The following is a 288,358-nucleotide window of genomic DNA, read 5'->3' on the forward strand; positions in this document are numbered from 1 at the left end:
AGTTGTAGAGTATCGTTCACTATAATCACGGGACACGATACAAAGAACGAGTTTGCAAGCAATAACTGCTATCTTATCAAATCAATTTATATGGAGGTAATTGATTTTGCACAAGTTCTAATTGAAATCATAGTAAGGTCTCATAATCGATCCCCTTATTCTAAAATAAGTACAATTCCCAATTTCCACTTTATCTTAACGATACAAGGCAAGAAGCATCCGAAGCAATTATACTAAAAATTCGTACTAAATATTAATCTATTCTATCCATACATATAGAAAACCATATGAAGAACAATAGGGAAAATAACAAGAAATCTCACAAAACATCACCAAGAAAATCTCAATTTTTAACACATTTCAGTCCACCACTAATGTAAAAGGATTCAATAATTTCATTCAAAACTCATACAAGACCGAAGAAGCTTCAAAATTTGTAACACAAAATGAATCACTGAAACCTTAATTCTAATTAAATCTAATCACTGAAAACAAACTATTGCCTTTTTCCTCTTAACACACATTTCATACTTAATACAGAAACACGTCGCACAACTTGTATCATCGTTTCGTTCCCCAGATGCGCTACACACAGGGTGGCCGAAAAGTCACGCAATCCGTATCCCGATCTATAGTCATTTCAATACAGTTCGCGTGACATTTCGACCAACAGGTATAGTTTCCAGCTCTCGACGCGTTCCCCAGTGGTTTTCCCTCGTTTTCACTGAATTGTCGGTCAGTCACTCCATCCGCACGTGGTTGCAAAACGAAATGTCAGAGTCATCGGATACGCGCCGCTGAACGCGACTTCCGTTCCTGTCGTGGCGCCTGCGCGACAGTGTAATGCACTCGCGAAGCCAGTTATCACAGAATAACGAACAAAGTTGCGTGATTCGACGGCTTCAGGAAGAAATACCGTTTATTTTCGACGATTTACTCGCCGATTCTCATCTTTCTTAATTCTCTTGGCTAACTCTGTGAGCTGTAATTAACGGCGTGAAATCGGAGCAATCTACATTGTTATTCGGCGTTGCACCAGAGTAACTGGTAATAATTGAGCGGAGTATTTTTAGGTGGAAATTTTCGGGTATAATTTTGCAGTTCACAGTTATCTGATAAAATCTCTTGAGTTAATTCAGAATGACTCATGATGTTGCTCACGAAGGATTATTAAATTCATGTACAATAGATTCTAGAGGTTTATATTCTGCACTACAGTTAAGGAAACTGGGCAAGAGTTGAATGTAACTGCTGGAAACGAGTCAGATGGAAGATAAAATGGAGTAAAGTAGTCTCTAAAGTAGCTTTGTTAATTAATTAACAGTTTGGAGTTGTGTGTACGAGTACTACAGATAATTAGTGTGTACGATTCTGCTACAATGGGCTGACACTTTGTTAATCGGTTTAAAACCACGTTCAAAGATACAGTATCTTTTTCATGCCCAATTTCCTAAATTTTGTTAAGTTATCTTACTTAACAAGTAGAGTAGGATTTTCATTAACCGACTTGACGTCAAAATTGAAACTAAAGAGTCCCTTTGTGTGTCTTTCTACTCTCTACCTTAGTATACCCTTGTCGGTATGTTTTGAATAATTAAACCCCTAGGAGTAATAGCGGCGAATGTAGATCACAAAAGTCTGGTTAATTTAGATTCTACCTAATTTGGCTTTTCTGTTAACAAGTTGACGAATATGTTCACCAGAATTCATAGTTCTTAATTTCTTTATTCTAATCTACCTTATTCTAGTTATGCCTTAATTTAATTCTTAATTTAATTTAATTTCGTTAAATTGGTTGTTTAAATTACTTTTTAAATTGCTTTGAATATACAAGGTATGTGTAATTAGGTACAAAAATGTCCCTGTCGTTTATACATACGTGAATAATGAGTCAAAGAAATGTGTATAGATACAGTCTTTGGTACTCAAATATAATAAAATGTTCACGCTACTTCAGACGATGGAAAAGTTAAAGGTAGTTGACAAGGTCCAATAGAATTATACAATGAGTTGCTGCTTTCAGAATCCTGAACCTGGTCGATCGTTAGCGCGCGGTTTCATTCATGAAATGCCTCGAACATTCTGCGCAAGTTCGACCGACATACTCTCCTTCAACAGAGGGTGGATTGTCCCCGATGCATATTTCGCCTCTTTCCCTTTCACCAGAATATCCCTCTTATTTTCGGAGTATTCACAAAATGATAACAAATTTGTTAAAAAATTTTCCTATTGTTTCATGGAAATTTGAAGAAATTCTACTCAACTGCAAAATATTCTACTCAATTATTTTGAGTGCAAGATTTTGGTAGATTGCAAATAATATCATCGAAAGAGTTGAAACTAAGTAATTGTAACATTTATATTTCATCGTAAAGGAATCACCATAAATTCGAAACAATAATTGCTGATGACTAAGTGAGGTTGAAATTACTCTGCAATAAACAGAAACTCAATACAGGGGGTCAAGGGAAAGAGGGATGTAATTTCCTATAGAAAACAACCTCCCATAAAAATGAAGCACCCCTCGTAAAACTTCGCCATTGCTATCAAGCAGAGAATTGCACCCTCTCAACAGTAATTCCGGTAACCTAAGTCCTATTATTATATACCAACGATTACGACTCGCCAATTAAAACGTGAATTACGATGCAACGCTGACGTGATATACAATGCAAAATTATGGAGCATAAATTACTTTAATATTCATGCTTCTTTTAATAAAATATCAACAACTTTGTACAGATTTTTAATCCATGTTCGTATTAATTTTAAGTTCAATATTTCTCTTCTTCTAATAACTGTCGCTATAATTTTGTTAGCTAATATCATTCATAAAAATGTTGTGTAAGTTAACGTCACTATGTATTAGTCTGCAAATTTTTATGCAATTTCATGTTTTCATAAACACAGTTATAAAAATTTGCTTCATTTTCCAAATACTACGTATAATTTCTACTTTATTCTCCATATTTTGTATATTTTTGAACATTGTATGCATTCTGTAACTTTTCACACATTTCAAATTTCCATAAATGCATAAAAATCCGCAGTCTACTCAACATATAAAAATTGTCCCAGATACATATAGGTCACAGTGTGTTAAGGTTTAAACAAGTTCATCAAAACAACCAGCCACAGAGATTTCCATCAGTACACCTTGCCCACCCCATAATGTAATAAATTAACTCATAGATTTCTTTTCTCCCAAATTAAAATCCTATGGAAATTACGAATCACGATTACAGTCATACAATGCATGAACTCAACTTAAAATCACTGGAAACACATAGGATAGTTGCGAATCATCTTTTTAAAATTATAAATGGTATAATAAATTGTCCCCAGCTCCTATCAATTACAAACAATTATGCTCCATCAAGATCTGTTACACTGACCCGTATATTCTTACCCACATTTTACACGTCACGATTGATCCAATCAGACCCTCGTATCACTCCTGCAGCTAACAAATAACGCACTTTTATAGCCTTTCTCAAGGTTTCTATCTCAACATTTCAATCTCTCATTTAATAATTCCATAGATTCCACACATGTTACAAAACCATGTCACCTACCGGACCTTCAACTTGTATACAAACAAATAAAATAAATCACACAACGCAAGATCATAAAGCAATCAATCCCTCCTCACCACAGTCCACTACCTGTCTCCCCATCGCTCAAAAACCACCCTCGAGCCGCCAATCCCTTCACCCTTTACCAACGACTCTCGAACAAAGCTCACACAACACTGCACGAGGATCCACCCTGAAAGATCTCCCAAAAGTCCATAAATCTCCCAGCGACGCCTTTCCCTTTCACCCCAGAGCTGACCAGGTCCGCGGGTGCACCGGCCGGATGCACCTCCGCCCCCGCGCCACGTGCGCGCACGCGTTCCTCTCTGACGCAACACGTACGCTGACGTAGCTTGGTCGTTCTCGGAGCTTTCCTCCGGCTCGTCGTTATCGAGTGGAGGTTAGGACGCTTGCGCTTGCGTGCGTCCTCCTTTCCACGCTCTCTCCTCGGTCGACGGCAGCACGCGCGAGAGCAGAGGCAGAGTTTCGCGTGCGACGCGGCTTCTGGAGACGCGCGACCACGTCGCCGAGGAGCCCCAGCCGGAAGTGACACCGTGTCCAGCGGCATCACGTGACCAGGCTGGCGACAGGACGGTGGTCCTGGTCCTCGATCCGCGATCACTGTGCTGCAGCGCTTCGAAAGGGCGGGGAGATCGATAGGGAACGCTGTTCTCCTCGTGGAGCCACGAAGGTGAGCGCCTCCATTCGCAGGACGCGAGATCGCACCGCGGACGAACTTTCACCTGGACAGGGGGCACCCTTCACCTTCCGCTCGACGCATGGGGGTGCACACCCTCCCGTGGGTCCGTGGATGCGCCGTTGCTGCAGTCGCCCGCACACAAGCGTGCCGCGGCGAGTGGAGGGGGCGCGTCACCGTGTTTCGGGGGTGAACGCAGCGGCGGTGGTTCGTGGAGGTGAAAGGGGTGAATGTTGATGTTTTTCGGGGCGGCGGAGGGACGTGAATGTGGGTCAGTGGTCGCTGGCGCCGCGGTTCCTACCCTCGCGAGGGGCGAGGGACGACTGTGAAATCTTTAGTCGAAGTAAGGGCGTGTGAAGTGCTTTCGGTTGAGTGAACTTTGTGACGAGAGGAGGGGGGCCTCGTTTGCGACTGTGGGGAAGGAATTTGGGGGAGTTTCTTTGTTGGGGTTATTTTTGGATCTAGGTTGAAGGTGCTGAGAGTACGTCTTGTGGGGGAGTGAATCGATTTGAGATTTTAAGGGAAGAAGTGCTTTCTATGTTATTGCTGTTGTTGAATGAGAGTTGCCTGCGCATAGTGGCAGTTGAAAAAGTGATAGGTAAGCGACAGGAAAATAGTAGTTTTGGCCACTAAAATTATGGCATATCTCCTATGCCATGAGAGTGAAGAGATATTGCATGACAAATGAATATTAGCAATATGAAAATATCCATATAAGTAGTGTGAAAGTTACTGTTTAATATAAGTACACAAACTGCAATTTTAAACTTCTTTTTGCCGTCACTCTACAGAAATACAAATAAATACTCTCAATTTTAGAAGAAAGAAAGATATAGAAGGAAAACTTCCTTGTTTCGACCTACTTTTTAAAGGATAATTGTGCAAGATAAATTCTACCTAATAGCAGCATATTAAAATTAAATTTGTATAGTACTGGTATGTATATACATATATAAACATACTGATTCGATCAGTGTTGCCCATTTAACCTGTCAGCTTTGTGACAAATGCACCTATATTTACTTGTTGAAACAATGCTGAAGTTAACAAATCGCCACATTGATCTTGCACAAATTCTCTTAAAAAAATGGCAAATTATCGACATCTTTCTTTCCTCTAGTTTTCAATGCATCCACTGTCAACATATGTAGAACATCCCTCGTCAGTACATCCCCCAAACTAAATGTATCAATCTCAGTGAAGCAGCAAATAGCTTCATCATGTCATTCCTCAAAACTTAGACCACAGAGAAAGCTATATCCTCAAAGAAGAAATAGGGAAGAATTTCGACACATTTGCACCAGCTGCAATTTTGCATAAATAATCGGTCAATAGTGACCTTGATGCTAGAGGCAAACCACAGCAGGAATTCCAAGATGGAGGTCGTGCTAACCTTTCGTAGAGGCATTTAATCGATATCGAGCCGCTGTTTCAAAGTCGTGCCTCGTTGCAGCGATGCATCGTTGCACCGACATGAGAAATAGGCTGCCTGAAATTTTCAACAACGATTCCAAAATCCTAGGACACTTATGCAACGTACAAAAAGCATCTTGATCACTCGTACGTCCCATGTAAAGATCAAATAATCAAGTTATTTAAATGATTATAATTATCGTCAACATTGTGCAGTCGCGTGAAACAGGATTACAGGCCTCCAGCGGTCGAGTTACGTGAAAATGTTATTTTTACTTTCACATGGGATCGTATGTTGCATTTTTAGCCCAGTTCCTTGGGCGAGCAGCGTTGAGCGACGATAATCGCGCGAACATGCTGGGAAATTAACGTCGTGATACCGGTTTCTCGTTAGCAATTATGGTAATCAGAAATTTAATGTAATTTATATTGGTAAGTTGTTTAATTAATAAGCGCCTAAGACCGCTTACCAAGCCGCGCGAATGGTGAGGTAATATTGAATCGGTGGTTTCAGAGGTGTTTAATTGTCATGTTGCGTCGTTGCTTAAATAATTTGTAAATTTCAAGCGAATATAATTTAACATGCAGCGTTAACACATTTTTGAGAAATTTTAAGGGGCACAAATTAAGAAATTTACTGAATTATTCTAATTTTTATTTTACATTAAAACTACTTGTCAAAAATTTTACCTACTTTAATTTTTAAAACCTCCATACTATATTATAATTTCAAGCTGACTTTATTTAAAAAATGAATACCTGCATAAATAACGCATAATTTAAGTATCCCTACGTAGTGTATTGTTTATTCTATTAATTATTATTTGATTTACGTTTGAATATTCTTTGTCATGTTTAGAACCTATATCTTCAATAAAAACAGTTTCAAATATTTTATTTTGGTCCTCTTCATTCATATTTCAATATTTGTTTAATATATTCGTTTCTTGTTGAAAAGGTTTGTAGGCTTTCATGAGGAATTACACGAAAGAATGATTATCGGATTTGTGGCAACTTTCCTCGCATGTTCACGCGTCATTACTGTCCACGATACTATCATTCCTTGCCATTATTCTGCAAAACGTGTCCAGATGACTGTTCTAATAATAACGTGGAAATGTGTCGTGTGCTACTTTTATCTTGCGGCGTACACATACCAAGTTCAAGCTTCGTACTCAAATGTTTCGAGATGTGCGATCGATACTCCGTTATTGGATGTTTTTTCATTGAAGGAACACTTCCGTTTTAATTCGATCACAGAGATTGTATTGTGTTAGTACAGTCTCTCGAAGAAATTGAACATTTAAATATAATTATTTGAAATGTCTGACAACGAGCAAAAATGACAGAAATTGATGGTTAAATAACTGACTTTATAAAATTAATTTTAACATGATAATTGTTGAAAGCGTCGAGACGTTCGTGAGGAGTGAAAATTAATGAAAACTGAAATGTCATTAGAAACAGTTGTATCGTTCCACATTCAATTTATTTGGAATTCTGTTCGTGTCATAAAATCGATTCAAGCTTCTGCATCTAATAGGAACAGCGTTTCCATCATTGATAACAATGGAGATCTAATCGTTTGAAAAAAAGCAATCGAATCTTTGATTATGATAAAAGGCGGTTTTCCTCGAAATTTATTTGAACGATCTTTAAACATGCAGCTAGATTTTCTTGTAAAAGAAGTCAGTTAGAACGTGAATAATTAACGAAAATTAGTAAACAACTTCAATATCCATGAAAGCGCTGTCCTTTAAAATTGCAAACAGAAACCTATCAACATTAAAAGTAGGAGAAAGTTAAGTGAAAAGCTTTGATAAACAGTAGTGATAGATATTTAAATCAGGGTGATAGAGGCGATTCAAAACTGTAATAAATGAAAGTGAAGAAATCTAAGAATTAGAAAATTCTTCCTTCAATCCTTTCAATTCTTCAAAACCTGAATCAAATCTTGATAATTAATTTCATAATCTTTGGATACTCTTAAATAATTATTCAACTCTCAATCGATGATCCAATAGAGGTTCTACCATGTTTGAATATTTGAAAATCACAAATAGGTTATACTGAGAAAAAAAATCATAAAGAAGACCAAGAAATTACAGAAAATACAACCATACTCTAAAATAGAAATCAAATCTATAATTAGACATTGCTCGCCTCAAAATTATTCTTTGATACTATCTAACAAAAATCTCTTCAATACCTCCACATATCTACATCAACTGTAAATGACCTAAACAATGTTATCAATGAAAATCAGAAACAAATTACACAGACGAAAGTAAGCTAATGGAGCCCCAGTCACGGCAGTCACCCAAAAAGTGTCGATCGCAGTTTCGATACGCGATGGAAATCAGTCTCCCACTCGGAGCGTCGATGGAAATCGGATTAGAAAGCTAAAAGATCGCATACCTTGGGTCATGTACGTGACGCTGGATCGACAACAATAGCGAAAGTTTTCGCGATAGAAAGACCCCGCGGCGAGGACGTTGTCCTGCGCAGAGTCCACGGTGTCGTTAATTTTATCGGTTCATCGCGATAACGCCGAGACCTGCCGTGTCGACCCGCGGCGAGTAAAACTCGAACGTATTTTTTCGAATATTTTTCCCTTGTACATCCGCTGTACCATTTCTGTATCGTTTCAGGAATAAATTATAACAGGTTTTAAAATTTGATGGGGTTTCAGTCGGCGCGAAGCTGCACGCTTTTAATTACTTTTGAATATATTGAAGAGACTTTTTTTGATCAAGGGATGATTTAATTGAGGAGTTAATAGTTTAATAGTGTCATGAAATTTTGCACGTTTTTGAAATGTTTTGTGTTTAATAGAAAATATACCCATGTTATGAAATGGAGCAAAGTTTCGAACTTGAGTGTTGAAAGTATTTTTGAATAACTGTTCTAAAGTACTTCTTTATGTTTTGATTAGTTAATTTTGTAATTTTTTAATGATTCGTTTCACTTTTGCCTGCTGGAATTGGGGAAGATAATTATTCTACTTAGTACTCTTTTATTGAAGTACAGTGTTTTAAATTGAAATAAAAGGTCTCTCAATTTTTATAGAAAAAGTAGACTATGTTCAGAATTTGAATATGAGAATTTCATAACCTTTTGTGAAAGAATTCTTAAGTCAGTTCGTGCATGTGCAAGCTCGTTCAAAAGTATTAGGATATTTAGTGTCGTCAATAAATTTTTATATATCATCAATGATCAGAAATTTTGAGGGGTGATTCTGCATGCCAAATAAGAAGAGATTTCGCTGTGTCTGACTTGGAACTTAGTCTACTGTTTTTTCTTTATCCGACTTGGGACCTATTCTACTGACTTTTTTATGTCTGTCTTAAGCTTCATTCTACTTATCTCTTTGTGTCTGACTTAGAACTAATTCTACTCATCTCTCTGTGTCTGACTTAGAACTAATTCTACTTATATCTTTGTGTCTGGGTTAGAACTAATTCTACTTATCTCTTTGTGTCTGACTTAGTACTAATTTTACTTATTTCTTTGTGTCTGACTCGGGACTCATTCTACTGCTTTTACTATGTCTAACTTGAGACATATTCTACTAGCTTTACTATGTCTGACTTGAGACATATTCTACTAGCTTTACTATGTCTGACTTGAGACATATTCTACTGATTTGGGTGTACCTCATCAGGTTAGTGCACCTCGACAACAGAACAAGTTCTAACTCTGACATTTGACACAAAGTTTAAACATTTCAAGTGCAATTCGTTACTGATTTCAGAACTTTTTCCAAATACATATAATGTGATCGAGCAAATGTCTTAATACCTTTGAACGAGGTTGTAGGTACTATTCACATAGTAGTTAACTAAATTAATCTCTTAGCTCAACCAGTTTTCAGTATCAGAAATAGTTCCTATTGATAATAGTCGATGATACTACTACTACTGATAATAGTAGGTTCATTAGACCTCAAGAAATTTGCCCTTTCGACTAAGAAATAAATAAACAATCGATTGAATTTGTACCACCATCGAGTCGTGATCTCCGCGCCCATGGATCTCTTCGCTCGGTGTTTCAATTGCGATCGCAATCTCGATTCTCGCTACCGTTCGTAATCGAGCAAATGATTGGTTGTGTACGTATCGATCGTAGCTAGATCGCGGCCGATAATAAAGAGCTTCGACGCGCGAAAGTAAACGGAGCGAATCGACGATAGGCGAAATCAAAGCGTGACGTCGAATGATGGATAAATTGGATGCAATGTGGTTGTCACACAAATTGTGACACTCAGCAGCCTAATGCAATCGATCTTTACTATCTGACTCATTTGACGATCGGTTCGAATCGATTATGAACAGCCAGCGGCGACGTTTGTTTAGTTGCAACTAATGAACTGAATCGGTCAACAAGCAGTCATTGGCGTCGTTAGTCAACGTTTCTTGCTTCAGATTTAAGTGATTCGTTTCACTGACTAGGGATGGATAGTTTTCATGATATTTCTATCGAATTAGAATTTACGAATTATATTTGAGAAAGCAAATGTGTATTCTTTAAAATCTGTATGCAAATTTTTAATTACTTCCTATGTATACCTTGAACGCAAAACTTCACTTTAGATCAAACGAAACTACAATACAGTTTTAGTGAAAACCAACAAATAATCTCCGACTCTTTTTCCTATACTTCCACAAAATTACTCTTCTATCTTTCTAAATGGATAAACACTCAAAGCTTCAACTTTAATTACAATTGCAGGACTCGGTGCAAAGACTGATCAGCTCCAATTTTTAAAACAGAAAAGACTACTTGTGCCAGTTTCGATATACTTTAGTATTTAGTATATTTTTTTAATACAAGAAACTTTAACAAACTGGAGCAAATTGGTCTCCGCCCAGAGCCTTTGAATTCTCGTGCAATTTCTGTCTACAATTTGCTTCCCATCGCTAAACATACGAAAACAGACGCTTGCTCGTTACTACAAAGGTGTGAGCAATAAACGAAGCAATATCGTGGGTCGACAGAGGGTTGCGAGAGGGTTGGAGCGACCCTGGTTCGGTTGTGCACGCGCGAACATGTCGAGGTGGCGGGCGCGTAGTCGTAAAACACGTGGCGAGCTGGCGACGTAGGTGGGGAACATATATGGGGAAGCCTGGCTAAATATAGAGAGCGCTTTTATGGCGTGCGCGGTCGTGGCACGGGGACCCAGCCGATCCACGGACCCCGATGGCCTTTGCCAGGTCCAGCCGAGCCTCTCATTAGGACCAGGCGAACCACTATCGTCCCGCATCGCCATGATTTCGCGAACCGGAAGACGAGAAGTCTCTGTTTCTTCTTGAGAAGCGCTCGCGATCTACAGAATACACAATTTTAATGAAACTTTAGTAAATGTGGAAGAAGGCTTCGTGTAGCTTCTCTGCGATTTTTCAAAGAGCTTAGGGTTCAGCCTTGTGAGAAATATGAAAGGAAAAAAAGAAGCTTCTAAGTTCTAACATAACTTCAAAAATATTCATAAAGGAAAACTATTTTAGACACAAATTTTGGGAAGAGCCAAGTCTAGAATCTTTCATTCATTCTATGTACACCATCATAAATAAGTATTTGGACATTTTGGTATTATTGGAAATGCATGAAATATCTACATTTTATAATTTACATTAACTTAACTGATATTGGATGTTATTTTCGTTGCTATTTTTAAACCTTATATAATTGTCTGAGATGAGATTTGTAGCCAAATCCCCTAGAATTTTACTTGGTGTATTTTACATATTGCAATAACATGAAAGTGTACAAATACTTATGCACGATAGTATCTGTAGAATCTGAAGAGTATCGCCAAGCAAAGGAAACATTTTTCAACTTCAACACATTATCAACAGATACTTAAACTTGTAATCTAGGCGCGCCAGACAAGTTTACACGAGTCAATAAGTAACAGTTTTCTTGGGTCTCATATTTTGTTTCCTAGGATCACATTCCACTTAAAATTACTTATTTTCAATTGCATCCGAGTTTCCAAGAAGATCAAAACTTTCTGACTGAAGAACTTCCATATATACTCTTGCTACTAAATTTAATTAAACCATGAAGTTTCAGCAAGATGCACTACCCTTGCATTTGCTGTTCCTTTGATTTCATTGTTATTAGCACTGTTGAACAGTTCCTATATTAAAGTCCATTTCAGGCTTCGAGGAGCGCAATTTCCTGTCTTTTAAAATAAAGCTTCTACTTCTACTCATTACTGGCCGAAAGACAACCACAGGGAACTTCTGCAGGACTTCAGAAGCCGAGATTGTTCTCGATTCAGTTTGGAACTTTGGCGACAGTCAAACGTCATCGCCTGTTGAGGTTCAGCGCAGTTAGCGAGAAGCGCCTTTGTTCGCCGATGGATCACAATGAAGCTTCCGACCGTGAAGTACGGCTCGCTTGACTGGCTGTTGGAAGTCGGGGAAACAGTCGAGGAAGTACACGGTCTGCGAGTTCAAGGGCGACGGAGGAATCTCTGTTGCTAATCGACTGTGGCCATGCGAGGATAGTTTACAAGCGCTGTTTAACTCTCTAGATTGCTTGAGATTGAATATCGAATTTTGGATACGAATAGTGACTATCGATGAGGACAGAAGGTATTCTGCGTCACCAAAAGGGCTGCTTCTATACTATAGATAGTATCGATAATAGTTAGAGCCTCAAAATCCAGTTTGCCCTAGCAATCTCTTCAGTGACCCAATTGTTCACTGAAAGCTCGATACTAAGGTAGTGATGATACATACAGTTCATTTTTCTTAGGAGTTGTTAGACTAGGATCCACTGTTAAATTTGTTAAAAAATTCGACTTATTTTGCCATGTAGAATCGCTCTTTGAAATTTCTTGACAATTTGTCGTCAAACACTGTAGACTCCCCACAAATCTACTCATACAACTTCGGTATATACCCATCACTTCATTAAATGTGAACTCAGTATCAAGGCATTCCTATTGTATTCATCTTCCAAAGTCTACGCCTATTTACTGTATACGTCAAATAAGTTGACAGACGGAAGAAATGCTTATACTATGATTATAAATATATAATAAAATCGAAATAAGTCAACTTATTTGCCCACAATCCTGTAGCCCATACACATGGACTTTCGTTATCTGGCCAAATTAATCACATCTACTAATCGGTGCCAGCAGCGACAAAGGAGGAATTAAATGTCATCCCAACTCCAGACTTCCCAATCGTACACACCACTACGATAAGATCCACAGGTCCACCTACTCAACTTCAATACCCATCCCTCTGCCAACAGCAACCTCGCTACCAAACCAACGCAAATCAAGTTCACTTTCCAAACCCAACTTCCATCTCCACTACGAAGCTATCATCCACGATCCTACCCACGCTCGAGCTTCCCTCCACTCTATCAACAACCTCATTGCATCATCCTTCTGAGGCACAAGCCCCTGGGCAAGGATCTGTCATATCCTCCGCGCCACGAAAAGCGGGCTCATTTTTCCCCCAGCAAGTTTCTCACGATTTCGTGGGCGAAAGGGAAGCAGCAACGTCCGCGATAGCTCTCCGCGGAGCAAGGGAGCGAAGGGAGAGGGAGATCGGGAGGCTAGATAACCGCCGCGGCTGCTTTCCAATTCGCAACGGATGATCGCGCGGGCAGAAGTGCGTGAGAGGTAAACGTGGGCGGGTGGAACTTATTGCGGTGGGTGGGCCACGCAGGGAGCGTGCAACAGAGACCGCCAACGGAACCCGTTTCTCCTCCGAGGGCCGCTGAGAAGGACAGAGGGGAGGGCGAGCGGCGAGGGAGGAGGTCGAGCATCGTGAAACGATAGTGGGAGCAAGGAGGACGAGGTCTAACAGGGAACGGAGCAGTCCACGTCGAACAGGGACGAGCGTACGCGCCAGGGCAGCGAGTCTGACAAGGAAGGGGAGAGATTGAAGCAGGAGAGCGGGTCGCAAAAAAAAAACATGCGTGACGCGAGTCACGGAACGACAGAGGGGCCGACAGAGTCGAGGGGAGCGGAGTTGTTCCAGGGAAGGTGAGAAGGATGGGGATGCAACCGTCGAGGGAGAGGGACGAAGACGGCGACAGAAAAAGGGGGAACGATACTCGATACCGCGAGGAACGGCGACAGAGTAGAAAAAACTGGGCACGCAAGCCTGTTGGACGAGCAGCGACCATTAGTTAGAGAAGGATCCTCGGTGAGAAGAGGAGAGTCAGACGCCAGGGTGCTTGGCGCGAGGCAGAGGGAGAAACAAGCGAGCGCTTGAATGAGGAACCGAGTCACTGCGCAGGGAAGGAAGAGGATGCTGTTCGTAGGAGGGACGAGGACGGTTTTCGTGGAGTCGAGAGAGCGAGAGAAGTGACTGACGATACTACTGAATCGAGGGAGCAACGGGGATCAAGCAAACGCTCTGACAAGAAGGAGAATTCCGCGTGGAACGCGCGGAACATAGGAACACGCTGAGAAGAGCGACGAGGAGGGAATTGTCGAGTTAGTGGCGTGGAAATGGGATAGAGGGGACCCTAGAGTGCGCAGAGGATAGAGTAGCATTACAGTTGGCGAAGAGCCTCGAAGAGTGAGGCAGATGGAAGAGGTTGGTTGTTGGGGTTCATATTGGCACCAGCTTGAAAGTAAGAGAGACAAGGATAAGGCGAAGAAGGCACGTAGAGCTACTTGTTGGAGAGTGGTCAGAATTGGACGGTGAAGGAATATGGTAAAATTAGTACCTAAAGGGAATTTACGATGGCCCGCGGATGCCTCGGATGATATTAAACTGCACCGCGGCTGGGGTTGTTGAATGAAGTTGCGTTTGTGGTTTAGGCAGGTTTCATTTAAATAAATCTGACATTTCTAATGAAATATATTATTGTGTTATTTCTCTGCATGTTAAGAAAAGAAAATTGAAAATAAGTACACGAAGCTTGAAATGGAATTAAAACTTTGTTAACATTTACTATACATATTTAATAAATAAATTGACTAAAACAGTAAATCGTTAGTCTGATTATACTTCCTAAGTTTCAGTATAAATAATTTTTTGCATGAATATATATCTATTAACCTTGGTATTTATACCCTTTAGGTACTCCATTTTGTGAAACAATCGAGGTTCTGCAGTAAGTTGCACGCTACGTGGTGTACAAATTAAATAATGTCACAACTAATGATAAATTTGTGATTATTAAATAATAATATCGTAACTTGTATTTGCAAAAGGCCTTTCAAACGTCTTCGAAGAAGGGAGATAGCTATCTCGCTAATTTATACAAATGAAATTAGGTCTCCTCGGGGTAATCGGCCGAGCGCGTCGTAATTACTAAGATTAGCCCTATAATTTTCGCGTATAAAACGCAGAAGGCGTGGATACGCAAATTGCCACAGGGATAATGGCGACGCAGCCAGCCGCCTAAAGAAACTGGAACAGTTTCACTGAGTTTAATGGGAACTTCGTTAAACCATGCCAGAGTTACTGGCATACTAAATAATTAACGATTACTTATTTCTCTACAACTTCCAGCTTCAGAGATTTCTTATTTGTGACTCACGAATTATAGATGGATACGATTTTAAACACTATGATTGATCCATAGCAAAAATTTTAGTTGAGAAACTGTCGATTATGTTGCAGTTGCATCATTGCATCTATCGAAAAAATGTGATTAGAATCTGCTTATGACTATTTATGGCCTTATGCTTTAATTGAAGTGTACGAGTTAAAATTTGCATTTTCATTTCAGTAAAAAACAGTTGGACTAACTGTTGATAAAACAAGGTGTAGCTGTTTAAGGATTCCAATACTATCTCCTGTGCACAGTCAATTTTAAACTTAAAATGTTTAAATCTTCAAATTTCAAATCTTTCAAATTTTTAAATTTTCGAATTTCGAATCCTCCAAATTTTCAAATAATTCAAACTTTACAAAGTTTCAATCTTTGCACATTTCCTTCAATTTTCTGTATTCGACTTCTTAGACGATAAAAATATAAGACAAGATTTGTTATGAAATATTACTTAAATATCTTGAATAACGATACATAAATAAAGAAAATACTAAATTCAGTTGTTCCAAATTTTAATAAAATGACCCTCGAAGAAACCAAAGGATGTTACTTCCAGATAAATGTTCCTAACACATTTTTCCTCCTTTAAACCATACGTTCTTGTACAAACAGACTTGCATAGCAGTCTCCAAAGTGGTATTCACGATTTTCGCATAAATTAAGTCTCTTAAATGAATTCAAAAACGCTTGTTCTGCGGTTTTGGAAGTTCCTCGCGGATTACACGAGGGAGAAGTTCGTTAACGCGAGAGAAAAAGCTTCGTTCATGTATGGGAACAGCAGTTGTGCAAACAGCGTTAAAATTTTCGTTCCTTGCAAAAATATCGGTCGTGGAAGAAAAGCGAAGAAGTGGATGTTTGCCGTTTTTTGTCTAAAAGAGCTTGGATAACGATTTTGAGCGTGACTAGTTTTATGATTCTTCGAGGCTCATGAATGTTTAATTAGCGGCAGATTCAATTACTCTGATGATTGGAAGCATGTATACTTTGATGGAACGGCATGTTTTCTTTTAATCTTGCTTAATTGTTTATTAATTCTGAAACTAAAGGATTTTGTTAATTTTTTAAGCAGAAGCTGTCTAATAGGAATCTTTTTAATCAATGAAGAAATAGTACTTTCAAAGTTTCAGTAAGAAATGAATCCAGATAAATAAAATCATTCTAAAATAGATAAATCAGAAATTTCTTATAAAGTAACATAAATGTTTGAACGATTTAAAAAGAAATTTATTCAAAGTTTCGACAAAGTATTTTCTCATTAGATAAGTAGATAGATAAATTTCTTATCAATTAGAAAGAAATTCTTCCGTGAGAATTTCTGAATTATATAATATTTTAATTGTCTAATACAAGAGGATATTTTGTGAGAATTTATCTAACAGATTAATATTATATACTATTGACTTTGCATTATATTCATCGCTCAATCGTTCAGATACGAAGTCAATGACACTTCTAAGGAAATAAAGTTCAAATTTCTTGGTAGCATTCGATTACACAAGAACCCACTGTGTAACAACGAATCTCCATCAACTTCGTTATGAAGCATAAAGGGAGAAAGTTTCAAAGACTCAAGAAATAGCCATAAATCTTCGAGTATGTCACGAACCGATTTGCTCCATTTCAATGAAAACGACATTGACAAATTATATCTACAGTTTGCAGAAGGGTATCAAAATCTTTCATGCTAACCCACTTTTTATCACTGTATCTTTTAAGTAACAACAACATCTACTCTAATTTTATTAAATTAAAAAACAAGTTAACTCCGTTAGACCACTTTTTCGGAATTAAATTCGCTGATGTTCGTAAACAAATACATAGTGAGGATCACTTAGTTTAGTATGCAGTACTAACTTTTACGCGACATTTATTGTACTATACGTTGCATCATACGTAAATTCCTCTGGAACGAAATCACAGGCTTACAAGCTTACACCCCTGTTCTCTCTGTTGACAGAGATCTGATGTGACGCCGCTCAACAGGGCGGTGGGCTGTGTAAAGGGGCAAAATGAGGGGTGGAAGTAGTGACGTCCCAGCTATGGTCACCGTCCCCGCCTCCGCGTCTCTCAATGTAAGTATGCACTTAAAGCACGCGTTTTTCCTGGTTAAAAACCTCTATTAGATGAATTTCCTCGTTACACGTTAATACAACTTGGCCAATTTGAACATGCAAAGAAATAATTATTTCGAGAGCATTGTGAAAAGAGTCTCCCACAATTCGCTAATTTGGACCATTAAGAGGGTTGAAAAATGAAATTGCAGCGAATTTAGGGGAAAAATCTTGGTGACGAAAAGAGCTCGTTATGTGCTAATTTAAATACTAAATGAGTAAAAATTGCTAATGAATTCTGGAGACAGGTGGCGAACATATAGCGAAGAATCGCGTATGATGAGATTGAAATGAGTTTGAGAGATAACTTTTCTAACAAAATCTAGATTAAAGGAAACAACTATTTAGAAGAATAGTAAATTAAAAGAAACAGAATGTTAAATATAGAATTACTTACATGGCTATTCGACCACTTACTATGTATTTCAAAGTAATAAATAAACATTAACGAAGATGAAGTTTGCTTATTTATGTCTAATAAAACGTTACTGATCCTTAATGAAGAGGATTTAATTTTCCTTTAAATATTAACTCAGACATTTGAAGCGAGTTTCAAGCAAAGAAATGCGCAGCAAATTGAATACGAGGTATGTCATTGAGTCTCTTTGATGTTCGTTTAACGACTAATACATTTTCGCTTTGAGATTTTCGTAGAAGTTTTAAAATTCTTGTCGAGTAGTCAGGAAATCTCCACGGATTTTATAAGAGGTGAACGTAAAGCTTCGCAGCGCCGAGGATTATGGGGAAAATTGCACCCTGTCGGTGTCATTCCCTGTTTTACGCGTGTTAGAAAGTTATGGAACTATTAATAAAAAGATTTATGGACCTTCGTGTTATGGTACGTGTAAAATTATTTTGTAGGAAGAGGTTCTGCTGCTTCAAACTTTTTAAAGTAAAAAAATTGATGCTCCTTACTTTTTAGTCATAATTCAAAAACAGAATCCTATCGAGTCTGAATAAAGAATATCTTAAGGCACATTCCTACTAAAGCACAGTGTCTATTACTCTAATAAAAAATTATTGAATTTATAATGTTATTGTTCTTTAGACTATCCAGAGACAATATTTTCCCAAATCAACTAAGACTAACAATAATTCAACTAAAATTGACTCACTCTTATTTCTCTTAGTAAATACGAAAAATTCTCAAAAAATGATTTAAAGTCACATAGTTCCAGTCACCCCAGAAATCCACTAAATGTCTAAAACCAGTAAAACCCCAAGAAAACGCATTGAAGCAAGTGGAGGAGCACTCAGGGCATCTCCAAGGAACATGGATTCCTCGCCAAATTTTTAAAAATCATTCAACTAAGACTGACATCCTCTTATTTCTCCGATTACTAAAAATCCTCAAACAATCTCAAACTCTGTTTCTTTCGTACAAGGATTCAAAGTCACATAGCTTTAAATGACTAAAACCAGTAAAACCCCAAGAAAACAGATTGAAGCAAGTGGAGGAGCACTCAGGGCATCTCCAAGGAACATGGATTCCTCGTCAAAATTTTTAACAATCATTCAACTAAGAATGACATCCTCTTATTTCTCTGATTACTAAAAATCCTCAAACAATCTCAAACTCTGTTTTTTTCGTATAAGGATTGAAAGTCACATAGCTTTAAATGACTAAAGGCAGTAAAACCCCAAGAAAACAGATTGAAGCAAGTGGAGGAGCACTCAGGGCATCTCCAAGGAACATGGATTCCTCGTCAAAATTTTTAACAATCATTCAACTAAGACTGACATCCTCTTATTTCTCCGATTACTAAAAATCCTCAAACTCTAATGTTTTTTTCATACAAGGATTGAAAGTCACATAGCTTTAAATGACTAAAACCAGTAAAACCCCAAGAAAACGCATTGAAGCAAGTGGAGGAGCACTCAGGGCATCTCCAAGGAACACGGATTCCTCGTCAAATTTCTTGCTCGTTAGACGAATTCCCTGGCACTGTAATTCCGCGAGATCGACGAGGATCGCGCGACGGTCCTCGGCGAATTTTTCAATGTGTCGTAGCCGATTCGACGGGGGTGATTTCGCAAGCCAATTACCTCTGGCGAGTTTATCGCCGCTGCGAACCGGGCCGTCGTTGAGTAACACGGAGAGAACCGGTGCTGCAAGTATTCCACGACTCGACAGTCGTACGTAGGTCGCGGCACTTTACCATCGATCCTTTCGATCCGATCGATTCGATGGAGGATCTACCGTACGATACCGAGGGGAACTTATCTGGCCTGCAGGATCGACAAGCCGCTCTTTTTAAGTAGATTTCTGCTCTGATACTTAAACACTCCTTTTTTTAACGTCCCTCGTGTAGTTTTGAATATTGCGATTTTCGCTGGCGGTGGACTTTTTAAAGCTATGGCGTTTGAGGAGTGTCTAGAATTTTAGTGTCTGTAGAAGATACATACATGTCTTAGTAAGTATTGTCAGACAATTTTCGGGCTTCCTTTGAAGCCTGTGAAAAATTTGTTCAAGGAAAGACGAATTGTATCTACTTGGAGAGACGTAGATAACTTTTGTGAATTGGATCCTTTTCTCTATTTTGTTCGAAAGTAAGAATACTAGGTTTTGTTTCTTATATTTAATGGAATTAAAGTACTGTTTAAGTAATTTGTACTTACCATTAGGACAAAACATAGAGAAGAAACATAGGTAGGTAGATATGATAGTATCTATGTGTACATAAAAATTGAGTACAAACTGTAGCGTCGCGGTACATCAAGACTTTGGTACTTATTCAAAGATAATGTTAACTTTACTTCATGTTAGAAAAAATGATTAATTATACAGGTTTTTCCAAATAACATATACAAGCGGACAGGAGGTGATTCTTCATGAAAGAATAAGAAAACTATAAAGAATAACATTTGTTCAGTTTTGACTTAGTTTTCGAAATAAAGTTTGAAGATTTGCTCTGTATTATACTAATTTATGGCTAAGATACGATTCATTCAGAGATAATATCTGCAATGTTTGTAAATAATGTTTGCAGGATTTTTATGAGTTACTGCATTCCAGAAAAAAAGACAAGAAAAGGATTTTGTTAACTATTTTGCTCTCTGTAATAACGAAGGATAGTAGACAAATTTCTGCTGCAGACTCTCAAAGCTCGGATCGTGTCAACGTATTCTCGATTCATGTAACACATGATAGTGGCAAATAAACAAAATCTGAGTATTGTCGATGAATCAACGATTCTAGTAGCATACCAAAAATGATAGAACATAGTTTACAAAAACGGCAGACACTATATCTCAATTGGAGAATCGTATCTTAGCCATAAGTGCGTATAATACAGATCGAATCTTCAAACCTGATTACCTCGAAAGCTAGGCCGAAAACAAGACAATTTTATTCTTCATATTTTTCTTATTTCTTCATAAGAAATCACCTCTCGCCTTCTCGCACATATTACTCGAAAACACTCTGTATACTGTATTTCTACACAACAATCACTCTTATATTAATTTGATAAATATGTTCTAATTGAAATGTAATATACATATTCTTCCTATTAATTCCCAAAAACATGATGTCACTACTTAAGCGAGTTAAGGGTTAAAGAGAGCGCAACTGCAGGCGTATTGGCATCGGTTTGCCCTCCATTTCGCTTTCCCCTGCAGACCGCCCCGTGTTAGGCGTCGGTACCAGGGGTAGTCCCACCCCTAGCCGCCACCGACACCCGTGCCCCTCGAATTTGCCAACTGTATTCCCGATAGAAGCCAAGTACCAATTAAGCGTGCTGGCTACAGCGACGAATTAGTATTCCCCAGGGAAAAAGTAGCCGATTCAGTCGCGATTCGAGGGAACGGAAGCGTCGGTTTAATTAAATTATTGCATCTACGCGGTGAACTTCCCACGCGATTCGCTGAAACAAGTAGCTTGTTACTTTTTACAATTATCAGTTTTCAGGTCGGTTTTCGCCAGCTTTTCCTTTGGTTCAAATAGTTCGTTAACATGGTGTAGAAAAGGTTTCGCGAAAGTATTCGACACAGTTCACATTCGGAAGCTTTTAATAGAGAAGTTTTGAAGTTTGTAGTTCGTTGAATCGATATTCGCGAATTTTTGAACTCGAGGGAATAGAGAGTTGAATAAATATAAAATCTTTTAAAGCTTGTTAATTGTGTAATAGAAACCTGCTTTGCGCTAAAAAAATAATTCTTGCTAGTACTGAATAAATACTAAAGTATTTCTATATTGCAGTTCCTCAATTTTCTTTAGAAATATAAGAAAAGAGAATTTCATGTCACGTTAAATCACAGTACATATAACAAATTTCTTTCATATAGTAACAAAATAGGTCTATCAATAAAATAAGCGCAAAACTTCGACTTACACAATGGATTTGCTATAATATGTAACATGACCTCACGTGACGTGACACTAATGATTACTAAAAAGAAAAGTATTTAAAACAAGGATCCTCATTTATTACAGAAATAAATATGTTTAAAAGTACATAAACATTTCCTTTAGATTAGACTTGAATTACTAGTAAACACCAAAGCTATTTCTACCTAAAATTTATCCAAGTTTAATCACCACATCAACATCCAATCAAACTCTCTTTATTAGATGCTAACTCCTGCGGCTGTCTACCTGACAGTTATCGAACAATATCGAAACAAAAGCCAAACTCGAAGCGCCAAATTGCTTGCACGCGCTTAGCAAATTGCGATCGCGAATCACGTTGGATGTATTTGCGGGATTCGCAGTATATCGAGCACATCGAATTCGGTGGAATTTGTACCGAGTGTCCGACGCTATTTCGATTTCGATTCTGACGCGCGTCGGGAGAATTCAATTTTCCGAACTGGTTTCGACGCTCGAGCTGTTTGTCGAATCGAACGGAAACCATATTTCGCGGTACAATCGTTTCTGCGATCGTGACGAGTCGATCATCGGCGAAATCTGCTGTATGTCTCTATGTTTTTTGGAGACAAAAAGCAAAAGCTGTTTGTGACATGTGTAGGAGTTTTAGAATGAACATTGTTTAGACAGAATGGAAATTGTAGTATCAAGCACGAATTATTATTAAATACTGAGGTATCGTTTTCGAATAACAAACAGGTTTAATGTTTTAATAAGGAAGTTTTTGTGGTTTGCTTTAATGTCTGAATAAGACTGAAAATAATAATTATTAAAAATTAAATAATTATCATTTTTAACTTCTGTTTTGTGAACTGTGTGGAATTCAGTGGCGAATAGAATTAATGGAAATGTTAAATGATATGTTGTAAATGTATATTTTCACAAAGATAAAGAAGTAAAACCTAAATAAAAATTTGTTTTATCTTTCAAATATTATAATTTGTACCTTAGTTTTTGTATTTTGTACATTTTTTAATATTATATGCGTTCTGTAACTTCTTACACATTAGTGTTCTTATATACATGTATAAAAATTTACAGTTCAGATGTTATAGTTGAATTATTAAATTAAGAGTTAAAGAATGTTTTCATATATCACTCACTAGCTATAAACAAGAGGCACTGTTTTCTTTAGATATTCTCAAATAATTACCCCTTTGTCCACAGCCTTGTTTTCACTGACACTGTGCTTGCTGTCTGCAAATTTTTCACTTTCAAAACTATCAATGTGCTAGTCAAATACGAACTAGCAAAATTCAGCGTCGCTTGGCTGATAAAATCCCACTACCTCACACTTTTTTTATGACTGGGACCCAAGCCCAGCCCCCTCCCTACCTTACAGGAAATTTAAAAACAAAAGTGGTCTATGTCCTAAACGACCCAAGTTACAGGCGCAGAGTTAAATCTACATTTTCTGTTATTTTCTAGTTTTCTCGACGGTAAACGAACGTAGTTTTTTCTAAATTTTACTGAAATTTATTTGTGACTTTGTGTTTTAAATTATTAATTACTCAATTTTAATAATTGAGTAATTGAAATAATACGAAAAATATATGTATATGTATTATTTCAATTACTAAGCTTTCATAATTTAACTCTTAACTTAATTCAACTTTAACTTATGCAGACACATATGTAGATAGACATATAAATCAAATATAGACACATAGACAGAACAATAAGCAGTCATTATGAAATATATATGAAATAAATAAATTCACTCACCGATAGAAGAGGATTGTTCCAGTTATTCCAAATTCTCTCTTTTGCAAGATCAGACAGAAAGCTCCTCAGCAGTTCATATCTCCACAGAATATATTCCAACAGTGAAATCCAATGTTCAGTTAACACACAAGACACTGTAAATTCAAAAATTCAAAATTTCACGTTCACTGCTCGCTAATAATAGAAATTAGAAGAGTGAACACACTGAACATTAGCGTGCTTCTATTATAACAATTAATATCTGCTAATGACGCGTGGCGAAGAGGCTTTCACTGATACTGACATAGAGATATGAATGCAATTGTAGTTGCTTAACGCGCGGCGATAAACATTTATTACTTTTTAACGTGGTAGCGAGGAATAATGAATATTGAATTAATATTAAGCATGTTAAAGATTCATGATAAGTAACGCGAGTAAGACTGATATTTCACGACGAGATATTATCACGACGAAAGACGAAACACAACTGATATGCCTTGAGTAGTTTCGTAGGTCACAGTCATACTGAAACACAACAAATACCTGGTAGTCTAGACTGTTTTTGTACTGAGCTCTTAATAATAACACGGCGAGCTGTGGCTTGATTTTATTGCCCCCCAAGAAAGCCAAAACGAAAACAACTGTGAGATTGCACAACGCACACGTATTACAAAATTAACACAATTAAAAAGAGTATGCTTTTCAGAGGAAGCAACAATTATTTATGAGTTTAGGAGAAAATTATTTATTAAATATATAATATTTACGTAAAGAGTAGTTTTACTTAATAAAAATGATCGTACTTGAATAATTAGTCTAGAAAATAGTTACGTGTTACTTGCATTACATGATTTTCTTTTTACTATTTAAATAATTTGTAATTTAGATTTGAAAAGTTTTTTGAATGAATTTTATAATTCTGATCATTAACTAATAAACTATTTAGAATGAACAGAGGTAAATTTACCAAACTGATCTATGTATGGTTGTAATTAAAAAATCATGTTTTTTGAGTTCTTTCAATTTTGAAGTACATGTGTAATATGTACCTACATGTTCAGATACGTAAAAGGAAGACATTTGTTAGGAATCAGATATTGTCATTAGATAATATTCTTAAAATTATGTTTTTTCTAAAGGTTATTGCTAATAGTTTGTTATAAAATTTTGAATAAAGATACTTACATATTATGTACAGATAGCACTGGAGGTGACCGTAGTTTTGGCGTTGAGGATCTTTCACGTCCACTTTCCTGTAACATATACCTAAGTTTGTGTATCGAATTTAATTTATATAGTAGTATAGGGTCGAATCGACATTTTGACATTTAATAATATAAACTGCCATATTTCTCTATTACATAATAAACCGAGTTTTTGCACAAAAATCATAAAAAACAAAATATTGATAAAAATGAAAACTCTTGTGGACAATGAAAAATGTAATGTTTGTTTCACGAAAGAGTAAATAAAAATTGGGAAAAAGATTGATTAAACGTGATTGCGCGAGCAGAATATCAATTAGGTGACTACGAAACTAGATATATATAGATATCTCAAATGAATACAATTGCATTGTAAAAAAATATTTAAATATAACGACTATTCAAAATGTAAATTATTCGCATAGTTCAATTTCCTCTATTTAAATTCAATATATTTGTCAAATAAATCACGCTTCCTTGTAACAAGTATTCTACTCTGTATCTAAATTGTTAATATTTTTATATGTCACGTTCATTCTGTATGTTTTTGCTCATTTAAATTTCCAATAAATACACAAATAAGTTCAATTTACTTACGGTCGATATACACGTACCTATTTAACATTCAACATTCAGTTTTGTATCAGCCTCATATACAATTCAAATTTCCCGCACTTTTTTGTTACACGAAGGGGCTTGGTTGGAACTTTGATGATGCATCGACAGGCGTTAGAGAATTTCAAAAAATTACAACGTACACTGAAAGACTTTTTAAGATAACACTCTCCCGATAACTTTGGCTTACGAAGAATCGTTTGAGATAGAATTTTAGCAGAAGACTTGAAAAATGAACTATTTTAACGTGGAAAATAAAAGAGCGACATGGATTTCAAAGCGTGGTTACCAGTTCCCTGTTCCATGTTCCGCAGTCGGTCCATGGACCGTTCCGCTTGTGCTATCTGTTTCGGCGTTCCTTGTCCATTGTTAACCCATTCAAACCTGGCGCACATTTCAATGTACACTGTTTTACTACTTCAATATCTGACTTAAAATATTAAAACTATGATTACAATCATTTATACACACCTTTCCTTTTCTTTTGCTTCTGAAAAATCAGGTTTGAAGAGGTTAACGTGTCACAATTAACCTGAATATTAATGTACAATCTACGTCTTTCATAAAACGTTTCACTGATATTTTCTAACTGCAGTTTTTACACGAAAATATAAAAAAGTGAAGTAGAGAGGTTATGTAAAATAGAACTGGTGAGCACGACAAGTAATTAAGCGTTTCTTCTATTGAAAAATAAATGAAAATAAGACGAGGTTCTAACGCCTGCTCGATGCGCAAGGATACTGCTAGAAGCGCGACTGCGCATGCGTGGTAGCAGTCACGTGACTACATATGGTTCAAATATCTGTAGATTCTTCAAATCAATATTATTTTTTGAATAAATGACATGTTTAGGTGTAGCAGCTATTGAAAATATGAATCAGGCGAATATATTCAACATCGATTCTTGATATTCAATATATTTCTTAAGTAAAATACGTTTTTCAATTTAGTTCTTTAATTTCTTTTGATATCAGTTGCTAAATTATATCTAGAACAATGTGATGCTTTACTGAAGGAAATGAAAAATATCTTGAAATTTTATTAAGCATAATTTTCTCAAAAATTAAGTGCCTTTACTCGATATATTCTATTGAAGAAAACATAATTTTTTCTGAAATATTTTCTTTCGCAAATACAAAATTAACAAAATTGATGTAAGTTATTGTGATTCAGGCTAATAGAATACATTCCTTAAATACCGAAGATTAAACAGTAAAAACTAAAATTTTATAAACACATCACATAATTAAATTAAATAAGCAATCAGTATCTAAAAGTCAATGAATGATAACTGACTTCAGCTTCCAATTACTAAAAACTCAACTATAAAACTATAGAACCAAAAATAACAGAAATGTTCAGAAGTGTCTTTTCAAAAACTCCCTTAACATCTTCATAGTATATACTATAAAGACTCGACCATTCAGCGAGCCTAATCCACTCAATTCTCTCCTTTCACGCAGTTTAGATCCAGCTGAAAACCCCCAGCTACCAGACTTCCTTCACCCAGGCCTCAGATCGCGATTCGAGGCTGTCATAGTTGTTGCATGCGATCGACGAGCATTCATCGTTTCTCAGGGAATTAGAGTCACGTCGAGGGCGAGCCCCAGACCATCGGAAAGGCCTTACTAATTGGCTTTAAGTGCTGCAAGGCCGCGTGGCGTTACAGCAGCACCGATGGAGATGTCTGGCCGATCGGAGGACAGTTATTTCAGCGTTTGCGGCTGAACGAGAGTGGAGCGTGCGTCTGCGAACTGGTTTTCTCTTGGTGGCTTTGATAATGCGACAGCCAAGGCCCTCGTTTTGCTGAGAATTATCGGGGACGGGCATATGCGTCCAGAGAATTTCTTCGCCACGCTTCTCCTTCCTCCGATCGGCCTTGAGATTATAATAATATATTAACTGGCTGGGATCTACGGTACGAGGAGTCCCTACGCTGATCGAGAATCGATTGTCCTGGAAATGGTTCTTCTGGGCTTGAGGGAAATTTTAATCCCTTCGCTGTGACGTGCTTGGGATGAAAATTCACTTCCATGTACATATTCTCAGGAAGCACAATTCTTAGATTATCAAATATAAAAATATTACAATTTTTAACTTTCCTAAATTTTCAAAATCTCAAATATTCAGTTTCTCAAATTATTAAAGATTCAAAGGTTCAAATCTTCAAATTCACGAATGTTTAAATATTCAAATTGTGCTATTTTTAAATTCTTAAACTTTACAAATTTTCAAATCTGTAAATATCCCAATTCTGGATTCCTCAAATCTTTCACGAAGCTAATGTGTAAGAAGAAGCCTTAATTAACAATGCGATTTTAGTACCTCATAAACCATTATATTGGCATAGTTAGCTTCTTGGGTTTTACAAATCATCAAAGATATATTATCCCATTTTAGACTCTAATAGTAGACAGCATTTTTACAGATGTAGAAATGATTTACATAGTGGGTTTTCGAGGCCTAGCTCAAAATATCGTACGATTCAACGTGAGGTTCTTCCATTCATATTAAAAAGTGAGCATCAACCCCTTGAGTTACAATTTAATTTCGAAGTGTTAGACCAAAGTCAACAATTTATTTTCGCTACCCAATTGTCGAAAATAAACGAACTCGCCACGATCGATTTAACCATGATGTTACATCTAATAACGATTCAGAATTGTCATTTCAAGCCAAGGGGGTAAACTCAGGTAACTCTTCTCATAAGAGCGTCTTAATGCGTGACGTTACTGCTCTACGGAAGAGAAAGCAACCAAACCACTCAGTAAATACTAGACGAACTTTAAACGCTAATTCCACACTAAACTTACTATTCTACGAGTATAAACTCCGGAAGACTGACTCCGAACGCCAAGAGCACTCCATATTTCCACAACTGACTGAACATTTGAATCAATGTCCTAAATATTCTTCGGTATCTTCATTAAGACTATCTTCCAGTTTCATTTTATTTACGACGATCCAATTTCATTTGCATCGACTAATTGAAGTTTCATGTAACGCTCGATGATCCTCGGCTGGATCAACGAGCTGGATTGAAACTTTATGTAACATTGGTGCAGTGATTATGGAGCCTGATAGTGGAATAAGAATCAATGTCCCATCTAGGATGACGTTTTACGGCTCCGTGTTCAGCTTGAGGCGACGCACGCTTATTGCAACGAGTTCAACGTTGCATCGGATCTGGGACTCAATCGTTGTACTTGATGAGGTTTCCCAGAGGCGCGTCGGTGATATCGCTTGATCGCTGATATATCTAAGTGATTTTTTATGGACCATTTAGAGGGAAATTATGGTAGCAGGTTTCTAAACGGCGATCGTGATGATTAAAGTGTTAGCTGACCCATTTGATGGAAATATTATCCTATTAGAGACGTTATTATACTCCTTTTCTTACTGATAATTAATTTGTTCAGTGAGTTTGGGTACTTGGGTTCTGGAGTGTGCTCATAAAAAAGCAAAGAATATATGCGTGCATGTACTATGTATAAATATATAAAATATTGAGAATAAAATATAGGTACGTTATAATATTCAAAGGAGGAAGCCATGTTTATAAAAAGGTGAATTTGTATAATCAAGCACAGTCGAAAAGAGAATGTTGGTGCATTAAAAAATTTGCAAGTCTAGGAACGATTGTAAACTTCTATCTCTGTGAAAATACATGAATTTAAATTAGTCTGACTCTTAACTGCAGTGGTACAGGTCACAGAATTTATACTAATTTAATGTTCAGTATTTGGTGTGAAAAATATTCATGAACAATGTACAGAAGTACATAAATGAATTATATTACGATACTTATGCTACAGAGAGAGCGAATTATAATTAAAGTATAATGAGATTTCCTCTGCTAATTGAGGAATTTCACGGCGAATGTTTCTCTGCTATAATTTAATTACAATCCCTACAAAAGTCAACGAGGGAAGTTAAAGATATTAAGCAATTTCTCTACTATCTTAATCAGCGTTACTGCACTCTATACTTATGATACTATTTATTCTTCAACTTCTTTTAGACTACTAAGCCAGATGTAACTATTTCAGACACCCCCAACTCTCAACGAACTTTTCATCCACAGATCATGACAGGCGAGGACAGCATGAGTGACGACGTTTTCGAGGTCGACGACGATGGCTCCATCAACGCTACCGCCGTTGGTCTAACGCCAGGGACCACAGAGCAACCATACACCACAACACCATCTCCGACCGGATATAGGGATTACAAACCACCGGCGGAAGTGTTCGCTGAAAATTATGGCTCCTCCTCGAGGGACTACGACAACGTCAGGAGCGGCCTAAAAAGGACCAAGGTGGAAGACACTACCGCTGTGCACAAGGTAAGCCTCTTTTCTTCCAATCGAATCACGCGTTCCAGGAAAAGTGCAGGCTCTATCCTGGCGAGGGAGACATGCATCCACTGCAATATGTGGCGACGCTTCGCTCTGGGGAAAATGGGCGATGGTTTGCAAATTTTTCGAGATGGAGATTCTGTACTTGATGGTATCTAGATCTGTAGGTGGTAGATGATAGACTGAGATAATGGTTGATATTAAATATAGAATTTTGATTATAGAGTAGAATATCGATTAAGGGCGATTAGTAAGTAGACTAGTTCAGTGGACCTCGATTATGTATACTCTCTGTTATTAAGGATTTTGATTAATTTCATGTATTAATAACAGTATAATTGGACTGGGAGTCCTACTTAAATAATGGTTTAATGACAGTGTAAGGAAACTTAGAAAATTGGATTCTAGGAGAATTCTTTATCTAGGAATTTGGTCTTTCCATTAATTGAAGTTTCGTTTTGTTTTATTCCACATTCCTCAGTATCAATTGAAAATTCGTTCCTAATGTATCTTCTACTTCTATACATATGAAACAGCTTAGCTAGAAAGCAATTTAAAATCCCGCGCCATTACTGAAATTGAAATTAACCCGAGATAGCAAGCTATTCTGTGGAAGCATGCCTAGGTAAGAAAATCCCGAAAAACATTGAAATTCAATCGGCAATGAAACACTGTTCGAAACGACCAGATCGAATCTCCCATCGATAGGAGAATCGAGAGCGGCCGTCGATCGAGCCGCGATAAATGCGGGGTTTCGTTCGAAACGTGAAACCAGTTCGACGCGAAAGCGTGCAAGAATCAGCCGCGGAACGAACCCTGACTAACGATCCTCCAAGAACAATCCAACCGCGAGATATCGCGTTAAGACGGGATCCTCGAAGGAGGCTGAGCCGAGTAACCGATTGGCTTCGATCATAAAACGGCAGACGCGTCGCGGTTCCAAGGCAAATCAGCCAGTCGCTTCCGGTAGTAAAACCAGCAAAAGGGGGATGGGGGACGAAAAGATGAGAGGCGAGGTTTCAGAGATTCTCTCATAGAAAAGCGAAATGGGGGCTATCAAATGGAAAGAAGAAGATGGGAAGATAGATGAATGTGTTAATCAAAGAAAATGAATTAGTTTCCTGTATAAAAATCTGAATAAGCTTGGTTTTGTGGAAGCTGTTACGAAAGAAGGAAATCGAGTGTTTCTTGGCCACAGACTCGTGGCTCGTTAGCCTGTTTATAGTGGGTGGCACGTTTCTGAGATCAACTCTTGTGCTAGCCTGGTCTGGGTGAGTCCGTAGATGTGAGTGATAATGTGGAATAAAGAAAACTCGTTTGCTCTAAATAACTTGAGGGTACAGGGTTTACTTGCGATAGCGTTGTAGCTGGTTACCAGCGGTGAGTTTGCAGAGTTTGTAGAGTTTTGTTACAGATACAGCTTTGGAAGAAGTTGAGAGTACAATGTTACTTTGATGTAGGCTCAGGGTTTAGTGATGAATTTATCAATTAGTCAAAATTGGCAGAACTTATCGAGCCAAATAACCTCCACAAGATTCACAATTAAAATTATCTCATGACTCTTACTTTATAAAAGAGTTCCAAGCTTAAAAAATTAAAAAAATTCGAGTACCTCAGTATTAGGAAATGTGAAAATCAAAAAATTGAAAAATAGGAATACTTTCAAATTGCATCCTCTATTTTTATGCAGCCTCGAATGCAGCAAAACCTCAGCGGAATATTTAGCTTACACCTCATAACTTGATTACCAAGGAACATGTATAAGAAAGCAGCCCAAAGAGAACAGTAGCAAGTGCCAACAAAGAGCTGCCAAAGCAACCAGGAAATTCAGCACATCGCAAATCCTGCAAACATCGAGCCCATGAAAGCCAGAAGACAAATTCAATCCCAAAAGGGACACTCGGAGGTCCAAAGAAAGGAGCCGCTGACAGAAGGAGCGAAACACGACGGGTCCCAGAGAAAAGCGAAAAGGGAGGACGGAGAGCGCGAGGCGAATAAAGAAGAGGAACGAAGAAGATGAGAGAGCGTAAGAGCGAAAAGAGGAAAAAGACGGTGGAGGGAGCGAGGCAAGAAGGAGAAGAGGATGAAGGACGAGAGAGCAAGGGGCCCGCTGGTCGACGGAGAGAAACGAGATGAATCGACGAGAGCGGGAGAAGGAAGAGGGGTCCACGCTGAGGCCCCGGTGAGAAAAGGAAGAAGGCGAAGTAAGGACGTAGGAATCGTCTTGGGGGCCGTACCACACGGGTATAGCATGGACCTCGACATTCCCGATCATTATTCCGCTGGCTTGCCACGGGGAGGAGGGCAGCCTGACCTTGGCACGAAGGTATGTGTGACCTTGTTGGTCCTACGTATCCGAGAAACAGTGTGTCCCATTCATCATGCAAATGAGTCGGTAATGAATATCAGACGACGTTCTTGCGGCGAATATTTTCCCTGGATGGATGCATGCCAGGAATACTCGGGATATCTCCTGAAATCTTCCAGAGGATGCGTATCCAATCGATGCGCAGAAACGACGTGGAGATCGTGTCAGCTTAAGAGGAATCGGTATATGGATTGTCTCTGGGGAACATAGTGACTTAGGTGAGACCCACTAAAGTGGGGTGTTGTATAATACCCTTGTGGGTACAAGTCGACAAATGTGTTCTCTGCTACTTGGTTCAGAGCTGTATCTTATTTAGCTACATTTACTTTCTTAATCCTCACAAGACTACCAAGCCCTTGTTTGGACAGCCTTCCTCTAGGGTTCCAAAGACCTAGACCTAAGTTACTTATTCACATCTCTGTGCCTTTAGATCAAAATTATTTCTAAAAAAAAGTTTCTAAGTGTTTCATCTCTAAATGTAATACCTCCTTTTCTAACCTTACGTCTTAATAAATAAGCTATAATAAAAACAGTAGTTAGTTTATGTATAAAAGATCTTTTTTATAAATGATTTTAATATGCAGGCACAGAAATATGAATAAGTATCCTAGTACCGCACCTCTGTTCTAACCTATTTTGAACATTTAACCAGCCACCAAATCTCTCATTGTCAAAGGCGCGAAGAATCTGAACCCTTGCTGTCCAAATGAAGTATCCCTCGTGCTTCAATGGTACCCAAGTTGGGACAGTGACTTCGCTGGCAGGAAATTGCCTCGACTTCGAAGTCTGGCGAACCGTATGGAGAAAAAGCTGTTGATTTAAACGACGATTGCGCAAATGGCGGGACGAGCAGAAAAACTCTGAAAAGGAGGAGCGAAGAAAGGGTAGAGGAGCGAACGACGCTGGGTTTCTTTTAGATCGCTCGCTTCCGCACGACTCCCCTCTTGTCGAAAGATTTGCAACAGTGCAGCCGGTTGCAGCACCGAGCTCTTCAATTATCCCTTATAGGAGAGTGAGTACTCGGGCCCAAGAAAACGCGAGGCAAGAACCGGCTCGGGGCCCTGGACCCCCTACCGGTTTTACTTCGCCCTGCTGATCGGTGGAGCACTGCTTGCCTTCCCTCGATTCGGAATTAAGGATGCCCTCGTTAATTGCCGTGACACTGGGAAAATGTTCTCTTGCTATTTTATAGAGACACGCGTGGGAGTTGACCATAGAATAGACTCTGAAAGTGTAACGAGGAAGTTCTTTAAAGATTCTATTTAGTGGTGAAGCAGAAATAGGGTAGAATCTGTATAGTGAAGTTGAACATTGATACGCTCTTGGTACATCATAGTATACGTGATGGACAATGCACATCATATGTATTTGGTGATTTTATGGGAAGTTTGGATTTTTTAATAAATTGTGGAGCTTCATTGAATGATTCAGAATTCAGTAATGAAAGAATTTTTTGAAGTAGTTTTAACAGGATACTGTGAGTGGAGAACAGAGGAGATGGTCAAAATCGCTGGAGCTCTTGTGATCTTTTGAATTTGTAGCAACTCTGTAGCAATATATGAGCCAGATTTCTGTTTTAGATACTTGTAATTAATGAAACTGAAAGCTGTAATTCAAGAAAAAAACCTAAAACAGATAACATCAGACTACGTGTTTTGTAAATACGACAAAAATTGATGAAATTTGAATAAGATACCCTAATACATAAACTCACCCACTATATTAAGACAACTTAAATTTTCTTTATGGCAAGAAAATCCAAAATTTAGAGGCCTGTGAAAATCACTTGAAGGGTTTTCTCTGCCAAAAGAAGTATGGATTTGTTCAAAGGGAGAAATAATAAAGCTACTCAAAGATGATAGAAAGTTAGCGAGCAAAGTTTAATTCAATAAAGACAAACTTTTCTTTAAACTTCTTTAAGTATGCCAGAAGGTTTTTCCAACAATTCAATATTATATCTTCAACTAAATAAATCCAGTTCCTAAAGCAGCAGAATCTTACCATAACACTCTTCTTTTATCAAATTGTCTGTACTGTTATAAGTTTCCTTCTATCCTTATTCCAGAACACTCGTTCTGAAAGAATTTAGCTCATTTCGGGAACTTCTATTTCATCGAAAAATCTCCAGTTTGTAATTCCATCCAAGTACCTCCGTATCCTTATCTCTACCCCAGATATCTGATTTCGATTCAAATGGGACCATCGACTCTCCGATGCAGCCACTTTTCCCGCAAATCCAATTCCTGCTTCGATTCAAAATTCCCCAACATGCACGCCGTCAGTATACTTTGCATTCTCCACGAAATCTACTCCATCGACAGATTAATGACTTCTATCAATCACTTTTCAGTTACCATTGCTTTTCACACACAAAAATCGATATTTCAGCGTTCCTGGTACCATCTCGGACATCGAGTCTCTTCTGTGCAGCTCGGATGCACCTCCTCGCGTATCAAATTCAGATAGATCATCCCTCTCGATCGTATTACGATCGAATATAGAATTCTCGATACTCGTGCTGAGCTGGAATCGGATCGATGGGTTGGCTTACAGTGCTCAGGATGGAGCCTTGGAATTTCCCTGCTGCAGTCGAGGGGCTGCGTGGGCGGATTAAGGGCACAATTGGATGTGGCACAATGCGTGAGCTGGACTGTGCTTCCATTGGGATATGATTAAGCTGTTCTAAGGCACGAGACGCATGCTGACACAGAATGGGATGATCTCGCGAGAAATCTTGCGCTTGTAAATTCTCCCCTTTGATGGTTATTTAAAATAGAAATCGATAGAGCAGGAGCAGAAAAACTGCCAAACTTATTTTCTCTTTCTTACTCAAAAAAGTAATAAAGGAAGTATTTTCTCTCTCTTACTCAGAGAAATAATAAAGAAAGTTCATCGTCTCCGTCTCTTTTATCTACCTTCAATTCCGTTTACTTAACAGAAATCTTTACTATGATTAAAATCTCATGCAAATCCGAATATTGCAATTCACAATCAATGGAACGAATGGGACCGCAGACAGGGATTGAAATGATCCTTGATGGATTCTATAATACACTGGCTTGAATAACAAAACGACTCTCCATTACTGGGCTTCGTCGCTTGCCTACGGCAAGGGGGAGCGCGGAGGGGAAAGGATACACGGATCGAGTGCATTTTTTCCGCGTGCACCAGCCTGGAACTCGACTAGAGACCACGCTGACCTTAAGCGGCCGTGCATTTGGCGGGCTCGCGCAGTCGCATACAAATTGAGTTAGCGGCCTCGTGGTAATGGAGGAAGACGAGAACGCGACCGAGCGAAGGCTTCTCGTAAGAGGAGAGAAGAGAGTCGCAAGTAAATGCCCTGAGAAAATTCGATTATTATGCGTACCTAGGTATCCTACACTTTGGAATAATAATAATTGATCGATAGCTGAAGACAATACTTTCGCAAAAATTAATTGGGCTTGGGATGAGTGTCGATAAAAATTAGAAGGTTCATGTTTGATGCTCGAATGACTGTGTATGAATGTCTCTTAAGCTACTTTTACATTGGGCAACTTTTGGTTGGACAAGTCAGTTGATTAACCTAATGTCGATCAAAATTGTCCTTTCGATTTAGTTGAAATTGAGTTTACGCGGACAACTTTGATTAACTTCAGGTTGATCAACTCAGCTGCCCGACCAAAAGTTGCTTAATGTAAATGTAGTTTTAATGTGGACTCTGTAGTTTTATTCAACGACATACCAATTGCGAATTCTCTTCAGAAGATTGTTGAACAACTGACTCTGAGGTCCACAAGTTTAGACTCTTGTAGACAGAAATGCTAAAGACCCTAACTATCAGGTACAGTGCTGTCTGAATAGTACATTCGTGTTTTCTTGGAGCTAATCTTCTACTTAATCTAATCTTCATCTTTGAGGAAGTAAATTCTAGTTACTGACTGAATAGATCTCAAAAATAAGTCTCACAGATCTCAGAAAAACTAAGTATATTATCTTGATAGAAACTTATCAGTCTGAATCAGTTTACGAACAATCAGAACTTGCAGCCCAAAACGAAACCTCCAAAATTAGACACAAAACTCTAAAAATTCTTCCACTTGGCACTCTCTCATTTCCCCCTTCAATTCTGAATCTCCACAACCCAAAAACAGCATCCCCAAACACCTGCGTTTAAGAAAAAGTAACCACCTATATCAAGAGCCTCTACTCTCTCACATCTCAAAATTTAAAGTGCATACATTCGCCTCGCCTCGCGGATTCACTCCACAAAAGATTGCATGCATTTATGAATGCATCCAACGAGCAAGAAGCATTCGAACGCGAACGGCAATAATGGTCCTAAAAATGTCAAACGTCCCTGGCCCCCTCGGCGCTCCTTTTTGCAACAGCATTTCACCTGGCTCGATCGAGAGGAGCCTGGGCTCTCCTTTTATCGTGAATCCGCGCAACCCGACTTGCTCTCGGCCGAATGGAGGATTCAAGCCGCGTTTTTCGCGTACGCGACCGATTGATATTCCACGCGACGGCTCCCCGAACTGGGAATTGTAAATTGATAAACGCTCGGCTGCGTTTCACGATAAAGAGGAGGAGGTGAAGGAGAACCTGTACGTCGTCTATCCGTCATAAGGCGTAGCTGTTTTTCCAAGAAAAATTCCGTGCCAGACACTCGTTCGCGCTGGTCGAGTATGGCTTTCCCTTGTGCTTTCAAAGATACGTTTCTGACTATCGTGGAACATGTGTTTGGAAAGCTAAGAACTTCTATCGCTGTTGTTTATAGATGAAGGTGTAAGTCCAATTCAACACACGTAACAGCTATGGAGACTAAATGGAATTATATCTTAAAAATACTACTCCCTTTAATTTCCTCAAAATTTTCACAAATTTTACAAAATTTTACATATTAAAGAGAAATTTAGCGTAAATCACCTAATTTCTCTTTTAGCCCTTCAGAAGTACCCTCAAATTTCGCACCTCGTCCTAAAACTGTGAACAGAGTCCACATTTTGTGGTTATGTCAATTCTTAGACAGAACAAAAAGGTTCTTCAGAAGCAGAAAAAAATCGTGTATTCCTCGCGCGAACATCGTAGTTCGCGACCTGGCTTAACGATTTTTGCCCCGATAGTGGATTAATTAAATGTCATTCACGAATCAAGCGGTCCTTCGGATCCATAATACATAAAGAGCAGCGGAGAATCTGCAATTCTGAACGGTTCGAACTCGAAGTTAGTTTGCCCTGGTGATCGCCGAAGAAACGCGACGGTCGATTAATAATTTCGCTCGACTATCGCGCAGGGCAAAAAGAGAGCCAACGGGCATATCTTATTGGTGGCTCGTAATTGAGTTTTTGAGTAATATATTCTGGGGACGTTCGATCTGCCCGGGTCTGTCCCTAGCCACTTCTTATCCCTAGATTTTTAATACGACAGCGAAAAATAGATCACTGTCGTAATACCTTTGCCTTTCCTTGAAGATCTCTCGAGTTTTGTTAATGAGTAACAATCTCTAATGGTAATTCGAGCTCAACTAGTCTTCTACTGGGTGATCAGTTTAACTGGAAACCCTCTAGCACTTACAATGTTAACAGTATTTGTACTAAATGCTCCATTAGAGGGTAATTTTGTAAACCCTTATTAGAGGGTTTTTAGTTAAACTGATTACCCTGTATACAAATTAAATGAATTTAGAACAATGAAGTTGCTGAAGTAAAGTTTCTCTGAGAATCATCTTCTAATTTAGACTATCTTAAAAATGCTAAAAAATTCTGGTATCCTTTTTTCTTTATATCTACATTTAAGGAAAAAGTACCTGTTTGAGTACTTCAGGTGTGACATCACTTTAACCATTCAATTCATACTGCTAGATTCAAATTTGAAAGTGTCTCACTGAAAGGCAAAGTTCCCGTCTTCCACATGCGATCGTTCGTAATTAGAACCAATTAACAGTCTATATTTAGCTAGCGCGACCATTTTTGCAGAATCTCGTTATCCTCGCTCGCGTTTATCGGTCGGTGGTCCGTCGGTATCGTTCCATGCGTTCTTCCCTCTTTCTCGCTCTCATCTGGTTCTCTCGTCCCAGGGCGATTAGCATACGAATGCACACGACCTTGCCGCGCCATTGGACGTCGCGAGGCATGGAGAGCCGTATTGCACGCGCGTCTAAGCGTCGTTGCACATGCAAATGCGCTGAGGCGACAGAAGTGGAGGACTCGGAGCTGTCTTCTTCGAAGACGAGCAGACACATTAGAAATACAAACTGCATCGAGAGATCTCGGTGATTCCCTTATTTGCTCAACAAGTGTTCAAGATATTTCATTTGAATTTGGATAATACAAATTTCCTCTATTGGATATGTACATATTTTATTAATTTGTTGAAGATCTGAACTAGAGAGTTGCACTATAGAGTCTACAGCCAAAAATTAAATTAGGCAGTGGAAAGGTGCTTCAATTCAAGCCACTTGGGTTTAGGTAACTTGATGTCACGTTTGTGTTGTGTTGACATGAGTCACGTTACTTGGATTCAAGTGGTTTGAATTCAAATGTAACTTGAATTCAAGATGTTATGTAATATTAATTAAAATTGTGTCAGAAGAGGGGGTGCATACTGGTTATTTGGTTGTGTATTTTCCAAACGAGACATGCACTTTTGACAGCTTCCTCGACGTTCACATGGTTGCTGATTTACTTGAAGTTTGTCTTGTATAGTACACTATAAATCATGGTGTACATCAATTAATGTGTACTTTAAGGCAAGGAAAAGTTAAAAGGACGTAAACTTTACTAAAAGTTTGAAAAGATATTTGAAGTCAAGTAATCAAACACATTTACCCTGGTCAAACTGTCCCAAATTACTTGTATTCAAGCCACTTGAATTCAACTAACTTGACTGATCTAAATGTGCCTAGACAAAATAGAAACTTGAAGCGATGTCCCAAGTCAAGTAAAATAACAAATTCACATTGCTCAAGTTGCTTCAAGTCACTTACATTCAAGCTGCTTGAATTTCAATAACCTGACAAAATAGAATCTTGAAACGATGTCTCAAGTCAAGTAAAATAACAAATTCACATTGCTCAAGCTCCTTCAAGACACTTACATTCAAGCTGCTTAAATTCCAATAACCTGACTGTTCTGAACATGCCTAGACAAAATAGAATCTTGAAACGATGTTCCAAGTCAAGTAAAATAACAAATTCACATTGCTCAAGTTGCTTCAAGTCACTTACATTCAAGCTGCTTGAATTCCAATAACCTGACTGTTCTGCACATGCCTAGAAAAAATAGAATCTTGAAACGATGTTCCAAGTCCAGTAAAATAACAAATTCACATTTCTCAAGTTGCTTCAAGACACTTACATTCAAGCTGCTTGAATTCCAATAACCTGACAAAATAGAATCTTGAAACGATGTTCCAAGTCAAGTAAAATAACAAATTCACATTGCTTAAGTTGCTTCAAGTCACTTACATTCAAACTGCTTGAATTCCAATAACCTGACTGTTCTGCACATGCCTAGACAAAATAGAATCTAGAAACGATATCCCAAGTCCAATAAAATAACAAATTCACATTGCTCAAGTTGCTTCAAATCCCTCACATTAAAGCTGCTTGAATTCCAGTAACTCGTCTCACCTAAACAAGACTTAAACATCGAGAAAAATCCAGTTCGCATGATCCACGCTCTATTGTACATTGTTTTTCCACCGCAACCAAAAAAGTATTGAGAGTCACTGAAGTCGCGACGCAACCACCCCGCCGTACGTGTTTCCCTCCTCTGGTTGCACATGTTCCGAATTCGATGCATAGGTAGGCAAGCCTGTATCGTCTCGTAGAGGCGCGTGTAACGCGATATCTCGTGCGTTCTCGAGCGCGCGCGTGCACGGCCGCCGCCGTGGTGCCGCACAATGCAAATTATAATGCAGCCCGTATAAGTGCACGTCCGGCATTGTCACGTCGAACGTCGTGTACGCGTCCCCGCTGCACCGTTTCGTACCATCGCCGTAAATTTTACGACTCTCGACTTCTATAACGTCGATGCGTTGACTTTCCAACAGCTCTTGCGTCGCCCATCTGCGTCTGAGCTCCTTTTGTATGCACCTGAATTAGCTCCCTTTACATGCATCGGTGCAAGCTAGATCTTAGAGATTCTTGTGTGTTGCTGACATTCTGTTGCGATAATTTCATCCATGGAACGTGAAGCTCTTTAATTTTGACTTCTATCAGTTTCTTCTGAAGGTATTTTGAATACTGCTTTTTACTGGATTTTAGAGAAATAAGTTGCATAATGTTGGGTAATAGGGACTGTTACATCTGTGGTTGTAAGACAGAACAACCTAAGTCACTTGTTAAAGTGAGATTAATTCTGACTTCTATCAATTTCTTCTGAAGGTATTTTGAATACTGCTTTTTACTGGATTTTAGAGAAATAAGTTGCATAATGTTGGGTAATAGGGACTGTTATATCTGTGGTTGTAAGACAGAACAACCTAAGTCACTTGTTAAAGTGAGATTAATTCTGACTTCTATCAATTTCTTCTGAAGGTATTTTGAATACTGCTTTTTACTGGATTTTAGAGAAATAAGTTGCTTAATGTTAGGTAATAGGGACTGTTAAATCTGTGGTTGTAAGGCAGAACAACCTAAATCACATGTTTCTGTTTTCGAGATATTGGAGTTTAGTTTTCAGCTTCAGTGTCTCATGGATATGTGTTTTCTTAAACCCTTATTTTTAGACGAAAAATTCTTTTAATGGCCTTTTTTCTTTCTGAAAATATAGATTCTGTATTCTAGATGTCTATTAAGAATTTAACTCGAATTTTCTGAAAATGTGGCATAGGTCGTTTTGCCTTACATCGACAGAAACATTCATCTTGTTCATGATGTTAGGTTCTCCAAGCGCGAGCTTCATTAATTTTCTTTTTAGCGTGATATTAAAATTGACAGAATCTATCTCTACTGCGAAACTTCATACTCATTAGTCCTATTTTACCAAGTATTGCTAACCAAGTAATATAGTCACTAATAGGAATGCCATAACGATTCTCAATCTGGAGTGCCTCTTTTCTCATAAAACCGGAATCTTTATTCAGAAGAAGTCCATAAATATTTTCTTCCATTTTCTTCCACTTTGAATAACTATTTCCCCTCGTAATATCAAATTACCATGGTTTCAGGTACTCTGCAGAAATTTCTTTCCATTTTATCCAAGCTCATCCACTCTCAGCCATTAAATACCTCGCGTCAGTGATTTCACAGTTCCTTCAACTTCTTCAAATTATTACGTATTTCCAACATTTATCGCCGAGTCACAGACGATACACAATTATCCAGCGCATTCTAAGTTTTCTGCACATTTTACTCTTCCATGGATCCCTGCGTCCTGAATTCACGTGCATTCTTTACGACAGTTTTTTCTGTCCCTCAGGAAGCGTCGAGCACTCCGTTGAAATTTATAGTCTCTCCAAGCGGTCCACAGTTTTTGCGAATCTCGTTTGTCGATCTTTACGGGCTCGTCTTCACGGTACGCTGGCTTTATGATCGGGCTGTTACAGCGTTAGCCATCGTATTCAGCTTCCACTTCCGTTACAGTTACATATTTTTGACGCCAGGCTGATGACTGGCGGTATTCACACATCTTTAGAAGAAATGCAGTCGTCATTCGTTATTATATTGCTATTCGGTATTAATGACGAGATTATATAGCATATATAAAAATAATTAAGTACATAAACATCACATACATGACGTACGTAGAGCATATACATACGAATGCATTACAGTAGAGACACAGTCGATTCTAGTACTAGCCATGCTCAACCAAAAACAGCAACACTGCAAGGGCTCGATTTTGCACTGGATGGACAGAGACACACAATGCAGCGTACTCTTTCTATAAAGTGCAAAATTGAAGTCTAGCAGTGTTGCTGTTATTCGTTTAGCTGCTATTAATCTTATAAACTTTATTAATCTTTTATGATGCTCGTATTTTCTAATGTGTCTAATGAAGACAAATTGTTATCAGTTTTATTAGATATTATTTCTTCTTAAAGTAGTTGCCCCCAAAATTACTTATATAGGAATTTCTTAAAATTTTGACAGTGTGTTAATATAAGTATTGTCTACGCATAGTTAAAATTTTAATGAATTTAACCATCCCAAATTCGAGTTATTTGCCTTCAAAGTTTCAAATTTTAGCACAAGCCGCGGCAAATTAGGCGAATTGAAAATGCTGCAATTAAGTTAGCAACGAAAGGAAAAACAGATCAAGTAATTTTTCATGTTTCCTCTGGCGTTAATACTCTCCGTTTCGGAGTATTAAATTAATTTCACATTCGAACTGCGATAAATATACAAGGAGCAGTCTTTATGGACTCCGATAAATTCATGAGCCACGATGAAACCGCATAAATAAAAGTTCGCTCGTTTGGTGCAAATCTACACGCACGAAAGCGGGTCCCCGCTTTCACCGTGGCTTTAAATCAGCCCGCGCGATACGCTCGCGTTAATTTGCATGATGCTCAAAAGGAAATGTGTACTTTAGCCTGATTTATGGACGATGGTCGATTTTGAAACACTTAATATTGATGTTACTCGCGGTGAAAATTCATCCAACCTTGATCGTTGTTTCTGTCTACTGTTTGGTCTGTTTAATATCCATTATGAATGGTAAATAGAATATTATTAAAGTATGTAATATTGTCGGAGTTGTTAATGAAAAGTCAATTTACTTTGTTAGAATTACATAACTTTTCAGTTTTTAGGATAACATTTCAATTATCTTGTTGTTTTGCTTTCATCGTTATTGATTTTTCTTTACTTTTTGTGGGTCTGTTCTCCTCTGTATCATTGTATTTCCTCTAACTCGTTTATTAAAATAAGTAAATGATAATATTTTATTCTGCTGCTATTTTCTGTGACTATTGTCAATGATTATTAACATGTAGACAGTTTACTTACTGTGGACTGTGGACTGATAATGACACAACTCTAAATTTTGCTATATTTAAACTTAATCTATCATAAAAAGAATAGTTTTTAAAACAAACGATATCACTAACTCGTTTTCAAGAAACTTACGATTCTTAAATTAAACTGTAAAACTATAGGAACTCTGATGGTATTGCTACATTGACACCAATACTTCACTCAAACTTTTTCCTCAACACTTTAACTTGTCTTCACTTCTTATTTTTCTCAGCAAAAATACTACTAGCGATAAGTCTTATTTTATCTACAATCTGAATTTCAAATAATAATTAAATTTCGACGATTTACAAAAGAATATATACACAAAAACTTGTAACAAATAGCACATGGACTTTTCTAAAAAACTTTGCTAGTTTTTTATTTTTAATTACACTAAAGTACCCTAGATCAAGAAACATAATGTTTCTTATTTCTCCTCTCTGCTGTACACCAACAGAAAAAGAAGAGGGATTGCGGAATGTCGCTGTCTGGCTAAACGACACGCGATCCAACAGGCGCGTTCACAATGGGAATTCCGTGGCGGCGCGTGCAAGAGACGCGTTCGCGAGGGTGAAACGTCCGCAGGAACAAAGGTGCGCCCAGGAAGAGGGAACCAGAGAGAGAAAGGGAGGTCGACCGGAACCAACGAAGGACTGAGCCTGAGGAAGAAGGAGAGGAAGAGAAGGGAGGGCAGTGAATTAAGTTTCTCCGCCCCTGAGGCCGACACATTCGCCGATACTCGTCACGACCACCCCCTGGGGGTCCTGCGAATCTTTCAATGAAAATTCTACGCGAAGGGGACGCTGCATCGAGGCTCTGACAATAGAAAGTCTAGCTTTCGGGTCGCTCATACGTGGTGTCATCGATTTTAGGCATTTGAGGGTGTGTTTTCGTTCGAGGGACTAGGGGATGTGTTATGTCCTTTCATTTGAATTACTTTTTGGTCTCGAGATAGTCTTTTTTTAATTAATTTTCAGAAGCTGATATTACGTTTTGTCTTGGGATGTGTTTAATCGCTTAATGAATGGAAGATACGTATGAAATTGAGTAAATACAAGGGTGAAGTTTTTAAAACATGTATGTTGTTCAGGGTGGACAGAATAAGACCCTTATAATAATTAAAATTCAGTATTAAAATTACAGTAATAGTTAAGAAGACAATTATGATAGTTTAGATTCTTTATATTAAACCTAGAATTTCAATAATCCTTCTCGTGCTAAAGTAAGAACATTCAAAGCTCAAATACTTGAAAATTGAAATTAATAAATTGCATAAAAGATTCTGAAAATTTGTAAATTGAAGGTTCGAATATTTTCAACTTTAAAGAGTTACAAAATTGGAGATTTCAAAATTTCAATGCCCTGATAAAATAGTGAGGAGATTCCTAAATAATCCCATTATGATATGCCAAAGGTTAAATCATATCACAAACCACACAACTTGATGGTTTCTCAACCCATCCATCGTATAACACAATTTAGAACCAACTCACTTTCAAAATCTCAATTATACACCCACTTAAAATTTGTATCATTAATTAATAAACATCCTCTAAAAACACTCGACTCAAACCTGGAGACAAAACCAATTGCTGCTAAATATCTCTCCTTATACGTTAAGTCAATGCTATTCTACACATAAAATAGCTAAAATTTCTACCTACCATTTTTATCCTGAATTCCACTCACCAAAAACGAATTGCATGATATTCCTCACCCAAAGAGATCATCAAGTTTTGGCTAAACTGAATTCTGCTTCCGCTACCAACCCCAGTTGAATCAAGCGAAAATTTCGGACAAGAAGCGCTTGGTCGATGCTGAGCCGAGCCATTCATGCAGGGAAGCCAATACTCCATGAAGGAAAAAAGACCCCGACTGTCGCCAAAACGAAGTTTCGTTGGCCTGATTCACGCGGAAGAGCGATCGCGCTCTTTGCGATACTCACACAAAGCTTCTGGTTACGCTTTATGGTTCCTCCTTCTGCCGCTAATCGCGAGCCATTTTTCCTACCAGGAGAAACGATCGTCGTTCGTCCGACGAACAGGAGACAAAGTACTGCTCGAAGGAGCAAAGACAGTGGGAAGTGTCTGGCAAGCTTGAGACATTGGGGCGAGATAAACGTAGGGGTGGTATGGAAAGATTATTTGCTGTGAAAAGAGGGAACTTTGTTTGGAGAGAAAAATTACTTTAAAGTCGAGATGAAACTTAGTGCAAGTCCTGATATTCATTAACAGCAATTAGCAAATGTTCCATGCTTGTGTCAGACGTTTGTGTGAGTGGTGACAAAAATTTGAGAACAATGATTTTGACTTTCATATAGCTATATTTTGTAGTGTTTCCTTTCTTCTAATAGCTTTCACTGGAACTCTTAACCCTTAAGTACATACATTCAATGTTAAGATACGTAAACACTGACTAAAACCAATTGATACTAAATATTGTCAAAATTAATGATGTTACTTGGAATATGAAAACGATGTAGGACATGAATTCCCCACATTCATTATAAAGGCTTTGATATTTAAATGAGAACGATAATAACAACGCATCATGCAGAGTCTACCAGACTCTGTATCACTAGCTAAGGGTTAATGTTATTCACAGTCATATAAATTAATCTTATTAATAGTTCCCTGAAAACTATCATGACTCTCAAAGTGTTAATTCATCTTTAACCACTAACTTCACACTATCTCTTTGGAGCAAACCCTAACTCTCTAAGTCCAATTACTCTCAACGCCAAATAGGAAAAAATAGCAAGGATAATCTTCACCATCGCTGTAACTCACTGTCCTGAACCGTCAATGATGGCACAAGAATGTCCCTTTTACGTCCAGACGCCCACAATCGTTCGTCGAACGAGCGAACACACGGATAGACGCGTTTACCTGTTGGGCGAAGCAGGTGCCATCCCAGCTCGTAATGTAATAATCTGCCGTGTGGCCAGGTCAAACGATTATTGCCGGCTACAGGTGTTACTATCGGGAAAGGAAGCGCAGGCAACAAAGTTGACTGCCGACCGCAGCCTTTATGGGACCACACAGCATGATGACGGAAGGTTCCGAAACGTGTGTGCGTTGTGTGTAGCTCGTGGAAGGAGAGAACAAGGAGAACCAGGAAAAATGTTGGAGTAATCTCAGAGACTGGATCTCAAGGTGTTAGAGATTGCGATGACGTGGAGGAAGATTTGGTTTTTTTTTAATATTGAAGACAGTTTGATGGAGGGTTTTGTTGCATTCGCTATGCAGTCATCAAGTGGAATTGTCTTCGATTGTGTGTGACTATGAATTCTTTTATTACTATTTTTTGTGTAACTATAGAAGTGTCTGATTATTTTATCATGATTATTTCTGATTTTCGAATTCATAAATATTTCAATTTACGAATCTAGAAATGTCTATTAAAATTGATATATCTAGATTTCCAAATATTGAATACTCAAGTTTTCAGATTTCTAAATGTTTACAATAATGTACTTGTTATTTATTTTAATCTCTGTTAAATTAACTGCCTTCTCAAAATTGTTAATCTTGCTCAACCTATAACAGGCACCTATACACTTTAATTTACGTCTACAAAGGTCGATGCAGGTGTCCTAAAATAGGCCCTTATTATTTGTTCCTTAATAAATAAAACTTAATGAGACTATTGTAAAGCCACAATCGAGAAATTCTACCTCCATAAATTTCAAGTTAGTAAGCCCATGGAATAACCTATATTTTAAGAAAAGACTATACCATATTATTGACTCCTAAACTGAAGATAGGAAATCAAGATACACAAAAAGTATCGATAAAAAATACCTAACTACCCTCTAATACCCTCTATAATACCTAACATAAAATTCTTAATTTTCAAGATAACAATTTTTAATCTTGTAAAACTGTTCCAAAAGTAAAACAAAAAATAAAGACATATCCTTTGAAAAAATACATATCCTTTCGTTTATTCTCTCCATCCACACATTCCAAGGAGCCCTCAAATCGCCATCACACATTCATCCCTTATCGATCGATCTGCATTCCAAAACCCATCGATTTTTGCCAGATCAATCGCGAAGCCGAAGAGTTCTCAACAAAGCAGAAACTTCGAAAGGTGACCAAATTACACGTTCGAGAAGGGGTCCCAGGTGCTCGCGCGCGGGCGCGCCTAACGTATCCCGAAGGCACGAATGCAGGTGGAGGCACACAGTGCCTTGTAATGTAATAATTTGGCTCGTGCCCCGGGTCAAACAGTGAGCTCCGTTCCAGTCGCGGACCATCGTTGAGAATCGTGCTCCGTTTCACAGGTGTCAGCGTGCGCCCGCGCGCTCCACGAGGATAATTTCGAGCCCTCGTTCTGCGAAGGATGGAAATTTATGAGGCAGCAGTAAAAGTCCCTGCCGCGGCTAATTCTGTTAACATTTACGAACCACTGGTTTAGGGACAGAAACGAGTCATCAGCGATAGCCTTGCGTTTTTGGATACCCTTCTGCCTTGCATTTTTGTTCATTCGAACTTTTCTTGGGACGAGGTTTAACAGATTAGGAGGAATTCTGGTGAAATTGATAGTGATGTGCAAGAAGGGTTTAGAATTTAGGTGGAGGGTTCAGGGCGATGGTTGAGTATTTTTGGATTAATGTGAATGCTGGTTGGTTTACTGAAAATATGTTTCAAAGGGTATAGAATCAGTTTTAAGTGGAAATGTGTCAAATATGTTCCCTTTTGATATTGGCTTTTTTGTGCTTGTTTTGGCATGGACTCGATTAATTTTTGCTGAATATAGAAAACTTAAATAACGACTATGTTCACAGATGTTTTCATGACATTTTCACATGATGAATTTGAGTTTCTAAAGGTCGAGGTGTTACGAGCTTATAGAAGTAAAATTATATTTCTGATGTAATTACAAAAGAATTGACTTCGGAAAAACTGAATTCTGATTTTTGCGATTTTTCTTCCCTTTCCCTCCAGAGACTTAATTCATTTAGCTTCTTCGAATCGCTTAACTTATTCCCCACTAATGACTACTATTTTCTAAATCCTTATAGGAGCCAATTTTAGAAAAATACGACTTATGTCATCTTACTTTCTACCTTCAGATATCTCGCTTCTATCATAATCCTAACATACCCAATTTTCCTAAGTCAGCTAACTCCCATGTCCACACCCTGCGTAGACTCAGTTTACTAGACTGGTCTCTCAGGAAATCCAGCAATGTTCTTCCCACGGTTGTCGTTTAAAAGGTCCCCTTCGTCGTTTTATCTAAACAAGTGATTCCGACAAGAAGGCACTTAACAACGATCGGCCTTCATTCGACGAGAGCTCGATAGCCCGCGAGTATACATCGAAATCCAACCAGCACCTTTTATTTGCAGACAATCCTCCTCGGCGACAGCGGAGTTGGCAAGACTTCTCTGTTGGTCCAGTTCGATACAGGGAAATTTCAGCCAGGAAACTTCGCGGCCACTGTTGGTATCGGCTTCACGGTTCGTATTAAACCAACATTTGATGCTTATTTGTTTGTTTAGATGGAAGCCAGTAGCGCGGGTAACGTGTGTGTAATATGGTGCTTTGATTGCGATAAGGATTTTGGGGAACTGTTGATAGAGAACTGGCCTCGATTAATTTGGAGCATATTTGGGGAAGAATATTATTTACAGTATCGAATTCTATTTAAATATTAAATGTGTATAGTATAAATGAGTATTTGAAGCTTTAGTATGCGAGGATGGAAAAGTATTGAAATGCATTCAATTCACAAGCTCACAAGTTCCTATTATAATACCAAATTTAGTTGAATTACAGCGTTTTCCAATTTATGCCTCTCGATTGAATAACAGAATTGAACTGAATAGCGATTAAATATTTTATACAATTCAAATCATAGACATAATGGCTCAGTAGCTTAAATAAGAGCATTGCGCGACAAAAAGTAGCATGCCCTATTGATTCAATTAAATGAAATTATCTATAATTAATTAAATTCAATTACGTTACTGAAATATTGGGTTGATGCAAAAGTCCGTCCCATTTTTTTGACAAAAATTGAAAAATTTTCTTCACTAAAAATTACATTTAATCAATATAGTATGTGCCCTTCTGTTCGATGACCTTTCTCCACCTCTCCCTTATCTGCATAATTCCACGCTCATATAAGTCCTGAGATTCCTACATAAAAACCTGATCGACGAGACAAACTTTTGCATCAACCCAATGCAAAATTTTCACCAGCTACCAACTCACAAATCTATAAACTCAGTTTAATATTTATGTTTCCTTTTACAAATCTTGAAACCTAATAGAAGAACCCATCTGCTCCATCTGCACTAAATCCATCCTCATTACTAGATCCGTGCAAGCAACGTATTACACAGAGATTACAAAAACACTGAGTTGATGGGTTCTGCTATCTCCTTGTTGCCTAGTATAGAAGGCAATTTCTAAGCAATTTGGGAAACGCTGCCTGTTGCGTGATTCCCTGCCCCGTGAGCCGCGATAACGCGCTGCTGGCGACCAAGAGTAGCTTTGTATCGGTGTCCGCCGATGTGAGCAATGCATTTATGCATGAGGCCAGCGCTTTTACACCCGGCCTTACGGGCATTTACGCGCGCGAAATTTATAGGCGTCGCTTTTCCGTCAAACTGCCCCGCAGCTCGGAAACTAAAACTTTGTTGCGCGTGGCGTTTATTTTAAGACTCCGCGCGCGTTTCCCGAAGATAGAACCCGAGTTTACAGCTGTCCCGCTGTACAATAAATTACAGGAACCGCGATCCTCTGCTGCAACGTTTTGATTTACATCGTACAGAGGAACGTTCATCGGTTGGACGAGCGCGAAAAAGAGTTTTCCTTTTTCGAACCGTAGAAACACGTGTCTCGATTTTATCGACACTAAAAACACGTATAAACGTCGATGCCTCGAGTTTCTGGGGAGCTCGGCGTCGACGATAGATTTTGAGCTTGCAGAAGGGGAGACCAGAGAGAAATGTAACACGAGAGGAATGTAACAAATTATAAAACAAATACTAATCGATTTAATAGTCTTGTGCTTTCATCTTTGCATATCATTTACATCTCTTCATTTTAGCTTTTGGTAACACGTGATGATAAGCGATTCTTCGTATTTTAACGTTATATTGAAACAGATTTGCTGATTTATTAGTTGCAATTGATATTTATTGCTTAGACTAACCATTAATTACTGCTAAAAATAGAATTATACTAAATGATTATTCTATGTAGACTTAATTTTAAAATATACTAGAAATACGAAAGAAATGTAAGAAATATATATCAGTTACTACAAAGAAATCTGTATGTTTCTCAACACGTGACATCGTTCGGATACTGAGAAGTATTGTAATTCTCTGGACAACTGCGTGAGTATTGTTTGTCGACGAACAGAGGCAATATCGGTGCAATGTATTTACCAGCAGCTAAATTTGTTTCCGATTTATGATATCATGTGTTCATTAACGATGCTCTATGGAATATTATTTGATAAACGTAATTGCAAATAACTGGCTGGCGGCCACAAAAGCGAAGGGATTAAATAATACTACATATCATGCGCGATGGTTGAGTAAACCTGACGTTTCCTATATAATACATTGTTATTTGTGGCACAGGATAATCGTGTTAGCGAAATGATATTATTGTTACTGATCGATGCTTTGTTTTATTTTAATTGGCTTCGATGGGAAATTTGAGGCAGCGTAATGAAACAGTTTGAGTTTATTTTGCGGTAATTCTGAACTGTTTTCAGAGTCTTCCAAAAAGAGTTTTCAGATGATTAAAATAGTTGTGAAAAGTGCAGCAGAAAATGGATTTCAATTTTAGAGTAGTTGTTTAATAAAGATTACATTTATTAGTATTAGTTAAATTGTTACATTTTTTCAGAAAATCAAACAAAAGGAAATTTTCTTTAACACTCAAAGTATTACGATATACCTACGAATCTTTTACTTGACAAATGGTGCAAATTTGAAATTTGGAATCACAGATTTCCAGACATCCAGTAAAGTCCTAAAAATGTCCAAAAGATGCCTCTGACTAAAGGACGTCTTAAAGTCCTCCAAATTACGTCTATAAGACGTTCAGATAAAAAATAGACGTCTCTAACACCTCCAGAACCGTAAGTTTCTAAGATATCCATGTAATGTGTTTTTAAGACATCTTATGGATTCAAATTTCGCAAGTCATTGAGACGAACACTGTTGGATATTTTTAAAACGTCCAAAATATATCGTAAGACATTCAGGCATAAAATGGACGTAAAATAAGCGTCATAAAATTGTCGTGTACTATCTGGAATTCTCCCTAGTTTACCTTATCTAGCGAACAATAACACACACGACAGCCAAATTGTTGAAAATTCTGAAACCTCAACTCCGCTGGAAGTCACGCTTCTCCCCTGACAAATACCAGGAAAGGCAACGCGTATTTGCAGAGATAGCAAAGCAGCATTGATTAGAGTCGAGCGTGTCACAAGCGTGCGCTGTTCGGTGTCGTTATCGTCCTCACGGAAGATGTTCGTGTCGCCGAGCGATTTCCCATGTAAACGCGCGCGAGACGCTCGTAACGAGACGAAAGTTCCGCGGGAAAGCCGCGACGAGACACGGGCATCACGAGATAGACACGTGTTACAAGGAGAAATCTGCGCTCGGAGAACCGTCGCTTGATAGAGCAATTTCAACTTTCTCGACGGTGCACGTCGCCTCGGATAACTGTCCGTCTGTTGCGACTGGAAAGTAGCGATATCGACTCGCGGAAACCAACGAACGAGCATCAATTTCCGCGTGGATGTTTGCTCAGTTTCCTGTAGAATTCCTCATATCGTGAAACCTCGATGAATATTCGGGAGTTTTGGTTGCCAATGCAGATCCTAGCATCAATTTTGCTGGCATGAGACCCGAATTGTGTGGATATGTATTTTGGATAGAAGAGCTTCTTTTATTGCAAAAAGATAGGGAAGGTGGAACGATACTTAGATTATTGGTAAATAAAAATTAAGAGGAAGAATATTTTTTTATAGAAGTAAGTGGATGTTGGAAGGAAGGTACAGTGTGAATTAAAAGTGGAATACCATCAAGGACCCAATTCCTGATTACCTGAGAGTCAGAACAATGGTTTTCCTAATGTATTCACGAAGAAATTGAACCAAATTCAACAAACTTTTTGTTATTGGTATAAATCTTTGGTTTATCTTGAATTTGGTATTGAAAAAAGTGTGAAAATAAGAATAATTAAACCATAATTTAGTTCTTAAAGTAAAACATAAAGGGAGCAATAGCTCATTACTTAAATTATGTCTCTCTACCAGCTATGAAATTTCACTTAGAAATATTAAAATAGGTAGCAATTATCTACTCATTTTTTGGGACCAATTTTTATCAACATAAATTTCATTTATGTATATAAACACTAAATTGATCAGGAATTGAGTTCTGATTAGCAACTGGGTCCTTGGCGGTAAAAGTACACTGAATTTTTGATGGTGAGAGAGAGCAAAGGTTTTCAAGATTTTTTAACTTGTTTCCATCGTTCTCCTAGAAATTGAATCACTCTGTTTTAAATAATAGTACATTTTTATAACATTTCTGCTAGAAAACACATCGATATGCAAACATGTACAAACTAACCTTCCTAAATTGGACTGGATAATTGTAACATCAACACGTTCCGTTTTCTCTAACCATAACTCTGTATTTCCTTTTATTTCATGCATTACGATAAAGTGTTTAAATTAAATTGAAATTTCAAAATTTATAACGCATGGACAACCATCTATTTCTATTTTAATTTGTAGAATAATGAAGAAAAGTGATTAAAATCAATAACAATTCTAAAATCCATTAAAACTCACTGAATATTTCTGTACCTACAATTTCCATGAAGGGCTTTTCAATGTTCGTGATATTTGTAAATTATTTAAATGAATAGATATTGGATATCAGTGCCACGTGTTCGTCCATCAGATTATGGGTAACACTTTGTAGTCAAGCGACTGCCGCTGAAACGTGCCGTTTTAATGACACAGAATGCAGAAAAAAGATGGTGAGCATTTCACTTGTCCAACCAAAGAGATAAATCAGAATTGTACCGATCGAGCGGGGAATAAAAATAATCGAAGAGCTATTAACGCGTATTACTGTCTGCGCTGGATTCGATGGCTGGTGAAGAGTAATCGAGTGTAAATACGACACTTTAAATAGAGTGGAGGTACATGGGCATGCGAGTGCCAATTGTCGCTCGAATGAACGGCAGCTCTGACGATGGGGGCAATCACTCGAGAATGAATCGTAAAAGGAAGGTTGCAGGTGAAATTAATTGGTACAGGACGCACGCATCTTGTTTCAGAAAGTACTTTTGCTTGTACCTGTTCTATGCTGATAAGAAGAACACTGCTACACGATAAATTCGGGAAGAAATTTATTTATTTAAATTATGACCCTACTGATAAGAAAATACTTTAAAACTTGCGGTTTGGGGAACAAGGAAATATTGTATACAGTACTGTCTCGATACAAGTTCATCACTTCCAATCAGTTACACGCATGAGGAATGTAAGAAACTCATTTCTGAGATAAGTTTACGCTTTAGCAGCTTGAATTTGCCTTTTTAAAGTCGAGGACAAGATAAATCAAAAGAATAGTTTCAAGAGAACTTGAGTGTCTATCGAACTTGTATCGAGACAATACTGTATGTAATTTAAATGAGTTCTTTTATAGAGTACGAAGTGAAAGAATATTATACATGTACCTAGTTTACAATATAAAAATTAAGTATTAAGTCTCTTTCAATCGACAGTATATCAAGATTTAATATTATTTAGTGACGAGATAGTTTGCATAAAAGTAAGCTATTTTCGAATTATAAAGTAAAAGAATTTGCCTTTCGTATTTATATAGACCTACCTAGGACCTGGAGTACTTAACTTGCAAAATGGAGATTTATTTCAGCAAGACGATTGGCAAACTGTCCATTAAAAGGCAATTTCGGGTGGCACCTGTGTCGAGGTATTAGCGAAACCCTCGATCAATCCTGAATGAAGAAGGGCGAGGTGAATTTGCGAAGAAAGGGTCATGATCTCCGCGCTCAGCGTAATGAATGAAGAAAGTGGGCGCCAGAATAGGACAAAGAGGAACGATCTGCGGAGAGATCTTGACAGAAGGAAAGACCATCAGCCTTCCAAAAGGGTGAGAAAAAAACTATCTCGAAAATCGAGAACCTGATGGAATGGTCTTAGAAAGCGATAAAATTAGGCAATCAATTAATAAAAATTCTTGAAGAACTATTTTTAGAAGAACGAAGTGGAAAGACAAAATTCTTTTAAAAGTTTAAGAAAATTTTCGATCTAGGAAACATAAGAAGACCATAAATCAGAAATTATTTCTTTCAGTAAGAAAATTCACATAGAATTTTTTATCCAACCTAAGTACCTAATTGTTATAGACTTAGAATATTATTATAACAAAAATAAAGATATATTCAAAACAAACTAAAGAACCATATGCATTTAATTCTACATATTTAACTAAAATTCAGGTTTCCTCGAATCTTCCCCCTAATATTGCCCATAAACATCAGCCAAATAACCATAAGCTATCAGCCCCCTGGAAATAAAATACTGGATCGTAACGTTAGACCACGAATGAAAAGTATGATGCTCGAACGTGTAACCAGGCTATCGAGGGTTGATGGCGAAAGGGGCAGAGGGCAATAAATCAGCCGAGCTGACAGTGCCAAGTGGGGCTGGGTCCCGTGACGAGGCGGATTCAAGGCTTCTCCTCCTGTTTCCGCTTCGCTCGTCCTCCTCCACGCCGCTTTCTCTTTCCTCCCACGTGTCGAAATTTCAAGGTGTATCCCAGACACCCGATTTATCCGATTGCATAACTCCCCCCTCGACAATGATTTAAATTCAGGAAGAGTCTCGTGCAAACATCTTCAGGATTGAACGCACTCATGAGATTGGAGGATTCGGAGGTTTGAGATATGGAGTCTGCTGGTGAATTATTTTCGATCTACTTAAATCTCGTTTTTTTATGTACAGTAAACGCTGAAATTTTTATGGAGATACTGAGTAGGTAATTTTATTTCAGAGGGTGATGGATTTGGGGTTTGGAGTCTGAGGTTGCTGGAGCGAAGATTGAGACTGCTTTGAGGATGTAGAATAAAATTTAGATTTAGATTGCTTTGGAATAGCGTTAAGAGGAAAATTAACGATAATTTGAGGATTCGTTCAAAGTATGAATTAGTTCTTGAATTTTTGAGATCTTGAGTTCTAGAGTCGTAGAGTTTTATTTTTAGAGTTTCTCTGGGTGAAAAGTGTAAGAATAAAAAGCCTCAGCTCTGCCTACTGAATTACCCTCGATACATTTAAATACGTTTCCCTTCCTTTTGCAAACTTTAATTTCAAGGCGGTGAATAATTCAAGCCGAAAAAAGACCTAAATAACTTCTACCCATTCAATATACGAATCCTCTCATTGTTAGTATAGTGACCTATAGAACTGAAGAACCATCAGAGCTATCTTCACTACCTAATTAGAATATTATTCAAATAATCATTCTATGAAACAGAATTTACAGAAATATGAAACATTACCCCTGAAAAGCGTAATGTTTCCATGTGACAACACGTCTACGTATGCTTCCAATAATTTTTCAAGCTCAAAATATTTACATTCCTAAAAAAATGATACATGTAAAAATTAAATTCCCATAATGCTCTGATCTCCACACCAACCAAATGCTCACAATATTAAGATTTTAATGGCAATCAGTCGTACATACAATCACAAGGTACATACATACACACGTTAATTACAATGGTCAACACAAAAAATCTAGAACATGTAGCTTTACACATTGCTCAATCATTCTAGAACACTCAGTATTAATTAGCCAATCACAGCTGTCGCGTATTACGTAAATTGATCTGCGCTTTATCGACACCTTTAAGTATCTCATACGCACACACAACACACAATACTTCAAGTACCACTTCACTTCTATCCTCACTATCGACGATTTTAAGTAATCGAATAGAACCAGTTCATTTATCAGGCAACGTCAGGGTCGATTTAAGAAAATGAGATCGATAGGATCGCGAAGACGCGTAATTGGACCGCGGTCAATTCAGTCGATTAGCTTTATTGCACCTTCGTTAAATTCGAAACGTGTCGTGCCCCCGCGCGGATACGTGCGAGCGTCCTGGACTGTTTCCTCTGCATTTTGACCAGACACATTCGTTTACGCGAAATTATATCGACTCTCGAAACGTTCATTAACGTCCAGCTCAACATTCTCAGGATTTCGCGGCGGAATTTTAAGCTCGCCGCTCAGACCAGAGAATTTATTGTTCATTAACCCAACGCTGCGCGAAAATTAATCTTCGTGTTGGATACTGGGCGTTTAGCAAATGAAGACGGTCAGTGAAATTTGATTATTCTCTATGTGATCTATAAATTTAGCACACTGTTCTAAATCGACAGCACCGAGGATGATGAGTCTCAGAAAAATGGCTGGGAATCTAGTCACCCGATCGTAGACCTTGTTCGACCTGGCAGGGAGATATGTGCGACAATAAAGTCATCCAGAGTGAAAGATCGTCGACATAGATTCGAACGAATGTCCACGATCTCGAATTACCTGGGTAGAAAGTGTCGATTGTAATGGTATGCATCGGGGGCATGAATCATCGACATTGCAGTTTGAGGTGGACTGGGCTTCGTAATGGTTGCAATAAAGTAGGAGGTAATTTATAATACGAAAAAAATTTAAGACTTGAAGATCGTATGCAAGACGCTGGGCTCCTCGTGATGAAAAATTTAACAGTTGGTTCTAATAGGTGTTAAAATAACACAAAAATTGAGGATACAGTTTCCTACATATTCACTAAAGCCTTGCTCAGATTAGTCAACTTATTTGAACTCAAGCACTTATATCCAAGCTGCTCGAAGTCCAGTAACTTGACTAATCTGAACAAGTCCTAAGAGTTTCTAAATACACTATCTCAGGTCTTCGAAAAGTGTGCACTCAGGTTTAATTAAACTAAAATATCTTTCCAATCTCTAGATACTCTCAGCCTCCTGTGCCTCCAAGCGCAAAGAATATCTATTTCATTTTTTACCCAATCACTGTCAGCCTATGAAACGCACGGATCGTACACATTCTTTTTCCTGTTTATCCACTGTCACGTTTTTAACCAAGACCAGACGAATGATCGATGGGGCAGCTGCAACTCGCAAATAATAACGTTCGATTACCTGTCGCGGATGCAAGGAGCATTTCTTGCGGAAAGTCCGCATCGATCTCCGCAGTCTCGACCGAGGGAAGAAGGGTGCAACGCGCGCGTGCCTCACCGACAAATATTTGCCTCGTAGAGAATGCACAAAGGGTGAATCAGATCACCGACTTCCCTGCACCGTCTTCGCTGATCTAAACTATCCGCCGCTGTGTTTACGCCGATCTCAACGGCCGCAGACACGTTTGCGGTTGGTCTCTCCTGCCAAGAAGACGATAAAGTGCATTCGCCGATGCACATGTGCAGCGTTGCACGTGAAACGAATTTATATTGCATATATCGAGGGAGAAAACCGAGGCTGCGACGGTGCTTTTACTGTGGATGATAGGGCGCGCTGATGGAAAATGGCTGCAGGGTGAAATTCGAAACTGCATGGGTTCTTTTGGTTTGGAGGGTTGGAAGAGTTTTTGGGGAATTTTTGTTGATGTGTGATTTTAATTTGTAGGGTGATTTAAGATCAGTTTTGGTGGAATTTTGTAAATTATTTGTGAAGTAAATTTCTATGAAATGCTATGAATTTGTAAGAAAGTTTTGTGAATTCTTTTAAAGCCCTGTGAGTTCGCTGGAATTCTTACTAATTTCTATGAAATCTTTTAGATTTCTGTAATTCCTCCCGAGAGTCTACGAATTCCCTTGAATTCCTACGACTTCCTTTGAGTTACTATGAATTTCTTTGAATTCCTACGAATTTCTTTGTATTCGTATAAATTTCTATGAATTCTTATGAATATCTTCAGAATCCTTATGAATTTCTTATAAATGCCTATGAATTTTTCTGAATTTCTATAAACCGTTTTAGAGTTCTCCAAATTTCTATGAATTCTCTCATATTCCTATAAATTCCCTGAAATTCTTCAAATTTACCATAAGATCCTTCAAATCTCAAAGAATTCACATAAATTCTCTCCAATGTTTATAAGCTCCCTATAACTTTTCATAGATTCCAAATCCCTTCAAATTTCCATTTATCTTCAATAGTTGAGAATTTCAATTACTGTGAGCTTACACACAAATCCTCGTCAATACTCGTGAATTACCTCGAACGCCACGAGTTTGAATTTCAACAAATTTCAGGGAATTCTGGGGAATAATGGGGATGTATGCAATCCCCTGTATAGCTTAGGAATCCCTCAGCGATATTCGGCGATCGGTGGCCTACGTGCGGTTTCTGTGGCGTCTGCGGCCGATTCGAGACGGCCCCGAGTGTTGCTCGAATCGCTTTTAGGCCTTTTTGCTCGTGCATGCGCCAGCGCACGAGGTCCAGTCGTTATTCTGGTCACGAACTTGGACTCCCTTTCTCTTTCTTTCCTTCCTCAGTCCCTTGTCTCTTCGCCACCCTGATCTCACGAGTTATCAATACATATTTACGTCGATTTGCTACCATCGAATCACTATAATCTACGAATCTATGAGAAAGAATCAATATTCCACTCTCACCAAAACTATCAAGGATCATTTTATTTTTATAACTGGCTACCTTTAGGATAAGCTCGATTCTAAGTGGAGAGTAAGTTAGATTGAATGTGAGGAACATTTTGGTATTGAAATGTTCATTGAAAAAGTTTCGATCCGAGTGACCTATTTCCCAAGCGAATGTTTTTCTGGATAGCGATTGTTTGCATCGCAAATCTTCCCAGTTGCAAATTACTGCCATTTAGGTTCCATTTTTCCTGCAAAAATTCATTCTATGGTAGGTCAATATTTCACTTTTCTGGAAAATTTGCAGTGTCGCTGGGCAAACAACAGAGGCAAGTCTGAATCGGGTAGTTGCAAGAAAGCAGCGTTTGCTTTAACTGAGAACGTTTTGGGTACACTGCGAAATCATTTTCGTCGTTTCGTTTGCCTTTATTCGGCGAAGTCATGTTCCCTTAAAAGAAGTTCGATTAAAATGACATGACTCTCTTAAATTTGCATCACCTTCAAGCATTAAACACAGATACGATCATTCAGTGCGTCAACAGCTGTACGATCACGAAACGCTGGCACAGCTGTGAAAATTCACTCTGGATTCTTCGAAGTCGATTGCAAACAATTAAGGGAAATAAAACAATTAGGCGAGTCAGGGGGCAAAGGAGCTTTCAGATTGCACCTTTAATCCTTTAAAACCCTGTCAGTGTCGAGGTCCTCGCTAAGAGACGGACTAAGCGGTAATCCCAGAGAATGGAGACTCGATATGAGACAGCGGAGTAATGAGTTTAAGTTCGCCTCCATGGAAGAAGGTGCCTGTTACTGCTCGAGGAGGTCTAAACGAGCTTCCACGAGCTCGTTAGCTGCGACTGCGATTGCTCGAAACAGAATAAGTTTCGGTTCTTATTGTTCCCTTGCGCTCGAGACGGATTTCAACTTTGAGCGCCTCCTCTCGACGCGTGGCATTAAAGTAAAACGAGAACGGTGTGGTACTCGGTGCTACAATCGTTTACGCGAGTAGAAGACTACTGAAATTGAAACTAAATATGTGCTGGTAATTATGAAAATGGTAAAAAATCTAAAAAAATTGTATTTATCACTTGTCTTGTGTTGCATCGATTTATATTTTAAAATAAATCATAAATTTAACTTTTTGGGGCTTTCTACTTAAATCACTTTCACAGTTATTGATATACAGTATCGCTTGTAAGAATTCGAACGGTGTTATATATTGAGAAAAGTACAGGTTTCCTTACATTCGTTTCGTATTTCTATTATATTTTAAAATTGAGTATATAATAATTACAGTAATTAATGGTTAGTCTAAGCAATAAGTTTCGATTCCCAAATAGCATACAATATCTCGAAGACGTCTATTTTATATCCATTTTATATCTAAATGTCTTATGACATATTTTGGACGTTTTAAAAACATTTAACGTTGTACGTCCTAAAGACTTGCGAAATTTAGATGTTTCAAAGATGTCTTAAAAACACTACATGGAAAAGAGATTTTTAAAAAAAGAGTAGAAACTCTGCTACGTACCCCAAAAACAAATGACTGCTCCTAAATATTTAAATTTGCCTTCCATTGAAATTTCAAATCACAAAAGGAACATTTATACGAATTCTATAAACGCTCGAAAAATTAGCATATCGAAATTGCAGCCACCTAAAGTTCATCTCTTCGTTTATCCTGAATGACCCACCATCAACAAACTCTGAATACTCTCTCGATAGGCGAATCTGAAATGATTGCAAGTAGGGGTAAAGTGGGAATCGATCGCTTCCTGATAAATTCACTTCGTGCACAATGGAGCGGAGGTACTCTATAGCGAGCTGAGAGGCAGATAGCTCACGATAACGGCTTACAAATTCATCCAGCAGTTACATAATTTTTCTCCGTAAGCGGAGTTTTGACGAAGAGCCGCGCCAGGAGCGTTAGGCCGCGAGCTTCTCGATTTATGTAACAGCTCGGTCCCAGGATTTGCATCAGGAATATACGTGAACCCCTCTCAATCGTGGATCTACATTGGAAATTCGAGGAAGTGTCTGCTGGAGTGCATTAACCGCGACACGTTAATCCTCTCACCGAGCGATCACGTGCGACAACATGTACGGGTCTATCTGAACTGCGATTCGTCTTGTTTCTTTTTCGCTGAGTATCCCGTGAACACGAAAGAAACTCGAGGTTTTTGTAACGGTTGTCCGATATCTCGATCGTGTGGCAAGTGGAACATGTGGGACAAGTGGAACAGCGTTTGACATATTCCTGAATGTAATAAAAATTTTGCAGAAGTGACTGCTACTTTAGAAATGAAGTTCTAGGTATCTATTATAATGGTACATAGAGTTCTCATATATTCAAATCACTAGGAAATTGCAAAATTTGTTGTGATGTAATTGTGGCATAGTTTGCCTCTTTTTTGATACAAAAAGTGAATCTTTTTTAGGCTGAAAGTGGGTATTTACAGTAACGAGATTATAGTAATGAGAGGAAATTAATCTTTGTATCTAAGTAGTGTTTCTAATTTTCGTAAGCATTCTCTATTTTTAATTTTGTTTCTAAGGAAGCTTCTTTTTGTCTCGAGAATATAGTTTTTAGAATTATTTCTAATTTAGCTGGAGAAGCATGACGCAGAAATCGTTTGTAAAGGAATCTTGAAATTACATCATACTTAAATAAGGCTGTAAGTACGTCTGAGAACGCGCATGTAAATTTACATAAGAGAATGAAAATCTGCGTGAACACATCTAATTTGTTCTGCTTAAATGCGACTTCGCGGGGAAATCTTTATTTTAAGTGTATTCTGGTTTCCAGGCACGTCTGATCGCGCTTTATGTAATTCCTCAGACTGCTGGATCTGTTACGCAATGTGGTTACCTAGATTATATCATGGCGCAAAGTATCGTGGATTTAATTTGCCGTGACAAACTCATCAGTTTGTCGTATCGAGAACCATTTACAGTATGATAATCTTTTAAATCTAAATTACTGAGATTCACAAGAATCTTAGAAGATCAGTAGCAAAAGCAGTAGGTACAAAAGCAGGGAGTTTTACTCCCTATCTTGCACAAAGCAAAAACCATTTCTGTATTAATACCTCAATAATATCAAACTTCCGAATTATGTCATTATTGCAGGAAATGAGTGATAGAACTATTCCTGTATTTCCCTATAAGATCAAACTACTCTCAACTTTCAGTGCTGAAGTCTACATCAGGCTGCTCTCATATCCCTTCCCTCACATGACACAATTTTTGCAAGTAGTTAACCTATAATTCCAAAGTGTCTAAATTAAACAAGCCTCACACAGAATATATCATTACTGAGTGAAGATGAAAATCTTGGTGTCTCCTGTTTCCACCCCATCTCATATTCCTACCCCCTCCTCTAGGTGCTTCGTAAACCCAATCCTGCCCTCAGCGATGTCCGAGCAGCAAAAGGATGTCGGTTGGAGAGGACGGGTGTCCTTGAACACGGTGGCTCTGCCATTTTGAAAAGAGCACGACAGAGGCGAGTGGGAGGCCCGTGGACGGACCTGTGTCAGGGGAGCATCCAACATCTGTCGACCAGGTCGAGGGTGTCCCGAAACCGAGTCATCTGACCGCTCGAGCGGCGTGCAAATAAGCTCCTCTTCTTCCTTTTCGCTGCTCCTTCTCCCCTGCGCCTCGTAATGGCAGTGGAACACACTCGGCTTGCACGCCGCGACGCCGTGCTGCGACCGAAGGCGTCCCTCTGTGTTTTCTGTATCGCGCGCGCTGTGCTCCAAAGGGGAACGGAGGCGCCTCGGGGTGGAGGTTTGAAAGGAGCGGCAAGGGGCTCGAGTCGCACGAGAAATGAACAAGACTCATTGCTGAAGAGCTCGATGTCAAAACAGGTCAGCTCTGGCTTTCAGCGAAAGCGACTATTCGTGCACATTTTTATGTACTCCAATATTCAGTATTTCTCTTTTGCTAGTATTGGACAATTTTAGAAGCTTGAGAAGACTGGTTTTTACACCGAGATTTTTAATTAGACTGTGGGTTTTTATGTATTTAGGGGAGGTTTGAACGTGTAAAAATCAGTGTTCAAATTCAAAAATATAGAAGATACAAAAAGTAAAGTGCAAATTATGAGTAATATTTCTGCACCCAAGAAGCAACATGACTTAAGTCTTTTTTTGTTACTTTTCAAGCGACTACACATTTTTTAACATACTATTTAAAATAATTTATATTATGACATTTCCTTCACCAATAACATAACTCAACTAAATTCCTGTTATTCTAATAAAATAAAATAAAAGATCTATTCCGACCACACGAATCTATCGCTTGCAATTAACTAACAGTAAATCGATAGGTTAGTCTATGTACACTCCAAGTCCCTTCCCCAAAGAGTTTCGTCTTCATGAATAACTGAAGAGCATTATCGATTTAGATGCTAACCCTCTTTCTACTTCGAGAATGCATATACATATACTTTTATTTCTAGCTAATTACTGCTGCCAGAATTACATCACACGATCAGTTATTAGAAACTTAAAAACTCTTCTGGAAACATTAATGTTTTTAAAGATTATTGATTTATGCAATTTCAGTAGAAGTTGGGTGGTTTTTGCGTTGATTGTTAGAGGATGTCATAACGAAGAATTCCACGCTTTTAGCATAATAAATAGTGTAAACTATTATCAAAGGAATACATTTAAAATACACGCATTTAGTGAGAAGAAGAAGTGAAGTATCAACTCTCGAGGTGTCTGTAAAACTTCTTAACACTTAACTGCTCTTGTAGGGTCTTGCATTATATTTTATATATTTATTAGTAGTTTTCTTATGCCCTGACAAATAGCTCTTTTAGAGTCCCAGTAGTCTTCAGTCAAGTCACATTGCTTCATGCATCACTTTGAAACTAGTGTTATCAATTGTTATTTGTGAAGTGTAGCAATATTTAATAAATAAACAGCATATAACCAATATTTATGTAACTTCATATTTTCATAAACACAGTTGAAGAAATGGAACCTGAACAAAAATTTTTTTCATCTTTCAAATACCATAATTTGCACTCTATTTTTCATATTCTTGGATATCTATGCATTCTGTAACCTTTTACACACTTCAAATTTTCATAAATGCATAAAAACTCGTTGTCTCCTAATAAAGTCTGCCAAAATATTTGTCCTAAATGTTACTTCTTATTTCCTTACTAGAGTATTACAGGACCCCTCAAGAGTCTCAACGTTCCTGTGTTTCACCAGGGTAGTTAAGGGTTAATGCAAGCATAATTTCGTCATAATTTGCTCCTTCAGAAAATCGATACAAAAAAATTGCAAGTTTCTCAAGCTCTTTGCAGTGTCGTAGCCATCACTAACCGGGGGTTGAGCTAATAAACTCCGGCCCCCGGGGCTCGCTCGCAGTGGGACGCCCGATAGCAGGCTTTAGCCACTCTGTCTTCCCTGTGTGTGGATATAATTCGTACACACGACAGGGACTAACGAGCGCGAGAGAGAAAGAGAGAAGGAGACAGAAGAGCAGGGGAAAGAAGGAGAGCTGGCAAAGTAAGTGGAAAGGAAAGAGAAAGTAGGAGAGGGTTCCAGAGGAAACGGGACGATAAGCGAGTCACGATAACCGGAAAATGAGCTCTGCACGCTGTCACCAGGAAAATGGCATACTATCGAAACTATTCGAAACGGCGACGGCGAAGTATCGCTGAGGATCGATAACGCTCATGAAGACAATTTTGCTTTTAAGTGGCGTTCTAAATTGAGATACACACAGCGGTTATACTTTATGTCAGTGGCTGGCTGACTGTATAGGTGGAGATACAATTTACTTGCCACAAACTTCAGAATATGCACTGCATACAGTCGTTTCGCGGTAGTTGGTCATGGTTCGGGACCAGATCTGGTTAACTATCTCGGGAGGTTTACTTCTAGAAATTCCCGAGTGTTTTCTTTCTCTGAGTCGTTCGTGTCTGAATGCATAAATAGGTAGAGTAATAAAGAATGAGTGCTAGTGAGATATAGATACACGACATAATGAGTAAAGAGTCTCGTTCAGGGGGTCACACTTATTTACCTTAAATTCGTCACGCTGAAGACACTTGATGAAGCCTCTTCCAAGAAGTGGTGGGGATGGTGACAGCCAACTATTCTGGGAAATTTCGGTCAAATAATCCGAAGCCACTGTACTTGGTTCACTTATAAATTAAGAAATTTCATTTGAGGGACATATCACAAATGTTGTACCATGACAGATGGGTTCTGGTGAAAGATGAGAAAAGAACCTTCAAAAATAATGTATTGTATTATTCTTTAAATAATGTCGTTTGTCATTTCTTATGTTGTCTCGAGTGACTGGAAATTGTTTCAAAAGGGGAATGAAGAATGATCTGGACAATAAAAAATGATCGTGAGAACATACTTGGGAAAATGGTAAGCTGAAGTTATTCAAGCCTCTTCAAGAATTTACAAAAGTAACAGGCCTAAGTTTAAGAAACCACTTTATAGATATAGCAAAGCTGCTCTTACTATAGTCAAGCTACCATTGTGAATTTTACGAAGATCTATAACAAATCCTACAAAAGTCTATCCTGCTTAATCTACTTAAGAAATTACCAAGAGCTGTGTGACCATTTTTACCCACTAGAAACTGATATCCTGTCCATCTATCTCTGATCAAATAGAACTGTAGATATTGATTTTCACCAGAATAAATTAATCGTCAATGCCATTTGTAGAATGTAAATCAATTTCATTTATGTATTCATGAATCATGTATATAGTAACCAAGTACAGAGACTTCTATTAAAATAAAGCTATGAACAATAAGTAAGTATTTAAGTATCTACTCATGAATGGTAGAACACGTTAATAGGATCTTTCAGAACGAAATGAGTGAAAAATAGGGGGAATAGAATTTATTGTTCCACACGGACCATTGTTTCGTTGTTTAAGCCTCCATTCGTGGCTCAAGAGCGGCCGAATTGCCATGTGGTCAGTTTCGCACACGCCTTGCATTATTCGGCCTCGGTTCCGCGCGGATGCGTCTGAATAATGGATGCAGGAAGCCGTCGGGATCAAATCGAGATATCGACAGAGCGTCCTGGAATATTCATAAGTCTCGCGAAACGTCGCTGCCGCGATACAGCTGAAATATCGCTAAACAGAAGTCTCGAATTTACAATTTATTGTCCTCGACTTGGTGGACCGACACAAAACTCGTCCTAATTCCTGTAACTGTTAACCCTGCATTTTTTAATTGATAGCCTAATTACGCTCCTAGGTCTTCTTTCTGTTTTTAGTTCTATCAATTAGTTAAGGGAAACCAGAATCAAAAATAACATGTTAAATAATTCAAAATCTGTCGTAGGTTGTATCACAAATTTTTCAAATTTGATTGCAAATATTCTCTTTTTGCAGGTTATCTTTCATCAATGGCTTGATTTTCAAAATATTTTGATAGTGAATTTAAAGCAGTGGAGCCATATGTGGTCTATTGTAATTGTTAATAACGTTAAAAATGCGTTTACTTTGTTTTTGCTAAAACATTGTTAAAGAAGTTTTAATAATACAAGTTCCTTCGCCAGAAAATATCTAGTTGGTCCCAGAGTCTTACTATGTGCCTTCCATTTTTCATCTCAAACTTCTTGATTAAATAGACCAAGGACCATTGGTTCAATCTTTCGCTCGTTCCTGTCGCGTGTGAAACAATAAGAAATTCTGACCAAGTATTTTCTATCGTGTCATGATAAAAACTCCAGTTCCTTGCAGTTTAATTAGCAGTTTGACTTTTTCTGGTCGATAGAAAATTCTTTTACAGGAGTTTTATCCAAGAGTCTCGTCGCGAACCCTCAATTCATATAATATTTCAAGAAGAAACCTTGCCCGCGAAATTCGAACGCAAACAGAGATTTCAACGCGTCGCGTCGGTGACACGGAACGAAACCTTTTCTTTGCCACGCAAATGTTAAGAAGCCTGCACACGATCAATATTACTGACAATTATACTGTTCATTCAACAATAATTTTGTCAACCCGCATCAATCTAAGCGTTTGAGTTACAAAATCTCAAAATTTCATCAATATTCAATCCTCATTTCTTTAATACAGCCCGAAGATGGTCAATAATGCAACTGTTAGAAGTAAAGTAGCTAAACAATTGAATCCTGGCAAGATGAGATTAATGAACTGTATAATTTATAATTTCAGCGAAAATGCATGAAGACTACTGTAGTTAATAATATTGTAAATATTAAAAAGTATTGTGAATATTATTTTGAGTTTGTGTGGTCCTCATTATGTGAGTGGTGTCGAGATAGCTTCAGACAAGACTTTCCTAAAAAGAGAATCCTTAGACTGATGACTGTTTCACTCCATCTATGAGGGATTACTTTTTCGCCAGCGACATTAAGTCGCCAGTGAATTTGCAATTTAATTAAAGAGTGGCGAGCTTCGGTCTCGCCTCCAACTCGGCGAAGACGGCAACCATCTTTCGACCACAGCGAGCGAGAGGACAAAAACGACGAGAAAATCTGGGAAATTTATGTACACCTCTGTTCCTGAACCGCGACCGACGCCTCAGACGTATTAATTGCGAACTTAAAGTTGCGCGAGTGGTGTATGCATAAAATGACATGCAAAACTCCTCGTGAGTTATTTTACCGCAGTTTTAATGTGTTCTGGGGGGAATTTCTGAAATGCATTCCTGAGGAACGCCGACATGCGTTGATAAGTGCTTTTTAGCGAGGAAAAGAATCTTTAATTCGAATTTTTGACTTTGAACCCTTATATAATATTTAATTTGATTAATAATAGCTTTGAACGATCCATTTAGCTGATAGCTTTTGTCATGGATAAATAAATTCAGGAATACAAGCAGCGTGACTTGTTTTCGAACCTCCCCAGGAAGTTTGGAAAGTCGAATCCAACCTCGATTTTTCAGCCCATTAGGCGCGCGTTTCAAGCAAGAGCGACTTTAAGCTCTCATAAAAATTAAATACTTCGGTCACAGTCAGTTTAAAGGAGAGCGCGCAAACAAGGTGATCGATAGCTGGGCCACAAGAACCAGCGATATCCAAGCAAAAGGAGGATCTGATTGGCCCTCCTGCCTCTGCTCAACACGCGACGCGCAAATTGACAAATTGCCCTCTATGGAAATCGTCCCCTGTCGACGTTTCACGGTTAAGCGATGGAAAAAGCCCCAGCTTCCCTTCTCTGGACGATGTATTGACGATTTATACAATTTTCGAAGTGTGACCTCGACTGCGACAAAAAACCGGGAATTTTCCAAGCGAATTCGGGACAGTGACCACCCCCAGGGAAAATTCGAGACTCGGTGTGACGATTCTGTGTCGACGGCCAGTAATGTTTTATGCAGAGGCTTGACAATGCTATCTTATCGGTTATTGGTTTTAATGAATTTTATAGTTGGAGTTGGGATAACTTCGCTGTTAAGTCTCGTGAATTTCTTAATATACTTTGTTTATGTTCTTAACAGAATTATTTTATGAGGCTATGATTGGATTGGTTCTTCTGGAAATGAAAGATGATTGAGGATCTTTGGCGAAAGATTTTGTTTGTGTTTTCAGTAATTATTACACACTTTCATTCACTGAAAGTGTTTCTTATGATCCATTAAAGAGGAATCCTGAAATTCTCAAGTTCTTTCGAGAACTCGACCTAATCTGACATTTTTGGGATCTTCTATATCTCTGAACAATTACATACAGAGTGTTCCACAACAGCTGTTAGAAATTTTCAAGGGTGATTCTGCGCGCTGAGGTAAAACGAAAGTAAAGAATAATAAAAATGTGTTTGAATAAATGATTAAAATACACGTAAAATGTGTCTGACTTGAGAGTTATTTTATGTACTTCGCTGACTGATTTGACTAGTGCACGTCGACAGTAGAATAAGTCCGAAGTCAGACACATTTACATATTTTGACATTTTCTTAACAATTAATAACACTGAAACGAATCCTTAAATACAGTTTTGTCAGTCTTGTTTCTCGTCTTATTTTGTCATGTAGGATCACTTCTAAAAATGTCTAACACTTGTTATCGAACACCCTGTATATGAATTTATTCCATTATATTAGAATAACAAAACAATGCAATTATTATACCTAATATTCAAAATCACGCTGTCATGAGAACTGCTCAAAAGTTTTTGGCTTCCATGGAACGCAGTTAGTTGCCCTCTGGGAAAATAGGAAGTTTGGTTTACATCACGTTTAGGAACGCAAATCAATCTTTGCTGCGACTTATCTCTCACTCGCGAAGAATGTTGGACACGCTTTGTGATGGAGCACCGCGTTCTGAAATTTCCTTGGAAAAGGATTTCTTGCTGGAGGAAGGTGAACGGGGTCGAAGTGGGAGGGATTATCGTTTTAGAAAGGATTTGTTGAAGGCTGGAGGAGTCTTGGGTTTCGGCTGTCAGAGGTTGCGATTGCTTGGATTAGGGAGACAATGATTCCCTCTGTTTTTATGCTCTGCACTCGTTGAGGACTCTGACGAAGTTGTTGCGATAAAGGAGATCCAGTGGTTTAGAGAGATAGACTTGAGAATGAAGGTGAAGAGACTAGAAGATGATTATAGCGAGTTCGTACTCTTTTATGTAAAAGAGTTTGAAGTACTTTGATAGCAGATTAAAAGAAGTACCAAGGTGGAGGTCTAATCCATCTTCTAGCGGAGTGAGGTTTGGATAATAGTGTTAATTAAATTGATAATCTTTAGGGGAGCCTCTACTGTGGATAACAGTAAACTGTTTCAGTTCAAGTTTGTAGATTGCAGAACTTCTGAAGATCTCTCTAAAGACTGTGATGTCCCTTTATCTTTGACTCTAGAAATCGTCTTAATTCTTTGAAGCATGATGGGGTTAAAAGTGCCCCATCTTTTTAATACCTAAATATGCATGGAGGGATATTTTGCATACCACCTTGAAAAATTAGAATTACTTGACGCAGCTTATTAATTAAAATAGATCAGAAAAACCTTTCTACTAGAGAAAATGTAAAAAAGACTCAATTAACCAAAAATTAATATGAAATACCGCGGGAGATCAGGAATCCCAGCTGAGAAGAAAAGCTAATACTAGATGGAAAAATGGGCATACAGATCTTGCAAAAGCCTTCTAAATAGACTTCAGAAAGGTAGACTTTTGTAGGGTTTGTCATATACCTTTGTAAAACTTACAAAGGTAGCTTGACTGCAGTAAAGTAGCTTTGTTAAATCTACTAACTCGTTCCTTACTGTTTCAATTAAACTCAGGTCTGTTAGACTACTTCCATAAATTCTACAAGAGGCTTCAATAACTAGAATTTAACATTCTTCCGTATGTCAACCCATCTCATCAACATCAAATCCCAAAAACCCAGAATCAACAATCACCAACTCCCTAAAACCGAACATTTCCAACTCTCCCATTACCAATAATCTCAACTCGATATCCAGCAGCCACAGAGCACCCCAGAAACCAGGTCCACTGACCATCTCCCTCAAACCCCAACCCCCCAACACTCGAACCCTTTGGATCCCCTCATCGATCACATTCCGAATCCTCGGCATCTCCACTCGGAGCTTCTCGCCCGAAAACATCACGAGTGGTCTAATCTCTGACAGATCTCCCTGGACGAGCGAGCGTATCGTCCTCCCCAGCGAAGCCAGTCGACGCGCGTCGCAATTGCCGAAAATCCGCGAGTAATGCCATCGCGGACGTACGGGAGATCGCGGAGGGACGCTGGGCGCTGGATCGAGATCGATCTCGTCCAGATCCGGGGAATCCCAGCGGCAGCTCCGTTCCAGGGGGCCTCGCGAGGCAAAACCTGTTGCGAGCGGACGCCCTGGACGCGCATGCACCGGCGTGGAGGAGCGGCACGCGCGCACCAATCGCCATGGAAACGCGGAGGGCTCCTGGCCTAACGGAGACGAGGTAGCGCGCGCTCCTGCGACCGTGTGCGTCCACCCACACAGCGAACCGCTCCCCGAAGGACCCCCTGCGGCTTCAGGTGGAGGCACTAGGGGGTAGAAAACCCCTCGTACCGCGTCACAGTGCCGACAGTTTCTCCGAACTGTCGAAGTCGGTCCGATCCCGCGCTCCGCGAGAGTCGCGCGCGTAATCCGCTGGCTCCTCTGGTTAGCCACTTGTCATCTGTGAGCTTCACCACGAATCGATGTATTTTTCTGTGCGATGTAATATGTTCTTGGTGCTGTGTGGTTTTCGTAGTTTGCTCTGTTCTTTCTTTTTTTTTTGTTTTTGATTGATGGGCTGGAATCGTTTTGGATGTGAGTGGGAGATAAGTAAGGTTCTTTTTGGAAGAGATTTGATGGGTGGTGTGGACAAGGGGGAGGTTTTGAGGTTGCGTGGATTGATTGGAATGAGTGGTATGTGAAAATGGGGATGGCTTTTTTGTGGGGTTTTTGGGGGAGTTGGAGGCTGGCTTTGTTGTTTGTGGAGAAGTTTTAGTTTGCTTGTAGAGTTTGTGGATGTTGTTTTAGAAAATGTGAAGGTTTTGAGGGGATTTATGGGAAGAGGTTCTGGGGTTTGTTGAATGTGGAAGTTCCTCGGGCTTGATCCGTCGAATTCGAATCGATGGCGCGCAGTCGACTGTTCTACGCGCTGATGAAGTGTTTGACTACAGGATTTGAGTGAGAATTTAAGAAATTGGGGAATCGAATCACTTTTTGAAGATTGTAATGTCACTGATTAAACAATTTGTGTAACTTGAATTTTTTGAAACTTGAGAGTTTGGCGAGAGTGGATTTTCTATGATACTGCTGATATAAAAACATTAACTAACGAACATTGCTACTATCATCGATACTAATTGAAATATTATGCATTTGTTAATAATAATAATAATAATATTTATTTATTTAACGGGAGAACCCTTTGTTACGTAGAGAAATGAAGATAGTGATCACACGAGTATAACAAAAAATTAATATAAAGTAGTGTAAAAAGTTAAAGAATCTGTGTGAATTTTTGTTATTTAAACCTTTGGTAACAGTGGATATTCTAATTCAGTGCTGATCGTAAAAATTAAACCTATTATGATAGCCTGATTAAGAAATAGAAAATTTGACGTCCATTCATGATATTTATTTCTTCACTGAAGAATGATAAATTCCATATTTTTTATTTGTAATAAATGAATCGCGAAAATATACATAAGACAAGACGTGGTGCATAAAAATACAATTTTCTGTGAAATTACCTAATACTAAAGCAATTTATACCTTCTTTTTTCTAATTCTACTAAAATTAACACATCGTCTTCAATATTCACAAAGATGAATAACCATTACTTCACGACTATCAGCTATAGTAAAAGATCCTACCATACCTATCAAACGTTCGAAGCTTTAAAGCACCTTTTACTCTACTTTCGATACAGCCAATATAGCAAAACAGAAACAGAAATAAACTAAAACTGCGAACATATTTTACGAATTTCTTTTAGAAGCTCAAGACTGAAAACTTGATTTATCTCCTAAAAGTTATCTCGAGCAGGAAATTCGAGAATCGTGAATACTCATTTTGTATATTGCTCTGCTTCTGACGTCGATCACAGATTCATCGAGACGTTCTGAAGCTTTTGATTCGTTTGACGACTTTTGAAAGACTACATTGCTTGTTGTATTGTACGAATATAAATTCTCTATCATGGGAATGCAAAACTGGTTAGCTTAATGCCACATTTTGCCGACTTTCCAAGCGTTTGAAGTTTCTGAGAAAGTAAAGGCATCATTTCTATCCTATTCGCGGTGAATTAACTAGATGTTGAGCTTTGTGCAATCATTAACAATGTGTTTTCTGTATCGAATATACGTTCCCCGTGGTTTTGTATAGTTTCTGTGAATTATTACACGTCCTTGCATCGACGTTGGGCACAGAGTAATGAAAACTTTAGAACGACAGAACTTTATATATAAAAAAAAAACTTTTATGGTATTATCGAACAGTGTTGTAAAACTACAGCAGTTTCCTCCTCAAAATTCCACATTTTAGGAATTTTATATTACTCCATCAGCTCGTGATTTATTTCCAGAGATACACAAATCAGAAAACTTCTGAATTATCAGCCGTTTGCATAGAAAAGATTATACGAAAGCATTCCGCTATTTTTCCCTCATTTCTGCAAATTATCTCAATTAAAATTCTATTATGTCAAACTTCCCAAGAAACGCACTTCGCAATCATAAATTTCGGAATCATAGACTCGCAATTTTTCCTCAATTACAGTTTTCCAATCTCCAAGCAGATTAAATAACGCCGCGCCTGCACACAGATCTGCAACCTTCAAATTTGCATTTAGCGTCGTTTCTCCCCCGGATTTAATTTTTTAATTAAACATCGACGCTATTGAAATCGCGATTGAAACGAAGTCGCGAATGTATTCCAGCTTAGATTCTATTTTCTCTAGGATTGCGTCGATTCACAGAAAAACGACGTAATTTCTCTAGGACAGTTTATAATCGATGCGCAAAACTTTAATGATGGCTATTCGATAATGCGTATCAGCTTTGCGAGCGAGAAATTGCGAGCTTCGTTACGCAGATCTGCGTTCGACACTGGATCTCTCGTAATTTCACCCAGGGGAGCGTGATATGTGCATGAAATTGCGAGGGAAAGATTTTAACCCTTCGACTGCTATCCACTCAAATATAAATTTATTATTTACACATGATCGGCAGGTGCTGTGTGTTGAACACCCTTTAGTGCCTAAAGTACGTACACCCTCGTTCAAAAGTATTAGGACACCTACTGTTTTCGATGTACTTCCATTTTGCAATATAAATAATCAATGACCAGAAATTTTGAGGGGTGATTCTGCATATCAAAATAAGACGAGATTTTACTGTGTCTGACTTGGAACTTATTTTACTGTTTTCTCTGTATCTGATTTAGGAGTCACAATTTTGGGGATCTAAGTTCAGAATTATTCTACTGATTTTTCTGTGTCTGATTTAAAGCCTCATTTTACTTATCTTTTTGTGTCCTCACTTGGAACTCATTCTACTGGGGTTAATGTGTCTGACTTGGGATTATTCTACTGTTTTTACTGTGTCTGACTTGGGACTCATTATACTCGTTTTACCATGTCTAACGTGAGACATATTCTACTGATTTCTCTGTATCTCACCAAGCTAGTTCAGAAATTGTTAAATGCTGATATCTTGAAAACAAAAATGTGTGATTCATATTTTACATATATGAAATTAATCACAGAATCATTGGAAACACCTACTAACAATATCTACTGATTTAAAAACCGAATGTACAGTACCATATACTATCATTCATTCTAAAGTGACAAGAGCGTTTGCTTACTAATACAATTATCCTACAAAATGAATTCTTCCCCAAGAAAGATTTGTTTCAAATTTCTGACTTCCTCCCAACGAGAAATTACCCTAGATCCCTAACTCTACGTTTCTTTGCAGCTTCTAAAATTAACGCAGACGCGGAATTTCAAGCAAAATTCCCCACCAGAGTGTTCATCCACAGAATTTGTCGAATATTCATAGACTCGGAGGAATTCGTGGATAATTTTGCAGAAATTAAAAAATAGTAGCGCAGACGACTGGAGTAAAAATTATAGCGAAGATTTTTCATTAGCGCAAACTTAATAAACGAAAACGAACTATTCTCCGCGAGATTTGCATTCGTCACAATATTATGCCCGACTTAGCCGCGCGAATCCTCGATGATGGGACGAGGAAATCTTTTTCCCGTGAGTGGTCGTTCCTGGGAGGAGGACAGAAACGACGGTTGTTCTGGCTGTTCAGATAAACAGGGGTGAAAATGTGTCGCGAAGGGACAACGGATAAGCGTTTTATGGGAGCTAGAACTCTGTCGTTGGTCCACGTGGAAGCCTAAACCCTCTGTTTCGTTGGGAAAACTACGTGTGATATTTCCTTGACCCTCTTCGTATTCTTTCGAGAGGAAATGTTTGATAACGGAGATCGTCTCAATAGCTTCTTCAACGATGAAGCAGGGAAGCCATGTTTTGAATAAGAATTTGTTGATTTTTTTGTGGGTCGTGTCGTCTACGTTCTTGTTTTTTAATTAACACTTTGTGGAACGCTTACATGGTAGATCAAAGACTAAAAATAGTCGGGTCTTTGTAGAATGCGCTTAAAATATATTTTCAAAAAAAATTGCCTTCTTGTGGAATAAATATATTAAATACGTGTATTATTTATAGAATGACAAAGTGTGCTTAGTTTCTCCTGAAATTGGTCTTTTATTCTATTTACAAGAGAGATTATTTCAATGTCATCTTTCAATTTTGATGAAACTTGGTACGTGTACAAGTGGTACATTTTTTTATGTAAAAAAATTGTATAAAAATTTTCAAATAGGAGTACTTAAATTGTTCTTTCATTTTTTCATGCAATAATCGAAAACAGTTTGTTTGTTCAATTTCGAAGAGTGCGTAATCTACTAAAAGCGATACAAATATTTTGTGGTTCAACAACGAATCTCTACCAAACGTGTAAACATTTTTGGAAATGTAATTCTACTGTGATAATTGTACATACTATGTATGTATTTTAGGTTTACAAACTGGTGCAGCACTTTAAATTCATTTTTCGTGTGTTAATTAAAAATGTTTTTCCAAGGCAGTTAAATAAGTAATTTTCAATGTGAGTGTAGACGAAGCTTTCGCTGTACTATATACGTAAACGTACCTACTTTATATTCAACAAAGTTTTTCAAATTAATCCCTGTACGGAATAATTAGTGTTTATTTTTAGTTTTTTACTAGAAAAAATTGAACATCACGTATTTCATGCAACACTCTCTGGCTTACGTTTTTTACAGTTTCTTTCATGGTAAATATCCGCCACGAAATATGAAAATGTTTTTCTGTTCTCCCCTGTAAAACGATAAAACCAGTCTCAAATGTGTACTTAGAGAGAAGGAACAGGGATAACAAAAAGGGAATAATTAATACGCGAACTTTATAAAACGTAATTCCCTGCAATTCTTTCGACTCACCGACGATTCATCAAATTGAATTACCCTTAAGAGAGAAAACTACGTTTAATCCCTCCTGTGATGGATCGTACTTGGGGAGCAGATTATGTTCAAAATACTGAAGCAGTGTAGCTTTGTTGAATTTAACGAAAAAAAGAGGAGGTTGGACTCTTTAGTCTGTTATCGTTTAACCCCTTCAAAGTGGTGCTTGGGTTCTCACTCTACCATTGACAGTATTTAAATACCCGAGGAAAAATGTTTTAAATTACGTTAAAAAGGAACACGGGTGAATTTGTCTCACTATTATTTAATAAAACTAATTTAAACAGGAAAATGGGGAAATTATGAAGAAGTTAATAATGGTATTTAAAATTATTTTATATAACCTATTCTAAAATACCTTTCATTATTAAAAACAGTTTTTATACTATTGTACCATTTTTATACAAACTGAAACGATTTTGAACTACATAAAAAATGAATTTTTTGTAATAGTTAGGTACTTTTTATTCTAATAATACTGTCCTTATTCCAATGTAGAGAAGCTGTAAAATTCTCAGATTTAAAGTACGTAAATTTTACAAGAAACATCGTTTATTCACCACGCGACAAAAGTCACACGTGGAGAGTCTGTTTAAACATTAATTTATAAACGAATCGAGCAGTCAAAGTGGCCAAGACCGACCCTGATCTGCCACAGCTAATGGATAATCGATACATCCTGTCTGTGAACTGGAAAGAATCGGGTCCAAGCTGCACTCGTGGCCGAAAATGGCCTGGTGCACACGGGGGTAGTTTCATGTCAACCCCTTTGTGGCCTCGTGTCACCATCACCGCTAATTCGTGGCCGATTTTACACTGAGCGCGATGCCACGCGAGTTCAAAGAAGTTTCCAGTTTTATCGCTGACACACTATCACAGTTGTCTCGAGGTGAAGATAAAGCTTGTTGGTACACTTTAGTATCAGGAAGCTTACGAGAACTCTAGGGGATGCTCTGGGAACTCGGAGATATTCGAGGTACCGAAATTTGCCAAGTTTTATGAAAAATAAGTAAAGTCAATTCTGTCGAAAATGAAACAAAATCAAAACAATATATCACATCTATTAAATCTCCTAAAATTTGCAAGACCATCAACAAGATTATAACCAAAATTAGCCACGACTAAATAATATATACCTACAAGTATTTTCAACCCAGCAAATCAATATCAAATGCTCACCGTCGTCCATTAAGGATATTTCTCCCAATTAACTGAATCAAGCCGATAAACTACCAGACTCCTAATTAGACAATTCATTTGAGTCTCAATAACACGAATCCATAGAATCCCCCTCAATGGAAGCAGATCGCTCATTAGAAGCTACGCAAAGCCCCGCAGACCCTGGTGCTCCACATACAGCAATCGATAGAACAGAATGGTATCAAAAACAGATATTTTCCGCGAGTGATCACCACGAACAATGTTCAACAAAAGGAGGTAATCGCCGTGGCGTCGTGTCGAACGCGACTCGACCAGCAAATCGGTCTCTAATTAATTAAACCCGGGACGACTGACACAACGAGCGCTGGACTACGGTGAGCCATTGAGAAGGCGACCAACGGGTCGCCTGCACTTTCGAGCAATTACCATTTCATTAGCGACTTAATTAGTTAGGCGGAATGGATGCGGTCCGCGTGACCGGATACACCGTAGTTGGAGCCTCGAATGGGGAAGGTTACTTATTGAGAGTCGCTCAAAAGAGTGGATGAGAGGGGGAGAGAGATAGAGAGAAAAAGGGATAGAGAGAGGGGAGAGAACTAGAATTACCGCTACGAATGTAATTGAGATCGTAGCAAACGGTGGATACTTGTTGAGACTACTGGAAAGTCGAGTTCTAGCGTGTCTTCGGGATTTCAGTTGGATTTGCGCGAACCACGAGGGCTCTCGATACTGGGGAGTTTACATGAAGCTTTGCTCTGTCTTTCAGTGAACTCAGGCGAGCTCTGTCCATATGGAAAATTGTTGAGCCTGGTGATCTATTTTCTCGGGAACCATTAGTACCTTCAAGTAGAATAAGGATCATTCATGATCAGACCGTTTAGTAGTCTACTGATAGTGATAAATAAATTGGTAAATATATAAGTATTTATATACTTATGCCCGTTTTTTATACATATGTTAGCGTATGTAAGTGGTGAATAAATATTTGTATGTGTCTTTTTTATACGTAGGTATACAAGGTGCTTGACAACAGGTGTCAGAACATTTATGTGGTGATTCTATGTACGTATAAAAATAGGAGGAACATCGAGAAGGACAAAATTGTAGAAATTATAGCAAAAGTGTGTAAATATCGCGTGAAATGTGTCTGACGTGGAACTTATTCAACTGTCTATGTGTATTAGATCAGACTCAGTGAAGTGAGTAGAAGAAGTCCTGAATCAGACATATTTTACATGTATTTGTCTTTTTTCTGACAATTATTGGGGAAATTTAAAGGCGAAATTTTTGTCTTATTTTAATATATATATAGAATTGTAGAATCATTACTCAAAATTACTGACTTCTGTCATCGAGCACCCTGTATGTTTCAGTAAAAATATTTCGAACCGTGATGAGTGATTATACTTCAAATATTGGTATTATTTTCCAATTCTTTTCATTGTGCTTGTTCAGTACATTTGTAGCATTAATCGCAAAAGTTTTATGAACGATGGTTCTTTTGATGCTGAGAAAATAGGTCGACATGCATTAAAAATGCAATTTTACGGCAGAACCATTTTCTGGGGAACGATAATTCATTTGTTAACCAATTCATTTTATCGGTTTATTGAATTCGTTTGCATATTCGAGTTTGGTAAATAAAATTTTATCAAACCATGCAGAAGGTGTATATTATCGAATCTGACAGGACTAAAATGAATCGTTTTGGTGATGGATTCTCTTGTATTGTTGCATTAAAATGCATAATAGTAGAACGCAAAAAAGAGTAGAATATTTTTTAGTAATTATAAAATACTTTTCTAATAGTAGTCAAAAGTTACCTTCTGCTACAATGTAATTTCATTATTTTGTCATTCATATTGTATGAATTCTGTTTAAAAAAAGAACTCGGATGATTATTTATTACTTCAGAACTCTAAAAAAACTAATGGAATTTGAAGACACGAAATGGCTCATGAGAGAATATCAGTTTTCTGAAAATTCAAGTTGACAATCCATCATCTTTTTAAAACATTCAGCAAACATCATTACGTAGGAAAGCACAGGATTAGAAAGTAGTTTTCAAACACGCGCGTGCTGGCTAACTAAATATTGCTCGTTAAGGCGATTAATAAGTGAATCGTGTCGCTGGTGTAAAGTGGCTGGAGCCTTCGCAGCGGCATGAACCTCGAATACTTTCACAGCAACAGGGGAATCGCGATGTGGAGAGGGTTTGCGTGTATGTTTACCGTGTCCCGAGATACATACGCGTTTAACGATATGCTCTTGGCGTAACGTGGATGCCTGTAACGAGCTTAATTTCCTAGTAATTAGCTGAAATAATTATTGTCGCGCGGCGGGACGCCCACTGGTCACGTTTTCGAAAGTCATTTCGGTTCAGGGTTTCTCTAATTATTGAAGATTCGATTGGTTCACTGTGAGCTTATTATCACCGAAAATTCAGATACGATATTTGAGCAGGAAATTTGTTTCTTTTTAAAATCATTGATTATTAGATACAGCGTGTGCTGCGATGAAATAAAATGACCTTAGAAAGTGACGAAAACCGTTCCACGCAGCGCGTGCGAGTGAAATCGTATTAGAATTAACTGTTTTAATGAGAAAATGATCAACTAGAATTGCACAACTTCCACTCGCCAAGTAAAAATTAGAGAATGAAGCAAGGCCTCGATAATCCCTTATTTTGTAACTAAAATTCATTTTAATCTCAATTCAAAATTAAAATCAAAGATAGAAATTAGAGGATTTATACTTTTTCGCTTACAAACTGTTGCAACGTTTGTACAAGCAAGTTTGTATTGATACCTCAAGAAATTTATATTTTTATAACTTTTTAATAATCTCAGATATGCACGATAAAATCTCTCCTATTGAATACTCATTTATTGAACCAAAATTGTACCTAGTATCTAATTTTTACCTACACAATTCCCTCAAACAGTTACCTACCAAAATAGTCACCAAGGCAAACTTCAAAATTACACTTCTCAAACCTCAACAAACTTCTGCAATCATTTCCAAACACAGAAATTTCGGCTCTCTAATCGAATCTTAATCAAACCTCAGTTTATCACGAATTTTCGCGGGTTCCCTCCATTTCCCACGGCCCCTTAAGTTTCCCATCCCCCAAGCAAGCATCGCAACGTCGTCTAATTAAGGCACCTTCGCCCAGGATTTAATTTATGCAAAGCTAATCGGACCTTTACGTAGAGCGAGGCAGTTTCGAACCCGTCAGGTCGAGGCGTCGTCCTTAATCGACCTTTAATTAACCATCCGGATGGTGGATGTGCAGTGTTATTGTGCGGCAACCTGCATTTTTAGCTCGACGTATCCCGGCCACGAAATCGGAGCGGAACACGGAAAAGGAATCGCCTTGGGACCTCTTATCGCGAGGACTTCCTGCTGCTCGGTTCGCTGCGATGTTAAGTAACGTTCACACTGTGAGAAACGCCCACTTTCTCTAGGAATTGCACGACAAAACGTATCCTCGAAGGTGTTTCGAGGGGATTAGACGATTTGATCTCGTGAGCGGATTGAATTTTCCTGCACCGTTCAGTGTTTGAGTTTCGACGAATCGCTGAAACTCTGTGCAACTGATCATAAATTGGAGCGGAATTTGTGTAATTTACTGCAAGGTTGTTTGAGTTTCGCGAGATCTGTTTTCGAGTTTCTATGGAAGCTCTGAATGTTTGGTTTATGAACAACGATTAAAATGAATGGGGGATTCAAACTCAGATTGGAGAAAAAAGTTATATAGGGAGTTTGTGCAATTTGCTGGACAGTAAAATAGTTGTAGCGGCAAGACACTTATTTTCAGAGTTTCTCGAGCCTGTGCATAAGAAAAACTTAGAAAATTGATGGGACATTTAAATGAAGATTCCTAGGGAATTTCCATAGTTTACTGAGATGATTGATTGTTTTATGAAATCAATTTAAGACTTCAACGATTAGATATATTTTTCACAGAAGAGAATATAATAAACTTCGTCTCAATATTTCATCGTTGACATTAGGAAATTAAGTTGCAACGATTCCCTCGCCACCAACTGATCATTTTCACTTGCATGTCAGTTCAGCAACTCATCATTCAATTTCCTCACGAGATAATCGAATGCTCATGCTTCTTATTCCTCTCAACTGATGAAATTATAATATAAAATCAGCCACTTTGCACGCCGCTTGCTTTCAACTCTGCGTAAATTATTCTGCCTCTTAATTCAATGTTTCGATTATCTCCCAAATTCGCTCGTTAATTTGCCGTACACATGTTCACGGTTTAATGATCCCAGTTCAGCGTTCAGCACGTGATTCTATTCGAGCGAGGCCAGAATAGAAGCACGAAGCCTCGCTCGTGCGGCCAATCGAGAAATCTCGCAGATATATGTGCTATGTAGCCGTGCACGAGCGGATATATCTTCATCCTTCTTCGCTATTCCACTGAATGAGAGAAAACGAGTCGTATCACGCGAGACACCAGAGGATCGTTTGTCAGACACGTCTCCACAGTGTAAATGTCAAGTTGGTGACAAGCTGACGGAAACTACCGTGCGCGTCGCGAGGCCTTCCTCTGGAAAATTCTCGGCTGAATATTAAGGTGACGTTAAATTGCCATCTGAGTCCCGATCGCCATTTTTACTTCTGACTTAACTGTGTTACGCTGCAGATAGCGTGGCATATCACGAACGAGTACTTTCCTCTCATTCTACTTGCCTCGTTATTTACTTCAGAAGATATTAAATATTCTTGAAATTTCTAAAATTTATTCTATTATTTAAATATAAAAGAAACTGGGTGTACTATAGAATGAGGATTTAGAGAAAACTGTTTACCCTGCGTAAAGGATTCAAACTTTTGACACGTAAGTTAAAAATTTAATTCAAATATTTCTTCAAGGATTTGTGAATTTTTTAATAGAGAGCTGAAGTAAGGAAATAGTGAAGAGAAATGAGAATAACTTCGTTCAGGAGACTAAGATTTAATTATGCTCGCGTAAGTCAGGAGGATACGTAGTTTCGTGTTAACAAATTGCGTTACATCGTTAAAGGTTACGACCACTTACGTGACGTGAAACTTCGACAGAATTTCCGGAAGTTAGACTACCAGGACGCGCAACTTCCCGAGAATCGGAGGAAATAATTCCACGCGAAGCAGCTGCTAACGTTTACGCGCGCGAGTCACTTCAACGATAAAACGACTTTCATTGGGGACTAGTAAAGTGTTTTCTGTTCGCAGAGAGAAAACTGGAGAGTACTCAGTTGTAACAATGAGGAACGATCACACTCTGTTTCATTGACAAATTGAGGGAAGATTAAAGAGTGTGTGAAACACATTTAACAACAGAAAAAAGGAAATTAAAAATATTGAAAACATTTACTCATAAAAATCTAAGAAAAATTATGATAAATTCTAGACTGATCTGTAGCCCATTTTTAAGCAAAGATTATTATAAATTCAAACGATCTTAATTCAACGCCCCACTATTTTCTATACTTCATCAACAAATAAATTATCTTAAGAAGTGTTAGGAAAGCGCAATAAATTTCTTTTATAGTTTTATTTAAAATACGATTGTTTCATTTCCGCGAGCATTAAATGTGCTCATTATGATTTTATAAGCGATCGAAAATTACGTTTCAGAATACCACGGGGGATTTCGAATATTCAGTTTAGCGGAAACCGCTCAATATCAGTAAATACAGAGAGGTTTTCGTTGAAAAATTTATTTTATATACCGAAAAGCTTAAAAATAACCGTGAAAAATAGGTTTTCGAATAACCTCTCGATTTTGCAACTGATCCAACAGGAACCCAAAAAAAAGGCAGAGAATTATATGATTTCAAAAACGTTTGTAGCCGAAATTTTAATGAATTTATGGAAAATCGCGCATGAATGTTCTATGTGAAATGTTTAAACCCTGGTTTAACTGCGTTCGCAACATGGACGGTTACTTTCCATAGAGTTTCTCTCGAAAGCAATTTCGTTAGCGCTCTCTGCAGTTGATACGACTGTCACAAACACGTTTGATCGTAGGGTTTACATGCAAAAGTAGGCTAAGCCAGAAACGTAAATGTGGATTCGCCCTTTGCGGTGTGCTCGGTTGGTAGCGAGATAGTTAACGAGCTTTAAATTATTCCCCTGCTCTATTTGTTTTCGGAGCGATTTAGAAACTTGATACACTTTCTTCGAATTATGTTGGGTTGGTGCACACGAACGTGCAGGTAACGTGGCGGTTCTCCATTTGCACTTGAAGATGCAACTTCTACTGGGTAAAGTTACTCTTTAATGGGTTCACAATTCGCTGAAAGTGCTCTTATTCGTCTCGTATATCTAGAAAAGCGATACAAATTTACGGAGGCGATATCAAAAATGTGAGACGTAAAGTGAAGAGAACGTACTATGATCTATAAAATTGTCGTACACTGATTCGTGAATTTGATCAGAGAAAGGATTATTCAATTCGAATATTTGAATTCTAAAGAAAGTTTACCAGCTGCGTTGAAGTTGGAGAAAACGAACAGAGGCTGAACGTGGGAGTTTGAAGTGAAGAGAATGGACAAAAAATACAACATGATATTTTTCACAATTAGTTACCATTCTAAATGAATGTGAATGATTTAATGAGTCAGAATTTTGTCTGAGAATTTGAGGAAGAACCTAGTGAAGATATTGTTAAAAATCGTTCAAGATGTGGGCTAGAGAATTATAAACGAGTTAATGTCAATATGTCGTGAATAGTAGGTACAAGAAAGAAAATAAAAATAAATAAAAGTTTTGCTGTTTAAATTTTCCTAAAAAATAGTAATTTAGCATGGAGCAACTTAGTATTTTCTTAGGTACATAAAAATGCTTTTCCTTTCTCAATTCTATGCTCACTAGAAAAATGATTTATGTTCTTGAAAATTTCAATGCAATTACCTACATTCTAGATAAGTACTGCATGTATGGATACGTATATATAAAATATGTAGAAGCATTGATTTATGTAACGAAAATCACACGGTTGCACGTAAAAGAATGGTGCAATTGCATGCTGTGCAAGAGCAGTGGAAAGTTATGCTTCTTTAAATCATACAACTTCATCTTCTATATTCTTTTTCTAACTTGCATTTAAAGTAGAATATTTCTTCTTGCTGCTAACTAAAGGAGTCAAATCTATAAAAAAGAAATATACATGTATTCTTGGAGATTATACTAGTGTCTATTGTGAACTGACTATAATCATATTACCCAAAGTAAAAAAGAGGTAACCATATTGTACATACAAAATTCTATAAAAATTTTAAATTACTTCTCTTCGTATCAGTCATGTAAAAAATTGCTAAATAGATCTTACAAAAGTCTCCTCAGTAGATTTAAGCAAAGTAGACTTTCCTAGGATTTGTTATAGAAATTGTTATAGACACTTGTAAAATTAACAAATGTACCTTGACTACAAGTAAGAGCAGCTTTGTTAAATCTACAAAATCGACTCACTGTTTCTATTAAACTCAATTCTGTTCAAGTAGGTTCAGTTATCCTAATATCGAACACGTACCAAATATGAAATACCATGATACTAAAGAATCTTGACACTGATATTTCTCAAATCATGTTTGACATTTCTCATAATTCCCGAGCATATTCACTAGTGAATTCTACAGGACAGTTCACTAACTTCATCTGAACACTTTCTCCCGTCTACATCTCAGACCAAAAACGACCTCTTCAACTCGATTCGCAACAAATCCCAACAAATCTCCACACAACCACCACACCGCACAATAAAAGAAAAAAGAAGTGGCGCCCCATGAAACGCGTCGATCATCGATTAACCCGATTACCCATCCGACGCGATCAGCGATGCAAGGATCGAGGGCGGCGACTTCCGCGCTGCCCTTTTCCCCCAAGATGAAAGAGAGCTTCGATCTCGCTTCCGGCCGCTGTGGTCGTCGAAGGGAGAGAAGCGAGGGGGTTCGTTGACCTTGCCTCGCGTCCATCGCGCGTCAGCCCCCTCGACAGGGACATGGGTCGTGGGGTAGCCGTCGCTGCGTACGACCGTCCATTTTTCAACGACTCAGAGCCTGAAAACCCGCCTCTTCAGCTGGAACCGTGAAGAGCTCCATACACGATGCGACCAGGCTCGAGGCTCGCCTCATCAGTTGATACCATTGATTCTTGGGGGACATGAGATCCTTCTTTCTTCTTTATCACTAAGCTAAACGTTTAATGGCATATAACCATTCAATTCTCTGACATATTTTGACAGTGAGATGAATACAGATTGATACATTATTGGTCGTACGAATGAGGTCTCGTCATTGCAGTGCAGGTATTGCAATAGCGAGTGCATCGTTATGGATACCGAGGCATGAACAGTGGTAGTAATACCAAAGAAGTCAAACACTTGTGCATTTATACTATTACATAAGTTACATGTTCCAAAATATTGAAGTTAGCCTAAAAAGTTAGAAAATGTGTACCTTGATACAGAGGAAGGGAGGTTCCATGCCTTTCAAGACAATGACACCGACTTATGAGGCACATCTCGAGCCTAGTCACATCATCTATGGAGCCCCAAACATATGTTCACCTATACAGTTGCATGAGTTACATATATAAAAACACTGAATTCAACTTAGAAAGCTAGACCATGTTTATCTTAGTGATACAAAGCAAAGAGGCATCTCACGTCTCTCAAGACTCAAATGATACCATCTCCTGGGGCACGTCTCGATCCTGGTCGCATCGTGTATGGTGCTCTTGAAGAGAAGTCGAAGGACAGAGAAGGCCGCGTGAAATATAGTGACAGCTCTCGTTGCCATCGACTCCGAGGAGCGCCGAATCTCCTCGAGTTTGCGGGTCGACCGTTGTCCCAGGCCCAGACTCGGCGGCGACCAGCCTGATCGCGTTCAAATCGGCTTCGAAATTCGAAAGTTTCGGCGCCAGAGAAACGGGGACGCCGAATGGAGGGGTGGATAGCCTAAACTAACCGCGTTTTCTCGCTGGTCAATCGATAAGAGGTCGGAGGGGTGACTGGCCCGACAACGTCTTCCAGAAGTCCTCGTGTATGTGCTGGCGTTCTGGGCAGGGTGATCTTTGGGAGAATGAAACCTTTTGGACGTCAGCAGAAAATTTGCTACTCGATTGGCTGAATGCGAACCGGAGGAGTTGATCTCATCGAAGAGCAGTTGCAATTTCGTTGACGGGGTCGGGTCGCTGGGAAAATTCAAGGAAAGAGGTTGGTGTGAAGGTGGAACATTTCCTTGCATTTGTTAGGCGAAATTGGGTTTGGATTTGATTCAATTTGAATACTTTCTTGTTATGGAGAATTCTTTAAAGTTTCTTGGGTGTAGAAGATGCTGAGTGCTCTGTGGGAATTTTTATGATGGTTTGATTAAGTTCTAGATATTTGTTAATTTTAAATTTATAGCTGAGTTAGGAAAGTTCTTTCATTATCTATTTAATATCAAGGTTGTTGTTTTAAAATCAATATACCTAACGAGGGGAATCTGCAGAAAGGAACTATAGCTATATGTATCAATTTTCCAATTTTTCGTGCCACGAAGTGGCTCTTACAATTTAGTTTCCATTCCATCGAGTATTAGAACTCTAACAAAGTATACCCCTGAAAATCCACAAGAATCCCTGCAGCGACCCAATATAGTATACGAGCTAAGCGGAAGTTCGTATTCTATGCATGATAGCGATCTCTCGGAAGTGTTCGAAGCCATTTCCAATCGCTCCGAATTAACCCTTGGGAAAGGGGTAGTCCCAAAACGATCGTCAGCGTTCTTATTGGGCTTCCAAGACGCGAAAACCGAGACGTGGCCTAAATTCGAGGGAAAATTCGAGTATTCCTTCGGGATTGTAACAACAACGATTATATTTTGGCGAGAACATGTGCTTCGAATATGATCCTCTCTTCCGAACCACCCCTTATAAGTTGCGTCGATCGAATTTATCGAGGCTTTCTGTTCCTGGATATCGAAGAGAAGCGATTTTTAAATTTAGGTATTTCAATACTTAAACCTTAAAAATTGGATATTTAAATATTTGAAGATTATCATTACAGGTACTAATAAAAAATAATATTTTCTATTAAATATTCTCAGAATACTTAAACAAGTTTAAATTTTTCTACAAACCTTGTGACAAAATATGTTACTAAATCAAATTTTTCTTGCACTACATCAGATTTATTTTTACCATACAAATTACTCAAATACTTGGATATCCTTTATCGCTCACATCGAGCCAATGACGAAACTCTACTCCTGTTCAGTGATTACGTGCAATTAATTAACAACATGTTCTCCGTCAAGCGCGTTCCAGCTATTAAATTATGACGACGTGGTGCGGCTCGGCGAATAACTGACGGGTTGAAATTTCGGCAGAAATGTGACGTTACCTCGCGTAACACGTTGTCCCGCTACAATGGGGTGGTTTCGAAATCTGTCCGCGAGACCGACGTCATAATTCAAGAAGCTCGAGGGACCCGAGTTCTGGGGGTAATCGATGAAGCTGGGAAAGGAAATCGTATGGCGATTCGTTTCTAACTTGACGCAAACTACACATGTCGGCTGGCGTAACCGGCATTCATGTGGGAATTCGACGACATGGATTTATAGAGAATATGTGCAGGGTCGAGAACTGGTTACATTCGTGAAAAAGTGGTCTAAATCAATTAAGGAACAATTTCCTTAATTCGAACTTTGAGTGGAATGAAGACAAAGATTTCTTCGTTGCAAAGTACATAAACCTTCTCTCAAGTATGTGTTTAGGCACATATGTTATTATATGAGTAAAAAATTTGAAAATTGAAATCTTGTGAAATTTGAACATTTAGATAGATACTTGAATATTTGAATGTTTGAATATTTGAATATTTGAATATTTGAGTATTTGAGTATTTGAGTATTTGAGTATTTGAGTATTTGAGTATTTGAGTATTTGAGTATTTGAGTATTTGAGTATTTGAGTATTTGAGTATTTGAGTATTTGAGTATTTGAGTATTTGAGTATTTGAGTATTTGAGTATTTGAGTATTTGAGTATTTGAGTATTTGAGTATTTGAGTATTTGAGTATTTGAGTATTTGAGTATTTGAGTATTTGAGTATTTGAGTATTTGAGTATTTGAGTATTTGAGTATTTGAGTATTTGAGTATTTGAGTATTTGAGTATTTGAGTATTTGAGTATTTGAGTATTTGAGTATTTGAGTATTTGAGTATTTGAGTATTTGAGTATTTGAGTATTTGAGTATTTGAGTATTTGAGTATTTGAGTATTTGAGTATTTGAGTACTTGAGTATTTGAGTATTTGAGTATTTGAATGATTGAGTATTTGAGTATTTGAATGTTTGAGTATTTGAATGTTTGAATATTTGAATGTTTGAACAATTACTTAAATATTTGAAAATTATGAAGTGTGCCTAGAAAATTATTCTTACAGACAAGTAGTATCTATTACTAAATAAAAAATACAACTTTCTGTCTTCAAAACGTCTGCCATCTATGTATCTCTAAAAAACTAGTAAAACAAATATAAACTCTTCACTGTCATAATATTCACCGATTCATCGAGTCAATTTCTAAAGACAATTTCAGTAAACACCGATAAAAATGCAGAAAAGCCACTTCCTCGGTTCTTTATTGTCAGTGAGACTTTAAATATGAAATACAGATGAAATCGATGAGAAAAAAGGAAAGGATTTAATCCCGCGGCGAGTTTAATTCGCCCCGCCGACGGTACATTTCCCGCCGCGGCAGGAATATTAAAATCCCCGACGCCAGGAAATTTTTGCGCGCACTGAAATGAATATTTCGCCGATAGGAATTTAGTAAGGCGGAAGGGAGATGTTAATTCACTTTTGTTCGCTTTCGTGTGCACTCCATCCTTGCGCGGGAAAGCAGTCTGGCTAATTAACGCGCTCTACCGCTTCCACAAAGGGATTAAATTAGAAAAATTTCTAGTTGAAAACATGGCCAATGGTGACGGTGTATTTCGTCTGACGGCGTCGCCGAGGGCCTCAGCTGCTTTTGTCCAGCCATTTTGCGTTTATTAGCGCGCGACAGCAGCCGCGTCTCAAATTCAATTCAGCCGCTTAAAGTTTGACCCGTGTCACGCGAATTTAATTATTCACCGCGGCTGTGCATGTAAACGATACAGCGTCGAATATTTTGCAATCTCAAGTTAACTCATTTTGGCAAATTTAAGTGGATGAGCGAGTGTATAAGATAAATTAATTTGTAAAACGATTTTTTTCTTTCTTTTTCCATGTATTACGGAAATGATACAACTCAGAAAAGTATGTTTTTAGTTTTGTGAGTTTAGGAGAAAATTATTTACTAAATATATAATATTGATATAAAGAGTAGTTTTGCTTAATGAAAGTTATTTTGCTTGAATGACCAGTCTGAAAATAGTTGTGTTACTTGCATTAAATGATTTTTTTGTTATTCTTTAAATAATTTGTAATTTGTATTTGAAGAGATCTTTGAATAAATTCTATAAATTTGTTTTGATGAATAAAGGTGCATTTACCAAACTGATTTATAGCTGTAATTAAAAAGCCACGTATTTTGAGTTGTGTCACATTTGAAGTATATTTGCGATACAGAAATATAATGGGAGAATGATCAAAGATGGACAATATTGTATATGTAAATGGCTCGCATATTCTATTCATACTTATCCACAATATTAACTATTCAATCCTCAAACTTGTGATGTAATTTTTTCTTATTTAACTTCATGTTTAATTTGCATGCAACAAATAAGTTCTCTTTAGAATGTAATGTGCGAATTTGATAACTTTCAAATACTATTTAGCTCTTCTTGAAAAATGCACTTCTTTAAATTATTTATTACTTTTACAATATGAGCTAAAGGTATAAAGTTCTTATCAAAATGTCAGCTCCTTTTTCTTTTTGATAAGTATATAAAATAGTAAAGCAGTCAGGTTATACGTCATAAGTAACAGTTGGAAAGCTTTCAATTTAATCTAACTTATTTACTGAGTCTCCCACTTCAGTTTCATAAGTTTCACAAGGGAACAGGGAAGATTCGTCTACCATTTTCCAATTTAGGCGACGGATCCAGTATCCACTTACTTACGTTTCGTTACGTTTCAATCCAAAAGGGACACTTCTGTCTTTTTACCGTCAAGATAGGATATTGATACTTCTATTAATACCATAACGAACATTTCGCCCGTCGAGTATTTTCGTTTCCTTTCTGCCAGAAACGCTCTCGATCGTGCAATTTCATCGGGGATCGCGCAATATCTAGCAGCTTCAAAACGGATATCTGGCCAGCCGAGAATCAATCTGTCAATAAATAAACCCGCATGACAGTGTCGTCTGGCCAATGCAGAATCCGTTTGTATCCCGTTTCTAACGAAATATTCATCCCTTAGGTATTGTTAGTTAAACCCCTCAGGTACACTGATAAATGTATATGTATCTATGTGTTCAACTTTTTTCAAATTCAAGTAATTTCGATTGAAAATTTGAAAAGTGTTTGTGACCATTTAAACATAAACTCTTAGATGATAGACTGAAGTTACTTGTTTCTAGTATCTAATATATTTTTCACCTAACAAATAACATCCTTAACGCTGAGCAAGAAAATTAAAGGACTGTCCAAGGTAAAATACATAAAAATTTCATTTGAAAATTTCACTACCAAAAGAGAAATTAGATACAAAATTTAAAGATCATTTTGTGATTTATAATTCGCCATTACCTAAGTATAAATTTCGAGAATAATTTACTCACTACCTAGAGAACGTTTTTCTCAACTTTCTTAACTTGATAGCAGCTGAAAAATGAATTAGAAAACCGGATGAAAAATAAACTATCGACAGCATAAGGCTTTAGTCGCCTTTTCGTTACTCATTTTAAAGGCACCACGAGCAATGTAACATCTGGTCAGAGATCAACCACTGGAAGGTTGATAAATGAAACCGACGTCTCTCCGCGGGGTCAGTCGTGGAATTCCTCTCGTCCCCGCCGTTTAAAATTCACGGTGCAGTTGCTGGGGGGGAAGCCAAGACGCAAGGAGAAAGTGAAACGAGCGTAAATCGACTCGCGTCGTATCGCGTATCCCCGTGAATCTCGCGCGATAGCTACGCTTCGCTGATTTTAATTCGTCGACGGGTCATGTACCGAGGAGCTAGAAAGCTAGCTCCGAAGGAAGTACTAGCCTCGCGATTTTTCCTCGGACCACTGAGCTCTGAACACGTTGACTCCTGTTTAAACTGTTTCACCATCTGTATCTGCTTCTCCTAAATCGACAATAAAAGAATTGGGCTTGTTGTGACACTACAGAGGAACTCTAATGAGATTTGCTAATTTTCAAATTCGTGGATAGTGAAATTCTCAAATTTTTGAGTATTTAAGTATCCGAATATTTTGGATGTGTTGGATACTTTTGGTGTTTTGAATACTTTGGGTGTTTTGAATACTTTAGGTGTTTTGAATACTTTGGGTGTCTTGAATACTTTGGGTGTCTTGAATACTTTAGGTGTTTTGAATACTTTGGGCGTTTTGAATACTTTGGGCGTTTTGAATACTTTGGGCGTTTTGAATACTTTGGGCGTTTCGAATACTCTGGATGTTTTGAATATTTTGGATGTTCCGAATATTTTGGATATTTTGGATGTTTTGGAATATTTTAATTATTTGGAAATACAAACATTCATATCGCAAAATTTTTAAATTACTTTCCTTATAAGTACTTCTAATTGAATTAAGATGCAAGACTCGAAATTAAACATAATAGTTTCACTTAAAACTTAGAAATGGTTCATGTTGGTATATCTCTTAGGAAGCACTTTGCATAATGAAACAACTTCAATAAAAGTAAATTTATTCAGTTACTACTTCTTCATTATAAGTCTAATTGTAGCTTTACTGATTTCTCCCCTTTCATCCACTAGAAACTGTCGACAAAGCTCCTCGTTGAATTTCACAAATAAGCCACTTGCAAAATGAAACCAATGCAACGACATCTGATTCCCTGGATAACGTTCTGCAGTGAACCTGACTGCAATAGTACCATCAATACGTATCGACGAGATTCCCTGAAATTAAGCACCTGAAATTCGAGAAAATTTCAGACACAACTTGCTGAAAACGATTCTAAGTGAAAAGAGAGCAACTCGTAGCTGAAACCAAATCTACTGTCTAACAAAGCTACTGAATAAGAAATTGTTTGCAACATGAAACTGTTTTTAGAAGAACCTGACTCACTCGATATCGATGCTTTAATAAACATGTTTATTGCAGTTTAACCAACCTAAATCAGAAGTTCTGTGTTCGTATTTCAGAAATTAGGAGTGCCATGATTGCGAAATATTTTTAATTAGAGTGGAAAAAATTGAAGGTCTAGTGTAGAATCACAATACATAATTTTAAACGAGAGATACAATATACTGTCAAGTGAATATTTCTGGTAGTGGAGGTCTCTTTCCAATTTTATTACAATTAATACTTTCCCCTGTGACACGTGCAGTTCGTCAGCCAATATCACGTTGTTCGTTACACGTGCTCCACATTGACTTCCCATACCAGAAATAGTCGCTGGTTGCTATGTTAGCGCGGAAATGTGCCATAAAGTCGTCCTGTGCCACTACCCTTCGCATCGTCATCGTCAGTTGCATAGCTGGCTATCATATTGACATTGCACTTCTTCTCGTCCTTTTTCACGGTTACGACCTATTCTCTGGCTATTTTGGCGTTCCACATGGCAACACTTTCCTTTTTGTCGCCCAAAGATAAATTAACTTTTTGGAAGTTTCCATCGAGAATTCGAAAGTCCTTATTTAAGTTCAATTTAAATTATCTGACCTAGATAGTATAATATAGTTAACTAAAAAAGATTAAAAGATTAAGGACCTGCCTCACATTTTAGTTCTTTTCACTTAATAAAAACTGAGAATATTGACTCATTAATAAAATAATATTAATGCAAGAGAATTGAAATAATTTAATAATTGCTATTTTCATTTCATATTTCCAACTCTCAACTGATTTGAAGGAACTCTCGTTAGTAATATTCGTCAGACAAAATTAATTATGTAATATGAAATTTCAGAGATACGCGGTACATATCCAACAAACAAGATGATCTGTATTTTAATTAATATACTAAATAAATTCGAAATATAATGCAAACAAGTATTCCATTAAAATTGAAATAAAAAGGGAGTTAATCACCACTGAATTTTTATTGGAACTGAACAAGCATACCGGAATTGTTGATTATTTTGAAAGAATTTTACATTCGCGCTCTTAATCATTCTCGATGAAGTCGATACCAGTGTCACATTTCATTTCCAGTCACCGTGTATGCGCCGACGAATGCGTAACATTTAGACGCGTATTGCGTAAAACACGGCCAGAGAGAGTCGTGAAATTCGGGCGTGTAAAGTGCTGCAAGCTTTTATATAACTGATCCCTCCGTAATCGCTCAATGGTAGAGTGATTCCTCTTCTGTTCGCCTTCGTGGATACAAATCACGAAGGACTGAATATTTGTGACTCTAGGCCAAAATGACCTAGGTCACGTTTATATTTTCGAGGTATACATAGGTGCTTAAAATTTTCAACTTCAATACTGTCTTATGGACACGTCTTCTTGAAGCCATATTTTTAAATAAAGAAATTCTTTTAGTGCCATTTTCTTCAAGACTATAGATTCTATATCTTTTATCATAATTAAAACTTTAAAGCGTTTCAGGTTTTCAGCTTTAATACTGTGTTATGGACTTATGTCTTCGTGTTCCCTTATTTTTAAGTAAAATAATGCCCTTCTTTCTGTTTGAAAATATAGATTCTATATTCTAGATCTCAACTAAGGCATTCTTTCGAATTCTTTTGAAAATTTGACATAGTTCGTTTTACATTAAAGCCACAGATATGTATCAACCAGTGATCAAAATTAGTTCAAAAAGTTACAGTATTCTTGCCTCTCATTTCTTAACTAGCAACTGACCCCACCTTTCAATTCTAATTCTTTTCCTTAAAAAATAAAAATTTGCAGATGTTAGAATCTAAATAAACATCTATTAATAAAAATACTGACTCCATAAAGAAATATGAACACTAATACTAACAGCAGAAAATTTGAAGCCTCGTTGCAAAACAGCCGCAATAAAAACCTCTAACCCTAAAGAGCACGACTTTCAGTAGAAGATCCCCTTAATACACAGACGAGTATAATAGGAACAACCTGCACGAAGCAACAACGTTCTCTCCACAACCACACGCGAAACCGAGGGTGGAGAGACAACATCCCCCAAAGTTATCGAAACAGTCCTCGGGGTGTGGGGTTGCTCAGAATCGCAGAGGGTGGGGTTGCACAGAATCGTGGGGGTCACATCAGCATCGCTGCTCGACGAGCGGCTGAGCAGCATGGACGCGTTTGCACCTCTGAACTATCCTAGCATTCAGCGGTTCGAGTGACTCAATTACGCCAGTTGACATTGCAAGAGCCTACCCCGAGGCCAGCGAATCAGCCACCTTCGACCCTCCGTTACTTTTCCATACAAATGTCGCCAAGGGTTGCCGCGCTCTTTGCGCTATATGAATTTTAATCGAGCCTGAGGGGTGCACGGCAAATTGGCGATCAGCTCGGGGCGCATAAATCGCGGGGGAAAAAAGGAAACCAGAGGGGTGGAAAACCGTTTGGAGGGCGGGGGTGAGAGACTGAAGAGAAAGAAGAGGAAAATATGACAAGGTATGCGTTGTCCCGCGACCAACGTATTTTCCAAGCCGATACGCTTTCCCTCCACCCTTTTTGAAACGCGCACGCCACCCTATGCGCCACCCCTCTTTCCCTCTTCTTCCCGCCGGTTCCCTTTCTCCCAGGGCTTCCTGCCTCCTCGCTGCCGCTGGAAATAGTCGCCACAAAACGATTCCCCGTGCTCTTCGTGTCCGCGCGATTATCAAGCTATTACTCGGCTTCTTTCTGTGTTTCGTACTCGCGACACGTGACTTCGGGGATGGGAACGGTGCTGAGGAGGTTGAGAGGGTTGTGAATGTGATTCCTTTGGATGTTTTAAAAGATTCTTTTGGAAATTGCATATTCTAGTTTAATGTAAACAAGGTGTGACGACAGAGAGTGAATGCAGTGTCTCGTTCACAACGCTTTAATGGGGTTGTGGATTTTCTGGGGAATTTACTGACGTGAGATTTTTTAGTTTTTATAGTTGAAAGACTTGAGATTTTTGTGTCGCTTTTTGATCGATTTTGGAGTGAAATTTTTGTGAGGTTTGGAATGGAAAGAATTTAAGAAGATAAAGAGAAGATTTGGTGAGTATGGTGCATAAGTATGCAAAATTTATGCTCCTGCTTTTAAGGAAACGTTTCAAAGAGGGTTGATCATGAAAAAATTTCTTATTTTTATTTTTGAATAATTGGGTTACTTTCCTTTATAGCGTTGTTATAACTTATTCTAAAATATGATTTTCTATAGTTTTTCTCAATGATTTATGAATTTCTCAATGTGAAAATTAGACAATTTTGAATAGAAAAGATATTTTTTGCAGATATTCTCAATATTCCTGATAGTCACCCTTTTTCTTTGTTTCTATTTTGAAACTACTTACAGAATTTCAAAGAATAATATAAATTGGTTCAAGAATGCATCTAATAATTTTTTAAAACTTCAAATGCAACGATTTCATTATATTATAGACAAACATAGTTTGAATTATAATAACGAAAAAGATCAATGCGATCATCTTCCCCGGTATTTTTAAATTCCAACCCCAACCAACCCCCATTCAAGCACTCCAAAAAAATCACGCTGCATTCTATTCCAAAACGAAATCAATTTCTCATAACAATATACCAGAAACAATTCCCTCGTCTTTCATTATTCCTCCACTGCCATTCGCAATTACTTAAAAATCAATTTTCAATTTCCACCATTCAAAACAAAGTTCCCATTCCTCCCCAATAGCCACCGAGGACACGACATTACAGACGCAGTGCTGTTCCACCCCTGTCACTCGTTGCGCGATTTTAATTGCATCAGGACTGTGGATTATCGTGGAACATAAATCATATCCAGTGTCAATACGTTTTCGGCAAGACACATGGCATCGTTCAGCAAGCCCCAGTTGGTGTCGCGGAACTTCCACGCGCCTAATAAGCGATACTCGAATGATTTACTGTCCCCCGGTCCTCGGCGCCCGAGTTTGACAAGGAATCCTGATCTGAAATTCTAAGTTCGAGTTTACCGTGCCGCCACCTTGTCTCCCTCCCTCTCTCACCTACGATGATTTATGGCCGCGCGAGCTGCACTCGTGTGCAAACTGCATTCGGTATCGTCCTCGTCCTCTTTAGACACACGGCTGCCCGTAAATAGTCGCGACGTAGCAATTCGTTGATACAGGTAACGCGTGGCGTGCGCCAAGTGCGCGCAGAAGTTTGGATCGACGACATGTCGATGGCCGACGACGTGGAGCTCTAACTCTGCACTTGCCAGCGGCTGCAGAGTCGTTCGATAGAGTGAGAACTTCTGAACTGTCGTGACATGGGTGGGGGAAAGTGGTTGAACTTTCTGTAAGGTGGATGCAAGGAAACATTCAGGGAAATCGAAGTAGCCATGACGATAGGATTTTTTAGACGATGCCAGTTTGCCAGGTGTGAAAACTGCGTCAAGTGTATGGAACGTAAACTGGTCCTGTTTTCGCGTGAACAGTTGCTGTGGAGATTTAATGACTTGATTTGAAGATCGAGGTGGGGGATAAGGGAATTGTTTGAGAAAGGAGAGAATTAGGGGAATCGATTCAATGACTGTGTTAGTGAGGAATAGAGTGATTCTGTGGTATTGGAAATTTGCCCGATAGTAGAATTTAATAAACAGGAGTATGTATTGAAGTACGAAGAAATGATATACAGCGAGACAACAAAAAATGTATCTTTTATAGAGAACATCACTGAAAATCGCCTCAGTGATCGATCCGAAACTTGAGTAAAAGAAGTGAAAGAAGAACGCTCTTGAGAATCGCTCAGTTCAAGAAAATAAAACATGTACAGCGATGCTTTACACATTTCTGAAATATTGAAACCTGTATTGCATACTGTATTTTAACCACAAATGTAGGAGATGTAAAAGAAGATTAATAGGAAATTGTCGTTCTCGGTTCACTTGAAATGAAATGACGCCGATCAATGCGAAGAGAATCAAAAGTGGTAGAGATAATTTATCAGTGAACAAGCTGTTAGAAGTCATCCGCTCGAAAGGTACTGTATTTCTGTTCTACAGTGAAATTAATTAACCAGCTTGAAAAGGCTCCCGCTAACGAGCTTCCAAGAATCGGTAATAAAAGCTATTCCACTGTCTTCCTTGTCCCACGACCCTTCGCTGACCAGGCCGAGGCGAGCGTTAATGTTCCGTAAATGGAATCAAAACGGTTTCCACCCCTAAGTAACTGCACCGAAGGGTGTTTACGTCATTAATGTCAAGCTTCGACCGCATCCCACATAACCGCTCGATATATTATATAATTTATAATTAATCGACGTCCTTTCGGTTGTTACATAACATTCACACACAGTTTATTAAATTTCACAGAATATTTGAGAAAGGAAGTTGTTTTACGTGAATAATTTTGAACTGAAATTTCCAGTAAAGGATTTATCATCAAAATATCTTTACGTTGAAACAGTTTCGTTCCTTTGTACATATCATTTTCACGTTCCACGAAGAAAAGGCTACGTTGAACCGTAGATGAAGCCAAAATGGAACCCTTAGTCGTACCTTTTTACTCAGAAATAGCTCCATTAATTAAAATTTTCATAGAACGCGATGGTGTTCTCTGGGAACCTTTATCATTAACTGCAAGTAACTAGTAACTGCTTTCATGTTTGGAGCTCAAACATTTATTCACTATTCAAATTTTTCAAATTGATTTTATGAAGACTAATTGGAAATTCTGTGGCTGATTACAAATGTTCTTTTTTAGAAATTGTTCACCAATGAACTGTGATTTATAAACATTGTATTGATGACTATTTTCCTGTTACTATATAATCTCTGAGTAGATACTTGCACTTCTGCTATTCAGCATGGGTTTGAAAGGTTTCTTTATAGTAGAAATCCAATTTGGATGTTCAAACCATCCTGAGATGGAAATTTTTTCCAAGATTCAGCAGCTCAAACAAATGAAAATTGAATGAATCAAAATGGAAAAAGGGAGAAAATATTTCTTGAAATTAAATTTCTACTAAAAAGGAATCTTCAACTTCGTGCTATGATGGGACAGGTACATAAATCTTCTCAGAGACTATTTAATAGGCACCCAAGAAAGTTCTGAAATTTCTGAAGTTATACATGTTAAGACAGATTTTACTTCGTAATTAAAATAGTTTTGTCACTGTATTAATTTTAATTTTATTTGAATCTCAATTTTAATTTCAAAATCACTGAAATTTTCTTAATCTGGTAGAAAACTAGTCATCAGTGGATCATCAGCAATAGTAATTTATCTTGTGCACGAGTTAGAAATAAAAACCTTAGTCTGACACCAACCAAAATTGCGTTTATGCCTTTCTGAGTTACAAGGAATTTATTACAGCAGTTAGTAGCAATAGATCTGAGCTTTAATGGAGCATTGTCCCGAAATTCACGCGATGCCTGAGCCATGGTAGCCACGTCGAAGGGTGTTTGCACCGTTAATACCCGCCACAGTTTTACCGCGCACAGGCCGCGATACGGAGGAGGAAGTCGCGATAATCGGCCCGCGATAAAGAGTGACCCGACTTGAATTTATTGGCGCTCGCCGCGGCCCTGATAAACTCCCTGTTTATCTGGAGAACAGAAAAAGGGGGGAGGGGCTCGTGAAACAACTACAAAGTGGATCCACTAGCCTGTTTGAACAATTCTATACGATTTACAGTTGCTGACTAAAGCATTGCTCTTGTCCAAATCAAATTTTATGACATTCCACATTTCGAAGTCCTTTGTTTTAGTGTATTTTATTCGGGAGACAACCTTATCGGTTGGCGGCAGCGATATGAAAAATATGAACAATTATAGAAATGTACATACACTGTGAACGTTTGATATTTTGGAAGATATGAAAATTTTGATATTGGTATAAGTATTAAATCACAGTCCATATAATATGTACTTAATTTTATACATAAAATTGTACAGTAGGTTTGATAATATCTGCAGATTTCATATAAATGAGATAATAAAATAATATTTTAAACGCAGTCGTAAAGAAATGAACAAAATTTCAGTGTTTCCTAAAATATAGCAATTTCACGACGTATACGTATGTAAATTGTATCCTTTATCGAGTTTAATTACTTTTAGCATACAATTTCTGGAACTCCCGTGAGTAAAAGAGTCTAAGAGGTATACAGGTCAGTTTAGATTAAGAGAATTTGTACTGCGAGTTGAATACTAAATCAGTAAATGCTTGTACAACTGTGGCAATTGAGGTGGAATCAAGTAATTATTGTTGTATCGTAATGGTGGTGCAGGAGGTTGCTAATGCGATAAACGTCGCGGTGTGTTTCACTACAATTCATCAACTCAGTATGCTGTTTCCCTTTTGCCTTCTATTTTAAGCCCAGTAAAGGAAAGACACGATTAAAGGCACTACTTTTTTTTAATGAAACTTGAATCTTAGGATTAAATGGGAAAATACAAATAAAATTTGTTTCTTTCTTAATGAACAGCAAATCACTCGACAAGTTCTAAAACTAGTTCCTTAAAGTACCACTAGTTCAATAGTCTATAATCAATGATTGATCTTATTAACATTAATAATCTATGATTAATGTCCTAATAGTTCATGCCACAAACACTTTGCAATAAAAAATTCTAAAATATTGTACCCTATTAGTTATTGTCTGCGTCAAAATAATCTCAAATATCTTCTTCTGGACTCCTATCCATTCGCACGTAAAATCTTATTAAAACTAACCTCATTAAATATTGATCTCAACATCAACTTAAGTATCATTGCTCTTTTATGAACCTCGGAATTAAACTTTCATATTTTCCTCAGTTCCACTCGTGCAACGAGAAACGTATAATATCATCCCAAACCAATGGGATCTCTACTGCTTGGCACATAAATGGCTGCATTATTGGAATGCAACACTTGTTCAAACGCGACGCGTATGTGGAGATAATAAAAGCACGTGGCTGCACCTCATTGCACAACCCACTTACAGCAGCAATTTGTATAACTACTGAAATGAATATAGCCAGATAGACCAAGCATTCAGATAAAAAATTCTATAACCCGTTTACTGATAATTTTCGAGGAAAAAAGCTGACAAAGTTTACACGAAAACAAGCAGCACCTTTTTCCTCGAAAAATTACTTTATTTTCAGACTCTAAAATTTGAAGTGTAATTAACAATCAATTTGAATCTTTAGGAAATCGAGTCTCTATGAAAAAATTAAGAACAATGGTAGCAGTTATTTTTTCTCTTCTTCAAAGTATTTAAATTGATGTAATTTATCCATTCGCCATAGTTAATACAAGAAGATTAGAATTCAAAAAAAAGGAGAACCTTTTTGAGAAATTTCCCTTTTATTGTACCACGTTACATTGACAAAATAACTTGGTTATTCAATCAAATCCTAGCCCATGAAAATCGAAGGGCTTCGCGTAACGAAACCCAGAGAAAAGCGAACGAACATTTTCTGACATTACACAAAAGTTACAGCCGCATACGAAGGGAACAATAGAAGCCAAAGCCAGACAATAATTCTGCCTCAATTTCGCGAAATCACTGGAACGAGACATTTCAGTAAGCTGCTCTTGTGTATTTATTCCGAGAATCTAGTTACCCCTTGCTTTTACGATCAATTACTCGCAGTGCATAGCATTTCGGCGTTGAGGTAACTCTTCCGAAAGCACCTAACGATCAGTCGATCTTTATTGTGCGCTGGGACACAAATTTTTTATCCCCGCGTATCGATTTGAAATTATTCACGAAAATCATTGTGCTCGCGTCGACCGTCGCGTCGTTTCGCCGCGACGTTAAAAGCGTCGGGACGAGGGAAATATATTGCCTGGATAATTTCACGTTGGAAAAACAGTCACCCGAGGCGACTCTTTATTCCTGCTGCCAGAGCGACGAGAAAGGAACGCTTTGTCGATAAGAATACGGGGCAAGCTTCAAGATATAAAATTCTTCTTTCTACGGTACTTCATCTGAACTGACGCAAATAAAGGCAAGAAAGTTGAATGGCGGGATAACTTCCTGGCGTCACTATTGTGACGTTCCGTGTCGCCAATTTGTTTCCATGTTTCGTTTGTAAAGAATTTTTTCATCCTGCTTTTTACAGTATACTTTCTTTAATTTGTTTCACGTTTTTGTTGTAGCTGTAGGTACGTATTTTTATTGTTTGAAATCTATAGATACAGTTTCTAGTAGCTTTTGCAATAGTTTATCATCTGTGTATTAAGTGTCCAATCTTCTCTCATGGAAATGTATTCATATCTGATTATTCACAAGTTGTGATACAATAGGACTTTGAGTAATCGGCTTACCAAGTTCGAAACTAAAGTGTTCATTTCATACATAATGTTCTAAATTAGACTATCATTAAATTTTAAGTATTCTTCTAAAACACCTGTCTAAAAAAAATATCTGTAGGTAATAAAAATTTGACTAATTGAGGTAACATTTTTTATACTGTATGTATATTAGAATTTTACCTTAAAATTATATAAAATCAAGAATAGTGTCCAGGTACAGAGACATGGTCAACTATTGGCACGTTTACCTTAACCCTCCCTCAGCAACCTTATTTTCACTGACACAATCTCCAAACTGAGCCTATGCATTTTTGTGCGTGTTCCAGTATTTCAAAAAATCCAAAAGAATTCTGAACCACTCTACCAAGTTTCCAGAACATCACCCAATACTTTTCACTGCTACACATTACCTTAATTTTTTCAAACAAGCCATCAGAATATTCAAAACCAAAAATGATCTGGACATAAGCAACCCAGGTTGCAAACGGAGGATTAATCACCATAAATCTATCTACTTACACTCAACATTCCCATCCCAGAAGAATACTTAAAACACAAACTCAAAGAATAAACATTCACTCGTTCAGGTGCTGAAACTTTAATTAACAATCTACCCTCCATCACGTGTCCATATACCCCAGCTCCAAGGACATTCCTTGTTCGCGGGAAGATTGAACAGCGGTGCTATTTCGCCGGCGAGGCGAACCGTGAGAAAGGAAGCGAAGTCGTTGGCTGGCGAACCAGAGCAAAATGGGAAAAGCTCGTTAAGCCCGGGTACACAGGGCGCGCGATTTTAAAAGCCTTCGATTGGCGACTGTCAATTAAACGAGAGGCTGGTCGAGCTGCCGCGCGCTCTCGAGCGGAGAGAAACGTTGAGGATCCGCGAGGAACCGCGAGGAGGCCAGTCGACGCGGATTATCGCCCAGCTCGCGATGCACAATAGGTCGAGTGCAGCGACACGGCTCGATTGCGCAATCGAGGCGATAACGAAGCCACGATTTCACGACGCCGAGCGGTTGCTGGAAAGAGAAAATCGCCCGTGGATCCACGCGAACCTGCCTGGCCGCGAGCGTTGAGGAAAGTAATTGGCTGCCTGTTACCCGTGGGATCGTTGAAAAATCGCGCTGGAAAGCGGTTACGCGCGATACGACCGAGCCAGATACGAATGCTCGAGTTTTTCCCGCGGGTTTCTGAATCGATTAGCAGATCTGTGAGAAGGGGATAGTGTAGGGATAAGGGAATGGAAGTTTGAGCAAGCATTGCTTTAGAGTTGTTTTGGAAACGACTTTGGAAAGAACGTTTCTGTACGTGTATGTAAATGTATTTGTGTTTATATATGTCAGTTTCTGTGAAACGCCGCGAGAATACAGTTAGTTATATTTGATCTCCCTTTATGTAAGCTCGCGTGTGTGCAAGGATATGTTATGATAATTAAAGGCGTGTTATTACTTCTCTAAGGATACTTCATTGCTTCTTTTTCTCGTTCTGAGAACGAATTCGAGATCGAATTCTTGCCTAAACACCTTATCCTATGTTCATCTTCCAGAGCATATTTTCATTTGTAGGTGAGGCTACAGAGTGATTATCTGAGTTCATGTTTGTGCTTATTTTTGATTTATGCTTTGAGTGTTCGTGTTTGTGTTCTTTTTTTATCTATGCTTTGAGTGTCATGTCTGTGTCTATTTGTGGTTTATGTTTCGAGTATTCTTCTGTGGTATGTATGTTGGATGTGGATAGATTCTCTTGGAAAATATATGATAAAAAGTATTACCTCGATTAGTCAGATTTTTATTATCTACAGGTGTTTGTTAATCGAGTGTTTTACGACAAGAGTACCTACAAAGGGCTTGAGTGAAATTCGAATTATAACTTAATGACAGTCTAATTTAGAAGATTAAGCATGAAATGGACAGTTTAATTTCAAACTTGGTAAGTTGATTAATCGAAGTCCTGTTATATCATAAATTGCGAATAGTTTGATATGTATACGTTTCCATGAAGGAAGATTGAAAACTTAATAGGCAGAGCTATTGCAGGCTATTGCAGGAGTTAATAGGAAGTGTATCTGTAGATATCTGATATCTATAATTGAATTAATTTATTTCTTCGATAATACCTGTTTGCATTATTTATGGAACTGTTGACTTTAACTTGAGAACTATGTTCTGAAATTACTGTCCCAAGGAGAAATATGTATTTACAGTGTGATTTTTAAGTAGTAAGGACGAGTTGAGATTATTTTCAGTGATCTAAGGTTTCTGTTGTATGAAATCGAAATTCAAGATGGTGTACTTAAAAAGTCACTTAAAAAGTTTCAAAGTTAAAAGATAGGCAATCACGCATATAATTCGTGATAAACCACACTCTTGGATCCTTAAAGACGGACAAGATGGAGGATAGATCGTTAATTCTTTTTAATGTTTTCCTGTGCATGAAACTATTTTCCTTATAAAGCAGCAAACTTTTCGAGTTGATTTTAGGGTTTATGGGAACGAGTCAGTCAGTGTTTGAGGTGATTATATCAAATGACAAATTAAACCTTTTTTAAATGATCTAAGTTCGACTATATTTCTCGTCAAAACTGCTTTAAATAATTGTTTGTTGCCAAACAACTTCATGTAGCTCAAATTCAGCTTGTTCTATACGATCACTTAGAAACTTTAAAAGTCGGAACATAAGTGATTTGTAGTTCGTGATAAACAATTGTTTGGGATATACAAGAACTGTGTAGATAGCAAGGGTGATTGTTATTTAGTGGATATGAAGGATTCTCCCTCTCGTTTCTGTATGTGGGGACGTTAGTTTCTGAGGCAGTAGACTTTAAAAGTCGATTACAAAGTTATAGGAAGTAGGAGTTTAGTTAACAGGCTGCCACGTTACGATAGTTAGAAGTTATTAATATTATTATAATGATTCTATTACGCTTAGGAACGAAGTTTTAGTACAACACAAAGTATGAAGCTAATTAATCAATCAGTTTAATAATATATGTGTAACAGACAAGACTCAATACTGTTCTTAACCCTGACGCTGGTTCTTTATACTTTACAGAATAATTTTAATCCTAATAAAATTATTTTTAATCAATTACTTTATTCATGTAGGAATGTTTTGTTTACTATATCAGGCTCTGTTGGGAATTCCCATTAATTAGTCCATAAGATAATATTATTCTTCGTTGTGTAAATCAGACTATGCGTATGCATAACGTGGCACAAAGACGTTAATATCATTTGATATTTGACGCAATCTTGTGGAACTAAATACATATTTAATGTAGGTAGTAATATGAATACCTTAGATTGTTGTGATTAGTCTAGACATACTATTGTTTTCATTAAACCGAACTGTTTCTCCTGTAAACTGTTATATGTATAGAAATAGCTATGTTCGCTCGCAGTAGCTTCATGTAGTTTAATATGGACATCTAAGAACTTTTAATGAACGTTGTTGGTCTGGTTGTAGGTATATACAGAAACTATCCACGTAGTAAGGTTGATTATTAATTAGCGAGTTCAGAATTCCCTTGTATGAGCCTCAATTATTCGCAATCTAATAAGAATAAAAGACTTCAAATATAATTCAATAGTAGTCTACCGAAAATAAAATTTTTCATCTGAAGAGTACTTCCAATCTCGTGTTAATTTGTGAATCGTATGAAATATAGGTACATAAATATTGAAGTCGTAAAATAAAAAATCATAAATAAGTATAAAGTCCCAGATTTACGTAGTTTCTGGATTTTCGATTATTCATTTTAGACATGGAAATTTGTTCCTAAAACCTCTTATATTTTCATTACATGCACTTGAAATTCGCGTGAAGCCTGTCTGACTCTGGGTCTTATTCTACTGATGTTACCACGCCTGGTCTGACTAATGTCAACAGTAGAATAAGACAAGTCAGACACATGTCTCACACATTTTAGGTGTACCATTAACAATTAATAACTTAAAAAGAAAGTCTCAAACGCGATGTGTACAGTCAAGAAATATCCAAGGAGATTCGTCATTTAATCCCTCCAGTGACCGCTAACAAAAACCCATTCATTCAAGCTTCCCATAACAGAACTTTCTCCCCTCATCGAGCATAATTAATTGCTCGCAAGAATCCTTACCTTTGCAGGACAACAACTCTGTCAAGCACATCGCTACGCTCCCCATCGATGCTTACGATTACGATGGAGCTGCGCGCAGGTGTCTAAGCGGTGCTTGAACTTTCGCACCCTCGAGCTTATGGGTGCGTTCACACCGCGTCCCGCGCGATACTATCGACCCACGTAATCTCAGAGTATCTGAACCGATCAGTATACAACGAGCCCGATCGAAATAATTGCAGGCACGCAATTAAATCCCCTCTGCTATCAGTGCAATTGAAATCCACGAGGGGGAGGAAGCTGCTTTATTATACGTTCCATTAGCGCGAACACGGCGATATTCGAACGGTAACTCAGGTGAAAAGCATAATTCGTAGGAACAGCGACGATGGCCTGCGCGTGTAACGTATTCCATAAATTACCGACGCGAGCAAAGTTTCGATTAGGAATCGTTTCCACCGCGTGTTCTCATGTCCCTACGCTAGTAGAACAACCGCTCGACAAACTACTTATGAATCTTCAGACTGTTTGCCTGTTGGAAATTAACATAACGTAACGGAATCTCTGAATATTCATCGAGCGGGAAGTGGATGGCGGATTTCGCGGTGCATCGTGAGCTGATCGCGTGATAGAGTGATCGAAATCCTCGATCTGCCTTGGAACTGCGATTCTTTTGTGAATATGCCAGTTTTGGGAAAGGATTAGGGCCATTTGATTTGGAAAAATCGATGTGTATTGGCGTTGTTAATTTGTTTCATTAAAAAGAAAAAGTGAGGTGATAACTTGATGATTAGACTGTGGATGTTTATGCAAATTCCTACTTTCATACACAAGAAGTACCTATTTAAAGACTTGTTTTATCCTTTAAATATAATGAAATATATTTCCAAATAATTACTAGGGATTATTGGGAAATACTATAATTTCTGTTTATTTGTTGCAATAATTAATGGATAATTTGATTTATTTTCAATTGTAATCGTAATTAACGTGTCCCCTTTTTTGCAAAAATCATACTTCAGGTAAAGTAGGATTTCCCATGAACATTTCACTATTTTGTTGAAATTTTTCTACCTTTGCTAGGTTGACTGTTGAATTTTAGGGAGATTTTGTTTCACTGCGAAAAGATCCACAAACGAGGATTTGATTTTTTTTCGTAGTTAAATCGAACCACCACCGATTTTCCTAGCAATATTTCATTCGAATCAGCATCACGAATCGTATTTCAAATTCTTTTTCTCGGTAAAAACAAATTCACGAATCAGTGAACTTTTGGTTTCGATATTTGACGAGACTACTTCAAAGATATGGAATGAAAACAAAAACAAATAGAAAAGTCATACAGGTTAAATTTGTTGAAAAACTTTAAACTTTACGAATGTGACTCGCTGGAAAATCATTTTTAATCAGTATTTTCTAGAAAATTATTCGTTCGATTTCTTTAGTAATTTTTATTTAAGGTTTTCGAATTAAACTTTCGAAAACCTGACTCTTTAATTACTATTTCATGCAACCTGTTTCGTATAAATTTCCATCAACCAACGCTGGAAAATTGCAAGTATTGTTAATTATCGAGCCAGTTACGTGCGCGTTGCAGATAATCAAAAACGATGCGCCTGCACAGGCAGCCACGGATTTTTAAGTAATTATCTCTCGTTGAAATATTCATGTTACAGTCGTTTGACATGATTAATGAGTCAACGAGTACCAAAGAGGATATACGAGCTTCCACGAAACGAGGAAAGCTTTGTGAAAGCACAGCTTCTAAACAATGACGGTGTAATGTTAACAATGAATGCCCCACTATTCAGTGCTTCTTTGAAATTCGAATGAGATGCTCTTTTGAATGCGTTGAAAATTCTTTCTAAAACTCATGAACGTAATCAATCGATGAGATGAACACGATTGTTATCGATTGATTAGTCCATATTACAAGAAATTAAACACTCATTTTTCCAAAAGCGAGAGCAATAGTTTTCGAAACACAATACCATGAGGCAAGAAAAAAGAAAAGGAATTTGCAAATTATCCAAACGATTCGTCAAAGCGTCAGAATAACGAACTAGAAAACACATATCAGTTGTCACAAATGTAAAGTTCGAAAGGGAATTAGCATTTGTTGCTGTCTCGACAAGACGACAAACTCATTCTTGATAAAGCTAAATGATACTGCATTTGCAGATATGCAGTGACTAAAGATTGCAGTTGTACCTACTTAGCTTCTTTGTTTGTCAAACTATGCTGCGTAAAAGAAAATATTACTAATGAATTGTTATTAATCTTTCTATACAGTTTGTACATACTACTCTTGTTCTTTAAATAATCTTTCTTAGAAGTTCTTATTGAGTAACACTTTTAGTAAATATCAATTCAACTCGAACATAGATTTCTTTGACTATTTTCCACTAAAAGTGACCCAAAACAGCTAAAAAATTCTACTATAAATTTAAAATTCTACTAGTTAATAATAGACCAGATACTGAAGGCAATTCCACAAACTTTCTAATTGATTTTAAAATGAAGCTAGAGCATTCTTAATCAATTCGTAGATTTTGCAGAATTGAATTAAGCAAAGTGTTAATTAAACACGAACAAATAAATGAGGAAATATTTACGTCGCGGCCAGGTAACACATTTGTGAATTTGTCAGACAGCAAAATGGATTTTATCACATGAATATAGAAACTGTGCTAGTGTTATGCTGTCCTGCCATATTTATCCTCGTTGTACCGATAAATATTCGCTATGTGACCCTCATATTTTTCGGTTTACCCCGTGGCCGACACTTTCCTCCCCCTCTGATTTCAATTCGCTTCAATTACCCCCAAATAACTCAGATTCTCCTTTTTCCTCTGCCCAATTTGTAAGCAATAAACTTTATTTCCTTTCTTTAATTATTCACGTGGCAATAATTATTTCATCAAAATCACAACAGGTATATTCATGAAATTGTAAAGTAATGTAAATGAGATACAGTGGAAGCTTTTGGAGATACTATTTTACTGAAAATATTGTTTAGTTTTAGGCAGGCAAATAAGCCTCTGGAAGTAATAGAATAAAATAAAATAACTATAATAATAATTAAAATAGTATTTTAAATATTATTATATTATTTTAAGTATTTTCCAAGATGCTTTTAGATGTTTCAAATGTGAACTTAAAGCTGATTAGGTATTAATTTTTTATATTAAATTATGTCAAAAAAACTTATGATTGTTAATACTTTAACCTTCATATAATATGTATTAAAAATTTTTTAAAACGTGCATAATGATTTCAATTGAAAATAAAATCGTCTATAATGAATCTTTTCTTACATTGTACTTTTATATTGCTCTTGGTTTCTCAATAATGTTTCCTAAAAATTTCTATTAATATCGTCTAGAATTGTATAAATTATTCACAATCACATGAAGAAGAATTAGGAAGAATTTAATATACAATAGTATTTCCAAAAACTTTTCTAAAAATTCTACTACAAATATTCTGCGATTTAAATTTCACTCACCAGAAGGTGCGACGATGGCTCCATGCACGTGTAAGAAACCGAAGGCCTGACCTGACCTCTCCCAAATAATTTTCCCTTGAATTTCCAAGGGTTGGCCACTCCCCCTTCTTATCTAGCAAAAAGTTTCTTTCTGATTTGCCACATTCCAAGGCTTCCTGAAACGTAAACAGAACATTGACCTACGGTCCCTAGGTACTAGAGATAAAAGCACAATAAAATTTACGCTAAGTTGTGTATAACTATGAATAAAAAAAGTTCTGTAAATTAAGTGTGTTACTACGCTAGCAATATACTGAATTTTCGGTTTCATTTTTCATTTTTTGCAGTTTGTTCAGTTTTAATCAGATCAATCGGATCGAGAAAAAGTAGATAGCAATTTTAATGATAGTCTTCACTACAAATTTATATCTGCAAATATTTTACGAGATATAAAACGAACTGCTGTCTCAAACAGATGTATTATCTTCTTGAACTTTATTTGGAGTTTGAAGTTAAGGAAACGAATACCACCAACATTGAACAGTAGTACTATGAACGATATTAAGAACGGTGATAAATCTTCCACACAGAGAGAAGCCTTTTTGTTTTTCCCTACTTTCTCTTCCTTCTTTCTAGAGTACACTCCACTTAATTACGAAGGACACGAAGGAACCTCCGGAGGAAGGAATTAAATGGTAGCTCGAGGCGTGGCGAAAAGCTGAAAGCACACAATACGAGCTCCCGCAGTTGAAATTTAATCAAGCAGCGATTTCCGATACCGACACGCAATAAAATAAAGAAACTAAAAAAAATATAGGTAAAAGAAGGAGCATTAGGATGAAATGAGTATAACTAGATGAAAGTGGTGGTTTTTCCGATAGATTCCACCAAAGACTTTTAACTTATGAAGCTTCGATGGAAAATGAAAAATGGCGCGCGATGATTCGACGTCAGTGAATGAGAAAGTTATCGGCAAATATATGGGTTTTAATTAAAATTTGTAGGCTACGTATAATGTTCTCCTTAAGTATATAATTAATGAAGAAATACACAGAAAATGTATAATTTTCCAACAATATATCTTTCACAGTTTATTTTAAATAAAATTCAAGATTCCTACTTTTTTCGAAGGAACGCTAATTGTGAACTATAATTCACGATTCACGATATTTCTTGCTTAATCTACTTCGATTCATATTGCATACAAGTTGGACTTATTATGCATGTTTCTTCTCGTACAGTATCGCGCTTATTATTACCTCCGTATTGTTGTGTAAAAACCACATTTTAATTAATTAAATCCAATGGAACTAACCTGCTTTGCTGCTGCTAATATATTCAGTTCCAAGGTACTTCAATACTCTATTGTGATCATTATTACTATTATTGCATTATAGCACTACTAACGTTATTGTGTTTCAATTATTGCTAGGCTTATTATTAATACCGTTATATTACAACAGTAGTGTAACTACGACTAAACAAATGATTGAAATGTAAGGCAAATAATACCGCTGCTAATTGTACATCGTAAGCTTGTTAGATTAGTCGGAGGCACTTCGCGAATGCCTTGCAGCGCCATCTAGTGGAGCCCGATATAACTAAACATCTTATACTGACGTGCATCAAATAATTAAATATTAACGTGAATTGTATTACGAATTTACTAGAAATAAATTGTGAATACTTGAATAATGACAAAGAAATATAGAATATATAGTCTATATTATTATCTCGATATACTCTGCAATTAAGAATCTGAAAATTGAAAGCTACGTTGGCGAAGTGGCTTTCGTGGCTGAATGGTACGAGCTCCAACAGAATGTTCGTGAGTTCGAATCCTACCATCCCCACTCCCCAAGGTTTTTTCCATCCAATTAAATTTGTATAGATGACTATAGAAAAACTTTGATAGAGAGGGGGTGAGAGAAGAAATTTATACTATCATCCCCCCCATCCCCCCAATTTATATTAAACTCAATTAGTGTTCACACAGTGATGATTTTAACGTTTACACATGACCCTGTTCGATCGAACCTCTTCCTGAGGAATCTCGTCAGGGGATGACATTATAACGAAAAGTAGTCATAGTTACGCTGAGTGTGAACACAGAATTTTTTTGAAATATTTAATTACAGCAGATTTGTCTACAGAATTCGAAATATGTGAAGCTCACATTATTTTTATCTTCTAATTAAACATTTTTATTCTTATTCTTGTAATTAATTGATATTCAAATTACTTCTTTCTGAAGTTTTAATAGTGTACAATGTTTGCTTTCAACATGCTAGTTAATTATTAATAATTTAATATTTCATATTATCCACCAAGGACTAAGTTAATTTTAAAATAGCTTTACTCGAATTAGAGTACACTTTTAATACCATTTCGAATTCCAAGATAAAGTAATACAAAAATTAAACTTCAGTGTTCCTTAAATTATTCAAAACTGTCGTCAGTGTGCCTCGCAATTGCAATAACTTACCAAATTCGATCCCATATCCGCCAAACTCCTCTTGCATCAAGGAAAGGAAACGGATGCATCTGATCCAGGAAATAGGTCGGTCCGTGGTCAGCCAGCAATCAACCAGCGTTAATTACTATGTTAATTAGTGAACAGACCTGACCTGTTCTGTCAGTTGTGCGCTGAACGCCTCTTTGTATGTACGCCGACCTTATCATCGCCTTCCTTTCCCTTCCAGCTATCAGAGAAGCGCATTAGGTAGCCTTTTCATTATGATGTAGGCAGGTGCCCAAGTAATGGCAACTTTTCAAAAGAACGTGATTAATTTCCATAATAGCTTCTGAAGCCGCTTCTGACATGAAAAACGCGTTTCAAGTATTCCTGGATCAAAAATAAGAGACTTTTATATAGTACAGGTTAATTACCATCAAAATACGTCATTATATTTACATTCTTAATATTTCAATTTAAGCATGAACATTATATCATCGAAAGAGTTAATGGAAGCGTTATCAATCTTCGTGATTCCAATTCTCAAGATTCTTTTCGAATCTTCTTAAGAGTTTTCCTCCTTAATAACCGCGAGAAAAGTGTGCCAAGCTTTATCAGCCTCGTTAGTAGGCGACACGATAGTCGATTGATATTTCGTTGTAGGGACAGCCGAGAAATCAAAGGGAATAACGAGGGTGGAGTTCCTTTGTAATAACAAGGTCGCCACTTCACTTTGTTGGCGCTCTACAAACATCATTATTGAATGTATTGTTTCGATTTTCTGCGACCTCCCTTGCCGAGGCACTCCACCTATACGTGATTATTATGACAAGGTATTATACAAATGGTACTAGAATTTTTATAGGTTCCAACAAGTAGAAGAGAAAGGGATGCTTTACATAAAACCAATCTCTTCCAATTTTCGTTTAATTATTCTTTTACCATTTCCCATCTCGTATGCAAAGGATTACATTTTTATTTTACGTACCATGTAGCATGTAACGTGGAATGCTTTTAGAATCTTAATAATTAAAAGTATAATAATTTTACTTTTTTTAGTAGGTATTAAAATAAGGAGATACCAAATTGTTTCTGTGAACACTCCTTATGCATGATAATCGATATTTAAAATGAAAAATTTTTGAAATATGTAAACCGAATGCATGAAGCTTCAATATCAAAAGCCTTATTATCCTTCCTCGTGTATATAAATTATCTTTCCTTTTTTTAAATAAAGTTTTACAACGTATCAATGGCATTTTGTAGTTATTAGTGACGGCTATAAATTATCTCTTTTGAAAAATGATTGTCAGATACAACGTACACAATGCTTCCCTAAAGTCTATCCTCTGGTGGGCCACTAAGCGAGGCTAAGAGCAGAGATAATCCTTTTTCATGGTCCTCAACAACGTCCTCGTTACGAACGAGCACGTGTCGAAAAAGTCGCGCAAATCACGTAGTCTGTCGAGGGTCCAACCGAAATCGACCGAGTTAAATGTCCCTCTTTCACCTGCATAAGAGTTTTTCGTTTTGACTACATGAAGACAATTACCCTTACGCGCTGTTTTAGTCTACAGTGTTAGGATAAAGGATTATTATCTGTTGAAGACTATAACGATGCAGATTTGGTCTTAATAAACGAAGGAGACTTCATAAATGCAAATGAAGAATTTCATGAGCAGTTCAGACGACAGGAGACTAAACAATGTTCTTCGTTGTTTAGTCAACCTCGACTGAAACGAGGTCAGCGTCAAAGTATAAAAGGAGTGTCGAGGATAGTCGTTCCATTGCATGATTCACTCTCATTCCATTTGATTCTCGTCTAAGTTCCATTTGCTACCATGTGATGGACATGTTATTGATTTTGGAGTAATAACATTAGGTTCTAAAGCGATATCCTGTAAGATCTGCTTATTTCTTAATGCTTGCAGGAGAAATTGAGATAATGATTATTCTGCTTAAAATTAATTATTGCACCAGTGTTGTATCCATTATTATCCTATTCCAGCTGTACCTATACTTGGGCTTCTGTTTTAGAAATGAAGCATGACAAACGAATATGAATATTACATTTACTAAGATTCTTTCTAGGATCTTAGAAACTTCTTCATGAAATTCTAATCACAATGGCATTAATTTACATTTTCATTAAAACAGGCAGAAAAAGAAAACTAAAATGGTGTCAGCTGTTCTCTCGTTTGTCTGAGCACACCTGCAATATTGGCCACGAAAACTGAATACCAGCACGCTTACTTGTACGCGAGATTAATTATTGATCGCCGCGTACGCTTGATCAATCATTAATTCGGGTATGAGTAATTAATTAATGCAGGGGAATACACCGTACGGTGCATCCGGTCTGGTACAACCAACCACCGCGCCGACGAAGAGCTTCAGCTCGCTATTTGATTCGCACGCAATGAATCTTAAGGGACCCCCGATTAATCAATTGAGCGAATTCGTGTTGGGATTCACGAACACGCGCTCTTGTTGACCACAATATCGTCCTGTTATCCAGATGTTGGTGGATGCTTCTTGGCATCGAAACTCTCGTTTGAGAACATAATTCAATGTTTGAGTCATCAACCTGTACATATTGGATTACGTAATAAATAGTTTGAATGATTTAGATACTACTTGTTCTACTGTGGTAATTTACAACTGGTATTGAAGCAAACGTGTTCTGTAACTTATATATCTAAAATTATTGAGGATTTAGATCTACTGTTTAGCAATATTCTAGGGATAGCAGAAGTAGCTGAAGCAATTCCATCGAGAGAAGTTATTTAAAAATCTAGAGAAAACGATAGAAATATATTTTTTGGCTTACAATAGAGTTTAAACAGAAGTCTTATGTCTACACTAATAATGAATAACAAATTCTGTGCACATACGTACATACATTAAATGTTAAAGGATCTATTTTCTTCTAAACAAGACTCTAAATCTCTATTTTCTCGTTGCGTTGAGAGAAGTAGGATTCTTACGACATCTTCAATATTACAAGAACCTCTTTCGGCACGAAGGCAGAAAAGCTGGAACGGTGGCAGTGGCATGGAAAAAAGTCTTCCCAGGCTCGAGGTAACCGACACGAAAGAAGGAAATCGCTGGTGTGTGACGTGGTGACGCAATTGGGACGGCAAGCCCCCAAGAAGATAATGCGATGTCCAAATGCAAAGCCAAGGGCGCTTGCACAATACAGAAGATTAAGTAGATCCGAACGAAATGGGAATTATAAAATGAAAAATGAAATCCACTAAATTCTATCCAAATTTTGCTGGAAGAAATTTTCTTTGGCGTTCAATTTCACTGGAATAAATCCATGAATACAGAAGAAAGATTCAAATAAAGTCACCTGAGGATCTGAAATGAAAATTTAGACACAAGTGTTGACTGGAAGTAACCATATTTTTATATCATTTTCTGAATAATGCAATTTAGTTCTTAGATTGAAAAACCATCTGCCACTTACGGATATTTTGAAATATGTTACTATTTATTATTTGTCACAATTCAACAAAATAATGTAACATATTTGACTCCTTTAATGAAGAAGAAAATATAATGAACGTGGATTGACTCACGAACACTGATTCCCATTAACTTAAATTAAAAGAATAATTAAAACATACATAAGTACAGGTTGGAAACCCTCTGAGTGTTGGCAACATTTATTGCAAATGCTGTTAGCACAGTAAGTACTACTAAAACTCTTTAAAGAGTTTACAGTTAAACTGCTCAACCTATGTTTTGTTTATCAGTAATGACGACTCGACAGGATTACCTCGTTATAAGAATATTACTAACATGAATTTCTTCAGAGCAACAGACTCAGAGTTTCATTTACTTGCATTATCACTCACATCTTTGACATGCCTAAAATGTGCTAACATAAGCATTAGTTGATCTCAAAAACGGTTCCTCATTATAAACTCATCGACTGATCTATGAGTCTACATGGAGTAAAAACAGAGTTACACTGAACAGTAAAATATGCTGTGTGGAATATTCCCACTATGCGTTTCGAGTTCCCCTGGCTCTAACCATGAGGCAAGGAAGGGCGCCACCAGTCGGGTAGAGTCCATCAGCCACAGGACCAGTTCCATCGGAACCCCAAAGGCTTTTTTGATGCCAGGTAGAGTGTGGGTGGGCCCAAAGCAGTAGGCTGGACCGACCAGCCTCGTCTCTGCGTCTGGACTCAGTTTTTGCGCCCAAACTGGAAGAATATTCCCATGCGAGACTGATTCAAGTAACAATTTTCTTCTCTGCTCAACTTCTACTTAGAACCTTGTTCTATATTCCCGCCTAGCGTATACAACGTAATGAGCAATTAATTGGAAGATAAGTGTCGTTCGTGAACTGGTTCTAGTTCGATCTAACTCAATTTGAATTCCCTCGAATGATTAATAGCCGTAGCGTATAATTGAAATGAATGGCGGTATGAAAGTTTCTGAATGTAGGTGTATCGATCAGGGTTGAGCTAATGGTAGGAGCATTAGCACTTCGGAGTCTGGAAGTTTGCTATCTTCGTACAGAACTTGGCAGCTTTATGGCAGTTGGGAGCTATTGACCTATGCTAGCTACCAATCAATTCGAATTACACTTAACTAGCAGCGAGGAAGTAAAAACACTACCTACTTCTTTTGAGGAATAATTATACAGTAATGTTCACTGCTACTGAGAATATCGAATCCTGTGATTTTAAAACGGATACAGGTTTATCCAAACAAGTAGACGTGGTATCGAATATGTTATTAAGCTGTAGTAATGAAACCGAACGTAATCATAATTAAATAGAGAAGTTAGAATAATGTAATTGAATACGTTTTAGAAAAAAAGAGATACAAGTTTATGAAACTGTCTTTAAATGGCATAATTTTGGTACATTGATAATTAAGTAGTTTCTTTAACAACATAAGGAAATAATATAGTGTTCAACAAACTGAACACTAGATTTAAATTCTCACGAAGAAACAGATTTGGTTGCTCATTAGGGGTCACAAGGCCAGGGTTCAAAATTTATTAAAATTCACTATTTATCTTTGGAAAGTTTTGAACAGGTCATTTCTTCATTTACTATTAACATTGCTTTATGCACCGACGTATAAATGTTATTTTAAAAGGGACTCGAGTACAGCCACGTTGTTTCGCGGGAAACATTCGAAAATAAAACACCCCCTACGTGACCACTGTATATTCTGGCACCGCTGCACGAGATAACTTGTTAGCATGCATGGTCAGCCTCGACGTGGTAATTGCGTCATGACGAGCTGGTAATTGCACAGTGGTTCGATCTGCTACGACGGAAATGTCGATTTTTGCTATCGACTAACGAACACACCTTTTGTGGTGGCCCGCAGCGTCCCAACGCGATCCTCGATTCGTTTAACGAGCGACCGTCTCATTAAATGAGAGTTATTTTATTCCGACACGCTACGACGTCGATCCGAAATCGGCAAGGAAACTGTTGACAAATGATCGGGGAAAAAACTCCTAGTAATAGTAGGCCTTATGTAACCAGAAATTGCAGACGCTGATGGTTGTTACCGGTTCATTGTTGCGGGATCAGGTATCGAGGGAACGATACTGTTATAAATTGGAACTACGATTTGTGGCGATTGTAGTATCCTTGCAGACACGATAATAAGTGAAGCAGTATTTTTAAATTAAATAGAATAAGGATTATTTCACAGTTTTTCTAAGGCTTGGAAATGATGAATATACATACGTGGCGGTGATTATAAAAATGATGTAAGTTCAAAATTTCAGAAAAATTATTTAATCGAAATAATCCAAATCACAACAAAAGGAAACGAAAACATAAATTTTGGAAAAATTTTTGGATTTAATTCTAGATAAGTACATAGGAAATTAAAGCTGAAAATATGGGTATTAATCGTCCGTAATTAATCTACTGATGTTTCCTCAAAACTTTCAAATTTCGTATTTTAAATATTTTTTTAATTTTCTGAGTAATTGGCCAAAACAATAATGCCAAAGAGAAAATCAAATCGATTACACAATTGTCACGTAATTCCTTAAACAATAACAGTTACGGCACCCATCGATTTTGCCAATAATAATAATTGATTATTAGTCTATGGTGGGATAATATCTCCAAAACACAATGCTGGATACCGCGGAGGATAGCGGATGTATTCCAAGCAAACATTTGCAACGACTAAACAATGTCTCGAGGTAATATCGCAGGGGAATTGATGGGAACTAGCCTATGTATTTCATGGATTAATTAAAACACACTCGACGTTTATATAAGCAGTCGCGACGTGCGCGTAGAATCAACATAGGTACTCGGTTGGTTGTACAATCTGTCGCGTAACAAACCGAACAATCTTGAAGCTTCATAGCCGCCACCATTCGTATACTCCCGCGCGACTTCGACCGAGATAACGTGTTGCGTCGTTGTTCGTGAAATGAGATGTTAATGATATAACACTTGTGCACTCTGTTTTATCGTTAGGATAAAGTGTCGTAAACTTTATTTAAAAATAAAAATTAGTTTAAGTAAATTTAAAAACTTACTTGAGAGTGACTTTCGCTACTTTTGATAAGTGAACTTAGAAAGGTAACTAAAATTACAATTTAGGGTTTGGAGGCAACTTAACGAAATTACTTTAAGTAAATTGTTAGACAGCATGAAAAATACATGAACGTGTACTTTAGTACACTAGAAAATGTAATTTCTATGAATTATACCACAATATGTGCTAGATTGATGCATATGAAATTGTCCACCAATAGTGATGTAGCATTATTCTCCTTTTTTATTAAAAAACTTCTATTTTTGAACAACTACATATTAAAATTCAATTCCTTCTTGGCAAATGTTTCGTATGCTTTTCAAGCCAGAGGTACTACAGAAAATCTCTAGAACCACTCCCAAAGTTTAATATTCACAGTACAACAAATCTTCCTTGAAACAGGAGACACATCCCTAAATTGAAGAAGAAGCAACAAGAGATTCTATCAATTCTCCACACATCACACCTTAAAATCCACCTCATTATCCATTTTCTTTCTAAGCAAGGCGTGACGAGCTATTTCCCTAACAATTTCCATCACTACCTGCATCTATGAAAGCCACCTTAACGAAGACTCCCTAATCTAGGTGGCCCCAAACCCGCCTGCGCCGAAATCTGCAGAGAAACCGCAGCAAGTTTCCTCGATAAGAGCTAGGACTCGAGGCGAAAGAGTTACGCTGAGACAGGAGTGCTGGGCTGGTCGAGAGCAACGAGTATCGAGTCGCTTGTACTTTCACTCCGTGTTCGTTGATCGGTCAGGCTCGGCCGAAGAAGCGGGCGAAGGAGAAGGCAGAAGAGGCGCGAAGCGAAACGCTGCCACGTCCCTCTCCGCCTCTGGTCCAGGGTTGACTGACCTCGAGGGCTAGGCAGTGGGATCGTCGGCGCAAGAGAAGCAGAAGGAGCGAGACGACCGCGGTGACGGCGACGACGAGCGCGACGAGGAGTGGCCGAGAAGAAGAAGAGCAAATTGGTGCTCCCGGTAGCAGGGGCCCATGAACAGCGTGGAGGAGAAGCTGCGTAGCGTGACGAAGCGTAGCAGACGCGGCCCGAGGGGAACTGGGCCAGCAGACGCTGATTGGTCGAGCGGAGCGGGACCGTCTGGTGGGGCTAGGGGCACGGCCCAAGCTTCCCCCTCCACGTCACAGGCCAGCGGCTCCGCGTGCAACAGGATCCAGGAGGCGATGGGACCTACCAGGCGGCAGTCCTCGCGGGACAGCGTGGACTCGACGGGCCAGCAGGCCCCACCCGAGCACGGCGAGCTCCTTTTCAAGGTCCTGCCCTCTCTCCTGATACCACGTTCGGCGTACGACGCTCCACTCGCGATTGACGCTCATGCAAATTATTTGGGACCCTTAAGATCGCCCAGGGGCGAACCCTGCTGTTCTGAAGTTTGTCTTTTTGCAGGGTTCGCTCCGCCCTGATTTATTGACCTTTCAAGAGTAGAAGCTTCATGGGCGAGTTATGTTTTATTTTTTAATTAAAGCTCTTCAGATTCAAATTGAAACTAACGATAATGCATATAGTAAACACTGAATGTGTGAAAGGTTCGTTGGCGGGGGACTTTGAGGGTCCCAATTTTCTATAGGGACCAATGATGGAGTAACCAATTACATTATTGACTATTTAGATTATCAAATTCTTGTAATTGCTAATAATAAAGGCTTCTTTATATAGTTTATTCACTTTCCTCGTACGTTCGGGACCATTTTCACAATTTTCACAAAATGTAGGTGATGCTGTTGGGTGACAGTGGTGTTGGGAAAACCTGCCTCCTGACCCGATTCAAGGACGGCCGATTCCTTTCTGGCAACTATATAACCACCGTGGGCATTGATTTTAGGGTGAGAGATGCTAATCCCCTGCAAGGGTATCGATGTTACCTTATTCCTCGACATCAGACAGAAATCGATGTGTAAATGCATTGCTCACGCTGAAAGAAAGCTTGTTAGGATTGCTATGCAGAAGTTATAAAGTCGATGTGAATGAAGAAGACAGCTTGAAAGGTGAAGATGATTTCCTTTTTTATTCTTTTTCAGAATAAAGTGGTCATGGTTGACGACACATCCATTAAGCTCCAAATTTGGGATACTGCTGGTCAGGAGAGATTTCGAAGTGTGACACACGCTTATTACAGAGATGCTCATGGTAATTACTCTTTCATTATATTTTTAAGTATGGTAATTGAATATAATTGTGGAAGAGATTTCGATTAATTAGAAGAAAATTTATTGAATGTCCTAAGCACAATCTAAAACACAAGGGAATATTGAAAACTCTAACGCATCACAAAAACTCCACAATTTCTCTCGTATTTGCATGTCGAAGCTTCCTACAAGCGGAACGTCTTCAGAGAACATAGTAATTCTCTGCTAATTCAACAAAAGCAGCATCGGTCGCCAATTGCACAAAGAAATTCACGTCTTTTTCCTTGGCGCTACGTCAGCCGCGTTGCCTCATCCAAAAAAGGGGTCGCGGGACGATTCTGAATTCAACAGCGGCGTTAATTTTGGAAAGCTACTTAAGTGAATTCGCGGCGAAAGAGGTTGGGAAGGAAACGCGACATCCGCCGTAGGGGGTAGCCATTGTTTGCTGGAAGAAACCCTCTTTGTAGCGGAGACGGTACCGCGACAATAGTTAGTCGCTTCAAAAGGCTTGGTAACAATTACGTGCCGGAGACACTTCGACAATGGTGTCTCCGTTTCTATTAACCCCCCAGGCGATGGAGCTTTTCGGGGCTGACTTTAACCCAACTTGAACGTGGGAAAACAACCCCTTAAGTAGATGATCGATTTCTGTGTTATCAATATAGAGAGACGTGTAGAATTTAGTTCAATTATCGATATATTCTAAGGTGAAGAAATTGGAAGTTTAGATTTCTAAGATGTGGAGGAAAATGGAGTAAAAAGGAATTTGTGCTAACACAAAAACAGAAGGCGAGAAAAACAATTGACTCCACTAAAACTTAAGTGGACTTTAGACTATGAGAAATAGGCCATAAGTTCCTCTATACATTTTTTAAAATATCGTTCAGGATTTCAATATTCCTGTTATTAGAAAAAGTTCCCAAGTAAGTTTTCCTAAGCAGAATCAGTAAATGGAGTCTACAACAACGTAGACAACGTGTCTCATGATAGTTGCTGTCTGTAGTGTCCATCAATCACCAGGATCACAGACAATCATGCAATGCGTAATCATTTATTGGTTCCAGCTCTGTTATTGCTGTACGATGTGACGAACAAGACGAGCTACGACAACATCAGAGCCTGGCTGAGCGAAATCCGGGAGCACGCGAATGAAGACGTTGTTATCATGCTTTTGGGTGAGTCTGCATTATTTGCATCTCGTTTGGAGGCGGCTGATTACGACAGTTCGTACCGAAACGATTCGATTTTTCCTTGGTAGAGGGGAAGGAATGGAGGCAGGCTGGCCAGCTTTCTTTGTCGCCTCGCTTTCGAGAAAGTTGTCGATGATCGATACGCGCCGCTATACTGGCAACTGGTTCTTGCACTTTGGATTAGTTTCTTGCTTTCGTAGAAAGTAGAGGCGAACGTTCTAGGAAGAGAAGTACATAAGTATCGCTCGGTTGACTACTGAATGAAGAAATACGCAGAGAGCTGGTAGAGCCAAGTCTAAATCAAGTGGTCGTTCGAGTTCATTGTGGAACGTGAATTATAGGAGGCAACCCCTCATTCGAGGCTATCAGAAATTGCTCCTGTGTTGGCGATAGAGATAGTGTGCCTCCAGGCTAAGGGTGAGGAAGTTTTAGGAATTGTGGAGGATTAAATTGTTCTACTTGGACTATAGTTGAGGCTGTGGAGTACTTGACCAATACTGTGGCAAAAGTATGAAGATTGAGAGAAGGAATGTGATGAATTATACTATTATAACATAGTTTTCCTAGTGGCCTGCATATTAAACTGGAAATAATTTCTAGTAATGTTAGTAGAATAGAGTGGCTGGTTTTTTCATCAAGCAATAAATAGATCGAGATGATTAAAGATACAGAGAATTAAATGCTAGTTTACAAAGTGGGAAAACTTGGCAGTGATAGAGGCGATAGAAGTCATCCAGCTTTACTTATATTCATTACTTTTCAATGAATTCAAGCATTTCAATGTTCCTTATTCATTAAGTTATGTATCACTTTAACATGGAATATGCATTACTATCCTACAATCCTATCAAAGCTAAGCTGCCAACAATAAAAGCAGAATTCAAGTTTTCATTATATTAATTCTTTGCACCTCATTTGGCTATCTCATACTCAACAAAATCGATCAAGCGAAATGTTCATTCAACAAAAACGAATATTCTAAGGAAACAAATATTTCCAGGTAACAAGTCTGACTGTGGAACGGAACGAGTTGTGAGAAGAGAAGACGGTGAGCGGTTGGCGCAAGAGTACAAAGTCCCCTTTATGGAAACTTCTGCTAAAACCGGCCTGAACGTCGAATTAGCCTTCTTGGCTGTTGCCAGGTAATTGAAAATCGATCGTTCAATTTGTCCTAATTTATTTAAAAAACAAAACGAATTAGTGTCATCTTCTAACATTAAATACTAAATCCATTGGACATTACACAGGGATAATTATAATATGTATTTATAATATTATAACTTAGTATCCTCTAAACATAAAAGAAAACTAAACGAATTAAATCAATAAATAAATGATCCCTAATTGAATAAATTACCCATTTTGCTTAAAAATTATAAAATAAATATAATCATTTACATTTCAGGGACCTGAAATCCAGGAAGAGTAGCGATCCCGACGACACGAGATTCAATGTCCAGGACTACGTTCGTCAACAATCGCAACGGAGTTCTTGCTTCAATTCCAATTGCCTGACGACTTGAATTGCGCAATAAGCTACGCGCACGTTTTCCTGAGATAGATAAAGCGAACGGTGGAACGTGAACCGGAACTTGTTGGCCACGCGTTTTGGCGCGAAATCATCGAAGCCTTTCGAGTGTTCGTTGTTATGGTCTATCTTGAAAATCTTTAGAGAATCATTACGAATTGTTAACCTGTTAAGGTACAAAAATTATCAACTGAGAAGCGTTTACAATTTCTTAACGAGTACAGATCACGCTTGATAGACACGTTTTTGGAACAGGAAAGCAGCACCATTATTTTAAATAAAGTGCATTAACACAATATAGATAAACACAAAATTGTAATTGTAATAAAATTTTGAAATTCGCGCCACTGTTCCACCAGAAGTGTACTTTTAACGACGTTCGAGGCACAAAGGGGAAGTCGATATTTTTGAAAGCAATGCGCACGAAATTCTTGTTGACGATACGTGTATAGAAATATATAAATAAATAAATATATATATCGGTGGTTAATCCTGTACTGTACATTAATGTGAATAGCTTGGTGGGACAAAGATTCCCAAAGATTAGTTTTAGGAAACGACCCGATGGTTCTAATTTGCACTGCATACTACCGTTGCAGTGCCTGAAAAGTTCTATTCGATCTGGAATCGAAAAATTAACAAAATATGTGAAAATTCACATCGTACCAAGTAGAAAACTCGTCACGTAGGAAAATATTACATAGCTGCCATATGTACGACACTTTGAGAAACAACGCTCAATGATTTTTAATTGAATAGCTTTCTATAGTCTAGATAAGATTGAGTGAAATATTTGAGTCACATTCCTCGGCCGAATTTCATTAATAAATATAGAAAATATTATGTGTCTAATTGTAACAATTATTTAGATCTTAAATCTGCGACGAAGTATACAATAGTTTCTTGAAACCAATATTGTTTTCTTCATTATGAATTTTTAGCAAAAGTCGCGTGTGCGTTATTCCATATTATAATTGATTGCATTGATCAAGTGATCATTACAATGTTCTCTACGTAATGGTTCTAAATAACTTTATCTTTTGAGCGATCCAGTTCATATTCTAGCTTTCTCGATTTTGTATACTCTATCGTTTTTATAACGCAACCGATCGTTAGCTAGAAAAATTTCAAACATGAACTCAATTGATAGTTTTTATTAACGCAGCCATTACGTCGTACGCTATGCTAACCAAATAATAAAAATTCGAACAAGCTATGCCCTAAACGTTAACTACTGTATATGTGCAATCTGTCTCATCGAAGCGTACAAACGATAAAAATTACATGTTAAGTGTATTATCAAAGAATATAAATATAAAAAAATAAAAAGTTCACTCGACCAAGCATAATTATTCTTGTTTCACTCACCAGCGTTACTTAGCCTTCGTTCCACCATCCCCAACCCATCAGCTAAATTTTTGGCGCTCAAACACTGCTTGCACTCTCTGCCCACGATGAAATTTTCTCATCCCCCTTGTCGCCAATTATAAATTCTTTAAATTCCTCGCAATTGACACCTATAAATCACGGTAAAACGATAAATTAACAAATAATTATTTATTGAAAATCAGAGCGTACTCACGTCGATCCGTTGCGCGCCAAGATAGCTTCCTGAATGAGAGGAACGTTCGAACTGGGCCGCTCGGTTTCAGTTTCAAATGCCGACGTACAAACAAAACGCTGCGTCCCTAACCTGCTCTTGATAAGCGCGTTTCGTTGGCGGGGCCGAACACCGATATCCTGCTTGGAAGGACGACAACAGGAAGGAACGTCCACGATGGACGAGGTGGTGGTGTTGCAGAACATGGAAAACGTGTGCAGACTCTGCCTCTCCACCGACGAGCCGAAATCGTCGGTGTTCGGGATGCAGGACTCTCCGGTTCCATTAGCAGCCAAGATACAAGCCTGCCTGTCGATTCAGGTACGCGAAAATCATTGCTTCTGAGTAATCTCCTCAGTCTCTAGTATCCATAACTCCTTCTGCAACTTGGAACGCATCGTGCATTATTCACGCTCGCAATGCGAACTCTTTGAGGTTAAGACCACTTAGACCATGTCCAGGGTAGAGCTGAATGGGGCGACCCTGAGCGCTTCCTTTCTGTTTTATCACTGGCTTGGTAAATGTTGATTAGAATATGAGTTCCTTTAGCGATTGTTACCCCGAGATGTTAGAGTTTAGTAGATTATTTGTTTGTTAAGTTGAGATATTGAAGTGTCTACATATAGTCAGTACGTACACCTTTTAGATTTTAGCCACAGACAGATTATCGACGCTGGTGTGTGCACAGTGTATTAGAAATGTGAATCAGTGGCATAATTATAAGGAAGCATGTCTTCGGTCGCAAGATAAATTGAACCAGTGGTTAGAGAAGCACCTGCAATCGAGTCCGATGGTAAATATTTTTAATGTTTCTGTAATCTGTGAGTTATATACATTATGAGGAACTGTTGTAAATGTGTTGGTTTGATTTGTTTAGGTTGTTACTATTAAAGATGAACCTGTGGATCTAGATTTTTATGAAGATAATATTGAGGTCATTTCGGAAAGCACTAATGATTCAGATTTGGTAAGTATCTCTACGTTGATAATATTTATAGACTGGAGACATCTATTAAAACTTTACTGTACTTTATTTTCAGGAATCAACGACTCTTGAACAGAGCATAAGTAATATAGAAAACGATGTACAGATTCATATATTAACAGATGATGAAGCAGAGATACAAAAAGATCAGCCAGCGCAGACAAAAGAAATGGATACATGCATTAAATCAGAGCCAACGGATGAATATGACACGGATTGCACTATTGAAATAGAATCTGTTACTGGCAATGAGCTTGTACAGACAACTCCTACAAATAATGAAGACAGGGTCATGGAAGCTGATTCTACGCAGAAGCCCAACACGTCTACACCAGCACCTAAGAAGAAAACGAGACGGGGTCCACACACTCATTACAGAGGGACTCGTGTTTATAAACAAAAATGTGTACACTGTCAAATCAATTTACATTCTAAACATTCTTATGCAAAACATATGGAAAGATTCCACACTGAGAAACAGAATGGTAGCACCGACAACACAGTTCAGGTACAAGATGACGAAGAGTTGATTGAAGATTTAGAAGATGAGTTAATGAATATGGAAAAGGATGCTCCTCTAACGCAAGTACAGCAAAATATTATTAGTCAGTTAAAAACATTCTCTTGTTATTCCTGTCAACAAACATTCAACGATCGAAAGGGTACACTTGCACATATCCGTCAACATATGCCTGATTTAAGACCATACACGTGTATTGCATGCTTGACGGAATTCCCAGATCGATCGATGTACAAGCTACATTGCGGAGTATCATTCGAGTGCGCAATGAAAATCGCGTTAGTTATCCCAAATCATGGCGAGGAGAAGTACTTCACGTGTAACATGTGTTTACGTTCTATGCGAAACAGAAAAGAATTGCTTAGTCATTTGTCTAAACACTCTGACAAACAGTATGAAGAATTGATCTCCCCCTCACGATCTCCTCCTAAGTTGAAACCAATGACACTTTTGCCGACCTCTAAGCCAGAAGCACCGAGGTTACCCGAAGGAGATATAAACATTCCTCACCCCTACAAAAACGGTGATCCTGCGCATAATCATGTTTGCGACTTGTGCGGAATGATTTATAGATACAAACCCAACATGCTGAAACACAAAGACCTGTGTCAACGTCTATTGCCGGAGGTTCGAACCTCCTACAAATGCGTGTACTGCGGAATGACTTACCTCGTATTCAAAAAGTTCCATAGCCATATCACTCAAGACCATAAGAAGAGAGATCTCACGTGTTCCGAATGTATTGCCATGTTTAAATCTCCCAGTGACTTTTTGACGCACCACGAAACGCATCGTATTAGCCGTAATAGAAAGCAATCTGCTGAAAGGAAGAACGAAGCTTCAAAGTCTTTGCCTACTATCTCGACACCCATCAAAGATTGGGACACGTTTGAAGCTAAAGTAAACTCAGGCAAAATTCCATCTGGCAAACAGTATAGTTGCGCTCTGTGTAACCTGGAATTTACAACTAGAGCTGAGCTAACGGAGCACAGAAACCTCCACCTGAAGGTGAAAATCTATTCTTGCGTTATTTGTCGCAGCATGTTCAGCAGTGCCGGTGCTCTGGAGATTCACATGAAAGATCATGGTATAGAAGATCCAAATGAACGAAACGCGAACAGCTCGTGCGTGGAATATGGCACTGTTGAAGAAGAATCGCGAGACTCGACAACGATGAACGTTAGCGCTACCTCAGAACCTGGTACTAAAAAGAATGAATGCGAGCAGTGTGGTAAAATATTCTCGAACTGCGCGAACGTGAGACGACACAAAAGAAATGTTCATAAATCGACCAAGACTCACAAATCTAACAAAGTTATGCTTCAGTGTCCCCAATGTCCAAAGAGCTTTGTTTTCCAGGCGAACCTGAATTTACACTTCCAGACTACACATGGTGAAAAATCGCATGGTGGTTACAAATGTAACATCTGCGGAAAGGTCTTCATCGAGGAATCGTCCTTAAAGATACACAAGAGTTGGCACAGCCGAGTAAACTCCCGCTTGAATGCACAAGATGGAGACCAAAAACCTGACAAACTGTTGATCATACCCAAACAAGAACAAGAAACGAACTCGGATAGACCCGCCAGGGCTAGAAAATCCTTCCCAAATCCGCCTCCCACAAAGCCGCAAGGCAACTTCCAGTGCCAAGTTTGTAACGATAAATTCAATGATGTTACCGAGCTAAGAAAACACTTATGGGATGTACACTGTGCTCGGAACAAAAGCGAGAGGACTTTCTCCACTAATGAACTCCAATGCGAACTCTGCACTAATGTTTACCCTGACAAAGAGACGCTGGATATGCACATGCAGTGGCACAAGTCCTACCCCATCCTCAGTAACATTAAAAAACCGACCTTCCCTTGTGATATTTGTGGCAAGCTCTATAGCTCCAAGAAAGTGCTGACAAGACACAAGAAGCTTCACAAAGCCACGACTGTTGCTACTATAAAGTTCCAGTCAACTGCCAAGAAGCCTACATCTAACCAAACCTTGTGCAACATCTGCCACAAGGTCTTCAGTAGTTTTCAGTCGCTACAACGTCACAAGTTCAACTTGCACAGCGAGATATTCAATCTGCAACGATCTCCACCTTTGTACAATAACGCGAGAAGATCGTCTCAGGAAGAGCCGAAAGCGAAAAAGATGAAGCTAGAAACGGAGGAAGAAAAGAAATGGGTGTTCAATATGAACGCTGCAAGTACGGGCAAGAAATCGGTGATGTGCCATGTCTGCAGAAAGTTCTTCCCTAATATGAGCATACTGTATAAACACAAGCAACAGGTGCACAACAAAAACCGTGTGATAAAGAATGTCGGCAAATCAACGACAAATACGACGAACGAGTGTATTCCTATAGTTGGGAACGACGGCAATGTTTGTTGCAACATCTGTTACAAGGGATTCCCTGGTGTGTCGAATCTTCGCCAGCATTTCTCTATGAAACACAAGAACATCCAGCTGAAGTACGCTTGTTCTGTCCCCGGATGCAAATTGACGTTCCCTACGTCACTGACCTTAAAGAATCACGAGTTGTCGCACACCAACATGATCTACAATTGCAACCTGTGCGGCCGCCACGTGTTTAGTAGGCAAGCGATAACGGAACACATGGTAAACGCGCACAGTACCATTTATGACGCGGAGAAGAGTAAAAACTACCACAGAGAGACAGATTTGAGCACCTACATGGTGCAAGGCGCGGTGGACGCGACCTGTCCCGAGTGCAAGATCAAATATCCCAACAATAGGTCTATGAAGATCCACTACTTCAAGTTCCACGAAAAGACGGGCCAAGTGTAGATACGTTTACTTTTAGATGTTTAAGACAGTACATAGAACCCTTTTGGGGTCGAAGCACACACAAGGTATTCGAGATAAGTCGAGTACAAAGCTACTGATCCTAGGGACAACCAAGTTCTCCTGACTGGATGAACTCTGTCTCGTTCTTTCACTACCGTCTCATAGACTCGTGTTCGCCTTTATCCTTGCAGCAACGATGAACAATGATTGCATGGGCTCAGGCGTACCACGTTCTCTAACGTTGTTCCATTACAGTGGTACGTTTCAATACTTCCTCTATTCCTGTCGCACTACCTGCCACGGGAGCTGATCCGTTTCCTATTTAACACAGGCGACAAGTGGCCTGATGAACGAGAGATATTGTACATAATCCACTATCATTGTAGAAAAGCAGACAAAGCAATGAGAGAATCTATATATTTCTTCGTTCGATGTTTTCACGAAAGTTACTGCGATTTTTAAGGACACTTGACTTTGGCCTTCGTACGCCCGGTGATAGTTGTCCGACGAATGTTGACGAATCGAAGGATGTTTGATAATTTAAGCTCTCAGTTTGAATAATACAATAATTGTGAGAGATGCGATTGAGAGCCATAAGATTCTGACCACGCGTTGAAACCGCGTTGACTTAGATGCTATACGATGATTAATGAACCGATAATTTCGGAGAAAACATTACTTGAAAATGAGAAAGCACACGAGGCATTTTCGTTCATTCTATTTTTGTTGAGCAGTGAGTAGCTATGGGCTGAGGGGTACGATTCAATCACGTGCATTTACTTGAGGAAACAGACGCGTTTATTTCTATAAATTTGAATGTTTTATATCATTCAAGCAAGGAGAAGTTGATCTAGCAATGATACTATAATGTGCTATGTAATGAATGTACCATGGTTATGAATGAATGATTGGAAACCCCGAGGCCGTGATTACACCAGAAGTTATCAAGTACCGTTTATAGACACTGGGATCTTCTATCCTAAATTTTATTATTAAACGCATATTTGTATATGCAATGTATCAGCTGTAGCGTTTTTGCATATAGTGAATAAATAAAGGGAGGACTAATGTAATAGATCGTTGATTTCTTAAAAGCATTAATTATAATTTGTCTTTTCTGATCTTTCTTATGGTGCCTGAAATGGATAGTGGTTTTGGCTAGTTTTCAGACATGTATTTGGGAGTACTTGCAAGCAGGAGACTTTGTAGAAATTTCTTTGTATAATTTCTTGTTTAACTCCTCTTCCTGTAAATAAGTTCTACTAGGCATCTAACTAGTTGTTGAGAACAGAGAAATAATTCCTGTCTTGAAGCAATCCTATCGATTACACGTTCTCCACGTGCGTGATGTTATCAGTTACCGATTTGACGCTGTGATGACGTAGGTGGCAGCCATTTCATGAACACTAGGCGTATCATGAACAAGTCCACCGGTAGCCTAAACAGTCTAAGGTATCAAGTTCTCATCCACTGATCCAAAAGACTGAATCCTTTCCCTTCTATGTCAATAGAAATAGAATTATGGATATCGATTTAACTAACTCTGATCTAGCATAGGCTCAATACGAGTTCCTCATCCTAACCTCAAGTATTCTTATGTAGGATTCATGTAGATGAACTGAATAGCTTTATCGACAAATTTTGTGGCAGATTTTGACCTAGAAAATCCATATTCTACTTTTGTCATCCTTTGTTTAGTTTCTTTTCAAGACTACCAACCTAACGTCGATCTAGAGAGTCTAACCTCCTATCGTCTCTAACATATCAAAGGTCTTAAGGTATTCAGTGAACTATAGAGGCCTAGGTGAACTACACAGTTGTTGGTGTGGTAAATTCTGTAACCATTTAATTGTCTTCGGGAAGAATAGGGTTCAATTTACAGAGTTGTTATGAGGAAATGCTTAGGAGGTGTGGGGCCAGTATGTTGAATCATTCCGCCTACCGTTAACTTTGCTACGGCAGATGTTCGAAACGATAATTACGCCTGCAGTTATCGTTTCGCGCTACGACTACGATAGTTCAAAAGTTTCCAGGCGTAATGAAGGAACATGTATGATATATTTCTGTACATATCAGACATTTTATATCATGGTACTCCAGCCAACGAAGATAGAAACTTCAGAGAATGGTTTATACATCATAACATAATACATCAACTTTTATTAGTTTGTTATTCTCATGACTTGTTATCTTATGGAAGTGGTAAATTAACACAACAGGTGTTAGAGGACTGAAAAATATAATGACAGCAAGTACCTGTGTGCACAACTAGTAACAGTTAATGCGTTATTAATAGTAAAATTACGCTTGTTTTTCACTTTTGTAACTTTATGTCAATTATGATGTCATAGATACGTGTACAGTTGCTAAATCGCAATACCACGTACACGGAACATGTTTTTCATGCAGCTCTAAACGTTTCAATCCTCGTTGAATAGCACTGCACGTGTAAAGCATGAACTACCATTGTTTTGGAATGATTGTAAAAAATCGAGAAATACTAACATTTGAATTGGTACTTACCCTGTTAATTATTGGAAGATCAGGAACAACTTGTAGGAAAGAACATACTGGCACTTGTTTTGAGGCTACACTTATCATAATTACTTTAAATAAAGTAAAACTATTGTAGAAATGAATTAATTAATTGATAGGTAAATAATTTTCTATTTGTAGATTATAGACTATATAAACTGATATAAACTCATAACTTCTTTGAAACCCGCGACTTACCAAGTTTTCTTTAACAACTGAATGTCGACGAACTTATTTTTGGTGCTTGAGGTGTTTATAGGCCTAATGTCACTGCGAATTTGTTTCTCAACTTTGTGCTATGTGTCGTTGTAGACTCTTATTTTAGGATTATGAGAATTTTGTAAGGAGTGGTAGACATGACTATTGCATGATTGGTGTCTTCGGTTGCTTCTGATTTGTTCTGGAGAACTAAGATGGAGCAAGGAATTCTTTAAAGGAAAGTGGTGACCTGGGTTTATGGTGTAAGGGTGTAAAGTTAACAACATACAAAAAACAGAGCTACTGTATGACTCTTCATCATATGGCAAGAAGTAAACGATATGATAAATGTCACTTTAGTTAAGTCTAAATTACAAATGGCCTTCTAAGCCCATTCTGCTGACTAAATGGTCATCTAAGGTCTTCTCTTGAGAATTCAATCATTTTGAAATTTGTCTATTATGTTCGTAACTCCGACAGCTTAAGTGCTAGAACCTTTCTGTTGACTCGAATCGTTCGGTTTCTCAGATCAAATTGGATCAATGGCTGAAATGAGTAATCAGCGTCGAAGTAGGCTAGAAGGCCGCGACTGATCCATTTCGGTCTTGCAACATAATCGCGCATACGTTTCTCGCCCCGATATATACGCCGTTTAATGGTTTCACGATGGCGTAAGATATACATTAGGTACGTAACACTGATGAAACAGGGATTAGGCCAAATTGCCTTGCTATCTTGTTCTCGCCGGTTCGTTTGTCTTGTGAATCGTTATCCTGTGATTATTTAATGCGTCCTATGGGTGGCGTTGGCGGCCACAATGCCAGAATGCTTGTAGACACGAAACGGAAGGAGTAAGGAAAATTGTATAAAATTATAAAACAGTTGTTATATTTCTTGTTAAATTAGCATAAAATTTCTTGTACCTTTTCCTCACGTAGATTAGGGCGTTGAATGTCAAAAGGAATTTGCAATTGTATTTTTATTTAAAATTAGTGGAGGTTTTATATTGCATTCATTTGTTTCGAGATTCTTTCAAAGTTGATTCTTTGAAAGGAGCTGTCTGAAAAAATAGTACGTGTACATGATAATTGTAATTTTCTGAATCAGCAGGAGGACGTGTCATCTGCTTCTGTCACTCGAATCGTATACTCGACTGACTTGGTTCCCTTAATTAAGAACGTGTGGTATCTGTAACATCATTAATTATTCAGAGCACCAGAGTTAGGTCAGAGTCTGTTTATCGATCGGATTTTTCACTAACTCGTCTTCTGTGTGCCATGTGCTTCATGGAAATTAATTTTGTGTAATCTAAATATTTCTTTAAATAGCTTTGAAGAATTAGTATTTCATTATTTTGTCGAAATTCTTTTTGTAGGTCATGAGTTTTATTTAATTTAATTTGTAATGAATTAATCATCGACAAAATAAAGGTAGAGTTAAGGCTTATTGTTTAAGCATTTTATGAAGATATTGTTCTCTATAAGTGATAGGAATTTGCGACAAATGAGTTGTCTATCTCGAAGGATATTGAATCGAATTAGTGTTCATGAAACGTGACTGCTTTTCTAAAATAGAAGTGTCTATAACCATATTGTAATAAAACTTCTAGCGTGAATCACCCCTGTCAAGGAGAGCTTCCTAAATGTATTATTATTGTTATTATTATTATTATTATTATTATTAAGCTAGAGACAAGCAGATTGAAATTATCCAACGTCGTTTTCAATTAAATTGGAATAACGTTATATTCAGTTTAATCAATTCTACAACCTAATGAGCAATCTCCAAGATTACTCTTGGAGAGCTATCCTCGTGAGTCCATCGCTTGTCATTTATTTTACCTAATCAGCATGTCTCTTTTTTAATTATGTACACTATTCTTTTCTACTACTTTTCATTTTTTGTCGCCTGTATTTAACTATTGTTTCGCCAGTACATCATCAATACATTATACGACAATGTTATTGCATGACTACGTCTGCTTAATATTTATTTTCAAAATTGTAAAACAAACGTGCTGCTACTATAAGAACCACCGAGGATTAATAAAAAAAGGAGGACCACCACAAGATGAATTCAAAAATCGTAACAAAAGACATTAAAAAATAGATATTCGTTCTATTTTCTAATTTTCTTCAATGGATTATACACACGCGAAACAATCATGATGCTAATAAATACTTCAATAAATCAACTAAAATGATTCGAAATCACCGAAAGTCCCACGTCGAACTCAGGATTACAGATTCGACCAGAATCGCCTGTCTTCTATATCAAAGAGACGATTCAAGCAACATTGACCGTTCGTGAAACGTGATTGCGTCACCGTCGATCGTGTCAGCATTGAATGGAAACGGGGCGCCGCTCAGATCGATGATCCATCGATCAACGCCATGGGACTCGATCGCCACGGAATAGCTGAACAACGCTTGTTTCGGGCGTATCAAGTAGATGGGCCAGTCTTGGCCATTGCTTGTGATACAATGGCTACACTTTAACCGTTAAGATCGTGTACGAGGTGTAACACTGCTGTCCGAGACTGCTCGATTAATTAGGCGGCCCAGGGCGACACGCTAGCTCGACGCTTAATTAATTGATGAGGGATGTCGTGCGGATCTAGGGCCCTCGTTGGATCGCGACGATGGCTCTCGAAGGGACGTGCAATGCTGTCGAATGTTGTGGAAAATGTAGGTTTTGATAGCGAGAAGACGATGGAAAGGTGCAAATAAAGTGGAAGATATTTCAGAAAAAATGTGATATTTATTCGCCACTTTCATTTAATGAGAGAAGACGTTTTAGTTTTATTTATCCTGAAGCGTGTAAATCGAGGGCAATATGAAACGTATGTAACATATGGGAGGGAAAAAAATTGAAAAATTACAAGATGTTTCGTCATTCGCAAATAAAGTAAAAGGAAAGTCTTGAAAAATAAAAAGAAGTAAAAGGAGGAAAATAAGTAAATAAATGAACAAGTAGTTGTGTACATAATAGTCACAGTAAATCTTTCATATTCCTTCCTTTCTCTTGTGTCTTTTTGCATAGTTATATCACTGTTATCGAAGAGTGCTTATGTAAAGTTGAAATCCAGTAGAAGAAGCTGCAAAACATCTTAAAAGAATAGCTCACTCATTTTCCCTTCTGTTAAATCAAAATTCTCTAGAGACGAGCGTGAATTCTTTTTTGTTTTAGATAATGAAATAATTAAAGTGACAGATAATGACAAAACCGTGCAGCAAGTCAATCAAGGAATTCCCATGTGCTGATTAGCAGAGGCTACTGAATGCCATTTACGTGATGAACAACCATGAAGGGGGATCATAATTCCGGTTTAGGTGAATATAATATCGTCATTGAATAACGTTTTTATAAACGAGGTCAAGGATATTTTTTTTAACTAATTAAACGGAATTTAGGGCCGATCGACACGATTCCTTGAGGAAAAGAGGTTTCCAAGTTTGACCTCGTCATAGTTGAAATCTACGGAGAAAATTCATCTTGAACGAGTGAACTCGATCCCATTTTTGCTCCTGCGTCCCTTCGCCTTCTTTTTCTCCTGCTGCCATCCGATACGGTGACAAGGTGAGTGTTGATCAAGCGTAGAGTGAAATACACGCTTACGACACTGCACTTACGTATCCTGCGCGAAGCCTCGATCCTTGTCGAAGGACGAGACGTGGACAAGTGGTCCTCGATCGAGATTCTTTGAGATTTGCTTTTTTTTTCAAATTCTTAAAGTGCTAGTAATTGACTCATGTCTGATTTAAGAGTAGATTTGATGACAATGAATCGAGGAAAAGTGTAGACTCCAAGGGTCTTTAGAATTTTATGTTTTCAAATTTCTAAGTATTCATGCTTTCAAATTTTCAAAGTTTTTAATTAAAAAAGTGTGAAACATTAAGGTGCCTAAATTTTCGAGTGTTCAAATATAAGAGTATTCAAACTTTTAGCTTTATTGAATTTTTAAGATTAATGATTCTCAAATTTTTCAATACTCAACTATTGAAATATTCGAACTTTCAGATTTTCAAAGTTATTCATTTCTAAACTATCAAATTTAATAATTAAAAAGGTTTGAATTTTCAAAAATTTATCGTTCTTTCTTAAAGATTTTCCTCTTTCCTTTTGAATCAATTTCTAAAACAGTACGTCTTGCTTATTGCCTAACAAACAGTTTCATATGACAAATACAGGTGAAAACAACTATAATATTTCTAGATCTCCAAAAAAAGATTTAATTCCTTATTAGAAACACTAATAATTACTAATTAATTGCCTTGGTATTAAACTAATTACTACTTATCTACCTCATTAAACTCTTTTTAATTTTCTATTTGCCTATAATATCTCCTAAGTGAACGTATATTCCACTTGACTAACAAAAGGAAAGTCCGACAGTATTTACCGATCGAACCACCTAATCAAATACTCATCCTGTGCTCATCGTTCCCAGTTCAAAGAGATTCGATAATTCGATTATTTTGAACATGGCAAGAGAAGCAGCTCCAAATCAGCTTTCCTCGATACTCGGTTGCACTGTGATTCAACCTCGTCTCGCAAATCGAATTAGCGGGCATCGGAGACACGCGAATCGCAGCTCGCAGATTTTCAGCGTGCCCGAGCTTCTGACATTCGATAATGCGATCGGCAATTATAACATGCACTGCAAACTTGGTCACGGCCGCTGACTCCTAATCGAATTATCTTCGTTCTTGCTTGGAAATCCGATGTGCCATTCTCGCGGCGGCCTTTTCTCTTTCTGTCAAGCGCCGGTGACATTGAGCCGCGAGTTTTGTTCCAACTTGGTCTCGATTTCCTTCCACGCGAGCACGCGTTCCCTTCTTCGGAGGGAACTGTTTTTTCACCAAAATTATCTGACTAGGTAGATCTGCGAGCAGTCGGATGATTCACTGACCTCTTTGGTATGGTTCTCCAATTATGTAACGTTGGAGCCAGGTGAGTAATGGTAGCTATGGTGGTAGGGAAGTTTAATTATCGTTTGATTGTAAGACAATATTTTAAGCGTGTTTGATAAAGAGTGTTGTTGAGATTGTTGCATTCAGGTGTCAGTTTAGCTGAAATTTGATCACCTGCGAGAAATTCTTTGGTTTTTATGTATAGCGTGATTAAATTTTCAGTAGTGAAAGGAACTCGTGTTCACATTTAACTTTAAATTATTGTTACAAGTATTTTAGGAAGACTATGTGAGTTGAAAGTGGTGGTTGTCGGTGATCACTGTGGCAAGTAATGTGTTAAGATGGTAGTTATAGGTGATTGATAGTATTTTTCAAGCTATCATTAATATGTAATTGTTCACTTTAAGAAATAGACGGTTCAGTATCGATACATCTCGGGTTGCACCAGTTTCACGTCCGTTGATCGACACTTGAACGACCTCGTTCTCAATGCATCACCGTGCGATGCACATGCACTTCAGTCTCGTAATTGCATGATTATTTCTCCTTGCCTGTCCTATGCGTGCTCGATTTATGGCGAACTATTATCACAGTCGATCGTTTCGACATTTATCATCTAAAAATGTATTTAACCTTGTATATTTTATATATTGTTCTATTTTAAATGAATTCTGTGCTTTTGTGTATGCTGAGATTTTCCATAAATGCATACAGATCCACAGTCTACTGGTCATAATTACAGTACAATACTACCTAAAGGTACGATATAACGAAGCGGCGAGAAATAAGGATAATAGTGAGGTGTGCAATATTTTTTGTAAGCATGAGTTTTCGATTTTTCGGTAAAGACATTGCCAGATAAGAAAAGAAGAATAGAAAAATTGCTCGCTGTTAATATGATACATATTTCATTTCTCGTTTGTCTTAGTTTTACTTGGGACTCTCCTGTCTAACTTTTTATTCACTTTTCTCCCCGCCAGTTCATTATCATCATTGACTAAGGTAATATTGCCATTTGCCGGGACAAAATGTCTGTCAGTGACGTCATAGAGTAGAAGAGTGAGAGTTCATACAGCACGGTATTTGACTGCGTTGCTTGGATTACTCACGTTCTTCTGATGACGTCACTGGAAGACAGGCAATACTGGTGGTGAATTAACTTCCATTGCTTGGGTTACCTGTGCTGCCCCGAAACAAAAAGACATAAATATCCTGCACGATTAGCAGGTTCCTCAGTCGCTCCTGAGATTTCGAAGGGTGTGGATCGTGGTGTCTTCAGTCGAGTCCTAGGTTACCCTTTCCTGATCCATGTTAAAGGCCCATGGGACGTTGAAGGTGTGTCATCCTTGATCAGTGATCCTTGATCAGATCATGCACCACGAGATACAACATCCACCGAGGGACATCATCAAAGACATCAAGTGTCCTTGTTTAAGAATCGAATTATAGGTAGGTTTAGGATTATATCTTCACTCTTAAACTTGAAATAAAATTGCTTTAAGCATTTCTTTTGTTAGTTTGACTCAGGTAAGGTAGCTTTGTTAGACGATGTGTTGGTGTGCCGAAGGATCTTGACAACATCGAACGATTTCTCCAAGGATTTATCTAAAAATCTAACAACTGTCCCATCGCTGTCTGCTTCAACTAGATTAAGATCGCCATTCGACCAGGTTCGAGTCTATACGTACTTTTAATAAGAAATTATATTAAAAATAAAAATTTAAGTTAAGGAATTAAGATGTATACTATGTATATCGTCATATTTGAGGGGTAACAATAAAAAGACAATAAGGAAAAACATATGCGGTTAGTATTTTGTTTAACCCATAATACATCCTGTGTAATAATACCCAGTTCTTAAAAGAGACGTCTTCTAATGTTGTATTCTCTTGATACTTTCCTTTATTTCTGTCCAAACTTAATTTTGGGACCGAAATCAGCATAAGTATCAGGAGAACATGACATCCAAAGAGGTATGCCAAAAATTGGCGGGAAACGAAACTTAGAGTTTGCCCGAAAATCGACTAAAGTATCAGGAGAACATGATAGGCAAAGAGGTATTCCAAAAATTGGCGGGAAAGGAAACTTAGAGTTTGCCCGAAAATCGACTAAAGTATCAGGAGAACATGATAGGCAAAGAGGTATTCCAAGAATTGGCGGGAAAGGAAACTTAGAGTTTGCCCGAAAATCGACTAAAGTATCAGGAGAACATGATAGGCAAAGAGGTATTCCAAAAATTGGCGGGAAAAGAAACTTAGAGTTTGCCCGAAAATCGACTAAAGTATCAGGAGAACATGATAGGCAAAGAGGTATTCCAAAAATTTGCGGGAAAGGAAACTTAGAGTTTGCCCGAAAATCGACTAAAGTATCAGGAGAACATGATAGGCAAAGAGGTATTCCAAAAATTGGCGGGAAAGGAAACTTAGAGTTTGCCCGAAAATCGACTAAAGTATCAGGAGAACATGATAGGCAAAGAGGTATTCCAAAAATTGGCGGGAAAGGAAACTTAGAGTTTGCCCGAAAATCGACTAAAGTATCAGGAGAACATGATAGGCAAAGAGGTATTCCAAAAATTGGCGGGAAAGGCAACTTAGAGTTTGCCGAAAAATCGACTAAAGTATCAGGAGAACATGATAGGCAAAGAGGTATTCCAAAAATTGGCGGGAAAGGAAACTTAGAGTTTGTCGAAAAATCGACTAAAGTATCAGGAGAACATGATATGCAAAGAGGTATTCCAAAAATTGGCGGGAAAGGAAACTTAGAGTTTGCCCGAAAATTGACTAAAGTATCAGGAGAACATGATAGGCAAAGAGGTATTCCAAAAATTGGCGGGAAAGGAAACTTAGAGTTTGTCGAAAAATCGACTAAAGTATCAGGAGAACATGATATGCAAAGAGGTATTCCAAAAATTGGCGGGAAAGGAAACTTAGAGTTTGCCCGAAAATCGACTAAAGTATCAGGAGAACATGATATGCAAAGAGGTATTCCAAAAATTGGCGGGAAAGGAAACTTAGAGTTTGTCGAAAAATCGACTAAAGTATCAGGAGAACATGATATGCAAAGAGGTATTCCAAAAATTGGCGGGAAAGGAAACTTAGAATTTGCCCGAAAATTGACTAAAGTATCAGGAGAACATGATAGGCAAAGAGGTATTCCAAAAATTGGCAGGAAAGGAAACTTAGAGTTTGCCCGAAAATCGACTAAAGTATCAGGAGAACATGATAGGCAAAGAGGTATTCCAAAAATTGGCGGGAAAGGAAACTTAGAGTTTGCCGAAAAATCGACTAAAGTATCAGGAGAACATGATATGCAAAGAGGTATTCCAAAAATTGGCGGGAAAGGAAACTTAGAGTTTGCCCGAAAATCGACTAAAGTATCAGGAGAACATGATATGCAAAGAGGTATTCCAAAAATTGGCGGGAAAGGAAACTTAGAGTTTGTCGAAAAATCGACTAAAGTATCAGGAGAACATGATATGCAAAGAGGTATTCCAAAAATTGGCGGGAAAGGAAACTTAGAGTTTGCCCGAAAATTGACTAAAGTATCAGGAGAACATGATAGGCAAAGAGGTATTCCAAAAATTGGCGGGAAAGGAAACTTAGAGTTTGTCGAAAAATCGACTAAAGTATCAGGAGAACATGATATGCAAAGAGGTATTCCAAAAATTGGCGGGAAAGGAAACTTAGAGTTTGCCCGAAAATTGACTAAAGTATCAGGAGAACATGATAGGCAAAGAGGTATTCCAAAAATTGGCGGGAAAGGAAACTTAGAGTTTGTCGAAAAATCGACTAAAGTATCAGGAGAACATGATATGCAAAGAGGTATTCCAAAAATTGGCGGGAAAGGAAACTTAGAGTTTGCCCGAAAATCGACTAAAGTATCAGGAGAACATGATATGCAAAGAGGTATTCCAAAAATTGGCGGGAAAGGAAACTTAGAGTTTGTCGAAAAATCGACTAAAGTATCAGGAGAACATGATATGCAAAGAGGTATTCCAAAAATTGGCGGGAAAGGAAACTTAGAATTTGCCCGAAAATTGACTAAAGTATCAGGAGAACATGATAGGCAAAGAGGTATTCCAAAAATTGGCAGGAAAGGAAACTTAGAGTTTGCCCGAAAATCGACTAAAGTATCAGGAGAACATGATAGGCAAAGAGGTATTCCAAAAATTGGCGGGAAAGGAAACTTAGAGTTTGCCGAAAAATCGACTAAAGTATCAGGAGAACATGATATGCAAAGAGGTATTCCAAAAATTGGCGGGAAAGGAAACTTAGAGTTTGCCCGAAAATCGACTAAAGTATCAGGAGAACATGATATGCAAAGAGGTATTCCAAAAATTGGCGGGAAAGGAAACTTAGAGTTTGTCGAAAAATCGACTAAAGTATCAGGAGAACATGATATGCAAAGAGGTATTCCAAAAATTGGCGGGAAAGGAAACTTAGAGTTTGCCCGAAAATTGACTAAAGTATCAGGAGAACATGATAGGCAAAGAGGTATTCCAAAAATTGGCGGGAAAGGAAACTTAGAGTTTGTCGAAAAATCGACTAAAGTATCAGGAGAACATGATATGCAAAGAGGTATTCCAAAAATTGGCGGGAAAGGAAACTTAGAGTTTGCCCGAAAATCGACTAAAGTATCAGGAGAACATGATATGCAAAGAGGTATTCCAAAAATTGGCGGGAAAGGAAACTTAGAGTTTGTCGAAAAATCGACTAAAGTATCAGGAGAACATGATATGCAAAGAGGTATTCCAAAAATTGGCGGGAAAGGAAACTTAGAATTTGCCCGAAAATTGACTAAAGTATCAGGAGAACATGATAGGCAAAGAGGTATTCCAAAAATTGGCGGGAAAGGAAACTTAGAGTTTGCCGAAAAATCGACTAAAGTATCAGGAGAACATGATATGCAAAGAGGTATTCCAAAAATTGGCGGGAAAGGAAACTTAGAGTTTGCCCGAAAATTGACTAAAGTATCAGGAGAACATGATAGGCAAAGAGGTATTCCAAAAATTGGCGGGAAAGGAAACTTAGAGTTTGCCGAAAAATCGACTAAAGTATCAGGAGAACATGATATGCAAAGAGGTATTCCAAAAATTGGCGGGAAAGGAAACTTAGAATTTGCCCGAAAATTGACTAAAGTATCAGGAGAACATGATAGGCAAAGAGGTATTCCAAAAATTGGCGGGAAAGGAAACTTAGAGTTTGCCGAAAAATCGACTAAAGTATCAGGAGAACATGATATGCAAAGAGGTATTCCAAAAATTGGCGGGAAAGGAAACTTAGAGTTTGCCCGAAAATTGACTAAAGTATCAGGAGAACATGATAGGCAAAGAGGTATTCCAAAAATTGGCGGGAAAGGAAACTTAGAGTTTGCCGAAAAATCGACTAAAGTATCAGGAGAACATGATATGCAAAGAGGTATTCCAAAAATTGGCGGGAAAGGAAACTTAGAGTTTGCCCGAAAATCGACTAAAGTATCAGGAGAACATGATATGCAAAGAGGTATTCCAAAAATTGGCGGGAAAGGAAACTTAGAGTTTGCCTGAAAATCGACTAAAGTATCAGGAGAACATGATATGCAAAGAGGTATTCCAAAAATTGGCGGGAAAGGAAACTTAGAGTTTGTCGAAAAATCGACTAAAGTATCAGGAGAACATGATATGCAAAGAGGTATTCCAAAAATTGGCGGGAAAGGAAACTTAGAATTTGCCCGAAAATTGACTAAAGTATCAGGAGAACATGATATGCAAAGAGGTATTCCAAAAATTGGCGGGAAAGGAAACTTAGAGTTTGCCCGAAAATTGACTAAAGTATCAGGAGAACATGATGTGCAAAGAGGTGTTCCAAAAATTGGCGGGAAAGGAAATTTAGAGTTTGCCCAAAAATCCGCATAAGTATCAGGAGAACATGATACGAAAGGAGGTATCTTGGAATTTAAGAAAATTTTCTTCGGAAGGATAGGAATACAGGAACGTATCAGGAATGTGGTTTAATAAATTAATAAACGCAGATAGTTATTTTTGCAATGACTTTTATTTTCGAAAAGAATTAGTTAAAAGGATTTTATACAATTGTGATGTACAATATTGTGTATACAATATGATGTTTCGTATGTACAATATAAATATCAATTTTTAACTTCGACAATTTATTATTAACATAATTGGTGCTATGATCTTCTCGATGAAGCTTACTGTTAGTAAAGCACTCTGTATTCTCACTGCTCTATTAGTTTATTGATGAACCTGACCAAATCTCGATGTTTTCTAGTCCAAGCAGATAATGATGGTGCAGGGGTTGAATTTTCGAGCGAAATCTTCTAGAAATCGTCTGACATCATCGACGTCCTTCGCCTCGCCAGCATTCCTAGGCGAACTGTCTTGCCTGATTAAAACAAACAAAAGAAACGTTTAAACGCAGCTATTCAATAGTTTAGTTTTAAATGTAAAATTGAAAATGTAAACCTAAACCTACCTATGATTCGATTTTTGAACAAAGACGCTTGATGATGTCCCTTGGTAGATGTGTCTTGCAGCGTATGGTCTGACCTCTGATCAAGGATGACGCCCCCTCAAAGTCCCATAGGTCTTTGGTACGGAGGAGTGGGTGACCTACGACCCGACTGAGAACCACCACGATCCGCTCCCTTCAGAATCTCAGGAGCGACTGAAGAGCGCTCCAGTCGTCCAGGGTAATTATGGCTTCTTGTTTTGAAGAAACACAGGCAATCCTGGCAACAGGGGTTAATTCACCAGCAGTATCGCTAGATGCTGGGACAAAATGTCTGTCAATTGAGTCGTAAAGTAGAAGGGTGAGAATATCGCAGGCAATGTAGTCAAATACAGCGCCATACCTTCACTCTTCTATTCTATGATGTCACTGAAAGATAATTTATTCCGGTATATGGCAATATAGCATAAGATGTATTTACTTCACAAAAAAGGTACAGTGTCCTTCTCATTTTTCATTGTTGAACGTTTAAATAGCCATGGCCAAAATGATCCTAAACGTGTTAGAACAGAAAATAAGGTCTTTACCCTTTCTCATATGTTCGCTTTTAGCGCCAAGATTCCAATAAATAAATAAAAAAAGAAATGACAAGGATCGTTGACAGAAATCAAGTCCTGAGAGCAGTTGTCCAAGTATCGAGTGCAGAAATCGTTAATACACCAGTCGAAAAGAGATCAACCGGGTCAGGCGTAAGTCGACACTCAATATGCAAGATCATTTTACGATATCTACTCGACTGATTCGTGTCTTGCTTTCGCAATGACGCGTTTATATGAATTGGGTGGGTCGAGGCAGGTAGAATAATCGGTAGATGTGTAAGGTATTAGGACATGGATATTCTGGTAACAGATTCTGCAATTTATTTGAAGATTAATCAATTTTACAAGACAAGAATATTTATTATTAACGCTCTTAGCTAGAACTGTTTTCTCTTGCTAATTTTATACCACTTTTATATCACTTGCATAAAGTGGAGAGAGCTCTCTGGTTGAAATTTCAAGGAATCTATAGAAGGGCTGTCTTAAAGAAGAAACAGACCTCCTCTGTCATTTAAGTGTCCCTTTTTGGGTCACTTATTTCCAGATATCAATCTGTTCGTGTAGGATCTGTCACATAATTTTAGGACGTAGAAGCAGATTGAATTTCAATATTGATTCATTTATTTCAGCCAAGTAGAACTAAAGAGGGATTAGTAACAGTTTTCCTCGTATTTAAGGAATTATTTTCGACAATCTTTAACCCCAATATATGTATAAGAAGAAAGTTTCTGTTTTAAAATAGACACATGCAAATGTATAAAGTAAAATAAAGTTTCTAATTTACATGCAGTTATCTGTTCATTATATTTTTACTTATTTTTAGATGAAGAACTAGGAGTTAGATAATTTTAGACACTCTTACTTACTACTTTCAGGTACCAATTTTGTTCCTATATTCTAGTCAAGAAGCGAATCGATTCCAATTTCCAAAAACCCAAGTCGCGTGATCAGTTGCGTGACCAGATTACGAAACGTTCGAAGTGCAACGCATTGAATGCATTTTCCGAGTCCCACGAGTCTTCTAAAAAATGCAGTGACTGCAGGTCTAATTCAAAAGCTCGATGAATACGAGATTTTAAATAGAACATGAATCTGAAGTGTCTGTACTTTCTCATCGATAAAAGTTTGGACGATTCAGTAGACTCTTAAAAGTTGAAAAATTTGAGGTTCAAAAAGGAAAGAGGGTTCTAATTACTTACTTACAATGCTCACAATTTTGACTATAAATCGTGGATAAGTGCAATATGCATATAGAATGTCTGCAACGAAAGGACTTGTTGTCCAATGTAGGATATCCATGTGACCAGTTAACTAATTTTTCTATAAAAAAAGAAAAATTACACGATAGCACATCGTTACCATTGAAGGTCAAGGATAAAGCAATCCTAGCAATCCAATGACGATAGGAATCAGATTTTATATAACATGGAAGTAAACAGGCGAAACCATAAGGACGACGACGATCAACGAAGAGCAGTTACCTGCTGCCACGAGCTGCACCTTGCGTTTGACGCGTTCTCCAATTTCAAGGTCACGTGTCTGCGTTACATAAAGATGTTCACGCGACGTGGAACGCTAGGAAAGCCTAGGGAATACGTTGTTTCACTGGTTTACAAGCTCGTTTGGGAATCGCGACACTCGATCCAGCGAGGCAAGGCTGTCTTTGTGCTATGACAAAGTGGAAGCGCATCGTCTGCTGAGCAATGAGCTCGTAGGAGGTCCATGTGTATTGATTATTGATGTGAATGCGAGACTTGGAAAGCAGAATTCTTCTGTGAACCGCTGGATTCATCGAAGATAGGAAAACTGATTTATGTCGTTCTTCAGTTTGTTGGTTTTTTTATGAGAACTTCAGGATGAATGTTTAATGAGTATCTGCAATTACACAGAAGTGTTTGATTAGGGTTACGATTCTCTGTCAGGGTTGTAATTACCTATGCCTTCCATTTTTATCATTTTTGTTCGATTTTCAAATTTTCAAGCACACTAATGTAAGAATTATTTTCAATATTTATTCAAATATTCATACATTTATTTAAATATTGAAATTTTCCAATATTCTAGTTTGGAAATCGTAGAGTTGCCACCAGAAATAAATGAATGAATGAAATTTTCAACCAAAAGTAGAATCTAGGAAGACTTGCCAACGCCAAAACTGTACAAATTACTGTGAACGACACTGTACGAAAGTTTAATTAAAGAACTGTTTTGTAACCATTAATCCCGAAAAATTGCTTCAAGGAATGGTGAAAAAATGTGCTCGACAGACCTGAAATATCTCTCGATAAATTTCAACCGTTCTCTCACGGATGATAGCACGAACCTATCGAAACAAATATTTTACAAAATGCATATTTCCCAATTGCCGTTTAAAAATCCACTTTTCACGGGACAGTTAAAACAACGATCGCGAGGAAAAATGGTGAACAGAAAATATTTCAACAAATGCATCACACCGTACCGGGGTCCAGCGAAATATTCGCGGACGTATCGTTCAGCGATCTCTGCTGAATTAATGCGACGTACACAAGTGATATCGTCGCTAGCGTTTCAATCTGGACGCAAATAAATTTCTCGATACGTTTTCCGTTCGTTGATCGAAACGCGTTCGCTTTATTCGGCTTTAAAACGGATGACCACCGCCCTGCTCGCGTTCGCGATTTTTCTCGCTGCGAAAGTGGCTGTTTCAACGATGGAGATGGAGAAATTTATCAACAATCACAGCAGCAGAGGATTAGTCGGACGCAGAAAAAAATTTGGCGATAGATTTACGGGGCAAATATGTGATATGTGAGAATTGAAAAATAAATTGTGATTTAGAAGAGATTGGAAGAAGGTCTATTGAACCTTTTTGGATATGGAAGGTCTAATATTCTGCAGATGTTATGTGCAGGATTTCTACACCCCTATTTCTTCATCATATTCAGATTCCTATAGGTGTTAAATATTGATTCCTTATGTAAAACGAAAGTATAACTTACGCGAATTGAAAGAATGAATTTCTGAATCAGTGATCCTCAAAAAGTAATCCCAGCTTGGTAATTCCACTTTTGTCTTAGGCGAAGGTGTCGTATAGTGTCTGTTTGCGACGATGGAACTGTCACTCGCGGAACTAAACCTAGGCGACCGATTAAATAAAAGAAAAAAAATGTCGGATGGACTCTGCATTCGTGGGTGAATTTAACTGAAAATTCATACAATATTTTCAACACAACATAATGCTTCAACTCGTTCAGCGTTCAAGAAGTCTTCCCGAATGTTGGAAATGTTCCATTGCGACGATTGAATGAATCTGTTTTGCTATTCTGGAATCAATTCCTTCCTCTTCTTCGTGTTGTCAAAAGCACAAAATCGGGCGTGTTGATTAAAGACCGAAAAATCGATATTGATTGGTCGTCGACTCGAGAGTGGAGGATCTTCCTGATCATTTTAGAATGACATTGGAGGAATCACCCCATCACCTTGTATCATGGGAGGGGAAACTACCTGGTCACTTCGTGATGGTATGGGGAGATGTTCCTCAGATCAAAGTTCGTGGAAATTTGGGGGAGGATGAAACAGTACTCTGGATATTGTCTCTCAAGTTTGTACAGCTCTGGACAGCTCTGATGTGGATTGCATTCTGTTGTATCTGAAGCTTGTACAATTTTCTAAAGAAAAATACTATTACTAAACAGGACATAGCGTTTCATTACAGGATTGAGATAAAAATCTTAAAAAGTGTAAGGGTTATAATCCTGAAAATTGATACTATCTCATTGGAAAGATGGAAATTAAGGCCATAAGGATAACAGTGAGCTTCCATTGAAGAAGCGCTGTGCCTCTCCTCTGCAATAAAAAATACTCGGTCATCTTTTTATTCAGCAGCTTTTTTATTGTTTTAATTATAAAGAAGTAACAAAGAATAATAATTTCATGATATTACCATACTTTCTCTCTCTGTCGTTCGCGCGCGCATACTCTCCCTTACACGCTCTCTCTGTCTCTATGTATTTATATCAATATTATTTAATAGATATACTCATTCACGTATTGAATATCGTGGCAAATATATAGATAAAGGTTTCATCTAACGTTCACACGTCGTGGATAGCGACCGTGCAACAGAGACGCGCCTCTCTCTCCCTCTTCGTTCCCTTTCGACCGACACCCCCGTGACCTCGTGACCCCCCGCTTCCTCTGCTGAGGGCAAACACTCGAACACACCCTGAACACTCCTCCCACTTCCGTTATCCCTTTTTCTCCGCTTTGTTTCATTCACCCGCCACGGCGGCGACTTTCTACTAGAGAACAGGGTCGGGGGAGGAAGCGGAAGTCCCTCGACTCGCGGGGGCGGATCGAAGGTCGCCTGCCGAACGAGGCGCTACAGCGGAAGTGTCTCGGTCGAGAATCGGCCTCGACGCGATTCGACACCACCGTACGGACCTAATGACTCGATATCGTCGCGACTAACCACACATCGATTCGCGGAGACGAGTCGCTGGGTCTCGAGGGAAACCGGAAGTCAGGCCTGGGGAACGACTCGGCCACCGAACTCGACTCGTCGCCTGGAAGAGTTGCAGACACGCGGAATCGGTCGAGGAGATTCGTTTCTTCGTTTGCTTGTGTCTTTTAGGATAGTCGATTCCTTCGATCTCTCGAGTGGAGAATCGAGTTCACACGTGGCTGCTGCGGGCACTGGGGCGTGTTCCCTGGGAACGAGATTATGTGGGATGCACAAGCGAGAAGCTTCGATCGACTTTTGGCTGGTCAGTCGTACCTTATCTGGGTCAGGAAGATATTTCTTTCGGTCGTTCTTGGTGCTTTTCTACGTTGGGTGAACCCCGAATAAGCTTTCGTGATATAAACTCGAGTTTTTATAAAAGGGAAGATCGACCAGTACGAAATCAAAGTGAAATTTCGAAGTTCGTCACTTTCTCTTATTTCGAAGCTAGAAATTCAACTACATGTGTTTTCACCTTCTGCTTGAAGAGTACCAAGAAGATCTAGAAGCAGAGTTTAGGGTAACTCCACTGTATTCGAGGTGCCAATCGTTTAGACTCGAAGCACCCTGTGCTCGACTTCAATCTCGCTCAGAGGTTACAGGTTCTATAAGAAACGCGCCCCTCAGTTACCACGCTGGCCGTTTCCGGTTTCCGACGACGATCGCGCGCGTTCGCTCGCTCAACTAATAAAAACTCGACAACATTGAACTATATCGAGAATTATCGCCTAGACTACAGAATTCCAACAACTAATTGGGCGCCTCCTATAGAAAAAACTAATGTGTACTAATACCAGGCGCCCTCCCCTTGACCTCACCGATGGCCTCCTGGATCTCCTCCCCTCGATCGCTCTCGATCTCGACTCTCTCTCTCAAACAAGAAATCTCACCCCCTCGGTTAAATTCTCTATCAATAAACAGAGCCTCAGCATTTCAGCATCGAAGTTTCCTTTTCTCTGATTTTCACTTCATTCTTCTCAGTGAACGAAACTCATCCATTGCAACTATAGTATAGACACTTGATCGACCGAAGGAAAATCTCAAGGAATATTTTCCCCTCCAAGGATTTCTCAGTTTCAAGGATTTTCCCTCGGGAGGACTCCGCCCTTCGAGGGGGCTCGTTCTATCGATTGATCGAAGATCGTCGGGTGGCCTCGATCCAGGAGGCGAGATTGATCGGCGCCACCCTCGTCCACCGTACTTGCACGAGAAACTATAAGAAAGAACGTCCTCACGAGAAACGAAAAGTTTCCTCCCTCAGCGCACGCACACTCACGCAAGCAAGCGGGAAACATCTTTCTCTCACTCTTTCTCTCCCTGTCTCTCCTCCATGTTCGCGCGGTCACACGCTCTCCCTTTTACGCGTGAAACGAAATTTTTCTTGAAACTTCTCGACGGCTGCTCCGACTAAGGGAAGCGACACGCCGACTCGAGGATGGAGACCGTCGCGAAACGACGCGAGCGCTCGATGCACGCTCGATCGACCCGTCGTCGAGGAGGTGACGATCCTCGGTGTCCTCTCGAGAGAACAGGTCTGACGAATTGCTGTTCGACGAACGACGATTTCAACGAAGGAATCTGTTGTTTCTATTTTTTTTTTTTTTTTGTTTCTTAGAGAGAATTTTAGAGAGAGAATTCTGATGCCACTGCGCTCAGAATCGGCTGTCTTTTGTTTTTCTATAAAATTATAAAAGACACGGATGATCTCGGGGTCTCCTGCGCGCGTGCACCCCCTCGAGGAAGGGGAACCGAAGCGAGCGCGCGCGCGCGCGCCGCCTCTGCCCTCCACGGCCCCGAATGACGCGTCATCCGGTTTCTAATTAAACGATAACAACGCTGGTTGTCTAAATAACGACTAAACTGGTTGTTGCGAGGTTTTCCACTGTTGTTCACAGCTTCCTCGGCCCGACTCTTCGTCGAGCGCGAGTTTCTCTTTGGGTGACGGTCAAAAAGCTACGCCTGAGCGCGGCTGGTCGCGCGCGCCCGCTTCTGACGCGGCGTTTCTCTTCGTACAATACTAACGAGAAAAGTAGAGTGGTACAAAAACAAGGTCGGTAGACGGTACAATAGTTAAAATCCATAGCAATATTGGTAATATTAATAACAGTAGTAACAGTAGTAGTAATAAACAAAGCACTGACAAGCTGCAGAATACGTTACAAAGGTACAAATAATGGGGAACAAAAATCCATCGTTCGGTATTTCGGGACTGTGTTGCGTCGTCGAATTTCTAACACAATGCGCGTGTGTATGCGTACGTATGTGTGTGTGTGTTTGTGTGTGACTGCTCCGTGTGTTCCTGCCTCCGTCGCGTGTACACGCTCTTTGTGTTCAGTGGTTTCGTTTCCTTCGCGAGTTTCGCATACAGGCGCATCACGCACGCGACTTCTCTCACCTCTCACTCTCCGAAAGTTCGAACAGCATCTTCCTGGCGCCGCTCTCGATCAACGAAAGGACGATTCTCGATATACAATCAGCGATGGATTTAAGTATCGTCAGTGTTCATCAACGCGTCGCGAGGTTCATTTCCGACTCTCTCGCAGTTTTTATCGTTCACCCTCTCCTCTCGCGCCTAATTCTTCCCCAATCCCTCGGTTTTCCATCGACAGACTCCCCATCCGCTGTGCCACGCGCCGCAAATTCGTTTCACCCCCGTTTCCCTGCTAGAACCTCGCCTGTTCCACTCGCTTCCGGTTCGTACGCACAAACACTGTTCCGCTTTTTTGTCTCGTATGCTTCGATATTTATATATATGTATATATATGTATATATAAAAATACAAAAAATAATTTACAAAATGATATTATAAGTATATTACACGCGAGTTTCATTTTTTTTTTTGTCACACTTTTTGTTACTTTTTTGTTTGTTTAATCTTCTTTTCCTTTCACCTTGCTTCGCTTCGTTTCCCCGTAGTCGTCGTATATAATATCGATTGTTCTCCCTTTCGGATCTTTCTCTCGTTTTGTGGTTTTTTTTTCGGGTCGAGGGGACGGCCCGGACGCTCGAAAAATTTCAAGAAACGCACTCCCCTTGCGCCCTTTCGACGCTTCCGACGAGCACAACGCATTGTTCTCATTTTCCTCTCTGTCTCTCACTCTCTCTCTCTCTCTCTTTCTCTCTCTCGCTCTCTCTCTCTCTCTCTCTCTTGTTCGTCACATCTCCTCGTTAAACAAAATATAATGTAGCAGTGTATACGTGTGTTTATATATGTACATATATATATGTATATATGGTATATATGCATATATGTATATATATAACAAGGTATTTTGTATAAGTATGTATAGTGTCTATACATATATATTCGTACTTTATACGCACGTGTTCTATTTCCTTCCTTTATATAATATATATGTATATAATGCATATGTAATTACATATCATACGTACACATATGTAATTACACATTGTCGCGGGCCATAAAGAGATAGAAACAAATCCGTTTACAACAGGATAAATCACTGTAGTTTATCAAACCACTGTATTATTAACAAAAATATATATATATATGTATATGTATATGTATATATATATACATAATATAGCGGTATATATTATATTATCTGGATGCGCGATGCACGCTGGTATAATCAAATATCATACAAAAAAAACAACAATAACAAACTATCAAAAAAGAATTCAGGAGCAAAAAATAATATTCAAAAGGGGAAGGGGGTTGTCTTAAAATCTAAGAGGTCGGAGGGGTGGCGATGGTCGCTGGTCCGACGTACGTGGCGCCCGTTCGACCAGCGTCCATCGCCACCGAAGGATCCAGGATCCACGATAAGAAAAAAAAAAAGTATTCTCGGCTTATATGCACACGTTCTAGGTAAATCGATTCTCGTACAAAAATAAAGGAACAAAATCTAAAGCCAACAGAAAATACATCTCGATATTAATAGTAGTAATGACAATAATGATAAAAAAAAAAAAAAAAAAAAGAAAAACACAGGTGGAGGAGAAGTAAAAAGGAAACAACGCGGTAGCGGGTGAAAAAGGTCCTATATACAGATATACATATATAGGCGCACAGTGTCTCGCTATTTGTCTCCCTCGCACGCATCTGACTCGCCCTCTCCTCCCTCTCACTCGCACACGCACGACATTCACCTCCACTGGCACTCACGCGATGGTGTGACACGCGTACACGCGGATACAATTGAAAACGACACGTAGGCGCGTGAACAGAACGCGAAAGAAAAGGTGAAAACTGTGGGCTGGGTCGGGGTACGCTTCACCCCCTCGCAAACGAATCGCGAATGGGTCAGGCGGGTCTCAGCAGAATACTTTCGTTCCCCTTTCTCTCCCTCTCTCTCACGCTCAGAAATAAACGCTTCTCTCTCTCTTTCTCTCTCTCTCTCATACTCTCCCTTTCTCGCTCACTTTCTCTCTGGCTCTCGTTTCCCTGCCGCTTCGTTTCATCCCTCTCGCCACGCACGAAACGATGAAGACTGGGGCCTGGGGTGGGGCTTCGGAGAAGGGGCATTTCGCAACAGTTTACACTTAGGATGCATCTTATACGAGTAACATAGTTGCTTGGTTTTTTGGTTTTTCATTTACCATTTCGACACCGAGAGTGTGACTTGGGTGGGGTACAAAAAGGTTCCTTCCTCTCGCGTAGACCTTTCCCTCCGCCTCCCAGGGGGCGACACGTCGACACCGTGCCACCCCCTGGGGCGCGAACGAGCCCTGACCCGTCGACTTCCGACCCTTTCAACCGACTCAGAAGCTTCAACCTTTCACGTGGGGAATTGGCGGTGGATTTCGGTGTTTCTCGGTTTTCTTCACCCCTCGGTGGCCTTCTTTGGGGAACGGAAGTCGACGCACCGACACCCCTGTCGCGTCGTAATCGAGGTACAGCCCTACGCGATACACAGTGTGTGTATATATAATATATATATAATATATATAATATATAATTGTATGTATATAGTTTACATTCAGCAAGTAGTTAAAGTATTGAAAAATATATATATAATTAGTTACAAATCTAATTATCATCCTCTTGTTAATTCATTACTTGGTAGAATAATCGATAGGGTTTTTTGGGTCTTTCTTTGTGTTCCTCCGTGTCGTGTGCGTGTGTAGAAGTGTAGAAGCGTGTTCCTGTTCATGTTTGTGTTCGTGTGTGTACGTATGTGAGGTTTCGAGTGTGTCCGATACACAGAACGCATATTATATTCTTCGTTTTCCTTCCAGCTTCGTTTTGCTTTTCTCTTGCTGTTTTCTTTTTCCTTTTACATCGTGAAACGGCTTTTTTAAGTGTACCTGAAGATCGTGTCCAGTTTTCTGTTTCGTTTTTTCGGTTCCCTTCTACTCTGACACGTGTGCTCTATTTTTTGTTTTTTTTTGGGGGGGGTGTAAGATTTTTGAGAAGGGGGAAAAGCGACACTTTGAACGCTTGCTTTTCCTTGGTATTTTTGTCCTCCCTTTTTTTTTGACTTTTCAATGCTTTTTCGAGGGGAGTTATTTTTTTCAGCTCGTGTCAGAGGTAAGCATGCTTCCGGTTCGTCCGTATCCCGCAAGCTCTGTCCGTCTATAAATGTATGAATATATATTATATCTAATATTGCAGTGTTCGGTTATCGCTATGACATTATTACGTTACCACGGTTACTTGTTTCGCCATTTACGGTTAAAGAGACAATATCGATCGCTATAGTTTATAGACACAATGATACTTTAAAAAGACAGATTACCGTTTGTTAACTTCGTGTCATGTTTCATCGTCGTATTACACCATTTTTTTTTTTGGTCTTTTTCGTTTACTTTGTGTCGTGTACCCGGTTTACTTCGAAAGTATGTACATGCTGCGTGTGTGTGTATATGTGTACGCGCGCGGCGTCTGTGTACGTGTGTCTGTAACGTATCCGTGTTGGGTGTAGTGTGTACGTGTGCCATTTTGTTTCTCGATTAATCTTAACTTCCCCTCGTCATTGTTTTAACGAATACATCCATATTACAGATTATGGAAAACTATGCGTAATTCTTTTTTTTTGTTTCCTTGCTTACAAAGTGTTCATTACAATCGTATTGTAATCATTATAATACTATATGTTTTTCTTTTGTGTATCTCAATGTATGCTCTATGTATCAACACCTCCGTCTTCCCTCTGAAAAGCCCACTTTCCATCTCTGCCCTCAAGACTCGTCACATCTGCCTCCCCCTTGGATTTCGAATCTCCCGCCGCTGCGCGTCCATCGTTCCACTTTCCTTCTCGGTTCCCTAAGAAGAGTATACATCGTGTGTGTATGTGTGTGTTTGATTCTTCGCTGAGCTGAGCCTCTCGTCTCAAGCCGAGATCCATTTGATTCGCAACTTATTGCAACGCTTGCTCCACTTGCCTCCCCTGTCGTCCCTCTCCTTTTCTCCTCGCAGGGGCCACGAGGTGCCTCGAGATGCGACAACCGCGCAGGCGCGATCTGTCGCTTCCAGGACCTCCTCTTCTGGTCGAATCGAGGATTCCAGGCGGTTCGAGCCGTTTTCGTTCGATTAGAAAGATTAGAAAAATAATCGGTGCGAGGAGCTCCACGCGCAGTCTGATTTTACGCCTCGAGGTTTCTTGCGACCCTCCATGTGTCCTTTATCAATTCTCTTTCAGCGGAAACGAACGCCACCTCCGTCTCTCGCGTCAGAGCCAATCACCTTTGGTCCACGCGGTGTCACGTGACCTCACGGTCGCAAAACTTTCCCTAGATGGACTTCTAATCCGCCCCCCTCCAAAGTCGCGATTATCCTCCCTCGATTATCACCCCTTCGTCGACCTTATTCCTCAATTTTCTTCTCTCTTCTTTTCTTTTTCTTTAACAATAGCAGGTACTAGCATAGCTACCACAGTCGTACGTATCGTTAATAGTTACAATTAAGTTTAGATATTACTAAAGGGTACTGTTTCCTCCCGCCTTGTCCCCTCTCGCCACTAATTCCCGGCTTCTCACCCCTTCTACCCTTATTAGTTCCGCAGTTAAAAACTTGTTTAGCACCCCCCGCGCGACCGGAGAGCCGCTCTGCCGACTTGCTCGCTGGAGTCGTCGCTCTTTCTTGATTCTTCTCAATTTTCCCCTAACAATTTGCCTAATTCACCGTGACGGGCCTTTGGCGTAGCTTTTAGTAGATCCTCAGTCGATGAATCTTATGTGAATGTCTGTGTCAAAGATTTGAACCATCTTGAATTCTACCCTAGATTTTTGAATAAACAACTTGGCCAATTGAATCTATATACTTTCTTTACCAACACTAGATCTTATCGAAATTGTCTCTCAATCGATGTTAGTGCTTTTTACAGACCATTCTAACGATTTAGATCAAAGCCTCCAGATGAATCATCCATCGATCATCAATTTACATTAATGTTGACGATTTATATGACTTTCTCAGACAATTTTGGAGGTCTACTAATACTAACACCAGTCCCCACGGAATCTCGAGTCATCGATCTTCGTCTCGATCCACGTGGAACGACCGCGATCCAGTGGATCACGGAGCTGCTGTTGCGACAACGATCATACAAAACGGGCTATATAAAAATTCGTACGAAAGAACGATATTAACCGTCACGCCTAAAATTATGCTACACACTTACACGATACAAAGTCACGCTAAGGTAGAAACTAGTCTAAGGTAGAGAGGACACGCGTTGGATCGAGAGGATCGATCGATGAGAAGGAACCAATTCTACTCCTTCGATTTCTGTCAACGAGTTAGCAGGGGCGAGTCGACAGTCTCCGATCGTGCGTATTCCGTACGTTTGTCCCACGACGACAAGATTAAACACTTTTTAATACTTTTAGCACCTAGTGCCCGGCCCGCGGCTCGCGGCACTTCCGCCGCAGTCGCTGTCTAGGGACTTCCGCTCGACGGATGGGATCGTTCGATGCTCGGTACTTTGAAAGGGACCAAAGGAAAACGTGCCTCGTCGAGGCTTGGAAGAATTTAAAGCTGATTACTATCGATCGCAGAACTGGAGGCCTTGCCAGAATGTCGAGGAATGAAAATTCTTTGGTCTGCTTTTCTAGCGTATCCAGGGATTCTAATCTGGGGTATCTAGGAATTTTTATCTAGGATTTACTACAGGGTATACATACATTTCCTTAATATGAGATTTGAAATCAATTTTAGGTAGAAAATCTATCTCTATAGACAGTGTTAAATACAGAAATACTATTCCTATTTGTAGAAGTCTAAAAAGAAATCTAATGTATAAAAGGACTTATAAAATCTAATTTATAAAAGAATCTATAAAATCTAATTTGTAAAAGAGTCTATAAAATCTAATCTACAAAAAATTGCTTACTGGGCTGAAACTCCAATAAAACGAACTCAAATTGAAACAAGACTGCGATCCCATTTTCTCGGAGCCAAAGAAGCTTCGACTCAACCTCAGCAAAGGCCTCCCTAGCAGAGCACCTCCTCCAAGCAATTGCCGTCACGAGCACGATCGCACCCCGTCCGTCAAGGACAGCGACGGCGGCCTTTAATAACGTAATCACCTAATTAATCTCGCGAACGCAAGCGGCTGCAATCTCGGTCCCGGAACTAACCTCGGTGTCTTTCATGATCGACGTTCCCAGTCCTTTGTCCTCGATCCCTGCGATCGTAGAGGCATCGAAAACTTCCACCTGGCGAAACAAATAACAAGGAACTCTTGATGGCCTGGGGTCGACGGAACGCCGAGGACTCGAAGAGCCTCGAATTAGGAAAGTTCGCCAACTCTCGCGGCCAGTGTCGCGAACTTCGACGACCCTGAGGACATCGTTCGACAACTCCAGAGGAGTCCTAGATCGAGTTACAGTTGAAGCCCAGATCGAGGCACTGTCCATCGAGCCCACGCCACCCTGGGATCGAAAGCACCCTGCGATTCGGTCAGCTTCCAGTTGCCTGGAGAGCCGTTTGCGTTCTTCCCTACTACGAACACGCCGTCACTCCCTTCTACTCTCCTCTTCCTTGCTCTCTCGTTCTCTCCCTACGCTCTACTGCATTTATTATAAAAATAAAATGTAAAATCGTACCGAGGACGGGTTCCCCGAACGGCACAGAACCGCGTACCCCTTCTATTTCGATCGACGAACATCCCCCTCGGAGCTCTGGACGTTCTCTTTGGATGAAAGAAGACTACACGTCGCGACTCCACTGGCTTTGATATCATGTTCGCCGATGGACGTTCAGAGAGAACGAGCTAAACGTTCCCCCGAGGGCGTCGGTCCCCGCCGTTGCGCGGGAGTCCGCGAAGTGAGTGCAATATTCTTGAATATAATACATAGGCTCTACAGATATATTCATTATCAATTCTCCGACTATACCAGTGAAAAAATAAATTATTACACGTTATTGGTAATATCTGTGTACGTGTCGGTGAAGTGCGCGAAAGTGTCCGCCCCCTGGTGTGATCCCAGTCGACGATCCTCGGGGACACCTGGGGAGCGCGTGTATGCATAGATGTGTGTCGCCAGGTAATATGCTGGGTGAGGTATGTGTCCTCTGCGTGTGAGCATCTCTGTGTGTGTATGTATCGTTACGTGTGTGTGTGGTGTGCACTCGTGTTGTCTGTGTTCCTCTTGGTTGTTCGCTGTCCCATACGTGTGGGGAGCGCGAGGCGCGTCGTTCGATTCTCTTTGGACCGAAGAAGGAAAAAGCAAGAATGGCCCGAGGAGTGACTCTGGCCTGGCCATTCGTCGAACGGGCGCCTGGCGCCATCGCAATCGGGTCCGTGTCCGTTAGTATCCGGTGCTGATGAACGCTAGTACACCGCGGCTCTAGTCGCTCGAGTTCGCGTTGGCGAGTCTTCTTCGACTTCTTTGTTCCACCTCTCCTAACGTCCTGCACGCACGCTTCAGCACACACAGCCGCGCCGAATCAGAGAATCCGTGTACACGCTCTTTCACTCTCACTCTCTCTCCCACCCTTTACTCGCGAATCCCCTTCGTTGCCTGCACGCGTCGATCGTCCTTCGCGGTTGGCGTCTCCTCCTTCCACCTCTGTCCCTTCGAACGGTGCTCGCGTGCGGCCTGTCAGTGGACCAGCTGATATATCCTCTCCCAGCCAAAGCGATCGAATGAGAAGCCAGGAGTCGAGGGACTCCGTTGATGAAGGACGCGCGTCAGGGTCGACGCTGGTGACTGATCGTGGGGTTCCTGCTAGGAGCTACCATGGCGACGATTAGGACACCTTAGGAGAGAGACAGAGCGGGAACTAGGGTGAGCAGGAATCGACGGCCTCCGTGGGAAGCCTTCAGGTGGTGCAAGCGGATCAGGTGTGTCAGGGTACGGAGCCTAGACTCTGGACGACGTCTCGACGCTGGAGAGATCGGGAACGCGCTCCCGTCTCTCTGATCCTCCTCTATTTCTTCTCTGGCAAAGCAGCACCGAGGATCAGCCGCGACCCGTGCCGCGGCGATCTCTCGGCTTCGACTCGCGCGAGGTATTAGTTGGCCACGAGCAGGTGCTGGTACTGGCTGGCCGGATATGACGCCACAGAGCCCAGCCCGAAGTTGTTCAGGCCCTCGACCAGCGCGGTCTTATCCTGCTGCTGCCCTGACCCGTTCACGGTGCTGTTCGCTGTGGCAGAGCCGACTGGGCCTAAGTTGCCAGCGCTTTGCGAGTTCCCGTTGATGCCAGCCGCGTTGCTGGTGCCGCTCACGCTGCCACCGTAGAACTGGTGGCCAGCGATTGTCGTCGGGTCGAGGTAGGAGGATGGGAAGTTGGCTCCCGTGTAGAGGTCAGCGGACAGGTAGCCGCCATGGCTCGACGACTCGAAGATGTTGCGATGGGTGAACTGCGGAGGATACGCAGCTGGACCGTGCTGGAAGAAGTACGCGGTGGGGTCTGTATGTTGCTGACCCGCACCAGGGACTATGCTACCAGGGGACAGGCTGCGACTGCGTGGGGAACTCTGCGAGACTGGCAGACCACCTGCTGCGGCTTGTTGTTGTTGCTGCTGCTGCTGTTGCTGCTGCTGTTGCTGCTGCTGGTGTTGTTGGTGATGATGGTGATGGTGGATCTGTTGCTGCATAGCGCGCTGCTTGATGTAGTTTGAGAACTCGGTGGGGGACATTCTGAAACCAGGAGCATGTGGGTTAAGTATCTGCTCAGTGGTTTCTTTTAGGGTAATTGTCTATCATGTTGTCACATTACAGCTTTATAATATTCCCTATATTTTACTCAATAATTATCTTCTAAGGAAACCTTAAATTTTATAATTTTGTTAGACCTAGAAGATCCTGTGCCTCTTCAAATAGCAATTCCCCAAAATAGTAAAAACACAACTAACGCAATGTCAACCTAGAATTACCTAAGCCACAGATTTTTCTTAACAACCAGCGCCCGTTACTCCACGATCATTCGATACCCTGTCAGAACCAGACTCGAAGCAAACCCGCCACACATCTTACGCAACCGCGAAAGAAAACAAGGCCACGATCAGTTTACCAACCTGTTGGCTCGTTTGCTGCTGGTCTTCAGCTTGGTGCTGCCGAACTTGGTCTGAGCGAAGGTGGCGGTGGTGAAGGTGAGAGGCGCAGTGGTGCGCGGGATGAAGGCTGGGACCGGGCTAGGCGAGCCTTTGAACGAGCTGGTGATGGGGGTTGGCGACGGTGCCGAGGAGGAACCAGAACCATGGCCACTTTGCTGGTTGTTCGAGGAGCCATTGCTCGCGGTGCTGCTCAGAGAGCTGGGAAACGGGGACGTGGACTTGGGGCTGAGGCTGAGTCCTCCCAGGGACGTGCCCACGGCCTCGATGGGCCTGAAGCATTGGGCCTCGGGGTTGAAGGTCTTGGTCACCTCCCGATCAGCTGAGCTCTCGTCATGGGGATCTCCCGTTTCAGAGTAGAGGATCTTCACCGCGTTCATCTCGCCAATTCGGTAGCTCACTTCGCCAGGGTCGACCCAGACGGCCAGCTCAGCTGGCAGGTTCTCCAGGATGTCCTGGATGGGCACGCCGCTCTCCTTCGCAGCACGCTCCAGCACTGGGTCCACAGGGTCGCCAGTTTTCAAACATCTGAACGCAGATCCCTTGAATGGCTTCTCTGGGTACCAATGGCCCTTGAACTTGTCCTTCAACGCCTTCTCGAGCTCCTCGCCGAAGATGTTCACCCGTCTACGGGGCAGCTTGTTATAGAGGTAGGATATCACGAAGTTGAGCGCCACCTGCACCTCGATGTGCATCTTGGCCTTTGCTGGGAGAATCTTCGGGCTGTTGCTGGTCGTGGCAGTCGCGGAATCTTACCGAGGACGTTCGCACGATCGGCCGTTTTGCCGTGGACACCGACTGGGTTTCTGGAGTATAGGCCGCCACGTGATTTTAGCGAGATACTTCTGGCTCTGCTGTCCTGGCCGGGTCACGCTGATCTTTCTCTAAGTCCGTAAATCTGTAACACGAAGAAACACATCGTTCGTTAGATCTCGGGATTTTGACTTTATTTGATAAGACTTAGATTTCTAATAAAAGAACACTGATAACTAACTGGTAAGTTACATTCGCTGAAAGTTGTATCAGTCCCTGTTTATTTGATCACCTCGAAATACCCTAAGAGTGCATATGCAGAGTAAGATAATTTTATACTCATTTGCTTGTCATTAAAATATCCACAAAGTCTATCTTAACAATAGTTTGACGTGTAACAATTTTCGTGCAAATATTTGATAAAATCATTCAAGATCCAGGTAGTGGTTGTATTCTTTTCAAAGAATTCTAATAATTGGAAAAGCCACGAAAGGTCCCATTCTATCGATTGTCATGCAAAGGAGACACATCACTGTCTGTAATGACGTTCTGATCAAAAGGTTCTGGATAAAAATTCGCGGGTCACGGGCAAAAAAGCCTCATCGGCATTCGAGAGGCTTTCAACGGGTGCGAAATCACATTAAAAGACTCCCTGGCGAGTATCTTTGGAAGGCATTTGCTTTCATCCCGGAGTGGTCGTGTTATCGGTGCCTTTCACGATCGCGCATTGAAATGGAACGCCACTTCCGGTTACTCAGGGTGCCTTCTTCGGTTCTCGCCCCTCTACCCTGAACAGGTCGAAAGAGAGCCAATCGTTTTTGACGTATTCGCGCAGGTACAGTGCCTTCTCCGATATTCTGTGTCCTCTAACAAAGAACTCTTATCAGAGTTTTCGACTTTTTACACTTTATCTCGGTAATTTGAAAAGCTATTAAGCTGGTATAAATTTGAACTCTTGATTGTTAGAATAGACGTGTACTGTTAATACGGTTTTAAACAGTAATGGGTATTTTAAAAAGTAATATTTTTTGAGGTCTTTAGGTGGAGAGATGGAATAAAATTTTCAAGCGTTCATGTTTCAAATTTTCAGAGTCTCCTCACTGCGTCAAATTTCTGGATTTTAATCCCGATGTGTAGGTTTAAAGATTGACAAGTTTTGTAGTGAGAACGTTTTTACAACACGTTGTCCTGCTTCTTCGATGCCTCCATTTGAATAAACGATTTACAATTTAAAATCAATTACTTAGTACTTAAAAATTGATCACTCAACACAAGTAATATTGAAAGAAACCATGTGCTTTCAATTCCCACGACAATAACCACTCACAAGAAACATGTTTCCACAATCCTTTAGAAAGATCCCGAGTGTCAGAAAAATATCACTAGGACTCTAGAGGTCCAGAAATCCGCACGATAGGTCTACCCTTACATTCGATCTGCGTTCATACGTCTCGACTTAAAAGAAGCGCTCGATCGGAACGGAACCACTCGAGACTCCGTCGGTAACTTCCTTAAGATCCTCACTTCCGCCTGGACGAGTGGATGAAAGTCTCTCTGGAAAGCGGCGTCGAAGGTGAAACACCCTCGAGGATCCAATTCAAAACGCGCCTTCTGAACTCTCTGGTCGCGCATTGAGGGCAACGAATATTCAGCCACTCACGCGATTACCGTGAAACGAACGGCAATAAAAGGGATTGCCTTTAGCGTCGGTGAGTGGCCGTTCGCCACAGAGGTATCTCGTCGCAATCGCGGAAGTTGCTCGCCGAGCCCGAATGACATCGAGAGGGAAAGGCTTTCCTTTGCCCTTCTCTCTCTCCCTCCCGACCACTCCCTCTTCCATCTCCCTCTGTCCCCACCCTCGTTTCGCCTCTTCTTTCTCCATCCATTTTCTCCTTCGCCGTTCCCTCAGACTCTATTTTCTTCGTCCCCCGACCCCCTTTCCATTCGTCACCCTCCTTCCTCGACAACTGCCACATTCCTCCCCCTGTGTTCCCTCCTCGAGGATTCCTAGACGACCGTCAAGGCTCTCCGCTATGTCCGTCTCGGAACTCAATTCCGTCACGGTCCTGTTTCCCCCTTTTTTCACCCCTGATCCTTCGAGAAAAGGCCAGACGAGGGATGGAAGGCGAATATAAGCTTCCAGGGAGACCACTGGACCAGCAGCCATTTTTGCAACGGGACAGCAGAAGACGCGTTGCGCTTTTTCTCTTCGTTCGTTTTTTCACTTTTCTGCGGCGCAATTGTCCCCCCTGTTTCGCTGTTTCATCCCCTCCCATTTTCGGTCGAATATGGCGGCAGACGACACGGCCACGGGTATTTTTCAATTACGCAACCACTGGCCACTCTTGTGGCTGCGCCGCGGCTTGTTTGCACCACTGATTGCGATCCTAGAATGGACAAGTACTTTTGGGGTGGTCGGTTGGCTGTCGAGTGTTAATGGACGGTGGTGTTTAGATTTCGAGAGCGAAGGGGTTGACTGTGGCGGGGCAAGTACTTAATCATCTGTGTTAACACATTACATATCGATTTTGGTTCCATATTACTCTGCATTACGTTTCCACGCCTTGTGCGAAAATTCGCACATTTTACAATCCTCAGAGGTAGTGAACCCCACTTCCTTCAAACACCAATGAATTATTATTACTGCTACAATGTTACACAAGTGCACAGAATTAAATATTTCTTCACAAGAAAAATCTATTCACGAAGAAAGACAAACTTTTGATGAAAACGGAGCAAATCTCGCCAAGCAATAACCCTGATGTACTCAGACCAGCGGAAGAAACTTTCCTCTATATTCCCCAATATGATTTGGTTCTTCCCTTCATCGAGCCGCCCCCAAATAGATAGTAAAATGTTTTCTTTCGCGCGAGGAGAGCTTCTCCGCCACCCCAGCTACAGATATCTAGGTTAACCCCACGCTGCACCCTTTCTGCCTCCAGTAGTACACCGAGACGAGGCTGCTGGTGGTATTGATCCCAGCCATGGTTGCCGGAAGGTTCTCAAGTTAAAAATACACAGCCTTGCGAGCCCTGGAACCGCGAAACTCCGTGCGTCACGTTTCCCTGGACCGTTTCTGACCTGTGACACTTCCTGACCGACCTGGAGGGTGAGCCTCAATAATTATGGAGGAAGTAGGGTCCTGAGGGATGAACCTCAGCGTGCTGGTTTCCTTCCAGTGTCTCGCGATGCGCTTCAGAAACTATTCAATGAGTCGACTATTAATTAAGGAGCAGTGTTGGGTGAGGGATGGTACCTTCCCCGTGGGGTGGCTAAATGGGGATTGGTCTGGAAGGGGTTAGGAGTTAGAGGATCTTGAGGGATGACTTCGAAGGATATTTTGACGATGTGGGATTTTAAATAGTAGTTTCAATGCTCTGGTTCCCATTCAGTAGTAAGGCTATGAATTGAAACCTCGTTCTTCTTATTCACCTAACTTTGAACCATAAGTCTTTTATATATTTCTGAATATCAAAACTCACTTGGAACAACTTTCATCGACTGAAGAAATTGCAGTAAGATCGTGTCAGTGCAACACCCACTAAGTGTGAACAGTTAAAAAAGGACTATATTAAAAAATAAAATAAAAAAGCTCTCAGCCCACCCTCTCTGTCCCAAGCTTCTCAATCCACCCTCACGCAATCAACCCTCCCAATAAAAAACCGCAGTTGAACCACCTCCAACGAAGCCCAAAAGTGGGTTAAAAAGCGTTCTCGAAGCGAGTCAATGATCCCGAGTGAAGATCCAAAGCAGGTCAACAGTGCTCCTAATCAATAATCCTATACGATTCGCCTCGAGGGCACAAAAAACTCGCAGCTCCATTAATCACTTCCAGGTTTTCTGAAACCGACCGTCTCTCCTTTTTCGAGGCAACAAATCCAATCCCAGAGACCTTGTTGAAAGGTGACGCGGCTCAAAGGACAGTCTTACCCTCGGTAAAAGGCCGCAAGTGAGAGCGGCGAGGGTTGGCTGCAGGTGCGCGTAAAGACCGACGAGTGCGCCCTTTCCTGGCGTCTGAATGGAAGCCACGTGGCAGAAGGGGGCACTGAATGTGGGCCAGACAAGTGTCCTCCAGCGAACGGAGTCAATGGAGTCTAGGGGCCGCGCTACGCCGTCGCTTTTAGGGTGTTTTCACCAGCCGCGTAGTAGGGGTGCTTCACCCCCGAATTCTGGTGTCCTTGTCAGAAACAGCGGCGCACTGTGACGACGCAACGCGACGAATCGAAAGGACAAAGAAGCCTGACGATAATTATGCTCCTCGCCGTCTCTCCGTGTATCGAGTGGGCTCCGTTCGATCGAGCTCAGCGGGGGAGATGGCGTCGTTGCGATGGACGACGCGTAATTGCGCATCTGTGGGGCAGGGAGGTAGATGCTTCCACGTGGAACTCGGTCGTTGATAAGCTGAGCGATTGTGGAGAAGCTTTGCATTTTGTACTTTCTTTCTGCGATCGGTTTTGAGCTTGCTTGTTAACGTATCATTTGAGCTTCTGTGTTGGATAAAAAAGACAAGTTAGACAAAATTCAGTCGCCTCGAAGATTGAATACAAAGCATGATATAATTGGAGCTAACTTTAACTATGTTTAGGAAATACATTTGCTGCATCAGATTAAAATGAGAGGAAAAAGAATTTAGTGTAGAGATTTTTATCTGATACTTAGCAAATGCTTTGTTATTCATTTTTATGTGAATAACGTAGCATTAAATGAAGATAATTTTGAATGTGAATGATACTGTCCTTGTACACCTGTGTGGGATCTCGTATGTGATCTTGTAGGTTCTGGAAAAAAAGTATTTGTAAGTGAAGAGAGACGTATGCAGGAAGCGACGGAAAGTGGATTTAATTACGGCTCGACCTAAACGAGGTCAAGATAGGTGTGCTCGACCTGACCTAGTCGCCCCTGCCTCCCATTGCTTGGCTCTAAAGGTGTTTAAATCGAAACGCCCCGCTGACTATGCTTCCTCGTTAAATGAGGAACAAGTGTCTTCAAAAAAGGTCACTTGACACCCTAAGACGACAAATGGAATAAAAATACAGGAATATGTTAGCGCGTCTGAGTCTAACATTAACTCCTAATTACCGTCATATTAAACACTTCAATTAAAAAAAGGTACTTGACTCAGTATGAAACACAGAAACAGACTACAAATTAAAAATACACGAAATTAATAATATTACGTTCTAGTAGCGTTAGTATTATACAGCACAGTAAATTCAGAATATTTTACTGCATTAAATAGTGTAGAATCTCCATATAAAGTAGTAAATAAAAAAAGAAACTTCAATTAACTCTCACTCCCAAAATTCACTCTTCAAATTCTTTAAATCCTCAAAGACCTCTACCACATTTATCCCACGCTGTTTTACAAACTCTTAAGACAATATAGGTAAATGTCCCAATACCTGGACACTTAAGATGTCAAACGTCCCAATAAGTGGACAACCAAAAATTGCAATACTCAAAACTTGAATTGCATCTGAATATACTATTTCATCATACTTTAAATTCTCCTTATTCATAATAATGAATATTAGAATTTAAGCTTAAAATTAAACAGAATTGTTAGTGTTCAGGTATCAGGATATAATCAGCTACTGGGCCAGTTACTTTACCCCTCAGAAAATTCAAGATCCTGCCGACGAACACCCCTTCAAAGGCCAGTTCATCCCCCCATTGAAAGAGGCTCGAAGTTATCGTTGAATTAACGAACAACGTTCTCTCTATCGTCTGCAACTGGCAACACTCTGATTACTCTATTCTGACAATGAATAGGTGGTCTGCCGGGAGGAAACTGTGTGGAATCGCGTTACGTAACCGACCGATTATACAACAAATCGCTGGCGTTCACGTGCGTGGACCGTCCATCATGGACGCTTTAAAGGTCGTCCCGCCGTCGCATAAACAAATCTCTGCGCGTGTACTCACGCGATACTACGAACGTTCCCTAACGATTCGAGAGTTCGCGTACCGCGCTATGGTGACCTTCGACCAGGCCTCTCCACTTTTGGCGCACCAGGGCCTACGTTGCGGCACGATCTGGAGACGGATCGATCCCTGCCACTGGTTCCTTTTGACGTGAAAAATTAATCCTATGGCTGCGTGAGGGACTCTTGGGGACTGGATAGAACCCAGTTTTATATTTTGTTTCAGGGGTTCTTGGCTTCTGTGCAGAATCCTCTTGGGTATTCTTCTCTTTTTCGTTGATTTTCGTATTAAGTATTGTTTAGTATTTATTTATGGGCGGGTAGGGTGTTCTTTAGGAAGCGGTTTTATACGCTGAAATAAAACGAAAGTTAAGAGACTTCGTTTCGGAGTTATTAAGTGCTGAGGAAACGCCTAAAATACGTGAGAAATGTGTCTGACTCAGCGTCTCATTCTACTGCCAGCGCTACGTCTGAACTGGCTAATGCACGCTGGCAGTAGAATAAGTCTCCAGGTCAGACACGTCTCTCACGCGTTTTAGGTGTATTTTTGATAATTAATTACCTTCAAATTAGAAACTTTTCAAACATGTTTGAGGTTGATCTTATGATAAAACATTTAAACCCTACATATGTATTGTTTAAATTTTGTTGAGCTTCTAGTAGTATTTTGTCTTCTGGTTTCTTTTGTTCAGATTTTGTTTGTTTCTGAAATTTAAACCTGAGGAAATTTATAATTATTTTAAAGTAAAGTAGGAGCTTCCAGAGAGGACTACTAAGATTCCTAGATCTTGTTAATTTTCTTGAAACCTCAATGTTTTCCTTAGGTTCCAGTTCTCTTTGGTTAGATCTTACTTCCTTGATACTCTGGATCGAGGAAATTAACAATTAAATTTTTAGTCCTATTTGAACAGAATGAAATTATTCAGCGAACTTGTTAATATAATTCTGTACTTGTGAAAAGGATTGTCGGTTTCCAGAGAAATGGTTGGGTAGATAATTTTATATTTTACTTCAGTTCATTTTCATCGTCTTCTCTTTCATCGTAACTTATTTCATCTTTATTTCCTTTTAGTAAAAGAATCCTTAGGAAAGGTGGACTTGTCTTTCATAAATTCAATTCTACAATTGTACGTTATTAGAAGACAGTAATTTTATTACTGATTTTAAAAGGATATTAATTTCCTTATTATCTTTAGAAGAAAATAATTCTCTTACGAAATATTAATTCTTCATTTCATTATAGGAGTCACTGACCAATTCACTGATCAATTCTGCCATTGTACATTTTTAGAAGACATTAATTAATTTTATTACTGTTCTTAGAAGAAAATAATTCTCTTAGAAGATAGTAATTTTTTACTGAATTATAGAAGTCACTGATGGATCGTTCATTTCATTTATTTTATTTCAGTTTCTTTCCTTATTTCCTCTTACTCCATCTGAAAGAATTTTTCAGACTTTTACCTAAGAATCTTCCTACTTCTTCCACATCCTTTTTCTCCGCTGTCATTTACTATTCTTTCTTTCTCTAAATTACGAGGAGAGCACACACCGACACGAGGAATCCTCAGAAAACTTTCCCTCGACTCGCGACCCTGACATTAGGTTCGAACACGTGCCTAACGAGTCGCGTGACATCACGTTGATCTCGTTTCCTCAAAGCTGTTGCAAAACGAACTGCTGACTTGTCCTCTGGGACTGAATGCGCCGAATAATTAATAATTTTTGCACGCATGCTTCGTCGACTCAGCGTTACACGTGATCGTACGTTGTTTCGTTTGCACAATTGGCGGCCACCTCGACGTTACCTTTCTCGTTTCTATTTTATGTGTATATATTTTCTAATGTGTCACATTGCACACGAATTTCTCGACGTCCTTCCTGATGGGATAGCCATCAGGCATAAATAATCAAACTCACGACACGACTGGAAACCTTTTCACGATACTCGTCGCTACGCTTGCGACACTCGCGTTTCCAGCGTTTGATTTGCGCAATTATCACACTGGCTGGGACTTTGAATTTTTATAGGATACGTAGGCAGTTAGTAGACCACTCGAAATCGAGTTGACTATCACGACTAAATTATTCTGAGAGTGGAATTATGTTTAGATTAATTTATATTAGCTTAACAGTAGTAGTTCTGCAGATTGAAATTTTTAGTAATAAAATATTTGTCAGAAAAAAATTTTCTGTGCTGATAAAAATAATTGTTATGTCTGGAAAAATTATCGACTCTTTCTATAAGAATTTAGTTTTACTGTTTATAGGAAGCATACAGAGTATGGCACAGTGTGTGTAAGGAAGCAAAAGTAGATTTTAATTAGAGGCTAAAAATATTCTGTTTCACGCTTTGCAGTGTTACTTTATTTTAGAACACTATTTTTTTAATTGCACTTTGCAGCAGGTGCTTCGTAAACTCAGACGTAAGTTCTTGCAGTAGCGTTGAACAAGTGCGGCAAGAGTACAGTAGACGAAGGAAAAGGGATCGTCTGCGGTCAGACACACCGGAGAAGTGCAAAATATACCTAGAGTTATATTTCTTTACAAATTTTCGTGTGTGCAGTATCTCAGGAGTTGTTTTAGAAACAAATTCTCTAAATGTATGAAAGGCTTGAAAATATGTGCTAATTTTATTACGGTTTCTAGTAAAATTTAATTCACTTTTCTGTGATCATATCTTTCTTACGTATAATGAATATTTTTTAAATAATTTAATGTGGAAAATTATATCAATATTTTTGTGTATTTTGCACCTCTGGCGAGAACAAACTGTCACAAATGAAAAACGAAAATTCTAAAATTCTATTTATGAAATTTATTAAATATAGCATTGTGAAATACACCTTAGTAGAATTGATTCAAAAATTGCTTTATCTACTGAATCTATGTATTAGAAAATGTGGGAACTGTGCGTCTGATATTTCCAGCAATCTCTTCCTACTACAGCACAAGTGCAAAAGCCCCATGCAACACCTCTAAGAGTAGAGGGAGCGATCATAGTCAGACAGTCGGAGCGACACGATTAAAACCAGATATCTCCATAACTCTTTCCCTCTGCGTTACTATCCAAACTGTTTCAAGTAAAAGTAATCCCATTTACTGAAATCTCTAAAATGACCACAAGCTTCTCCACAATATTATTCAGGATCATCCACCAAACTCCTTTACTTTCCTCACACTCCTTTCTACCAACGAATATCTTCTCCTCGCAAACAATAAATCTCCTCTTCCCTCACCAAGTCTCTCCACCAGAAATTTCAAAAACCTAAACTGCCTCCAGCCCCCAACCACTCTCGTTCCACAGATGCAACCGACCCCACTCGAAGGCAACCTCCAGCAGTTTCAAATCGACGCGCGCGATTGGAGCGTATTCATGAGCATCGATCACCGCGCGTGACCGAGTGAAATATTCGAAAGCGGAAACACGGGCTGGTGGGCGTCGCGGCGCGTCTTCGATCGCGGGGCATCGCGCGATGATGGTGTGGGGGTCGCGATAAATTACCGACTCCCTGCTTTTCCCTCTCTTTCTTCGGCGTGCTGGCAAGCGAGCCGACAGATCAATACGACACAGCCTCCGCAGACACGGGCGCTGCTGCTCCAGATAACAAGGCGAGGGAGAAAGAGGGCGAGGGTGGAGCGAGGGAGACCGAGGGGGGAGCTGCCCTATAAGCCTCTATTTAAATAGCGCCCCAAATCCGAAGGGGGACGCCCCTTCCCGCGGCGGGGGAAGGGAAAAATGCCGTCGAAACGAGGAGCCGACCGATGGTCCCGCGACCTGGGTCAATCCGTTCGGCTTTAAGCCTCTTTGGAAATTACGCTGGCTGGATGAATTTCGTCCCGCGGATTAGAGGAAAGTGATCGACACTTGTGGGTCCTCTATCTTGGGTTTGCGGGATTTTTTCTCGAGTTGGATATTATACTTCAATCGTTTCCAGTAAATATTTGAGGTGTGGATTAATTCATTGTGATGGAATTTTTTCCCACTGTGAGTTAGTACACTGAAGTTTCGGGGTTGTGGAAAGTGTTTGCTCGGGGCTAATGAAACTCTATTTTAACCCTTAACATCTATTAAAACTTGTGTAACCACTTTTAGCGGTGTTGAAGAGTGCTAATGTTTATTGTGCTGTTGTTAACACAAAAGTGGGGAATGAAACATGGAAATCAATTGTCCTTGCTTTGGCTCATCAATAATGAAGGAAGAGAAAGAGATATAAATAAGTAATTAGTAGGAGTCTCATCAGGTTGACAATAGTAGTTAAGGGTTAAATATACTGTAATAGATATTATCCAAACTTATCTGAATCTTCTATTATTATCTACATTTTCAATTTAAGTTGTAGGTGTCTTAACCACCGTAGATTGTAATAATTCCAGCCCTTAACTGACACTATTAAGTTATATTATTTAGAGTAACTCAGGTTCTAATATTTGATTTGAGAAATATTCATGCACAATTTATAGGGTGAATCTTAATAGACTGAAGTTTTATGAATTTATTATGTCCTACTATATATTAATAATTTTTCATTATAAAATCACAGTAATGCTACTATATGCGCTGGTAATTATCAAAGTGTTGAAGTCAATATTTTCAAAAAGCTCCATTTTACACTTATTTTTTAACGAAAATCGATACAATACCAAATAAGTGACAAGTGCAATTTTTCTGATTTTTTTAACTTAGATTTTCACCTTTCACCTTTTTTCACGTTTTTCTAACCATTTTCATGATTACTGGTAAATATGTATTTCGTTATAATACTAAATAGCATATCAGTTAATTTTTGAATTGAGGGTAGAAATGTGAGATACTTTAATTTGAATTCTGAAGAGGGCGGGGTTATTCTAGCACAGTAGAATTTCAGAATGCGGTAACTTTTTTTATCGTTTCTTGAATCAAAAGAGAGACGGTGGAGCAGCGGATCGTTCGAAATGCGCGTAGGTGACTCGCGAGAAGTTTTATTGCTGTTTTCGCGTTACGCTTTATACGTCAGATGTGACGCAAGCGGAATAGTAAATCTGCCTCGACGCTTGTGAGCAAATAAGGCATTCGGACGGAAAGTTTGATATTTTTTCGTGGATTCATGTCGAGTCTGCGAAACGCAGAATCCATGAACGTGCACTTTCAAAATAACCCGTTTCTGTCCTTCGTCTAAAAATAGGAGTCGAATTCTAGGAAGGTGGACGACATAGAAAGTGAGTTACTCTGCCTTGGAGTGATATCGTTCTAATGATCCAAGGATATTTGATACTTCGTAAATTATTATCAATTCATTGTTGCAAATTTTACGAGTCTTTGTTTCTGGGGACAACGTCTGATTGATTTATCAGGGTTTTTGATAGCTCTAAGCTTGTCATTTGTTCTTGCATCAGCTGAAATTTTCTTATCGAATTATGAGCTTCTTTGAACCTTTTTAATTCAGTGCTTGCGTTCATCAAATTGGAATGTTTTTTGTTACAATTACGTTGATCTCTAAAGCTTTGATTAAGCGTTTGATTAGGTATCAAGTGAATGATTCATGAGAAACACTTAGTGCGTTTCAATTATTTGCGAATGAAAGAGTTCCTCTAAATACTGATTTTTTGAGTAACCGCAGATTCTGCCTGTGAAATATATCAAACGTTGTCTAATCAAAATTCTTGAAAAATGTTAAACAGCTTCGTCGAAGAATTATAATCAAAGCATGCAGGGTATGTTTATTGAACGATGAATTTTATAACAGACACTTCTTTACTCAAGCAAACTTTTGATAAACATTCTTTACTTTAAGCAGAAATCAGCCTGATTACGATCCCAGAGAAAATAGACGGAGAGTGTATGTCAAACAGAACATTGCGGAAACTCTTCTCCATGAACAACCTTTCAGTGAGAATTACTGAGAACTGGAAAATGAAACACTGTAGAAGCACAAAGCGAATTTTATGTAAATTATCACCTTTTTCTTCGAATTTTAAATTTAAATTCAAGAAGAAATAGTTATTAGAAGACTAATGGAATTATACCTGCATAATTTTAATAAATAATAGAATTATCAAAACTGAAAACTGTAAACTATACAAAACAATACTATATTGTAATTTACAGACTTTAGGAAAGTTACAAAAAATTGCAAGCATCCACTAAAATCAATTTCATAAAGAATACACTGCAGGATCGTTTAAGTAGAATACTTCCATAACTGGTCAGACATGTCCTCAATAATTATTTCACTCCAAATTTTCAGAGCCTCAGGACCTCCGAATAATAGCAAGAAATTAAGCCCCATCAACGACAATCTGCAATTCACTCTTTCCACTAAAGTCTTCCTTCTTTATCTAACACCTAATCCCACAGTGAAAACAAAACGCAAGAAGCTTTGATCGCTGATCCACGATAATGCACCAAAGCCATCGTTCCAATTTCTCGCTCCCGCTTACAATAAACTTGCCCCAGAACTCAAAGAGGTCCACGCCATAAGTACCACATTCTTCTTCATATATGAGAATGGATAATTCACAAACGTTCCTCTGAAGAAGACTCCGAACAGGCATCAAATTCGCCCGCACAAAGGATCCAGACGGGAAAAGGAGAAACGCCGAAGGAATCGTCCTCCTTTTGGGTAGAGGAGGAGGATGCTCCAGAAGATCATCGAGCGTGTCACATGAGCGGAAGTAAAGCTCGGTCGATAATTTCGCCGTCTGCAGCGAACGTTTGAATTGCCTGGCCGCGAACTTAATAGCTAAAAAGAGAGTATCGGATCACGGTGGAGGGACAAAGGAGAGAAGAAGAAAGCCAAGACCATTATCCGGGAAAATACGACCGGTTGTCATCTTCAGTCCTAGTCCCAGACGACTCGAGATTCGGCCGACTTTATTCCGTGCCCTCGCTTCGTGACTGGCCAACGATTAAGACGGTGTTCCCATTAAGAGATCCAATTGTGAGAAAGACTTCCGGAACTTTTTCTTCGAAAGTCTTTAGCATGTAACGTCTTCAAATTTTTTTATGAAGAATTCTCATCACGTTACTGTTTATGTGGTTTTATGTGGAAATTAATTTGGTAAATTTATCGTGTATTTTATGTGAAAGAAAATACGATACAAAGTTTGTTTAAAATGTACTATATATTATTTTTAATAACACTGTTGCACCTTCCAGATAATTTTCGAATATCTTCACGAGAAGGAGATGACCAGAGTCATAGTTGGTTTAATGTATAGGCACTGAATCAATTTCTACACTTAATAGTTTAAGGTACAGTCATTTATATTTGGAATACGTATGTCCAACAATTTTTTTGACAAAAAATATTGCAAAATAATTAATTTACACATGTTATGTGTTTCTATCTATTACTATTTTTTTTCTATTTATTTCTATCTATCTACAGTAAAAAATTAAGTCTGTAGTGTCTTGAAAATAAGTTCGCGAAAATTCTTATGCCACTCATGTCTCCTAATGATGAAGTCTACCTTATACGTGACTTCAGAAACCATTGATGACGCACGAGAGCACTTGTCTGCCCTGGTATTAATCTCTCGACGCATTAGTACTTCAATTTCTCGCGACTGGTTGTTTTCCCTTCGATTGATAAATTGGTAGTAATGAAAATGTTTTTCTCGTCGAGGGTAAATATTATAGCTTCTCCAATGGATGATAGTTAGAGGTTGATATTTGCGAGGTGCTCGCGTGGAAGAATTTGGAGCAAACACTAATACGTGAGGACAGATGAACTGACTGCTGATTAAGTTTGCCAGTGATATATACTTTGTTAATATTTAGTGTGCTTTGATTGGTGAGCTGTAAAAATTGCCTGCAAATATACCTTAACATAAATTGCACAAAATATTAACAAGGTAGTTGACTCGGTACTGGAACAGTACCCAGTTGGTCACTTCAATAAGTAGTAAGACAGATTTATTTGAAGTGTCTCAAATTGATCACACAATAAATTTAAACATGTTATCATACGATATAATTTTTTTTACTAATAAAGTAATTAAATAAGAACTTTAAAATCATTATTTATTACAGTGATCGACTATTGCTAATAATCACTGAATCAACTACCTTATTTGTTAAAATGAATGAATGTGTGTTTAAAATACCACTGTCACAATGTTAGAAGTCAATCTTAGCAGCAGTCAATTCCTCGCATTAATTAATCTTATCTCGACAGCGATAGCCTCGAACTGAATGGAAATCAGAAATCCAAGAAAGTGAATTTTTCAAATCCCTGCGAGTTCCAGCGAACATACACACTCCATTCCACGTTGCCAGATAAACATTCTCAACCTTCTCTCTACGATTAAAAATCCACGAGACGAGGCTTCGAGTCCAGCATCAGAAGCTACAAATCAAAGCCAATCCCTCCATAGAAAATCAACAGTTCCTTATCCAAGTTGCCAATAACCATAACGATAACCGACGTCAGAAAATTGATTTCACACCTCATAAATTTTCCATCCATTTCCTCCGCAATTTCTAGCAATTACAACACCGCTTTCTCCCCGTTTCCTTTTCCACGATTTCGCAATGCGTAACGAGAAAACGCCCGCGTCTTCCCGCTCGAGCCGAGCACTGGACGCTATAAAATATATTATCAATTACGTTCCCGCGCCATTATCGTCGCTCGAAGCCCGTCCACGAAATGAGAAACAGAATGGTCGTGGCTGGAGACAGGGCACTTGGGAAATCCCAGAGAGAATTACTTCACCTTATCGCGGCTCGTTCGTTATTGCAGGAAGTAGTTGAGAAACGGCACCGTTCGTCTGATAATTGCCAGATAACGCTCGGCGCCAATGCGAAACAATTGATTTCCACGGATGGAGAGGAACTGTCCTGGAGCTGACCATCGTGGCGGGAGTCTTCGAGTCACCGATAAATAATTCGAAACGTCTTTCTATGCCCGCCACCTTTCTAATGCAGTCGTTGCTTGCGTCAACGATATACTTGTTTATCGTTGTCGATCCCGCGGAACAGCCGCTTTATCTCTATTAATTCGCAATTAGTCACGAACCGGTCGCGGACCAGTTCCCGGAAACATGGTCGACGGTTAATCGAACAAGACGTTTCGAGATATTTTACGTGCTTTGATGTAAAACATACGCCTGGAAAATGAATGCTGGTAATGTCAGGAAATGATCAGGTGACAATTCGTTTTTTTTGTGCTTTCGCAGTTATTATCGTCGCTATTATCGGTAGAGTGTAGATTACACGTCTTCGCTGTATGTGCTGTCATAATAGATTCTTTTCAGTAGATTTGTAATATTGAATGTTATTTAATTTTGCTATGTGTGATTTTTCCATTTTCTGGATTAAAAAGAAATAAAGTTTCTAGTTTCTTGAAAACTTAGAGGTAAGGATAATTTAAAAGACTCTTGAGTAAGCTAAATATTCCAAGCCCAATGCTTAAGATATATGTCCCAGTAAACTATCTAAAAATACGTGTTCTGATACTTGAATTGCATTCCAGTAACTGAATATTTTATTTCATGATACTTTTTTTGTTCTGTAGTTGTTTTTTATTAGGCACATAAGGAATTTAGCTCAAAATTAAATAAATTTAGCCTTAGTGTCCAGGTGCTGGGACATTTACCTTATTATTCGATAGAAGTAAATGGAAACGAACTGGGTCGTGGAAAATTTGAATAACTTAAACTAAACAGAACTGACTGGCATGGAGCAGAACTGAATCGAACCGAATTTATCAAAGCTAAACCTGATTAAGGTTAAGTCATCTGAACTGGATCAAGTTGACTTTGGAACCGAACCAAACCGAAAGAAAGCAAACCAAACTGAATCGAATCTCACTGAACTGACAATAATTTTAATTGAATTTAAAGTTAAATTTACCAAGCTCAAGTCGAAGGTAAAACGAGATTAACCTGATTAACCTAGTTTAATCTGAATCTCAATATCAACGTGTATTCAACATAGAATTCAATTCAATTAGGTAATCTAGATAAAACATCATGAAACATAGTTAAGTCAAATCGAACTGCATCGAAGCGTACTACGAACCTGACTTTCATTCAACATTCATTGAACTCGTTCAATATTAAGATCTGAATGGAAGCGGATTTTCAAAACCATTCCATTTAATGGGAAAGCCCCGAATGGCGGCGAACTTATCACGAAGAAACCGCGATACGGAAGAGCAAACACCGATAGGATATCCACGAGCTCAGCTTCCGCGCGGATGAACGGAGAATTTCTTTGTTCCTCTGAAACGGAGGACCTGCTTTCTTTTCGTGGTGCTCGAAAACTCTGCATAAATTTATGGTTCCGTCGTGGTATCGATGAAGACTCGCTTCATCGCTCTCGTTGATAATTTTAAGCTAAGGTAAATGTCCCAGTAGGTAACTATTTCCCGATGTCTAAACGCTAACATTAATTTTATTCAATTTCAGGCTTAGATTCTAATGTATTAGGGATATCTAATTAAAAATAGGAACTAGTGTCATAAAATCTGTGGTTGTAAGTCAACAGGATTTAAGTCACATGCTTGTGTTTTCGAGATATTGGTATTTAGAGTCTTCAGCTTCAGTATTGTTTGGACTTGTTTTCTTGAAGTCTTATTTTTAAATGAAAAAGTTCTTTTAATACCCTTTTTTCTTTCTGGAAATATAGATTCTATATTTTAGATGTCAATTAAGAGTAACTCGAATTTGTTCAAAATGGAACATAAGTCGTTTTGGCTTAAAACCACGGAAATAGTATCCTCAGTTTCTGGGACACCTATATATGGAACACCTATAATTAATATATTGGGACATACAGTTTTAGGTTGTTTATTTAAGGCGAATTTAGACTCTTTACTTGGGTGATCATCATGGATGATTTATTCACAGTGAAAAGTGTAAAGGTTGTTTTCATCTGCAATTTCATCCAAAGTGAAAAGTCTAAAATCGTCTTCACACTTTTCACTGTGGATGAATCATCTGCGGTGATCAGGTGAAGAGTCTAAATTTGCCTTTAGTGAGACATTTGACATTTTCAGCGTTTAGCTATTGAGACATTTGCTTTACGTCCAGAAGGAATCATGAAGATACAGTCTGTTGTTCGAAATCTAGTATAAAGGGCTAAGAATTAATTTATAATAACTTTATGACACTACATGTACGTAGTAGCTATCTATATAATCCCTAATATCTTCTTTTATACCTTAAATTTTCAGCTCTTTCGAGTAGTAATCGTTGAATTATAGAAATGTCATAGCTTTAGAAGTCCTCCAGACTTTTCATCATTTCCACGCTCAAAGTTCCACATTTCTTCAAATCTATCGCTGGTACGTGTTAAATATTTCTGCAGTTAGTTGGGGTTAGCTGTGTCAGAGTTATTGAGCCGTGATCGCGACGAATCTCGATTTACGGGTTCAGGATCTAGATATCGTCAGGGTATCAGCCACGTCGAAGCTCGTCTGGCTCTATCGTTACTTCTCGTTCCTTCCTTAACGACTATCTACTGCTGTCGATAATTCCTTGCCTCCCGAGGGAAGGAGAAAAATATACCACATTCCGTGTTCGTTTTTCAGTGAATCCTCGAGGCGTTATCTGGCTTAAAAATTTCTTTTGAATTTAAAAAAAAAGTAAGGTGAAGTATAATCAGTTCATACGTGAAGAAATATAGGAAAAGACGAAGTGACGATATTCGCTCAGTTATTTCATTCACGCTGAATAAAATTTCTGATCTTAAGGGAGTAGTTACGCTGAGCCATCACTATCGATTGACAGCCACCGACTAAATTTCAAACACAGAAATGAGATCCCATATATCTAATTATAGTTTCTAATTATATGTAAGAAATAATAATGTCACTTGCAAATTATTTACTATGAAGTTAATACGTAGATAGAATTATTATACCTGATTAAACCTAATTAAAGAGTTGTTCCATGCTTGAAATATTATAAAATATACAATATTCGAATGATTTTACACTGTACTGTACTATATTTATTTGTGGATAATTTCTATATTTTTCCATATTATACAAATTCCATCCTCTTTGCAGATTGAAATTTCCCATAAATGCATACAGATCTGCAGCCTAATAATTACTGTATTGAATTCGTGATTTCTATGTTCGAAATTTAGTCGGTGGCTCGAGCGCCAGCGATGCTTGAGCGTGAGCTCCCTAACACTCTCTTCTGCCTAGAATCTGAAATACACCCATCGATGCACCTCTTCCACCATCATCTCAGCGAGGTTTACGCGAACCAGGGTATCGATTTCCAAAGCGTGACAAAGCTGCATCCACAGTGCACGAAGAATCATCCCGAAGACGCCTTCGAACGCCCGACTGCCCCGAAGCGTTCCACTTTTCCCGCTTTTCCGTCCGCAAATTACTTTTCGCCTCTATTCTCGCCCGATCAGAAGTTCGTCCCAGGGTACGCCGCGGCTCTGCTGGCTACCACCGTGAGAAACCCTTCTTCGATGAAAGCTCAGCCCCCGAGCGCTCCTCCACCCCCGCGGGCGCGGCTTCTGATCGATCGATCATCCCCCGCCCTCGTCCTTCTTCCTTCCGCCTCTCGCGATGGAAATCGCGGTCAGCTAACCTCGGCCCTAGCCCCAAAGGGCCTCTACAGAAGAGTGGGATGAAAAAAGGGAAAATCTGTGACTATTTTCTGAGAAGGAAAAAAACTTGCCTTTAATCTCTTAAATTAAACCAGTGAAGGCTGTTATGTACTTGTATATGTATAAGGTCTGTTGAAACTGTTCTTGAGGTGGTACATGGGCCTTTAGGTTTAATTTTCTGGTTACTTAAATGAAATTTTGAGGAATTTCTTATTTGGTGGTTATTCTATATTGTTAAGGAAAAATTGTTCTCTATACTTATATCATTCTAAAATGGAATTCATCTTTGAGTTTCTTGTTCTCCAAGATACAGTATATTCAAGTACTTTGCACTCTTTCTTGAATGATAAAAATAGAAAATGGTTCTTGAGCTTCCTTTTTGAAAGATTAGCTGCTTAACCATCGTTAAAATTTTTCTGTATTTTTCATAAATTATAAGACACTGTATGATATAATAAAATCTTGTCTCAATTTAGAGTGAGTTTGCCAAATGCAAGTAATTGATAAAATTTTACAGAGTCAGGAAAAGAGAATATAAAACAACGTGTCAAATCAATAAATATAATTTTCATGTGACTTGCGCCATCTCAAAGCACTTCTTGATCAATCCAGAATTTTATCATTTGTTAATACTAGAACCACAAATAATCTCTATATAATATTTAAAGACTCAGAATTTTTGGATATACTATTACACAAGTACCAAAGTTGTATACATGCACATCCACTAAAACCAAGACCTACATTTCTCCCTGACTATTTCTCAATTAAAACTTAATACTCCATATCCTCCACATAACGCCAAGCATACTTAAATACCTCTACAGAAGGTAGCTTACGTCCACAATCAAAAAGCAGAAACAATAAAAAGGAACTCTGACCCTATATTTCGACCCCACCCTGCTCCGCATCCCTTTCAATGATCGCGGCGCGTGAAGGGTCGGTTTTCGTGGGGCGCGTCAAAAACTGCCGCAACCCCTTGCCAGGAAACGCTCTTTCAAGCCGCTGTTCGTTGAAAGCTCGGTTTCTTTTTACGCGTCCCGTGTCAGCTACTCCGCAGAGCGGTTCCCTTTAACGTGGTAATTGAAATTACGCTCGATGCTCCTTTTTTCGTGGCACGACCCGCTACGTCCATTGTTCGTCTCGTCTCGTTTACCGAGGGAGGAGGGCCTTCCTATCGAGGGGAGGCGTCAGGGCAGCGTAGAAACCGTGGAAAGTTGGAATCCCATTGCGAGGTTTACGAGAGGTTTGAAATAGCGCTGGTGTTAAGTGTAAGGGATGGAAGGGGCAATCTGCAGGGGTTGCTTTCACCCTGGGAAGGGGTAGTTTCGAGGATTGGATTCTTTTAAGATTTGTTGGTCAGCCCGATAGGAACTCGCTTATAACCCAGGAACACTGCACATCTAAAGGGACTGGATACGCCTTGCCACTCCATTCTTTCATTTTCCTCCCCTCATTAAAATTGCAAGCACCATTCTTGTCTACGAATGTATCGAACTCGAACGTATCCACCTTCAGGAATTTCGGTCGGCCACGAGGGGATTTAATATCGCTCGAAAATGAAGCCAGATAGCGCGATTTCCCATCAAAATTTCATACGCTTCCGAGGGAAGTTTATTCAGAGCGTTATCCACTTAAGCGGCGATGTCAAAGGAAGCAGAAAGGGAATTATTAAACGAAACAGGGCTCTAGAGAAATAAGTCGAGGAGTCGCGGGGGTGCAGGAGTTTTAATTCGAAATAAAAAAGAAACGCTCAAATTAATCCCTGGTTCGCCGACGTGGATACCACCCTAGGAACAGGATGGGTGGAAGACGAGAAAATAAAACGTTTCCAAGACACGGGGACCGATCGATACCTTCTTCTCATGCAACGGGACGCACCCCTGCATCGAGGAGGCGTAGCAACCGCCTCTATAAACGCCGACTTTCGACCGCTTCCGTATTCCTTACGATACCATTGCGCCCGTATCGAAAGCTTCCCATCGACGCGTCGCTGCTTAAAAGCTTCCGGGTGTCTGCGCAACATCCCCGTCGATATCGCGTACACCGTCACTTCCGGTGCCACGAAAAAAAAAAACTGTCTGGAGCGATGAGGCGTCCATTAACGAGCCTCGCGATCGTTAGACCTTCCTCGGCTTTTTTATTTAGATTTTTCGCTTCACGGTTGGAAGGTGAAACGTACCTTACGTTGGAACTTTGAAATTTGAGAGTTCGACTATGCTGGATATTGAAGGACTTTTCTTGAAATATGAAGATTATTGTGAGTGATGAGATAGTATGTTTGAAGAAAGACATTTGAAGTATATTATTTATGAGCAATGTTCTGTAGATTGATGGCTTATAAAGTATGCTGTCTTTATTCCTCTCTATTTCTGGGAACTACCCTGTCGTCTCTTTTTACAGATTTTTGTAAGATGTACAGTATTATCCTGTTACAAGTATATCAGTTTTGAGTGGAAATCCTCTAATAAGTATTGGCTCAAAAAGAAAGCATTATTTAAAAAAATTCTATTCTCCATTTACAATTCATTTCTGCTTGTCTTCAGTTTTACTACGTTTTGCAAGCCCATCCACAATATGTCTAGTATAAAAACTACCCAAATTAACTTACAGACGAAATATTTAAAAAAATTATTCAGAGTTCTTAATGTTCGTCTATGATCATCAGTGTACGTAACAAACAACAAGATTTCTCTATCTAAGAGCAGTTGGTTTCTAGAAGGAAGCCTCTATAAGTCTTCCCTCGAGGAACGTTAGCAGGCTGATCGTACCTAGCTGAGCAACGCGTCGCGTTCTCGAGACCTGTTTACGTAAGTGTGAATAAGACGTGCCGCATTCTAACAGTGATCTATTTACGTCCCCTGCGCTCTGAGATCCCGGCCCGAACAGACCTAATTTTATATTCGGAGCAAAAACTCCGGCACCATTGCCAAGTGGAGCTCTAACAATCGACTCCACCTCGACTGCCTCCTGCGCTAACATCGTGCCGAGTCTAACCTGGATATCTCGCTTCCATGTCGTGACTGTGATTAACTGCACGCATTAGGTCGCTGAAAAAGTTCTGTGCTCAGTGACAATGAGACACACCGTCTACTTTTCTACTATTCTGCAGCCATTGTCAGTGCTGCACTTGGGAAGATTTTCCAACTCGCGAAGAAGGCTAATTATCGAAGGATAATTTGTTTTATTTTATGACTTTAGATCATTTCTTTTTTTTGGTTTTGAGTTGACGAGGAATTTTGTGGTTTTTCTCTTTTTTTATTGAGGATTCATAGTGCTCACATTTGTGGTTTCTACCAGAAACTCGTAGGACAGTTGCGTGAAATCCTCGAGTCCAGTTCGGAAATCGGAAACCAACGAAACAGTGAAATTGTCGTTTGCTATGGTTTCCCATGGCGTTTTCAGCTTAAAACCTCCCTTTGTAATTGGATCAGAGGAACAAAAGAAGGGGGGTAAAGTTTTGGCAATGGAGACAGGATTAATGCTCAGCCAGCTTTGAAAGCTTTGGCGGCGAGGGAAACGCGACAATGAGCTTTCCGGGGATTTGCGTCTGGAGAAAAGGAAACGTGTTCCGATTGAAGGTAATGGGAGTAGAGATAACTGAAATAAAGTGCTGGGTGTCGAAGCTATCATTGATTCCCTTAATTCTAAAGGTATTAAGGGACCAAATGTAATTATCGAATTATCGAATTTCTTAATTTTTCAGGGTAAACACTTTTAAACTTTATATGTTTCAATATTCAAATCCCTTCGTATTCTAATTTTTCAATTTCCTACAATTTACGTTTCAGTGCTTTAGTACGATTTCATCTTCTCAAATTTTTAATTTTTCTAATTTTTAGAATCTCGACAATCATAATTATAGTTTTCTATATACAAATATAAATATGATTAATTAAACCGATTTGTAACTAACAAGAAAAGACAAAATATGTAAATATTTATATAAATTTAGAGTAATTATATTTTAACTCCTCAGAAAATAAAACATTTGAATATCAGAGCTTTCAGTATATTTTGTTAGCGATAATATTTAAAAATAAACTGAATTTTAAATGAACTTCAGAACTTACAAACTTAAATATCCGCGAGTATAATAAAATGCTACGCGATTCCCATGTTAATATTATGTTCCAAGCGCTTATTTTTTAAAATAAACGATGCCATTTGTACTAACTATTTGTATTTCCACGTTTCGCGTCATGCGTGACAGTGCATGGAATTGAATTAATTCAACTTATCGATAACGTTATCGTTAGCTGCGGGACTAATTGACAAGCTTCGGCCTCGGTTCGGCTCTTGGCAAGGTGCAACGGTTGTTACGCATCTGAATGCAATTATTTATCGGCCCGTGAAAATAGAATGCTCGCGGTCGTGCTATATATAATCGGCGGGTGACAAATTCGAGCCAGAAACACGAATTCGATGTAGCAATTAATAATGACGAACGAGCTGGCCCTCTTTGGTCATCGCGCGAACGCGGGTTAATATCAACAAAGAGCGAGGCAACGTGGGAGGATTGCAAAATCGAACGCTACCTAGTTGGTAGATTCAGCCTCACGTGAAATATCGATGGTTTTTGTTGCGCAATAGAAAAGTTAAAAAATTCTGCTGACCCTTTCAACGACTCGATAGGTACTCGATAGGTACTGTTTTTCCCTTTTTGGGGAATCGTGCAAGCGATAAAATAAAAGCAGAAATTCTAATCTGTAAAAATTGAATGATTTTGACCAGGTTCTAATTTTTGCTTTCAATTTACTGAACCTGAAGCTACTCTCCATGAAATCTGAGAAGGAAATTTACAGTTCCTCAGGTCTAATTCCTAAAGCCTTGCAAGAGACCTAACAAAAACTTGATTAACAAGAACCCAAAGTCATGGCTCTAATTATCCCATACATTATCTATGACAATGATTCACTGTAATAGTCTTATCACTCTTGCAATGCCATTTCTTGCTAAGCCACGGAATTACTTGTCAGAATACAAAATCGCGATTTTCTCATTTTTACAGATTGATTTAAGGCTTTCTATTTCTGACCTAGCTGTCCAAAGTGGTGCAATTAGCATCGAGTACTGTTTAAATGTGAAATTACGATAAACAAAAAACAGGAGGGACATATCCTGTGCATTCCTGTTTGATTGGTTAACGGGGAAGTTGTTTGGTCATTAAATGCGCAAATATCAGATGACACGCGCCACAGTCGAGGCCATAAAACGATAGGTCTAAGAGATGAATGTTACGCGTATCTCGTGAACGTCGATTAGTCTCGGCGGTAAAGTATTTTCGCGATGCTGCATGCTGTAAAATTTATCAGGCGGAATCTTAATCGAGATAGCGTCTCTCTTACACGTCGAACAACTGCCGCAATAAATCGTTTTCCCTGTGTTCGTACGCTTAATGATTGTATTACAGGACGGAGGGTTCGTATCTGACTCAAATCGTTTGAGATCTACGTGAATTAGAAAACTACGATTGAGGGGTGCAGAGAAAAGATTAGAAAGTCTGGTTGAGTGGTGAAATTAGATGTAGGAAGAGACTGAAAAATTTAGATATACAGAAATAGAATATTTGCTTTAAACAGTGTTCTGAGACAACTCAATACATGTACTTATTAGTGAAAATGTTTCATTTAGATTGGAAAGCAGATTTTCTGAAGTAGACGTTTTGTCAGGTCTGTAGAAGTTTTTTGAGAAAAATATTGGCTGTATAAAATTTAAGACTTTACTATTTTTTATTTAGGAATATGAAACTGTCAAGTAGTAACTTTCAGCGAATTACTTACTTATTGTGTTAACCTAATTTGGTGTTTGTCCAGTGAATAGAGCGATTAAATGTAAACCATTAAAGTTCCTTACCTGTAACAAACAAAATTAAATATTTTAATTAAAAATTAGCAGCGTTACATCAAACTTATACGAAGCATTAAAAACATTTTCTGATATGATTTTTTTAAAACTAAGCTTATTAAACCTTATCGAATCACAAGAACCATCTATTTGAATATCAACCTTGAAATCGAGAATATAATTAAATACCATGTGCAATAAATTTGAATAATTTATACTGAACCATTCAAAGTGATTGTTATCTACATGTAATTTACATGCTAAGTTACAATAATTGTAACTTCGTAACTAATACTGTTAGATGAGATTGTTTCAATAAGTCTAAACAAAACTATTACAAATTACAATAATTTCAAACATAATGCAGTTCTATAGTAGTACAATAATATCTCTCACATAAATAAACAAAATTTATTATAAAATATCTATGTATGCAGTTGGCACATGTATATTTCATAAGACAAGGTCCTATAATGCAATACCTAATTGATACTGCATCATACAATCACTGAACTATTACAAATGCATCATTCCGCTTTCATGGAAGAAAATACACGTTAATTACGAATCACTAATGAGCGAGCAAAATTTCGCGGCAGAACGGTATTATTACCAGACATTACGTCTGGGTTCTATTCTGGTCGAGGTCGACTATGTTTAGGGAATTTGATAGGGTTTACCTAATATAGAGTTAAGCAACAGCCACGCTATCGACGAAGCACGAAATTTGGCCAGGCCTTCCGCGAGCTGCGATTCTTTATTCGCCAGTAATTGAGGCACGATTCGCTTGGCAGAGGCTTCGTTTGGCCGATGCTCAGCTCGTCGGAGAAACTCTCGACCAGAACGCCCTCGAATATTGTCATTTCTATGGCGATCTCAAAATTAAACTAATTTTCCAAGTATTAAAGTGTGAAATGTACAGGACATCTGAGATTGTAAAGTAAAACGGAATAAATAAAATATTTGAAAAATTTGATTGCGTCTGAAATGAAGGTTACAAGATGGAATTTATATAGTTGAGGGTTCTAACAAACATTGCAAAAAAATTAGCTGTGATAGTAAAGAAAAAATAATTTTTAATACATTTTTATATTTATTCTACAGTGCTTCGAGTATACTAGAAGTGTGTGATTTATATCTGTTTGCTTTTTAATCCCAGATGTATTTGAAAATTATAGGATCACTTCTAAATCCTAGAAAAAAATGTCTCCAAACTTTGAAACAACTTACTTCTTTTTTAACCAACTCATACGACCTTTTAGTAACGTATATTGTCTCAGAAAAGAAACTGGCCCTTATCAAACAATTTAAACGTGCTTATTTTCTTCTCAGAATTAGATTTAATCTCAAGCCTTAACACGGCTAATCTCCCCAACGTTAACATTAAACGTCTACATTAAACACTCCTCTGACTCACAATTAATACCTTCACTGATAATACCAACGTTCTTAATTTTAACGTAATTCATAAACTCAGCACAATTCTTCTCTGCTACTCTTTGCTCAACACTTAACTGTCGACTCCAAGCACAAGTCTTCCCCTGTCGCCATAGAATAGTCAAAAGTGTATAGAAAATGGTGCGCAACATCAGTAGAGTGGAAATGAAAAGATAAGATCAGTCCTCTCGCGTGATGCAACGCGGCGCTCCGAAAAAAAAACGAAGGAAAAAAATTATCGTTGTTGGGTAACGCTTCCAAGTAACGATCGTCTCACTGGAAAACGTCTTCCTCGCGTCGTTTATCGCGCGACGAATTTTTATCTAGCTTGAGATAACGAGGAACTGCGTAAGTCATTCCCATCTTGACCTCTCCAGGTTTCCATTAATTAACGATCAGGTGTTGCGTGGTTGTCGTCAAGGAGATTAAAACGACATGGTGCCACGATTCGTCAGGATCGGCGAGGCTCGACCTTTCGCGTCGGCACTCGCAAAAAGCTGTAGAGACGATGGCCAGCTATAAATTAGCATGTCCAGGAGGAAATAATTACTCAGTCAGCCTTGCGTTAGGATGAGTGAAGAATCGACTCGACTTTTGATCGAGGTGGTAGTAAAGTTTTCATGAAATTTCTTTAGAATGGATCGTTTCAGAGGTAGTGATGAGCGAATTGAGTGACAGTAATGTTCATCGTGTTGGTAAATGGTTCAATGATCGCCTATCGACAAGCAGCTCTTCGGTTGTCGTTTGTTCTAGATTGTTTGTATCTTGGACGAGTAAATCCTCACTGTGATAGGTGTCTGATAGGTTATTAATAGGTTGTGAGAGGGGATTAGTTTCATTTGGTAAGAATTGGATAGTGGTTCTTCGAGGATTCTTTTGTTCTGTTGCGAATGGATGCTTGGAGAGATGAGGCTGCTAGGTGAAGACGTAGCAAGGACGCGGCGAAGACGGAATGGGGGTCAAGTGGAGACCAAGAGGAGTAGACACCGAGTGGAGAACAAGTGGAAACCTAGGACAAAGAGAAGATCAAGAGAAGATCAAGAGAAGATCGACGGGAGACCAAGTGCAAAGCAAGTAGAGGCCAAGGGAAGACGAGGTAAAGGCAAAGTGGAGACCAAATAGAAACCAAATAGAGGCTAAGCAGGGACCAAGTGAAAGCTCAGCGACAGCTAAATGAAGACTAAGCGGAGGCCAAGTGGGGAGCAAATGGAGAGCAAGTGAAAATTAAGGCAATATCGAGGGAAGATTGACTAGCTAAGTGACTACTCCACTAGTAGCCTAACCCTAGCTCATCTCTAACTCAAATGGGGCTAGGAGTACTCTGGTGCTCAGTAGTGATAGTCAGTGAGCTGATGTCGCGAAGATAACAAACGTTGCAGGTGTCTTTCCGTATGCAAATGTCGTCATGCAATAATACCTTTACTGTACGGTTAATTAGAGGTAACAAATTATCGGTTGTGCAACGTGTCTCTGTCAGAGGCAATTTGACACATGCCGTTTCTGTTTAGAATTTCTGTTTTATACAATTCGGTCGAGACAACTATGTTTCACGTTCGTCTTCGAGTAAACAACTTTGAGAATTGTAAAACAATCTAGTCTAACAGAAGACTAGACAGTTCCTGAGAAACAATTTTTATATGAAGAATTTTAAAGGTGACGTTTAATCTTTCAATGATGGCTCATTTTTGTCTGAAAAAGTATTCTGCAAATGAAAATGAAAACTATACCATTAGAAAGCATGCATTTCCTAAATGAAATGATTCGTAGATGGTTTATAATCTATGAAGAATTATTTAAAAGAATTTTCTTGAATTGATCCCTAGTATGGTCCATTTGATACATTTGAAAATGATGTAGGGAAAGATAGGAGTTTACACAAAATACAGACCCCGTCGCTGAGGGGTTAATTTCCTTTACAATTGCACGAGGAATTGCAGATAAAACGTGATTTACCTCATGAATTTCAAATAAAATTGTATATTAATCTCACAGGCGCCTTCTGATAACGCGCAACGAATGTAGAGACAAGTTGCAACAGATGTCAATTTCCAAGATGACGTGAGTTCCACCGATAACGACACTAACAGGAGCTACAATTATTATGTTTTCTTGTATCCCTCTTTCTTGTCGTTCCAATTAATTCGTAGTTCAGTATCAACTAAAAATAACATCTTCATTTATGAGATCGTACTTTAATAAAATCATATTCAAGGTTTCAACATTTGAAATTTAAATATTTGGGTATTTAAAATTTTGAATAGATATTTAATAAATTGAAAATTTGAGTATGTACATTTTTATCGAATATTTTGCAATTTAAAAATATGGATATTCAAAAATTTCAATATTTGAGGATTCGAATATTTGAGGATTCGAATATTTGAAGATTCGAATATTTGAAGATTCGAATATTTGAAGATTCGAATATTTGAAGATTCGAATATTTGAAGATTCGAATATTTGAAGATTCGAATATTTGAAGATTCGAATATTTGAAGATTCGAATATTTGAAAATTCGAATATTTGAGGATTCGAATATTTGAGGATTCGAATATTTGAGGATTCGAATATTTGAGGATTCGAATATTTGAGGATTCGAATAATTGAGGATTCGAATATTTGAGGATTCGAATATTTGAGGATTCGAATATTTGAGGATTCGAATATTTGAGGATTCGAATATTTGAGGATTCGAATATTTGAGGATTCGAATATTTGAGGATTCGAATATTTGAGGATTCGAATATTTGAGGATTCGAATATTTGAGGATTCGAATATTTCAGAATACAAATAACTGAGAATTCGAATATTTGAGAACTCAAATACTAAAAACATGAATGCTTGAAATCTCCTTAAAGAATTATCCGTAGGTATTATTCAAACACAATTCAGACAACAATGATCCAGAGACGAGGAAGCCAAATCAAGGTTCAGTGAGGTGTATACTCAAAGAACCTTCAGACTTTTTGTGAAAGACCCTACTTAAGTCGAACGAGATCGACAAGGAATGATGGCTCCCAGTTAAACAAAGTAATAGGAAAGGCCACGAGGAAGGGGAGTGTACTTTCGAGGAAACCAAAGAGGGACACGCTCACTGGTACTCGCCCCTGCGAGATAACCCCGTCAGGTTAAAGGGTTGGCTCACGATCGATGGTATCACGAAATTGGGATCGTGGGCGCACGATACCGTCTCTGATAACGTTCTACCGTTGCTCCCTCCTCCCTCCCAATCCACTTTCTCGTCGCGATATCAGTATCAGCTTGTCCTTCTCTAGCGTGGATCGTGGCTGCGTAATATCGCCCAGCGACGTTAATCGTGATAAAGCCGTTATATCGCGATAACCACGGTGCGTGCACGCGCGTGAAGTGCCGCGATAAACTTCAGCTCGAATGGATAATTTCCACGCCGAGCTTCGACGAGCTTCGACGAGCAGGTTCTATCCCCCCCTTTCTATCCTTCGATAGAAATATTTGGGGATATTTGGAAATGGTAGCCCGAATAGAAATACCTTCAGGGATTTTCCAGTATGTCGATCCCGCGTGCAATCGGTCAGATAATGTAATCATTGGGATTTTGTCTGGGGCGATTCTATAAAGATTTCGAAATTTGAGGTATTTTGGAAAGGGAAATGAAGGATGATTGATAACTAAATTTTTAATGGAGAGCAATTTTGGGGAATGTTTTTTGATTTGAATTCACATGAATTATAGTTTGAAATGAAATTAGAGTTTTGGTGGTGTGGAAGAAGTTTGAAAGAAAGTTCGAAAGAAAGTTTGAAGTGGTGATGTTGTGCTTATTAATAATATGATAGTGTGTTGTTCTTCTTCGTCTTTTTAATAGCTTTATCATTTCGGGATTGATTAACTTTACAAGAGATCGTTATAATCTTCTTGATAATTCTATGTAATTACTCTGGGCTTAAAAGTTTCGCGTGATAATAAAGTGGATAGCTGCTTATGAAATTTGCGACATATCTAAAATTTTACAGTTTTGTTTGGTGATAAGCCAAACTCGAGATAATGGCACTTGAAAACTCTGAGTGACAAGGCTTTCAAATATCAATGGAAATACTAATACACAGTATAACTACTAAGTGAATAATTCAGTTTAATGAACCAGATTCAATTAGTAGGTGCAGTCATTAATTGTTACATAAATTCTGCATTTAATAATTTAATATTTTGTTCACGAAAATAATTTCTAGAAAATAGTTTCAAATTTTTCATCAATACTGTAAGAACGTCTCATAATTAAAAAAGAGAATAAAGTTTGTTCAAGTGAATGAATATGTCAATATAAATGTTATTTCATTAGAATGATGACACTGTATTTACTTCTAATTGAAGGAAAGGGTTAATAGCATAATTTCTTAGAAAAAGAAGACAAATTGGAGAAATATCTTTTCATGGCAAAAGAATCTTCAATTTGGTATGAATAGCCATTCACGATCTCAAAGCGTCGACTCCATCAAAACCCAACAATTCCATCATCTCTTTCACACATTTCGCATTTCATTGCCATCATTCCAGGCGATCACCAAGCATCGAATTATAAACATGACACAAACCTCGTGTCGCTCCTCCATGCGTCATCGCGGATAGTTCCAAGTTTTAACTCGCAAATTCCATCGACTTTCGCAGCGTTACCACTGTGTCCCTAGCTCTAGCACAATCCACACATAGAACCACGCGACATTCCAATCTATAATTAATTCTATGACTATAAGATAAAACGACTTCTGCCACATTTTCGAAAAATTCAAGTTGAGGACTTAATTAAGACCTAGAAATAATAAAACAAAATTAAGATTTAGAAAGGAAGATCTAGAAACCTAGAAATCTTAGAAAGAAGAAAGGGTATCAACCTTGACAACCGCTTATCGAAAATGTTAGAAAAATTTTTTCATTTAGAAACAAGGGTTCAAGAAGACAAGTCCATAAGACAATACTGAAGTTGAAAACTTTATCATCCCACCAGTGTTAACATCCACGCGTTTCGTTTTTTCAAGCTACATTTTAATCCCCTCGCCAATCGTAGCTCAGTCGACTGAAAAATCGTCACGCGGGACGAAACGACGCTGGAACAAAGCAACTGTAGGGAAAGAAGTCAACGATCGTGTCGCGTGCCAGCGAATGTTTCCCATAGCCGACTCTGGTTTGTGGTTAAAAAACGACAAGCGATAAGAACCTGCACGGTATCGGGAATCGTTCAAACATCCGTGTTTGATGGAAGTTCCGAGGAGTCGCTGGAATTCGCGGGAATGTCACTTGCGAAACCTGTCCCAGAGTTTGGCGACGAACGTTGCGAGAGTGCATTTATTTTAGGTGGGGCTGGGATAGGTAAACGAGGACTGACAGTGAGGTGCAACCCTTCGTCTGCAACCTGGGTCATATATGACCCAGATGATTTTAGTTTCTGAGTTTTCTCCTGTCTTGTTTAAAAAAATTAATGTAATATGCGAGCTGCTGATTTACCAAATCGATTAACTCCACAAAATAAAAATGTTTATATTTATTCTAAGTTGAAAAAGTTGAATATTAATTAAATGCTTGGCACTGAAATTTTGTAATATTCAAAAGCGGAGTTAATCGCTTTAGTTTGTTAATGGCTTGTATAACAAATGAAATTTGGAAGAGTATTTAAGAATTTTTTTCGATTTTTCTTGAAATACAAAAATGTGTAGAATATGCAAGTATTCAATTTCCAGATGGTATTAGTAAAAATAAGGTTGCTGATGGAGGGTTAATAATATTCAGATATTATAGTGTAGTGAGACTGTAGTAAGAAATTTTATCGTGATAAGAGCCATATTTCGTCTATCAAAAATATTCGATTGCTACATAATCGTATAACAGTTTCAGAAATTTTAAGGAGTATGCCAACATAATCTGAAAATAAAAAATAACAAGATTGTTAAAGATATATGTAAAATGCACAAGAAATGTGTCTGACATGGGAACTTATTCTACTGACGATGTGCAGTAAGCAAGCCAAGCGCAGTGATGCCAGTAGAATGAGACCTCGAGTCAGACACATTTCACACGTATTTCAGGCGCTTTCTCAACTACATAATAACTCGAAAACGAACTCTCAAATCTAAACTTGTCGTTCTTAATTTTTATCTTATTTTAGCATATAGAATAATTCTTTAAAATTTCTGATGTCTATTGTCAAACACCCTCTACAATAATCCTTTCAAACTAGATCATAATCAGCTAAAGTACACTTCTCAGAAGTTTTATTCAGACTAGTAGGTTCTTTAAATATATAATCTTTCTGTAAGTATAATAAACATATATTTTTATATACTAGAACAGAGAAAAAAAGCATTATTTACATATTGCAATAAAATTCACAAGTACTCATTGAGAATACACCGTTATAAAATTAAATGACTTCGAACGAGTAGAAACTGGCAAATACTTCAATTGAAAACCAGAAAAACTGAAAACCAGTTATTTCGGTTATTTTGACTTTTATTAATATTCTTGCAGTCGTTTACTGCTTATAAAATATTACCTGCGAACATTCCACAACCCAAGATTCCTAAAATAGTGTTCATCCATTAGGGAGCTAATGTGGATGGAAACCTATGCCATGGCGCGTAGAGTCCATAATTACTAAAACTCTTCCACTAGTCTTCTTTATACGCAGTGTCAGTACGTCACGAGGCCAGAAAGGCTTCGGTTTAAACTCGACAACGAAGCACCTGTTCAGCTATAGGCCGGATAATGCTTATGCACGACTTGCTTCGGCCACTTTGAACTTGGGGGATCGTGTAAATCGCATGGAAAACGGGGTAGTAGGTCACTACTACGGATACAGATTCGTATTGGACTATTCTTTATCGAAAACTGCCCTTAACCGACAATCCACTTTTACTTTCATACAACCACAGTTAGTGTTCTAAAACGCGATGTTTGATCACGAAGAAAGTAAGATTTTGAATATTTCTGGCTACTTAATTTTTGGTGTTATTAATTTTCTAAATTTTTCTGGAATATTGTTTGCCTGCAAAAATCATTTAGGCTGGATAATCTTGAGACTTTTAAAGATGCTACTTATAGTACTATGCGAGGATAGAATAGTTATTAAATTATTTTACACACTCAGTGTATTTAGTAAATAAATTAGAAAAAACTAATACCCATGTTTGGAGAAACAAAAATGATCAGGATTTTCTTAGCAATTTATTAACCCTTCAACGTCGGCGCATTTTTGCCTGGAAAAGCACTGTGCAAATGGAAATGGAAATTACACCATTAGATAGCTTGTTTCTCAAGTTACAAGTCATTCACAAATATTCTTCAATCAATGAAGAATTATTTAACTGAGTAAACATATTATATGTGCTTAGAAATGGGATAAGAAAAAAATTATAAAAAATTGTAAAATAAACACTTACTATTCAATGTATCTAATACTATTAATAAATAATTCACGCAGAACTTGAACAATTTTTTCTGTAGCTAAAGCTCGATTGTGCACTCCTTTAAGAGAACTGTCAAACAAACCTTCCTAAATTTAGTCTTGTAACTTCAGCATCGACGTCCAAGGCCATCCTCGAAAGCACGAAACTAAAGAACAAAGACGTCCTGTCACGTTACTTCGACGAAACATCTCGTTATGGTCTGAACAGTGGTGTGTTCGCACGAAACCTCGGAATTTCTCGTAATTTTGATCGCGCGAGCAGGCGGCCAAGCAGAGCGATAAAACAACGCGAAATTGCCAAAGCAAACACACCTCGTCGACGCACGCGCGCCTTTCGTACGTGTATATGCAGACGAGGGCTAAAATTACGCTGAACTAGAGGGCAACTCGAGATTCGTTTGGCAACCCTGTCATTTTCTCGAGAGCCCTTAACGAGCCCTGGTCCCTCCGCCTTCCTCTTCATCGTGCCACCCTCGAAAAATGCAACCCCTCTTGACTCGGGGGCTCCAGGCTCAAGGTGAAATAAAAGCTGTTACACCCGGTAACGAGCTCGAAACAAGCAATAACGTCTCATGGAAATTTATTACGGGTAAACAGCGACGCGTATCCTCTGAACCCTCACCCACCCCCACTTCGTGTTATGCGTCAGAAATAATTGCTCGTTCATTTTTTTTTTTCTCGCTGCTGAGTGAGCAGGCCATCTTGGAATCCTTTTGCTCTGAATGGCCTTCAAAAGGTTTGTGTTGGTTCTCTTTGCTCGCTTTCGGAGGCCCTTTTGAGATCTGCTGGGGGTGGTTGAGGGTCAAGTGGAGCTTTTGAGGAACACTTGCTGGGCGATTTTGCGAGATTTTTGTGTAGTGTGAATTTAATTTAGTTCTGGAAATTGGTGTGAGGAAAATTTTTAGTGAAAAACTGTAGTCGTATTAAACTACAGGGGGATGAAGATAAACCCTTAGCTGCTACTGTGTTAGTATTATAATATGTTGTAATGAATTCTATTATGAGAAATTTTTTAGAACAGAAATCGAATATTTGTAAATTGCTAAGTCTTCAAATATTTCAAAAATATAAAAAACAACTTCAGTTATTAATATCTCCTAAATTATTTATCATAAACTCCCACAAGGGGATATTGACACATTGGGATGACTGATTCCTTCAAATTAATTGTAAGAAGGATTTACTAAAAACTGAGTGTCATATACGAAGAATTTTTATTAGTTCAAACTCTAACCCTCAGTTAACTAAATTAAAGGTTAATCATACACTCTGTATTTCACCCTTCCAACTTGAGGTCATATTTTATTAATCCCCATGCAAAACTCCTACGTTTCGACTCTCAGTCACCATCGAAAATTCCTCTGTCCCGTGATCGATCATACGACGCCTCGAAGCCGTCGTTAGCAGCGATTACACGTGAAAATTAATTTCGCGCGCGTAAATTCAGGAGACGGGCGGACGAAATTGAGGGCCTCGTAAAATACAGGGGACACTCGAAATCGATCGTTAAAGGTGAACTCAGACGATTTTTGCCAACAATACGGCTACGGCCTATAAAACCACACCAAACAGATACCCCTCTCCCGCTCGTGCTTGGCTTCGTTATATTGGATTCTGCGAATCAATAAACCTTGCTTGCGTCACGACCACGCTGATTCTAATGCAACGCGGTTGCAACGCGCTCCTGCACAAAAAACGAGATACAGTTTTCACTGCTTCTGGCGCCTGAATTTTATTCCACTAAACGTGCCACTGTGTATTTTTATCGTATCTCTCGTTTTTCCCACCGTGAGGTGTGAGAATTTTTTGGTTCTTTCTTCAAGATTTTGCTCCAAGTATTTTATCGCTGAATGGAATATTCGTATTTGCTTGAAAGGGGTTGGTGAGGTACGTATTAATGGTAGTAGTTGCAGGAACGCGTATGAGATTTAAAAATTCTAAAAAATTCTAACTATGAAGTATAATATTAAATGTACCCAAAGCAAGCTGTAAACATTTTTTAATCTTAATGTTATTAGTGGCTGAACAACAGCGCTTAAGAATCGTAGATTTGAAATGAAACACGACGATGTAGTATTTAAATTAATTCATTAAGCAAAACAAGTTTATGTAGATATCTACTCGAGCTACTATTAAAGTATTATACACACTTGTTTATAGCTTCAGTATGGAAAATCGATCTCGTACCTTTCAACTCTTTTTTGCCCTACTTGTCACTATTTTAGTATTTCACGTAATAACATCTGATACACGCAAATGTTCCTCAGGACCTGCCCCCCAGTTAGCAATTCCCAAGTGGAAAATCAATTCCTTCGGAGTCAAGTGACCATTTGACTTTGCTACGACGCAGAAGGCAAAGGCTACGAAAATGCGCGCAATGATGGAGCATATGCAATATTGGCCACAAGTTGGTTTAAAATCTAATCCATGACTAAAATATCATTAAGTCACAATAATTAAGGAATTAGAGATACATTTTTTAAATTTTGTAAGACTTTACAAAATATACAAAATATATAAGGAAAATTTTGCACAATAAAAATTAGTTTATATTTCTTGATATAACAAAATTAATTGTTGAATTTAGAAATATATTATTAAAATAAGCTGTACCTTTCTGATTAAAATAAAAGAATAACGAACTTAAATTAATAATTCGAATTAAATTAATAATTAAATTAATAAAAATAAAAATTCAATAGTTCACATAAATAAAAATTCCCTTTCTCTACCAAACAGGCAACCATTTCAAAATTCGAAATTTTTCACGTTTTACATAGATCTAAAATCAGTAAAATGGAAACTCAATTCCAACTCAATTTCACATGGACTACATATCATATTTCTAACATTGAGGACAAAAACTGATCAATTTAGCATGCAAACATGCTCCTCTAAAATAAATCATCAGCAGCAGCGCGACAAGCAGCACGTAGAATAAAAATTATATTACCTACTTAAAACGATATCTGTGTCAGATCTATTTTCATGTTTTCAATCACCGCTGTATATCACTTTGCAACTGTGAGTGACTTTTATTTATTGAAAAAGACGAAATGAATAGACAGAAAGTTCAAAGGTAGAGACACCTTTAAGATTCAATAGACTACATCTTTCTCCCTTGTAGCAAGGATCTAAAAAGGAGGCGAAGAATGGGGAAGAAGAATTGCAAGCGATGGAAATTCGGTTTTTCTTCCCCTCCCTCGTAAAACACGCTTCTACGCGTTGCTTGACGATCCAGTGAACACCAACTGTGCCAGGAAAATTTATTTTGGCGCGGCAGGGGGAGGATGGATGGCGGCATCAATGGGAATTCATCTTGTTCTTTCGCCCATAGAATCGACGTTTCGCGTTTCCAGCTTTTTCCGCATTCCGACCTCCCATTTCTTCCCATGCACGCGTGTCTTCGTGCAAAAAGTTCGCCGCGGTTTGGATTTGCATTCTCGCTTTGATTATTCACACGCGTCGAACGATTTCACGGTGGAAAAAAACACGTACATTCCAGGCTGCATAAAATATGTTACGTACTCTGCCATGCGAGTCCAGAGACGCAAATTAATGTCTGAATGGAAAAAGAGGTGGGAAGGGACAAATTTATTTAACGAGGTCTTCTTCCAATGAGCAATCGAACGGAACCGTATCGATTATTAATACGCATGCTAGACGATAAAAAATTTACGACTCGAGTCGTCGGGGCGCGGCGTAACGATGGAGATTTCGACAATTCCCACCGTGGATATGCAAGGAACAGAGAATTAATTAGTGAACATTTTCGTGATCACTTTTATGCTTGATTTAAACACGTTATTTTTAATCACCCTGGCTATGTACTCCTCGGGATTATTGCAGCACGTTTATTTTTGAATAGACCTGTTATCAGAAGGGGAAGCAATTACTGTTTCTCTGGCTCGTATTCTGTCTTTAAATCCATTTTTACTATATCTGCCTTTCACGAAGGTAAATAGTACAATAGCAGGAGAAATACAGTGATTCCACTTCTTGTCTATGTTATAGTTATAAGTTTTGCTTTTACTGTCTGAAAATCTGGAAGTTCTGATAATAGTATAGTCTCTAAAACCAATGACGATACAAACACGCTTAGAAGATCAGAAAATGATCTGGAAAGTCAGAAAGATCAGAGAATGATCTGAAAAGTCTACAAGACCAAAGAAGACTGAAAAATGTCTGCAAGACCAGAGAAGTTGAAAAAGTTTGTACGACCGCAGATGTCTGAAAAGTCTGAAAACCCAGAGATGTTCGAAAAATTGGAAAAGATTAGGCTTCAAGATTCTAAAAGACTTTGTAGTTTCGATTTTCTAATAATAAGAAATCTCAAAATATCCAGGCCTCAATCCCCCAATCCAAATAACAATTCAATCTCCTTTCTAAATAAAAATCCACTCCTAAAATGCGCAACAATTTCCTCCTTTTCATCAATATTTTTCAAGAGCCTTTTTCATGGAGCTCCACGCCGTGAAAAGTTCAGCAGGTTCATCGAGATCAATCGACACGAGCGAGGCGAGAGTAGATACGATGAGCAATTTCGTGTTTGCACAGACCTCGAAAATCTCTGTTTACTGAGGCAGATTTTCCAATTAAATCGTGATTAATCCGAGAGACGAATGCTTAGGATCCAATGTTTACTGCGCGGGAGGGAGGGGAAATAAGTTGCAAGTACACAGCCTCGAAAATCGATATGGCAGAGGGGTTGGAAGGTGCAGAGGAATCGACAATAATCCGATTTCGATGGACGGCACCAGTTGGATAATTCGTTTGCCTCGTGCCACTCAATGATGGGGGAGGAGGACGAATAATTCTTCCCCCTCTCTGCCCCTGCACCCTCTCTTTATATCTCTCGTCAACGAGACTATACACTCGATTCAGTTTTCCTCGACTCGCGTGACTCGAATCGCGAGAAAATTGAAACACCATCAGGCCAAGCTTTTACAACGATATTTATCATCGAGTATCACTTCGCGAGAGGACACGAGAACGTTCGCTGATAAAACTGTTTACATCGAGTTATTTATAAATCACATCCTTGTAATTTTTCCCGCTCGCAAAAGGGACGACTAATTTAACCGGGTGTCGATTAATCGAATAGCTTTAAATGCCTCAATTAAATCGCCTCTGCCTGCGTGAACCAGCAAGCACAGTGTTTACGAAAAAATAAACCTCCCGCTGCTTCGATTCGCTAATTCTCTGCTCTCTTCGTTTAATCTGCGTTAATTTGTGAAACGAGGCCGCCCCGAATCATAGATGGAAATCACAGCTTCCGCGACGAGAAGCTCCCCTCAGCTGTGTCAGTCTTAACGTAATTTGCCCTAACCAGCGTGTTTGTTTGATGTAACAGACAGGCTGAGTCATCGCGCTCCAGATCGCTCGGCGACCTTCGCGGGGAAAACGAGGCGCCGCGCGCCTCGCGATTTCCAGATCAGGATCAATCCCATCGCTCGTTTCGCCCACCGATTCGAGCACGTTCCAACGCGCGAATCAGCCTCGACGACTCGATCATCGACGCTCGAACGTTTCGTTACCACAAAGCCTCGATTTGAGCATCTGATCGATAACCGCGCGTGTAAATATACCTCGAAGCTCCGCTCTCTGCGAACCTGTCACCGACGCAAATATTCCACGCTTTCGAAACGACTATAAATTGCAACCTTTGTCTCAGCTGGTCGTTTCGATTTTTTCTTTTTTATGGATTCTAGAAACGAATACGACAGTTTGATAATGCTGATATTCAGACGACGTGTGTATGCAAATATTACGGTCGATATAATCGATAATAATAAGTATAATATAGTGGATTCTTTTATGGTGAGCTTCAGGGACTGTAGTTGGAATTGCAAATGGGACGATAATGTTGGGAAGAGAACAATGAATGTAAATTTGGAAATTATCGAAGGCTTTCGTGCTGTAATCGAATCCTGTTAAATCTTGGGGATTATGCGTATCAGTGATCGATATTGTTATCTATTTATTAAAACAGCTGGTGTATATATTTGGTGTTCAGTTGTTTCAATATAATGTAGATAAGGGAAAATATTCTTGAAGCTTTAGTTGTTCCAATAAATCCATATTTTTATAAATAAGACTAACAGAATAGCTAAAGAGACATTTTTTTAATTTTTAAATATTATAAAATAAATTCTATTTTGAATATTTTATATATTTTTGCTTATTTATGTATTCTATATTTCTTTACTTATTTCAAACTTCTCATGAGTATGTAAATACTACCAGTCTGGCGATGAATAAGATAAAATTCTTATTTTCTGATTATATTAGAATTCATTCGATAATATTTATCTCTTTGTAAAGTATGAAATATTTCAGATTGCATGATAAGACAACTATTTTGCGATATTATCTAATTCACCCTTTGATCCTAACACACGTGTACTCTATTCGAAATAAATAAATTTCAACCCAGAAGATACCATGAGTATACCGAAAGTAGTACATTTTACGTCTACTATAGCAGGTGTTTACATTAATAATGACGTTATTACTCACTCGTCTGCGTGATATTAGATAACTTAGCCAACAGATGATATAGCATCACAGACTTTGCATTCCAATCAGTAGACCAGTTCTAAACTCAGCTCTGTATGTATAATGCTCCATCCACAAACACCGTTTAATATAATCTCAGATACGACCTTCTATTTACATCTAATTTGCATTACAGTAATCGACTACGATTATTATGAAAAAATATACGAATACAGATACATTCGCTGTTACAAACGAATATGGACAAAATTATTGTGTAACTAACTTTAGAAAAGACAGATCAACAAACGTATCTCATTAAGAGAAGCTTTACTATAAACTAGCATACAAAGGGGAATTCATGTTTACTGTTTGAGAAATTGAGGAAGACTTGATAAGCATTGCGTAACATACAGGGAAACTAGTATATGTAGATCGCAATTGACTAAATTTAATAGGCAGTAACTTCAAATCTTGTCCAACTATCGGAACAAAAATTCTGCGAATAGCAATAAAAATACAAGAAAGAGAGTAGCTCTGAGAATTCTTAAAAAGAGAAAATTCAAGTACATTGTTCTATAACTTTCTTTTAGAACATCTGCAGTGCAGTTATCTAACACTCTAAAAACGAATCGCGAAAACGATCTTTATTCCAAGGCTAAATAGATCACCGTATCTCGCGAACTACGAATTACAATAAAGATTGACGACCCTAACTAAACTATCTAAAAAAGGTACACAAATCTTAGAAAATAAATTTCTTTCGAACCTCCTTGCACTAACAGTTAACCATAAAATCACCCAGGCGATTATACGAACGATCCACAATCTCCTCGAACACCTAAATCCACTCTGTCATCCACAATCGTACTCCCAACGAGCATCACCGAATCACGCGCGCAATTGCGCCGCAACCGCGGCAAGTAGAGTGAGCCCAGTGGCTGATCAGACGTCGCGTGACACGTCGGAGAATTCGGTATCGCGACGTGTCGCATAAATTACGTCGAGCAGGTTACGTCGGTGCGTGTATGGCACGGGTCGTGGGTTCCGTCGGTGACGGAAACATCTAGAGCAGGCTGGTAGTCGGCTCGATACTCACGTGTCTCGTTTCGTCTGCCCAGCGGGGCACTATTCTCGTCCCTCCAGTCGGGAGCACGAGGTGACGTCAGTTGGAAGATCACTAGTTCCGTGTGTGACTCGGAAATATCCTTGCTCCAGCGTGTACTCGCTCCCACGTAACGATCCACAAAAAAAAAAAATTCGCACTCGTCGAGGGGACGATCTGTCACTCGCGCAGGAGATCACACGTTTCAACTCGAGTCTGCTCGCGTGTAGTATAAAAGTAAAAAAAAAAAAAAAAGAAGAACGAAAGAGGTAACGAAGTAACCGACGACGAAGGGAGAACCAGAGCAGCGAGATCGCGAACTGCTGCTCTTTTAGCTTCCTCTCCCCTTTTTATACTCTGGCTCGCGCGATCGCTGCTGTCCGCTGCGACGACGTTCGCGGTCTGTCGTGTCGTTTCTCGAAGCACTACAAGGAAAGAACTCGTCCTTTGCGCGAGCGCGTTATGGCACACACGTAATACGTATCGGGTTATCTATATATATACACGCAGACGTATGTACAGGGTTCGTATGTACGTGCACACGCGCGTGCCTCGGCAGTGTCCTTCGTTACCGTGAGCGTTTTTTCGACGTGAATTGCCACTCCGTCTGCGCGAATCCGCACCAACAGTCACTCGCGAGTGCCGCTGCGAGACTGGAACGCGGGGAAACATGTGCAGCCTCTTACATACCGCCTCTGGAGTGGGGGAAGGACGACAGAGGAGTGGGGGATGAGGGTAGTGGGGGAAGATCCCACTCCGACTATAGTGGAGGGGACAACTGGCAAGGACACGAGACCTAGACGTACTCCACTTTTTCCCTCGCGCTCGCGCCTTACTCGCGACCACGTTTGATAAGGGATGCTATCGCGTGCCCGTTTCTCTCTCGCGCGATCTGGAATTATTGGCCCAGGGGTGGGGGAGCTGCTCCATTTGGACGACGTTCGTGATTTCGGCGATGCACCGATTTATAGGAACGTTGCGGATCCTGGAAATTGGCTGTTGCAGAGGTTTCTTTTGATGGATGGTAGAAGGATTTTATTTGAACTTGGTGAACCGTGGTAGGGTGGTTTTTTTGAGAGAGTTTACAGAGAATTCGGAGAAATGTAGAGGTAATGAATTCTGCGTGTGGCTTATTATTAATAGATTGCGGATTTGTATGCATTTGTAAAAAATTTTAATATGGAAAAAAATACAAAGTGCATAATATATATATAATGAAAATATATAAAATATTGAAACCGTAGGCATTACCATATTTTAAAAATGAAACAGGTTTTTACTCAGGCTCTCTTTTTCAGAATGCATTTATGAAAGTTTGATTTTGCATAAAAATCCACAGTTTTTTAATAAAAAGAATAGGTAAATGCAATAGAGACATGAGAAACTTTTCTTTTTTGTTCCTAGAGTTAACAGACGAATTGTGAAAATAAAATGAAACAAGTAGAGAAAACTGGATGTTGAAATATGTGTTAATAAAAATAATTTTATTATGTCAACTCTTATTGTGTCAACTGGAAATGATTTTTAATACAATTCAAAGTTAAATTATCAAAGTCTAAAAAAAGAAGAGACACAAAAAGTAATTGTTTTAATAAATTTCTCCAAATTTTATAGAGCATGAAATTAATATTTCAATACAAGTGATGTGATTTTAGTATCACATAAGTAGATAAGAGATAAGTAAATAAAAGATAAAACTCTTTTAATGTAATTAATACTTCTAAGTGAATAAAAAATACTCCTATTTTCCTACTTCGATATAATTTTCCAAGTTTCACGCATCAACTAACTTTAATGTCGTCCATACATAGAGCACAGAGCAAACTTCTCAAAATTTTGAATATTTATACCATAGGATGTATCTGCATAAAGAAAACTGGTTCTTTATCGAAATTGTCTCACAGAACCGAACGTTTCAGAAGTACCTACTTCCTGCATAATCTTAAGTGGCTTAATCCGATCACTGATCAGACAACAATGGCCAGATAGAAACATTGCGGTGTCGGGCGACCGTTTGATCGCGATTGGATCGGGTAACCTTGATTTACTTACGTGTAAGCACAAACGGGCTACTGGATCGTGCAGGAAGCTCGTTATCTAAAGACGATCGCGACAAATCGCAAGGGAGATTCGTATCGCGATTTCCGCAATGAGGTAAGGTTCTAGGCGTAACCATCATTGTAAAACGTCTACTGTATCTCGTGAAAGAATTACCTCTTTTTCTGTGCAATAAAAAAGGAGACTGGCCATTGTAATTATTACAGAATTATGGAAGAAACTGGAAATCGTTTCCACGTATTCGTGAATTGGTTCTTAATTAAGTATAATTGCGTGCATAAACGCTTTCGCAGACTGAAATTACTTAATAGCAGATAATTTTTACAGTGTAGAATGTTACCCTTTGTCTTACTACTAATTTCATTTTTTCACCTTCAACTTTGTTCATTTTTTACTGTGTGACGTAGAAGCAAAGCGTGGAGTTTGAGTTAATTTTGTATTTGAGTACTAAATTCAATAGACTTGAATCATTTTTGTTATTTTTCAAGAGCACAGAAAAATAACTGTAACCACATGTTTCTTAATTGCCTATATACATATAAATAAAATGAAAAAGAAGTAGTAAGAAGGTTCCAAGAACTTCACTTTCGTTACAATATTCTTCCAAGTTTGAAGCTACTACATTGCTCTTCAATAAATCAAGAAGAAAACCTATGACAGCATTGAGTTACCCACGTTTCCCCAGTAACTCAACTTAAAATAAACTATTAAAAGCAACCTCATATTGACCATCAGTATTAAAAGACATCCCCAAGCCTTCCTTTCAAAGAGCTCCAAAGAAGCAACATTTCCCTGCAGAAACTAAATTACTAAATGGAACATTGAAAAGCGATTGATTTTCCTCCAAAGAACCAATGACCCCCTTTCCACCCTCAGAGCGTGTAAAATAGACTCCCCAAGACTCGACCACCTATTTCAGTACCACCCTCCGCAGGAATCCCGAAATACATCGAAAAGAAGAGCGTCGATCCCCCACCACCATCTGATTTTGATCCCCTCCAGTCGGAACCCCCGTTTCGTGTTTTCGTCCACGGACTATTTATATCGACAGCAGGCGTGTATCTTTTTAGCATCCCCCGTATTTGTCATGTGTCACGCGTTCAGCGGCGAACGATGAAAAGAGCACGCACGAGCGCGCCTCGGGGGTTGTCGCGAGGCTCGCGCATGTGGAAAGTTCAGCAGGAAGGAAACATCAGCGCGCCGCTCTCGTCCCCGCCCCTCTGGCGAGTCTTCCCTCCACGTGCCTTTTAAAGGTCCCACGAAAGCGGCAGAGTAAATAAGGGCGTATTGCGGCGCCGACTCGTTTTCCGCGTCGCGTTTAACGATTCGCCTTGGCCATCGTCTTATCTGCGGTCACTGCTGGCTTATAAACCCCCACTTGCCCCCCAGCCTTTCATCCCCCAGTTGTGAACCCTTCCTTCTCCTGTCTTTGTTTCTGCCGCTCCTCGTCTTCTCTTCTTTCTTGGTTCCTCTTAGCTTTATGCTCTATTGAATTCCGTTTCAGCTTCTTTTCGACGCTATTGATCTCCCCGTTTGTTCCACCCTCTTCTTATCAATTTCTCCTGCTCCACAGACTGCTTTCGCTTCTTGCACCAGCGTAGCTAGCCTCTTTTATGGATCCTTTCGCTGTTGACTGTCCTTTTAAGTCTGTTTACGCGCTCTGCTTTTTATTTGCTCTTGTTACTGCTCGATGCCACTTTCGGTTTTCATTTGTAAACACTTAGGGGCTCGGGGTGGGGTGGCTTGGAGGTTTCAAGGGCTCGTAGGAAGTGTGTACATTTCTTTGGTGGGGTTTATGGATCGAGCATTGTTGGAATCAAGTTTGAAAGAGTGATTAGATTTCTGGGCGATTTTTTGGGGGGATTTGGAAATTGAGAGTGAGTGGAATGTATGAGGGTGGGATATGTTCTTAAAAGAGAGGAGAGGATATTTTTCTTTTTCAGTATACTCTCCCTAACTTGATTAGACATTAAATATAAATGTTTTTCAAGTTTGAAATCATAAAATAGAACCTACAACCCAGATCTGTTCTTAAGTACCTCATTAATCAACCCCCAAATTTGTTATCACGCATAAACGTCTTCAAACCCCCATATTCCTCCCACAGAAATCCTACTCAAAGACCACAATAAACCTCGAAACCATAAAGCTATTTTAACAGAACCTAAATCAAAGAAGCATACTCTTTCAACACAAAATCCCACTTAGAAACCCCTGTTACCTTCCCAGCCACCCCATCCAGCTCCTAAAACCTCCACTTTCTAAAATTAGAAATCGTGAAGCTATGACCCCAACCAAAATCTATTTCGAACCACCTCGCTGATCAGCCCCAAAATCCTCTTCCTGCTCTCCTCTCCAGGAAGTCCCTAATCGAAATTCCGACAATCGACGTTTCATTGTATTTCCCTCCCCCCTGTCCTCCATTTCGGCTCCTCCGCAACTGGGTTCAGGACGCGTTCGCTCTCGCTCGCTTCTCCTTTCCTTTGTTGCATCAGTAAACAGGTTAGCCAATTTTTCTGGCGCAGGAAGCAGGAACGTGAGAGAAGCACTGGAATAAGAATGTACTCTTGCTGGTTGGTAAACGGCGGGACAGAGGCTGGCGTATTAGTGTGCACCGTATACAACAGCGTCGAGTACGTCGAATACACGCGTGTGTACGTGACGTGTATATTGTTCTAGCAGGTTTTTCGACCGAGATTAAGAGCGAGCACGTACCTGGGCGACTCTGCAGACGCGAGCCCGATCTAAGTATGCCAAGGATTACTGGTATGAACTTTTACACAGGGCCCGTGAATGCAATAATCCGATAATGCGAACAGGAAACGGCGACAACGGTGTCTTGTGTCGCGGATTAATGAGAATGGTTCGAGGGCCGCTGCTATCGGTTGCTACCCAACCGGAAGTCGATGGGGGAGGATGACCGATGCAATTGGAGCGGAGAGAGTCGAGGAGTGACGATAGTGGCACCTTTGGCGATGTTAATGGCAGTGGTTCTTTTTTTTTTTTAATTTTTTTAATTATTTGTGCAGGTGGAACCTCCAATAGGAAGTTATTCCGCAGACTGTATTGCATGCATAGCATTTGCAATAACTTGTGTCGTGCAGTGGTTAGTTGGAGGAGGGTTTTAAGCAGATTTTTGGACACTGACTATATCTGTGGTTGTAAAGCAAAACAATCTATGCCTTATTTTCAAAAGATTCAGGTTCAATATAGAGAAATGTTAAATATAGAGAATACTGCAATATTGCATGCATGTGCGTTGCAATATCTAAAGTTCCTAGCAATTTTCCGATAATAGTATTAAAAATACAGGTTTCTTATCTTATTGTGAATAAATATGATAATAGTTTAGTTTGCATGTAGAACATCTATAAACATGATTTTTAAAGCAGTTTTATATAACAAATTCTAATTTAAGAAGGTAAGTATATCTGTAATTATAAATACAATGTAAGACTGTGTTTGTGTTTAAATTTAGGTTCAAAGTTTTAACGAATAGAAAAATACAATTTATTATGCATGTACCTTTTTATTAAGCCTTAAGGTAAAAACTTGACTACTAAAATAAACTACTCCTGATTTTCGATATCGCATAATTCTTGGACTACTTGTTGGGATTTTATAATATAATATAATTTCTAAATTTTAAGACCAGTTCGAAGACTCTTGTGAGACTTTCAGTGGAAAAAGAAATGTTCCAGCCAGACGAAACAGCAGAGCATAATTAATTATGCAATGAAGTTTCTTATTCAGCATTGTGTACTTTTACGTGTCTGTGAACAAATGTTCGATTGTTAAGCATCGAACAACAAAACAATTTATTTGCCTTTTCATGCAACGCTGAGGACCGTGAAAGGTGAGAACATAACTGGTTGCTACGTTGCGATGATCATTTTCACCTTGAACACGACGAGCAATTATTAATTCCGTGCGATCACGCGGAAACCGATCTCGTAATTAAGAAATGAAATAATAATCCAGTGAAACTGAAGTGCACAATGACTTGTGAGTCACAACGTGGAATTAACAGATATTTAAGTTATTTACTTAATAAATTTTCTCTCAACGCACCAAGTAGCTTTGTTTACTTCGACAAAGTGATTAAATAATGTTTGAGTACTACTTATATAATTATTTAATTATAAATATAGTGTTTCAATATATCAACTTTTGTAGTTCACTCTGTACATTATTATTAATTGAATCACACTTAAAAAATGCTTCAAATTTAATTACTTTATAATTCTAGAAAATCTTAATGATTCTACAGTAGCAGTTAATGATAAAAAGTATCGAAGATGCATAGTGTGAAAGATTCTGTGATCTGACAATTATTGACCTTTCTACTTAAATTCTTCAGTGATTCGATCAAGCAAATGATCAACTTCCAAGATATCTCAATGATATCAGCTATTCATTGAATATTGATGTAACTAATATGAATAAAAACTTGCTGTAACTAAGACGACATTTCCTAACAAGGTAACAAATAAAAACCATAATTCAAATACTATAGGCCAAAAGTTCATTATAAATTATACAAAAATTTTGAAAAAGTTCTCTTCAATTCAAAATTAATATTCCTACTAATGTTTCACTTAAATAAAGAACTCCACTTAAAATTCTGTATTCACAAAGAAATTTTTTAACCGTTTTTAAGTTTGACCTATTAACCTTTAATACAAAATCTGAATTGAAACTGTGCTCCCCTTTGCAAATAGTTTCCTCATTGATCACCTTCCATTTAAGTCACCCAGCATGAAACTCTCAATTAAACCCACTACGTGTCGTGTCTTTTGTCATTTTCACTCTTTTATCCTGAACAATAACCACGGTGCAGTTATGATCACGAGCCAGAAATTATCGATCATAGCCATGCGTGGCAGTCCATGCGAAATTTATGCACGTTTTAGCGTGGCCTGATAAATTAGAACCGTGATAAACAGCCACTGATAACCAGAAGTGGGGATCCGAATAATCGTGTTTGTCTTTTAAGCCTCGTTCAGATTGGTCAAGTTACTTGAATTCAAGTAGTTTGAATATCAAGTAATTTGGGATAATTAGATCAATGCACACGTGTTGTTTTAAGTAACTTAAAACATCCCTTCAAGTTTCTATTTTATTTAGGCATGTTCAGATTAGTCAAGTTACTTAAATTCAAGTAGTTTGAATATCAAGTAATTTGGGATAATTAGATCAATGCAAACGTGTTGTTTCAAGTAACTTAAAACATCCCTTCAAGTTTCTATTTTATTTAGGCACATTCAGATTAGTGAAGTTACTTAAATTCAAGTGGCCTGAATGCAAGTGATTCGAAGCAATATGACCAATGTGAACGTGTCATATTACTTGACTTGAAGTATCCTTTTAAGCTTCAAATGAAGTTGAAGTCTTCTCAACTTTTCCTTGCCTTAAAACACACCTAGATTGATGTATGCCATAGTGTATACTGTACCACACACGGCAAATTCCAAGCAAATCAACGAACATGTGAACGTGAAGGAAGCTATCAAAAGTGCATGTCTTGTTTGAAAAATACGTAACCAAATAACTAAGATGCCCCACCTGTCTCGACGCCATTTTTATTATTCTTGTCTGACAGCTTGAATTCAAGCTACTTTTACATTCGAACCGCTTGAATCAACTAACTTGAATTGTGTGAACACAGACGTGACATCGGGCTGCTTGAATTCAAGTAACTTGACCAATCTGAACAAGGCTTTAGCGAAGGCGTCGTTCTACGCCGAGTTTCTGTTTTCCCTGAGCATTCGTGGTCACGGCCAACTGGCTGAAAACACTCGCGTATTAGTATTCGCTCGCTCGTCCGCTCGTTATTTTGCGTAACAAGCTAACGTTCCAGCGCCGTTTTACGAGTGACCTCGCGCTGGCACGTGTAAGGGAAAAATTCAACGAGGAACGCACGCGTGTCGCGAAATTGCATGAGGAAGCGTACACGGTGACGTCGTGGACACTTCTAGAGTCCCGTTTCTATTTTTGCGTCGGAAGTTTCTGATGTTTGGTGGAGTTTGTTGATTCTGACGCGTTGCATGTTTTCAAACATGCGTATGACCGTGAAAAATCATATTTTGTCGTAAAAATGTATGAATTACTTAGAGAAGTAGGATCACTAAAGGTTTTTAAATCATTCTGATTATAAAAAATTGAGAAAGAGAATAAAAAAGAATTTTAGTACTGTCAGAAATAGAAATGCTTTAAGTACTTTGTGTTTCTATGTACATTTTTCAGCTAACTTATCACTACTGAAAATAGTCCACTTCTTTCGTGTTGACACTCAATTTATTAGCATGTCTGAAGATGGGAAAAATAATTTTGATAAAAAAGTTGTTTAAGTCAGAGTCTACAGTAATAGTATACTGTGGTAACAGGAATAATATTTTTTAATATTTTCGTGAGAAAATGAGAAACCTCACTACACATATATCATATGCATTCTAAATGAATATTGAAATAAAATTGTAGAATTTAATGTAAGTTTCAGGTGAAAATAAATGGCTATTATTTTACCTGCTTAATCGACATACTCCCTTCAGCAGTGAATGAATGAGGAAGAATGAAGGCTTACCTGGAACAGAAAATACGAATTTTATATTATTAATTTGTTGAACGATTGGAAATTTTTAGATTGAGAAAAAGAAGTATTCTTCTTCGAAAGCTGTGTTGTCCTGTCTTTTAGCGTGGTCGGGATAAAAATACGTTCGCGAAAATTGCGAAGGAGAAGACCAGAGGCGACTGGAGACTCGATCGAACAAAGACAAATATTTGTGCAGGAAGCGGGAGCTAAGAACGAACGAAATTGCGTGAGTTCGCGTGTACTCTCAAAGGTGCGAGTGACTACTGATGCGGAAATAAAACGTGATCCAAACGAGAAAATATATGAGATTTTTTTTCAATTGATCTGACCCAGTTTCTGCTCTATTTGCAATTTAGATTTTCCATAGTTCTGAATTAACTACTTATAAACTTTCGTTATATTTTAATCAATATTAATTGAAATCCCTACTCAGTGACGATCAATTGTACATTAATCTTAGCTTGAGTCTCTACTATGCAATTTAAATATTGGTTAGATCTGACTAATAAGACCGAATTAAACATAGATTAAATTTGAATTATGTCTATCTTTGATGATAGTTAAGCATGAACCTAGGTCAATGGAGGTTCAGCTTATCTATGATAGATCTGTATTCAAGCCTGGATTAAATAATGCAATTGCATAATATATGTGATAACAATATGAGGATCTATAAGTGTAATATGTTCTAATGTGCCCTTGTCATGTTTGCCACATGCTTCGTATTCTAAGTGACTGACACATAAATCAATATTATGACTATCTCTATTATTCAACATAAATCTAGAATTTCCGCATGTCGTTTCTAATTTAAGATCCCTGATTGATGCAGACATCGCGTGGATCTTTATACGTTTATGTTCTAACTGTTCAAAATACCTGCACAAACTACTTCCAATATACAGGATGTTTCGAAACATGTGGAACTTACTTTGAGAGTTGATTGTATGCTCAAAAGGAATGAAAAGAAGTCAAATAAATATATGTGTTATCTGTCTTCGTTTATGAGATATAATGAATTTTCTGTTTTAATTACCTTTACAGGAGATGTTCAAAATGACCACCTTGCATTTGAAGACGAGCCTGCATCTTATAAACGAAGACAGATAGGACATGTTCATGTTTTGTTTTTAGATATAGAATCAACTCCCAAAGTGGGTACCACATGTTACGAAACACCCTGTATCTACAATATGAAAAATACCTATTCATGCTCAACTTTTCCAATTACCTCAATAAAACCATTTCTTTACATAAGCACCGACAGTCTACTCATCAAATCTCCCGATCACATCCCCTTCTTATCCCTCTTTCGTTCCACCTTTCAGTCATCCATCACCGAGGCCCTGTTTCAAGGAATCCCATAAAATCTCTGACATCATGTCTACCAAGAATCTCACTGCCAAGTCCATTCGTTTACCAGAGCGGAGACGTCTCCCGTTTCCCTCGTAAACGCGATGACTTCGCTGAAACGAAAAGCGGAGGCGACTCGACTGTTCGGCCCGCGGCGCAAGCAGAGGCGCGGCGGTCGCAGAAAAACTGCAGAATTGAATAATATAATTTGTCGTTGAAGGCTTTTTCACGGGGCGATAAGAGAGCGTGCGCTCCGCGATAGCGCCGGTTTTATCGGCGGCACACAAGTCGAGCACGACAGCGAAATTGCACGTCACGTAAGCCCAAGCGCGCGTGTGCGAGGGAAGGCGTCGACATGGACAATCGCGACTCGGCGGGAAGAGCTTTTCCTCATTTCTACGCAGTATCTGATTCACTGAAAGCTGCGGGGCCCCTCTTCGGGCAAATACGGAACGATAACCGTATTGTTGTGACGCAGCGATTACGGAATTCAGTGTACACTGCGATGAATGCTCGTGACTTGCGGTTTCCGCGGAAATGGATTCCCTCCCGCTGTGAAGTACTGTTGATTAAGTGGGGCGACGTTGGGGGATGGCACGGAGGTCTGGAAGGGGGTAGATCTTGGTCAGAATCCAATTTTGACAATTTTTTGACTCTAGTTGAAAACAGACTTGGGCATTTTGAGAAATCCTCGAAGTACATTATTTTGAAGTTAATTTTCAAAATATATATCAAGTGTATAGTACACAAGTATTCTTCAAATATTTTCTATCGAAAGGAGATTGTTCAATTGACTATATAGGACATTTATTATGAAAGTGTAAGATCATTTTTCTCAGTACGATTACATTAAATTATGTGTATGTTCATTATTACTTTTCTCAATTGTTTCGAAAAATAGACACACCAGTATCATAATAAATGGTTCATATCGTGTAATTATCGGATATAGCTTTATTAATGCTAGTCATTGTTTTCGTTTTTCCTAGAAACACGGTGTTACATAAAAAGTGCACGCTGCCATTTAAGGAAACGATGATGAGTAAAATGTTAGAAGCACTTCCTCCTACACTGAGAAGCGAAAATATTCGGGCAAAATGTTAGTTAATGCCAAAACCTATTATACTGCAATTCTCTCATTTCTAATTTATACAGTTAAAACGTCTATATTTGGTTTCTTTACGTTTAAAGGAGTATGCAAAATTCTGAAGAATTTGAGCAGATGCATCTCATAACTCCTTATAAATAAACTGGAGTCACTGTACATGCAAATTTTCTATTTCCTTTGTGTCATATGAGTGAGTCATCAACACGTCACAACAGAGAATCGCTATCTCCATTTTCACAATTTTAAAACGAATAATTGCAATTAATATTCACCAGTTCTCCATCACAAAAATTGTGTTCTATCATTAATATTCGACACGCCACGTTTGTATTAATATCAAACACCCTGTACGTATTTCGTTAATTACCACGTAATATGAACATTCCAAATGGTTTTCCATTGACTCTTTCGTCTGTCCATTCCCCGAGTTCCACAGCTCGCAGAGATCCCGCTGACACGGCCATGTCAGCGATGATACAACAAGTTTTAACTATCGTGCCACGCGCCAGAGCAGGCTATTAAGAAGCGCTCAGCGCTATGTGACCAGTCAGATTAATGATCGTACGACAGTCAGTTAAGTCTCTCTCGGTCAATTAAGCCTCACCACGGCCATTCACGAAGAAGTGGATCTGGTTTAAGGCAGATCTGCAGCAGAGTCTAGCGGAGTACGTATGCACGGAGCCATCGAGTGAGCCGGTTCACTCGATTTCATTCATTTGCCGGATAATCGTCGTGTTCCTGTTTGCCGCTCAGGGACGTACCAACGCGAGTGCACACGCTCAAGGTCTCGAGTTTCATAGTCGAGCCATTTTCGTGCTATCAAACTGCACCAAGCATTTTCCCCTCTACAATGGCGTTTGCCAGCCTTTGAATCAACAATTGAATTCCATCTGGAGCTTTAGAGAGCCTGGAGAACATTCTCAAGAGCTTGATGTTGATTTCGCTTATTGTAGAATTAGATTCGAATGACGTTTGTAGGAGATTAGATTAGGGTATCGTGAACCTATGTTGGTTTTGATATTTCTACGCCGTATGTTTTTGGAAAAGCACGTCAGTCAGAGTTGGACAGACTGGTTTTGAGATTCGATGGTGGTGCTTGGAGAGGGGTGCATCTGAGTACAGTCTGTCCTGCGTCTACTATTCTACTTGCTCGGTGAGGGAATAAGTAGTATGAAGACAGTAGTGGTCAGACACGCCGCGGTACTCGAGAGGGTTCCTTAGCCCTTAACTAATATAATGTCTGTATTTTATTGGGATCACGATGATACCAAACATGAAAAATTATTATTGGTAATGTACAGGATGCTAGACAATAGGTGTCAAAAATGTCAAAAGCTGAGTCTACGACCTGAGGTAAGACAAAACTAAGGAAGTAATTGCTATCGAGGTTGCGTTTCGAAGATTCGTCTGACTTGGAAAATTTGTCTGACTTGGAGCCTCATTCTACTGCCTGTGTACATTAGTTATGTCAGAGACAGCGATGCTAGTAGCATAAGTTTCTAGTCAGACACACTTTACAAACACTCAGACGTATTTTTTCCTATCAATAATTCAGAAATATATTTTTAAACGTAATTTTTTCAATTCATGTCCTACTTTGGTATGTAGAATCATCCTTTAAAATTTCTAATGCCTATCATCGAACACTCACTATAGAAAATTCAGTTTCTAGTTTACCAGTCTCTAGTAAGTTACTCATAGACATTTTCCACACCACTAATAAAAATCTGAACAATGTGAAAGATGGCTCCCCTGTCAGTTCGAAAAATCACCAACTCTTTCTTCAGAAATGTCGCCTTCGTGACTGGCTCGCCTCCTTCTCGACTAAACTCACGGGCATCTGTCACCCACGTCGACATTTCGAACGAAACTTCAACAGTACTACGCGCAAGAACCTCCTGTGTTTACAACGTGTTAATGCATTAACGACAAACGAGCTGGCAACCCTAGACACTCAGCGAAGATTCATACCGCGGCCAGGGAACATAAATCCTGAACTTTCTAGCGTATCACGGTTTTGATTTCCGTGAATTCGCGTCTCGGGATCGCATAAATATATGCCTGGGTGTCGAAATAAGCGATCATAGTCATAAATTACGAACAGAATGCAGAAATACTAAAAGTGTCGCAGTTCCACTCAGTTCTCTCGCAGAACGCGAATCTGTATGCATTTATGAGAAAGTTTGATATGCACAAAATGAATAGAATTCATATAACATGAAAAAATGTATAAATTCTCGAAAAGATTATACTAAAAGGTCTTCTTCTAAAAGTGATTTCTATATCCGTGGGGTCTCCTTGTCAGTAGTCACCACTATCAACTAAGCAAACAAAGGCAACTTAATTCTCCTTTAATGAAGATTCATCGAAGAGTAACCAGAAGACATCACTGGACGTCCTCAAATCATTTCTCATGGCCCAGTCTGATTCTAAAAGTCAATGGTGTCTATAAAAGGTACCGTGACCCTTCGAGAGGCCTCTGCGCGTGGCGAACGCGCTCTGCTGCGCAGTAGATCGCCTCCAACGCAGCCGCCACGCAGCCCATCGCGTTAATATAATCCATATTTTTGCCGTTACGTAAACCACGTTTCTAAGACTGTCTCCATCGTGACAGAGAGCTGTCAGCCATTATATAAATCGATCGAGTAAGGCGACCGCCATCGAACTTCCTATTCTCCGCTTTCTACGCTCGGCCAGAGAAAAACGCGCGATGGAATGCCTGGTGGAACGCGCGTCCTCGCGGCTCTGTCATAGCTGGTGAAGTAACTGGCGCAAGAAACGGCGGTACCGAGGAATTCGCGAGAAATTAGTCGCCCGTCGTCCGCATTTTTCCCTCTTAAGCGAGTCACATTTTTTTCTGTGGATTCGGGGCGCTTTGCATAGATCAGCGGGCAAAAGAGATCGGCACACGTTTCTCGCGTGAAAATATGTTTTATAACGAGTTCCGCGAGCGTTTTATGAAAAAGATGAATGGAGCACGTCAGAGAATAGCTTACAATGGAGGAAAAAATGCGTGTGAGCGCATGGGTCTTCCCCTGCGTCAGTTTTCTAGCATGACCCTGAATTAGTAATAATCGGTGTGTTTGCGATTCGCAGGAGAGTCCTTGAAACATTCTTTTTTCGCCACTTTGCACCTCTTCCCGACGCGAGAATTGATATACAAACTTTGGAAATAGTTCAGGGAATTTGGTCGATGCTTTTTGGCTACTTTGTCAAACATTGGTGACTGGTGAAGAGATGTAAAATGTATAGCCTGGGTATGAAGAAGATTAATAAAGAATTCTGTTTGATAAGGTAACGTAGAAGTAAAAATTATTTTATTAAAAATTGTGTAGTGCATTCTGTGTTTATTAAGAATCTCCTCTTGATAAAGAATCTTCATAGATAGTTGTGTGTTCACAGTTTTAACTGAGTTTATTTAAGTGATCATATGGTAAATGAGATTCATTTTTTAAAGAATATTGTATCTATTTTTAAGTGACGTTGAATATCGTTCTATTAATACCAGTTTAGAGTTCAACAGCGAACTCATACATAATAAAAGACTTTTTTATCATCAATGTGTTTTGGAATAACAAGGATACTCTTCTAAAAATACTCTATTCACTTTAATGCAATGCATGTAAAATGTGTCTGACCTGATCTATTCTAAAGACTCATTCTACTGGCATCGACGCACCTGATGTAGCTACTGCACGTCAGAAGTGGAATAAGCGTCGTAGTCAGACATAGTTCACGTGCATTTTAAGTGTATTTATAGCTATTTTAATTATACCAATTTTACCAATTATACCTATTAAACAGGTCTTCACGATTAACTAATGTTCTGAATAGGTACCTACATATCGATGGCTTAATGTACAAACGTTGTATGTCCACTTTTGAACAAGCTTGAGATTTGATAATGTGAAATCTATTTACAATATAAAATTTATTTGTGACATAAAATCTCAAACTTGACCACAAATGGACACACAACATTTGTGCATTAAGCTATTTATATAATCAAATCTATTAATCACTTTAACCCTCATATGACGAATGAAGAGTCACTTTGACCCTAAATACAATAGAAAATGTCAAAGGTATAATAAATTTATTTGTAGGACTCATATAAAATATATGGTTTTTTCATATATTTGGTTCACAGAAACTTAAAAAGAAATGAATTATATAATGCTCAAAATGCGTTTCTCTATATAATTCCTTCCCACAATTGATTTGCAGTAGAAATTGTATTATGGGTAAAAATGACTCATTTATCATAACTGCATTCATCCCCCTCATCGGGGATGGTTTTATCGAAAACCATACACCTTCCAAGAATTAAACTCTTCTGTCAGTATAAGAAGGCACATTCACTCACACCTGCAAAACCAAAATTGGCTACGCATGCCTAAATTGCCATAAAAAGACTATCTTTTGCACAATACCACCTACAGCAGTCCACAAGCCTCTACCAAGGAAACGCTATACTCTAAACTCCAAATCCAACTTCGAAGCTCGCAACAGTGCCTAAGCTCACCAGCAGCGCCAGGAGCCAGAATGATTCATAGTGTCAGGCGCAGAGCAGTTCTTCATGAAAGTGACCGATTTAGTATTCAAGGGGTTAATTCGAATTTATTGCAGCCTCGGTAAGGGCCGCGAGGCGCGTGCGCTCGCGAAGCCTACCGTTTTCCCCGCCTCGATCCACGTATCGCCGCTCTGACGTAACGTCTGTCATAGAATTTCCAGGTCGATCGAATGCGTGTACAGGCACACGGGACACGCGTGTTCTTGCGTCGGTCGCTCGGCCACGGTCATCGCGGGACCTTCTTACGCGGCCCACGCGAGCTCGCGCGCGCATTCCGCGACGGTAATGTCCATTGTTCGCTCTCGCCTTCTGCGACTCGTTTCACGCGCGAGCGTGGCGACGACCGAAACGCGCGCAGCTTGACGCAACCAGGCGGAGAGGGGGGACTTTACATTGCAAATTTTTCGAGTTTTCTAGAAAACGTTCTAACGAGTGCAACTCCGTTTCCTCCTGCGTGCTTTTCTTTGGCGTATTCTGCGGCTGCATTGCTGCTGCTTTTGTGTTGCTAATTACGCGCCGCGGGGAACTGTACGGTGTCGTTGATACAGGGTGGCTTAGAAGTAGCTTTAGCATTTTCAACGACTGGATAGTAGAATAAAACGAAAAGATAGAACGTTTTTTGGCCTTCTTTTATGAGTGTGATAATGGTGGAAGTTGCACTTTCTGATGATGTAGGAAGTGTGAAAATTTGGACCTGGTTAGTACATTTTTTGCGAGTTACAAAAATTCTGTGAACTCTCTTTTTAGGTCTCTAGGTATTTTCTAACACTATAATCTTTTTGCAAAGCATATGAAAGGTGGCAAATTTTAATACTGCAGGTTCTAAGAAAATTTTCTAATCACCTAGGAAAATCTACTCTATCGATTCCACCCGCAAGGGCCAAAGTCTGTAATCTAGCAAAACTAAATTACAGAGTAGAAACCACCTGCCTTCTCTTATAAATTCTGATATGAATAACAAAACAACTGCATGCGTTGTTTTAATATCCTATGGTCCTACATCAATTAAATAAAACTGTCGAAAGAAATTTGTTTCGTTCAAGAACTAAAGGATGCTTAAAATTTGTTAGCAACAGTGTAGACGCATTAACAATCCAAATAGGTTAAAAGCGTTCAACTATGCTTCCGCGATCGGCCATTAATTGGTCGAGTTCCGACGCAAAAATGCTCGATGTTTCGCAATCGAGTCAATTAGCCTCGTAAAACGGGCAGATAACATTGTGCTAAGGTCCCCTATTCGAGCAACGAGCGAGTACGCCGAGGAATTCAGCGCGTTCCACGCGTGGGTCACCGATGACCCCGCACAGCGATCACCCGCCACTTGATATTTCATCGGGAGACACGATATCGTTATCTGATGCGTTCCAAACGGTATTTCGAACGCGCACAGGTGCCTCGAGTACCATCGCCATGTCCCACGAGATCTTACGAAACCTGAATTCTTGCAATCCCCTGCGTCCCACTCATTAGGGGAATGCAATTTGCATAATAGATTTACACGTGATGACACGACACATCTTGCATTCAATTTCCACTTGTTATTAGATGCTTCTCTGCGGGATATTTTTCTTCGTCGAATAGCGATTTTTTACATTTTTGTGGAAGTTAACATGTTTGTCGTGCGAGATATGTGTGCCACTTGCAGTATATCGCAAGGTCGCAACCCCTCGAGAAAATTGTAGAAACATTAGAAACATATTGAAAGTCGAAGAGGTAAAATTCTCGAGGACTGATACTTTAAGAAATATACTAGGTTTATAAGTAATAAGTCTGTGCAGGATGTTCACTAATATGTGTTAGGAATTTTAAAAGGTGGTACCACTTGCTAAAAGAGGACACAAATCAAGAATAACAAAGTTACAAAATCGCATCTGAGACTTCCTTTGAGAGGTATTAATTGTTGCAAAAACATTTAATGTACGCGTGAAGTGTGTCTGACCTGAGGTCTTATTCTACTGACATCGCTAGGTCTGTCTTCGCTAATGCTCATAAGCAGTAGAATAAGACTTCAAGTCAGACAAATTTCACGAGCACTTCCAGCATCTAATATCTTCGAAACGAAGCTCTGATCGCAATTTTTTCATTCTTTAGTTCTACCTTACTCAGGTACCCACGCAACTAAATAAACACTGAAATTTTGATATTTCTGGCAGATTTCTCCTTAAAATGCGATACCTGAAATCGTATTGAGACACTGCACGTGGGAACTTTTATATATCTTCCTCGAGGTATTCTCACGATCGTGTTTACTCTTGATCGACGATATTTACCTGATATGAGCGGCGTTGTGGCGCATTGCACGATTTCTACGCCGTCAGGAGAAAACAGCGGAACCATTTCGCACGCGATGTTACTGCAAACTATTTCGCGCGAGTTTGGTAGAGAAACGATCGGGCGTGGAGTCGATCGAGCCATCAGTAGCGATGGAATCGAGATTTGTCTGCCAGTTTCAGTTTAGAAGTACTGTGTACAAATATATATCTTTAAACCATCAGAATTAAAAAATTTGAGTACTAATTTGCAGAACAAAAATCTATGAATTTTATGCTATCACAATTTTGAATTTAAAATGCACTAATTTATTTAAAAAATCATCCTTTGAATTTTATTAATATTCAGACTAGTACTATATTCTATATTATTATATTAATATTCACAATGCAATAATTATTATATTCTGAATATGAATAATATAAAGTTACATTATATTCTACATATTAATAATATAAAATTATATTATATCCTGAACATTGATAGTATAAAATTATATTACACTCTGAATATAATAAAATAGAGAAATGCTGCTTAAAAATGCGTTCTATTTTACAGAAGCTCTATAACTAACAACATCGCCTTAATTGTTCCATAAAACTCGCGACTCCCTCGATACCATCCCTAGGTGATTACACAATCCGGCGATTGCGTGGCCAGGCCAAGTATACAGCGCAATGCCATGATGTTGAATGCACTGTCGACGTTGCATCGTCGACACGTGCAACTTCGATACAGCTTTGCCCACCAACAGCCCGTATACGAGCACGCACGTGCGTGGCGAGCTGGATTCGATACCACCATTCATAAACCCACGATCCACCCTCTACTTGGAAGATAAGCGTTTACCCACTGTTTCCCCCATTGTTCCTTACACACAGAGGACCTACTGCACATGCAAATGCAACAAACTGTACACTCTATGTAACCAGACTCGTACTATGAAGTTCAGCTTCCATGGTTGTTAAATGGAGGTCGAATAAAATTATGATAATGCCGCGGAATTAAAGAAGAAAGTTCCTTCCTATTTCAGAGTTTTAAATTTTAACTTATGAATACCAGAGGATTTAAAAACTCAGAGGTTTTATCATGTGAAAGTTCAGAGAAGTTGAGACAATCAGTGATTTCGAGGAATTTATTCTTGGAAGGGTTCCTTGGTGTTTCAGAACGATGGACCTTGATTTTTGGGCAAGATAAATGACGCAATATCTGGATGCTTAAGATATCACGTGATCCATGGCTGTAATCATACCATTGATTTTTATTTTCTGTATGAACTGGATTCGTCTCGTTTATTAAAATAAAATAAAATAAACAGACAGTGTTGAAGCTGAGAACTTTAAACGCCAATATCTCGAGGACAGAACCATGTTGTTTAGGTCGTTTTGCCTTACTACAGATTTTATTAAGCGAATGGAAACACTGCGGTGTCTGATTGTCATTAATACAATGATTAATGCAACATGTTTTGCAATTGTTTGCGTTGAACCTCAGGCGTTGATATATTTGGTCACGGTTTAGTTTGCCTTTCCTTAATCGCGTTACGCAATTTTATCCTTTGTCTTCCGGTCGATGTTGCGCAACGAGGCGTTAATACTTCGTAACTGCGGGAACATTCGATAGAGATGAATGACAATGAAGATTGTCTAGGAATTACGTAGGACTCATCCCTGAATTCGTTTCGAATTCGTTCAGTGAATTGTAACAAACTTCGACGCTCTAGAAGAAATGATCGCAATTGAATCTTCATTCGCTACTTCTAGAACCATTTTACCTTCGTCAGAAATTTATTTGTCTTCTCTATCAGCGCTGAATCGCGGTCAAGGAACTGAGAAACGAGCTCGCTATTGTTTCACGAAAATGTTAATACTCGATTCCAGTCACGAGGAGTCATATTGCTCTCCAGAAATAAAATCTGGTTTATTCTGAATCTTTCAGAATTTCATATTTGCGTGCTTAATCGCAGCAGAAGTTTCGTGAAATTTCTATGATCTCATTCGTCAGAGCAATCAATCGTAATGAATTACGAAAGAAAGGCTCGATGTGAGAGCAGTTTGTATGTAATTCGGCACTGATAGTGGTTATCGGATGATATAAAATCTTCCATCAATTCTGACTGGGGAAACATTTTGACCCACTTAGATCAGATAAAAAACGAGTGTTGAGAAATCGGGACACTGGTGGGGAAAATATTTTTTGTATGGATTCGTAGGCTGTACGGTGTATGTACATATTTATTAACGTTCGTGGTTTTGCGATGATCGAAGAAAGATTTACGCAACGCGGAAGAGAATGAAGGTCCTTAACATCGTGTTGCAATGACTTGCAAAGAAAACATTTACTGAGTTCGTAATAACCATAATGTAAAAATAATAAGTTCTTGTAAGTAACTATAAAAATAAAATAAATTTTAACTACTCCAAAGCCACAGAAAGAAAATTTGAGTGAAAATTAAATACATTTACAGCCTTCATCGACTGATTTTCCTTTCCAATACATTTTCCTGTTCATCTTTTATTTTCAAAGAAAATACAGTTACACAAAACTGCAATATAATTTTATAATAAAATATTTTTATCTTCAACTGGGTTTTATCAAACTTCAAAGATATTAATAGTTTCTCTTATTAGCAGATTAGCTTAATAATAAAACACTATCTAATCCTATTTAAGTGTAATCGTCAATTGCACGTCATCCACGACAAAAATAAATAATAATTCGTGTGTTTCGTTTCCTCTGCAGTCTTCTGCTTTCTCGATTCCCCGAGTTTAATCCAGCCGAAAGAAAAGTAGACTGAACGGCGGTGCACGCGATCGAACAACGGGAATGCTATTATCGATTCGCCACGTACTTATCAGAAGGCAGCCCACGCTGCTCGGCGTCGTGCAACGATCGCAGCAAAACCTATTACACGATCCTTACGTAACGTCGGCCGTGATTTTGAATAATTCACTGCGATTCCCACGCCGTGGCCGTTTAATCTCGAAGTTAATCGTCCGATCGCGCCTGTTCTCCTCAAATTTTGTAACTGAATCCTGGCGAGACGCGTAAAACCTTATTTTTATCTTAATTATTCGGGGCTCGCGTATTCGATTTTATTCATAGCAGTCGAAACTGCAATCGATGAATATTCAGTTGACGGAAATGTTAACAGCTGTCAAGACACGACGGCGTGGAGAAAGTGAAGAAGGTTTCAGTCGATCAGACTGGTTGCATATGCGACATAAATAATGCAAATTAACGAGGACGTTATTTTAAAGGGAAATATAATTAGTATGTTAAATATTGTGAGAATTATTGGGTACCAGCGTCTTTTTAAAAATATTTATTATCTATATCACTGCCAATTCATGTACCTCAACTCTAGATTTTGTTTTCTCAAGTACAATCAGTCGCTTTAAGTAAGAATTGCTCACTATTTTGTAAATTTAAATATTACCCTATATATGCTTTCATGATATATTATTATAATTAAATTAAAAATATATTCTCATATATTCTCTGTTGTATTCACCTATAGAATCCTCTATATTCAACGTAGCCTGTAAGCCAAGAAAAGTTCAAATTCCTGGAACACAGGCGTTATCGAAGTAATTAACAATTCAGGTCCAACACTAACGTAGTTCCCGCGCAATTATCGTCGTCGAACAATCTGGAGGCATAAAAGCAATAGCGGAAACTCGATCGCCATTAGACTCGGTATCGCTCAGCCTGTTTCCTCTGATAATAAGGAGAAACTATAAATTTTTCCGTATATTTGTCCGTGGTGCAAGAGCTCGCTTTGCTTCTCGCTCCTGCGATCGGTTCCTGTTCTCTCTCTTTTCTTCGACGGTCAGCGATTGCCTGTCTAACCCTGGCAATAATCGATCGACGATCGATCGGCCTTCGACGCGATGAAATATTGCGCGCAACGTACTCGCGGCAGCCCAAGGTCTCGTTATTAGTAGGTCAGTTAGCACCAGCGAGACTGTTTTGTTCGGCCAGGTGTGAATAATCGGTTCGTTCCCTTGATTCTGCGACGATGAAGTTGTCACTTTGTGTCTATCGACGTCGAACCCCTCACCGATGAAATTATTTTTAACATCCAGTGAAAATCTTTGCACGTGGCATGGACTCTATTCGTATACAGAATTGTTGGATCGATTGGGTGACTTTGAATTAAATGGGGTTTTAAAGAGAGGTAATTTTTTATTATTGAAACTGAGTATAGTATAGGTGAGTGAGATGATAGAATTAATTTTGGGAGTTAATTCTATGTCTGTCATCCAACACATCGATCTGAGTACTCTATCTCTCCAATTTTGTTGGAAGTCTTACTCTATTCTGTTTTGTAGTACTTCAGTATTTTTAATCGATGCTGCCTATACAATAGATTTTAAATATCCTCAGAAATAAAAATCTAATGGATCCAAATCTGGAGAAAGAGCAGACTATGCAATAGGACCTCCAACACTAATCCATTTATTTGTAAAAATTTGATTTAAAAATTGTCTACTAATCAGCTCAAACGCAGTGGATCTCAATCATTTATAAACCACATATAAAGTCTAATATCGACTCTAATTTTCTCTACCATTTCGTGTAAACGCGTGCTCAAAAAATCAACGTACCTTGTGTCTGTTAGTTTCCCATCAAGCAAAGAACATCTAAATATAAATCTCCCTTACAAACTATTACAACCTATGGAAAGATAGGCTGAACAGAGAATTTGCTCTGTTTATAAAATTCGATATATCTCATAAACGAACACAGATAGAACATATATTTATCTAACTTTTTCTCATTATTCATAGACGTACAAACAGCTCTCGAAGTGGATCCCACGTGTTACAAAACACCCTGTATATCTTTTAAAATATCGTTTGGATATCGAGAGGCACGAGCCACGGTAGCAGAGGCGATGGAAGGGGCTATCCAGTTCACGATTTCCGGTCAATCCCAGCCGGCTGTCGATGAATGATAAACGAGAGCAGAGAGGCCAGAACGAAAATTAACTGGATACGATTTTTCGCGCCGCTGCCCGAACGTCAGCGATTCCCAGCCACGGAATTGATTAGAGGAGTCTTATTGAGAGGCTGCACCCTGACCCCGGACCCGTTATCACCGCGGCGAAACGATTTATTTCGCGTCCCAGCGAGATTAAATTCCCCGTGACTTCTTGCACCTGCCAGTGACACGGCCCTCTATATTCGTTTCCGCGGGACTTTCCCATCTTTGCTGAAACTGCAACGGAAAATTGCCAATAACGCGACGAAATTATACACGCGGGGCTGCGCGACTATTTTCTTCGCGTTCTAATGATTCTTTCAATGGGAAGTCTCGCGTTAAATGGTGGAATTGAAAGCAGGCAATTAAGCGAGGAAATTGTTCTTCGGCGAGTCCTTCGAGCTTTCCGCAGTGGTTAATTGCATTTCGTACTGTTCAGATATTTGAAATGGTTCGGGCGATTTCTTATTGCTTAAACTGTCGAGGATTATTTTTGGTAGTTAGATTTATTGAATGGAAGGAGATATTTAAGAGAAGTGATTATTTATAGTAACATATATTTATAATGGACCCTTATTTTTAGATGAAAAAATTCTTTTGATACCCTTTCTGCTTTCTGAAAATATATGTTCTATATGCTAGATGTCAATGGAAGTCTTAATTTGAATTTTTTTGAAAATGTGACATAGGTCGTTTTGTCTAACAACCATAGATATGTATCTTCATTAATGATTATCTTTATCTGAATTAGAAAAAAGAGACCAAATGTATCTTACATTTAATGTAATCTTCAGTGTTATTTAAAGGTGTGTAAAAACAGGAAAATATTGAGTATACAATGCTCGGGATTGGTCAAGAATAATGCGGGTCAGGTCGGGTCGCGATCCTGAAAGTATCTCGTGACGCGAAAATGTCGGGATTTCCGAGAATACATATCGAGATGTTGAATCACGCTTCAGGATGACTAATTTAAAAACAAACACTATATACGTACACGAATATTACATATCCATATTACGATATCTTCAAATTCTAACATACATATAAGTAGGATTCGAAAATCAAAATTCCAAGGTCCTCGCCTACCTCTAGCAAAATTTAATTTTCTCAGTAATACCTCTGCAAACTTTTCTCCTTCCTTTTTGCCATAAGTGATCACTCAAACATCACGAAAAAATTGTTAAATCATTAACATGTTAAGATGAAAAACGATCATGTTCCATGTTCCAGAATTTGAATATCGTTAAATATAACCTACTACCAACATTATTGATTGTCACAGTAGGAAGCAGACTATTTAACAGTGCTACGACCTATGACAATGTAATTAGTTTGTCTGGTGATCCCTGATCATAGAAGGGTCCAGAGTCTGGCGTTTCAGAGACCTTGGAGCGAAACACGTCTGCCATTGCGCGATGATTATTTAATGTAACGGTATAATCAGCGACGACGTAATGACAACATAATTTCCAACGTTACGTTATAAGCTGTCTCCTCTTCCATTGCATCGGTGCTTGATTCGACCCGTCCTTGAATTTCGCCTTCCGAGCGCTCAATAAATTCGATTGCACGGGACATGCCTCGTTGTTTTCATTCAATTAATCAACGACAGCTGTCTGGTTAAGTAACCGTGTATTCGATCGGGAAAATCTCTTCGACGTGTTTTCCCAGGAGATCCAATTTCTGGACACTATAGCCTTTTGAAATTGGGAGGAAAATTGACAGCCTGAGGTTTATATTAAATTAGTTTAAATTCGTGTGAATTTATAGAAATTGTAGTTCACTGATTTCTAAGGAATTTATATGAGAAATTTTTCTTTGAGGTATCATGATTTACTATGAGTAGGATTTTCTAAATTTCTAGGCTATAGAGAGGATACGTACTTTATATTTAAATATGCATTAAGGACGATATTATCTAATTCTTCCTGATTTTAATTTTAAAACTGAAATAACTAAGAAGCCCAATTTGTAAATTATAATTTCGGAAAGTCTTACAAGTTAAACTTCTGAATTTTACAAAGTTTCTAGGTTATAGAGAGAACTTATACTTCAGAATTAAATATGCATAGAATATTTTATATATCAGGCAACTAACGAAATTTATAAAAAGAATTTTTAATTTGAGATAACTCGCGTATTCATATTTATCACGCTGAAGGACAATATTATTTAATTTTTCTTAATTTTAGTTTTAAAACTAAAAAAGCTGAGAAGACAAATTTATGAATTATACTTCTGGAACGTCTTATAAACTACACTTTTTAGTTCCACTAAAATTTTCCTCAAAAAGATCGTAAAATTCGATAATTTCTATTTCCATCCCCCTCAAACTATAATATATCTAACTTCTACAATTTTAAAGAATCATTCGACTAATATCAAACTGGATCATTCCATCAATAATTTTCTCGAACAAATCGATCTCCAGATTAAACGTCGTCACACATTAGTGTATCAAGATTGATAGCCTCGTGGATCACGAGTCAGGGGCGAGAGATCACGAACTTAAACTTGCCCTTGGAATGGGATTACTGAACACAACTGTGGAAAACTTCATAGGTTCTTACACGTATCTCACTTGATTGGACAATTACGCGTCACCTGTCCTGTTCTCTTTCGTTGGAATATTACCAACTAGGCTCAGAGTATGCAATAAGGACTATACGGATTGGAGTATTCGATGCAGTGGAATAGTACCGTCCGCAGTCAGACCAGCGCAGAAAGAATTCATTTGCGTCGACCTGTTTGTCCTGATAAATGTTGGCCTTTCGTTGAAGAAACAGTGCATTTACACTGTTTTTTAATCATCTGACATTGAATTCTTGGATATACAGGGTGTTTCAGAAGTGGAGGTGCGAATTTATGTTCGGTCAAAAAATAATTTTTTTTAAAGAACCAAGTCTGTTATACATAAAACGTGAGAACTTTTTAGGTAAATTCAAGTATACAGAAGAGTGAAGTATACAAGTATACAAGAGAAAGAATTTTTAGGTAAATTCAAGTATACAGAGTGAAAATGAAAACAAAATTTTGTTGTAAACTATCTGTTGCATGGGAACATGTTTCAAACGAAAGTTGTTTAATATCAAAAGAAGCTTATCTTGGATACCACACAACTTTCGTCTGAAATATTTTCTCATGCAACAAATAGTTTTCAAGAAAATTCAAGTGATACAGTTGTGAAACTCAGCCTGTATGAAAAAATACTTAAGTGTCTTTGAACAGAGTTTCCTCGAAAGAATACGAAGCTCAAGAAAGCCACGACAAAATAGCGAACATCACAAATAAAAATGTCTTCAACTGCAGCCTTCTACTATTTTTATATCATCAAATTAAGAAGCTCATTAAATAGACATTTAAAAAAGTTTCTACAACTCTCCCGAAATTAGCACAGTGAAATCGTATGCATCTCATCTTCAGAATCCGAACGTGGGAATGTAACACACGATTCTTTGTAAGCAAATTCGTGAGTGATTGAACGCCTCAGGCTATAAGGGTTCGTGATTGGCTGTCAATCGGTGATTGGTTAATTGCACATATCGCGAAGGTAGAAGAGGAAGATGGCGAGAGAGTCGAACGAGGGAGCGTTCCAGAACATCCACTGCCAAAAAGTCGATGTGGCAATCGCCGCGTTCTTTCGCTCGCTCCCTGCCAGCTCGGCCGCTCTGCCATCGTTTTAATTTAAGACACCCCTTCAAATGTCACGAATACGCATTCCGTTCCGCGCCGTCTCGACGTCGTTGGATGGAAAACACACGGCCCTTGCCGCGAGACGCCACCAGTTTTCCTCCTCTTCGCGGAATCTCGTGAGTCACTTTTCTGGACCGTTTAGAGACGCTCTTACGCAAGATAGTTTGCAAACACGCGGAGATGAGACGCGCTAAAATAGTACGCGCTTGTGCTTTCTTTCGAGCAAAGTTGTAAGAAACTTTGCTCGAAACTGAAATCAGGAGGGCAACGTGCTGGCACATTTTTTATTCAGATTATTTTTGTATTTAGAAAGGAGCTGGTAAATAAATTTTAGATGATTCTATTTAGATTCGAGACGATTACTCTGTGCTGACCAGTGCTTGGAAACACTTCGAAGCAGAGGAACTAATTTTAGTTTATATAGGAAATATGAAATAAGGTAAGGTAAGAAGAAAATTAAGAAACTTGTTTGAGACTTTGATCAAATTTTCAATTTCAATGTGAGCTTTTACTGTAACTTTTTCTAAGACTACAAAATTGAAGAAACTAAAAGCAGAGGAAATTCTAGCCTTGTGATTATTGAAAAATATCAGAGTAAAATTCTCAGTTAATAATGCATTAATTTACATGAATTTCTCTAAAAATTAATGCAAAATTCTAAAGAAGGGATATCAAATCTGTGATTTAACATAGAAAACCAAGGAACTTGACCTTCAAAGACCCCAAGAGTGAAAACTGAATGATCTTAGACAGCATCAGGGGAAAATTTTGGTTCGAGTGGCCTTGCTACCTTCAAAGACAATATTAAAAAGTGTATAAACAGCTCCCGACAGTAAACAAAGTGTCAGATTCCTGTTTACAAGATACATTAATAATTTTCTAAAAATAAGAAGCCACGATGCGACCTCGAGGCAGTAGCTGTCGATTGATATACCTCGAGCATCGAAACGAGCTTTTATAGGCTTAAGCAGTGAAATAGGTTACCGATGACTCTAGGTGGGGCCAACGTAGCATGGGTTGAGAAATCACAGCGACCTCGCAGCTCGATCGACGCGAATTTCGTGCCAATCCCTTTTAATCGTGTTTACGAGACCTCTGCCGCCATTTAGTGTACCTAACAGGAGTGACTCCAAAATATTCCGTTTAGAGAATATCGAATGATGAAAACCACTGCTCTCCCTTTTATAAGAGTTCTTCTGTAGTAGAAGTACTCTTCTGATACTTCGAAAGCTTTCAAAATAAAAAAGGAAGACGAATTAAGGGCGAGAAAACATCCCTAAAATTTTTATACTCAGTTTACTATTTTGTATGAGCGAAGTTTTAGGTAATATCTTTTCATGAACACTATGAAAATATTTTACTATATTTTGAAAGCTTTATGATAGAGAAACTATCTCAGAAGTTCGCATTTAAAATGTCACACGTTCCAGGTATTAAAAAAACACCGACCGAAGTTTCTCTATCTCTGGTCACTATTGTCTATAGTCCATTAGAGAAGGAAAATGATTTTCCACGAACTCTATGCCCACATCCATTTACATGCGCGAGTTACTTACACTGATTACCCTTTCTAGAGATACTCAACACATAATGTACGCTGTGCACTTCCTTTTACCTTAACAATCTATGGTATTAATAAGAATGCTTTTGATATTTTAATACACTGAAAGAGAAAATAGGTTGATCTAAATCCTTTCTTTCGCCGTCATAAAATTAGTAAACCTTATTCTTACTAGATATATTAAAATATACAAACATTCTTTTGATAAATAAAGACAAACTTCCACTGCAAGCACCTCCAAATAGTAATCTAAACCACTCACCTACTTAATAAACATTATAATAAAACAATAAACAAATAATGAGAGCAAAGATTCCCGAGGGACATAAAAAAATCCTTCTCAAATTGAATAAAAGTACTAAAAATGGGTATAACTTAGTATTCCCGAACTCTAATAAAATCGACCCCGAGGGGGTTAAATCCGATCCCGTTCTCCCCAGGTCTCCCCCTCTGTCAGGCTCGAACACAGGGAACGAGAGGCAGGGCGAAACAATCTCCGATCGACCTATTTCAGGCGCGTCGGGCCAATTACCCATCCAGAGGTCTCAATTAATCTGTCAGTATATGGCGGTGCAGCTAACCCGAGGACTCCCGTTTCCGCGCGCGGACTCGTAATAACGAACGAGCCGGCTGCACAGCCACGTCGACCCACATTTATAAATAGAGAGACCTCATCTCCATCGGGTACGAAGGTGCGCGTCGCGTGTCACCCCAGGAATACCGTCGGTCGACCGAGTGACCGGTCGCGGTGTGAATGGGCCTTCAACCACTTCTGCAGAAAATGCAACAGCACGTTCTGCTGACCAGACATGAACAGTTCTAAAACAGTCGTCTTATTATTAAGAATTTGTGATGTTGATTATCTTCTGCCTACTTAATTCTTGGTCTCTTTTTAAGTTCTTCAGTTGCTGAAGATCCTTGAAAGGGTCTTCTGGTTGAGAAGAGGAAGAAGAGGGACATTTTGAGAATTTTTTTCGAAGGAACCACGAGACTTTTTAATAGAAGGGTTTGGCTCAATTTCTTGTTCACGTTTATAGAATAATCGATAATTTTTTTAATACGTAGTGATAAAAATTGCAAAAGCTATGTAAGGATATATTGTATAGTGTATAATATTTTGTGTTCAGAATGACCTCTCAAATATACTGGCAAAGTTTATTGATTCTATCTGGAACACCCTGTATATTTTTTTTGTTTAGATTAACTCTAATTCACTGAGTAAGTTAAAGAAAAATCATAAAGATATTGATATTACTATTTTTTCCGAGAAATGTAATTAATGTGGTTATTTTTAGATATAAATAAAGTCATTTCATAGTACTACTTCTAAATTTTTGTTCATGGCTAGTAAATCTATTTTTGTTTTAAGTATTTCGGATGTATAATGAAGATAATTAAAAAAGTTGTAAACCTTGATAATCCTACTTATTACTCAAGATTTATGGACTTTTAAGCTGAAATATAGTTTTTCTCGGTCAGGCGGTTGTTTTAAAACACCATGCTACTCTCTAAAGGAGCGCTCATAAAACTTTGGATATGGATTGCTTGGAGCTTCAGTGAAACACTGAAAGCTTTCCAAGGACAAATTTTACGATGCTGATAGCGGCTGCCTATCGTTTGACGACTCGAAGCAACGATGGTCTATTTAGTACTATGGAATAATTTAGAAAAGATGAATGTAGAAATTTACGAAACTCATAAGACTACGAAAATGAGGGGAAACGTTCATAAAAGTAAAGTATTTAATTTGTGAAAAGTGGCACTTGAAGCATTGTTACTAGCCAAGATTTGTTTCGTTGAGCGTTTGAGAATTTGCCAGAGATTAAGTATATGGTCAGGGATCAAGCATGATTAATTTAGCTTGCATTGTGATTTACGAATAAAGAAATGTCATGCAAAATTTGTAGACATTACACAACAATGTGAGAAATTAAAGAAATAGAAATGGATTATCATTTTGAAGTAGAAACTGCCAGACAAGTTCGTAAGTAGAAATGGACAGTGATATACAGACACGCTAGATAGGTTCTACTTCATAGAACGAAATATTCTAGGAAATTCCAGAATTAATTTTTTCTGAATTCAGTCTTGGGCTATTTTCTAGAAATTTCTACAAAATGTTTTTCAGTCCCATATAGTTTACCTAAAAAATAATTTCAGTTTTTTGAAGTTTACCACTTTAACTTTTCTCTAAGCTATACTTCTAAATTTCTCAAATTCTATTCACCCAGAATTTTTGTTTAAACTATAAGCAATGTAATATCTACTTTATAATAAGTTTTTACTAGTTTGCAGGACATTAGCAATAAAGGTTGCCTTGAGAACTTCAACCTTCCGAAACACTTGAAAATTTGAATACTTAAATGCTTGTCGTGAGAATTTCACAACTGAGGTACCTAAAAATTGAAAAATCTGAAAATTAAAGAAGTAGAATATTTGCAAATTTAAAAATCTGAATATTTCTAAACTTTTACATGTCTCTTGGACAGAAGCCCCAAACCGAGTTGGTATATTTGGTATGACGAACCCGCGTCAGTTTGGCTTTACAAACTGGCAAATACTCTTTAAAAAGTAACAGTAATACTTGGAGGGCTCTCCTCATGAGTAACACTTTTCTGGCACTGTTGGGCACGCTCGAAAAGCTCGAGTGTCAAGAGCAAGAAAACACCGAAAGATCAATTTCATTCGCGATGTCCGTGGAACATTCTCTGTTCGCTCGTAAACCGTATCAGATTTCCGTGGAAACAGCCATGTCTGGCACAGGGACGTGCAAATTCGCGCATCCCCTTTTTTCTTTCCCTGAAAGTGGTCTCCCGTTCCGTGAAGAGGACCGTTCACCACAACACAACGCTATTTATGCCACTTGCTCTGGGAATAGTTTCATTGGCCTGGCTCCAGACTGGCATTTTTCACGTCCGTCTGCAGTCAGCGGAACAAAAATGCTCGAATGATGGCCTGTACTCGAGGCGAATGTGGCGATACGCACGCGTCCACTCGAAACTGGAGTAAACTAGCGTCAGGGAAGCAAACTCGATGATTCACTTACTACGTCGCAAAAATTCATCAACAGTCGTAACTGCTAGGTGAAAAGTATTGCGCTAAATTGTTGGCGAAGAACAGGAATCTAATGCATTCGTGCAATTTGCTGTTAGATAACGATGAAAAAAGCTTCTTTTACTTCTTTTACTCGAAACGGATTTTTTTAAATGGATGAGTCTGGTACAGATTGGAGATTGGTACATCATGATGTGAGTAAAAGGTTCTTGGTAAGGGATACTCAAGTTCAGGAAGCTTAACGTTAGTAAGATACAAGATTAGTCCTCATTCTAAAAAAAGAAAAATTTCTTATTCACCTTGAGCTCCCTAGGATTAGAGGTTCTTAATACAATGGCAGATTCTTCTGTAAATATATTATCTGTTGAGACATGCATGTAATCAAACATATTTATGATGACACGAAGGAAAATTTAAAATTAATTTATTTAATCCCTGTATTCTCTTTCCTTCAAAATATTCATGTATCACTCAACACTCCAGTGGTATAATATTACTTTATTTGCGGTTTATTAAAGAATACTCACATGTTATTCAATATCATAACGTGTTAATATTACATTCTGTTACCGGGCCATTGAGAAGTTATTTCTGCATCCTTCAACACTGCAATATGTACATTGGCATTAGCTCTCTTACCAGATAACCAGTAAGGACAACAAACCTAACACTCCATAGTGTCTCGAGAATTTGTTCACATAGGATCATTTAGCTGCACATGTTAAAATTCTAAAATGGTTACTTTTGAATTAAACCCAATAACACTAAACAGAAATTAACCCTCCAGTGCACAAGTGAAAAATTGTTCTACTATAACACGGGTAGAGTCCCAGAGATCCTCCATTTTGTCTATATTTTACTACTAAATACATATTTAATAAATAAATACATAATAGAAAATGATCCTCACGGATCCCTCTCATCCCTCACCCAAACTGTGCACTCGAGGGTTAATCCCAAAAGCTGAACCTATAATAAAAGAAAAGAAAGTACACTGGTTTCTACAGTTAGCTTCAGTGTTAATCATCATAACTGATCTTTCTATTCCAATGGTCAGAGAAACTAAAGGATAGCCAGCGTCCTCCATCCCCCAAAATTGGGTCCCTCGCCACAGAATGAATTCTTTCCCTCTTATTTCTCGTTCTATTTTCATCTGACCGCGAGCGTTAAGGATCGATCGGTGGACCATCGATCCGCGACGCAAATAAAGGCAGCATCTGGCAGAACGGTGGCGATCGAGCTGGTACACGGACCATTTTGTTGCGCGTTTAATGTCGCGTCTAATATTGTAGCAAGGCCGTTCTTCCCAATGTACCGTGAATGCTCGCCTGCTGGCGTTACGACACATTCTGTTGATTTAAATTTTAACAACGCCGCGAACGGACCCTTAATGTCCTCGCGACGCGACGATAAATCATCCCCGCGAGCCGCGCGGCTCTGCCAGCTTAGAAGCTGGCACGCCTTCGCTACCCTTTATTTCGCGACCGAGAAAATTGGAACATTCTGAGGCCACTGGGAGGAAAACCGGAAAACTGAACAGAAAATGGAAAAAGTTTCGAAGGTGTTTGATAGGTCGAATTGAAGAAATAATTCTGTAGAGTGGACTAAAATTCCCTGCTTCGATAGAAGACTAATAAATATAAAGAAATGTAGATATAATAAATATCTGAAAACTTGCAATAGTTTTTGTACTTTTTCATTTTCTTAGAAGTGAAGTTTCACTCAGCAAATTCTTAATAAATAAATGTATAGATTATCAGTGTATAAAAACTCTAAAAATATAGTGTAAGAGATAATGTAATAACACCTGCAGCACGAAGTGGAATAAATAAATAAATATTTAATCTATTAATTTGACTATCCCTTTTCGTTTAAATTACTCAATTTTTTCCTATCCCTACATGAAACTGAAATTCACAAATTGCTCTCGAGGTTTGTGAAGTTCACTTTTCCATATTTCACACTATGAGAGCAAATAGGCGATATTCGTTTAACACACTCAACACCTTTCGTTACTGCTATTTATTAAACGAGTAACGAAATCCTTTGGCATATATCCATACTAACACGACAAATATTGGAACAATAACCTTTGCAAATATTAATTTACATACAGGGCTTAAATCATCGATTAGTTGAAAAATCAACGCTGTCTACTCCTAAATGCTGCCGATAATTTTATACCTAGCGAACACACATCAATGCATGGACAGAAGATCCTATTTGCATAGGAATCGATAAATTTCAACTATGTTGCTCGAAAATTGCCCACGTAATAATAAACTCACCAAAACTCGTGTATTTAAGATTAACATAAATGCGATAAATTTGTAAACTGAATTTATGAATTTAACCTTCTCTGAAATTTTAGTTTCTTCAAGTTGCAACATTGTTGCAGACTCGAGAAATCTTTCTTCATTAATTAATTACCAACTTTTGCATCGCCTCTGATAAAAATCGCTTCGTTGCTCAATGTTTCCACGACACGGGGACTAATATTCGCAATTTAATAGCTAAAGGAACGACGCCGATGGGCAATGATTGATTTATCATCTCGGCGGATCATACATCACACTTAACCTCAGACTTGAAAGTGTGAGAAGATTACAAACTTACACTCGTCACAACTGATACGACGGAAAGTAGAAAGAAGTTAGCATCTGTCACAGTCAAGCTTCCTCAATTACCTTGTGATTTATCGTCGAGGTGGAATGCAACTTTGCATGCTGTCCAGGAAGACGATGTAGAACAAGCAAAATAGCGCACAGTAACTAGTCAATAACACTAGGGCAGGTGTCCCAATCACTGCCACGTTACGCTTGTCGCGTAACCCTATTTAATCATTTAACCTTAGGCTCGAAACCCTTAAAATATCTGATTTGCAGCTTCAATATTAAAAAAATTCTATAACTTTACGACTCATTTCTCGACATTTTCTGTGATATTTATTGCAATATTATAGACAGTCAATTTTATCTCCTTCCCTGAAACCTACCTATCCCATATATTCAGATATAAAAACCAGAAATAATTGGCAGTTCTAGCGTCAAACGCGTTCTCCATTTCTATCTAATTTTTCCTCATAAAACCAAACGCTTGAAGCCCCAACCATGCACGCGAACTTTATCACACCTTTATCATCACTCCCATAAAATCCTACAGTCACGACCCATTGTGCAATATCAGAGCCAAAATATTTTCGTAATAACTGTAAACACGTGTTACGGGAGCCAACGCGTAAACAAGAGCCTTGGTTGATTTAATATCGATGTACGTTACTATTGCAGACGAGATTACAACTTCCCACCGATTCATCATCGAGCATCCCACAAATTGATGAATTACTGTTCGAGGCTAATACGAACCCAGAATATTTACCGAACTTATCGTCGATTCGACGTGGATGAATGGACGAAAGTGGCGCGCGTCAGAAGCGGAATATTAAACCAAAGGCGGGCGGAAGTGAGTCAGCGTTACCGCCGACGATATTACGCTACGCAATTATGATATAACGTACAGGGCGAACCGAAACTTGTTTCATAGGCTTTTGTGTCGGATCTCCTCCCCCTTTTCCTGGACGCCCCGCGGCTGTATGAATCGCCTTTAACGACGTCAATTTATCGCGCTCGGAGCCACTCGTTTCCCGTGCATCGTTAAACAACTCAACGAAACGCTGATTCTCGATATTCACCGCGGCAGAAAGAACACTGTGACAATAGGAACAAATAAGGTGAAAGCAACCAGTTACCTTGCGCGGTGGTTTCGCCGTGGTCGTTTGCCGCCTGTTCTACGATCTGCAAACAAGAGAAAAGAATTTATTAGGTTGAGTTCGTTGAGTGAGGGAGCATGTTTCTTAACAAATTTTAGGATTTGGTGGTTTTTTTTTGTGATCGAGAATGTTTGAGAAAGTAGTCTTTATGTCTCTTTTTATTAATTGAGAATCCTTTTGTGAGCACTCTTGATTTTTACACTTTTCTTGAGTACACTGGGTCCAGTTTGTCCACGACTATTTTTTTTATTGTTCTAAGCTTTCAAATAGTCTGAAAAGGTTCTACGATACTTATTGAAGTTTCTATTTTAATGTATCATCCCAGCTTGAGTCAAAAGTCTATAAGATTAATTATAAAAAATAAAAATTCGAAAGGAGTTAAAAAAAGGGCTCATTTTTTATTAACTAAATTGTAGGATTATTCGTGTCAGTCGTTGCTCAACTGGTGAAAGTAAAGCGACTATAGTAAAAAGGGTATTGTCGTTTCAGATGACAGACTGTGCTAATTATTATTTACTGATCCGTGTACATAATCCGATCGATAGTTTCGATAATGCAAAACAGGGGTCGTTGATCCATAGCATCTGTGACGAATTGATTTCGCGCTCTGATCGCTGCTGTCGTTACCAGTCTATCTGTCGTGGCATTCAGTGAAAGTGTTCCTTGATTTTATCTCAGGAAAAAGTATTTCCGTCAATGTCAGTTATGAAATATTTGGTATGTAAATAATATTAGAATTGAATAATGTTTCGATATAAATAATCATTCAGAACCAATTCTTACTTTTACTCGTATATATAATCTAGTCATTTCAAGTTTCACTCTTTCAATCTTCAAGTTCACTCATGAGTCACTCGTGAGTTTCGAATACAAACAGGAAGTTTCTAAAACTGCTGGCTGAATGCAAATGAAGAGTGGAGTTCCCAGGCCTTGTCAAAACGATGTCAATGACAGTTTATTAAAAATAAAATAGCTGAACCAATACAGAATATCTTAGCATCGATTCGTGTTAATTGAGGAAAAAGCGGCGGAAACACGCAGCGACGTTGACCCTGAACTAATGGAGTCGACCGCTAAGCGTTACTATCGAAGTTCACGGGTCAAAGTTCGAACGAGCATGTGAGTTCCTCGTATATCGGTCATGAATGTTTGTATCGAGTGACCGCGGAGCGATTGACCTCATCGGAGAGGCCCACTTTCAAGAATATTCTCTCGCCATGTTTGCAAATTTCACTGTCAATCATTTTGGAAGAATTTCGATAGTTCTTAGCAAGCTTTTATATTCAGTTCGAGCGGAATGCTTTGTACTTAAATGTTCATTGTTAACCACGTTCCACTGATACTATTAGTAGCTTCTTATTCTTACAGCAGACGTCCACTTGACAGTCTGTATTATTGGAAAGACCTTGTTTTATTCGCTTTACAAGGACAATAGGTGGAGGTTTCTATAGCAGTTTTTTCCCTTATGTGAGAACAACACCAAATTAATTTTGTGTACAAGGATCACAGATGGAAGCATTCTAATTTTAACTTTAACAGCCTTCAATTTCAACATCTAATTACTTCTGTAGGAATTAAAATTCGTCTATTTATTCCTTCAGTATTAGTACAACAAAAAATATTAGGGCTAGATAGCTCCCAAATTTGACTAAATATATAATCTCATCTATTCATTATAATTATACAATCTTTTATTTTATAGAATTTGTTCGATTTAAAGATAAGTAAAGAAAACACTTTCAACTTATTACCATTTTTCATTATTATCTTTCATTTTTTAGACAATCTTTCATTTCTCCATCGAAAATATCCCATTAATTTAAGCCCAAATATCGTAATAAAAAATGATTTCACTCGTAGAATGACCTACTATCAGCCTCCTGTGTATTCTACTTAAGATTTCAAATCTCTAAACTCCTAAACTAAAATCAAATATACTCATATCTGAAACCCACCCAAAGAAAATACAAAGTTTCTACCCCTGGCAAAAAGTTTTCCATCAAATGCAAGAATACAGTTATTTAAAAATATAGTAATTTTCAAAACTATCAAATACTATCGTACCAAACCTATTCAATTTTCCCACACGACTTATATTCACACAATATCATTTTCCATTTCACGAGCTACAACATTTTGAAACAACTCCATATTATTACATTTGGCCAAAAGCTTTTTGCCAGGGGTAGTAGAACCTCGAATTCCTTCTTCGACATTCTATAGAATAAAATGCCCTCTCGAGGAAAGCTCAAATTTCGCGAGAAACTGTGACACCGTGAGTCAGCCACCCTCGCTCGACCCGATTCAATTTTAAAACCTGACCAGAGCTCAGCGCAAAGGGAGGGCGCAGGGAGGGAAACAGGGAAAAAAACAGGCGGCGATTGCAGGCGTGCATCGACGTCGAGACGGAATCGCGATGCAGCCGTGGATCAGAAATAGCCGCGGCGCTGTAATAAAAGTTCTCGGAAGACGAACTCATCGTCGGCTGTCGCCAATTACGGCGTTGCATGGAACGCAATGCCACGGACCAAAATATTGAGCGTAATTGCGAGGATCGTGTTACGCGTAATCGCCAGCTAACTCCTGGTGTCGATTCTTATTTCACCCTGTCGCTTCTCTAACTCCTTTTCCTCTTGCAGTAGAGTATCTGGAGGATTAGGTAACTCGAGAGTTCTGGGACACGATATTCTGCGGGGAAGTATTTTAAGGGGTATCCTGATCTAGAAACTTAAAAAGATCGATTTTTTTCAATTCCATTTTCTGAGGGTATATGTTCTCGAGAATATTTCTGCCAATTGATATTGCTGGATTCGTAAAATGAGTGGAGTTAGAAGAGTTTGTCTGGAACTTATGAAGCAGCGTTATTGTATGGTATTAGGTACACTTTAAACGTGATTTTCTGGAAACTAGATTCTTCCAAATGGTTACCATGATATCTCAAGTTCTAATTGTTTGATTGGCTCCAAATTTGGAGAGAATCCTTAGCACACCTGTCTTTATCGTTCGAAGTAGAACTTTGAAAATCCAATGGTTTTTGGTATTATTTTTAACATGCCAAAGATAGAGAAAGGCACAAAGAATCGATTTGATTTTAATGTGCTGCCAAATTTTTTTATTTCAATATTTTTGCACAATTCTAGTTCTGACTATAGGCACGTTCATATTGTACAAGATTATTCTCGATTCGTTCATTTTAGACAACTATCAGAATCATGGCAACCATGAAGGCATTTTCAAGAGAAGAGGCTGTACTAAAGCAGCTGTATCTCTTACAATTTTCAATATTTTTACATTAAAAAAACTGTGTATGCTCCTTAAATATAGACGAAAAATGTACGAAGAAGTCTGATATAAAAATGTGTTACCGTACAAAGAAAGTAATACAAAGAACACTTGAAAACTTGCGGGCTAGAACAGAATACCCCCTTAAGGGAAAAGAAAGGTCTGGTGAACTTGTTCCAGAAAAGGGAGGATTTTTCATGAGTTCAAGAAATTTTGGCCAAGTTATGATGGAAGGAGGGAGTTTCAAGTTTCTCGGGTTACTACAGCAGTGGCTTGGAGGAGGTTGCGACTTGAGCAAGGTTGGCTTGAAGAAATTTGCCAAATTTTCTCCGCAAATGTGGGAAACTTGGCAATATTGACCCAAAGGAGAAGAAAATTCAGCTATGTTGGCAAGGAAGAGAGACTCTGGGGCAATTTTTTTTTAAGGAACAAATCTGGGAAGGAAAACTTGTGAAGAACGTAGTAAACGTCATTTCTTTTAGAGATAGAAGTTGGTAAATTGTCTGCAAGTTTAACTTATTGACTTTTAACGAGTTACACTTGCAGTACAAATTATGGTCCAAGTATTGTAGTAGATGTTAAATATTCGAATTTGGCAAAGAAGCAGAAATCGTAACATCTTTGAGAAGCTTCATTTTATAATAATTAGACTGCAGATTTTTATGAAATTTCATATTTTTATAAACCCAGTTAAAGAAAAGGAATTTAAATAAAATTTTTTGTATTTAATATTTTTCACATTTTCTATATTTTTGGATATCATATGTATTCTACAATTCTATACACATTTCAAATTTTAATAAATGCATAAAAATCCACAGTCTAGTGATAATTCTGTACCTCAGAGGCTAACCCAAGTCCATTTTTTTCGCAATTTAGTTTTTTACACAATCGTATTGATTTCTCTTCATGTTATTTGAATAATAAGAATTTAATTAAGGTGTGTTACAAGTGTAAGAAATTTAATTCTATAAACTTATAAATTACTTCGAATACCTACTATGTTCAGAAATGGCTAATTGTGTTTGTGCTTTAACTCTCCTGAAAAATAACAGAAAAGGACTTGGGTCACGTTGGTTCTCAGGAACAGAATAATTTAGTTACGAACTAATTGGCTGGAGAATTAGCATTCGAAGAGTTAAATTAATTCTGATTCGTCCTGTCTCAGAAAACTGATAAGACAACAGAACATGCAAGATCGAACTTTGTAATAACCATTCTCCTTTCTTTGTGGAAAATCGTCGAGTACACGTCAAGAATAATTTTACACAAAGTGTCTATTTAAATATAGAATTTCATTTTCCTGCGTGCACTCTGTCCCATTATGCAAACGAGGCTTCCATAAATGCGTTGTATCGACAGTTGCGTCACGGTTTCAAACAATGCACAAGCGTGACAAGTTCGACGAAAAGTTTCCTGTATCGTCACAAATTGGAACGAGGCCCCGAAATTTGAATATCTCCCAAGCTTCGAGGAATTTCGATTTCCAAGGGAAGTGGGGTCAACAGTTCGTTGCACGATGATTGTATTACACTTTAAAAATAAGCTGAAGTCTCGTCACAAAAGAGGAGACAGGGTAAGCTGATGAATACGCAGCGTCTTGTTTTCGTTCTCGATGCGAGCCGACGCAATCACGAATGACAGTGACGAGTGTTAAACAACGAGTCAGACACGATTTCCGAGTGAAATTCCACCGAGAATATGAAATCGTGAGCTTTGTTGTCGAGAGGAAAAAATGATCTAGGAGATAACAGAGCTGTTTCGTAATTACCGCCTCGTTGTTTCGTAATTAAAAGTTTATGATAAGCGAGAAATTTATCGTGAAGAGACTGTCTGGTTTCCTGCTCTCGTTCCATTGACCGTCTGTTCTATATTGAACTTTACTGATATGGAGTACTTTCCTTGCTCTGACTTAGGAAATGTTAGTTCATAGTTACAAAATAGTTTTGCAATTTGTAAGTATTGTGGTGAATGCTATGAAATAAATTATACCGAATGATTGATTTTGTAAAATATTTATGAATTTCTAATGTTGACTCAATTTAATGTGTATATTTTTATTGGTAAAAAAATAGAAGCAGTATTATGAGATTAATACTGTCCTATTATTATTAATGCTTCTGTAAATTTCTGAACGAAGCTTAATACTTAAAATTGTAAGGAAAGTCGTAAACATTTTGCAAGTTTCAGTATAGAAACTTCAGAGTTTCTTTTGTACCCATGTACAGAGGTTGACCGACGACTTTGTAGCGAGGGACAAGTTTCTAGTGTCAACTCAAGCTCCTAGTAGACCACTTCGGTCTTATGAAAGTTGTGACAATGCATATATGCAAATCACCTTCTCTCTAAATAAATTCAAGCTATGTACTCTAAACACAATAGTTAACACTATAAGTTTCCAAGTTACCAATCTCGTTACGTTTCTAACAGAATTCCTAGATAACTGAAACTCAAGAACACATACCCCTACCTGAAGAAAAGGAATCCTAATCTTCTCCAATACAAACAGAACACTAATTAAAGTAAAATATTCTTATCACTTCACAAGCTTCAATCATTATCTAAAACTTTCTGAAAAACCACTAATTCCAACACTTGCAAACACACGTTTTTTTCAAGACAATTAAGTCTAATTTCCTATTAGGTACTCACGATTTCGATCCCTGACCATAGTCGACATGAAAGTCAGATAGCGCTTTCGTGGCGACCTGGAGCGTTTTAAATCCCGAACTACTCGAATGGTCCAATTAAAGCTCATTTTTATGGCTCGGGAGTGAAACGAAGCCAAGATTCCATTCGTCAGAGCGGTTCTTTGGAAAGGGGTAAGAGAGAGTGGTTCGTTCGAGGGGGTGAGAAGAAACTGAGAAGGTAGTATTGATCGCGCGGCCGAAAACATTCGCTCTCGACGACCGACTTTTTTCCACGTCGAGAAGAAGGGACACGTAAAAACAACTGAGGAACGTGTCACGATTTTTGCATGCGTTCGTCGTGCAAATGGGCAGAAAAACCGAATCTCCACTCGTTATCTCGTTAAACGGGTGGCTTGAGTTATCTCCTCGCCCTGAAAACATCCTCTTAATGAGCTTGACAAATTACAATTTACGTGGCTCGTCGAAAACGATAAGAGCGAGGTAGAAACATTTCGCGATTGTTATTTACGTTTACTTTCTCTTCGGGATAATTTTGCAAGCAAAAGATCTTGTATAAAGAAAAAGATAAAGATAAGGGGAGTCAACATTTGATACTCTACAAACTACAGAACACCTTCGTGAATTTAATAACCCTCCATGAACAAACTCACGAGTCACCCCAAATTCACCACCCCATAGCAACGCCTTCTGTGCCCACCAAACTCTATCCTGTATCAAAACAAATCTTTCCACTTTCATCATCCCTCCCCAGCAAAACTAAAAGAAAGTCACTAAGATTCCAGAAGACCACATTTCCTCCTAAAAGCGAATTTAGACGTTTCACTTTGGTTTTTACTGTTGAGGTTTTCGGGTGTAAGTTTTCTTCCTTTTGGAAGAATTATCTCAATGCTTCGCTAGCATTGCAGCTAGCCTCATCAGGGGTCAATCTGATTTCACGTTGGTTGATCATCGCGGATTCATCTACAGGGAAAAGTGTAAAGGTTGCTTTCGTCTGCATTTCATCCATAGTGAGGAGTGAAAATGAACAGTGAAGGAAGTAGAGCCTAACTCTTCTTTTGATGAAAGAAATGGATAAAAGCCAAAAAGCCAAATCGATATTAAATATAGATAAAGTTTAGAAGTCTTTAACGATCTCACTTTGTATTTTGTTTCCAATTCTTCTATAATTAAAAAAAAGGTACCATTTTGTAACAAAATGCAAGATCAAAATTCAGAGATCGTCGAGGACTTCCAAAGTTTATTTATATTCTACATATATCCATTAGACTTTATACCTTCAGATGCAATGTTTGGGCTGGGCAATGTCCACAAGCAAACACTTCCAGAAAAACATGTCTCCTATTAAAGGCAACATCTCTCTGAATAAATATTTCATCATGAAAATGTAGAATAATATAGCTAATTGTAAGAGACGTAACTGTTAGTAAGAAACATTTGGCTTCATCTTCATCGATACTTCTCTTAAAAGAATTCTTGGACTTGTAACTTCCCTGTGATCCTCTAACTCTATTTAACCCCTTAAGATCCACGTTCTCCCACTAGACAACCATTCCAGTGAACGAGAAGAGGCTCCTGTGCTCGTATTTAGCCGCGAGGGGTTGGCTTCTCAAGGACACGTGGGTGACGTAAGCGAAAAGGGGGTGGCGGAGCTATTTTAACAGGGCGACCCTGGATGATCGATCGGCGGGAATTAACGTGTCGCAGCCCCCCTTGAACGGCACAGAAATATTTTGTGCGGCACACGGCTGCGCTTTCCGTCCTCAGTAATTTCGGGATCGCGGCACGCGAGGTCGTCGAACTCGGGGCGTGACTGAGGGTAACTTTAACCACCCGTAGAGAGAGCTAGAACTTCTACTTCGCGCGCAATTGATCGACCGACCTGACGTCGAGGGGTGGCAGAGGGTGGCACCTCTTCTATATATCTCGTGGATTTATCTTCCGCGAGGGTGTGGAGGGCGTAGGGCCGCGAGGGGTGGGACCGTTTGAAATTTTCCGCGACCCCGAGCCCGCTTAAACTTCCCAAGTATTCCGTATCCAGGGCGTAATGTACGCGGCCCGCGATAACGCCGTTTATTCCTCGGCTCGTTTGCAATTTCCGCCCGCGAAAGGGACGCCATTCCCCTCGCGCTCGGCTGTTCTACGTGGATTCTCGGCGAACCTGGCGAGGCTACGTGGATTTTTCAAATTAGGGTAAATCCGACTGAGGCGACTCAACGGGAGAGACGTACCAATACAGAGACACGTAGATTTCATGGCAAGTGGGAATGTGGATATGTACTATGAAAATTAGGTAATTGTAAAATGTAGTCTACTGTATCTTTTCTTGTCTGCTCTGTTCTGTGGTCTATGGGTTCAATTTTTGTCCCATTTCAAGTCTCAAATGTGAAAGTTTGCACAAATTTTCCTCGCAGAACATTACAAATCCCTCTATATATCTTTCCTTCCTCTAAGCTTTATAACACGAATTTCATAAAATATGGCTTCATTTCCATAAAATATTGTCCCAAAAGAATGACTACTTGATCACTGCCTCTGAATCACTATAAAAATTCAAATGTATTAACTTTTATTCTAATGCAATAAACATTACCAGGTTGAACATGCTTTCATTTAAAGCGAGACACTTGTTCCGGGTTTAATTTATTGGTTGAAGCTGTCCCAAAAAGGAGACGCCGTGTTCGTCGAGATTAGAGTACTTGTTTTATACCCACTGCAGCTCGTTTCTCTCTGAGGCATAACTCTTCCCTGGAATTTTATGTAATATTACGGAGTTATTTATTTTTCGCGTAATTCACAGTTTCTAGGTGAACGCATCGTGAGAAAAATGCTTCACGATGCGGGCCTGTTAATCCACAGGTTCATTAATATTAATAGCAGAGTTACGGGGATCGCGAGTTACTGGGGTTATTCTGTTTTCTTTTTGGCGGAGAACTGAGCCTGAAATGCACGACAGATAACATTGTCGGTGAAGCTATCGGTTCTGCAGTATTAACTTTCAATTAATAGTAAAGTAGATTTATAATTTAATTTTACTAATATTCAGTTCAATCTTATCTGTTCTAATTTCTTCGCAATTTTAGTACAAGTATAATACAAAGTTAAATAGATTAAATATTTCATTCAGTGTCAACCTCTTTTTGATATCCTTAACTCTTTCAAAATCGAATTTTTTAAGCTATGAGAGAAATTTTTTTTAGCATTCATTCACTAACTTAAAGTTCTTAGTGTAACACAAAATACCTATGTTGTAGATTGCGGAGTTTTGAAGCTCTATAAAAATTGAAGCTTAAATGATACAACAAAATGTATTAAGACTTCTTTGCTTTATGTCTACCCTTCAATGCATCTGTGAAATTACAGAATCCTGTAATTATTAGTTTAGCATATGAGAATGGAAACTTCAAGGCATTATTATTGGAAAACGGAGACAGATCAAACACTATGTCACAGGACATCTTGTCCTCCACCACCCCTTAAAATATCCAAACCTATATTTGTTACAACCTGTACCCTAATTAGGATAAATATATTAACAAATAATTCCAACCTCTTAATTCCCAATATATATAAAAAGATATATATATATATATGTATATCTATCAGACTGCCCCAAAATTCCCAAAGTTCAAGTTACAGTGTCCTCAAATTCCACAACCCTTCAGAAGGAAAGTTCCCAACCCCTTTCGCGAGAAGACGCCAGCCAGGCAGGAAGGCGGTTTGTAACGTGGGCGGAAAAGCTCAGATCAATATCAAGCGCGAATTGGAACGTTACGTCGTGAAAATCGACCCGTGACCTAGTGTGGACCCGCCCGTAGCTGCCGCTCTCGGTTGGTGGCGCCATCCGAAACAGTCTATTCAGAGGGCACGAGAGCCTCGCTGCACCCACGCGCGTACTAGACTAAAAAGTGTCTGCGGAATTTTCGTCATCCCACGAGCACGTAATCCGCCACGTTTCGAGCGTCTTAATTCCCTCGCCGAACCTCTTCGAGGCCCCGCGTCCCCTTTCGCAGCCCCAGGAGCAATTTACTAAATTTTCAGACGGAGTTCCTAGAACGCTTTTAATTCCCTCAGGAAAGGAATGCCCATTTGTTTCGCGTAATCTTCCTTGCTCGGGCAAATTTTCTTCAACGACGCAGGAACCGCGACGTCGTGGGTGGTGGAGAAATGTTTTGGTGGAAACGTTGCAAACGGCTTTATGCAGAGTCTGTGACCGAGTTTTTATTTATAATTCTTCTTAGGAAGAATTTTGGCTGCCTGTGGAACGATTATTTTAAATAAAATTCATTACTGTGGACACTACTTGCTGTTCATTTGTTTTTTAGTGATTGCTTGGAAATTATTTTTGTGACCTAATTGTTTATAATTTGGTCTCTCTTTAATGGATAATTGTTACAGTATACGTGGTATGAACAGCTCTTGGAAGTGCTGTGAAAGTTAGGAAGCTTCTAATTAGAGTAGAAATGATTCTACTCGTGTTAAGTAGATTGGGTAGACCATTAGTCAGACGCACTACAATTTCGCGCAATGGTTGAGCGGTTCTACTGTGGAATTCTGCAAGTGAAATAAGTCCGTGTATATTTCTACCAAATTATAATTCCACTGTAAAGCACACATTTTAAGCTCTCTTTAGCTAACTTCCTAAGAGAAACCAAGAATGTAATAAGTAAATAAAAGGAGGAAAGAAAACTAAGAATACATTATTATTCTTCCAGAACCGAAGAACACAACGAGCTTCGCCTAAAATTACACAATCTTCTCAAAGTAAATTTAGTTAACTCTCCAGTAACGAATATTTAAATTCCTACCCCTGCATTAACACTAGAAATCCCCTTTCCAAGGAACCACAGCTCAACATAGCTAACATCCATTTACCAAAATAAACGTCAAGATCCCCACGTAACAAGAAACAATTATAAAGTCATTAGAATCGCCAGCAAGCCAAAAATGGCCGTATAGTGTTTCCGTTAATGTCTCCCTTTCGTCTTAATCAATTTCGTCGCGCAACCCCAAACAGTGACCTCGTTTCGCGGAGGCCGGAAGCAGGCGAGGGTTCGTCGTGAAACCTGCTACGATAGACCTCTGTGTACGTACGCCTATCGCGTAATGGGCCAGCGTGCTCTAGCTACTTATTTACACAGGGATAGTTCCATGTGTACGCTGTGAAAACGCGTGTGTTGCGCGAGGGAAGCCGCCGCGGAGGATTACTATTAGAGTAGACCTAACATTAATTCCTACCATGGTAGATTAGGACAGTCGCCAGGTTTCCCCTTTGCTCTGTGTTCACTGTCACTTCTAAGAATTATTTACGTCCTATTCTCTCACGAGCTTCATACATGTTGCATGTTGTTGATGGTAATCGATCTATTATTTTTAGTATGTTAACAGCCTTTGCTTGTATTTGAAGACATTAATTGTTAATTTTGAAGACGAAAAACTGCAGACGTTCACTCTACAGTAAAAGAACATTTTGAAATCTGAATATTTGAAACATGAACTCTGAACAATTTTATTTCTGACCCATTTAACATACTAAAGGTTTCACTCTGGTATATAAACAAAAATATATTAACAACGTTTTTTTGGATAGGCAAAGTCTACTTAAAAGGTAGAACGTAGTAAGAATTCGTTTGCATAACTCAACAGTGCATTGAACATAGCCACCATTAAGGCTCATTGATATACTGAGCACGGGTGGTCGGAAAAGCCGGTTGTGCTTTCAATTAAAACAGTAATGATTTACGATCACGTCGATTGGAAGCATACACTACATTCATTAAGCGTAACAGAAAATGCTGATGACTATTAATCGAACGCTTGTATCTTTGAAACCAGACAGGTATCTTTTCCTTCTAATACTAGGAGAAAGGAGAACGATTAAGAGTTTATTTAAGAAACAGAGATATTTTCACGATCTGTAATTCATTGTGATGGCTATTAAGAGGAATCAGTGCTAGTGAAGAGATCTTAATTGTTGAAATGACAAGAGACGTCGGAGGTAGGGAATAATACAAAGTAAGTAAATTATGACAGCCACGATCAGACAACGCGTACGAACAAGTTCACTTGTTCGAAAGGAGAGCTACATTGACACACTTTCTACGCCAGCCCATTCATACGCACCACGGAGATGAACACAATGGAAACATACTGATTTCCCGAAACTCGGTCTCGCTGAGATGAAGGAAAAAGATATGATGTACCATAAGTAATAAGGAAGCAGGAAGAGAACTTAACGATACCAAACGAGTATATGTTTATTTGTTAATCTACTTTTATTGTTGAGATAGCCATGGTTTTTTTTCTAACCAGTTAATTAGCATTTCTAGCTAACTAGCATTAATTTATCGATAAATGACTTGGATTTCTGTGCACAAGAAGAGTGATGTGTTCTATTAGTGTAAAATAATAATCCTTACTAATTTCAGGACTAAGAATTGTTATTATATATTAGGTATGTAATTATAATATTATAATAGAGTATCACTTATATAATACGAGAATAGTACTCTGAATAATACATGATTATTTGAAATGATTCAACAAACGAAAATACACATTTAATGTTATAATAACAATGTAAATTGCTTGAAAGTGACAGGTATTGAAATCGAAACATTGAATATGAATGCTTCAACACAATGTTCACCTATTTACTGCTGCCAAAAATGAGATGAAAATTCGTTACAAATTTTAGTTATGTGCTTCACTGTGCCAATGAAACTTTGGCTCTAAAATTACTATAGAACTACATACATATGTATCGACCACATAACCACTCCTAGATATAATTTCCGTGTAGAACGAAATTACTACTAGGAATAGAAGGAAACACAAAGAGACTGAAGACAATAGGTCCACCTTTATCTGACCTCTCTAACTTTCATAACTGTCCACTTTAATCGTTTAATCGATAAACAAAGTTTCCTTCTATATACCATGTGTATAACATGTAACGCCAACACACATGTACTTTAGAATCTCATAAATCAATAGAAGATTCTTAATATTTACAATCTGAACATTTATACTCATTTTCCAGAATCATAAACATGAACGATTTATCAATTAAAAAGTCACATATTGTTACGAGTATTTTTCTCACAATATCATCCCTCCAAAAAAATTAACCCTTGCTCCTAAACAATCCCGAACTAAAATTTCGTCTAAATTGTCTTGTATTAATATCACGAATCGAACATTTCTGAGGCGACCTTTGACCCCTCGGTGTTACTTTTTCAAAAAAAACCACCCCCGAAAGTGACCAAGACATTACGTTTCACGGAAGCTAGAGGAGGCGTAGCCACACGAGAGATTTACTTCCGACGGCGAAGTACACGCATTACCTTGCAGAATTTATTGCGACCTGTATACGCGAACCTCCATTGAATAATAGCACGTTCCCCCCTATTCCCCTCCCTCCCTCTGCAACGAGCGTACGTACGCGCGTACCGCCGAGGCCATGCTAATTCCTTGTATAAATAAAGGACTTATCTCCGGCGTGCACTCGTTCTCTAGACGTTATGATATACTAACCTCATTAGCATGAGGTGCTACGGAGAAGTATGGCTTCAATAACGGCACACAGCCACGCTCTGGATCGATGACGCGGTTGAAAACGACTTCTCGTTCGCGACTCAACGTTGTCAGCTTTTCCTGCCGTATTCTAACTGCCCCTTATCGATCGATACTATCGCTGTAATGGCAAGACGACGGTCTTTTCATTTTTAAATGAGCTTGGATATAATGCTGGTTTCGTTGAATTTTAAGCGGGGGATGACGAGGTCTCTTTACTTGGGAATTTGATTTTTTTAGTTTCTTGCTTCCTGTGTAAAATGTATGTAAATCAGGGGTGGTCATTTTTAGGGTCGAAGGGGGAAAATTTTGTATGAACATTGGACCATGAACTTCTTGAACCTTCATTGTATATGAAATTCTGTATATGAAATTTTCTGTGATTATAGAATAAGGGATTTCTGCAAAGTGGTTTTCTTTAAGAATACCAACAGTTTTCATTGTTTATGTATGTTCGACTTCATTAGCCAAAAGTTATCTTGAAAGGCAATACAAATTTAAATATTTTAAAATTTGAAACTTGAAGAACTTTGAAAATTTTCAATTAGGCAATTTGTGAGTTTGAAAATTTGTGAATTAGATATTATGCAACTTTGGAACTTCACTATTTAACAATTTGGAAATTAAAGAATTTGAAGTTTGAAAATTTAAAAATGTCAAAATATGAGATATGAAAATTTGAAGATTCAACAAATTTCTAAAGCCTATGGATGATCATATATGACAATCGCCTAATCATACAGGACAGTGGATATAAATTAGGGGAACATTGAAAAGAACAAAGTCGAGGTCGACCTCGCAGGAGATAAAGAAATGTGAACAGGTCGCGATAATAATAGGACAAGTCGACAGCAATAACGGCGACGATGCTAATGGTCAATATCGCGTAGAAGATAGCGGTACTAGTGACACACACGCGGTGGCAAACATGCCAGCCAGCGTAATAGGAGGTTGCAACAATGCGTGATTATTCATTGTTCGCGCGATACGAATTTTCGTATCGACTGATCGATAGTTTAACGGGATCCCGCTGGCTCGAGGCACGAAGGATGCGGGTTGTAACAAGGAATTCAAAGTACCGCAACTTTATTTAAGTGGTGGCAACGTGGTGCAGAGTTTAATGAACCCATTGGTAGCGAATTGAACTTCAAAACAGAGGGTTCTGTATATTTACTCGTAGATTTGTAATAAAATTAGGGAATTAAAATTTCAAGTTCTGCTAAGTTACTTCACTCAAGTTAAATTAGTCTGAAATAGGACATAAGGTAAATGTCCCAGTAGTCTATGGTCCAGTACTTGGACAGTAATGGAAATTCTATTTAATTTTGAGCTTGAATTCTTGTGTACCTAATAAAAACAATATCGACAGAACAAAAAATGAAATAGAATATTCAGCTACTGGAATGTAATTCAAGTATCGGGACACACATTTTTAGTTTACTTACTGGGACATGTATCTTAAGTGTCCAGGTATTGGGACATTTACTTTATGTACTTCCAATCCTTACTAGGCACCTGAAACTACAACTATTGTAGAATAATATACTTCATTGGCTTCTTCAAAGATTGTTACATGACCTAATTTCATCCCAATAAAAAGAATGCTAATGAACATAGCTAGCAGTTGTGTAATATCTCCCTCTTTTGGAATCTTTTGTCAATCATGTAACTATCTACAGATCAAAGCTTGGTATCTAATTTCTGCCCTATTCCATATTTCTACCCTGTCTCTACCCTTTCCATTGAAGATTACCCAACACGCGTTGCAGAAGCTACACCTTTTATCAATTTCCAGTCACGAAATTACCGAGTACGATAGAGCATGGTTGTCAGGGGAGTAAGGGAATTTCGTGCAGTGGATACAAGGAGTGTCGTGCCATAAATTCGCGCGGATATCGGTGAACACAAAGGGGGAGGGGTGGTCTCTAAACGTGTTCGAAAATTATGGCTTACCGGAAAATACGATAGATGATGCCAAAACGAAAACGAAGCGCACGACCGAGCATCGACCAATCGCGGAGTTCTTGTGTAACTCGTGCGGCCACTGATTGGAACGGGCGTGGGAGTATCGAATCGATTAGACCGCCGATCGATTGTCGCACGAAGCGCTCTCCTCTCGTCCCGGAAACCCTCGACCATTGCTCCACTTTCGATAGCGCCCGTGATTCCTTCGGTTCCCTTCCTATCACCCATTTCTCTCCTTTTAGCACCACGTTCCATTGCAAACGTTACTTTTATGCTTTCATGAATCGATAAAATTCGACAAGAGCCTCGAGTTTCGGGTTTCTGAAAAGTCTCGTTTCGGGCGTTCTGGAAGATCTGATTTGATGGCGATTGGGGGCATTGTGGCGGTTTAATATCTACGATTGTCGTGAAAGTAATAGAATTTTCAGGAAACGAAATCTGGTTATAGAATTAACAGATGTAGACTCACTTCTATTCTCTGGTAATGCAGAGGTAGTTTTATGTTTTTGACTTTAAATAGGCTGTACGAGAAGTGGGACGAATTTTAATTACGAATCCTTTTATCCATAATGTTAACAGACGTGTCTCTAATATTATTACATTACGATTAATCGCGTCTGGCATAAAAGGAACAACTGCTTCGTGCATATTTCAATATGCTCTGTATTCACACTAACAATAGACTTCATAAAAAATTTCGTAATCTTTGATTCAAAGCTTCCCTTCAGGGAACCCAAAAAGGGTTGTACATCACACCAAACTGGCCCTCCAAAATCCCAAACCTTTCATTATCTACACAACCCCCGATTCACGCCACAATCCTCAGCAAACACACATAAATGCTCCTCCATTAACCTGAGGATTACACCAGCCATTTAATCGAAGCTCGCAGGACAAAAGGCATTCAGTTAACCCTTCAAGCCAGGCAGTCCTTTGACGCGGGGTCGCCCAGTATCTTTGGCGAACCACAGGTTAAACAAACCCGTTACTGGTCGCAACCCTAATTCATAAACGAGGGAATGGTAGGGATAATGCGTCGTGTGATCGCGGTAATATCCTGGTAATGGACACTGAGCGCAGCTAACCTTGAAAAGATAAATTTCGCGATAAGAACGATAATTAACCCTGCTAATGGTTATTATTATCTGGAGGATATAAGGGAAAAACGCATAGAGAAATGCATACAAATTTCAGCAGAGACACGTCCTATTGTACATGCAAACATTTGTCTGTTTATCAGCGGCGATAACGATGGAAAACGAGCGCAGGGTTACGTAATTCGGCTCTTCCATTCGCGATCTTGAAAGGAACAGTCACCTAATTGAGGAAACGACCTCTCCTCGCTGACACGCTGCCTTCTTCTATGCTCCTCCGCCGAGGAGGACGCGTCTTGGATTTATAGTTATGCAGTCGTAAACGGATATGAGCAACGTTTCACGTTGTAACAGTTTATTAACTACCGCTGGGAGCGAATTAAGTGTGCTTGCGTCAGAGGAGTTATTTCTGTGGACTTGGAAGAATGAGGAATTTCTTGCTCTTGTGTGGAATCATTTAAGAGCCTGATTAATTTAAGGATTCAGCTCCTTCTCAGACGTGAGTGATTTAAATCGATAATTCACGTGACAGTGACTTCTATTGACTGTGACTACTTATAAATTCATACTGTCTCGTTTCACTGTACACTGTTCCTGTACTATAAACTTATGATTTACTGACGAGTTTATGGCGAGGAACACATTTTTGATGTTAACTCATGCATTGGCTATCCAGTATCTTAACTAAATTATGAATGTCAGTGGATGTAACACTAAGCTTATAGAGCAAGAATATTATGCATCAGTCTTTTAGAGCAGCCTTTTGCTGTTTCGTCATTCACTATCTATAACTACTTTCTTCAAGTGTAATTGAGCTAAAGTAGTTTTTCCCTTTTCAATGACTCACACAAGTTTATCAAATACTTTCCTTTACTCCAAATAACCGATAAGGTAGAATGGCCAATTATAAGAGTAAACTACGTCGACTTTAAACGATGTTTGTAGTATGCCCTGCGAACTCCTGAGCGATTTCCTTGAGAATATGATCTCGACTACATGAATGAGTAAATATGCTTAGTCAGAAAATAATTAAAGCGACAATGAGTGGCATAAAACGTGAAATAATTAGTGGCTATGCAAACGGTTTCTTAAATAACAGCTTTCTACCTGATTAGCGCGTTGCTTGTAATTATTATAATAAGAGGAGCCGCGCTTTATGGTGTTATTAGATGACGCGGGCGATATTCGTTTTACTACCGTCTAGGATTACGAACAACGCAGTAATGATGGTAATGTATCAGCGTTGGGATTCTATATTGCGTAAACCTGCTCGCTTACAATCATAACAGCGTTAAAAGTGCCTATTACTTCTCGACGCGGAACGCTTATCATCCTGAATCCAAATAGAAACACACGGAACATGTGCATAGCTTCCTATAAACATTCGGCATCTTTTCCCCTTGTGGAAACTACAGGTGTTCGTTTCGAGACAAGTATGTAATTTCGTATCACTTATGGTTAAGAGCATAGAGAATGTAAGACATTTGTCTTTGATATCTTGTGTATGAGGGTTTAAAAAAAATAGTGTATACAAAATTACTATTTTGATTCTAAAAAAGAATCTAGGAAATAGTTTAAACCTAATGTCTTCACCAAGAAAACCTATTTTTATTTATAATGAGTGTCTTTTGGTATCTAGTTTATTCGAGATTAATTTGTAATTGATTGAATCTTTTAGGGTTGAATTTTTGTCCACTTTCCTGATGTCTTATAGGATCAATTTTTCCAAGTAACACTGTTCTCATATGCAAAATACAAAATTCCTGTTGGTAAAAATTCAATGTACTAATTGATATTTAAGAAAACTCAAGATTCTACTGAGATTAGGCTTCACGGAAACAGAAGCATGAAACCACGACCCTAAATTACTACCTATACGATCGACACTGCACACTTGCACCTCCCACGCACTTGCTCCGAAATGCCCCAACGCTCCTCAGGTAGCACTTAGCCATGAACTGTAGTACCAGTGATCTAAACAATCACTGCACGACTCTACACACAAAATTCCAAAAAACCAGGCAAATAGACATCTCAGCCTTAGAGGAAAGAAAAATATAGAGGGATCATTTCCTTATTTCGACCTACATATTTTTTTAGCATAATTTGTGCAAGATCTGTTCTCTGTCAATTTATTAATAATTAAATTTGTACAGTACTGTATGTGTATGTACAGTATCAGCCATAAGTATTCGAACAGTGTGACATGTTGAGAAAAATACAGGTTTCTTTGTAGTAACTGACGTATTATGTCTTAAAATTAAGTATATACTAATTACAGTAACTGTATTATTAGCAGTCATTAATGGTTAGTCTAAGGAATAAATATCGTTTGCTACCAATAAACCTGCAATTTTCCAAACTTGTAAAATCGATTGAATACTTATGAACGATACTGTATAAACATACTCATTCGATCAATGCTTCCAATTAAACCTGTCACTTTCTTGTAATACAGATCCTCTCGTACTTATTCATTCAAACAAGTTTGAAATTCTCAACAAATCACCATACGAATCTTGCACAATTTGTCCTCAGAGAAAACTGTAAATCTTTGCTTCACGTCTTTCCTTCCTCCAAGATCTCAGGAACGAAAGACCTCGATGAAACTTGGCATTCAACGACCGATTGTGTCGAGACTTTCGGGACTGTCCCTTGCTCGTCGACAGGTGTTGTAACTGGCCCAGATTCCGGTCCGTGTACCAATAGCAGCTCTCGCTTAAATATATCGCTGGATGGCGGCGGCATCTGCGGCGATTTCGCAACGCCTCGGAACCGCGGAATCCCTGCGAATCGATATCTCGCCGCCGAAACGAGCCCCCTCCTCGATTGCGAAACGGAAAAAGGAAAGCAGAGAGAGGATCTTCGTTTGCGCGAGGCCCTACAATGCAATCAATCCGACGATCTCCCTCGCCAATTAAGTTTGCAAAACGCTGGGCTCGCGAGCGCTGCCGCGTTCCCGACGCTATCCCTTCGCCGCGGAAGCGAGCCTCTCGAAGAGAGATTCTATTCAGGACGATCGGGTCGCGTCGATACGCAAAGTCGAACCCCGCGGCCACCTTTCTCCCGTCAATTATTCACCCCCCGCCGATTTATGGCTCGACGTTTCGCGGATGGAGCGAACGCTCGCGTGCCAGAGCTGCTTCGACGGCTCGATTTAATGAAACGCGTAAATCATCGGAGGATGCGCGATCGAGGGCTTGGAATTCTTGGGATTTTGACAGGTGCAGGGTACTTTGATTGGGATTCGTAGTGGAGACCGAGGAGAGTGAGGAAAAATGAGAAACCAAGGTGGGGATGGTCTGCAGTAGGAGCTCGATTAAACGAGCTTGGAGTATTCAAAGTTTCTTGTATTTAGAGCTGTGCATGTTGAGTATAATGGAAATAAGAATACAGTAGAGAATATTGATTAGCAAGTATTTTGATAAATATTGATTGCACGTCAGGAAGTGTAAAATTCTGATTTTAATGATACTTGGGAGGATTGTAGAGTAGTCGAAAATATTTGACACGTGTCTTTTTATGGACTCTAGTTCATGTTAAATGCTCTGAGTAACCTCAAAGAAATATTTCAGTAAATCGAATAAATTTTACCAACAATAGGTCAAAAAATAAAATAGAGAGAGAAGACACTTTCGTTATAAAAACAGAAACTTTTGAATGAATAGGTTACGTAGACTACTCAAAAATGATTGTAAACATTTATGACAGACCTGGTAGAGTGCACTCAAGAATAACTATGCAGTAATGTGTAAGTATGAAGGTTTTAACAATGCAGGACGTATTGACTTAAAATCGTGTGGTTATGGCAGACTTGGAAGGGTTCTAAGAACGAACAATGTAAGTCGTACGGGTTACAAATTTACAGCCGTCAACGAGGACGATCGTAAAGTACAAATGATGACCCGATCTTGACGCTTACTTGCTCGTAAGTCAATATTTACGAGGCGTTTAATGGCAAAGGGCGCCGCGTGTTTAGGAAGACGAAGAGTTCTCGGTGGACACCCCCTGCTTGGAATTTTAATGGTTCAGCGAATGAATAATCTTCCGAAGCTACAAATCCTATGAAGGGATTGGAATTTTAAACTGGAATGGTTTAGTTGACTAGGTCAACAAAGGGGAGTTATATTTTGCAAGTAGAATGACAGAAGTGACTTACTCGAAGTACAGTAGAGCGTCGATTATGTGAACTGGATTTTCCTTGAACTTTGTTACTTAGAATTTTAGGTATTTAGAGTACTAAAGATGAAACTATGCAAGGACCTCAAGTAAATTTCAAACTATCATTTAGTAAGAGCTTATCAAAACTTTTAAAAAAATTGACCATGAATTTTGAAGTTAATGGTAACTCTGATAATCGACGTCCTACTGTATTCAAATTTTTAGAAACTAATCTTCAAAGTAGAAAACTCTTCGATTCGACCTGAATTCTTTTTATCAGCGACTGAACTGCAATATCTTATATTCTGTCTTTTCTTTCATCTTTATATTTAAAGTATTGTAATCTTAGCCATACTGATCAAAGGAAAATTCGTATCTAACGACCCTCTGAAATAGGAGGACAGCAATCTGCTATCAGCTGCGCCCCAAACTTCGGTGATACAGAGCACGTTATCGTGTAGAAAGCGTTCTATCGCAAATATGTCAGGTATTGCCTGTCTACCTTTCAACCTAACGTCAGCTCAAGTAGACACGTTTCCTTATCGACACTTCCTTGGAGTTTCCCACGTGTACGATTCTATGATTAGTGAGCTGAAGTTATACGTGACAAATAATACGAAAATTAATCTAGTTCGTTTACATCTACGAGTTTGTGGGGAAAAAGAGAAACGAAAAATCTTGAAGATATTGCGCTATCAATAAATGCAAGTAGGTCAAAAAACACTGTTTATATGAATTTGTATGAGAACGAACAGGTTGACTTACATGAGTCCATGTTTGTATAAGTGAATTTTACTAAGCATTTACTCATGAACACATGACAATCCTTAGGAATTCAGAAATGAAGTTGAAAGTACAATAATAAAATTATACTTAATGAATTGATCTCTCTTTCATTTAGTAACAAAGATACTGTATTGAACGAATGAATTGAGACAATTGAAGAACCTAGTATTGATGAATGAATACACCAAAAAATATACAAACGCAATCATTTTCCAAAAGCTTTAAAAGGAAGGAATAAATTATAAACATAAAATATTCTTCAATGTGCCAGTGCGCAGTGAATCATAACGTTAATTTAGAAGTCTCATTAGGGTGTGATTTCAACGCGTGGTTAAATAGACCTACTCGATCCACCATGTGAAACGTTTACCCCAGAAGTCAAACAGGGTAGATGTTGCCCAATACTCGACATTTATCACTTTAAATAACGTTTCACTGGCCCTCGTCGAATAACCCTCGATTATCCACCGTCCAAACTGAGCATTCAACCGATCGTTCACTACATGCATCCCCGGTGTTTATGCAACGAGCCTCTTTCATCGTGGACCGCGTCAACTGGTTCATAACGCGATGGAAGCGTGCAGCTCGTGTCTTTAAAGAGGCACACTCACTCCCCTAATAATCAGATACGTCGATGTTGGTCAGAAAAAAATAGAAAAAGACTCGAGGCTTTTAACAAATTGAAAATCTGCACGTAGCAAAGTGGACAGAGTGTTTTGGTTCTGTATGGTCTTTTACTGGGTGATGGAACACTTCTGGTGGAGTTTGCCCTTGGGGACACGATTTTAAAAGAAAAAGGAAAAGGATTTAAGGGACACTAAAGTATATGATAGAATCCCTCTGAAGGTACAAATCATCTGCAGTACGATCGGGGACAGAGAAAATTCAGAGTCATAAATTACTGGAAGTAGTAAACGGAGTTATAGTCGTCAGTGAAGAAGTCGAAGTCGTAAATTACCTAAATTGACAGATGATAACTTTTAAGGAATTGGAGTAACAGGGATCTTTAGTCCCAGTATTGAATATATAGGACGTGAAATGGGGATTGATTTAGTTTGAATCACTTTTTGCCAGATTCTTAGTTTTAGACAATTGACTTGAATATAGGATCTTGCTTATGTTCATGGTTTCAATTCTATGACCTTTAGTTTTCTCTATTGGATATTATAGCTCATTAGTGAACTGTCTAATAGAGATCATATATAATGGACAGCAAGAGCTTTTAGAATTCTCTGAGACAAGCTCATAATTGCCCTTGTTTATTTTATTATTCCTTATCATTCTGACTTTCAGTAAGTCCAAAACAAGCTATGAAAAGAAGATTTGATCACAGGACAGAATCCTTTAGGTATCAGATGCTTACTGACAACAAATTACAAACTTATAGAAAGGAAATGCTGTAGTCTAGTTTTGGTCACACTCTTTTCCTACATTTCCAGATTTACCATTCCAGTTTTATGACTCCAGATTCTCTCTATCTCTGTACTTTTCACCGTGTATACAGTTGTACAAGTCCAACACGACCCACCACCTTCGCCCCTAGTCCTTCCCCCGCGATCACTCGAAACATAGGCTCCTATATCTTCACTTCCAACAACAGTCTGCATCGTCTACCTCCAGCAGACTCCACGATACCACAACCACGTTCCTCCCCAAACCAAAGGCATTCAACAGAAACACACGAGAACAGTCTGGTTCACGGGACAGGTCCCACAAAGTACACTCGCGAAATCCAAGACAGCCCCCGAGGACCCTCCCTAACCCTACCTGTCCCCTTAATCCTAGCGGTTGATCCATCCGCCTAAATCATCGAGGAAGCACACACATACACACGGCTGACAACATATCGTGAGTGGCGTGCACCGTGCACGTGCGCGCAGTTCAGATACACACCTGCACGTGCTACTCCTGGATGAGAATACGGGAACACTCGCCTCTTCCTTCACACTAGCTCGCGGTCACGGCGCGTTCACCGATCGGCTCGCACTGCTCGAGGGAACACGCGCGATCTTCCTCGTTCCCGCGTCAGCTTAATCCTCGGCCGCGTACGCTGGGAGTACGCGCGCGGGTGTGAGCGTGTCCGTGCGCGCGTATGGCTGGCTACGACGTGTGAGTGTGTGTATAACAGTGTACGTGTGGCGACGAGTCGCTGGGTCACCAGTGTGCGAGCGCGTTCGCGTGTGACGACAACGTGCCGCCGCGACTCGGTCTGTCAGATCGGGACGTCGCGCGTCGACGCTTGATTACTGGCCGAGAACGTGATAGCAAAGCGAGGGAACGAACGGGTAACACGCAGCTCGGTGTACCAGCGGAGACTGCCGGGTTCCCCTCGGTCTGGCCGACTGCTGGCCCGCTATAGCGGAGAGGTATATAGCACACTCGTCGCGTGTGTATACACCGCTCCAGGACTCAACGTGGCGCTGTGGAGGGGGACCAGGCGCGGGGGTGGGAGCGAGAGTCATTCTAGGGGAAGGGTGAGAGAACGACAGAGGGGCAGGGAGAGTGGAGGTGTGACGTAACCGAGTCATCCAGGATGCACGAGTGGAGGGGAGAAAGAGGGGGCTCCTTCGTGGTGGGGTTGAATCGTGGAAGGGAGAGTGCAAGGGCGAGTTAGTGGGGGAAGCGAACGGAAGGAGGGGAGGATGGCGGTCATTAGTGCTACTGGGACACGGAAGCGAATCCTCGCCACCCTCCCAACCCTCGCTGCGGCCCGTTTCGCGACCCGGCACCAGTAACCACCCACTCTTTTCTATTTTCTCCGTCCCTATCGCTCTCGTCGATGCTCTTTCTCTCGCTCCCCACGTTCTTCTCCTTTCTACTCCCGTGCATTCTCGCTCTGCTCTACTCCCCCGCGCCCTCCGTTCGTCTCGTTGCCTCCGCGCGTTCTATATAACGCGTGCTGGCCCGGGGGTGCGCCTGCACTCTGCAGCTGCATACAATCCCTTTTGCGGAGCTGGCTGCGAGCGGATCGACGAGCAGGGAGCGATTAGGCCGCGCTCGCGACCTCGTCCTTGCCAGACAGCCAAGATCGGGGCCGTCCTCTCTCTCGCCTGCCTGCTCGCTCGCGTTCCCTGTGAAACCGGTATGCTACCGAAGGATGGAACGCGTTGACCCTTCCGTGGTCATGCACGAGTCTGTGATTTGGCGAGATGGGGACTCTTCGAGACGCTTGGACGTAATTACGACACCTGGGGAAGCGTCTTTGATGTTGGAGCCTTGGTGCTTCACGTGGATGAGAATTTGTGTCAGGAAAGAGATGCTGCCTGGGTGCTGGGGCATTCCAGGAGCTCATTTTTGGCATTGTTTGAGGTCGATGATAGTATTGTTATGGAGTATTATCTTTCTACTGAGCTGCTTTTTGGGGAAATTAAGAGTAAGATATTTTTGTCTAGGTCAAGATTGAGATTGAGATTTGCTTGTGAGGAAGGTGTGGTGAGATTTTCGCCTGCTGGGAGGAATTTGTGAGTCACAGATCTGAATATTCGAAAATTTGGGTTCGTTCGTGTTGGGGAAATAATATTGAGGTCCCTGAATGACCCTCATCTTAATATGGCAAGGAGTCAAGTTTCAGTGTCTGATTCTAAAGTGCAGTAATGTGTAGGGTCAGTTGAGGGTCATCTGAAGATCATATCTTTACTTTTGGACGCTATCCAGACTTGAGAATGAGTAGTATTTCATTCTCAAATGCAACTTACAAGAATTGAAATACTTTCACCTTCCCGATTTTACACTATCAACCATTAAGGAAAGTAGATTTCCTTTGATACTTGCTACAACCACATTGATTAAATTTCCATAATCAGTACCAAGCGTTCAACAGTATGCACCATCTCTCGATCGATAGGAAACTACTCAACAACTTTAAGAATTTCTAATCGATTCCCTCCAGTTGGTGACAGTGACTCCATTCTTCAAGCATCGTTTACCTATTTCCTTAACCCACGCGTGATGGGTGTGTCGAGGAATCATCTAAAAGGTTTGGAAAATCCTTGTTGAAGGTCGAACAGGCATCCACAGATTTGCGGGGAAGAAGTCACAGCACCAGCTGAAGGGCCACGGAGTAATATTGATTAACTGTGTAGCGAACTTTGACATTTCGCGATTACATGGAGGCCACTCGCCAGCGACTGGCAGCCGCAACTTGCAGATTCGTTCGGGGTTTAGTTTCAGGGTGCTCGTTCGTTCTCAGCGAACTGATTTCGAATGAAGCAACCAGTGCAACCACCATCAGACTTGTCCTCGTCGATTTGATGTGCCTGGGTTAAGGCTTCGATACTGTCGCGCTTGGATGTCTTCAAGGCGATCCTTGATGCTGAAGCAGACTGACTGGGTTCCTGAATTCCGACGTATCGACAGGGAGCATTGAACCCATGGCTGTAATTCTATAATTAGCCACGCGTTAATTAGGGAACGCCCAGCAAATCTGGGACGTCTTCTTCTCGATCCACAGTGGGACTTTAGTAATCTTCTTTAATATTCTCGTTACTTTAGATTTACAGGATATTTGCTTTTATAAAGTCTTTGCTATTATGCAGTGAGTTATCCAGGGATTTTTAGTGGTGGTTTTAAGACAGTAAGTAAAAAGTAGATACGAGTAAAGAATTAATTAGTAAATGAAATGAATTAACAAAACTCGGTGCTGTTAAATGTGAAATCATCGAATATTACGTTAAATGACTGGATACATCACCCTGAATTGTCCTATTTATTGAACGCTCTGAATTATTTGTGAACTATTTGGAAATCGTTTATGCGTATAAATAGGAGACCATTAAATTGAGTCCTCCAAGTACGCTAGCAATTAGTAACCTAATTTGAAGAGTTATTCTTCACTTGAAACAGAGTCACCACACGTAATTCTTATGATCTGAGTATTCGGTCAAAATATGTCACAACCTACTGTTATTAAAAATAAATTTAAAAAAGAAGCAGAACCTGCTTCATACATAGAATTATAGGCAAAAATATTTCTAAAAATAAAATTCTCAAACACTGAATGAATGGACAGTATTATTAATTAGCATAAACCCAATGTCTTAGATAGTTTCCGTGTCTGGTGTGGGTCGTTCTGGTAGACCAGACAAGTATTAAACCGCGCGTGTCGCAGGTGCGTACGACACTTGCGTGACACGTTAGTACGCTTGTTCATGGACACGCTCGAGGAACCTCGTCGCTGGAATGTGCGATTTAATTGAAACACGCTCTGCTTAATATGCATACGATTAAGGTGCGTGCTGAGGTCCGCTTGGTGGCTCGCGCCGGAACTCGCGTGAGTAATAAGAGGGCTAACGCCCGTGAAAATTCATGATGTGCTTTGCTGATCGTATGCTAAGTGGCTGACGTTCGCGATTTGTCGATCACTCGTCACTCCTCGAGAATAGAATAAATAGCTTCAATTCTGTTACTTTCTAAGCAAGTAGAATCGTTAATACATATACAGTAAGTAAAGAAAATTTGGAGTATCTCTCTTCATTCCACTTCTAATTTCTTCAATTCTAATCCTTGTGAAATTAAACCACTATGTAATGCATGAAATAATTAACGTAGAACTAATCCTATGCGAAGAAATGGGAACTCGAGGGACGAGCACCTAGCAAACAAAGCAGTAGAGGGAATTACTCTAAATTCCTGCCGAATATTAATCGTCGCGATAAATAAGCTCCTTATCGCGTGAATTTGATTCCCATCCACGAGATACAGAGCACATAAATCGTCGTTTGCGACAGGTCCAAGGTAATTCTCGCTCCGAAATTTCCTCTCGACGAACTTAATCGATATGCGGCGACACGGATTCTGGGGGCTGGACGTTTCCTAACGCGATTACTTGCGAACGAAAAAGCGCGCTCGATACGACTTTATAAAAAGCCCCTTCCGTGGTAATAGACAGCCGCCTTCGTGAGATCGTATTGACCCATTTTCTATTTCGTGTCGCTCCATGAATTGCTGTGCACTAAGAAGAATTTCTGTGACTGAGCTTTCGCTGACGGGTGTTCCAAGGAAATTTATGCAAGTATGCAGGAGTTATAGAATTTCTTCGAGTGAGAAGATAAAATAGCTATTCGTTGTTAATACATACTGTGAGGATTATTAGTATCTTGTACTATAAATTTTCTTAATTTTTATCGTTTGTTATTTGAATTATGTTGTTCTGATTTTTTACTGCTATGTTTATCCTAAGTACTTCAGCATAAAGTTAAAAAAACGAAGTGTTCTAGTTTAATAAACTCCTAGATTATGACAGAAACTCTGTTTCACACTACCCACAACCTTTTTTACCATAGAAAGCAAGTTTAGTAACGAAGGATTATTAAATTCACGTGTTACAATCCTAGAAATGCTTAACTTTCATGTATAAAAATTATGGAAGCCAAAGACAAATGAGAAATAAAATTCAGAAATAGGATATACAATATAAAAAGGTACCTATGGGTGTCACAGTAGCTCTCACATCCAAATAATAAGTATTCTAAGTACATGTGGACAAATCTCTGTGCCACTGTTATAGTATCCTATATACAGAATATTTAACTCCAAAGGTAAGGGATACAGTACAGAGTTTCCACCTTAAACAATGTACTTATCTTGGCCCCCAATTACAGGGAAGGTGCGAGACCAGTATCGCTCGATAATTTTGGACGCCAGTGCGCGTTTACATATTCTAGCGTCCTGGCACACGAGGCACCTCTGGAAGGTATAAGCTGCCCTGGAGCGGGCCAGAGTCGGTTGCATCCGGTGCCAGGGCCTCGTGTCGCAACTCGATTTCCTAGCTCGTTGTTTCCTCCGTTGTTAGGATTCGCCAGGACTCCTTTACTTGTTCCGATAAGCGGTCTCCAGCCGTGGAGTTTCGAAACTCGACCCAGTCATGGCGACGAGCGCACATTCGAGAGCAGCGTATTGGCGTTTGACGATGCGGCCATCTGAACCCCCTCCCCCTGTCCTGCTATCGAAATCGATAAAATCCATTCGGGATTATGCGGGCCCGATCGCCAGATGGAAAATAAACGTTTGCACGTAAGCGTTTATTGAGTTTCTGGCTAAGTTTTATCTCTGTCTCCTTTTCTTCCTTCTGGCTCAGCGAGAATCCTCTTATGCGATGACTAGACTGCGGATTTTTCTGCAATTTTGTATCGTTTTTAACGCCGTTGAAGAAATGGAAGCTGAGTAAAAATTTCTTTCAACTTTCAGATACTATAATTTGCACTCTAGTTTTTATATTCTGTATGTTTTTAAATGTTAAGTGCATAAGATTTCGCAATGTAGTAATGACCTTTTGTTTTTGCGATTTATGTACTTTGGATAGGGTTATGTACTTTTTGTATCGAAGCGATAATAGATATAGTAGAAAGGGAGAAATGAAGAATTCTACTGAAGAGAAGTGAGTAATGATTAAGAAGATAATTACCTATATTTGATTTATCTAATTAGCGAAAGTGAAATGTGGAAGAGAATTATGGCAATATAAGCAGAAAATTTTACTCGCAACCTATACTTTCAAAACAGGTTGTTAATATATTCCACTTAACGAGTTATGTACTCATTACATAATAAATTCATTCATGTTAAATTATCTATATAAGTACAAAGAACAAGAAACAAGCGACATATTTGTTTCTATAGTCTATATTTTTGGAACATTATTTATTTCATACCTGTGGCATTAAATTTCTTCCACATTCGACAACAAAAAATAAATCAATAAGTTACCATATTTACGTGACAGCTACATCTCTGCCTCCCGTCTTCTACGTCACACTTTTCCAAATACTCTGGGAGTCCCCCAAAAATCGATCAATATCAATTCGATACACTATCGCTTAATTTCCATTCGAAACTAACCACCACGCTCCCAAAACAGGTACAAATTCACCAGAAGCAGGAAGCATCGATCACAGTCGAACCTCAAATCCCAGAAGAATAGCTTCCACCTCAAAAAGTGACAATTACCGACAGCCTTCCCACAAGTTACCACCAGCATGAATATATTCATCGTCCCTGTTCCCTGAAGCTCCCCCCCTTGTCCTTCGATTTTTCACAGCACCTCGGCAATCTGCTTTTCTCGTCGACGACTCGATACTGATCAAAATTCGCGACGAACGATCTCCAGCGAAACAAAGCCAGGCAGGAAACGCGACGAAACGGAAGGGCAATAAAAAGGCAAAAAAAATAAAAATGAATCCCGACACGTCGTATCGACAACCATTTCCTGTTCGATCGTGATTCACCGACACTCGTTTCTTTTCTCTTCCTGCCCTGCTTTCGTGCCCGTACGCATGATAATCGGGGTCAAAGCGGGTGAGAGGCCGACTCGTCGAGGCATCCGCTGTCCGGGCGAAAACTCTGAAACGTCGATGGTTTGGAAATGCAAATGGCACGGAACCCTGGGGAAAATAATTCGCCTCTCTGGCTCGAGGAAATCGAAACTGGTTCTAAGCCGCGTGGCGACGCGTGGCCGATTTCATGCAACTGTCGAAGCTTTGACGAATGGTTCCTCGGGAGCTGCCGGAAGTCGATGCAATTTGATGGAACACTGGAGGAGGAATCGTTGGTGAGGCAATGGGATGTTTAGAGGTGTGGGGAGAGATTGCGCCTTGTTGACGGTATGCTGAATGAAAAAGTGTTCATAGAGGGTGTGATGTAATATCTGGGACCCACTTTGGAAGCTGATTGTGCATTTAAAGAGGATGAAAATGTTTATATAAATATATGCTGTGTCTCTCTTTCTGTATGAGATATAAGGAATTTTGTGGACAGGTGCTCTGCCAGATTATAGTGGAGTAACTTGGCAACTTTTAAATGAACGTCTTCTAAATGAATGGATACTTATTTGTTATCGTAAAATTAATTTGTGTTCAGAATTAATTAATTGCAAAATCCACTGTAGTAGAATGTTTCCTTTTTTCGTCTGCCTCATTTCTAACTTCAATATTTAATTCTTTTTTAATATCCTCAGTTTGAATACCAACTGTAACATGTCTTTAGAGTTTGAAGACGTGACTCTAATTTCTCACGACAAACTTGTGAATCGCTATAAATGTTTTTTACTACTGGTTTTATTAAACGCTCAAGAAAGTGTATGAAGCTGTTTCTACCGAAGATAAATCGCGCAATCCAGCCGAGAATGTCGCAAAATGGAATATTCTTCCTGCTAATTACCTAAGAATCGTTAATTGACGAAGAACCAGGCGGAAACGCGTCGCTGAAAGTCGCTCGGAACTTCGTTGCATTGCGAGGAACCGACGAACCGCGAGGAAGTTAAGTAAAGTAGAATTTAATGTTCTGAAAGGTTTAAACGGCGGCGAAGCGTGGACCAGTTCGACTTTTCTTCAGGGCTCAGGGATATCTCGCCAGTTCCACGGCTCGCATTTTCCATTATCAAATCGCTGGAGAAAGGAATCCCATCCGCACTGTAATCCTGCCACGAGAATAGTCCGAGCCGACTTTCTTGCAAAGGAGAAATAAAAATAAAAACTTTGGATCGCTGAGATAAAAGTTGAGAAATTTCTGGATTTTCTGGACCTGACCATCCACTGCGTCAGTTCAATGGGATTTCATGCTTCAAATGACATGATATATTTTAATTTGAATGCTTTTGAGCTTTCTGCGAATCACTTGAGAAGCAGTCAAGTAGGAACGAATTATTAGAATTGATTTTCTTACTAGATTTCTTTTCACTGTTATGTCTAAATATTTATAAACAGAACAATTGCAGGTATAATAGAAAAATACCAAATACCTATATTTTCTCCAATATTTTGTATTCATTATACTAACACTCGGTATGTTAGATTTTACTCAAAAACAACAGAATTTACTAACCACCCTGTAAGATACTATATTCTCCAGAAAATATGAGATAAAGAAATGATCTTTACTTTACCACTTCTGCCTCCTAGTTGTTTCAATGAAACCCTTCAATAAACTCAGAACCTGCTCAACTAGAGCTCCCTCCACATAATTACTTTACCAAACTAAAACACTGCACTCTTTAAAAGCCTTCGAATTCAATTCACCAAACGAATCTAAGCAAACTACTGCAACTTTCAACGCAACACTACCCTGAGTCCCAAAGCGTCCGCAATCTTTGCATCCCAAATATTTACCCCAAAAAGTATCCAGCACGGAAAAAAACCGAGTGGAATAAAAGGTTGCAGAGGTTCGTTGAAGATAGAAGAGCAGAGCCAAGGAACTATCGGTTTTCAATGAAAATCACACCGCTTCTTATCCCTCCCCGTCGAATAAACATAAGCTTCGTCGGTGCGCGACAGGGGCACTTTGTTTATCGTGAAAGCCGTCGCACCAGACCGTTTCAGCTTATCCACCCCTTTACACCCCCGCGTGCGTCGTCACAGCGAGGGTAGCATCCGCGAACAAACGATACTGTTTCTGCCCGGTGGAACGCGCCAGATTCGCGAGTATGAGAAAGAATTGTCCTCCCTACCCGGGTAACAAGAGCTTAATCTCTCCAGCTTTTCTGCCTTTCGAGAGCTACGAGGAGATTCGCGCTTATATCGTGCGTCCCGCCATTGTACTGGACGATTCACGCCGCCGGGACGCAGATTACGCCTCTTTCAGTCGAATCTGGAAGATAAACGGAGATCGAGAGAGTGGAACGGTTTAGCGAGGTTTAACACGCCTCGCGATCTCTCTGACTTCCGTGGACCTTGTCACTGGGGATGTTAAACAGGATTGAATGAGTGGAGGGTAGTTTTGCTGTGAGTTTTTGGGTGGAGAATTCAGGGTGATATGGACAGTCATGTAATCGTGAGATGACGATTTGAAATGTTTGGGTATTTCCATGGTAGTCGGGATTTAACCCCTTAGGAAGGGGTAGTCTTGAGTATCGAGAGTACTCTGTACTCTTGATATGTTGTTTATTGTAGATGTATTTTAAAAGTGACACGATTAAAAAAAGTGTGTTTTTAAGGAAAACTGAAAAATAGAATAAAAATAGATTTTTAATTTAGCAGCAAGGCTAGTAAAAAGCCAGTCGAAATTACATTTTCGGAGTCAATAACGCACGAAAAAGCACGCAGAGAACCACTGTAGGGTTACATCCCCTGCGCGCGCAGCGACCGATCTTCAAAACCATTTTCCTAAAGCGATGGCTCAGCTGGAAAACTGCTATTCCACGCTTGCCATCTATTCTTAAGCAAATCAACCACTTTGATTATAAATTACACACCCCATCTAAACATTCACCCTCCCTGTCTAAGGACATTCGCACCCCAATTTGTACCATAATTTCGATACATGTTAGAACCCCAACGCGTGCTGGAGTTTCCCTCTGCTCACCGATTTTCACCCTTGAACGCGAATATTACACGCTTCTCTTGAGTGTTAATTCAGAAGGCTGTTCAACCCCTTCGTAGAAAGTATTATCTCCCTGAAGCGCTCTATACACGATGCGACCAAGCTCGAGATTTGCCTCATGAGACGGTATCATTGAGTACTTGGGAAACATGAGACCTCTCTTTCCTCTGTATCACCAAGGTAAACATTTAATGACATATCTGTAATTCTTTAACATATTTTGACTGTAAGATAAATACAGATTGATACGTCATCGGTCGTATGAACGAGATCTTGTCGTTGCAGTGCAGGGAGTGCAACAGCGAAATTGCATCGAGAAGAATATCCAGATGTGAACACTGGTTTTAATACAAAAAAAGTCTGCCTATACTCTACTTGTATGCTAAAATTTCATTTATACTACTACATGAGTTACATCTATCGAAACACTCAATTTATCCTAGATAGGTAGAAAATGTTCAGCTTGGTGATACAGAGAAAAGGGGAGACTCATGTCTTCTAGGATTTACTGATATCGATTCATGGAGCATGTCTCGAGCCTGGTCGTATCGTGTATGGGGATAAGGCTGTGAACACATTACTGTCACTTCATGTGAGCTCACGTTACATGTTATAATAAATCGATACTGAGCCGAGATTTTCCCATTGTATCAGACCTATTTTGCTATAATATGTAAGATGATTTCACGTGACGTGACAGTGATGTGTTGGCACCCTAAGTATTCCTCATATAATGAGGCTTATTTCGTAACCTATCCCATGGCACGTGATGGATTTGAAGACACATGGAATAATTTTGAATTTCTTTGTCTCTCCAAAGATCGAATAAGAGTCAAAATGATTCCAAGTAGTCTGGTCCTATCACTAATCACGAGACACAGCACAAAGTAAGTCTCATTGTCTAGAATGGATACGTTTCCTGAGGAACTGATGTTCTAACAAATATATTCGAACTAGGTATTCATCATACATACAAGCGAGGCAAGTTCAGACATATTCGCTAGACCACCAGTTCGTCAAAAACACATCCACTATAACCACAGCCTCGTGAAGTGTTTCCAGGCTAGTTACATCGTGTACCTAGCTCTCAACTCGGTACACACGACGAGTCTCTCACCTATATCACTTGAATTTCCCTTAATCTATTTGTTTCCTAAAAAAACTCCTTCAACTTACTCCATGTCAAGACTGCCCTTTTTGGTATGCTTCTCTTGATACCAAACAATTTTCGTTCGAAACATTTTCTTCCGCAACAAATAGCTTACAAGAAAATTGAAGTGATACAGTTACGAGACTCGCCCTGTACACTGGCATGCTTCACCCCTTGATCCCAACAGAGCTTCCTTTCTTTCCAGATCCCGAGAAAACGCCCGTTGTGAATCCAGCATGCGCGCACCCCGAGCAGCGCCGAGGGGGGCGGCAGCGAGATATGTAGATAGCACGGCCGCCTACTATCGCGAATTGGGTCACGAGCCGGCAGCCAGGGTGGCCCGGGGGTGGAGAGCGGAGAAAAATACCGGCAGGGTACGAGAATGACGAGATGGCGAGAAGGGGGTGGGGGTGCCGCGGGGTAGCGTACATCGATCGGGATTGTCCCGCGAGCTCGACTTTTGCCAGGTCGCTGGTGGCAGGGCGGTAGTAAACAAGCAGAGATACGAGGCTCTGTTAAAGGGAAGAACCTGTTTTTCATCCCCTGTTTCTTCCTCTGCTTTATTGTCTCCACTCTTCCATTGGTCTATTTTCTCACTGCCGCGGTCCCGCTGATGAGGGGCTGCGTGCGCTAATGAGAGCGATTCTTTTCCTTTTCTTCTTGATTTATTAGTTCGACAATTTGCTCCTTCTTGGTATCAATGAAATTGTTAATGACTGGTGAGTGAAGGGGAGTGGACTGTTTGTGGGTTCTTGCTCTGTAGCGGGACCACTTGTGACATATCATATTCCAGGTATTGGAGTGATTTTGTTGTGTCATAGAATTTGATAATAGAATTATCAGAGGAGTCAAAATTGCCTGTACGATTATTCGTGATGCATACAAGTTTTTATTTTTTGAGAACTGTTTTATTTTCGTTAATGCTGGATAAAGTTAAAGAGATGTGAAAGTCATTATAAAGAAACTTTAATTTCTGCGCTATTGAACTATTGATTTCTCTTTTAATTTCCTCAGAAATCTACTACTTATGAGAAGCACTTGATAATTAATAGCGTGAATATTCTATATGTAGGTATGTAAATTATTAACTCTATCAATTTTTCTGTCGTTTCCCTTAAAAAAATATCTATATATACATATAGACAATAGACAAGGTACCATTAAAAAAAAATAAAGATTTTAATTTTCGTTTTATTCGTTAATATGTCAAGTTTTCCTGTATTCTTAGCAGCATTTAATGCACCTTTTCTACCGCAGTATAAATAATTATCCCAGATTAAAATCATGCAGGTATTAAATACGTATAAGCCTGACAAGAGTGACTTTTAATACATTTCTCTGTGCTTCGTGTTATTTAGAACCCCCCGTGTCCTTAGCATGCACGACCTTTCCGTTTTGAGTGCCAAATTCACGCGGATCCCAGCGGTGCAGTTTTCAAGCCGGAGTTAAATTAGTTGAACACTCCGTTGAAAACGCATCCTCGAGGGTGAGGGCGTACTAAAAGCATTTTTCCTGCTCACTGCTGCTGTCAGTGAAGAGCTGGGGTTGAAATAACGGTGTAACTTTTAACCTTCGTGAAGGATATCAATTTTAGTAACGTTCTTGTCAAAACACCGACACTTCACCTACTCTACTCACTTTGCGTGTCATAAATTACTTAATAATATTAATGTCTGCTACTTGGAACATGAAACCTCTGGGATCCTATTTAGCTCAATGGGTTACCGTATCTTAATGATAATAAAAAATCGAAATTAAGTTTTTATTCATAGGATTATAATACGAGTGAACACTTTGAAATAATATGCAATAGATCTAACCAAAAAGCTCGCAATAATAATAAAAATGTAATGCTTAAGACAGTAATCTTTTTCGTGGAGAAAAAAATTCAGAATTCATCCCCTCGGTTTATTTAAACTTCAATCATTCATTGATACACAAAAATCACAGAAATTAGGAATCCTCGATCAGGAGACTACATGTCCAAAGGATTCATTAAGAAATAAATGTCACAGAAATGAAGGCTCCTCGATTAGAAAATCACATACCCTGAGGACTCATTAACAAATCAAAGTCACAGAAATAAAACATCCTCGATTAGGAGATTGCATACCCAAAAGATTCATTAACAAATAGAAATCTCAGAAATCATGGCTCCTCTATCAGGAGATTACATATCCAGAAGATCGTTCATAGAGACGTCCTTATTATCATAAAGAAGTTCGCAACCGCGGTCCCTCTTTAAAAGACGACACGCTGCCATAGTTACGCATTTACGATTATTATAATGGAGGTCGGTGAGCTCCATTACCAGGATGGCCGCGGCGCGATCTCTGTGTTCAGCCATTAGGCCCTCTTCTTCTACGTTTTCTCTCCCTTCGCGCTGCCTCCTTTTCTCGAACGATCCTTGTAATAAACCGGCCCCGCTAAAGCGTCGTTATAACAGGGCCTCCTAATATCGCGGCGACTTCGTTGGATGGCATTAATAATGCGGCTTTAGTATTCATGACTTTAGCTCCCCCTTGGAGGGGGTGGGATACGTGGTGGGTGAAACCACCCTTGAGTGACATCTTTGTTAGACTTAATCTTTGATCAAGGGACGCAATGCTTTGCAAGGAAGAGATAGAAGCTTGTACTTTTGGGATAATTTTAAATATTAAAGAATGTTTAGTAGCTATACTAAATTGATATTCAAAACTTTGTAGAAGCTACAACTAGGAGGTAAGACTTCTTAGAAATTGGATTGGAGATGCAATACTGTGCATAAGTATTTGGACATTTTTTCATTATTGAAGATGTATGGCATACCTACACTTTTTTATTTATACTAACTGTTAGTTAATGTATAATTTATCTTTTATGGCTGTATAAATTATTATACATGTATTAATTACACTTTCATCGGTATTTTTAAATATTATATAATCGTCTGAGATAAAGTCTGTAGCCAAAACTGTAGCACAGTTTTACTTGGTGTATTTTGTACATATATTACAATAATGTGAAAGTGTCCAAATATTTATGCATAGTAGTGCAGGTAGGTAATATAATTTAGAAGGTTTTGGAGATTAGGGGGCATACTGAAGAATTAATTTTGACTTGTCAGGACTTCTTGGTAACTCGCAATGAGATTGTGGAGGATTATCAACCTTGGACCTTTAGAGAACTTTTAAAGATAAAATTAGAGAAGACTTAAATCCTAGAATATAGTGAGAAACACATTCTGAAGATGTAATGTTGAGCTATCAAGACTTCTTGATAACTGAGATTATGGAGAATTGTTAACAGTGTACTTTGCAGGCTTTCTGAAAGCTAAGACCTAGTAGACGTTTCTTGGTAATTCAGGTTCTGGATGATTGTTAACATTAGATTTTCAGACTCTGTATTATGACTAAAGTGAACTTCCAACCTCTGGAATGTTTGAGGCCCTCGAAAATCTGGCAAGATTCTGAACAGTTAATTTTGAACTTGAACTATGGTAAGAATGCTAAACTCTGGATTGCCAGGACGTCTCAAAACTTCAGAAAGACTCTAGACGTTGAAGACTCTCTCAAAGGTAACACTATAATAAAATGTGAATTCTGAACTATTCAAGTTCCTTCATTAATGGAATAACCGCAAATATTTAACTATTAAGAATTCCTAAAACTCTCTAAAAATTAGAACTATAAACAGTTATTCTTATTCACCAAACTTCAGAAATGAAACATATTGATAGTGATAAACGTGCACATATTTTGTTACATAAAAAACACTTTCTTTTAAATGATCCCACCTCGTATTCATAACTCCAGAATTGCTACCCAATGTTCGTAAATGGTCACGCTCATTAACCTTCATAAAATGTATAGCCCGTTCTACCGTGAGCTCGTACAAATATTGACTTTCACATCATTATATAACAAATTTAAAATTCTTATTAAACAGGATTACACGTCGCAGCAACTTATCATTCGTGTAGATTAAATTTCCTAACATTACTCGTCCCGACAATAATTATTTAGCACAGCTCGCTTTCAAGCAACATGTAATTTGCATAATAATGCTAATGAGAACATCAAATTCACAATCAAAACGCGTGAAACGCTACAGAATTCCGAATGCAACGCTGTTTATCAAATTGAACCTTAAACAATATTATCATTCCGGAATGATAATGCACAACGTTCCAAACCTCGACACCCACCACAAAAAGTCTCCAATGCAATTTCATTTACCAAGCACCCTCGTCGCAAAATTATTCACATTTTCCCTCGAATGAAATGGCACTTAACCGATAGGATAAATAACATTAATAGAGACGACGTCAATAGCTCCCACCAAAAACGCTGTAGCAATTTTCCACACGAAGAGAGATGTTCGAAAAATAGTTCCATGTAAAACAACAGCCGCGAATGGAAAAGGAACGCGGAAAATTTTTCAGCGAAAACAATCGAATTAATCGGGTCCGATGTTCCAGCTCGCGAATCGATCTGGCTCGTTCCAAAGTAAATAAACGAGCGAACGACAAAATCGGGGTGTGGAGGGGGAAGGGGTATCGCGAATAATGTGTTATCGGTGATCGTGCCGCGCCGTGGCCGCGTTTGTGCGAGTCGCGCCGATTAATTGGCAAACTTCCGGGGTAGCACTTCCACCAACGCCGAGAACCGTTTGGTTATGCGCGAAACGGACGCGGTAGTACAGTCCCCGTGTGCAAATTAAGTGCTGACTGTTTAACGAGCCACCCCCACCAGAGGGCCTAGTCGCTCAGCCGAATAAAATATGGAAAATTCGACGCTCGTTCACCATCCACCGCCAGAATGAAATTCCTTCGCGCGAGTTGTCGTATTGATTATGCGCTTGCAGCTGTTCGCCAGGAAAATAATAATATTCCCGCGGGTTTGGGCGACGAGGTTACCCCTGCCAGCAAAAATGAGCGAGTTTTCTCTCGAGGTGGTTGTTTCTTATGGCCTTTGTTACTGATGTTTGAAATGGAGAAACTGGGATTGTAAGTAAATAGAGAAGAATATTGGAGAGAGCTTTTGAGAGGAAGGTGTAGTTGTTTGGAAGAATTGTTCGATTTCTGTGGGTTTGCTGGGGAATTTGGGCCTCTGCGCGCGAGGGCTGGAGGGGGAATTCTGAGCTGTAGAAGAGTAGGATTTTTTTTTAAACAGGTGATCCTTTGGGAAGTATAGCTAGTGGTGCGTTCTGTAGATTTTTTGAGGGAGGATAGATGTGATCAAAAAATACAGTGAAATTGGTTTTCTAAAGACATCATCGTGATTTCAATTTAAGCATTGAAATAATACAACTTTTGTACAGTAGATTGCTCCTTGTATAATTACAGCGAGAAAGAGCAGAAAATTTACCCTGAACTGTCTGTACAATTTTAATTCGTAATGCTCTAATTTCAACGAATATGTACTGTGAAAAAATTTGCTCTCTCTCTATGAATATTTGAGATATCATATTTAATAACTATAAATGTCTAATCCAGAGTCCATCTGAAAAAATCTAATTACTCTAAAAACTCTAATAATGCTGCTCTTTGGCTTAAAATGCTAAGTAGGGATTCTTTTGACGATCATATCGCGAGTGAGAAATTAATCTCCGAAAAGGCGCGAAATTGTTTCGTCCACGAATGAATATTTCACAGCGTGTCGCACTGGATTCAAGAGCCTGGAGGTTACAGAAAAAGCCCCGACTCAAAGGACGTCGTTTCACTTTTCCTTGCGCGGCGATTTCAAGCGGCGTTGATTAAAGTCTCGAAAAGTCAGCGACGACCTTGCGTACCCTAAAATACGCTTAAAAATCGACTTCGTCAGGGAACCAGAAGAGAAAGGCTACCCTGACGTCGCGGTGGAATCGATAAACGGGCTTGCACCCTCTGTCTCTCCCTCTCTTCGCTTCCGTCACCTCGGGACACCCTTAAGAGCGGGAACGTGAGATGGCGGTTAAAGGTCAAGGTCGAGCTATTTCCTGCACAACCGAGCCTCGAATTTGTCGAGCTATGAAGGTTCGCCACTGAGCAAAGGGAAGGGGGATGAAGCTACTAGAGGATGGTCCACGAGGGTTGGGACATGGGGAGGGATCGATCGAAAGAATTCTGATTGTTATTTGCGTGGACATCGTTCTTTGTTGTTTTCGCTATTTGCTATGTTGAAGACGTGTTTTTTAATTCTGATTTTTTACTGTCTGAGAGGGAGGAGATAGAAGGGGCGAGAAATGTAGAAATATTGTAATTTTTATTGATACAAATATGTGATTAATGGAATCTTTTTGGAGGGTTGTAGTTCCTCTCAAGAGATAGAAGTTCAAACAGAAACAAATCTTATTGAAAATTTCCAAAACAGATTTTACATACCCTCAAACTAAAAATATTATTCTGATAATATAAAAAAACTTCTTATACATATAACCATAATTGAATTAAAAAAGAATATACAAAAAGGTTCACATAGTATCAAAAGTGTTCTTAACTAGCGACCCCAAAATTTGTTACACACATTAAACCAACTTCCAATATTCAACAAAGTCAAACATTTTTCATTTGCAAATAGTAAAATTTCTCATTAGCACAGATTCCCTAAAAGTACAATGAAAACAGGATCAGAGGACCAGTCGAAGTTCAGGAGCAATACAACAAATGAGGAAGAATGCAGTAAGAGCAAGTGTGACGAGGGTGAATCCAAGGGTGGGTTCAAAGAACCGCGGAAGAAATCACGGACCGGAAGCGGCTAGAAGTTCGCAGACGTCGGTACAGGGGCTCGCGTGAGTTAGAGCCAGCAAATGCAAAGTTATGGGTTGCAGAACACCTTAAACAGTCGTAAAATATGAGACTGCGACGAGCAACGCTGGGGGTTGCAGCGAATCGTCCTCGATCCCCCTCCGAGGGAGGCGTTCCTGCGGCTGCGGGTGGAAAAGAAGAGGACACGCGGCGACAACAGAGGGAAAGAAAATATTGCGACTGTTGAGCATCCCGAGAGTACGTTCGTTTCATGGGGAACAAAAACCGCGCGGGGGTGGTTCGCGCTGGTACCCTCTGCCAAGGTGACAGCTTCACTCGCATTTCACACTTTCATTGCGCTGTTTTCGTTTATCTCGCAGACACGAGTTTCTAGAGGACAAAAATCTTGGTTCTGATTTTGTGATACAGGTAAATACTTATCTGTGGAAATTTGAGGCGTCTCATGACACATTTGCCACTTGTTATCAGAATTTTTAGCGGTTTTCAATTTTTCTAATATAAAGTTATACATTTTATAGGATGAATTTGATTTATTTATTATTGTTTTTCTAGATTAAATATAGCAGATATAAGCTTATCATAATTTTAAACAGACTAGATTGTAAAGCAATCTGGGATTTCTTGTGTTCAAGTTATCTATATAAGAAAAGTTTATAATTATGGTAGTAATGATAATAAGGCATGAATTACAAGGTATGGATGGAATAAGTAAGGCTTGGATAATAATAATAGTAATAGAGCATGCCTTGTATAACAAGGGAGACACTGTTATTTTGAACCTTTGAACTACACCCATTATCTAAATGCCCCATGTATATTTCCACGTGCTCTCATACACCTTACTCTTACTTGAAAGGTGAAAGAGAAAAGCCTGACCCTTACATACCCCCAGGGTCTGCAGATACCTAACCCCTCTCAACGACCCCAGTCCCTATTAACTCTGAATGAGACAAAATGCTTCCAGTTGTGTCTCTAGTAAACTCTCAACCCCTACAAGACACACACATAGTCTGCGACCCCGGGATAACCAATTCCCATCCTTGTGGGTGCTTCCAAGGAAAACCCTTGCAAGCAGGCTTCAGCACCCGAGGAACAGTAACCAACCCCCGAAGCATAGAAAAATAGCGTGGTTCGAAAAGTATAGTCTTTCAGCGCTCCCCAAAGTAAATAAAAAATATTTAATCAGCCCTGTCCTTAATTACAACCCCCCAAAAACAAATTCCCCTTCGATGGAAGTTCAGTCGACAAAGCACGACTTTTAAACTCTCCCTCAGAGGCAGCATTTTCGAAAGCGATAGCTCTTCGGCCCGTCTGAGGAACACCCCCGTAAAACAGGAATCGGATAGCTGACGCAACAGCTAGCTTGTTCGCTCAGTCGAACGCCTCTTCACCCTCAATGGTGGATGGCAGTGCAAACGAGGCGGCCAGTTCTAGTTATCCTTGCCCAGGAGCCCCGGGGAAGCCTTTAAACTGCCAAGATGGCTGACGATACGTGGGTTGGGTGCACGCCCACGTGATCCTGCAGCCACCACTCCGCTTTTTCATCCCCTTTCGGGCGCCCCTCGCGGCCGCAGGCTGCGTCAGCCACGTTGCACGGATCGACAACGAGGGGCAAAAAGTGGCTGGCTTTGCATAAGAGGGAAAACACCGACGCCGCTTGCCCGATGTACCCTGTCACCCCTGTGACTTCGCTTAATGCGAAACCGATGTACTCCAGGGGTTGCATCTCGTGTATGGGGGATGCAATTTTTGGACAGGAGGGTGGCTTCTTACGAGCACAAACTTCTCGGTTAGATGTACTCGGTGAAGGGCTCGTGGGCTTCAATTGAGCACGAAGGGGTGGTTCTTTGTTGCGCGGGACATTAGGCGTAGCAGATTTGTTTTTACAGGAGCGTGGTCGAAAGAGGGATGAAGGCGAGTGAGAGGCAGGGAATGTTCGTGACACTGATTCATTGTTTCTCGTTTCGAGAATTCTTCCACCGTTTTGTTGGAGCGATTTTCTGCTTGTTGAAGCGAGGGTTGAGTTATAGGTACTGAGTTCCTGGTATTATTGTAGAAACTTATATTCAGTTTTTTTGTACAGACTTTAAAACAGATGAAATGTGCTACTTAAATATAGAGAGATATTTTTTACAGAAAAACTATTATTAACCAAGAATAGCAAACATAGCTAATCATTAACATGAATTTATAATGCAAGATAGTCATATTTAGAATATGAAAGTACCACGAGGGTACCAATACATATCCAGTCTAGAATTGCATTTTAATGAAGATAGGGTAAATGTCCCAGTAGCTGATCATGTCCTGCTACCTAGACACTAATGTTAATTTATTTTAAATTCAAGCTTAAATTCTAATACATCTAATACAAAAATACAAAATACTATATTCAGCTACTAGAGTGTAACTCAAATGTCAGCAAACATATAAAACTACCTAAAAAGCTTATCCACTTCCTAGGACATTTGTACGCCAAGCGTTCAGGTTTTAGGACATTTACCTAAATACTAAAGTACTTTCGTTACACAAAGATTTAAGGAACGCTTAAACTCGACCACAGTGAATTCATTATTTCATCCCTTCCGTTATAACCCAGATACTCTCCTAGCTGACTTGAAACGTTTGAAATCCTGACCAGAGCAAATCCTTTCTACCTTTCAACCTCCCCAACATTCCAATCCCCTTATGGCCTTCTGGACCCATCTCAACTCAACACTTCCGCTTCGCAGAGGAGCGTAACCCGTTCAAGGCCGCTCGATCGCGTCGTAATTCGAGGAGTGAGTAGAGCTAGTCGTCTCCGTCGAACGGACCGGGCACGAGGAGCGTTGGAGCGCGCAGTTACCGAATACAGGTCACAGCGCCTCGTCAATAACGGCGCGCTACGTCGACGCGGCTTCGTCGTCGACGACAACAACCGGGGCTCGCGGGCCCTTAAGAACGTTTCTGATAGAGCGCAACGACAATGGAACCACTGACACGGTTCTTTAGAAACGACTCGTGCCCCGATACACGCGACCAGTCTTTCTCGAAACCCTTTGTCTCCCCTGTGTCCTCCTCTCTGTCCCCTTTGGTCCGAGCCAAAGGTTGGACTTATTTACGGGTCGTTAACGTACGTTTCTTACTCGACTCTTAATGGCTCGTTACCATTTGGTCTTGGGATTATCGATTAGCGACTAGATCCTGCGGCTTTCGGTGTTCACGGTGGTGGACTTCGTGGTCGGTGACGCGACTTGATTACGAGGGTTGTTTCGGGGGTTTCATTGTACGAATGAGGGAGGTCTTGGGACACTGTGGCGCTTGGGGTAGGACTTTGGTCTAGTTTTCGTAATAGAGAGTGGGTTAGAGTAGAGTGGAAGGAAATGTAGGGGCTGGGTTCAGTTTTATCATCTATGATTCATAATGGTGGAGGTAAAACGCCTTTTAGGATATTTAGGGTGACAAAGTATCAATTTAGTTGGTAAATTTTTGGAAATTTTACTTGAAGATTATTGTCTGGTTTTATTCGTTTGATAAACTGTTTTCTTTTCTTTTTCTAATTTTATTAAGTTCATGAATTGAATCAAGGTCGCTCCAATTTGCGATTTTATCACTTGATACAATTATTTTCAGTGTATAGAAAAAGGGGTGATATTTTTCATAAGACTGGTAATCACCAAAGTTGGACTTCATATTTCCTTCCATATTAAAAGAAAATATGAGGAATTATTTGTTACGAATTAGAGCTTCGAAAAGAGGTCAAGTTTAAGGATGTTATTTGGAGACCATATCGTCAGTATTGGCTGCAATCCAAAATTTGAAGATGAGTTATTCCATTTTCGTATGGAATTCTCAAGAGTTGAAGTAATTTCACGTTTACGAATTTCTATTATGAGATTGTAGATCTTCTAGTTTAAACTCAGCTCCAACTTCAAGATTACACTTACTATACAACTATGATACTATACTTGATATACTTTACGATTTTAGGTCGAAACTGGTCTCAGAAAGAGGGAAGTGAAACTATACACCTTATCTTATCTAGGATTGTAAAACATGTTTTCGTTTCATGTTTCCTATTTTCCTCTTCGAAACTTCTAACTTTCAGATAAAACAAAGTCGACACTCTACTTTCAGTGTTGCTAATGAAACATCGATACTGTTTCACTATAGGACGCCCTCAAAGGCGCCTCTAACCCTCTGCTGCTGATTAACTTTTTCTCGTCTGTGAAACTCGATTTTCCCGACCGAAAGAAGAGACGAAGAGCAACGAGGGATGCAAAGTGCAAAGTTCAGGAACTTCATACGCCTTTATGCGTTCAGTTTTCAGACGTTCCATACAATTTTTATACAGTTACCAAAGGTTCACGAAATTTTAAACATATTATTGAGAACGTCGAAAATTTTACCCTGTTCAGAAGGGTCTGAAAGGGTAGCTACGTAGATTTAATTAACCCCTAAATGGGCAGGGCATGCTCAGGCTATACCCTGACTAATTACCACAAGACCCCTCTTCCTTTAGATATTTCATAAATTATTGAATAAATTTCGTTCATTTGCATCAGTGGTGAGATTTGCGTCTCCTTAATACTGTGTTTAAGATCCTGAATATTACTGAATCCATTCCAGCTGAAATTTAATTTCGAATGAAATATCAAGCTTCGAGAAACCTCTTTTGACGTGAAATGTCGATTATTGTGTCATACAAGAAGGAAACAGAATATTCATAATTTGCAAGCAATTTTTGTACCTCTGTACCCTTCCTTAGCGTGAAAGCAATTGAAATGGACGTTCATTTGACTTTAACATCTCTTATACGATTATTTACTTAGACTATTAAGCACATTATTCAATAAAATGCAAATTAACTTCAATATCATCTAGTAGGTAATATTGTCACTCTTCATATTTCATAAAATAAGTGTCACCAATATTCTAAGTTCAAATATAGAAAATGTTTTTGTTACACAGCTATATAGAGTTCTGAGTTAATATGATATAATAAATAAAAATTTTAATTATGAAAAATTTGACACAAGTATTATATATTATATGTAATATACAGAAACTGTCGCAGAAGAGGTAGTATAATTCCAGAGGGTGTGATTTTTCAGACCAAAATAAGACAAAAATCAAGAGTGATAAAATTGTGTTTGAGGCTTCGCTTGAGAGCTATTAATTATTAAGGATATGTGTGTGAATATGTATCTAGTTAGAAAATTTGTTCTACCGCCGCTCTTCAGTAGAATCAGTTCTTATGCCAGACACATTTGTCGTATAATTTTAACAATTAACAACTTGGAAGTAGGATGCGAAATCTGAAATACAATCAGTAGAATAAGTGCACTAGTCAGACATATTTGACTCTTAGATTCAACAATTAATAACCTAGAAGCGAAACCTCAAACACAATTTTCATTTTATTTTGGCTTGTAAAATTATTTTCTACCTAATTGTATCATAAGTCCTTATACATTCTACAAGCATACGATATTTACAATATTAAATTCCAGCAAGTACTTGCGGGACAAGGCTTTGTTAAAATAAATTCTTGCAATTACACAACTTATTTGTTTCATATTGCTATTTAAATTTAATATAACCTGATTCTGTCTCTCCTTAAAAAGAAAAAATAAAAGAAATTCTACATGGCCCACAATACTCGTGTCAATGCAGTATACACTACCGTGCATAAGTATCTGGATACTTCCACGTTATTTAAATATGTTTACAGTTTTAGCGTCAAATCTCACCTCGAACGATTATATAAGGTATATAAATACCTATCAGAATAACATTTAACATCAGTTAATATAAATAACAAAGTGTAGGTATTTCATAAATCTCCAATAACATAAATATGCCGAAATACTTATGCACAGTAATGTATTTCACATAAAATTTCCCTTTTCCTTCGTGTTACTTTTTCATACCCATCTATTCTCAGCCACTCGAGATCAACAAACATGACAGGTACCCCATTCTATTCCTACCCCTCTCGCCCTCATCCTTCCCTGCTCCAACCCTACAGCACCCAGCCCCCACAGAATGCCCCAATTACCCAATAAATATTTGGAACAAGATCACTGGATGAGGGGCCCGCGCAAACTTGCCTCCATTATTAGAACACATTCAACGGATGTAACAGTTACAGACTCGCGGCAGACTCGTGGCTGCGTTTGCTTGGCGAAACGCGAGGGGCGGGATCGTCCCAGTTGCAGACGGTCACAATATATCCCGGTCACAATGCCAGTCTCCAGGAAAGTGGAGTTATTTGTCGAGCACGGAAGCTCGCGGAAATAGTTTCCGTACGGTGCACAGACGTATTGATTTTCGTATGTTCTGGCCCCCTTTCCCCGTGCCCGAAGCCCATTTCGCCGCATTCTTCGCGACGTTCTCTCGCTCGCGCTGTCTATCGTCCCCCTTCGCCGCTGTCGCGAGGGGAAAGCCGCGGCGACGGGCCAGGGAATCGTATTTCGTCGCGGCGGGTCGAGGGGTTGGAGGCGAGAGGGGGAAAAAATAGAAGGACAGGCCGTTTAAGCTATGTAAATGGAAAAATGGAGGGGCAAATCGCTTAAGCTATGCAAATGGGAAAGTAGAGGAGTGCCCCGCTAAAAGGCAGCCGTTCTGAGAAGAAAAACGAGAAACGAAGAGTGGAAAGACGGAAAGTCACTATCGAGGGTTGTAGTCGAACCTACACTCTTGTAGACCCGGGCGACATCTGTCTTCAATGGCTTTGTTGAGAAACAGTGGGATTTTGGAGGAGAACTGGATGCAGGAGTTGCTGGGATTCTGGGGGTGGTTTGGAGTTTACGGGGGTGTTTATGATCAATTTTAAGAATATTTGCTTTTTGTGGAGGGATTTTTAAATTACTCGTTATTTTTGCTATAGATTTGAACTATTTTGAGGGAAAATGTTTTACTTGTGTACTGTTATTGACATGCTTGATAAGGCTAAAGTGAGATATCATAATTTATTAATCTTAAGAATATACTCTTCGTTATTAATTCGTTAGTAGGTCATGAATCCATATCAAATAAACACTGTAAATACTTTGACAACTCAGGATCAGTCTATCTCATAATAAACATAGGATATATGATACTCTATCATTTTTAATTTCACCAAAAGCAGACGCTGACTATCCCTCATGACGTAAGAAATATCTATAGTTCCTTATTTAAAATGTATGTGAATTCTGTTTATTTTCAAAAAATTGAGGTTCAAAATCCTGAACTGTTTTTATATTCTTATTTTTAAGAGACAAATTCCTTTAATCCAATCTTCTTTTATTAAAAATACAAACCCTATCCTGTAGTCCTCAAATAAAGCATCAACTCAAGTTTCTTGAATACCCTCTTTCTTTATACATAGTCACAGGCATAAACCTCATGTCATCCCCACAAACCCAGTCCCGCTATCATAGAATATCAGCTGGCGGAATATCTCTCATGTTGACTCGCTCGTAGAGAAGAAAACAGCCAACGATCGTCGTTCTCGTTATTTAAATCCGCACCCTCAGCTATTCTCCCCCGAGTCGTCTCGCACGGTCTATATTTACCCTCTCCGTTGAATTATCCAACACGTTCCGCTCTATTTAAGCGGAGGTCCCGGGACGGGACGAGAGGTGCGGAGCGTATCGACGATGAGCTCGCTGGCGATGGTCGTGCGTGTCTCGAAGCGGTGTTCTCGTTGAAAAGCGGAAAGTCAACGTGGAAAGGTCAACTGGATAATAAAAACCGTGGGGTTTAGGGGCGCGAAATGGCCACGCATGCTCGCCACGCGTGTGCTCCTCGCTTTCCTCAGCTCGTGGGCTTCATCGATTGCCAGCACCGCGTTATATCCGCTCGCGAACGTTCACGCGCTGTGCACTGCGAGATGAAAGGTCGAAAGTCAGGTCGAAAGGGGATGGTCAGGGTTACCGTGACCTTCAGGCTCGTCAGATTCACTGGCGATAAAATTGTATTCGTTTCAGGTACTCGGCTACATTTTATAATTTGCTCGACTTATTCGTGGAATGTTTGCCTATTGTCTAGTGATAGGGATCTTTGAAAGTCTTGTGGAATATTTGAGGCCTTGAAAGGCCTGAAAGTTTGAAATTTTGAAACCTTCAACCTTTCAAATTTTTTCATTTGTGAAACTTTAGACATTTGAAGTTATTAACTTTAAAGTAATTATGTATAAATATTCAGATATTTGTTTAGGCATTCAAATATTCATACAATGAAGTTTTCTCAAATTCCAAAATATTCAAATTTCTAAATAATAAGATATTCAAATTTTCAAACTCCAAGAACGTTTCAATTTTCGAATTCTCAAATTTTTTCAATTAGGAAAAGAAAGAAATATTCTCCCATTTCCATATCTATCACTATCTCTAAACGTCGTCTTAAAGAACTTCACGAATAATCAAAAATGGTTCTCCAAACTACGTCCCATCATTCCAATAATTAACGAATCTCTAAAAAAGGTGTTACACCTTCACGAAAGAATAACACAAAAGATTCACCAATGATAAAGAACCCCTTCACAATCCAAACGAAGCTGTTAAATCCTCGACACCGCTCTCCTAAACTTCCAAACTGGTTCGGTTTACTAACCCAATAAAGCGTCGAGCAGGGAGGCTCGTGGCTGGAGCGAGAGTTTGAAAAGCCGCGTTTCGCCTCTCCATCGAGGCTCGTCGATTATTTAAGGGTCCTGTTAATTATGTACCGATGAACGGCGGAGCAAGGGAGCCGCGGAAGGAGCAAGACAGGGATATCTCAGTGACGGATTAAGAGCTCCCCTCGTTAAACCGCGCTGGAGTCGTTTGCCAAGCGTGCCTCGAGCGAAAGCTCGAGGTGAACTCTCTCCGATATCCAGTAGCAAGGATCGTGCGGACGTTTCCATGGGCTGAGAACTTAAGCCAAGTTCCATTTAAGCGGCGCTGCGCTCGTCACCGTGCCCGATTCCGGATCTGGTCTACCCAGCACGTCGTTGCGGTGCAGCCGCGATTACGGTAATAAGCGACTGTGTAACGATCCGATCGATTATCGACTCTGCCCAACGGGTCTTCCTTCGTAGCCCTGAACAGCTTGTCCCCGGTCTGTTTATGTTTTCTTGGGCTTCCAACACCATTTTGTAGTCGCTCCAGACTTATTGGATGCGAAGCCTGATGGCGGACAGACTGTCACGCAAGCCTCGAGTCTTGGCACACCTCGAGGAGGATTAATCTGCTGCATGAAAATTGTGTACTGATTGGAGAGATGTTTGGAGGATTGTTATGATCCTGAGGGATAGTCCAGGGAGAGTAGTTTCGAAACCAGGCGAAGGGTTGAGGGTTTACCTCTTTCGAGGTGTTATTATACGAGTAAGAGATGATAAAATGCTCCTCGTTGCTATCACAATGTAGATAGCTTAAAATTAATAAGACTCACTGTTAGAGCCATACTATTTTTATAGATACAGGTATCGAATTTCGCTTCTGGATAAATCTGTTTCATTAAACAACGAACAATTCTCAAATGAAGACATAACTAGTCTTCTTCGATTAACTGATCACGATCCCCAGTGTACCAGAAATATCCTCGTTCTAGGAGAGTGTAGCTCTCCACGATTCACAACTACATATCCATCCATTCCAACACGTCAGGCTACCTTTAGTAACGCAAACCTCGCTAAAAGCCCCGTTCAAAAACCACGATTCATTCTAACAACATCCATTTCCAGCCACCGAGCAACTGTCTGAGAAGAATAAAATCCCCGATATTTAGCACCATCGCGCATCCCTCCTCTAATCAAATCCCAGTCGAGTTTGATAGTCGAAAAACGGAGGTCCCCGAGCTGGTCCATAAAAACCAGCCAGGGGCTCGTTTGTCCCAGGCAAACGAAAGTAGCCGACTGCCAGAAAATTCCATCTCGAATCAGTGGGTCACTATGCTATCAGCCAGCCCTGGGGAAAAAGAGGGAGGAAGAGCGAAAAACGACGTGATAGGGCGTTCGATCGTGGTTGCCCTGGAAAATGCCCTCCAATGGGGCGATCCCTGGCCAGATTCGCAGCTTTTTCCGACCACCGATTTTCCACGTTTTTTCAGCGTCGATCTCGCGAGCCATCATCGAAGAGCCTCGTGGCTCGTAATTTCGAGAGCCGCTCGGTGTCGACCAACGCTTCCCTCAAAATTGCGTCGCACTCTAGATGGTTGGGTCAGGTGCGAGGGACGAGGCAAGAGGGGGGATCCCCTTTGAGAGGAACTCGATTCGAAGTAATTTAGCGACTGGGAACCCCTAACTTGCTGAGTGGAGCCTGGAAGTTTCCAGCATTGACGAGGATGAAAGCTCCCCCGTTCTCGCAGCCGCGCAAGGCGACATTAATCTATTCCGCATTGGCGATGATGAATTTCTAGCAGCCAGCCCCGCCTCCCTGCCACATAAGCTGTTTCGACTTGCCGCGGCAGGGGGACCCGCCTTTGGACGCGGCTAAAAATTAATTAGCTCTTTTGTGACTGAGCTGTTTTCGCGCGGATTCTCTGAGCCTTTGGGTCGCCGCTGGGATGCGTCGCTTTTGGGACGACGAATTGTTTCAGATTGCGCGCCGCGACTGCTGAAATGAATGTCTTCCCTTTTCGTTTCAGCCGTGGAAGCGTTATGCAACTGTCTTTCAGAGTGGTTTAGGTGCAATTAGTGGGTGGGTTCAGAGTTAAAATACTTTGGATGAAAAGGAAACAGTCATTGGTTTCATATCATTTTGGGAGGATTTTTAACTCTTTGGTTTTCATGGATATCCATGATTTCATAAGTCTGTCTTTTTTTATGATGATTAGAGACTTAACTATTAGGTCATCTGGTAAGTTATGTCGTTCCTTGTTTTACATTTTAGTTCTTAAAATTAAAAATCCTTCGAAAAAGAGCCTTCAAAATGATCTGATAAATAGGAGAAATAAAAGTAAAAGAATGTTATATTCGATAAAGTTGTGATTAAAAATAACGCTAAGCATTAATGTCTTTACGAATAAAATGATGTTAGGAAGAATTATTTATAGAATGACCTAACACCTTGATTAAAGATCATAGATATTATATATTCAATAGATAGCAATAGTAATGGTATATAATACGTAGAAAATACTTTTGACTTTGGTTTACTCTAGTTCGATTCAAGTTCATCATATTTTTTGTGAAATCATTTCTCTGCAATATATTAATAGAAATAGAAATAAACTAACTACCCATAATGGAGTGTAGGTGATTTTAGCTATAGGAATTGGAAAGTTAATTACTAATAATAGAATATTTGTGAAGTGCTCCTGGAAGATATAGATGAAAGTTTACGGGACGGCAGAGTAGCCAAACATGGGGGACAAAATTGTTTTAGGCAAGTCAAGTTTAGGGGGTGAAACTACCCTCCAATGTTTGGAGTAGCTTTAGCCTCCCTTGATAATATCATAGAGACTACTGCATGTACAGAATACAGACAAGTTTCTTGTATCACAGAAGCATTTCATAATTTTCTAATGGAATACACACGCCTAATAAATAAAAATGCTTGACAATTATTTTCAATAACAACTATTCTCCTCCGCAATCTTGCAATATTTATATCAACTAAATGTATTTGAAACTATTGAACTTCACAAAGAAATCAATGAACTCACGTTGTCAAGATTACCACAAACAAGAAGATTTTTACCTCGCTTCTTCAAAGACAGACTCCACAAGCAAACTTTCTTTAAACTCTTGAGGAATGTTTACAAAGAAACAAAGGACAGAAGAAAGCAAATATTTTTACCTATATAGTAAACGAAATCTCATCGCTCGAAGGGAACTTCAAAGCCACTTAAACCGAAGACAAACCAAGATA

General features: G+C 39.0%; 5 protein-coding genes and 1 long non-coding RNA gene across 8 annotated transcripts; 5 read left to right on the forward strand and 1 right to left on the reverse strand.

Annotated features, from left to right (window-relative positions):
- The first annotated feature begins 4,128 nt into the window (after nt 1–4,128).
- On the forward strand, nt 4,129–124,064 carry LOC143178137 (ras-related protein Rab-37). Of its 3 annotated transcripts, none has more exons than XM_076376633.1 (8): nt 4,129–4,266; nt 17,180–17,294; nt 29,314–29,574; nt 48,256–48,366; nt 119,890–119,998; nt 121,062–121,172; nt 122,188–122,329; nt 122,593–124,064. In XM_076376633.1, exons 2-8 carry the CDS (start codon nt 17,232–17,234, stop codon nt 122,708–122,710), a joined length of 915 nt encoding a protein of 304 aa, XP_076232748.1. In that variant the 5' UTR covers nt 4,129–4,266; nt 17,180–17,231; the 3' UTR covers nt 122,711–124,064. The 3 variants fall into 3 exon arrangements, with proteins under 3 accessions (XP_076232748.1, XP_076232747.1, XP_076232749.1); XM_076376632.1 differs by lacking the exon at nt 4,129–4,266 and adding an exon at nt 4,734–4,870; XM_076376634.1 differs by lacking the exons at nt 4,129–4,266; nt 17,180–17,294; nt 29,314–29,574; nt 48,256–48,366 and adding exons at nt 118,717–119,124; nt 119,584–119,694.
- LOC143178219 (uncharacterized) lies at nt 31,562–32,127 on the forward strand. Its single transcript, XM_076376751.1, has 2 exons — nt 31,562–31,912; nt 31,996–32,127. Exons 1-2 carry the CDS (start codon nt 31,670–31,672, stop codon nt 32,125–32,127), a joined length of 375 nt encoding a protein of 124 aa, XP_076232866.1. The 5' UTR covers nt 31,562–31,669.
- On the forward strand, nt 70,472–118,847 carry LOC143178220 (uncharacterized). The gene is made up of 4 exons (XM_076376752.1): nt 70,472–70,509; nt 70,551–70,585; nt 70,630–70,730; nt 118,441–118,847. The coding sequence occupies exons 1-4, from the start codon at nt 70,472–70,474 to the stop codon at nt 118,717–118,719; spliced, it is 453 nt and encodes a 150-aa protein (XP_076232867.1). The 3' UTR covers nt 118,720–118,847.
- A 389-nt stretch (nt 124,065–124,453) lies between the features above and the next one.
- On the forward strand, nt 124,454–129,030 carry LOC143178289 (uncharacterized). The gene is made up of 4 exons (XM_076376828.1): nt 124,454–124,636; nt 124,962–125,108; nt 125,193–125,282; nt 125,356–129,030. The coding sequence occupies exons 1-4, from the start codon at nt 124,493–124,495 to the stop codon at nt 128,623–128,625; spliced, it is 3,651 nt and encodes a 1,216-aa protein (XP_076232943.1). The 5' UTR covers nt 124,454–124,492; the 3' UTR covers nt 128,626–129,030.
- Nucleotides 129,031–158,083: 29,053 nt separating this feature from the next.
- Nucleotides 158,084–259,656, reverse strand: LOC143178070 (uncharacterized). The gene is made up of 4 exons (XM_076376504.1): nt 259,249–259,656; nt 235,824–235,869; nt 159,234–160,167; nt 158,084–158,856 (listed from the first exon to the last, which is right to left on the reverse strand). The coding sequence occupies exons 3-4, from the start codon at nt 159,962–159,964 to the stop codon at nt 158,226–158,228; spliced, it is 1,362 nt and encodes a 453-aa protein (XP_076232619.1). The 5' UTR covers nt 159,965–160,167; nt 235,824–235,869; nt 259,249–259,656; the 3' UTR covers nt 158,084–158,225.
- LOC143178359 (uncharacterized) lies at nt 227,399–229,546 on the forward strand. The gene is made up of 3 exons (XR_013001769.1): nt 227,399–227,576; nt 227,809–227,899; nt 229,462–229,546. It is a non-coding gene; the product is annotated as an uncharacterized LOC143178359 (long non-coding RNA).
- Nucleotides 259,657–288,358: the final 28,702 nt, after the last annotated feature.

This window comes from Calliopsis andreniformis, chromosome 4, assembly GCF_051401765.1.
Source record: "Calliopsis andreniformis isolate RMS-2024a chromosome 4, iyCalAndr_principal, whole genome shotgun sequence".
Lineage (NCBI taxonomy): Eukaryota > Metazoa > Arthropoda > Insecta > Hymenoptera > Andrenidae > Calliopsis > Calliopsis andreniformis.

Coding starts and splice junctions, on each gene's coding strand:
- LOC143178137 (XM_076376633.1), top strand. CDS start 17,232: ATGAGGGGTGGAAGTAGTGACGTCCCAGCTATGGTCACCGTCCCCGCC. Junction 17,295..29,313: donor CCGCCTCCGCGTCTCTCAAT/GTAAGTATGCAC, acceptor TTTCATCCACAG/ATCATGACAGGCGAGGACAG. Junction 119,999..121,061: donor TTATTACAGAGATGCTCATG/GTAATTACTCTT, acceptor TATTGGTTCCAG/CTCTGTTATTGCTGTACGAT.
- LOC143178219 (XM_076376751.1), top strand. CDS start 31,670: ATGAAGGACGAGAGAGCAAGGGGCCCGCTGGTCGACGGAGAGAAACGA. Junction 31,913..31,995: donor AGCCTGACCTTGGCACGAAG/GTATGTGTGACC, acceptor AATGAATATCAG/ACGACGTTCTTGCGGCGAAT.
- LOC143178220 (XM_076376752.1), top strand. CDS start 70,472: ATGGAAACGCGGAGGGCTCCTGGCCTAACGGAGACGAG. Junction 70,586..70,629: donor AGGACCCCCTGCGGCTTCAG/GTGGAGGCACTA, acceptor ACCGCGTCACAG/TGCCGACAGTTTCTCCGAAC. Junction 70,731..118,440: donor TGGTTAGCCACTTGTCATCT/GTGAGCTTCACC, acceptor TCCCTAATCTAG/GTGGCCCCAAACCCGCCTGC.
- LOC143178289 (XM_076376828.1), top strand. CDS start 124,493: ATGGACGAGGTGGTGGTGTTGCAGAACATGGAAAACGTGTGCAGACTC. Junction 124,637..124,961: donor AAGCCTGCCTGTCGATTCAG/GTACGCGAAAAT, acceptor TACACCTTTTAG/ATTTTAGCCACAGACAGATT. Junction 125,283..125,355: donor GCACTAATGATTCAGATTTG/GTAAGTATCTCT, acceptor CTTTATTTTCAG/GAATCAACGACTCTTGAACA.
- LOC143178070 (XM_076376504.1), bottom strand. CDS start 159,964: ATGCACATCGAGGTGCAGGTGGCGCTCAACTTCGTGATATCCTACCTC. Junction 158,857..159,233: donor AGCAGCAAACGAGCCAACAG/GTTGGTAAACTG, acceptor TCCTGGTTTCAG/AATGTCCCCCACCGAGTTCT.